Below are 264,769 nucleotides of genomic sequence, written 5' to 3'. Positions count from 1 at the left end.
TATCACCTGAACTGCAGCCTCCCTCCCTTTCCCAGACTCCTTCAGAGATGTTCTGTCTTTGCACTACCAGGCTCCTCAGGTTGAGCTCAGTTAAGGAGAACGAGACAATTATTTCTAGACTGAGACTTTGAAATTACTGAAGATGATTTATACTTCAGTGTTGCAGTTATTCAGATTACTTAATTTCTTGAGCTTCCACTTGTTGCTTACCTTACTTTTTCTAACACTAGTCTACACCTCTGGTTTTGATCACTTTGCACTGGAGAACAACTGGCTAACCAGTAACTTCATCTGAATGTGGTAGTCACTTTGGGTTATCATTATGATGAATAGACACCATAAATTTAAGAAGAGACTGAACTGACACCGCTACTTAATACCTATTCCAAATACAGTTAATTGATTATGGTAATGTAAATATACTTAATCTGCTTGTAGAAATTGGCAATATCATTAACAAATGCTGAGAAAAGAGCAAATGAGTATCTCTCTTTGCTTAATCAAATATTACTTATATTCAGTAATAGCTAGTGATATATCTCCTCTTCAGCTCATGTAAATTGTGATTCTTCATGAGAAAACCAATTAGAGTTAAAATGAGGAATTTATTGGGAGCAAGGGACTATTATGTGAAGCTATTAGGCAAATTTGAATTGGAAGTCCCAAAATAGAAAGGTTTGGACCTAAAAGAGACTGTAATATATTAAAAAGCATTAAATTAGTTGCTAGGAGAGGAATGTTACTTTGACTAATCACTGAATAAGTTACTGATATAATCAGAAAAGATGGGGAATAAGTGTGTTCTGAGCCATGTTGTACCATGGGAAGCGTGCTTGGAGGCTGCAACAGGGAATTAATGGGCAGGCATTTATACACACCTATTTATCATCTTTAGTTTAATTTCCTAAGCAAATGAGGCTTGTGCAATCAAACCGTCTGCCAGTTTGTGCCTTGTAAGTACAAGCAGTTGGCCAATGCATTGGCCAATTTCAAACAAATTTAACCGGGCTGTAGAAATGTTGAGCAAAAAACGAAGTTCCTATAAGTTTTGAGAAATTAAAGGAACAATACCTAAAGTATAACCCCCTGAGTTCCCTAACTGAAGAAAAGGCTACGTGTGCTCAGACTCAGTTGGATAACAGAGAACCTGTTCAGGGGAGAGAAATATCCCATTTCTTTAGGACATGTGTTCTCACCATCAAACACAAGGTGTGGGAAGCCAGTCCTTAGTACGTCTGGAAATCACAGAACTACATGGGTTTTTTTGTTTCCTTTGTCTGGTTTTCTCCTCTTAAAATGTAATTCTCTTGTATTTTCTTTCATTTTTTTCACTGTGAGTTTAACTAAGCTTGATACCATGATTATTATGTACCTAGGGATACCAGTTTCTAATAAAAATGATCATTAAACAGCTTTGTTTCCAGTTTGACCCCATGAACACAGCAGTTAAATAGATCAAGTAGCAGGTCTTTTTTTTTTTTTTTTTTTTTTTTTTTTTTAATCCTACCAATCAATGGATCAGGGATCCAAAGTGATGGAAATGTACAGTGAAGGTTGTCCCATACAAGTCATAGCCCATTCATTTGGTTGCCAGAAATCAAGGAATGTACTGGCAAGGCGTATGTTATTACCTCTCCAGCTACAAAGCACATTCCAACTGCAGATGTTTAGGCAAGAATGACCTTTTTGTCCAGTGACTAAAGCTTACTAATGCGTGCAAAGATTGTTTTAACACTCAGTGTCATTTATTAGTGGTCAGAAACTGAAGGAATAAAAAGGTTGGACTTCAAGAGGTGAATGGTCCTGGGAAAATTGAATTTATCCTTGCCTGAGGTCATAGTTTGTGACACAGGGGAAGTCAGGTTTTTATAGCTGACCTATCAGCTGCCTGTGTCTGAGTGCCCAGCTTAAGTAATCAGTTGAACTCTTTGCTGATATCCTAATTCAAGGTGAGGGTGAGGACAAGGAGGACAGTGTTTTGATACAGAAAGTGCTATACTACTTAATATTCAGGGGAAAAAAATAATCAAACCTAACATATCCCAGACTGGACATGCAAAGTTAACACAGCTTTGACATGCGTTTTCTGGTGCCTCAGTTCTTGCTGTAGAACAGTAGAGGATGACTGACTTCTTTTTCGTGGATGCATATCAAGATACATTGATCTAAATCACTCAGCATTCATGGTAGGAATGGGGATAAACACTGGTAAGAAAATTCTGTCTAGGTTCATAGAATAATTAAAACAGCATTCCATACTGAGGTGAGAAAATGTGGTTAACTGATGGAGATGAATAAGGAGGCTGCGCTCTGACTTAATATCCTGTTTCTGGTGCTTCCTGACTTAAATAGTCTTGTCATTTTACTGGCTCCAAAACATTATCCTTTGTAAATAATTAATGTAGGTGAGCAGATGCATTAAAATGTACAGTTGTTTTAATAGGACTAGGAGGTAATGGAGCTATGTATGCCGCAGATCCCCAAATTCACTATGAAACGTACATGCAGGACACACTTGGTATTGCCACGCGTTACATCATTGCCATACAGTCACCACAGATGAACTTTGAGGGGTAGTACTCCAGTGTACCCTGTGCTGGAGCTATTGTCCATCGATGCAAAATAACTTCTAAGAAATGCTGGAATTTGATCAGCCTTTTGCTGAAATTCCCAGAAAAAAACTCCTCATACTGTTACATGCTCCATTGCTCTTAACATAACAGCTACCATAAAAACTGACAGTAAACACTTGAAACAAATATTAGGATCTCATATAATTTAAATACCTTGTTTAATCATGAATTGATTTGAAACAATGATTAGATGATCCACCTTATACAAAACTTGCAATTGGAAGCCCTGTATTCCTGAGGGCTGGTGTTACACAAAAAAGGAGTAAGTTTGAGTGGTAATAATAAGAACACTCTTATGATTAAGGGGCTGGATGCTGGAGCCTTTAAGCACTTACCTAACAGCACGTTATTTGCATAAAACAGAAGTGCTCCTAGACCAGGATCTCTGTGTAATTTTGCTTCTGTGTGTTTTGTTTATACTACAGATCAATCTGAACCACTAAGTGAAATGCAAACAACAACAGTGCTCAGTCTGCCCCATGGCAGGTGGATGCCTTTGGCAGTATGAGCAACCACACACAAAAGACATGGGGTTGTGCCTGTAGTGAGGTGGAAACAGGAGAAAAATCTAACTCCTGGGGGAGCACCATGCAAATATAAGAACAGTCAGAACACAGGACCCTGGAGTTTTTCCATGTGGTAGAGTGTTGGGGGGGTCCTGTGTGCTAGCTGAAAAATTCTGTGAGGGAAGTAGGCTTCCCCGTTTTACTGTTTCAAAAGGTAGCAGTTGCATTCCAGATTTTATGAGTTAGAGGAAATTGTTGAACTTGGGAATGCTGACTACAGGCATTGTTTTTTCTGATACATAGAATAATCCCCAGTGATTACATTTTCCTGGTGCATTTCCCATTGGGCTGTCCAGACTGGAGGCCGTTGCAGATGAAGAAGTAAATAGGTCAGTGAATTTTGAACTGTTTTATCTTCTGCTTTTTCCAGTCTTGTTGGACTTGTCTATTTTTTCACAGTCTTTTGGTTTTTCAGCACCTGAATAAAAGCCAGGGTCTGATATCCTACAGCTGTAGAACTGTCTGGCCTTCCAGGGAAGAGAAATCTCATCTTCATAATTGTTTCCATTATCATTGCACTGTAAGATAAGGAAGTGACTGATGAACTAATGTAAATTTCATTGACATTTATATCTGTGATATCTTTGTGATTTTTTAAGGATCTGAAACGGAGACTTTTAAACGGAGTTTGGAAAGAACTGTTTACTTTGTAGGGTTAATTCAAGGAGAAAACAAGCACTCAGGAATTTATGTATAAAATCTGAAGAAATGTAAAGGACTTTAAAATGAACTCAGGATTTTAACAGCCATATTCACATTTATTTTCAACTTCATGAGATTGCCATCTCTATTACTGATACTGTCAGGGCCTGCCAGACTTGGAAATAGAAAATGTTTTTCCAGTCAGTTACAGGTTTGTCCCTGGATTGTAGTTTTATTTAAATTTTAGTTATTTACTTCTAGCTTTTGTGCTGCTCTTACACACCAGGAAAACGTGTGCAGGCTTCTCTCACAAAGCATAACTATCTGTCCTAATTGTTAGTCTTGGAAGTGCTTTACGATTACATTACAAAATAAAATTAGTTCCAGTGCAAATGAATTTTACAGATTTGTTTGGGAACATATAAGAATATAGAAGAATGGAGAAAATAGCTGAATTTGAGAATGACCTGTGAGATAAACCTTGAGCTGTTCTCCTCAAAGGTTTCTAATATTTTGTGTTTCATGTGTCACTGTTGAACTTGGTAGGAGTGTTTGCACTCAAAAAAGTATGTACTTGTTTGCAGTGTTCAGGCCTCACTTTGAAAAGGCTATCTAGGAACTCACTGAGCTCTTGCTAATAAAAAGGAGTCCTTAAATTGAATACCCTACTCATTTGTTGTGTTTCAGAAAATTGTGCAATTTCTCCATCTTTGTTCCCTAGTCTTTAGGACTTTATTCTGTAGGGAGGTTTTTTGATTTTTTTTTTGTTGGTGGTGTTTACTTTTTGTGCATATATTTGTTTTACCATTAGCTCAAATGTCTCGAAGAATTTGAGTGCAATTCTTCTTTAGCGTGTGAGCTGCTGCAGGATTAACATGGTCCTGTTGTCCAGATGGCTCAATGCATATGACTGGGAACCTTAACAGATGTGATGATCCTGGTCCCCAGGTTTGCAAAACTCTTCTCCACTTCACTGATAGAAGTACAGCTCTTCACTGTCTTTTAAATCGTTCAACTTTGTGCACTGTGAATATTCTTTTTGTCTCAGATATCCAAAATTACTTCAGTCCTGTTGGTGAGGAATTACTCTTGCCTACTGCCTGGTGAGAGATTTGTTATTTTTGTGTTAGCTACCAAAACCTCCTTGAGCCACATTTTGCCTGATTCAGTTACTGTTTGAGTTCCCTTCAAAGGGTGTTGTGTAGGAGTCTCTCCCCCTTTTCCCATGTAGCAGAAGATAAATGCCTGCTGGCGGCTCTCTGATGCTGCCACATCAGTTTTCATCACAGCTTTCCCTGTTTGTCCAGCTCGTCACTCCATCTGGGGTAAGCAGCATTCTTTCAGAGGTTAGGTTTATTATGTCTGCACATTAACTGAGGATGACAAAGTAAAGAACCACTAAGGAGTTGTTGTATGAAGATGGTCCTGAAAGAAGTAATTAATGGTTATGCCAGTAAGGTTCTTGAACTAGCTGTAGAAATGACATTGGAAATTGATCTTTTTGTCTGTGAAAAAGCATAGCTTGTGTGTTGGCTTGGATCCGTGCAGCACTGTAAGGACAGGAAAAAAGATCCCAGGAGCTGTTTGTTTTTGCAGTTATTAAACCCGATGAGCTTAGTGTTTGGAAATGCTGCAAAAAGTGGGGGAAGACCACTTTTGGAGCAAAGCAAGGGAAATGGAGCTGCAGGGTGGGGAGCAGGCTGCCAGAGAGTCCGTGCCACCTAGCGGGAGCCCCCCTAGGGCGGAGGAGACCCGGGCGTCTGCCCTGTGCCCCAAAAAGCTCACAGGGGTCGCGCCGTGAAATAAAGAAATCACTGAGGCTGTGGGCGCTCAGCAGAACCAATAAGCAAGGCAATGAGTGTGCAAGCTGAAGGCAACAGCTGGTGGACCATGTGTGGGTGAAAAGAATAAAGTCAATTAAATCCCTGATACGGCTCTGTTACAAGGGAACTCATGTCTTTTAGAGTTAGCTACTTACCCCCCGTAACAATACTGCTCAGTCAGCATAGAGGAGCTCTTTGCCTGTGATGTGACACAAACTAACTGTAGTATTGCCCTGAAAGGTTACGCAGAGACATGAGACAGTGTGTATATGCATGATTTATTATTCATACCTGAATTGTAAGTGCTTTAAGGCAATGGAGCCCATAAAGTTTTACAAGCATTTACACAGTACATTTACACTGTGAATAAAGAAGTGCTATGGCTGCTATTAAGAACCTTTATATGGAATTACTGCATAATAAATAATGAGCCCTGAGAGTAAAACCTACTCATCTATGTTATCAGACATTCTTATGTTCTGGCCATGATGATGAACAGCCTCTGAGAGGTATGATGTCCAGCTCAGTGCATGACCTTTTTGTTTGTGTTTGTTTGGGTTTTTTTTATTTTTATTTAGTTTCCTTAGGAAATGATGTTTCAGTTAGCCAAGGGTGTTGTGTTTGTGTGTTGTTCTCTTTAAAACATTACAATTCACTGTCTGATTCAAGCAGACTTTACCAGGGGCAGCAATCTCAGATATTGCATTCCTGAAAGTTTCGTGCAAATAGGTGGCTGGGTAGAGAAGAGCAAGCCACGAGGGAAAGGCTGAAATGTGGTATCAACTAGCATCTAATAACATGGAAAAATACTTTATAAATACTGGAAGCACAGGAAAAGCTACCATTGCTTTTCATAGCAAACTATAAAACACAAGAATTTCAAATATAAGCTTCTATTGGAACTATTTGTTTAGGCAAAAGTAATACAAGACTGGTAGTAAACCAGGAATGTGAACAGAATTAGGGTATTAGGCAGCATCAGTGGTTTTACTCCTGATTACACTTTCTGAAGTGGAATCACATGGCTAGAGTACAGTTGTCATCAGATAACTATGGTGCAGTTAGCATTGCATCTGTAGGAATCAAAGTTGTATCTACCGTAACTCAGACCAATTCCTGAGGAGGAGATGGGGAGAGAGAAGGGATGTTAGCAACACAGTAGCCCAGATCATTGGTGACAGTCCACGTGTTTCAGCAAATATCCCAACTCCCCACAACATCAGGTACACTTGAGAACCTGATTCTCTGTTGTGTCTCTTTGGATTTTTTGTGCTTTTTGGAGTCTTGCTTATGCTGACCTGCTAGAGGGCTGGGATATGAGATTTTGTAAGAGTAGTTGTACATGCATATTATTTCTAGCATCTTGTTTAGTATCTGTTTTTCAAAAGGAATCTCCTTTTCAAATAGACCCACAGAAGTTTCTGTGTTTAAAAATAGCAACCCGAAAGAGCTTGCATCCTCCTTTTGGCTTTTCTTCTTACATATTGCATGATTCAAGAGAAAGCCTGAACGTATAAGGAGGAAGTGACACAGACATATTGCTCATGATGAGAGCACTAAGCAAATGGAAAACAGAAAACAGAAATTTGGCAGAAGTAGTAAGGAAGATTAAAGTACATCTGGAGTAGAGCTGTGTTATTCTAAGGGGTAAAATAATCAAAACAACTGGAAATCAAAATACATTATTGGAAATTTTAGCATTCAAATGCCAGCAACAAGGAGAGTGAATTTGCCAATTTTTGGTAAAATAATATTTTATTACAGTGAGGTTTCTCCAGTGACTCAGGTAAACTTTCTGATTGCTTAAAATTTGTTTTATCTGTAAAGTGCCTCAAAGTGGAACAGTCTACTGTAAAGAAGCAACACGGCTTTTGAGTACATACAGTACATGTAGAATAAACACGCTGCTAGGCAGCTGATGTTTTTCTAGAGTTTCAGATAGCAGAAATGTGTAAATCTGAAGGTTACGGTTAGGTAAAATAATTACTGACCTCCTAACCTTTAGAATGGTTGATTAAAAGTGCAATTCCTAATCAAATACGCATATATATTTACCTAAGGTCTTCAGATCTCAAAAGAGCATTCTGTGTACTGCGTATTATGTATATAACACAAAGACTTGAATTCATACAGACAGTTTTCTGGGTGACATATTGGTTCTATTAAAGCCAACATCAAATTATTGAATATAGTATACTCAAGATTTCACTTTTACTTTCTTTTGACTTCAGAATTTAATATGTGATTAGTTTGTTTTGACTTGACTTAAAACCTAATGCATGACTAATGCTGATATGCAGTAATAAAACTTCCTGTTAGAATAAATCCCAAGAAACTCTACTAATTTTATTGTCAATTTGGACTCATACCAATGTTACAGTGGAGAATTTTTTCATTTTTATTTCCACAGTGAAAGTAAGAGGCCCCAGCTGAAATATGACAGCCAGACTGTGTGTTGGAGCAGTTTAGGTCCAGAGCCAGACCTATATTCTGCAGTCTGAATATTTTTCTAATTAAAATACACTTGATCTACTGTTAGAGTGTTGAAGAGCTTTTGAAGTCAGACTCTCACTTGTTCACTTTTGCGGAGTATTTTGAGGAAAGAGGGTTGTCTTTGTTTTGGGACACATAAATGAAGTTTGGTTAATAGATTATAGTAACCATAGACTAGATCACATTGTAAATTTCATACTCCACTTCCATTTGTTCATCCTACAACCCTGAATTTTTTACTGCATTTATCACAATGGTATTTGGAGACATATTAGGTTTCAAAGTGGGCTTACTGAACTTTTTCAAATCTGTCTCTTTTTTTTCCTCAGGTCAGCATACACTGTTTTTTAGGGCTCTGTTCTCACTGTGTTTCAGTGCAAATTTTGAAACTAGTTCAAGAAGTAGGCTTTATGTGCTTTTCTGAAGACATGAAGCATCAGGATCAGTCAGGATTACTCATCCTCATTGTACACATCACTTATATCCAATTATGCCAATATTTTTTTTACAAATATTAAAGGCACATGGCCTGATCTGAAACAAAGTAAGTTTTTTAAAATGGAAAATAAATTTCCATTTTTTGAGTGGGAATTATGGTATCTAGAATATTTTGCTTCAAAACAGGTTCCTTTCTTTATTGAAGGGAACAGTTAAACCCCTGACTTTAACTAGCTTTACACCACTTGCAATGTACTTTTTACAGCTCACTTGAAACCCCATACAAATACATCATGTTAGCTTATTTGTGTGTGATGCAACACAAAGCTGAAAACTTCAAGGTTTGCAGAGGCTGGATGACATTCCATCATGGCACTTTTGGGGAAAACGGTTGTTCCAGAAGAGCACGATTTAGTTGAAACCTGACGTTTGGCATATTATTTACCTCCTCAGGCAAGATACCCCCACACAATTTCTGCATGGCAAATACTGGTCTGTAAACTTTGTGGGACAGTAGAGTGTGCTGGGTGACTGGCACGTGCCTGTCGGGAAGCTACAGCGTCTGCCAGGTTGTTATGCTGGTTATGCTGGGTGCTGTTGGGGGACCAAAGCACAACTGGACACACAGACACCTTGTTGCTGAGAGAGAGCAGGCTGCCTTGTGCCTTGAACACCCCCCCATCTCTGGTTTCTCAGTTCAGATCCTCAAAGAAAACCTAGAAGTTGCTTCAAAAGCCCACGTGGAACATTAACATTTCATGGTTCTGACAGACAAGTTGCTTTTCTGGCCATTACAGGTTTTCTCACTCTGCATCATCTATTAAGTTCTCACTGTCCCAAAGGCACCTCTCCTGTCACCACAGGGTCAAAGCAGCTTGTCTCTTCCATTGCTTTAGCCTAACCCTAACATCCCTTCTTTTCCCAAAGTGCCGGCACAGCACCCTCTTTATCACAGTAACTGAATAAAGCAGATAGGTAAACTTCTTCCTTGGTGTAGGCAGCTTCAAAGGTTGGTGCTCCTGGCTTAGCACATGAAAAAAAATGGAAGACATGCAAGAAACGGAACTCAGTTAATTGAGAAGGGAAGAAAAAGCACGTAGATGGCATTTGCCTTCTAAAAAGCATATGTAGGAGTATCCTCTGATGATAAATCTGTAAGTGGTATATGCCCAATATTTTTAGATCGTACAGGATTTCTTCCAGCAATAATAAATACTATTCAAGGTGCCAAAGTTGTTACCACTAGTCCAAACTTCTATATGCAACCATGTGAGAAACTGCAGGTTCTCCAGTTGGTTGGTGCTTACCCAGGTATTACGCCAGTGTGCAAAGCCACAGACTAATGATAATAGTTGGGGTTTTTTTCACTTAAAAAGGAAATAGTTCAATTAAGCACGTGTATAGCAGTTCTGTATAATAGGAAGCTTTGCCCAAGAGATCTGGCCATAGGTCTTGAAATCACTGGAAATCCTTTCAATACTGCATGGGCCCCAAACCGTCTATTTATAAAACAGATCCAGAACATGCATCCAAGCTTTCTATCCTGTTTCTGTGCCATAGTGCTTTGTTGGGACACAATTTAAATTCCTTTGAACTCAAATTCTCCTTGACTACAAGAAACATTGACTGGGATTTTGCCTTTAAAAACAGCAAAGTAAATGAGCCTCTACACTCAATCACAAATAGTCAGGCCTTTGTTATCTGAGCTGCTTTTGACATAAAGATCTCCTATGTGAAAAAAAGAACACACTATTTGTCAAAGCTCTGTTTCTAAGATGGAGTGATACGTTTTTTCAGAGTCCACAGAAGACAGTGTACAGATAAAACTTACCTGAGAGATGGCAGATGGAGGTGACAGTCTTCTTTGTTCAGGAAAAGGAGGAATTCAGCCATGGCTTCTGCACACTTATGTTAATATCTTAACCACTGGGCTTCTGACTGTTTTGGATACCATGTTGAAAAGTCTTGATGTCATCCCAAACCAGATGGGGATCATACTGTAAATTTCCAGGTTCTGTAGGCTGGGGGAAAGTTTCTCACTTCAAATAATGAGCTGCTTTTACTGAAACAACCAATTAGGGATATGTCTCTGCCAATTTAAGTTATTTTCCTTTGCACCTAAACATTTAGTCTGGAAAAAATGGGGTTTGATGTTGTACTTTGGTTATACTGCTTCTCTGTCTAATATCTTATAAATACCTTCTGTCTTGAAGTTTATGAAGACTTTACTCTGAGGCCATACTGACCCCTGAGATCAAGACCCTGCTGTTGAACCAATTTGGAAAAGGGATTACAAAACACAGGGTATGAACACTTCATTTTGGACATAAGTGTGTGGTAAAGAGCTTTTAACTAGTGCATTTCCATCACCAGAGCCCATCTAGTAATGGCCAATACTGCTGATATAACCAGAGGCAAACAGGCTGATTGATGATACCCAGCTCATTAGTAAGCTTTTCAAAAGGAGGAAAACCCACCAAAAGAATCCTTGCTCCAAGTTCCCTGGTGTGTCTTATTTTCTGTGTTCCTTCTAGAACATAGCTGCCTTCTGGACAAAGATGACCTATGTTATGCCGTATTATGTTTCTGGAACATAAAGAGCAGCAAGAAGCTTATCCAAGCTCTTTAAGGAATCCCCATTTGGACTGAGAGGTGCGTGACCAGTATCTTCATCTTTTCATGACAATAAGCACCACAAAAGTAAACGACTCAAGTATATTTGTGGCAGTGTTTGCAGAAACAAATCCAACAAATCCTTCTGGGGCTCTTAGTAACCTCTCAGATGCTGAATAACAACTCCTTTGAAGTGAGTACCTAATCCTTTTGGGGGGGAGGTTCAGTGAAATATGATTTCACTTTTCAAGATGTGGCAGTGATACAGAAGCCTCTGTATGCAAATCGACAGCACCAATTACTTTGTGCCTATGAGAAATTGTTTCATTTTTTAATGAGATGAGAAACACTGACTGAAGTACAGTCGTGTTACACATTAAAAAGGAGTGGTATATTTGGTAGCCAATTTTAACACCTTGTAATGAGAATATATAGTGACAGAAATATTTCTTTCAAGTACAGCCTGGTGGTAAAACGCGGAGATGTTCTGGCTCTCAATTAGCACTTTACACTTGTACTTTATATAGGTATGCGCGCTGTCACCATGGGTTGGTTGCTCTTAAAAGTATCCAGGCGTGGTTCCAATGTGCATTTATACATTGTGTTTATCTGTTACTGATGTGAACTTCCCAGCAAAAGCAGAGCATCCCTGGTCAGTGCCCAGGGGACCACTCCCGGCCCGCCGGGGCTTCCCTCTGGCACCAGGCTTTTGCCAGGAATTCTGTTTTCTGCCATTCCGGCATCCAGGCTGGGAGCCGGTTTGAGATTTATTCTTCCTCGTCTTTCTTCTCTCCCTGCTCAGCGATCTTTCACTGCAACTTCTTTACATTCCCGTCTATTTAACCTCTATGCTCCGCAGCAGCGCGTTTGCTTTCCTAAGGGCCGGGCCGGCGCGCTGCTGAAACACGGGACTTGTGGCGGTGCGGTCGGTGCCACTGCGGCGCTTCGGGCAGGCTCCGGCGCCCCGTGCGCTGTGCGGTGCGGAGCGGAGCGGTGCGGTGCGGAGCGGTGCAGCAATTCCCGCCCTGGGCGCCAGATGGCGCCACCACCCCGGTGCTCGCGCCACCGTCCTCCGCTTGCCGGGCCTCGGCCGCCACAGGGCGCGCGTCGCCTTCGCCTCCGCCGCCTTTTGGTGTGACACCAGTAAGTGCTGTGAAAGGAAAACCGCTTCGTTTTATATTTCTGACTTGGTAAAATGAAATGAAAACTTCTCCGGGAGGTGGCTGCGGGGGCTGAGCTGCACCCCGAGCACCCACCTCCCTGAGGGCAGTCCCGGCGGCAGGGTTCCCTGAGGCAGCACGCTTCCTTCAGGGGGACACACACCAGTGCTGGGGCCTGAAAAAGGCTCCTGCTCTGAAGGTGCTTTGTGGGAAGGTGTTATCAGTGCCATCAAATGTCTGACAGGCGGATGCCGAGGGGACAGGGCCAGTCTCCCGTCAGCAGTGCGCAGCGACGGGACCAGGGGCGGCGGGCACACGCTGCAGCCCAAGAAGCTCCATCTGAATGTGAGGAAAAACTTCTCTGCCTTGAGGGTGGCGGAGCACTGGAGCGGGCTGCCCGGAGGGGCGGTGGGGTCTCCGTGTCTGGAGACACCCACAACCCGCCCGGACGCGGCTCTGTGACCTGCTGTAGCCGGGGTCAGCCTAGGTGCCCCCCCGAGGTCCCTTCCGAACCTGGCCACTCTGATCTTCCAACCCTTCTATTCCAGGACACCTTTGTGGGAAGCCATTTGCTTTCATCAACCCATTCCTGGCTTCCTCGCTCTCTTGTGCCACAGGTTTCCTACAGACCTATAGCTGAACGGGGGCTGCTCCCTGGGTGGATTGTACCTGACCTGTAGGACAGCTAGTGGCTGTTGTTGGGTTTCTGCTCCTCTCCCCGCACACCCGCTGTGCTTGTGCAGCTCCAGGTGTACGAGGAACATTTGCCAGCTCTTAGGAAAGGATATGCAGGATGCTATCATATGTTAGTGCTTCCATTCTGCACTGCTCTCGTGTGTTTCTAAAAGCCTTAGTAAAACTTCTAGTTTAAAAAGTACTTCTGGTTTCCACTGGCTTGAGCTGGCTTGTTGGTTTGCAGATGAATCAATCAGTGTACTGTTGCAAAGGCATAGTGTCTTCAGAGTGTGACCGTTCAGCACACATCTAAATAAAACAGGTTTTTTGTTTATTATGATCTTTTCATTATCTGCATTGGGGAGATTCTGGCATTTTACATGGCACTTTGAACAGGTTAGCTACTTGAAGGAACAGCTTTTTCTCCTCCACAAAGTAGTAAATACTATATTGACAATCTTTTTCCACTTCATTTGAGAATAGACTCTTTCCAAGGAAAATAAAAGCTAGTTAAAGCCACCTGTCCACATGTCCCAGTTTTATTTCAGAGCCAAAAAAGAAATCGTGAATAGGAAATAGAAGAAAAAAATCCTTCCCCAGTTGGTGATTTCATTGTAGAGTTCCAAGATGTTCACTATGTCACTAAACAAGAAACTGTAACTGTATGTTAATGTTCATCTAAACTTCCCATTAGCTGATACACTTTCATGTATTAATTATGTGCCCCTTTACTATCTTACAAAAAAAGAACATTACATTGTACTATACTTGTGGCTTGGGCACTGGCACAGGCTTTATGGTAACAATGCTCCAAGCATCCTACCTCTGCTTCTGCTTGACTTTGGGCATGTTACATACTGCCTTTTTCTTCTCTGTGAATTAGGGATGGTCATTTAATTCTTCTCATGTGTTGTTTATTTATACTATAAAAAATTAATTTCTCAGTCTGTGTTTTTTCACAACTGATTTTGCCTCAGTGGATATACCTAGATGTTAATATAACAGAAAAAATATTTGACCGCTATGATTTCTTATTGATTTTTTTTCTTTCTGTCTACAAAATGCTGATAACATTCAAGTACACTTTAACGCAGCCATTGCCAGAGGTTTGTAAAGTGCTTAGAGATCTGCAGGATGAATATGCTAAAGAAGTGCCAAGCAAGATGATAATAGCCTATGTTTATTACCTTGATAGAATCCATAGAGTTTCAGCGGAAACAAGTCCTAAAGTGCTTGTACCCAGCTGATGGAAGCTGGGGTCTTACAAAATTTTCTAATTCCCTTCTTCCCCCCACCCTGGCTCTTCGTCCTGCTTTTCACTGACCTGCTGTTCTCAGCGTGCTGTTGAGTTGCTTATTTTCAGTGCAAACTTGATTCACACAGCCCAAAGTCTGCATTTTAAGTGAAGCACTTTGGTTTGTGTTGCCTCATTATTTTTCTTCATGGTACACCACAACACAAGGGTGTTTTGCAAAGCTTAATTGAAACCAACAGGTAACTGTCTGACCTGCACTACTTAGAAATGACCTGCTAGGTATCAATTTAGTATACTTGGACTGTTTTTTTTGGCTTGTACACAAATATTTATGGCAACTTGGCTTAAACCCTATTGTAACAGAGTTGCTGTGGCACCATGGGATTATTTGTGTCTCAGAATTTCACCCCTTAAAATCCAGGGTTTATTTCACAAATAAAAATACATCTGTTCATTTCTGCTAAAGGGAGGAAGGGGATGAGGGGACCGAGTCCACCCTCTGTAAGTTTGAAGGCTACACCAAGTTGGGTGGGAGTGTTCATCCGCTGGAGGGCAGGAAGGCTCTGCAGAGGGGTCTGGACAGGCCGGACTGGTGGGCCAAGAACAGTTCTGTGGGGTTCAACACGGAGAAGTGCCGGGTCCTGCACATGGGTCACAATAGCCCCACGCAGCACTGCAGGCTTGGGGCAGGTTGGCTGGGAAGCTGCCTGGAAGAAAAGGACCTGGGGGGTGCCAGTTGAGAGCCGGCTGAACATGAGCCAGCAGTGTGCCCAGGTGGCCAAGGCCAACAGCATCCTGGCTCGTGCCAGCAGCAGCGTGGCCAGCAGGAGCGGGGCAGTGCCCGTCCCCCTGTGCTGGGCACTGGTGGGGCCGCCCCTCGCACCCTGGGCTCAGTGTTGGGCCCCTCAGCGCAGGAGGGACCCTGAGGGGCTGGAGCGTGTCCAGAGCCGGGCAGGGGCTGGGGCACCAGCCTGGCGGGGGGCGGCTGGGGGGGCTCAGCCTGCAGAAAAGGGGCTGGGGGGGGGATCTTACCGCTCTCTGCAGCTGCCTGGAAGGAGGCCATAGGCAGGTGGGGGGGGTCAGTCTCTTCTCCCAGATAACTAGCAACAGGACCAGGGGAACAGCCTCAAGTTCCACCAGGGGAGGTTTAGATTGGATATGCGGAAACATTTCTTCATGGAAAGGGTGGTCAAGCATTGGAACAGGCTGCCCAGGGAGGCAGTAAATTCACTATCCCTGGAGGTGTTTAAAAAATGCGTAGATGTGGTGCTTAGGGACATGGCTTAGTGGTGGGCTTGGCAGGGTTAACAGCTGGGCTTGATCACAAGGGTCTTTTCCAACCTCAATGATCCTATGATTCTATGACATTTTACTACCGCACAGTCCCACATTTACTGGGAACTGCGCAAACCGGAGGCCTTACTCAGGGCCCTAAAAGGAGAGGAAGGTGGAAATCTGTGTACACGGGGGCTCACCACAGCAGCTCCAAATGGGGCTTTTGGTCACTCACTTTTCTCAGGAACAGCTTTTGCAGGAAATGTTTGTGGAGGAAAAATCCTAGTAATTCTAAAAGCATTGGAAACATATTTTTCTTTTCAATGGACATCTGTTGTGCTAAAGAAAAAAACAGGCTTAGAAAATAATGATGACTCTGTAGTTCCATATTATTTTCACTGTACATACCCAGAACAAACCATATTTGTCAAAATTTTGCTAAGCATTAGTAAGTGTTGATGTAAGTACAATATGCTGAAATGTGCTTGTAGAAATCACATAATAATTCATAGAAATAGAAGCAAAAGATGGAGCATCCACAGCAGTTTGGAGTTCACAGTGCTAGAAGAGAGCTCTTAATTCTTAAAAGAAATTATAAATGCTCCTAGAATGCAACTTCTGCAACTTTTGTTTGTCATTTCTAAACTCATTGACTGTGCTTTATTGGCAACTAAAAGCAAGTCGCTTATGGCATGAGGAATGTGCTGAACAAGGTCAAGAACATTTTAAGGCAGCAATTTCTTTCCTTGATAACATAAGGCATAGTCGTTTCAACAGCTAAGTAAAGGTCAGGATGATTCAGGGTCAGCCTTAAAAGTGCTAGCCTTAAAAGAGTCATAAAGCCACAATGGCCCAGAATTTTCTACTGTTCAACCGTTTTTATAGCTGATTACTCCAGGGTGAGCATCAGTAGCCAGTAATCATAGAAAGAGCTGCTGGGTTTACACCTAAAGGGAGGAGAACATTGTGAACGTTTTTTGGAATACCCATTTTCTGGTATGTCATAAACATGCCAGAAAAGCTCTTTGCAGTATGAAAATTTCTTCTGGAGTGCAAGAGTTAAAAATTGGATGGACTTGGTAGTGACAGTCTTTCTTACAGCTTCAGCAGAAGTTGGACATCGTCCCTATTTCTGGAAGATAAGATTATAGGCATTTTGTTTGTCAGAAGAAGTTTCATTGTGTGAGAATAATTCATATTTCCTAAGTATGCCACATTTCTTTAGTAAGCCTTTTCTACAGTTGAAATGTGGCTGTGCCCTGTCCATCATCTGTCCTAGAAATGGGAAAATGAGTGACAGAAATTATTTGTTAAAAATTGCTAAAATCATTCCACAAATGCTACAGGAAAGAGACATTGTTTATGTAGTTGCATTGGGGTATGTGTACTTCAAGTGAAATACACCAGGGAAAAAATGGTCAATGGGGTGTGTTAAAGGTCTTTTATTTGCATAGATGCTTCACTTTGCCACCTGATTTATAAATCTGTGGATTCGGGAACCCTAACTAAATACTAGTGGGTTAGCATTTGCCCTTATAACCACATGCTGGAACTGGAGTTTGCTCAGTGAAACTGTCATCCCCTACCTCCAAAGATCAGATACTTTCTTAGCATCCTGATCTGTCCAAGGCTTAATAGTAAGAAATTTGTTTTACATATCTAAGGATAATAAAAGAAAATAATTGCAGTAAGGAAACATTCATGTTCTCTGAAGTTCAGACTCATGTATCACAACAGGTACTGATTTCTAGGGACTGGTAGTTTATTATTAGTTTATTTCTCATAATCAGTCTGTCTGTGTGCTCACATGGACTTCATGAGTCACATCTCAGCTCATTATCTTGTGAAACAGACCTATTATTTTTGAAAGCCATCCAGTCAATAAATTAGCTTGGAGGAAATGATAGTCCTAAACACCTTTTCAATAGATTGCTGTCATGCTTGGTCCCTATCAAAGAGAAGCCTGAATTTTTTGTCGTGACATATGGATTAACTGAGCCTTCCCTGCTGTGAGAAAACAAAAGACAATTGGTGATGCATGGAGCAAACTGATCTTAAAACAGAGACATCAGCAAAGAAACATGACAGCATAAAAAGACAGAGTACAGTCTGCCGTCCACATTTACAAAGTCATTCAGTCTGTCTGTAACTCCAGCATACATCTATTGCCTATTTTTTTCTCAAAGTGACAGTGTTCCTTAACCATAACGTCTCAAAAAACCCTGCACTTCAGACAGAAGTAGGGGCATGTTAACCAGAGTTTCTTTTGTCCTTTACCATGCTTTCTGTTGAACCACAAAAAGCTCACTCAGGGTCAATAAGGAATAATTCTCCAAGCACAGTTCCTTTCTTTGCTCTGGCTTTTGCTTGCGCCTTCCACACTACTGTGCAGAAGCCCGTATGAAAATTTCAATGTGCTACAATAGAACAAGCTGATTGTCATATTTCCCCTTCATTATTTATACATGAATATGCCTTTTACCTGATAGAATTTTACTGTTTTCTTCTGTTATTTAATGTGACTTTGTAGTTGCCGATTACATCTGTATGATACATTTAGATACAATACAGAGAAAATGCAGTGTGTTCTCATTGGGTGTAAAACAACAGATCTGTGCTGGGTCAGCTCACATCTTTTACCAGAGGCTGAGGGTCAGAGGCTGGTTAGACTGTAGATGAGGGAAAGTCCCCGTAGAAATGACACACAGCCATCATGGCTTCCTTCTAGGAGTTCAGTTTCATGAATTTTGAACTTCCCAATATGACTTTTTAAATTTTGCTTCAGATCTATCCTGATCATTATCTAACGTTCTTGGTCAGGTGGACTGAATTTGTATGTTGGTTTTTGCCCCTTAAGGATCTGAGCATTTTTGTTTCAGTGTTTTTAGCAACAAATGCTTAGTATTTTCTTGACTTTTAGAGAAACAGATATTTTATTTCCTAGCTTGCAGAGGAATGAAGCTGGGTTAATTAGCATTAGTAATATACAACTGTGGGTTGGCTTCGGGGGTGGTGGGTTGGCCGATGTAGATAAGGTGCAGGTGTGGCTGGTTAAGTTAAGTGGTTGAGAGCCGATGAAGAGAGAACAGCCGAGGAATAAGCAAGAGAAGAGAGAAAACATGCCCTGGATGAGGTGAGGAGAAAGCAGCAGAGGGACTGGTATGAAGAGTATGTTCGTATGAGATGGTAAAAGACCTTGTTGCAGCCAGCTAGTTTGGAGAGTGCTGAGACACTAGCTCTTTGAAAGTATCTCTTTTCTCTGAAATTCAGGATATTTCTGTGCAAAAATTATTTGTCCATTGTGCAGTTGCTGTCATACTGACTATTGCTTTTAAGTGTGATTGATTCTTAAAGAACAGCTAATAGAGCTTTTTGCCCACTATCCTCTTGTCATTGCTGTAGATAGAAAGAAACCTTTCAGCAGGAGAAACTATTGATTTTATTACACCTTGGACGTACTGTCATCAAAATAGAATCAGAGAGCTTGATCCTTCCCTTGCTAATTCTTATTTTACATTGGTAATTCCTCTAGCTTGTTTCTGTGAGAAATAAGTGAGAGAGGGTCACTCAACCTTCTGCAGATGGAAGGATTGGAACCATCATCCCTTAAAGTATTGTCCCTTAAAATTGTTCACAAGAAAAGCATATGGACTGTGTGACTTGCACAGAAACCCTGAGAAGCTGGAAGAGGAAAATGGTCACATCTTACTTTACCCACAAAACCTTGAATTATTGATGAGATCTACCTGCTTACATAACTCCCATAATGTAAATATACCTGCATATCGCATGCATTAATGGATTTGTCCTTAGGCCACCTTGGCAAGGCAGGAAGAATTTAAAGGGAAATTTGAAATTAAAACACCCCCCCCACCCCAGTGCCTTAGGACATTGAGGTGAAATACAAGTACTTAAATCCTGGCAGTACAGTGAGACTTGCAAGCCTAAAGCTCGTAATGGCCATGTTTTTGATAGCGATGTTTCCCTAATGCTTAACATTCTGTTTCGGCTTGTGTCCAGAACTGTGTCTTAGCAAGGCTCAGCAGCTTTGCCTGTCCCATGCTGACGTCCCTCTGTGCACACTGCTACCTGAGATAACCTCTCCAGAAGACATGAAGCCAGTATCTATCTTCATTAGAAATTATGCTGGAAGACACAGGTCTTTATTCTTGCCCAATTGTTCAAAAGGAGATTTTTTTTTTTCCTCAGTGTTTGCTGTATTGCCAGTCTTCCTCTATGGAAGTGCCTGAAAAAGGAGAAATAGGGATGAGAAATCAGGGATTTCTGGACAAATGTTGGGAGAAAAAGGAAGCCAAGACAGGACCCGCTTTGAGCAGGTTCCGGCTCCTAGTGCAGTGCAGTGCGGCACAGGAGCAGAGGGAGGTGTTGAGCTGAAAAAAGAGATTACTTGGTCTTGATCCCTGTTCTAAAGATTGTCAATTTATCTAGTGATCACTCGATGTAAATTAAGATCAGGATAATCCCAGACTGCAAATTCCAAATGAGCATAGTTATTTTTTCAGTATTTAAGCCCAGTAGAATGTGAGATTTAGGACACATCTTCGTCTTTCATACTTTTCTATTTGATAATTTATATAGCTTCCTTCTTGGGGATGCTGAGGAGCCATTTCTTGACTGCTGCAAGATTGCAACTCTACTTTAGGAGCTAAACAGCCTAAAGTTAATTTGTTTACAACTTTACAACTTTTTTCATTACTTCGTTCAGGTCACCTATGAGCTTTGGGAGCAAGAAAATAAACCCAATGTCCCATATAATTTTAATGCCTAAGCTATCAAATTCTGGTTCCTGTGCTGCATTTACTGACTTTTAAGTAAGTGAAAACAAGCCTTAAGATGGACAGAATAGTTTATCAGTTAATAATGTATATCTGAATGATATCACTGCTGTGCTCAACACTTAAAGAGCACAAATATAAACCCCACCATAAATCTGAAGATTCCAGCTCAGTAATGCTGCAACAGCCAAAATAGATCATAGCAGTTCAGGAAGCAAATTCCATTTTCACCGAGAAATGTAACAAAATGTATACAAAGAAACACTGCTTTTCAAACATAGATTTTAGAACATTGCTGTAATACCTAATAACATGAGCAGATGTCCTGGGGGGCTGCTGCCGAGTTCAACACACACATAGTTAAGTGACGGGGGAGGAGCAACACAGCTGCAGAGGCATCCCCCTTTATCCATATCATGTCTGAACCAAGCTCTGAATGTCAATTGCGTATTGCCCTGGTCCAAATTATCAGCTATAATAGAAACTAATTGATGTTAAGTGAATGTTGTCTACCATCTCAGTTTAATGAAATTCAATGTTTCTGTCAAATTTTCTTACCACGACTTCAGTATAAAAGTGGGAAAAACAATGTTGCAAGGAATGACATAGCAGGAGTGAGATTTTGGTTTTCCGCAATTGTTTAGATCTGCAAAATCAACTTTGCAATTGCTGATCAACTGCCAGTCTTTTTCCTGCATACATCCTTGCTGGAGATAAAGGTCTTGTAAAGAAAATTTAGGAGGCCACTTGCCGATGGTGTACAAAGATATAACAGAAGCTATCTTGTTCTTCTGTTAGCCCTGCAGTGGTAACCTTGGTAGATTTGGCTTATCAGTAAATGGTTGCAAAAGAAGGTGCTCTATCATGAAACGAAAGTTGACACATACTGTATTTCTAGTTCTAACTAAACCATGATAACTGATCATTTCCCATTGTCAGTAACATTGCAAATAAACTCAGCTAGCAGGTTTGGACTATCTTGACACCACTGGTTTAATTACCCATGCTATCATGATAGACGGGTGCATGCAAATTTGCGCCTTGAAATTGTAGCTGGACTTCACTTTTATTCACCCTCTAGATGTTTTCCTGTGATCTAAAAGACAAATATATTTCTCTCTTAAGAGAAAACATGATAGCATGCTGTAATTTCAGGGTTAGTTTGCCATTTTTTGGTTATTATTTACATTAGTATAAGGCTAAAGATCCCCAAGCTAGGTTCAGGATCCTATTACACCCAAAGACAAACCAAAAAGATTATTCCCTCTTCAAGGTGCAAAAGGCTTAGTTGTTGAAAGTCACTGAAAGTTATTTAAATTGTCAGCCTCCAAAGCTGTTTCATATAGCTGCTTGAGGTAGAACCCCATTTCTAGCACAGGAGTTACTAGAAAAGATCAGTGTGTTATTCTTGTACCTGAGGCTGCAACACACTGGTTATAGTGACAGGATTCGTAATTAAAAGGCTGAAAACCAGCAGGGAATGTAGGATTGAAAGGCATCGCCTGGTGACCAAATCCAGTTCCCTGTTATCACATAAAACTGTATTTTAGAATTCTTTTAATGAACTTACAAATGTCCACCACGTAGCTAGATCTTTATTTTGTTCCTACTAGGAGGCTATTCCAGACACTCATGCCTTAAATGTATGTGTATGGCTAGTTTGGACTGGCTTGTGCTTATGCCAGCATTGTCTTTTAGCTTTGCCAACATTCTTGCATGTCCCTGATACTTATCCTGTCCCATCCCCCTTTTCATAGTGTGCTTTGAAAGAGCAATCACATAACGATCTCTCTTTCTGCCCCAACCTTCATTCTGCTAGTTTAAACAAGCCTTATTTTTGCTCGTCTAAACAGATCAAATTCTTTCTAGTTTCCTGGCTGCCTGTTCTCCTGCATCCTAATAGACTTGCTCCATACCTGCATCATGTTGAATTCTTTTCTTCACACTCCTGAATAATCAAACCTGTTTGTGGTATCTCAGAATGCCTCCTAGCAGGAGCAATATATCTTTACTGCTAAGGTATCACTACATTCTAGGAGCATACTGATCTTTTTATGTTTTTTGGTTTACTGCCTTACCACATTAGTGGCTTACAGAATCATGTGAGTAACTCCATTTTGTCTCTTTGTGTGTCATGGCAAATACAGCAAAGATTGTTGTTATTATTAGTCCCCATGTGTATAATCTAGCTTCTTGTGGTCTTAGATTTCATCCATATTTTGCTGTTCCAGAGTGATATTCTCATTCTCTTCAGCATCTCTCACCTTTTCACCAGCAAACTTCATGAGGATATGCCTATCATTTGTGCCATAGCGTGCAGAGATAGTACTATTTTTTTCCCCCAAGATAGTACTTTTATTTTCCCCAAGACTCATCCTTGAGAGATTAATTAGTGAGCTTCCCATAACTAAACAATTCCCTTTTGCATACAACTCACCATTATATCCTCCTTAGCTTTTCTTGTACAGTAAGCTGCTTGAGGTTAAACTAACAATTTTCCACAGGTACTAATGCTTCACTGGAATCTGTATAGATTAGAGCTTGCATCTAAAAAGTCAATAATAAAAAAATAATGTTGACTTATTTTAGCACGATTTAGCTTCATAAACTTAGATTTTTGTACCATTTCCATTAATCTTTAATTGTAGTAATCCTCAGAATTATTTTTGATTTTTAGACAAATTTTGAGGTCAGTCTAAAAAGCCTGTAACTACTGACATTGCCTTTTTCTTCCATATATCTAGATGATGATTAATTTATTATTGTCTTGATACATGAGTTAATAAAACTTGCTTGATTTGCAGTACTTAGTCCACTCAACACTGATTTTGTTGGAGTGATGGCTGCTTTTTTGATGGTTACATATTTTTCTCAGACAGTTTTCATGTAAATCTTTGTAGCAATGTGGGTTTCTCCACAAGTTAATAATAGGCACAGAATTATTAGTTGGGGATTCCATTCCAACACCGTTTTGTTGTTGTTGGATATGATCACAGTACAACCTGTTAAGCTGTAGATAAACAGACATACAGGCAAGTATGAAATATTTAATTGCCACTTTCTTGCTGGAGTCCTGTGCTTGCTGTTTCATGAAGCACGGTCAGCGCAATTCCCATACTCAGGATGATTCTATTTACGTTTAACAGCAAATACTGCTGATGCTAATATCTGTCTCCCTTAAGAATTTAAAAAGAAGGCTTATTAAACCATTTTCAGTTCATCAGCTCCCTGTAGACAAGAATGTTTGAATCCTGCCTTGTAATACGTAAATGCCTTTATACGTGCATGGCAGTATGAGGTTAACTCTGTGTATTAAAAGCTGTTCCAGGATACCTATGATTCCTTGATAATAAGGGAAATTAAATATCTTTTCATGTATCATAGATATCACAAAGATGAGAATTCTCTATGCTTCTCAGATATCCATGATTAGGAAAACAGGATCTGTCTACTCTAATGCTAACTTTCTTACCAGTTCTTTTATTCTTTTAAGAGAACTTGGTTATTAATGTTAGATAGGGAAATATACAGGAAAGCTTGCAAACATCCTCAACTGCAATGTGCAGGCATCATTTTCTAGACTCGACATTTGAGAATAAAACCTACTAAAAGTTTAGGAGTTAGGGAAGGATCTGGAGCAAAGTGCTTTGGCACCATAAAGGTAAAATATGACTATATGATTTTTTTAAAAAAACATGGACCCTGATGAGTGCTTTTGGAATATAAATTTTAGCGTGAGGCATTCCCTTTCCTCATGTCTTTGGTCTCAGACTAAAGTCAAACGGAGTGGTGGTGTTTAAACCATATGTTCAGGCACCTGAATTTGAGCAGTTTTGATTAAAAACAAATCCAGATAGATTTGGGGGTTTGTAGATCACATGGGTTGTTTAGTCTATGGGGAGGGGACCCAGGAGGAGGGAAGAATAGAAAAAAAGTTCTCGCTCTATCAAAATATGACAATGTTATCTGAATTTTAAAATATGTGTTTTAGTTCTAAAAATGTCTGAAAATATGGGTCAGGTCTTGCAGTTTCTACTTATTCAAAATACATAATGTAGTCTGTAAGTGTTAACGGAAAAAATAAATACAAAATCTTAGAATTTTATTTTTCTTCTTAGATTTCAGTTTCATCGTTCCCAAAAAATTCTCCTGGTTTCTGTTAATAGTTGGTAAATAGATTTATAGTAGGTAAACTGTTTCTCAGAAGAAAAAAGAACAGACAAATGCTCCTTTATGCTACAGATAAAGCACTTTTCAAAGGCAATAAAAACATGAAGAATAAGGAAAAAACTCTCCTCTTTAATTTCATCCTTCCCTCCCTCTTTCCCTCCAAGCCACTACATTAATTAGCTGTCTGACTGATTACTCAGTCAAGGACTTAAAAGATCAATGGTGACAGTAGCCAGGCAGGTAATTTAGAGGAAAAAACAGTAAAGTAATGCTCTAATGTCTTTCTGAGAATGAAGTGTGGTCTAGTTGTGTCAGCAGAACAGACAAGAGAGGGAAGTTATACAGAGAAACACGCTATTGAGTTTCGGTTCATCTGTGACAAATTACCTGAAAGTGTATTCCTGGGATTTCATTAGCCCCTAATTGGAAGCAAACAAACAAAGCATTTATTCCCTTGAATTTTTGTATTTTAAGTACCAGTGATGTGCTTAGTACTGTATAAGACAAAGGAGAAAATACAGGCTTTCCAAGCAGCTCACATCTGAAATACATGAGCATTTCCAAAGGGACAGGGAAACCCTGAGGAGAAGTCTACTTCTGAGCACTTTTTTCTTTGATATATTTTGCGACTGCATTTTTGGTGATGTAGACGAGAGTTACTAGTTTTAACATCTAAAACCCAAATTTTGAGTGGGTTGCCTACCCCAGAGGATAAATTAGAATGCTTGAAGTATTAGTGCTAGTTAAGACTGTAGTTTTACATGCAGCAGTTGCTGGAGTATTATTATTGCCTTTTTTGTGTGCTTGAGTTCATCCCTTTAGTATAGCCCTGACACTCACTGAGCTATGCTATGAACTAGCTGAAAAATTCATTAGGTGAAATAGACCTCTTTTATCACATATTTTAATATTTTTTGCATTTATTTGTTTCAATTTTCTTAGAGAATAACTCTATGAAATTTCCTACCCTCAGGATAGATCAAGAATATTTGAAAATCAGATTGTGTTGTCTACCTATGGTTGGTTGGCTAAGTCTCAAAGGGCTCTCTGTATTTCCTGACTTGATGAGCCTTTAAACACTCCTAGCATGAACACCCCAAATTTGATTTCTCTGAACATATAAGTATGCAGGTACTCTGCTGAGTTTTTATATGAGTTGCTTGTTCAGCTGTTTGCAGATTTTTCAGGTGGGTAACAGCACGGTCAAAAGAAGAGCACTGAGAAGAGAACTGTTAAAAAATAAAAACCTATTTCCTCCTAGAAAATGTTTTGTAATATTTGCACTGCTCTGCAAAATAGTGGATTGCTCTGAAGTTTCTAAACCCTAATTCTTTTCTTTGTATTGAGATGAGGCTGGAATAGCTCCATTAAGTTTATTTGAGTTACATCTGGCACTCACCTGTGTAGGTCAGAGAAGATGCGAGTCCTCCCCAAATGTGTGATTTTAATTTGAATGTATGCAAGTATGCTAGATGAGCTACTCATTGGAGTGTCATTATCCCAAATCCAGAAATAGATAAAAGTACTCCCAGTTGTTATTGCCTGTCAACATAAAACTTACTTCAGGATTATATTGTCAATAGTGTGTTCTTGCTAGGGTTTTGGTTAACCAATGCTAAAGAGAAAAGCTAAGAAATGAGATCAGTGGTCTTTATATAAGTAATTGTGAATGTGGGGAACATTTTATTTTCTCAATCAGATGTAATAGCTCCCTACAGAAATATACTCCTGACTTGAATATCAATGGATTCCTACTTATTCTGTCAAAAAGAAATACTTTATTTGAACATTCTTTCCCTTTTAGAGAGAGTGCTATGGGGTTAAATTGTTCAGACCCTTTTTATTTCCTTCCCTTCCAACCCCTCCTGCCCTCTCCTCTGAATGAACCTCAGACGTCAATGAAAACCTGTTTCTGTTACACCAGGCAAATGGAAGAGCGTAGTTGGTGACTGTTGGATGGGCAGGGTGGAAATGACTGGGGAATGAGTAGGATGTTGACAGTAAATTCCCACAGAAGGAAAACCTATTGAACTACACACTCCCTACCTCTCATCATCACCTGTAGCGGCACATGCAAAGCACTGCCCACGCCAGGCAGGGCCACCGAGGGTCCCAGCTTCCGGTCCCAGCTTCCAGTCCCAGCCACGTTTGCTCAAACACACAGTGAATTTGTCACTACTCTTCGTGCAGGGGTTTGGCTCTTTGTGGCAGCTAATGCCTGTGAATGGCTGTGTTGTTACCAAGTAATGGAAGAGGGGGTCAGAGGGCAGAAATGCTCAGAAAGATAGAAATGAAACAGGAATTTCAATTCAGAGCTAATGGATGGGGTTCGGAGGCTTCTATTAGTGGAAATTATCACTGTATTAATGTATTTCAGGCAGCATTTTTTACAGTTGAATATGGTGTTATTTTCCTAGTTATCCATTCCCTGACAAGTGGTTATAATCAAAGCTGTCTGTGAGCACTATTATCAGAAACTTACTATTATGTGCTGTAGGAAAAAATATCATGGAACAATGCAGTGCCAGAAAGCTATTATATGTTTTAAAGATCTAGTGCAGCTCCAAGTATTTATTTATGTACTACTTTTACTTCCTGTAGAAGAAAATAATTTGAACTTAATTTTCTTGTCTTACCCAACTGCTTTAGAAAATGTACCTCCCAAAGTAAGTCCGTAATTATGATTAACAACACGGGTTAGATCCTCAGTTACTGTAAATTGGCATTTCCCCATTCATTGCAGTGGAGCAACGCCAATTCACTGCAACAGAGAAAGCTTCCAATGGCCTTGGTATGATGCTTTACATCTTTAGGGGTATTAACAAACCTTCTTTAATACAGTATCATACAGGCGTTACTCTAGCCAGAACAAAGTTAAAAAAGGAATAAATTTAGCATCACAGTCCTAAAAGTCTTTAAAATTATCTTGTAAGCAAAAAGAATCCTTTCAATATATTCTGTTGATGAATTAAATCAACAAAACTGCTATTGCTCTGTCAGGTGGTCTGGCTTTGTAGAACAACCTTATTTTCTTCTTAAATTTCAGGTTAGCCATGTACTTAAAAATATTACTGTAATTCAGGCATAGCTCTTACTGCTTATTGTGGAGGAAGGAACTCCGGTGAGACAACATAGGAATGAAGTAATTACCTAAAATGCTTATATAGTTGACTGTGAAACATCAAGAAAAAAGAAATATTTACAAATCATAGGGATTTTGAGGTTATGATTATGAATAGGCAGTAATAAATTCTGCACTTCAATTAGTAAATCCTCAAGAAGGCTAAAGATTAATCAGATTAATTTGAGCAGTAATCAATACGTTTTTGGAAACATTCTCTGTTTCAGGCTGGTCTGCCATGCTCTCCATCCAGTTGGTGCTGATGAAAATGATGGTCTAAGACTAGTGAAGAAAAATTCAGAATTCCTGAGGATACACTGATGGACAGGTAGCATCTGTAAACAGGTACTATCCCTGCAACTTGTTCTTTCCAAATGTCCGTTTCTCAGCATCCTCTCTTTTTCATCTTACACCTGGGAATTGAACAAACAAAATCCAAATAGGTTTTTGGAACAATCCTAAACCAGGGATACTGTGAAGACAAATGGTAAATGTCTGTTACCCCAGCTGCTAAGTTAATTACTGTAATGGGAAACATCTTGAGAGAAGCATTACATATGGTTATTAGCAATTAACCCACCACTCCAAAAATCACAATTCCTGCTAATAACAGAACACAGCACAGCCTTCCTAATTACAGTCTCTGCACGAAAATTTCTTTATGTCAGAAGGGAATGTTAAATCCTGTAACTAGCTACGATTTAAAAAGAGTGGAAATGGAGATATTGAGAATTAGACAGAAAAATGAAAATAGAAAAGGGTGATGTGTTACTGAGTCAAAGTTGTGGGCACACTCATTCACGCTTGGGGGATACACAACAACTGTCACAACATCTTTGTAGAAAGGCAAAATCATAAATCAAAATTAAAATGTTAATGAGGAGGGAAATATGCTTTAAAATGGAGAGGATAGGATAGAACTTTCTTCACAGATACTGACTTTGCTACAGAATTCATGATCTGGACGCTGTTGTAAATAATGTGCTGAATTTGGATTGTACTGGAATATGTCAGAACAATTTTCTGATCAACAAGAGAGGAGAATAATGAAAGTTATATATCTTCCATCCCACAGAAAGTCCTTCAGTACTACATGGAGGGCATGAATGGTTTTTCTCTAACTGTTTGTATTCTATGCAATCAGATTAGGTTGTAGCTCACCTGCACCAAGCCACTAAGAACTGGCACTTTAACTGCCCAGTTCAAAAGCTGATTTAGCAGGGCAAGATGCTATTTAATTTACTCCTTTCACCAATCAGGAAGGGAACTCTTTTGTCAACATATTCAGAGACTGGTTTGGTGGTGGCCATGATGTGGTTTGTAGGTATCAAGATGAAAGATGCACAATTGTATAGCAAGTAAGTTTTGTGTGTCCAGCTGGTCATGGCAGGGATGTGGAATAGAAAGAATTCACTAATGCTGTATCCACTACCCTTTTTTCCTGACGTAGCACACTGTTACCCGTGTAAGAACTAGAATAAATGAGTCTTCTTTTACCTCTGTATTATCTATGTCGGGTCAGAAGATTTACCTGACTTGGGCACAGTCGGATCACTTATCCCACTAGGGTTTTGAAACTGCTTTTACAAATGCTGCAATTCTTAATCACGCAACTCATGTGAATTGTCCCATTAAAGTCAACAGCTTTGCAGGATATTCTCAATTAAAACACAGCTGAGCAGAAAACATTAAATAGTATTTGTAAGAAGGGCACATTGCACAGGCTGGATTTACATTTCAACTCAGGAGAATGTCAGTGTCATAGTCACTACAGCGAGGCCTGCAAGACTCTACACAGAAGGCAAGGGGATGTTACACTGCTCCATCTTCAGAATTCAGTTGCAGCTGTATTTTGCTGTGTGGCCCCCAGGCAAAGGTCCTGCCTATTCGGTTGCCTTCACTGATTAAGGTATGCTGCACTTCAGTACACCCCAAATTTGCATGTTGCTGTTCTGTTATTCTTAATAACTGGATGTGTATAAATGTTGTGTATAGTTTGTAATGATCACATGCAGGTTTGAAAAATAATGTTGAACAGTTTATTTTTGAGTCCCTTAGAGATGGAAAAAATAAAAACATTTTTTAAAGACTAATATACCTCTCCTGGAAAAAAACAGCTGATCAATAAGTTCCTTTGCTATATTGCCATGATGTGATCCTGAAAATAATCCCGGTTGGGATGACATCTCAGAACATAATGAACACTCAGACTTGCTGTAATGAAGGTCTATTATTTTATGAAGAAAGATTTTCTGGGGTTTAAGAAATAAAATGATTAGAAAACTATGTGCTTTGCAGGAGGTAATGTGATTAGCTCAACATAAGGTCCTGCAGAGTTAAAACTACTCCAGACGCAAGAAAGGCTTAGCCATTCAACGGAAATTTCAGAGTACAATTAATCTGCTCTAAGGTCAGATAAGGGCTCTGTGTTTCCTTTACCATGAGAAAGAAATCAGTCAATAAAGTCTCAAGGGGATCATGTCAATGCAAGCTTCAAAGCAATGAACAACATCAAACCTGTTTTCTTGTTATGATCGGTAAATGTTTACCTACTTTCACAAAGGCCTTGGAAAATAAAAAACATGCAGGAAACTCTGCTTGTAAAGTGCGTGTAAAGGAGAAGCCAGTGTATCTTGTTACAGGACTGAAAGGAAGACAAATTAATGCACTGTAACACTAAGGCTGACCCCTAACCCGTGAGGATGTTAGTGTGCCCGTGCAGTTCTCTCTGTCACAAATTTGGATAGGTGCTAATCTGGAGCAACCAGAGACCAAGCCCATTCCACACTGGAGTGGAAGGAAATCACAGTTGTCTTTAGCATCAATTGGCTCAGGGCCCATCAGCTCAGCGGCTGGTTACTCATGGCTCTCTAGAGGCAGGAAAATTGTGGGGTAATAGACCCTGAGTCCTACATTAGATCATAAAATGCTTAAGGTACGTTTTCCCCCTTTATTATTTGCTGCTATGCACGGTTCCCCTTTCAGGTCAGTTGATCTCCCTTCTCTCACCAGTAAAGGGGAAGAGTTGCCTTCTGAGAGCAGTAAAGGTCTGGAGAGATGATAAAGATGGGAGGATGGGTGGTCTAGAGGATAGCTGGCAACTCTGGGATTTAACAAACCACTCCTCCGCTCCCAGCTGTACATTCTTGCTGTCACTAACTCTCACAGTAGTGGTGTTATCCCTCCCTCGTGATGTTAAATGCATTTATTTTCATGGTTACCTCTTTGAAGTGCTCAGATGTGATTGTAACGGACGTCACGCATGGAACAAAGAAGGACTGGAGGAAAAAGGAGAAGCTGAGCTACGGCTCTCGCAGTAAAGCAGAAACAGCTTGGCATCCTGGAGCAGGAGGGAGAGCGTGCAGGGGGTGGCAGTTCTCCTCCGAGAACCGGTAGCCGTCATGAACATGAGGCTGCACACAACTTCAGATATTATTCAGTGGAAACAAATCCTTCCTTATTTCCACCTCCCCGTGTTGTGCCCAACGGGAATTTGGACCGAGAGGAAAGTCCCTTTCGAGGAGGGGGAACCGCAGAGACAGCCCAGAGGAGGAGAGGTGAAGCTGGAAGCACGCGGGCGGCGCGGGGCGTCAGGAGAGCCCGCGGGTCCCGGCCCGGGAGCCCCGAGCCCGCCGGGGGGGATGGGGGCACGGCGGCCCCTGGCCCCGAGCGGCGCGGGGAGCTGCGGGGCGGGCTGGGGGCGGGCCGGGGCCGCCCAGCCAGTGGCGCGCCTCGCCGCGGCTTTAAACCATTTGGAGGGTCGGCGGTAGCCGGGCGGGCGGCTGGTGTACCGCTGAGCTGCGGCCGCCCTCCGCATCCCTCCGCGCCGCACATCGCTTCCCTCGGCGGCGCCATGGGCCCGGGGCCGGCCTGCCTCTGCCTTTGCCTGTGCTGGGCGCTGGCCGCCACGGAGCCGCGGCTGCAGCGGGGCATGTGAGTGGGGCGGCGCGGGCGGGGGCTGGCGGCACCGCGGGGCTCGCTGCAGCCTTTGTCTCTTGCGGGGCAGGGTCCTGCGGGGCTCCCCGCGGAACGCGGCTTCGGGTTCGCCGCCGTGCAGCCCTGCCACAAAGAAAAGTTTAGCTGGGTGCGCTTTAACTTCCCAAGGTCCCCGCCCGCGGTGCGGGTTTCTGATCCGCGGAGTGATTTTTGAATGGTTACTCGTGAGACTCCGAGCCCCGGAGGGACGGCGGGCGGGCTTGCTTGACTTTGATTCGAGATCTGAAGTGAGCTTCAGAGAGTGCATCAGTATCTCTGAGTCTGTTTCTTCCTTCTCATTTAAAAAGCGAACGGGTGGCAGAGCTGAGCGCTGTACAGCTGCCCTAGTCCACGCTTTTAGAGGGGCTACGGTGAGCTTTACCTGGTGGCAAACGGCAAGAGAAAAATCAGAGTAATCAAACGTAAATGCAATCAGCAAGAAATAGAGACCATGAGCAGGCAGAGGTGGGAGCGGTGGAAAGCATCCATCCGCAGCTGTAAGCACAGCTCCTTTGCAGGCACAAAGGAGTTGAGTCCACATGTATGCTTGTGCAGGAGGAAGTTTCTATGAGGTGTTTTGCATGACATGAGCAACAAATGTCCTTTGTTGTAAATGCGATGTAGCATTTTTGTCAAGAGGCGGTTTTTATAAATTCTAAAGTAGAGTAGCTGACAGCCTGCGCCAAATCTTATGGTTTAAAATTTTTGCCCATTGAAATGGAAAATAAAACGTCTGGAAACTGTTCCCTGCTTTGTGTTGGGCATCTTGTTCTCTGCAAAGCTCCTTTTGTGTTTTTAAGGAATGTCCCCTGTCCTGTCCATCCGTCCCCCAGCAACCTGACAGAAGCCTTTTCAGATGTCTGTGATAACCCGATTTCTAGCCTCTTTTCTCTTCCTATATTTTGACATAATGAACTTCATCCCATCTTTTTATAATAATTTTTTCTTCTATTTAGTTTAAATTTAAGCATTTCCTCTGTCACGAAATTGAGATTTGTAAGCCTATTGCTCATTGGTTTTCTATGCAATGTCATGTAAATATGTATTTACAACAAGTGCTTTAAAGTGGTTTATATTACTCCATTTTGCTAGAGCATTAAGTATCCATCACAACGTTTAGAGAAGTCAAGTTCTTTTTCTGGTAAAGCATTTTTCTTTTAAAAAAGTGCTCTGTGTTTCAGGCATGCTTCTTGCTCTTTTTGTAAGCAATTGCTGTACTATGAGGAAGAGTACCATTGGTCTACATTAATCTATTTGTATTTGACATAGGCAATAACTATGATTCTGCACTTTTGAAGCTGGAGGTGGTGTTAACTGTGAATTGCCTCCAACCAGTTTTTGTTTGCTGTTCTCTTTTTAAAGGTAGTGTCACTGAAAGAATACAGGAAACAGTCCCTTCTGGAAATGACATTGTTTGGAGATATTACTGTTGGTCTTGAGTCCTTGGGAGCAGCAGTGCACTGTTAGCCAGCAGCAATCAGAAAAACCACCCAAACCCCTGTACCTGTGACAAAGCCTTGCATGCTTTTCCCAAGAGGCATACCCCTGCCATTACTGTAATTCTTATTCCTTTTTTCTGAACTAGGGCAAATATAAGTGTTACTCCAAACTTACTTTACACTATTCAGAGACTTGACCTTTGATGTAAACAGAAATACAAGGCATCATTACTCCTAGCGGGTAAGCCTGCTAGCTTTCACCAAGAAACAGTGAAATATCCAAAAGGACACTTCTAATGAATTGCCTTTTTCTAGTAATTGTGTTTTGTTCTTTTGACATTGGTCATCTGCAGCCAATGGGATAAGAACAACAAATGTATCCCTTGGAACATACCATGCTGAGTGCTTTCTTGTTTAGCATTTGCTGCTGTTTTGATTGAGAACTTATGTGGCTGAGGATATACAGGATATTCTTCATAATTGTTTTTGCTCTGCTGCTAACTTGAGTATTTGCTCCTAGCTAAAATGCAAGCGATCTGTGTGGATGTTGGTATTCTGCTTCCAAGCCCCCTGAGGAGATTTAATGTAGAACAGATTATAGGATGACTAGCTATTTCCATCAACTACGTTTCCAGACAATTAGCCCTTGATGATCTTGTATTAGAACTTTAGAGAACACTGGAACAACCAGAGAACAAATTTGCAGTGTTCATTGAAAAGCATGCTATTTGGGCCTTGAAATGAGGAATTAACCATCTCTCACCATAAAAAGCACATTTTTAGCAGCTCACTTAGCAGTGAGCTCTGTAGTTCAAACCTGGGGTATATAATGACATTCTAATTGTGATGTGTGGTTATCTAGCATTGAGTTTACTTTCAGGGTCGTGCTTCTCAAAAGGCTGGAGGTAGCTGTGGGGCAGAGCAGAAACAGGAACTATGAGTGGAGGGCTTCAGTTGCTGTCAGAAGTGGTAAATCCTTTCCTAGAGAAATATTCCACTACAACTTTAAGTACAGATGTTTGCTCACAGTTACCTATATAGGACAGAACAAAAGGCAGGAGTGGTTATGAGGCATGTGCTAAGAACCCCCTTTGTGCAATGAATATTACCTTTCATAGTTAGGACTGAGGCATAGCTCAAGACTGGATTCTTCTGTTCCCAAGTGACACGAGTAAGGAGTTCTTTGGAAAAGTCATGAGATAAACTTCATCCCTCTTAATTTTAAGCTCATTGACTTGCTCTGTGGCTTTGCAGGTCCAGGATGACATCTGAAGGGTCTGATTTGGTTTTAGAGGATCCAGTCACAATCTTGCAGTAAAAATATTTTGTTTAGACTTTTTCATTGCTCAAATGTTGCAGCTGCATATTTTCACTCTATTTTTAAGCAAGTAAATTTGGTCACATTCCAAGGAACACCTGGATTTAGAGCTGAATTCCTGGCTGAGTAACTGTTTTCCAGCTTTGTAAATTCTATGGGGCATGGTAGGCTTACTTGTGTTCCTCTAGATAAATCATATTCCCAAAAGCAAAATCTAGCATTCAGATGGTATCTACATTTGCAGTGCTCAAGTAAACTTGGTCCTTTAACTAACCCGCTTATTGGGCTACAAAGATACAGGACAATTTTTGTACCGTGTGTCTCATTGGAAACAGATGTGGCTGTGGACACCATTTTGAAGTGATATAAATAATTGGTTTAGGTGTAATTAAGAAGGTGAAGCCCACTTTTTTTGAACACTCGAGTGCATTTCAAGATAAACTACTGTTGTACAAAGCATTTCCATATGAAGAGATGCTTCTGAATTTTGATTGCCACAGTGGAACAAATTGCATGCCACTTTATTTTCTTTGTTGCATTCCTACATATTCAAAGTGACACAAAAAATGTTTCTGTAAAGTATTATGGTGATACAGCTTAAACTTGGATCCTGGAGTTTTGTCATAATACTGTCCAAATGATGTGAAAAGTAGGTTGTGTAATCAGCTCTTGGTGAGAAATTTTCTCAGTATATTGGCTGTTTAGCCAATATGGTGTATTTTCACCTCCAGTGATGCCAATTTGCAGGTGTGAGGCAAGTCTTTATTCCTAGCATTAAATAAGGGCTTAAAGTGTGTTTAGTTTTTGGAGCTGAAATGATTCATGTAGTAGAATTTTCTTCCATTTCTTTGAATGGGATATCCTATGTTCAGAGATTTGATAGTTAACTGAAGATTGAAGGTTTTCAAGTGAGAATAAGGACCTGATTTGCCACTGGTGTATTAAAATTTGTATCTCACGTTAAGTAAGCTTAAATTAGGTCTTTCTTATCAATGCTTTTTAAACCTTGGTTGAAGTGATGCCAGCAGCCCAGAGTCACTGCCGAATTCTGATTTACGTTGCTGAATTTTACCTAACAAGTTTTTTTTTTCAGCTGAAACCTCAAGTACTTCTTCCCAGTCCTGTCTGCCTAGGATCTGTAAGGTTGCAGCAAACCCTCAGTACTATTGAACAGCAGCTACCTCCAGCTTTTGAGGTTTGGATGATGTGATCCCAGTAAACATGATTTAAATGCTTTGGCATAAAAGTTATGGCAGTCCTGTCCTGTCCTCTCATTCCACCCTTCCCCTCTCCCCTCCAGTCCTTTAGTATCCAGTAGTTCTTTCTAGGAAAGAAAAATAAATGTTGAAGACTGAGATCTTTCTCATCTTTGTGAACGTGAACGTCATGCTTAACAAAAAAATGTCTTTCTAGTCTGTGCACTACAGTATCTTGCCACCAGATAGAGCTCATGCTGGTCAGCACTGTAAAACAGAATCACATTTTTCAAGAGTTTGCTGCGCTTAAAGCCTCTGTTTCGGACTTTCTAGAGGAAAATCAATTTTGAGTTTAGTCTTTTAATGGATGAGAAAGGGTTGTTGCTTGGTTGGGGTTTTTTTCCCCTCATCCCAGTATGTTCATTGGAAGGAGACTTAAAGATAATGAATATCATCATGATATAGTTCTTTTCCTGATTTATGACTTGGTTTTCTGCTCTTCAGGAGAAACATGAGATCAAGACTTCCACCTAAACTCTGAAATAGCCAGAAGACTAGGAAAATAATCTTAAAATGTGATAGCCTGAAGTTGCTGTATTTATCAAAGATAAACTTGATCTCATGATTAACTGTAAAATATTTTCCAGTTTTATAAATATGTTTTCATGTCAGAGACATCATGTAATATACCTACAAGAGCTTTAGAAGTTTGCTGTCCGTAATCACAATATATACTGTAAGATTCTTAAATATGCAAGTTTAAGGTAGGTAAGGCTCTACTATTCACTTTTGATGGGATTTGGCTGGTTACTCTTCAAAAATTCACCCAAAGAGGAAAGAACATGTCAGCATTTCTTTAGGTTTAATTGTGCTGCACTTCAAAATGTTGATACAGTTTAATTATTTATGCATATGTTGATTACATGCATATCCTGTGTGTTCACAGTATTTCTGATTTTTAGGAAAATTGCCTGCTTTTTGCTTTGACTTTTTTTCTGCATGGGTTATATCCAGCGCTGCTTATTTATCTTAGTTCTGGCACGCCATGATCTAGATGTGACAGAGAATGTGGAATTTAACAAATTTGAAGAAACCTCCTGGTGAGAGGGGGTAAGATTATCTGGTAATGTAAAACCTAGTCTTTGATGACTCGTCAGCAGAACCTCCTTTGATGGAAGCACCGCTTTGGCTCTCAGAGAGTTAACAGACCATATTGGAGACTTGTGTTATTCACCAATTAAATACCTTCCCTCTTTGAACACAGTTAATAGATTTCCTCCTTCTGAAATTCAAGCCTGTTATTGCTTACGTTCTCTCTAAAATCTATTGCTTTTAATTTATTTCTGAGGAGAAAGAAATTTCCTTTCATTACTGCTAAATCAAAGCATTTTAAAATTGCGTACTGAACATATGTAGTCTTGAGTTTATACTTTGGATTCCATGCTGGTCTTGGTTTAAAACTGGTCATTAATTGTTCTGGAGGTAAACTTGAGATTTCTGCCTTTGTGTAAGAAGATGTACACTTTCAGATATAATCTGTACACAAACTGGGCTGTACACTGAGCTGTATTTCTCTCAGTGCCTTTGACCTATGGTGAATATTTGATCTCGTGTGTAAAAAAGGGGAATGTTATTTAAGTTGCAGTGCTGACCTTTTTTTTTTTTTTTTTTGTATTCTTTAGCAGAAACACTGTACTGCCTTCCCTTTGTTAAGTCAGAGCAGAACTTGCTCAGATTGTTGTGTAGTAGAGAACACCATGCCCAGACTCTGTTTTTATGTACACAAATTAATTGAATATTGAAAATAAATCATAGTATCTGAGCCTGTGCCTCAGAAGACTTTATAAGGTGCTTTATATTGTTTTATAACAAAAAATGTTATCTGAAATTATGAAACACATATTTTGGGTTTACTGTTTTCGGGTGAGAGTATTTCTGTATAGGAAAAGAGTTTTCATACACCTCAACCCTTACAATACTCTTCAGTGGTTATCTTCTATTTGTAAATGCTAGCACTCTCCCTGCCTGACAGATGCATCATCGATGGTGAAAAATACAGTTGCATGAGCTTACCGCTTATAATTGTAGTCTTTGAAGCAAGGCCTGTCCATCTGTTCTTGTCTGAAGTAACACCAGGAATCTGTGGGTTATTTAGAACCTCTGTGGAAGTTTCTCATCTGAAAGATACAAATGTTTGGTGAGGTGTTTTTCCCCTGTTTGCTGCTGTTGAACACTAATCCAGTAATGCATGCTTGTTAGTTGGCATGTGGGTTTTTTTTGTGGCTAGAATTCATAAAATATTTAGCTCAACTAAAATTGCTTAATGTTTAAAAAACAAACACACAAAAACAAATGGGCATTTGCATCAGTGTTATAAAGCTTAGGGTTTATAGGGGAGTAGAGTACTTGGAATATTTTAACACTTAAAACATTGGCATGTAGGGAGTCTTCTTGCATATATTACATGATACTTCAGAAGTAAGCATTCAAGAAAAGAGGTTTTGGCTCTAAACTCTTAAAATCTGACATCTACCAGAAAAGCAGCGAACAATTCCTAGACACTGGTTGCCAAACTGAAACTGAGGATTTCGCTACCTTCTAACTAGTTTCACTGTCAAGTGATGTGGCACTTGCTGTAAACCAAAATGAGCTTTTTCTCTTTGTGACACAAGTGGTATGACACTTTTCAGTAATTTTAATTTTAATATTTTAGCATCAAGCCCTCTTGTGTCTTCTTGCCAAAAGAAGTTCAGGTGTGTACCTGGCAGATTTACCAGGGTGACTTTTATTATAACACTTTTCCTCAGTGGAATGATGATTGAGATGGGTGTAGTTAATGTGAAACTTCATCTAGAGATGACTGCTGCTGCTTGATGCTTTCCTCTTTGTGCTGGTTTTGGCTGGGATAGAGTTATTTTTTTCCATAGTTGCTGGTTGTGGGGCTATGTTTTGGATTTGTGCTGGAAACAGTGTTGATAATTCAGGGGTGTTTTAGCTACTGCTGAGCAGCACTTACACAGAGCCAAAGCCTTTTCTGCCTCCCATCACACCCCACCCCACAGTGGGCAGCCTGGGGTGCACAAGGAGCTGGGAGGGGACCCAGCGGGGACAGATAACCCCAGCTGACTTAAGGGATATCCCACACCATATGACATCATGCTCAGCATTTAAAGCTGGAGGAAGAAGGAAAGGGGGATGTTTGGAGTTATGGCGTTTGTCTTCCCAAGTCCCCGTTACGCGTGATGGAGCCCTACTCTCCTGGGGATGGGGAGAATGCCCATGGGAAGCGGTTAATGAATTCCTTGTTTTGCTTTCCTTGCATGCATGGCTTTTGCTTTACCTCTTAAACTGTCTTTAATTCAACCCATGAGTTTTCTCACTTTTACTCTTCTAATTCTCTCCCCCACCCTATGGGGGGGAGTGAGCGAATGGCTGTGTGGGTCTGAGTTGCCAACTGGAGTTAAACCACAATGCTCTTATAATTTCACATTTTCTTATTACTCAGTTCAGTCTAAATTTTGGACAATTATTTGCTTTGTCTTAACAATGAGTACATGCAAACTATTTCTTAGCCTCTATATGCGTGACCTCCCATATGGTCTTCTCATTACATTAAAATTGGATTCTTAGGACAAAGGCCCTTAAATTGTCTGTGAAGTGGTCTGCATGCTAGGATGGTTGGTTGGTGCTGTGTGAGGGCTTGGTAGGCCTGGTCACTGGCAGTGATGCTGACACTCTCCTGGATGCTATTCTTTAAGTCACTTTTTTAAAAATATCCCCTGTGTAGAAATCTGTGGAGGTGTCAGAAGGCATCTAACAATAAAGAACATAATGGATTTAAGAATATGCTAATATCAGCTAGTCTCTGCAATTATTGTGCTAATACTTTGGTAGTGAATTTTCTTTGTTTACAATAAGACTCAGGCCAAAGCAGCCATATGTTGGGATAATCAACTATTTTGGGTACAGTAGATAAGTAACGTGCATGCTTCCCTGAATATGCATGAAGACAGGTATTTGGAGGCTATCAGAGTTGTATGCTAAAGTGGTGATCCTGTATTTGCCATTCTGTGGGTATGCACTTCACTTGATGCTTTACCTGATCCTGCAGATGCCACTTGGTGCCTGCAGAGGTCATCCGGTAGAAGAAACTGTAACACTGGATGTTGCTGGGGGACCGAGGCTATGTGACACTACTTAAAATAACAAAACAAACAAAGAAAAAAAAAAATCACTCCTTCATTTAAAATACAAAAAAAGTTACTTTCCAAATCATAGTTAAATGATCTGGATGTGCATGTTTATCTTCTGCTTTTCTTGCTAACCAAAATAGATTATTCTGTCTCGGGAGAGGGAGGAGGATAGTTAAATAGAAGCTAAACGACAGACGCTGCACTCTGATAGCAGTAGGAACTAAAAATCTTATTGTTGTTATAATAGCTGAGTGTGTAATTAATCATCTCGTATTGATTTGCTCTTAATCTAGATGCAGTGCACAAAGGCTGAAAGAACTCTCATGTTATTTAGCTGCTCCATCTAATCAGAGAGAGGATGTGAATAAGACGCAGCAGTGCATTAGTAACCTGTGGGCTATAGGAGAGTCTTCTGTGGTGGACCTTTGTCCACAGATCCAGAGAATAGTAGTGATAATGAGACAGAGTCTAAATGAGCTTGGAGCTTACAATCCATATCCCAGAGGGCATATAAACATCCCAAATATTGATACAGGATCAGTAGAGAGCAGGGATTGATTAGTGGTCAAAGGAGCAGGATGTCCTAATTGTCTCTGGTAGTGCTGATTAATTTTATCTGGGAAATGTGGGGAAATGAGCCTTAAAATAGACTAAGGGGAGCTTGGCAGTTTTGTCATTCCCACCTTTGTGAATTATTGTTGCTACTAAGCAATATATATCTAGAGACAAAATTTATATCTTTATTTCTATATAAATAAATGTTACTTGTTCTTTGGACCTTTTGTTTCTGTGGACTGTTTCCTGATTTTGACTTTTTTTTTTTTTTTTCTGTGCTCAGATGGAATTTGCTTTTCTCTCTTTTTCACTTGAGATTTTATTTATAGCAAACTTTAAATCAACATCCTGTTTGCATACAACATGGTGGTGTTGACTTTGTTTCCTCTACAGTGCAGCATGCTTCTGCATGGTGCCAACCTGCCTTTGTCTTTTATAAAAAGCTGGGGATGTTTTGCTTGGGTGGTTGCAAGTGTGAGGAGATTCAGACAATTTTGTAGCCTGAGAAGTTTCTAGCCAAAGCCATTGTAGCAATGTGCAGTGTATCTCTAGAGCAAAACCACTAGTTGTCATCAGAGTAGCAGATAATTTAGCCCCGACTATAATCTTGGTTTCTTTAAGGTAGGTGCTCATTTGATCTTTACAAACTAACTCTGGAAAAACATGTAGACTATGCTTTTCTAAACTTTTAATAACGGCATAAAGGGAAGGAACACTGACCATTTAATGTTTTGAAAATACAGAATTCCAGCCGGTCACTTCTTATGACAAGTTTCATGTATTGACTACTTTGTGGGAAGATCAATAGTGTTCAGGCTGCAAATTCTTCAGCTGAGGCAATGCAGGCTGCGACATCTCGTTCTTAGGAAGACATTAACAGCCTTCTGGCTTAGCATAGAAGGGGGTGTCATTCACTTAGTCTCTGTGGAAAGACCTAAAATCAGACAGCCAAATCATTCTTTGCTTCGTATTCATTAATGTTTTGATTTAAAGTTTGTGCTGTTGAAAGAAACCTTTAGGGATATCTTGATTACCATTACATCTACCTACCTTAGATTCTTGATTTGAGCTGGTAAAAAAGTGGATTGATAGAGTGAGATATTTACTTTAATTGTCATTCAAAGAGCCAGGTGGTTAGGATCATGTTAGGCAGAACAAGAAAATATCCCTGTCAGAGATACGATGTATCTTTTAAAATGGTGGAGCTATTCCCTTTCTAGCTCTTGTGTGTTCCCTTGTTTTCCCATCTCCTCACCTCTGCTTGCCCCTTTTGGACTGCACGTGCCAGGGAGTGTGTGCAGCTGCCTTTCTGCTCCCACAAGCAGATGGCCTGTACCTGTCTTTTCCTTTGTTACGTGAAAACCGTGTGCACCTCATTGTAAGAGCCTGTCTATTGCTGTAGAAAATTATTTATGCTTGTTTGAGTGTGTGTAAAAGAGATAGCTGCACTGATATTCTTCTCAGAGTTGCAGAGCCATGGACAAGGATAAAACAGCAGAGCGCCTCACTTGGGAGACCGTAGACATGCTGTTTCTAGCATCTATTGTCTGCCTTGGGTTGTGGGAGGGCTGCAGTCCCTTCTTAGGGGAACTTGGTTGAGATGACACTGGTGGTGACAACAGCTTGAGATAGAAGACATAGAATTGCAGCTCAGGACAAATGACCAGAATTGCCAGTGACTCACTGAGGACTTCAAGGATGCTGTCTGTATGTCCAAGTGCTGGTGGGTGAGATCAGTCCATTGAGCTTGTGGGCTGCTTCCTGGAACGGGCAGCGAATGGCTGCTAAGGGGAACAGGAAAAGGGGTGAGCATGCAGCAGCACTTTGCCTAAGTAACTGCCTCAGCCTCAGTAACTCGAGGCTCATGGAGTTCTTGAGCCAGGTTTGTCACCTTTGTATTTAATAGACCTCCATGGGTGCTCCTTTGACTGCATTTTTGTATGAAGATACGCATTCCTTTTTAAATTCTAAACACAGGAATGAATTCTATCCCGCCTGGAGATGCTTTTAATTTTCTCTGAACTTTTCCTGTTGTGCAGTAATTCGTGGGCATCACAGCCGTGTGATTAGCCAAGGCTGCTCTTGCTTCATGTTGGTCTAATTATCTGTTCATTAGAATCTTAAGTCTCGAGCTGGAAATGTGTAGGGTGCTTTTTTTTTAAAGGGCAGTCTCCTAATGCAAATATTAAAAGAGAGTTTTCTGGCTTGCCTGAGTCAGACTGACAAGCTAATAATAGCCTTCGTGTTAGTCTTGGCTAACAGAGTGCATCAGTATAAAAAGGTTTTAAGGGACTGGTGTATCAATCAAATCATAGAACATAATATGCTTTTGTGTATTTTGCTTGTTTTAACTCTTAAACTCCCATTAAGAAATATTTTCTGAATGCGAAGGGCATGGGGGTAAAAATGGAGCTCGCCTCTAAATATACCATTACATCCACTTGAGGTTTCAGGTTAATCTTGGATGGCCTCTAATTAATAGAATGCCATGAAACAAAATTGTATTTTCAGTAGCCCTAGGCTTGTTCAAGAAACTGTTCTTAAGTTTATAGATAACATATCAAAGAGCAATGAGTCAGATAGTCAACACACCAGTTTTTAAGTGTTGGGGCGGGGGGGAAGTTGTGAAGATGGCTAATTGTTGAAGAGGGCATGTTTTATTTCCCAGTTCTGCCAGCAGAGGATTACATGTTATACAATTGCTTCAATTTAATTGTAGTGTAGCAGAGGTTTTGATATCTGCCTTTAAATTATCCCAAGGGCATCTAGGAGGAACGGCTTACTTTGAATAAATCTTAATAAACATATGACTTTATGCTGCTGGCTTGTTTTGTTCTGTGAGCGCCATTTGTTCCTATTAACTATATCACAGAAGTCAATACAGCTATTCCTGGAAACATGGCAATATCACATGAGTAAGGTTTTATAGGATGGCCTCAGTATGTCATTACAACAATTGTCATCTTCTCTCTTTTATTTGTGGAAGAGTGATGCATATGAATGTACCTTTATCTGGAAAGTTTTGGGCAATTCTAATAAAAGGAGATATGCATGAATTATCAGTACATGATGTTCTGTTCACTAGAGGGAGAGTCATTTTAAAAAGCCTGCTAAGTGAGGCATGGTTGCTAAGTAAGGCGAGGGTTTTATTAGACCAACTGACGTAATGGAAAAAAAGCAGGCCAGATTTTGGGCATACAAAGACCTCCTTTGGATGTGAAACAAATGACAGACTTTGCGCTAAGAATGGCTTGGGAACAATTGCTCTGAACTTAAGCTAAATATGTTAAATGGTGAGGTAATTTGAGAGGAAGAGGTAGCTGGGACACGTGGAAAAGACTGTGAAGTAATGGAGAGAACATGGGAATGTGGAGGAAGGGTGGTTTCTGGAAGAATTTAAGGCAATCTGAAACTACGATGCTACTGTCTTCTGTCTTGCTTCATGGTGTTGGCAGCCACAGAGAGGGCAAACTCCATGAATGGGAAATAAGGAGCAATATAGAAAATGAACCCTGTAGTGGAGGAGGAAGAATGTGGAGCAATAGCGGAGGGATGTCCACTGAAAGTATGTTTTAGGATGATGGAGATGAGCAGTTCCTCCAAAGCCTATGAGAAATAGGCATTCTGGTTCAGGAAACTAGCTTCTGTCAAGATAAGGTTTTCTAATACAAACGTACTGTACTTTTTGTTTGTTTGTTTGTTTTTTTTTTTTTTTCTTCCCCCATGGTGAGATAAGACAATCAGAGCATACAGTTGTGGACTTTTTTCATAACTTTATGTAGCTTGCCTGGAATTACTGAGGGGGTACTTCGTTTGTTTTTAAATCCCATCTGTTTCTCTACTGAAGTGTCCTTGCTGGGAGAAGGTCCTCTTTACCCTGGGGTGGATGTTCCAGGTGTTCACCTTTGCTGGGGACTTGCAGTGCTGTTGGGAGACCTGTCGGATTTCCCATTCTAAGTGGGCTTTGCATGACTGCTGGCCTTAGCAGAGCACTGAACATCTTCTGCATGGTACTGGGAATATTGTGGAGTGGATTTGATCTAGGTAGGCAGGGTTTCTTCCAGGTGTTTAGCTCAACAGTAAAAACAATCATGCTTATAGTATTTTCTGTTCTGCACAGGCTTAATTCAATGGTGTTTGTAAACCACCTGAAGACCTGCAGATGAAAGATGTCCTTTTTTATTAAAAAGGCTACCTTGCGTGGTGGTCAGACATAATAGGGAGCTGTAAAGTACTTTGGGCCTCTGAAATAAAAAGCACCATAAATCTTGAATGAGATATTAAAATATCCAGTATAACTAATGATAACTTTAACTGCCAGGCAGCTGTTTGGCTAGAACAGTTTATCTTATTAACGCAGGAACCCCTCCTGTTTTCTAGCACAGGCTCATATCCATACCTTTGACAGAGGAAACAAGTGTGTCAGTGTGTTACTCTTTGTTACTCTCTAGCCTGAAGAGGGGTCCCAAGCTGAAATTTGGGGAAGTATTTGTCTGCTAGCCAGTATGACAACTGTTGAATGTTGCTTACCATTTACCAGAGTGGGTATACAAGGTCCCTGTTTCCCCCCTGTGTTTTAGTCATTGAGGCTTAAATTTGCAAAGCCTCACCAGCTAGAGAAATCTGTCTTGGGGAATTGAAAATTTAGTTATTACACAAATGATCTTAAACTACTAAAAAAAGATTAAAATCACTGAATTAATTTCATTTTTGTTACGGTATACTTCTGCCTGAAAAGACAAAAAAACCCCACATGTTCTGTGGCTTTAGTTAGACCCTGCATGTTCTGTACGGTTATGTTCTGGCATGCAGCATTTCCTAATTTACACCGGGGCAAAGAAATCAGAATAAAGAAGACAGAATCTCTGCAAAACCACCACCATGTGACGTTTTTTTTTGACCCATCGTACCTCTTGAAATCTTGTTATTTTTGTAACTAGGGCTAGGTAGCAGGATGAAGATTACATATCATCCTACAAAGCAAAGCTTTTATTTTGATCTTGTTATTTTAGAATAATCAGCAGAGAACAAGGATACTACCTCCTATGAATTTCATGTGCTTCCCAAAGGGGACTGATAGCAAAGGGGGGACTCTTACAGAATATAAGTTTTCCACAGCAACAGTTTAGATAAATCTTATCTGCCCTTGAATTTGTTGTAAATCTTCCATTGACTTGTGAGGAGTCAGAATTTCATTGTATATTTGCATACTGTTTTTGAAGGCAGGCGCTGTGTTTTCATTGTGTGGGTATGGAGGCTGGCTATTCAGTAGCTTTGAGCCGTGAAGGTCAGTGCCTGTAGCTGTCAAGTCTTTGATTCCCACCCTGGCATGTCAACTGAAATAAGGGGCTGTTGTGTGGACCAGGCCTAGCAGGGGGACTTCCAGCAGTCTCAGCACAGGAAGAGCCTCTCCAGCTCCCTCACCTTGGTCTTCTGCTCCTCAGCTCGTGAGGCACCAGCCTTCCTCAGGCAGTGCCTTGTCTGAAAGGGTTGCCGTGGGCTGGTATTATCAAGGGACAGCAAAGAGTGTCTGCTGAGCAGTTGGTCAAATACTGCTCCAACACTTTAGCTCTCATTTTCTGGGAACAATGTACATTTGTGTTTTGCTAGCTGGGCCTTAATGTAAAAATACCCCGTCATCAGGAATGCGTTTGCACTTGTGACTTGTCCGACCAATACATAATGAAATCTTGGCTCCATTAACATCTGTGGCCATTCTGAAGTCATTGGCTCATGATTTGTCAGGTGCGTGTGGATACTGAAGAGAGCCGTTTGATCAGTCAAAGGTGAAAAAGTCATAGAACTACAGTAGTTTTAATAGCAATATAAATCTGTTTCAAACTGTTACACGTAGCACAATTTCATGCATATTTCTTTAGACTTAAGAAATTAGTGCTAAAGTGTGACTTTTTCTTTCCCTCAAGGCCAAATGTCTGTCCAGTGTTTGAGCTGGCACTGGTAGGACACCAACAGCCGTGTGTTCAAGCCTTTAGTCGCATGGTCAAGATGTGGAAACAAGGATGCACAAGGAGGAGGTGGTGTATGGGCTACGAGAGGAGGTAAGCTATTTTTATAAATGGATTCTGTTACTGGACTTAGTGCAAATTCTTCAACTGTTTTTTTCTTTGTGTATGTGTTAAATATTTAATCTGAAATGCGTGACTTAGCGGGATGCTAACTATATCCATAACTGAGACTTTAATTCTGTTATTACTGAGCAGAAAATACAACTTTTTTTCCTGTGTTCTGTGTTGGTCATGAATTTCTTGACTGGCTTTAGATCACAATTTTATATTATCAGAAAATGTTCCTGTCTCATCCTTTTTCAGGTGAATTCCAGCTGTCAAGACATCTACTTTGAAAAATTGAACTTCTATTTCTGTCATATACTTAGAACTGATGGGAGATCTGACTCCCCCAACAGTTAAAACCAAAACTGATTGCAAAACAAAATTACTCACCTTTTGACTAGCCTGAATACAAATTCATCAGAAAATTGCGGACATGGTATAGTAGAGCTATTGGATGTTATCAGTTATCAGGATACGCTTTGTTATATTTGCTTCATTTTTAACGAGAACTACTGATAGGGGCTGGAAAAGCATATCTTAAATATGACAGAGTTCAGTTTGCTACTGATGAGATGTGAATAAGTGAAATAGAAGTTGTGATTGTTCTCTTAAACTTACTCTTTTAAAAGGTCTGGGTACTACACGATTTACAAGCAAGTGTACAGAATGGAGCATCAGATCGTCTATAAGTGCTGCCCTGGATGGGTCCAACATGACAATGAACCTGGCTGTTTGCACTGTAAGTTGATGGCACAACTGTGACAGACCAAGAGAGAGGACACCCTTAGGCCTTACTTTCCTACTGATAATTATTTCTAGAAAGATGGATTTTGTTTCTTGCTATTTGTGACTGGGATTTCCAGTTATAAAGAGGTAATCTCTTGATGGGGAAATAAACTTATTTTAAAAATACAAAAGCTGTCATGTGTAAAAGTACCAGATATCTCTAATATTAATCTAACCAGTGGAAAATTAATTTCTGATTGTAGTTGTAACATTTTTGTGCCAGCCTGGCTTTGACAAGCCAACTGAATTTATTGCTGCTACCCAAATTACACAAAGAAATCTGCTGTAAGGCACTTGTTTTTTGGATGTAATGCTTCTTGCAGAGTCTGACTGGTTTTGGCTTTTACACTGCTGCTGTTGCTGTTGAAGCAATTGTGTTTCTACCCTATGGTTCCATCTGATGAGAGCCCATTTCTATCAGTAATTTCTAATCATGATTGGATGTTTTGCTAAGGGATGGAAATCAGTTTAAATGATAAGGAAGCACTTCAGCCACTGTTAACAAGACATGAGTAGAAGATAGCAATCTACACAGTGTTTAGTGTTGTTATGGTTTTGTCAGTAATTGTATTTTCTGTATGAAAATTTGCATCTGTTCCTACGTATTTTTTTAATCTTCATACCAACTTGAGGGCTGCATTCAGAGAGCTTGCTTCTATGGTTGTCTCTTCATATATAAAACCCAAAAACAAGCCTGAGAGGTAATTCCTGTTACTTTCAGCCTGAATCTACATATTTAGTGTGCACCTGTTTAGTTGTAGGAAGTCAAAGATATGTTTGCAATCTTTATTTTTATCTCTGGTGTAAAGGAATTTAGCGTATTTAAACACCAGTGGCAATAGAAAATCATTTTCTTACTGACAAAGCAGTGCAGACTTGTTTTGATTTCTTTAAGGCACCAAAGTGGTTGAATTCTTCTTTTGTATCTGATGTTCTTTGCGAGTTTGGCTCAAGTATGTGGAATTTAATTTATTATAAATAAATAATGTTCTGTGTTGGAGGAAGGGAAGTATTGTAAATCCCTTGGACATATGTAACATCTTTTAGTATGCCAGTGTTTCTTAACCATTGCTGCATTATTCCTAGCAGTTCACCTCTTTCATCCTGGCTTCAGGCAGTGCTTAGAGTCCTGTGTTTGTCTTCTGACTGTGAATCTTGGAAGACTAAGAAACTGTCTTCTGACTCTGAATCATCTTTGGGTTAAACTACATTCTTAGTCTTATTTTTATTAAAGTTAAATTTCTTAATATCAACATGGTACTTATACCCATGATAACAAGTTCTATTGCAGTCTAACCTTTCCATTTAAATAAAAGGCTGGATTTTTTTCTTATTTGGAAGTTCCTGTTACAGCAGGACTATGACAGGAAGAGAAAATTCTGGAGGATCCTTGGCACAAAACCAACAAATAAACCCGTTTCATTCTGCTTGTATGTTACTAGTGCATTGCATGGCTGGCACTTGCTTCAATGGAGGGAAATGTTCTGAAGCAGGATCCCAGGTGTGCCAGTGTCCTGCAGGATTTCAGGGTCCTCGCTGCCAGTATGGTGAGTCAAACTTAAATTGTCTCAAATGCATCTGGTGTTTGGGTAAAATGCATGTTTAACAATATTTGTTAAAATGTATTTTATTAATGTTGACTTAAAATTAAGGTTGTTTTTGCTGCACTCCAACTGATTATTTGGCCATTCCCTTATTTTCCAGAATTTGCCTTTTTTGGTATTGAATTTTGACAAAGCAAGATGAAAATTTAATTTGGTTGATATCAGATGAGTTTCTGATAATATATTTAATGGATAATGCCATTGAATATCAGCAGCAGTGTCCAGTGGAATATCTTTCTATTGCTTTTGAACTTGTATGTTCTTGTGGGGCTCTTGCTAAATTTGTCAGCATTGCTTTTACCCTTTTGTGAGAGTAAATTCTGAGTCAAAACAGGTTGGGCAGTAGGTAAAGAATGTAACAAATGAACCAAATGTATGTATTAATGGGATTTCTTTTGGTGCTTCTGACAGTAGGAAGGCTGGTTTTACAGATCACTACCAAATATTTCCTAGTACTCTTGATGTAATTTACGCGCTAATCTTTCATTTCAATAACTGTGTTCTAGCATATTATGCTAGACTTAAACCATCACCCGCTCTGTGGGAATCTTTTTCTCTTGTATGCTGGTTCACAGCCTGATAAACCCACAACGAGTTGTCTTGTAATTTGTGTGAAATAAGACCATGATGTACTCTGTAAAGCTCTCCAAAATTACAGAACTTCATCTGTTTGGCTTCTAAAGGGAGGGGGGAAAAGTCATTCCTTCAGAGTAGGCTGTGATTGGGACAAAGGATTTCTTTTGTATTAGGCAAATGATAATTTCCTTTTCAACTGAAGTACATTGTGTTTTGTTCAAAGAAAGGCAGATTTCTGAATATTAAGGTTTTTCACTTTTAAATTCTAAGATGTTCACATCCTCACCTGGCTTGTCAGTCATGTAGTAGAAGTGAGAAGAAACGTAACAACTGTTTACAACAATTCCTTTAGGAGCTGAAAAGCTAAGCTCTACTCGATACATGGCTTGTATCAGCTCTGTACTTGATACGTGGCTTGTCATGCTTGCTTTGTAACCTCTGTCATATTCTGGTCTCTGTGCTCCACCAAGGCTCATGTGATGGACTGGGTCTTGTGTGGGCTTACTGCACCAAAGCAGCTTTGTCTGTATGGGTAGCAGCCTCTCTCAGCGAAGGTAATAAAGCAGCTGGAGGTGCAGCAGGCATGGTAAGTGGGAAATGCTAAAACTCAGCAAATGTTGCAACAGGGTTGTTTTCATTGATGCCTGGTCATAGATAACAATTTTCCTTTATAAGCAGGCATTTAAATAAAATGCAGAGCTCTTGATAATGGAGCTTGAGCTGGTATCAGGCCACAGTGTGCCTTCAGGCAACATCAGTTCAGTTAAGCAGACTCCAAGGGAGATGCTGTAATTCAGCATTTCTTTACTGCCTATAGAAACAAGTTTTGTATATAACATGGTATCAACCAGAGTGACACCAATGCAGGTTACTTTGTTACTGACTTACAATACAGCTTCAAGGTAAGCAGGATCTAAGGAGCCCATATAATAAGCTTTCATCAAATGCAATATGTGTCTCGGCACGTTTTAAACTGTCTTTGCTAGTCTTTGGAGTCTCCCTCTGTTGCTTGGAAAAAGTTACAGCACTAAGGCGTTTCCAAGAGGCAGATTATATAGGTGCTGTGCATGGATGGCACAGGTCAGATTTTCAAACTGAAATGAAATTGTGCGGTCTCTATTTCACAGGTTGGTGACTGTGGACACTAAAAATAACGTGAGGTGCCCTCCAGTTCTCACTCTTTGCGGTTGGGTGAAACATTTATCTTGGTGGTTTGTCTGTTTTCTGTTGATTCCTAAGGTTTGAATGGAATTTCAGTAGTCGTCATTTTCAGGTTTATATGGTAGCTGTTATCATAGCCTGGCAGGAGTAAGTTTATAAATTGAATTCTGAAGGGGAAAAAACTTCCTTTCAGAAAGAACGTTATGGACAATTCACCTGCCTAACAAAAGCAAGGTAACTTAGAGTGCAAGGCCTCTTAACTGTTGCAGGCATCTCTGGTCAGATGTTTGTGAGATTTGTATCATATTTGTTGCAAGCAAAGCTAAAGAACATGTACTGTGGAATTAGCAACTATAGCCTCTGTTTTTCTGCTGATGTTGGAATATTGCTCTTTTGAAATAGCTTGAATTTAATGTGACTGGATTACTGAATGGTAACATATTGTGGTTTTAAATGATCATTAAATCTAGTCTGTCCCTCCCCTCCATACTTGCCTGTGCAGCCTTACTGTAAAAAAAACAAACCAAAAAACCCCCAAAAAACCAAACAAAAAAACCCCACAAAACAACAAACAAAACTGTTTTCTTTCCAACACTTAAACCAATGGAAGAAGAATCTCTCCTACCTTTTGCTTTGAGGATTTGGTGGAACAGGTGTGTGCCAGGAAACCCGTGGTTTATGGTTTTAGAACATGTGCTATAAAATGTTAGTGGAGAAGATTATACTATGATATGTGAAGCTGTCAAAGAGGACAGTCTTTGGTACAGAAGCATACTTCCTTAGACCTCTGGACTGGATCCATCAACGGTCTTTTTAGCAGGAGTGTTCAGGTTGTCCTCTTGGGAGCTTTACAGGGGAAGGGAGGCTTTAACTGAATACAAGACCACAAACTACTGGAAGAAAGCATCCTTGGTGGTAATCTTGGTTTCTTTCGCTTTTGGCATTATGGCTTCCTGAGGAGATTGACAGGATGAACCATGGGGATTTTGTAACTGTACTTGCACTCACTCAAGCAAAATTGTTGCATGTATCCCATTTTATATCGCCCAGTCTCCAGCCTCTTTGCTTATCTTCTGTTTCTGTCATTCAGTGTGGACAGCTAATTCTAAAGTATCACTTGGGTAGTGGCTCTCAGGATCTCCCTGCTGGGCACTACAATCCGCAGACAAGAAATTATTATTAAAATATTATTAACATCAATTACTCCAAAATATATATATAGGAACATATATCTCAATCTTCTAATCTGGTTTTTCAGGTTTGTTGAGTTTATATTTGCCGCTAAATTAATAAGTCGATCAGTGTCCTGGAAATCAAGTTGCTAAATGCTTTGTCTTGGTCTGTCCTGCAGAAAGTTTGTGACAGGTCATCAAGAATGACTTATGACAGCCCAGTGCATCATAGCAATCCATAGCAGAGATGACTACTCAGAACTGGCATGATCGCTTCTAATGATTTTTTTAAAGATATTGTGTGGTGTTTTAGCAGCCTGTAACATGACATCATTTCTGATTAGATGCTGAAAGGGTTATTGTTCCTGCAACAAACTTTATGTAATTGTGACTAGAAATGCATTACTGCATCTCTTGTATACTTCACTCCATAGTTTTATTATTTTACCCACACAAGCAGCAATAAAAACTTAGAAGAAAGATTTATGAGTGAAATGGTCGAGCTCTTCATATAGCCATTACAAGGATTCAGTAACAGATTGAGCTGTCTCTTTCATTGTCTGCTGCAATTTGTCTTCTAATAATAGACTTATATCAATTACAATGTAAACTTGCAAGCTATATTTCTTTCTATTTTTTAACTTGTTTGGAAGTCAAGATTCCCATTTCTCTTGAGCCCAGTGAAAGGGAAGGAAGACTTATAGCAAAAAAGAAAAAGGGTAAAACACAGTTCCAAGAATAAAATCTGCTGCAGTGCTAGTTTCATTTTTATTCACTAGTTGTCCTAGCAATTTTTTTCAAGGCCTGCTAGCCACCTGAGCTGGACATGAGGTAAATTAATTTCATTTAGCTTGTTTAATTCAGTCCTGGGACTTGTGCTTGCACATGCAGCTAGATTCTACAAAGAAGGGTAACTGTATTTACTCCTGATATATATAATATTGCTCAATACAAAATGAGGGGTTAGTTTTGACCCTTAAACATTTTGCTATCAAAGCTCAAGTTATTGCTGATTTTCCCACATGCCTCCTGCTGGTTTTAAATACTTAAAGTAAAAGCAAGAGTGAGAACTCAGCAGGCTTTATAATGTCATGACAAACAAAATCCCAGCATTACAAAGGTTTTGCAAGAGGCTACCATAATTAGGCAAGAGCAAGTACAATTGAGCATCTCTGAAACAATGGGTGTTATCGGAAGACATGTAAAAGTGAGGAATGACCGGGGCAGACTTGTCTGGAAAGTCATCTTGCGATGACATGATGTTTGTCATCTTAGCTTAATCATTTGAAGAAAGCTGAACACAATATTCCAGTGTTTAACAGATTAAGTGTCAATATATTTAAATTTTACACTGTAATGTTTGCTGTAACGCAGGTGGAATTTTAAATTCTTCTATGCTGCCTATGTAGTTGCTAAAGATTGTGTGCTTAGGGAACATTTACTACATCTTGAGGCAGTGTGGTCTGCTGAATACAGTGCTTGCCTGATAGTTGAGATAAGAGCTTTGTTTTCTACCTGCCACTGACCTTGGATGTTAGTTCGGTAACTTTTAGCAAATTGTACCACTATGCCTCAATTTCTTTGTATATGAAATGTTGATAATGGTAACTCATTCCTTTGTAAAGTGCTTTGAGACCCAAGTAATTAAGAGTAAGATAATGGCATTGGAATGTGTATATAAAGGCAAAATGCACACTGCATGTGTATCTAAAATGAAATGCTTATGAGACAGATATTCATCAGTTCATTGACTAGCTGTCAATCTCTCCTTAACTCTGGTCACACGCTATTAAGATATTGAACTATATAAAGATTCTAGTAAACAAAAATGTCAGTACCTCCTAGTCCAAATAGATCAGTTTGTTACAGAACTACTTAAAACAGAGGTGGTTTTTTTTAACCATTCACTAAAATGGCATGAACTCTGATATATCTTCTTGCAGCTAAAAATACTTTCTCATTCACTGTGGAAAAGAATTTTTCTCATTTTCCTCTAGAAAATATTTCTTCCTGCAAAGAGTTATTTGGTAAAGCCTCTGATTAATGTCTTCTCTGCAATTCTGGTCTCTTGTAGAGCTGCATATTTTCTTCTTCTTTAAGACTGAAGACCTAGACAAGGATTACAGGGCAGTATATATCCATGAAACAGTGCTGCAAATTTTTGTTCTTTGTAGGTCCTTAAAATAGCAAAAGGCAAGCTTAAAACTCCCATGGATCTGCTACCTGTAGAGATGTCTTTAGTTTTCATATATCTTTGTTTCCCAGTGGAACTAGATAATGTTTGAGTATTTGTAAGGGTAGATTAGTTCTTAATGTGCTTGCCCAGTGCTGCTGATAGCAAGGGCCCTCACTTTTGCCAGAGGTTTCTAGCATTTTGTTTTCATATTTTGGCTATGAATCCCATGCAGTTTTACCAAAGACAAAATTTTTAACATGAAAATTCTCCATTAGCCCATAGGGAGAGTGGAAGAGGATGGCACAAAGATAATTTATGTTCAGATTGTTCTAGTTTAGGGCACATAGTCTCTTCAAGATTATAATTTCGTTTTTTTTCTGTTTTAGTACAGTCATTCTCATGCTCCAAATGACTGTCTCAGCAGTGAAATGCTAGTGCGCCAGTCATGGCAAGTGAAGCAGAGATGACTGATCAGGCTGCTCAGGATAGAAAGGTACCTATCCTCTGGTGAAAAGAAACCTTGTGATTATCCTCTACCCCTGGTGGGGACCTGTTTTTTTGTTCTTCCTCTGCTTTGTTTAAACTCCCAGGAAAAATGATCCATTAGTCCCCTACCTTTTTTCTCTGGCTACATACTCTTCTGTTTTTATGATTAAGAAACACTGGCTGACAGAAAATATGAAGATGTAGATGCTTTTGGTCCTTTACATGGCAGTAAAGGAGCAGCAGTGTTGTGTGAGCTTTTGACAGCTTGAGAGCATCCTGTTGGCTTGGTATGTGCTGAAGCACTTCAAAGTTGTGTAACCGCTTGTGCATGCATTAGAGGCTGTGGTAATAAGCATCTTTTTTAGCACTTGCCAAAGTAATAACAGTGATGTTGTATTGACTATCCAAAAACATTCAAAGTGGTGAATTTTGAAAACACCAGTGTGTTTTAAATAACGAACACAGCTAACAAGGTGTGTTGACATGTTTCATCTCAGAAATTGAGTAGACCATGGCACTTCCTTTCTGTTTGTCATGTGTGAGCCACACAGGAGAGACCAGCAGCATGAGGCAGTTTCATACGATGGTGCTTTGCTGTCTTGTCTTCTGTGGCAGGTTGTATATGGGGCTAACAACTAATGCCTGCTGTTTTGTTAAGGAAGTAGTCACTACTGAAATCTCAGCCAGTTTTAAAGCAGATTGTTTTAATTCAATGAAATGGCAGGCAGACTAGGTAGGTTTTAAACAACCTTAATATAAATTGGTCATGTAACAAATGCAAAAGCTCTTGATTTAGATGAAGTGATCAGAGAAATCCAGTGTTTATCTCTTTGCTCTAATTCTTTCAAACATTGAAGATTTCACAGTTCCTTTAAAACTGTTTCAAAGGCTGTTTCAGGTGATTTTTATTCATAGTGAAGATGCCCAATATGCATTTGAGAAATCCCCCTTATTTAACTTACTTTAGATGTTTTTGTATTTTAAGTACTATTTCAGTTGGTGTGACAGTTCTGCCCTTGCCAAAACAGCTAGGTGTGTTTTTGCATGGTATAGCAAGTTGTATGCTTTAACTCATGTAGAGTGGTCCTGTAGGCATGAAAGCCAACCCAAAGGGAGGTCTAGAAATCTGCTCAGTCTAAAATAAGGATGACCTTTTCAAACTTCCCCTCTCATTAACTAAAAATCAGTAATCAGTAATTTATTTCATATGAAGATACTGCTGTTATTGCTGTGTTAATCCTCTTAGTCTGCATCTCTTCACCTTCCTTGATACTGTCTGTAGCACACAGGCATCAGTTGCGTTTGTACCAAATGCAGCCTTTATATTTCTCAATGTATCATCAGCCTCTGTCAGCTTGGAGTTGTCAGGGCTAAATTGGTGTCCTGCTGTCACTGCTATGTTCAATCTGATGTTACTTGTGCAATCTGCTTCTTGGTGACCTTGGAGGCTGCTGTCACATGCTGCCTGTTTCTGCCTTGGGTGGGAGCTGTGAAGCCTCACAAAATCTGCAAATCCAGTTTTGGCCCTTCCAGAAACAATATAAAAGCTTGACAGCACTTAAAGCTTCCTTGATGGTGCAGAAGTCCAGAGTCTAAAAGCACAGAGGCAACTAAGATAATGCTATTCAGGTCAAAAAGTAAAGGAAGGTATGAATGATGAAAGTATGCTGTCCTTGCACTTCAAAAACCATTTCAGATCTCATATCTGTTCAAAAAAATGGCTTGTGTAATTCTTCAAAAAGCAGAGAATGCTTGCATTGTTTGGGAGAATATTAGGACAGGACTCAACTGAAACAGTGAGACGGGGATATTTAACTCTGTCAAAGTAGCTTGAAAGTTCACAGGAACAATAGCGAAGCATAGGCACAAATCCATCTCTTCCGTTGGACTGCCACAAGAGCTTGACATTTAACTTGGTCATTTTTAGTCACCAGGAAGTAGCACTAGATATGTACAATTTATTTAAGCAAGTACTTTAGTATGCTTTCCTGTTTCTTCTGCTTGGAAATGGTGGATGATTTTTGTTTGGCTTTTTTTACTGCATTATTTTAATTCATGATTTGTGAGGAGCAAATTTGGATAAAAATTGAGTTTATAAAGGACTTTATATCAACGAAATGCTTTAGGCAATTTTATGTAGTTAATCAGAAGTCTTTGCAAGTGAAAATATGTCAACAGACCTTTGGTGTTTAAAATTAGTATATTAATCAGAGCAGTTATTTATAGTTAGTGAACTGAATTGTTTTTTTCTGTGCTGTCCTACACTACTTAGAACCAATCGATCTCATCTTGTCTTACTTGTAGGAAAAAGGGAAAAACACTGGTGTCTTGCTCTTTCAGTCCATAATTGGTTTATCAACTTAAATGAAATTTTAGCTGTGGTAAAGTCTTCTGATGTAACCTTTTAGCAGATTCTGGTCTCACTGTATAGCTGGAGACCTTCAGCACTTCAGTGATCTAATTGCCTTCAGAATCTGAGAAACAAATCTATGCTGGTTGATTCTGCCACCCCCCCACCACCCCCTCAAGCCTTAATGTAGCATATAAATTTCACATTAGGTTTTAAAAAGTATTTATTTTTCCTTTTAAAATATTTATCTTAACTATTTTTAAAAAAAGTTATCTGTTTCTAAAGTACAATGCCAACCCTTACGTGTACGCCTATCAAAACAGTCATCTGCTGTCATTGAAAAATGCCTTCTGAGTTTGGTCTCATGGTAATATACCTTTCTCTAATCTGTCTCCTGTATTCTGCACTTTGGCAACTGATAGGTATCCTGACATTTGAAACAGATTGTGATTTGAATAATATATTATCGATATATATAGTCACAAATTAATAAAATGTAACATTGGACCTAAATATATAATGTCAGAGAGCTGGAGCTGATTAGAAACCCGTAAGAAAGAAGAGTTTAATATTCTTCTGTGCAGAGACTTGCAAAAGACAAATGTAGTGTACAAAGCACTGCAGAAGGTCCAAGCTATCTATAATCTCCCAAGAAAAAAGTTATGGTTAAGATAAAATGACATTATCTGTTCTAATGATGGATTACAGTTGATTCAGAGATTAATTCCAGATGAAAGCAAGATCCTATGGAGGATTCAAAAAACATGAAAGTGTGGCTTGCTCCACCCTTTCCGTTCTTTCTTCTTTGCCCTTCCCCCTGCATTCACTTCTTTCTTCACATACATCTAGTTTTTGCTAGTATCATCTGTAGGAACACCCTTCAGCACTGGTAAGATATGAACCTCTACAGATAAAAAGCCCTTTAAAGTAGCCACTAAAAAGCTAGGAGGAATAAAAGCTTTGTCACTTTAAAATGGGAATGGTGAAACACTGATGGAAAAATCATGGCTGGCTCTCTCCTAGATATGACAGGATATAACAATCAGCCCATCTTGCTGAAACGCTCTCGAGTGCCTGGGCTTCACAGCCATTAGTACAAAGCGACAGGTAGACAGACAGCACTAGTGAAATAGCAAACAAATATGTCAAAAGTAAATGAACCTAAGAATAACCACTTGAAAGCAAATTCACCCTTGTTGTCTTTGGTACAAAATGCTGTTTACTTTTTACTTCTTGCAAAAGGTAGAAGTACAAAAAAATCATGGAAAAAAACCTTGCTTTCTAGCTGCTAGCATTTATTTGATGTTGGTTCAGGAAATGTGGTACCAAACCATAGCAAAGATGAACCCTGTGCAGAGATGCTTGTAGGTACATTTCTCTTCCTACCGCTCCCCGCCCCCCCCCCCCCCCCCCCCCCCGCAACAAAAGGTGAGTAAGCAGACCTCGAGTCTCAAGAAACATACGTCTTCTATTTCATGACTCCTGCTGGTTTCTATGTGACTGCGGGCAAATTTATTTGGGTGTTCAGCCTGCTTGCTTCAGTGCAGAGGTATCTGAGCTAGATCACAGGCAATCAGGTCAGTTAATACAGATGAGTTTAAATAGCCCATGGTGGCTAGACTTTTGCCAACACTCAGTTCATGCAGTGTTTATGTAGCTCTTAATGCAACGCCTCAGTTAAAGAAAGCATCTAGATAACCTAGGGTTTTAACTGATTTGGCAGAATATCGGGCAGATTTTTTTCTTTAAACCTTTTTATTGATGTGTTTTGGGAGGTTCGCAGAGTGAATTTTGAGATGATTGCTATGTGTCTCATTCTCCTCTCAGCAGATAGCTCTCCCTTTTCTTTAACCTTCTTGCACTTGGAGTCAGATGGCAGGTGCTTCTGTCTTCCGTTGTGCTTTCTCACCCATCCTCAGAAGCGATTGGACTGTTGTGTGTTTCCAAAGAGATACCCATAATAAGAGAACACTTCACAAACAAAGCTCTGTTGACTGTTGCTTTCTACTTCAGTGCTGTTAGTCTAGCATGTTGTTGCTGATTGCTTTTGCTCCCATGAAATGTTCTTGAGGCATTGTCATTGCAATGTTTTTTGAAATAGAGACTTGTTGAGCACCGCTTCAAGGATTGACTGAGCCAAATTTAGGTAGCTAATTATTTTTGCTGACCTAAATGCTTTGTTGACACGCAGATAGGAACAGTTTTTGAATGTAAAAGAAAAAAGTATACCTCTAGAAGTGCATATATGCAGCTATTCAGTCAGGACTTTATCTCTAAGTCTGATTTAAGACATGGACAATGGCCTTTAAGAAATGATCTTAGCATCAAAGGCAGGCCTGTGGTTCCTTTCCTGGTTCTTTCCAGCCTTTGCCTGCAATTCTCTCGAGCCTGGATTTGCTTTATTCTAGAGGCTGTGTTTTAAGGCTTAAGAGTAGATGTGTTAATGTGTATCCTGTCATGCCTCCTTTCTATGGGGAAATTCCTTCCATCCTGTGCTACGTGTTTCCTTGGGAGGTCTCTCGGTGCTCGTAAGGAAACACCTATTTGTTGTTAGCTATGATCCACCTAGAAATTTGTCTTCTCAGGTGTAATGACTGCCACAGAATTCTTCTTTATAAATACTATTTTACAGTCATTTAACAGCATTCTTCAGTGCTGATGTTTATTTCATCTAAAAGGGGCAAAAGAGTTAATTACATTGTCTAGAAATGGAGACAGAATCTTGCCCGCAACCATGAGGCATTACTGCTCACTTCAATATAACTGAACTCACAGTAGTGGCAGCTGGATTTAATTATAAGTTTGCAACCCTGTGGTTTCAGCAGCAGCTGCTGAAGAATGGATAATGCAAGTAGCCTTCGAAGCCATTCACATTAGAGATAAAACCTTGTCATTCATGGAGACAGCTGACTGAACAAGTATTAAAATGAACAAAGATTTCCCCAGGGAGGTTGCAGTATGAGGTTTGTTTTTTGTCTATTTGGCTCTTGCTCAGATATGTCAGGCATGCAGTATTTTATTCTGTGTTTCCACCCAAAAATAAGAGACTATTCACAAATAAAAGTCCTAGAGTATCTAATTGCCAAACACATTGAACAGCAACATATATGCATGTGTGTTTTGTGTTACAAGTGACTTCTGTGATGCCAAGCAGTCTAAGATAAGCATCAGTTGCGTGATTAACATGTGGCTAAATAAGTTAGAAAGGAAACAATACTACTTGGCTTTTGTTGTATTTCTATAGCAGTCTTATGAATTAAGCGCTATCCCTGCCTGAAACATGAGGGAGAAGGATGGGGGAAGGCTACTTATGTGCTTAAAGGCACTTTAAAGTTTCACTTTATTTTATTCAATGGTATGTCAGTAATAGATAGATACCACGACTGACCTGCTATGGAATAATATGTGGCTATTGAAATTCTGGTTTTGTTTTTTCGGTTGATATTTTTGACTTTTTATAGAATGTAAAAATTAAAATTCTAAAATGAATTTGGGTCTTGAAGCACTAAAACTATAAGCTCCAACCTCCACAGGCAATTTCAAATATTTTCCAAGTCAAATTGGAACAAAAGCTAGGTCTAAATGATGTGGAAATTCTAAGTTTGTTACAGAGTACATGCCTAGCTTCAAACATGACAGTATTGGTGCCATTCAGTATGACATGCCTTTTACACCTGAAAAAATTGTTTGCTGTTATGACTTATTTCTCCAGGAAGACAAATCTGCTTCTTCTGTGTCACTAGATTACTTGCATACCAATGTGTCTTCAGGAGAACACATTGTAAAGCAAATCTGTACTATTTTGTTTATGTGTACAGACCCTGTGGTGTCATCTGTAACACGAGGATTTGCCCTGGCATCTTGCTGAAAAATTTCCTTTCTAATGCTGTTGTTTCACTAGTAAGTTGCTATCTTACTCCCAGCAGTTTTGGTAGTATTTCAATGGTAATATGTGTGTGTAACCTAGAACATTCTTTATTATTCTCTGAAATTTGTTGTATAAGCTTAATCTTAGTATTACTTGTGGATAAGCATCAGTCTAGCAGTTAATTGTAGAAGCAAAAAACATCAGGGATTTATTTTATACAAATGTCAACACTTCAGTTGAGTGAAGCAAGTTTCAACTACTCTTGCTTAAATTTCTCCTGCTCAGAAAGACTTTCTAGCATCTCTAAAATGATTGTAGCTGTATATGAACCCCAACAATTACTCTTGAACTGTGGAGCAGGTTTTCAGCTTTACTGAGTTCAGATGTTCCCTGGTGTCATTTTCCAGCATCATTGGTCACAGTCACTTCCTAACATGACTTCCCATGCTCTGTTGAATTTTGAGGTGAGTAATCATTTGGAATACTGGAAATACTTTTCTGTTTTCTCTACCGTGAGACTTGCTGTTCTCTGAAAATAGGCCCTGGTTAAGGGATGTTTTTCTGGGTCTGTAAAAACCAGTGTAAGCTGGTCAAATTCCAGACCTGACTGTTTCAAAGCTGAGTCTCACATTGCATTTCTTAGGCCTGTTCTTTGGTGCTCCCCCCACCCCCCTTTTTTTCCCCTCAAAAATAATGAAGCACTGAATTACACTGCTTAAAGTGCAGCTTTTGTACATCTAGGCAGATACCTGTCATTTCTGCCTTGTCACCTCTCCTGTGAAGGAAGAGGCAGCTATGGGTGGATGGTTTTTGGAGGTGCTAGCCCTGTGATTCTTTGAAATTGTTTCATTTTTATTGAGGGTCATTGATCATTCTTCTTTTCCTTGTTCATTTTTTCCTGTCCTTGCTACTTTCCAAGCCTGAAGTTGTGACTTAAACTTTAGATCCAGTTACTTCAAAATTGTTTTCTGCTTCTTCAGGTACTTTCTAATAACCTATTCTATGTACAACCAAAGTTGAAAAGGCCAAATTTATTTTGTGGCCGCCTGGAATAAAAGTGTCTGCTCTTGGTTTTTAAGATGTTAGAGAGATTCTGATGGCGTGCATCATTTGTAAGGTACCAAAGTGAGGGAAATAGTGTGTATGCTATCCTTTTTTAAAGAAAACTTATTTCTAACTGTTTCCTTTTTTGTAAAATCTAATTGCTTTTGGTTCACTGAGAATTCACGGGCAATTGCTTTTCTTGCTATTACCTGTGCTGCAAGTAGAGCTTTTGTATTCAGGGTTGCTGACCTGAATCTGTTTTCTCTCACCGTAATCTCATACTGTTTTGGAGCTTGCAAAAGCTGACAGGAGTTAGGGGAGGCAATACTGATCTGTTGATGTGTCTTACATCATTTACTTCACATGTGAATACTAGAAATCCTGTTAGTATATAGCATAAAGGCTAACAGGGGGGAATAACCAATTCCAGTGGAGATTTTTAGGACTAGTCTTTCACTTGTCCATCCATCCCTTCTTCTTACACCCCTGCCCCAACCTGAAATGTACCTGCACGTAAAGTGTGCATTTTTTTTTCCTTTCTCTTCTTTTTTTCTTCTCCCTAGCCTCTGTGTCCCAGTGTTGCATTTATGTTGTGTAAATAATGTAGGAAATGTAAGTGTAACTTGAGGTAGGGAAATGTCAGGCTCGTTATGATGTTAAGCCTCTTGAATAATCTTCTCATTTTGGATCTTTATACCCTATAGAACATAGTCTTGAAAGTCTGTGTAATGCCTGGTTAACTGAATAGCCTTGTCTGCTCATTGTGGTACCGGTATAAACAAGGACTGTTTAAGTTATGTTTTCCAAGCTGGGGTCCGCAGTGTATCACTTCTGGATCTTTGCACAGTCAAAGAAGTTGAGAGTTCAATTCAGTCTTCTCTGACTTCTCTGCTTTGTGGTAAAAATCTGCTTTCATTGACTTGAAGGTGGTATTATTTTGAATGTATTTGGGAACTGAATTTGGAATTATTTTTGACCTTAGCATAGTAAAGCAACAATCTCCATTTGCAATAATCTTTCTTTAGTTTTATATGGCGTGTGAAGTAACAGGAAGGAGAATGTGCTAAAAGAGCAGAGAACAGATAGATGTTCATCAGAGAGCAAATTTAATAACTGTGAAATAAGTGCATATGTTAACAACGCTTGCTAAATTCTTTGCATGGAAGGCACATTCGTCTGTGGCATGACTGTACAATTTTACGTTGATCGCAGCAGAGTTGTACTACACATCTCTAGAGAATTTAGCCACCATTTGTTTCATATTCCACCTCTGTTCCAGCCAAATAAATTTGAGATAGAAGAAAATTGCACAACACATGGGGAAAAATGAAAAAAGAAAGTGTAGGTGTAGCTCTAAGTGTTGCTCTCGTCATCATCTTTGTATTTCAGATAGCTTTGTGTGACGATCCATTTATCATGGCAGTTGTTCATTATCCTGCCAGCCTCTTGGCATTATCATTTATTCTGACAAGTGCATAATAAAGCTGAAAGTTTTAGAGCTGATGAACTACTGTATATGTGAATATACTTTAGGATTTTTTGGGTTGTGCAACTAATTCAATTTCACTCAAAACATTTTCTTTTGATTTAATCTTATTCTGTAAGAAAATTGGATGGCAAATAAAATAATTCACCAACAACTGAAATGCCATCAATCCTGTGATGGAATATGGACAGCTTTTTGGGGTGAAGGATAAGGCTAACAAGTAATTTAGAAAAGTGTATGAAGGGTAACGTAACTCACTAGAACTTAAGAGAAAATTTTAGTTCTCCATCCATCCAGAACAGTTCAAACTGAGGTCTGGTCAGTACCTGACTTTTCTCTCATTTTCTCAAAAATCCTGTGTATTCTTAAATAAGCATTTGTAACGTAAGCATGCTGTCTATATAAAATAAATAAATAAATATATGTCTAACTTATGGTATGCTACGTGCATGCTTTTGTTGTAAGAGCCTAGCTGGGCAGTTAGGGAACTCCAGCACTTCTCAGAGTTCAGTTACTGCATCCCAGGAATGAGCCTTTCTGTGTGCTTTAGCCTTAAAATAAACAAGAAAGACTGTCTAAAGAATAAAAAGCTTGAACCACCCCAAAATATTTGTGAAGTTTCAGATGTATCTAAATATTTAGAGAAGTAGGATGCACAGGTTGTAGTGAGGGAGAACTCACGGGAGAGGAACTGTGTGAGGTTAAATGTGCTCCGACATGGCCTTGGTTAACTAGAAGTTCTTGAAACAGAGCTACTCTGTCAGTGTAAGTTTTCCTTATTAATTGATGTATTGCTCTCATGCCCTCTTTATGAATGTTCATTTACATAAGCTTTCAGAAATGCAAATTCAATGCCAGTATCTTTTTCTTTTATTTTTAATAGGCGTATCAAAGAATCAAGTGGAAAGTATGCATACGAACAGCACATTCAAATTTATAACCAGATGAAAATATACTACCGGTGCAGCACTGTGCTCTGGGATTCAGAAGTCGAATATGCTTGAAGTACAGTTCATCATAGTGAAGGTTATAGTCCAGTTACTGTTCACAAACATTCCTGGCTGACCTGCAGTGCAGGTCATTATGTCTGTACAGTTCACTGGATATAATGCCTTGAGTTTCATTTGCCCTTTATCCTGACACAGGTACTTAGTAAGTATCACCTGATTTATTTTATTGGGCTTGTTCCTTTCTGATATCAAATTTCCTGACTTAGTAGTTTTAAACAGGTCATATTTTTTTGCTCTGTTGGGAGGCCCATATTTCTGTCACTGTTTCAAAGGTTTTCTGTGCGGTCATTATCAACCTGATTCAGTGCTTGCAGGAAACCTGGTAGATTTTTAACTAGTAATGGTGAAGAATTCTTGCCTACATAGCATACGATCTTTAAAAATGTGCCAGTCTCTTCCTAATGACAGTATAATGTCTATAGCCAAATGAGTCGATGACTTGCGCTGCTTTGATGCACTAAGGCGTGAGGACAAAGGGTGGATTATTACACTTGTCCAGAAACCACATCAATGTGGCTCGTGTCTTGGATTGTATGCCTTCCTGGGGAAAAGAGAACAAATGCAGCCTCAGTGTATGAGAGCAGAGTAATTGGAGGTTGCTCCAGTGCTGTTGTGTTGGCATCCCAGTTGAGGGACAGTGGTCCTCCTTGCTCCAGAAAGAATCCAGCACCTCTTTGAAGTCCTTTTGCTGCCAGTGCAATTCAGGATCATCTTTCATCCACTGCAATGTCTTTCCTGGCTTTCCTTCTGTGTTTAATTATGCAGGATGTTAGCATAAGCTATGAGGCTCAGTGGTAGGGGGCTTTATTGGATAGTCCCGAGGACATGGGCCAGAGTGTGTTGCAATCTCCTGTGGAACATATGTCTTCTGCATTGCATTTTATTGCACTGGAGTATAATTAAAGCTGGTACAGCATGTGTGAAGCATGTAGTCTCCTTCCCAAGCCAGAAGCTGGGAGTTGCTGTGCCAGCAACTCAAATCTGCAAAGGCAAATGCTGAATGGTGTTGTGTCCTTTGGCCTGTTCCTCCACAAGTCTCTCCTTTTGCTATAAATATTGTCTTATTTTTGTATTCCTGTCACTCTGCTCTTTGGGGTTAATACATAAGTGCTTTGAAGGAGCCGAGAACTATATAGGCCTTACTATATATGTCTGTAGGCCTTAAAGAATCAACAGCCCTTGTTAAGGAAGCAGTGGCTTTGGAGTGTACCCACTGACAGAACTGCAGAATTGTTTTTTTTCTTTATGAGCACTTGCCCCATCTCTGCCTTTGCACAGTCTAGCAGAAGCTACTTGCGCTGCACTTGGGCTCTCATACCCTCAGAAGGCTTTGCGTGGCAGGTATTTAGCCATGCTTAAACTCTGCATCTACTGATCTGAACTCTACATCTACTCTACTCATGTAGAGTTTATTTTATTGTTCTATAGAAAATGAGGACTCTAACCTTTCAGCATATTATAGGTGAGAAAATCAGATCAAAGCCAATATGATTTTCTCACTGTTGCAATCTTTTAGATTGCAAAAATAGGTCTTGGTGATCGAAAGTACCATATGCACATGTTGTCATGAAGGGAAGTCTGACTGTTGCACATCTGACCTATGTCAAATGGAGGCAGCAAAGATACAATCCAAATGCAGTGTGGGAAGGATAAGTTGACAGCACTTTTCTGCAAGAGAACACACTTTATGCCGAGAATCCACAGCTAAGGGTAAGGAGGATCACTAGGGTGGTGGTGCACTTTGGTTTAGCTCCTGTGTTGTTTTTCCACAGGATGATGGTGGATCATCTTACTAGTATCATGATTCATTCTTCTAGCTCCTCTGAAAATCAGGTACTAGGGGTAGGGTGAATGCTTTGATACTCATCTAGAGACCCCACAAGCAATGAATGGAAAGTCTATGTCTGGAAAAAGTGTCTTCATATGTTGGATAGATGCAGAGCCAGTAGTGCCTAATAGGAGAAAGATTTTCTTAAGAAGTTACTACTTTGTTCCATTTCTCTTACCTCTGGGTGTGTGGATTGTTATAGAAAGGCCCATGGTTGTGTGTAAGTAACTGAACTGTTAACAGTGTCGCTTGGATTAGTTACTAGGGGTGAGTCTCAGGCACTTCTGCAAGTTTAAGAGCTTTTTACTGTTTTTTTCCTGGCTCAGTTTCTTTCTGATTTAAAGGTTTTAATGGCTGTGACTAGTGTGCAGTATTTACATTCCTTCATTAGGAATAATCTACTGCAGTATTTTCTTAAATAAACAGCAAATTTGAAACCAGTGAGGAAAATCAAACATGCCCCACAATGGACCCAGTGATGAATATCAGCCAAAAATGTTCTGAACCCATACATGCGGAGAAGGGCAATTTCTTGCCTTTCCTGTCTTATTACTGTCTGATGTTGCTTGATGCGCACAATAAGCCAGTTCGGTAGTTCTGGTCATTGTGTGTCTTTTTGCCTCTTCCTTCAGTATCCTGAATCAGGCTAATCCTCTCTTCTTCACTTTTTGTAATACTGCTTTTAAAACAATATAGACTGGTCTTCCTCAAAATTTCTTTTGGCCGTTTCTGCTGAACAGTCTATTCTTATTTTAGGTAAATGTGAAGGTTTTGACATGCAAAACATGCCATATTTTCCACCGTTTCCTCAAATGGTGTAGTTGCACTTCTGGCCACCTCCTGGGGATAAAAGCAATGCCTAGACTAGCAGATGATCCAGAGTGACTCGGACACCTGTCCTACCTCTTACTACTGCTAGAAATGGCAGCAAGTAAAATGTAGATTCCTTATACAAGTACGGAGTAACAGGGTTTCTTGGAGGTTGGGAAGGAACAGAGTGAGCAATGGCATAGAGCTGCCGCTGAACTCTCTAAATGCTATTTGAGGATACTGGCTGTTCTAGCCAGGGACTCCCAAGTGTCCCATCTGTGCACCAGGGCACCCTTTCTACATCTTAGCCTCATTGCCCTCATTGGTACTCTGCTGAAGGTGGTGTTAGCTATTTTGTAGGGATCTTGCAACATTTCATGAAGAGGTAGCATAAAGGTCCCTGCATCTGGGCTTACAGGCAGAAATAAATATTACTGAAAAATAAATAAATGATTCAGCCTACAAACTGTACTTCTGAGCACAGACCAGTTAAAATGATTCCCTCAGACATCACAGTTTTTTAATGGGTCTTTCCTTGGCTTGTTTTACATCTGGAGGCAAGCAGCCCCCAGATTTTTCCTCATCTTACACATCTATGAACTATGTGTTATAAATATTTAATTTTTTTAATAACTGCAAGGCCTTTTGGAATCTTACATATTTTAATTTTATAAATAATTTTATCTGTATGAAGAAACACTCATTAAAAGCCTATTGTGTTCACAATGAAGGAAGTAAGATTCTGTGGTTTAGAAAACACTCCTTTCAAAATTCTCTTTATAGTACACTAAAACTGAAGAGGTCTATTGATTTAATGCACACAACAATATGGTGTTGTGCTATGTTATGTTTCTGTCTTAGTAGAAATGTATTATTGATTGTTTTCATTATGACCAGATGGTAATGACTAGCAAAGTCAGTCTACACAATTTGCCAATACAAAAAAAAACCTTTTGAGAACTTTCTTGCCATGTTGTTTGACTGTAGCATACTTGTAATGATCTCATTCTTTCTCATACTTAAGTAAATAATTGCCTTCACTGTCCTGAGAGTAGATCTAAGCTTAAATTGAAACTTATATAAATGTCAGTACTTTGTAACTTAATGTTACAGTTCATAGATGGCAAAAAAAGTGAATGTTGCAAATACTTGAAGAGGCTTTGACTGAAATTACCCTGACTTACACTCTATTCAGCCCTGCTGACTTTGAGGGAGGGATATGAGGCAGCAGAGGATTTGATGCATGGTTAACCTCAGTAAAATAGAGTATCTTCTTGATTCATAGACACTTGTGGCTCCTACTGAAATTGCTGAGAACTCTTCATGAGAAACAATGCAACTTCATATTAAGTTGTGTGAACCTGAAACAAACTGCCCCAGCAGAATCTGGGAGAGCAGGAGCAAAGTGGTAAAATACCATGTTGTATATGATGGATCTCTGATGGGGTCCCTCCTCAGTGTATGCACCTAAGCATGTTGTGAAGCTTCAATATAATTTTGGCAGTTGATGGGCTGTCACCATGGAGTAAATGAGAAATGATCACCTTCTACCAGAAGTGATGCTAGACTTGACAGGCAGAAGGCATAACTGAACTTTTCTGTCCAGTGACTCCAAGCTGGTGCTCCAGTCAGTATGGCAGAATAAAAGCACATGCTGGTTCAGGTGGAGACTAAAAAATAGTCAGATAAAGGGAATAGAGAAGTTTTGACTTAGGTTGATATCAGAGTTGAGTGATGTGGAATGGCAGTTCTGCAATTACGTGGATCTGGGACTATGAAGGCAGAGGGAATAGTCCTGGAGCCAGAGCAGAAAACTAGGAATAGGAGCCAGGAGAGTGGATGATTGTTTCATTTTTATTTTTATTATTTATAACATTATTTTTTTATAGACATTTTTTTCCTGACTGAAGCTGGAAGGTTAGCGGTTTCTGATACAAACTAAGGTTCTGGTCTTGGCAGTGAAATGCAGCTATGGTCATCTATCTAGGATTTTGGCCGAACGGCTTGCTTAACTCTGCCCATCTGTCATCAGCATCCTTTATTCTGTGGCAGAGTGAAACTGGGAGTTTGACTTCAGAGATGCTTGTTATGCCTGGTGTGTCACTGTTCATGACAGATCTGATGTACTCGTGTAGCAATTAATGGTGGTGCAGACTTTCTTTTGGCACCATCATGTTTTGTGAGTTTTCATCAGCCTGTACTTAGTTTGAAGTGAACAAAATACTGAATATTAGAGATGGAGAGGGCTGAGACTGCAGATGCCTCTGCAAATAGCATGAAAGAAGATGTGGCATAGTGTAGGGCTGGCCAGGCAATGATATTCCTGTCCTGTGATTGTTTTCAAGATCAGAGTTGTTTTGTTTTGATCTTGCTCTAATTCAGAACAGAGCACCAAAATTCAAGTGTTTATGGACCCAAGGATCTCCATTATTCTGCTTCAGGTAGAGTGCGCTTACAACTTTAGAAGACACCTGCTCTGGCAGGTGCTGAATGAATCTGAAATGATCTTTGAAGCTTCCATTATTCTCATCAATAAAATGAAGAGCCGGTCAGTCACACAGTGTGATGTGTCCCTGGCTCTGCACAAGCCTTGCAGCCTGGCTGTTTCGGGGCCCTGGCCAGCATGGCTTCTAGACACAGGGGACATCTGTCTCCCAGGAGTGTCCCAGTTCTGTGACTGAAGGAAAATCCTGTGATTTCTGGGTCCATAACCCCTCCAGATGGGCTCTTATGGGTTGTTGCAGACCAGGGATCTCTAGCAGCCGTCTGTATGAGGGCTGAGCAGCTCTTCACTAGCATATGACTCTTCCGTGTTTCATCAGAATTTGATTTCAACTCATGTGTTTTCTGTAAGACACTTATTTCAGTGAATGATCTAAAAACAAACAGGCTTGTTTTTCTTGGAAAAATCTCAATAGCCTTTATTGTATATTTAATTCTGATGTTTCTGGAAGATTCGATTGGCATGTTCCACTGTAGTGGGCCTCTTCTTATAGATAGTCAACAGAATGGACTTGGCACAGCACTAAAACCTCTTCTGCTGAGAATATAACTACTTTTTAAAGGTAAAACTAGCAAAATAAAACACAAATTAAACTACTTTGTCTCAGAATGGAATTGAATGTACGTATTTAGGTTAAAGTAAGAAATGTTTTTAAGCAAGATATAGTATTCAGTATTTATTCACGCAAAGTTAGTAAAACAAAGATAATTTTTATCTTCATCAAATAAAAGAAAACACAATGCTGATCTCACTTAAGCCTATATAAACAATTACTCTGAATTAATTTTGGGTTTCTGTTTATTCTGCAACGTGATTGTCAGACAGCTGTTTATATGCAATTGGAGCTTTATAGCCTAATTCTGCTGCTGTTGATGTGAATGTCAAACTTAGCATCCTGCAGTGGAAGGAGAATTGGACCCTTAGCTTGCACATTAAGAGTGAGAATACATACGCAAGTTCTTAATTTATAAGAATAAATTGTTACAGGAAACCTTCCTGTCTAGGTTTTCAGTATCTAGAATGTGTTTTCCATACTCAAACTGTAATGAGTAACAAGTTGAAACTTGCATTACCTTCACTAGTTTTACTGAGTATTACAGCATATTTCCAAACTCTTTTATAGGCATAATATTTCAGGACATTGCTTATTGTAGTCTTTAAACTGAAAACTGGCCTTCTAGACTCGAGCTGTCCCAAGTCCAGTTTGGCAGCTGTTCCACTGTAGACTTGTATGCTTCTCATTTTAAATCTTGTTGATCAAGTTATTCCATACTGCATTACAGATTTCTTATATAAATAACTTTAAATCTCAATGGGACTGAAACAACAGTTGTGGCGGCCAATTCTGGCCTGTGATTTTTCTGATCTTCTTATGCCTTTGCTGGCAGTGAATGTGTATATAGGTCCTGACACAGCTACTGCGCTCTTTTGGCTGCTTTTTTTTTTTTTTGTCTTTTCCATTATTAACAATATCAAAGGATCGCTTAGTCACCTCAGCCTAGGTCTGAATACCCTATTTGCTTGCCATTTTTGGTCTTTCAGCCTAGAAGGCCTGGGTCATCTAGGCTTTAGAAAAGACTTAAAGTAGACTTTTAATGTAAGAAAAGATTCCTTGAAGCTTGGATTTGCTTATTTTATTCCCTTTGCCATTATTATGTGTCACAACTGAAATACCCAATAATAATAGTTTCAAACTGTCATTATTTAGCTAGATTTTCCCAAATACTACTTAATTCCTTCTGTTTCCCTGCTATTGGTAGGGGTGGAAAGGATAGATGTTACATGTTGTCTAGTCACTTTACTACTTGCATAATAACCAAAAGAATTTACTGAAAATCAATTCCTGCCATACAATAACTTAAGATACAAATATCTTTAAAATGTCTGTACCTTTTAATTAGCAATGCTACATGTTCTCTGCAAGAATATTGACATCCTCTGTGGAAGAAATGTCTTCTTTAATGCTGCCTTTGGGCGTGTGGGGAAATGGGTTGCAAGATGCTCTTACCTTTTCTGAGGGCGCACACACATGTGCAGAAAGGTTGTGATGCATGCCATTGAACTGAGTGATTCACTGATGGCTATGTGGCTTTTAAAGTATATTAGAGAATATTCCCTTCTTTAAATAACTCTTTGGTTTCAATAATGGAACAAAGAATGAGATGCTTTTAGATGCTGTGAGAAATTCCTAACAGCTTCTTGATTATTTTTGTCTTTCCCCAGCCACCTGTGTTACAAGGTAGTAATTCTGTAAGTTTTATTCCAGTTTTTAGGCTTGCCTAAGATACTTCATAAAGTCAGTATTGTTTGGTCATGAATATGCAGTGTATAGAAATTGTCTCTCGGTGCATATGTAATGGAGTGGTGTGTGTGTGTGTCCATGTATATGTACACATAATACGTATACGAAGGGTAATATTGTAAAGGGTGAGAAAGTTAATTTTGTAAATCTGCACAATATTTTAATGAATACCTTAAAGCTAAGTAAATGGTGTTTCTTTGCTTTATGTAGGGAGCTTTGTTTACATATATGTACAAATAAACTCAGTTTGCTATTACTGAATAGTCCCTGTGCATCCTGTATACAAAGAAATATCCTGTATAAAAAGAAATTCTTTAAAACTAGCCTCTTCCCAGCTGAACTTCTGACAAATGCTTACAAAAAGAGAAGAACCTTTCCAAGACAATCTTTTTTCAGAGGATCTGTTTCACAGCTGAGAGTCCTTTAGGACTAATGCTTCAGCACTAGCCTGGATATTGAAATCTAGGCACCATTAGCTGGAGTGTCCCAATTACTTTAATTGACACAGACATATCTGAGGAGAGAGGCTGTTTCCAAGGTTACCAGGATTTGAATTACAGCACCACTTTTTAAAAAAGAAAAGAAAAAGGAAAAAAAGAAGCTACCCCTCCCTTTAAACTCCAGTCCTATTAGAAGTCAAAGAAATTTTAGTAAGAGTGGAGTAAGCTCTTTGCAACACTAGTAAATATGGTCCTAAGCAAAATTATCCAATGTCTTATATAATGCTGTGGCCACTTATATTTGCTTTTGATTTATTTGCAGAGTACTAGTGTTATGACTAAATGATCTTAAAGGATTGGTTTCTGGATCATGCCTACAGCCACTGGGGAATATTGTGAAAAACTTTCTTCAGTGTTAGATTCATGTGCATGTCTGGCACTGAAAAAAAATAAATCTTCTCTCATCGCCCATTTTCTGGAGAAATGTGTGTTACAGTGAATAGAAATTAGAGTTGAGCCTTCAGCTCTGTTCTATATTAATGTTTAAATGTTCATCTTATAATAAGTTGGCATAATTCTAGAAATACAGTGTCTTCCAAACACTTTAATAATTCTTCAAAATAATTTCTGTGCTGTGATGCAACTCTTAGTTCCACTGCTGCATTCCAACATCTGTTTCACTTTAGTGGGAATTTCAAATACTTATCCTCAATGTTGTGTGTGAAGTTTTTAGAACATGGTTTTATCCAGTTTTCTAGGGAAAAGTACTGGAAATGGCAGCAGAGTGGGTGCAGGTTTTGAGGCTGTCCTGGATTACAAGAGGAGGTACAGGAAAGGTTAATGCTTCAGACTGTTCTGTTTCAATTGTCCTGCCCCACTGCTGCCAACTTTATTGTGCATGCTGCACTGTAATACAAAGAGTAGGAGTTTGCTGTGACATCTTGAGCTCCTGTCTGTCATGTTGGTGGCTTTCTTTTCTCCTTAACTTAGTAACATATCTGAGTCATCTGGCCCTTTGCCCCTTCCTCAGGCTCACTGGCAGTCACGGAGACCTTAAGCACCTGGCAATGAAGGCTGCAAAGGAAGAGAAAAAAATATCGGAAGGATGGAGAATGCAGCAGAGGCAGGGGAGTATATGTAGAAGATACATTAATCTCTGTCCTCTGGCAGTCAGTTTTGCATTTAGTTTTGGGATGATCGCTGTGGGAATTGACTCGGTCAGTGCTGGAACTGAACACTTGCTGTTGTCTCCCCTTGTGTTGTCTTGTAGACTGAGTTGTGCTCAAAAGTTCAGAGGATCATCTTGTCCTTAATTCTGTGGGTTTTGTAACAGCCTAATGAAGAAAGGCTTTCTGCCTGTAAGTTCAGCCAATTAAATTTCTGTAAACTTTTCTGCTAATTTTTCCTCTATTTCCATTACTGTAAGTCAGAAGCAACTGTACTGGTCCCAGTCTGTGGATTCACTTCATGTAATTGAAACTGGAGAGTTTGAAAACCACTCAGCAAGAGGTTTTGTGGCAGAAATTGCTTTAAAAGGAGCTTTTTCTCCTGCTGTGGAGGTACTATGTCAAGTACCTAGCCTGTAGGTTGTGGAACAAGGAAAGTTACCCATTTAATTTATACCTTGGTATGTGCCGTAGATGTGATACCTCTCACTAATTCAGCGTACTGGTTGGTTGACCAGATCCAGTACCATTTTGCCTAGTGCATTCCCAAAGTCCCCGATTGTCTGGAGCATAAAGCCGCAAATGGCAGTGAAAGCCTTGTTACTGGTTCAAACCTATTGATAAGAGTCTGAGGTAAAATGAAATTCCGTGAGATCTCCAGAGCAATTATATAGCTGCGATGAGTTTAAATAAAGTTCACTAAAACACACTGGACTCGCAGCCTCTTATGATCATCAGTCATCTGTGTGGCTGAGAGCGTAATTATTATGGGCATGCTGTCAAGACTCTGTAAGACTCTAGTGAGGAATAGTTTGCAAGACTGGTTCATCATAAATTTTGTCATGTAAGAGTGAAAGCCATTTTTTCTTATTGGACAAAACTGAAATATACATGGATCTTATCCAGTGGATATCTTCTTTTAAAGCCTTTCTGGATTATATCTGCTTTATTAAACTATAACCATTAAAGAAAATAAAAAGTTGTTCTTGGAGCCTGAGGTCTTTTCATTAGAGAATTGGAGAATGCCACAATAGGTAGGAAGAGCTTGTGATGAATTTCCTTTCTAGTCCGTGGTTCAGGTGTTTACAACAGGAAATGATTTATGAGATTAATCTAGATTTCAGACTATGTTTGGCAAGAAGAGGCAAGAACACCCTCTGAATAGCATAATCAAACTAAGGCATTTAATTTTTTAATATGTTCCTTCAGTAAGTGAAGCCTGCCAGTTCTAGGCATATGTGCCATTACAGATTTAATCATATAGATGATGCATTCACAGAAATGATACACACCTCATGTATTTGGAATTACTGAGTGTTCTTTATACCACTTCTGTGAAAAATAGCCTTTTCTATAATCTTTTAGAGCTCTGAATAGAGGATTGCATTCCATTCCATAGTGCTGAGCTGGAGTTTTTAGGCACTGTGACGTATACCAGGAGACTTGTGTTAAGGACTGAACAAACACTGAGCAAATGGATAGTCCATGCAGAGAAGGTTTAGAAAGAGAAAAGATTCATATGCTAAGAGCATTTACTGAATATATTTGTTTCTTAATTTTAAAATTCAGTCACCTCTTTCTTTTTATACAGAAATGAGCACTTCGGATAGATAAAGGCATTGGTCTTATTCACAATTTAATTGCATAGGTACACAGTGTTCTTCCAGTACACTTATGCTGGGACCAGTTCCCCTGTATGTATATTGGGCTGGGACCCAGTGTAAGCTATACCAGCAAGGAAGTGTTTCTGAATGTGTCTAAAAGGGTGTTGGAAGCAAAATGACTATGGCAGCATAGCCCTCCTGTACATATTCACATAGTATAAAGGTCAAGAAAGTGCAGAAACGCTTTGTAGTGGTCTAGTTAAAGGCTGGCAGAAATCCTATCTGTGAAGATATCACAAGCATAATGCATGTAGTCATAACTTAAATTATTAAGAGGCTGAAGTACAAAAAGCTTGAGTACAGTTACAGCTAGGTTGTTGGGTTTTTTTTCCCAAAGAGTACTAGTACAAACCTTATTGCAAAAAAACTCCACCCTTATAAATTCTGAACAAAGTGCTTTGTTTGTTTTGACACTGTTTACCTAAAAGTTACCTGTTCTAGTAAATGTGGTTGTGTAACATACAAACGCATGTGTATGCTTCACAGACATGCTGTAGGAGTTGCTTATCAAATCCATTGAGACTGTTTACTCATCCCGTGAGACATTTACCCATACCAACCCATGATTTCCTAGTTCCAGTTTAACAAAAATAATGTTGGGCATATGGAGTGAGATTACAAACTTTTGTTTTATTCCAAGCTACAGAAAAATTGCTTTAACACAGTTCATCATTTATCTCCTAATTTACATTCAACTGCTGTTCTGGGACTTGCCAAGTTCAAAGATTTTTCATTTTACTATTACTCTGCTGGCTTAAAAAAAGTAAAAATGAAAAAAAAGAAAAAGATGTAGTAGCTGGTTGCACTTTATAACTGTCTGGGGGTGAAGTCATGGCTCCCTTAAAATTGATGGAAAAACTCTCATTGACTGTAGTGAAACTTAGTTTTCCTTTTGAAATCTGTTTTTAATTATAAAAACAAACCTTTCTCTCTCTTTTTTTTTTTTCTTTGCCTTCTCCCTCCTTGCTTGTTGACTTTTCATCCTTGCTCACTTGCATTGTGTTCAAATGCTCTTACTTGTATTTTATAACAACAAGAAGAAACTTTCTTTTGCCTGATCAACTTTCTGTACTAATTCTTGTGCCTTTTGAAGAAAAGAAATAGTCCAATATTTTATTTTTTTTTTTTATGCTGAGAGCAAATAGAACATGATGGAAAGGTCTGAAAGAAATATACTTTTGTTATCTATTAATCTCTGGAGTTGTTGCTGAAAGCCAAAGGAGCTATGTTCCTGACTAAAGGTATTAGAGCGTACTAAGTCTTTAAGGTCTCACCCTGGATGTCTCACTGAGTACTCAATTGTCCTACTGAAGTTAAAAATGAATTTAGCATATGCTGTAACTTCTTAAGTAGTTAGTAGAGCTAAAGCCTTTTTTTTTTTTTTTTTTATATAACTACAGTGTTCTGCTTCCCCAGCTAAATCTTTTTTATGTCGTCTTTGAAAAACTGATTCTACTTATAATGGCCACCAGGTATTTGAAGAAACCAGATAGCAATGTTTCCTAAATGTGTACACAGTAAATAAAGCACAGTAGTTGCTTTAGTGAGCTTTGTTCTGTTGTAAAGCCCTGGTTTTGTAATGCCTTTGTAAAGAGGGAATTGGATGTACAAGTTACTCCGTTGTTAGGTAACCTCAGCAACCAGTTCCTGTGAAAGTGTACATGAAAGAGACTCGTGTCTCTAGACATTGCCTTGCTGCAATTGTGTTTCTATAACAACTTGAGGAATCATTAATAAATTTGAAACATAGCTTCTCCCCCTAAGCATTTCTTGCAGAATGGGGGTTTGTACCAGATTTCAAAGAAAAGCATCATGTTTACAATTTATTTCCTGAGTAAAATAATTTACTTTTTCAAGCAAAATTGAGCCAATGCATTGTATTAAAAAAACCACCACTGATGGCTCTAAAAGTTGTCTAGTGGTTAGCTTGCTTAAACAAATAATTATTTCTAACATTCTTCAACTATTAACTCCTTTAAAACATGAAAACATTTGTCTGTTGAACTGTTCTTGTAAAGTTTCCTCTTCCTATGTTAGTTTTCTCTTCTCTTATATCTGGAGATTTGAAAATAGCTGAAGATATTTCATGTTTTATACCCACTTATTTTTATTTTTAGGTTTTTACTGCTCACATCTTAGAACGAAGTTTCAAAGGTTGCTTCTGAGAAAATTCATTAATGATGCTTTTTTGAGATATGTATTTTATGTGGGGTTATAAAAAGCCTCTTCTCATCTCATTTCTTAATACCAGTTTGTTCTTGGGGTTGTCAGTTGATCTTGTCTGTTCCTCAGTTTCTGAAGTAACTGAGCTTTTCCTGTAAAGAGATGTTTGACAACTGTTACATAGCTAGCCAGAATGAGAAAGAGTAGTCATGGATAGATTTTTAGAAACTCTAGTAACCTTGTGCTTCATATACTTACGTTCTTATGGTTCTTCAGAGGTTGTACCTTTGTGGCTGCCACCCTTTGAAAAAACCTAAAATTAAAAAAAAATAAAAATCTAGAGAACAGTTATATGCATATTAGCATTTGTTGCATTGCATCTGTAAGTTCCCCAAAATTTTAGGACAAATAAATACCATTAAGCTAAATGCTCAAAGAATTTATGTATATTGCAACACCTTCCTGTTAGTGTTTTGAATTGATAATGCTACATCTGTTCACTGGTTATCATCTACAAAAGAACATGATTTAGAGCTGTAATAAATATCGGCCAGTACTCTACTAACCTGGCTTTCAATTGAGATTATTCTTCCAATTTAATCTTTAGAGGTAGCAGATTTCATTGCAGATACATAATCTTCCCCAATAATGGCAAAATTTCCTTGGTGAAAATGGAATGTTCTGAAGATTGTAATTATGGCAGAGGTTTGATCAATATGTACTTCCTTAAAGAGATACTATAGCTCTCTTGTTGGAGAGCTAGTGAAATGATTTACCTTCTGTAGGACTGCTGTGTTGAAATGCATCAAGCACAGCATCACAAAACCAGATAAGACAGTTAATCTAGAAGTCCATTGTAGAATAACAGATGTTATTATTATGGCCTATGTAGAACAGTCCAGTGTGTTCCTTGAGAGCAGCTTAGATGATTCACATAGTCTTATTTCCATTACTGCTGTCGGTGATGAGTAATGGTGTGCTGTCCAGAACACAGGATTTTTACAACTCCTCCTCTTTGTGAAAATCTGTTCCTCCATGCTAGCTATATCTGCTGTTATTTAAATGTATCAAATATACACTTTCAGAGGAAAAAATATACAGGCATTGCTAAGTGAAGTTGAGAGGAACTCTGTTAATTCTTCTGTTACATTCACTCAGGCTCGTTACCGAAATCATCTTGGGATGCAGAGCCCAAATCAATCTACTTGCATCTCTGTTGCTCTTGAATATAAAATGCCATCTTGGAGCTGTCTCTTGTTTGCTGTATAATTTTCAACCATTGACTCTGTTCTGTGATGCCCTCAGGAGGCTATTAAGAAGGTAACTCATTGTGGGAATCTGAAGTGTAGCGATAATAGTTTGCCATAAACTGTAAAATGGAAGAATTTTATAGATTGTTAAAGCTCACTTTAACATTCTTTATTTCATCTTCTGCTTTGGATTAATGCAAAGACCATTGCAGACAAAGGAGGGATGACTGCTGCTGGATTCATGAACTTTGGATCAGGGTGTATAGGAGTCGATGATTAGAAGCAGATGGTTCCTATTGGGCAAACAGGTTTTGGGAAATCGAATTAGTATGTATTTTTACTCATATTTTTGCAAATAGTAAGAGCACCGGTTATGATTTCAAGGTCTCTAGTGTGCTTTTACCAGATGCTACCAGTGCAAAATTCTTACTTTTTCTGGCGGTAAGCTTAATGCACACTACCTGTCCAGCTCACACTGCGTACTCCATAGTTAGTAACTTCAGAAGACTAGAAAATACTGGTAAGCGTAATAAAACCATGTTAGCATAAGCAAGTACACTATCCCTCAGAGCATGATGTTGGAGAAGGTTGAGATGGTTCACTGGAAAATGCAATACTTGATATATGTAGTAGTGCTAAACCAGAACATTTGGATAGAGGCCAGAAGGAGGAAGGAGTGTGTTTCTGGTGATTTGAGGCAAGACTGACAAAAATACTGGGGTCATCTACCAATATTGAAATTACAGATGCAATGTGGGAGATTTGTGTCTGTTAAACTTGCAGGGATAAGAAATATTTTACTTTTTTGGCAGTATTTCACTTGGACATTTTTACTGTGGAGTTTAGTTATGGATGAGGTCCTGAGGGTGGTAAAAATGCAAAGAAGCTTTGCTTATTCCCACCCAAGAATTCCACCTTAAAAATGTAAAAGACCATAGACACTAACAGTCAACGAGGTAGAACACAAATGAGAATTTAAACTATTTATTGTTTTAGGTTGTGGTTTGGTCATATCTATGGCTTAATTGTTGAGCTTCTTAGTAACAAAGTAAGTTGTTAGAAGGATTTTTGAAGGTGGGCAATGATTTAGTTTTGTTCAGGGAGGATTGTGTCCCTGCTTGGTCCTGCAAGGTGAGGGACAGCATAAGACTATATGCAGGGAGAATTGTTTGCTTTTATTTTTATCATATGGTTAATGAAGTCTGACATCTTGATTGATGGGACAGAGCTATTGGGGACCTTGGAAGTAAGGTAAGGCAAGAAAATATATGTCTGATATCACAGAGAAGGAGGTAGTAGAAGAAACAGCACCGAGATTTGGCTGCAAATACCGCTTACCTGGATGGGTGGTTTCACAAGTCTGTACAGATATGAGCAAGGGAAATTGCAACACTGAGGCTAAAAAAAAAAAAGACGATAAAATCTTTTTTACAGAACTCAACATGTAAAAACCAGTGCCTCAAAAACAAGTTAAGTTATCCAGATGAATACTTTGTTATTGAAGCTGGTAGGCAGACCAGATCTGGCAGTCAGGATCTGCAGGCAGACCCAGATGATGTGCAGATTAGCAGGTTGCCTGACAGGATGGTGATGTCTTACCCGGTAGATGAGAGAAGATGTGGCAGGAACTTCTTTTCACTCCAGATATCACCCAGACAGAAAACATGGCATCTCTGTTCTCCCCACTGCAATTAATCCTTAGAGGAGTTGCAGGCAACCTTGTTAAAACATCACAACAATATGTTAATTAGCTTGTTCATTCAAAAGTACATACCTAGAAGTCCAATGAAAGAATTGGACTGGAATAACTGGAGTTCCAGTTTCTGTGGAAAAGCAGACTTAAAATCTTAAATCTAAGTAAAAGCAAGCAGTAAGCTAGCTCCTGTTTTGAGCAAACCCATTTGAGAATTAGAAAAACCACAGATGAAGCTAGCGATAAACCTAAATCTCAAGCAATTCATTTAACTGGAAAAGCTACCCCAGGGACTTGGATGGGTCTTAATCTAGAGTTTTCTTCACTGTCAAGTGTTTGCTCCCTCTTGTTATCTGCAGCAGGGGCTGTCCTTGCATTTTATTTCACTTTAATTTTATTTTTTTACTTGCTAACGATTTTTTGATCTTAATTTGTCTCACCTTGTCAATTTGAGAAAATTAATCAAATGTCCGACTGTCATCAGAACTATTAATTTTTTCTGCTTCATCATTTAATTTTTTGTATCTTCTTTACTAAAGCTGAAATATACTTAGGTACAGACCTGTGCAGCTGACACATTTCCCCTCCATAAGGTTTCTCTATTTTGGAAGTCCACTGAGACTTTCAAATAAATTGAATTGACCTGTGCAGATCACTGTGTATTTGTCTCTTGCCTGACCCTCCTCTCATATGGCAAGCATACAGATTTGAATGAATATGATTATACAGGAAAGCAGATTCACTGTTTATAATTGCTTTCAATTGCTATTGCTTGGCACTGGAAAGTGCCAATACATTTTTTTTTTTTCAGAAATGTTTTTTTCTACAGGAACTTTTGTTTGAGATGATGATCTCAGTTGTTTAGTCCAATGACTGTGCCATGACCAGTTACTAGATATTAACTGGTAGTTAATTGCAAGCTTTGGTTGTTTGCCTAACACTTCAGTTATTCAGAAACAAATGTACCTTTTTTCAGCTGAGTGTGATTCTGGCTTGGGTGAAATTAGTAGCTCAGTGTTTTGTTATTCTGCCCTGTGATCATCAACCCTGAAAAGCAGCTTTCCCTTTCATGTGCTATCTGTAGGAAATTTGTCTTTGTCAGCAGTGTTCCCTTATTCTGCGTACCCAAGGATATGTCTCTGTTTTATCAGGTGCTTCAGAATTATTCTGTATTGTGTGGGAAGTCTCAGAGGAGGAATTTGTCCAGCCACTTGGGTCAGGGATCTCTTCCCTGTGCACTGTTTTCAATCTACCTATTGCAATATTATGCACACACTTGCAAACTGGAAGCTGTAACATACGTAAATAAAGGGGATGTTTATTAATATATGTTGCCTGTGCAAGCTATAAATAACAAACAACAATAATGATGCAGTGTCTGATCCACATCTACCAATAAAATAGTTGGGTTTTTTTTTTTTTTTATGTTGTTGGTAGTGTCTCCCACCCACCCACCCCCCTTAAAAAAAAAAAAAGTTCTGGATGGCATCTCACTAAAAAAGCATGTCTTAATTTTAAAATTTGTGTGTCCTATCTTCCTTGGATTTGAATTGCTAGTTAAATCCCTGTAATTTTTTTTTCTCTGTCACTCCTGATAATGCTACTTTTGGAGTTGTTGTATACGAAACTTAGGAGGTGGTGATTTTAATGAAAAAAAATTATTTGCTGTAATAAGATACAGTTCTGTTCTTTTTCTGTGTAGAGAACACTGAATTATTTTCCCTTTCAAGCAGCCTACTATAAAGTGAAAGAAAATGTTAAGTACTTCAGATAGCTAGAGCAAAACTAAAGGTTGAATAGAAACCTCTGCCTTGCTGCTGCTGCTTGCACTGACAGCGGTTCTGATATTCTGTGTGGCAGTTTGTTTACCGGATGGAAATGTTTCATTCACCACTGTCTTTTTTTATTTGTCACAAAGAACAGAATTGGACTTAATCAGTTTTAATTGTCGTTAGTAGAACTAATACAAGGAGAGTCAAACAGTGGTGCTGAGAAGGCTAGTAATTTTAACACGTAGTTTTTAGAGAAAAATGAACTTATATATGTGAAAATTGAACTTTTTCTCACCTTATCTTAATGTTTAATCGGAGACCTTGCAACTCCCATTTTCCCTGTCTGGCGCTTACGGTTTTGATATGACAACTCATACCATTCTCTAAACTCGAAAGCTCAAGAGAATGCCTGTAATCACATACTAATGATACAGTTTTTCTGATTAAATTCACTTACATCATTCCTAAAAGAAGCGATAAGTTTAAATTGCTAAACCTGCCCAGTTTCTCTCTATTGCAGTGTCATCTTTATGCTGCTGATAGAGGAAAAGTGGGAGCTGTGGTTTTCTTTAACATAAAATTAGTATTTAGGAAAACAGAGGTGCAACTAGTTTTCATATCCTCTGCAGGAGAGAGGCATAGTACTTTATTGAAATGACGGTTACAAGGTGCAAAGATTGAAGACTTATCTAGTCTGGTGCTGAATGTACTATGTTAATTTTGACTGTGCAGGTTTTTGTTCTCTAAATGTTGGCTTGAGTTTTTAAGCATTTGAGCAAGGAAGATGCTTACAAGGCTCTTACTACCATCTTTAAGAGTGCATCCTTTGAATTACCAACAAAAGTGCCCTATAAGCAATATGCATAATGGTCACAGCACAAATCCCAAATACACTTAAAGCCCTGACTCCACTCAGTCTGCATATTATTTTATGTTCCTTGTAAGCATGAGCCTTCTGAAAAAAGAAATGAAACCATGCAAAACATTAGCTCTGGATCCTTCCATTTGTCCCAGAATGGGAATAGGGAAGCTTTCTTCCAAGTTACTGGACCACCAACATGCCTCAATCATGCTGTCCCTGGTGGAAACCCTTACAAGCTGAAAGTTGTCTGTCTTCCCACTTCAGGTTTCCAATAAGGCAATTTGTGTAAATTGAGGTTATTTTCAGTGTGGTGAGGTATTAGCTGTAATCTGGGTTAAAGCCATTTGTGTTTGGAACTAGTACTGAGAGTACAAGACTTGCTTGACTAGGAACCATAGTTATTTTCAGTGTGCGTAGAATAAAGCAAACCTAACATATGCTGGTTATCTTTATTTCTTACCACTGTGTTACAAATAGCAGTGCTCTCAGCACTATACTTATTTGAAAGCTCAAAGGCTGTTTCACGTTAGACAGCTTTATTCTGAGAAAATATATTCGTGCACCGAAGGAATTACTGAAATCTTAGACCTCCCTGCTTGGTCATAAGTCCTCTAAGCTTCCATCACCTCTTTGCACCGATGCTTTTAATGAGACTTTGCAGTTCACATCTGGCTTTTACTACTGTGAGTGTGTGACAGGATACAAAGGGTTCATTGTTTAAAAATGGAGACCTGAGGCTTGTAAGAAAGCAGTAGGAGTTGAAAGTGACTCTAAACAAAATCCATTTTAAATGAATTCAAGTCTTCAAGAGTGTTTCTTGTCTATTTTACATATCAAAGGCCTTCATTTCTTATTTATGGTAGGTAAAAACTGTATAGGCTGTTGCTTGCTATTGTTTTGTCCTTATTTAACTATATTAATATTCAGTTACTTTAGGGTAGCATCTATATTCAGTAAATCTATTTATCTTTCTTATCCATAAAGAGCCAGTGAGTCTACATGCTCTGTTCACAAAAGTATCTTTATGTTTACACAGTACCAAATATTGTTGGCCTTTGGTCACAGGTAATGAATAATATTTGCAGCAGAAACAGAATAGCCTTCTGTCTTGGGCAGACCCTACAGAAAGGGGTTGTGTCCACTGGAAAGCTCCCAGTACTACCAATAACGAGTTAGTGGCAGGTCCAGGAGCGCTTTACTGGTAGATGGATCCAGGCGGTTACAAGAGTGATCGCTAATCCTGCAAGTCAAAACCTCTCATGCTTTGAGAGCAGAAAGAGAGCGGGCATTTTAGCCAGCACTTTTTCATCTAAAAGCAACATCTGTGGAATGACTTTAATGGTAATCTGTAGCTGTGAAGAATGTTATGATCTCTTTTGCTGTCCAACTGAAGGTGCTTGCACAAAGCCCCTTTTGAAAAGTGCAGAAATACACTAGCTTCAAGAATCATAGTTTTTATAAGTTTTTATAACTCATTACTATTCTTGCAGTATTTCATTATATGGTTACAGGAGTGATATATAGGGCAAGTAAGGGGGGAGTCAGGAGACCTGGTTGTGTGTTGGTGCTGCTGTGCTATTGTTTTGCATAGACTGTGTTGGTGGGATTCTTTCTGCTTTGCTGTATCGTTGTTTTCAACCTCCAGCCATTTCTTTCTGGATCATTTTGAACTAAATCAGAATGGGGACAGTTTTACCCTGCTATGTGCTCTCAGCTGTGTTAGCTTAGATCTTCCCCTGGACTACCTGTTGCTATTTTTCTAGCTAGTTTAGCCACGCTGTGTCTGGTAGCTGAGCTAACTTACTCAAAGCTTGTAGGAGGCACTGGAAATGGCAGTTTGCTGTGCCATGTAGGCATCTTGCTTTTGTAAGGCACCTTGTTTACTTTTGTACAAGTTGTTACAGCTGAGACCTCTAAATGATACCATAACGTGTGCTGGTTTTAGGCAGGCTCATTAAGATAAAGTCAGGTTGTGTCTCTTTGTACTTCCCTTTGGTCCTTAATGTTACTTCTCAGCATTACTTATTTCATACAAAGAAATAAAATGTGGTGGTTCAAATTAATGGCCTATGTTCTCTTCTGTAAAGCCATGAGATGTTATTAAACAAATGATACTTCTGGAGAAATAGAAAATTTGTGATTGTGGAGTTACATACAATCCTACTTGGAGTATACTGAAAAGCATAAACGATAAAGCTAACCTCAGCATGACATTTGAATACAATAACTTTTAAAAATGATTTTAAGAAATACTAATGTTACCTTCCTAGTAAGGATTTAATAAAAAAAGTTAATCTCTGGACCTGATAAACACATTCAACGCTACCTCCATGAGATGCGATGTGGAGAGGGAAAAAAATTATGTCATGGGTCACATACATGTCCTAATTTTACTAAGATAATTTCTGAAGTTGGAAATGAAAAATATGTAGAGGGGATCAAAATATAACCAAGTTTATTCCTTCACAGGTGGTTCTGCTTGAAAGGTAGCCTACAGAGCTTTTCTGTCACTGTTGTGAGTTGTGAGGAATCCTGGGTCAATTTTTGGCTCGCTCTATTTAGCTGATGCCTTTGCTTTGTTTGCCGTATGGGGTTGGTAAGTGCCCTAGCTGCTGTTGGCATTCAGAGGAGCATCTGTGAGGGAGCTGATGGGGTTTAAGGGGCAGGTAAGGTGCACTGCAGCTGTAGAGTCTTTAGAAATTGATCTTAAGCATAATAAGCTATTGTAGCCTTCGATTCAACCGAGTGATGAAGAAACAGTTTGTAGTTGTAGACAGATTTGAATAAAGTATGAACAAGTTAACTTCACTGTGGAATTTCAGTGATTCTGTTTGCACCTGCAAACAACTGATGGGCACAATTTGTAGGTCAGAGTGTGAGTTTTGTTTGGCAGCCTGTTCATGGTACGCTTGGCTGGACTGCAGTCCAGTCATCACAGGGACTGCTTCTAGCTTGACCTTGTTGGGGCTGGCAATGTCCAAGTCAGACCCATCTGTGAGATAGAAAAATCTGTGCTCATGGATGCTTACGCTGCTCATCTTCACTTTTCTGATTTATGACAGATGAGGTTCTGCAATTTTGTTGTCTTGGAAATGACATTTTATTTCCTTTTTCTTCTAGAGAGGTTGATTTGTTTTTTGTAATTCTTGCCAGTAAAGGGAAATTTAGAAGACTTGGTTTGCTAGAGTAAAAGCAACCCCTGTGGTTTGGCATCTGAATTTATTCCAAAGCAAGAAAGATCTAGCCTCTGCTTTGGATTTGGTCTGAATATTACGAGAGCTTTCAATCCAGGCAGAGACAGATTTTGTAGAAAAATAGTTAATACAACCAGACTTCTACAAATGCAGTTTGCCCTATTGTTCTGAGGCAGGTGTGGATTTTCTTAGGCAAGTTTTCTTAAGTAACAAATGGCAGAGACTTCCAGTATCTATAAAATTTTGTATTGCGTTGGTATGTTTATCAGCCAGCATGAAGTGCCAAGAAAACATTTTGATCATTTGTGATCTCTCTGCTCCTGTTGTGCCATGCTCTGTAGCACTGGTGTTCTCAGGGACTTCGGTGGTGCATACACTTTGTATAAAATACTGTTCACTGTGAGTGAGGTTAGTGTAATCTGTCCTTAAAATTGAAGATAAGGAGTTTCAGCACCTCCAAGTCCTGAATAGTTGCCTTTGTAACATGCAGCGTGAGGAGAAATAGAGCTGAGCAACTGAATACAGGAAAGATCACCAAGGTCTAAGGGAAACAAATATAAGAAAAAGCACTATGCTGAACAAGCAGAAGCCTTTGCATTGAACAGACACCAGAAACTTTATCTTCTGGGGGCAATTTGTGTTATCTTTCACTGTTTTCTGTTTCTGGAGCAGATTACTTTGGCCAGGAAGGTTTCTCTTCCCTTCATTCAGTCTCTCATTATGTGGCCTGATTTTTGCCTGTTAACCTTTCATGCTTACACAAGGTTAGAGCTTTGAGGATGGTTTGCTTTTCCTACTAAAAGCTCCAGTATGAGGAAAGTACAGAATGTAGTTTCATGTGTTGTAGCTCCTCAGTTAGTACAAACTGCGGCAGAGCCACCGAAATGGCAGGGCCAACTGCCAAATTGGTTTTGTCTGCTGCTTCTTTCTGATTGCAGGCATCAATACAGTAATGGTTTGGGGGTTGTGTTTTTTGGGGGGGGGGGTTGTTGTTTTTTTTTCCAATGGCATCCCCCTACCACCTAATATCTAAGCACATGGCAGTTTGATTGTATCAGCTTTGATAAATGAGAGAAACTGAGGTACAGTGCTTGTGGGCATACAATGACTTAGTGAAAATGACAATAATTAAGTTAAATTTCGCTATCTTAAGCCATTTTTGTAACTCCTATGTGCCAGTTTATGCAGGGTTTAACTCTTGCCATTGAAGGGTATCTATTCTGATGGTAATATGCTTGCTTTCCTGAGGGACAACTAGCTACTTGATTATTTTTTTGGTTGGTTTGTTTGTTTGTTTTTTCCAGAAATGCTGGCTACTTAAATAATTTTGGGGTATATGAACTTGACAGCTTGAAAAAGAAGACAGCTTTAAAAATAATTTTACAGCTTCTGGGTTGTAAAACGTTGGTCGCAGTCTTCCAAAGTTCAGTCAGTTGCAGAAAAATAGTTTTTTCTTTTACTTGGTGCTATGGCAGTGGTAAATATTCAAGTGTTTAGTTAAAGTGCTTTGGATCAAACAAAATGCATTGTGGTATATAAGAGATCTTGAAGACCAAACCTGTCTGAAGCTAAAATGCAGTTCCTCCCACCTCTGCCCTCTCCCTCCAGATCAATGACATGATAAATTGAAACAAATCTGATATGTGTAACCTGATCAGGCTTCCTTTACTAGTCCTGTCTTCAGCTTGATCCAAATACTCTTCAGCCTTTCCATTGTCTGCTTTGGGAACAGCCCAGGCTCTAATTGTCCCTTTAGTGAGAAAGTTGACCTCTTGACTGATTATTTTTCTTTTGCTGAATTAATTTCTTTTTGTGTTTGAAAAGAGACTTTGGATCCCACTGAAGTGACTCAGTTATACAAAGGGAACAGAGATTTAAAAATAATAATAATAATGATAGTAATGCATCTCTTGCCCTTCTTTTTGATGTGCCCAATAGGAACATCCTGGTACAATCATAAGTGGAAGTCAGTAGAGTTTTCCCATCAACCTAGCAAAGGTCATACAGAAAAATAAATAGAATTTTTCATGAAGCTTAGTAAGGGTGAGCTATGTCTTCAGATGCTTTTCTTTATAGCTAATTGCTTTATCAATCTGGTATAGAACAGAATACAGAGACTAAAATATTTGTTAATTCCAGCCAACTTTTTTCAAAACTGAAACATCCTAGGTTTTTTTGTTGAAGCTTGACAGCATGAAAGCTCTTGGAGAACTTGTGTATGTTAATGCATGTATAGTTTTTACAAATGAATAAAAAATAGAGTAATTATAAATTAGCATTAGAAAAAACATTCTAAAATGTTTAGAAATTAGGAATTGGAAATACATTTTTAAGAAGAAAATGTTTTATGAATAACAAACCTTTGTTGTGACTATATGACATCTTAATACTTTAGGTAATACTGTTGTAATTGGGAATTCCAAAAAACTGTGACCCATAAGTATCTCTTCCGAATCTTTATATTGAAGAAGGATATAGCAGTCACCCAATTCCTTGAAATGTCTTCCCTTTAGCTAAATCACAAGCATTACTCTTTTAAAAGAGCAAGCGCAGTAATGAGATGCCACCTTCTTCCTGAAGAAATTTGGAGCCAGGAAAGAAACTCTGTGGGGAAACAAAATGTAACCATCTAATATTTTATGAAGAATGATTTCTCCTCCAGGGTTACTATTTCATGTTTTTATTCTAATAGATCTTGTTAAACAATGAGGCAGGTAACTCTGTCCTTACTTTTAATGACTGGTTTCAAAAAAGTGCTGCTGTTCATCAAGTTAAGTGCTTAATTATTGTTCCCTAGGCCATTTACAAATATTCCCTGAAACAATCTATCAGTGTAAAGATTAATTGAAGTCATTTTGTTGTCTGGGGAAAATTTGGAGTAATTTTGTTGTCTAGAGAGAACTTCAGAAATGTTTTTCTTGACGTTTCCTGTTTTTATGAGTAGGCTCACAGGTAAGTTGTGGACTTGTGTTGGGGTTGTCATGTGTGACAACTTCATTTTTCAGCTTTAGGTAGTCTGTCACCATTCCTGAAGCTATATGCCTTTGTTCAGGAGCTGATCCAGAGCCCACATCTTAGACTTTCAGTTAATCCATGGCTTGTGTGTTGGCTTCCTGCTGTGACTCCGAACCAAAAGAGCATCCACTTCAGTGATTAACATGCTATCATAAGAGAGAATGAAGAGACAGTGTTTTTTCTCTTAACATCTAGCAAAAGTTGCTTCATTAAACCAATATCAGTACAAAAAATATCTGTTCAAATAGTGCCTACCTGCTAAGAGGTTGCCATCCTGAATAATGTTTTATATTTGATGTATATTCTGCCTTTCATCAGTGCCTGTGGGCTTTATTAAGTCTTTATGAACTACTTTGCTTCTCTCATTATGAAAATGCATTAACCTCCAGGCTGGAGCTCCTCAGTCATTACATCACATGCCAATAAGAACAGGGGAAACAGAGAACTTCCAAAATTTTACTCTTTCTGTAGTGTATAAAGGTCCTGGTCATGCTTGGGACCCTGTTTTGCTGAGCGATGTTCAGCTAATATTCTTTCCCAGATATTATAATAAGATAAATATAAACTTAGCAGGTGGAGGCAACAGATTGAGACAACATAAGTTAATGATGATATCACTATAATTAAAGTATTAGCAGTGGTTCTGTTACAGCAGCTGCTTGGTTGTCTAGTACAACCTATCCAGATAAAGTAACATTGATATAGGTGGGAATGTAGTTTCTAATAAGACTCAAGAAGGCATTACAGTTACCCTCTTGTCATTAATGCAAACTGATCTTACCATTTCTTTGCACATAGTGATTTTTTGGAACAAATACAGCACCCCTTCAAAATCTGCTCCAGAAGATAGTTTCCGTGATGGTCACAGACCATCTAATGTTTTAGTGAGACATGGGTTTGCTCCTTTTGCCACGTATTTTAAATTCCTGCTGATATCTTGTGCTTTTGGGGGAAATATTAAGGCTTAAATAATGACTTTTTAAAGAATTGTCCATTCTTGGCCACACTCTTGGAGTCTCTTATTTTAAAAACTGATGGAAACACAAAGGGACTTCACATGTCTGTGGAACCAGGGTGAGTGAAACCCTCAGAAACAACAAGGAGAAGCTGAGGCTGAAAGACAGACATCCATTTAATTTTTTAAAATCTTGGAGAGATGGTGCTTGATGGGGAAGGAAATCAAGCCTGACAATATTGTGACAAATGTCCCTACAAGTATATTTAAGTGTCTTAAATTTGGCCAGATTTCTTTACATGTCACTTATGAGGGGTTGTTTTACATTTAAATAATATCAGCCAAAGGAAGAAAGTTAGGGTTGCTGTGGTCATAAATACTGGAGCAGCTTCAAGGGAAGTACTCCCCTTGAAAGAGACTGGCATTAACAAGGTTTTCTTTCTGGGCATGCAAAAGCCACAGTAATGTTGTTTTAGTTTAGATTTCAAAAGATATCTAAACTTTTATTTAGATAAAATAAATAAAAGTTTTATTATTTATTTTAAAATATCTTAGTCAGGTGTAGGCAGCTCAGGCTGAGGAGCACATGGGCTAAGGTAGGTGAGGTCCATAGTGTCCATTCTCTTCTGTGGTACTTTCTGCAGAAGTCTGGCATAAAGTTATGACATGTAAAGTGTTTCTTATTTTAGTCATTGGCCTTATTCAGACATGCCTGTGAAACTAATGTCTTGCCATTAAGAAGACAAGGAACTTTTCAGTGTGTGCTGCCGGTGAAAATCCCCAAATCTAATAAAATCTGGGAGTTTGTCCCCACTGGGAGGTAATTGCTTTAGTCTTCAACCAGCTGATTTACATGTAAAAATGATATACATATCAAAAACATATAATTAGTAATGGAAATATTTATCATAGCTCTTTCTAAACCAGTGATAACTCCCGGAACAATATAGGGGAGCCAGAGTTAAAATGTACACAGTACTCAGTTTTTGCTTTGCCTCAAAGAAGTGCTGCCATATGTATCCACTGAAGGTGAGTTGGAGAAGCTCTTGGCATCAGTCTGTGCCAGCAGTCAGCAGGCGTCAATTAATCATTGTGGCCTGTTCAGTCCTTGCAACTCTTCTGTGGTTTCCAGTGCTCTGAGCTGTACCTTGCCCCTCTGCAAATGGAATGAAGAAGCAGCTGTTCACTGAGAGCAATTTTCTGGGAGAGGAAATATTAAGAGTTTTGAAATAATTTTGCAGAAAAGAGTAGAAAAGTACATTTAGATAAACAATTTGTTAGGAGAAATGTCTTGAAAAGGCAGTCTACTTGGTTTTAAGTGATGTAGCTTTGAAACATACCATTTTGCAATGTAAGCTTGCAAGATCTAAAACATGTTGTCTTTGCTCAGCACATCACATATATTAATAATTAAAGTTGGATTTCAAGGGACAATTGGGCTTTGATATGCAACTCCTCTGCCTCCTCCCTTTTTTGTTCATTAGGGACCTTTGGAGCAAGAGAGAGAAGGGGAGAGATTTTCATTGCACTTCTGCTTTGCACAGTGAAAGGGCAGTTTTTGAACTGCATTTACAAATAATTTTCTTTCATTGGACTTGCTGATTGGATTAGCAATACTGCTGGCTTTATTACCCCTGATTAAAGTCAGGGCACTGGGGATCTGACAAATGAATTCTGTCTGTAGTTCACCCAACACACACTGTTTAATCCTGTTGATTGCAAGGCTTACCAAAATTGTTTAGTCACAAAGCTAGTTCTGTAAGTCAGCTAGGAGAAAAAAGGTAAACAAAAGATTGCTCAGGAGGAAATGAGTTTGCAAATTATGTATACTCATATAGCTTCTACCAAAAGTCCAGAAAAACTGTGTGTTAAAAGCTAGAGCTCTGGATGACCTTTCGGTCGTCTGGTGTGTCCCTGTACTAACGCAGGATTGTTTCCTGTGGTATACATCTTTGAAGTCCTTGCAAAAAGGAGATTAGGTCTGAGTACTCTGCCCATGAAAATGTACTTGGTAGTGAAACAAGAGGAAGCACAGTACGCATTTCACTGTTACTGTTCCTTGGACCTCAAATCTCCTAAATGTGCAAGAACGATTACATTATTTTGCTTCCATTAAAGGTTTTTTTTCCCCTCCATAAAACTGAACAGAGTAACGGCTCTTCACTGAGAGTATTAGTGGCAGACAAATTAGTAAGCAACTATTTTCAGTTATAATTATCCCTGAGGTTTGGGGTTGTCATTGTTCTCTAAATGCCTTATGTCTGCAGTCCTCAATTTCAGCCACGTTTTTCAGGCAGCAGCCCTGCTTGTCTCCCACCATGTGCTGTCAAATAATAAGGCAGACTGTAGCCAGATTTAGGGATAGTAGTAGACCCTTGTACTCTGCCAAGATGTTTGCAATGCACTGTTCAACCTGGCCTGCTAGCCACTGCTGCTGGCTTCTCCTGCTTTTCACTGCAAGTGCGACTGGTTTGGTGGAGTTTTGCAGTTTTCCAGTTCTGGTTTGCCAGCCCTTGGGAGTCATGAGAACAAAAGACAGGTCCTAGTGGGGATGGAAGACTAAAACCTGCACTGAGTTTTTGGTTGCTGAGACTGCAAGTTATATAGAAAGGATGATGTATTTCTTGACCTTTCAAGTAAAAGCCTAGTCCTAAAGTATCTTCCTAAAGACTAGAAGGACATGATGAGGTTCACCTTAAAAGGTGAACATCCAGAGTCCCAGATCATTCTGCAAGTGAGGGTCATGACTGGTTGCTTCTGCATGGAATTGTGCTCCTTGAGCAAAAACTGGAAGATGCAAGTGAGCTTTTACACTCTTGTTTGTTGTGCCCTGCTCAACAGTGTGCTTTAGGAGTTGAGAGTTGGCCTTGACTTTTCAATTTTTTTGCTTAATTCAGTACAGTAACACTGGAAATCTTCTGTTAGAAAACACTAAATTAGCTTTAGACTGTAGCAGGCGGTTATATAAATGAGACATAATAAATCAAAGCTTTCTTTTAAGGGTGTAATTTGTACTGAATACTCTTGGAATGAGTTTTGTGGATTTGGAAGCTGAATATTACAATTTCAGTGTGGCAGAAATATGTTTTGGTGAGAATTAATTCCTGACTAACAGAATTATGTTTATGTCTATTCAGCCCATATCCTCTCCAAGGCAGCATCTGGCTTGTTCTCCTTCCCAATTTTACATTTGGATAAAGTCCGAATAAGAAAACTCTGGGCTGTAGTGCAATTAAACAAGTAACTCAGGGTCCCAGTCCTGCTTGGATCCTTTTCTAGCTCTCGGCTTGTTGCTGTAACAGGTCCTGGAAAGTCTCCGAGTACCCAAATAGCAATGTTTTTGTTTCTAACTTTCTGACATTCTGCGAGAATTCACTGCATAGTTTGACCAGATTTGCAGATGACAGGCCCAGTCTGGACCAAAGATCAAGCAGAGCTTTCACTGCAGCAGCTTCTCCTGGCACCTGGACTTGTGTTGTGCTATGGGGAACGGCTCTTCTGCCCCTTGCTGTTGCCTCACCAGATGAGAGTCATGGGGGAAGCTGGTAAGAATGAGCTGCCTTGGCTTCCCTTTGTGCCTCTGCTTCATCAGCAGCTACTGCACGCTTAATAATCCTGTGATAATGAAGCAGGCGAGCTGGGAGTATCTCTATTCTCATTAAGGTGGGGAGTGGTGTTGGCCTAACAAGGTTGTTCTCACCACTGCCTCGTTAAATGCCTTTTCTGTTGCTTTTCCCTGCCATGTTTGGGGGCTTGTCTTCTCTGTTTTTGTTAATAATTTGAAAATACACAGTGGTACTCAAATCTTGTTAAATGATGTTTGGGTTGCCTCGTAAAACAAGATAATTGTGCAATCACAGAATGGTTTAAACATCTGATTTGGATTTGAAACAAAAATGCTATGTAATTGCTCTCTAAAACTTGTAACTCGCACATGAAATGGATGTTATCAGGCAGATGTTCTTTTATTCACCAGCACACTCAGTATCTCTGGCTCTTAAGTACCAGGATAAGCGAAACATGCTTAATCAGCTCAATTGTCTGTGGCTAACCGTTATGCCCAGCTTCTGGTGTCTAGGTATGGTTCTGCAATAACGCCTGGCAATTTTCTCATGCACTTGGTATTACACCAGTGACCTGAGCCAGTGCTACAGGATGTAAAAGAACATAAAATTTGTGGGAACACTGGCCCTTACAACTGCCCCCTGAAAACTGAGGCTTCTATGTTAAATAGGCTTAACACAGCATCAGTATGTAAAACAGCTCACACCGTGCTACAGAATTACTTACATGGAATTTTTTTCTCTCATCACGACAGAAAAGGTTTTAAAATCTCAATTATTTTAGGAGTAAAACTTTAAAACTTAGCTTAATTTTTTGTTGACCCAAAACTAAATACTGTCATTTTTGTGTGCACGTTCTGCTTGGTTTCACACCCATTGGCATTTTCTGAAGTAATTTCAGTAACATTTCCTGGGGGAGGGCCACAAACCTCCCAGGCAAACGCCACCTCTTTCACCAATCTGTGAGCAAATGCCAAAGCAAACTTAGTCTTTAAGTAGTATGTGAGGGGGCTGTTCACAGGTCTGAAAGTATTATCCTGATAAAGTACAATTCCAGTTGTCCTTTTGAAATTTATCTTCTAAAAAACTCTGCAAGTCCTTAGAAGTTGTCAGGAGTGTGGAGTAGGTAGTTAAAGATGGGTGGAAAAAATCCCTGCTAACCAGAATTTCTTTTGGTACTTCTAGTGCATGGTAGTGGCTTTCCTCTTGTCCTGTTGTGTGATTGTTGCAGGGTCTTCAGGTCTTCCTTCACATCATTTCACTATCTAATTTTTTTCTTTTTTTGTCTGCTGAAATCCATTGTTACCAGATTTGCAGCACATATTGATCTCTAGTCAAGCAGATACTTGCCCTGCCTTTAGCAGTCTCTTGCCTGTGGGCTGCGTCTTCTCATTATTTCTTCACTGGCCACTGGCTGTCTGAGATATGTCTATCATCCTGTTAAGTGCGTTTGAAAGACACCGATTCCTTGGTATTCTATCAGAAAAACATTAATAAATTTCTTCTTTCAAAAGCAAGGCGCAGTATGTAACTTGAATCTTGCTTCCTTTTGTCCCAAACTCAAATTCATATTTTTAAGAACTTATCATGTTACATAACATTCCAAGACTAGAAAAAATAAATAAAACAAAAGGAAGTTTACCATATAAGCTTTGGAAGACTTGGTGCAAACAAATAACCTGACAGTGGCCTTAGTTTTTAAACCTTAATTATGTCAGATCTGATTAGCAGTTAAATGCGCAAGCACAGGATGAGGCAGAGTTTGCTTTTAAAGGTAGTGTTGGGTGACCAGAGATTGTGGCTGGTTCTGTATTGAACAAAGGCCTAATCTTGGAAGTAAAGGCATAGGATGGTGGTAGGTGATGGGCTTTGGGCACCTTCAAACCCAAACATTTGTTCTTGTTGCCCTTTAATGCTGTGTTAACCAGGTAAAATCCAAATTAGGATGTTTAAATGGTCTAGCTAAATTTCCCTTGAGAATTCAAATTAGACTCTTCCCCTCTCTGGCTCTCTGTTGCTGATTGCTGGCAGATTTTTCTTTCTATCCCTTTGTCGCTAATGTAAGAAGAAATGAATATCCTCAAACTCTTTTATTGCATAGATGGGACCATCTTCTTTCAAGTTCATTTTCTTTGTTGTAAGTCAGCTCCTAAAGGCATCATACACAATTCTAAAAAAATAGAAAGGCAGATATGATGACTGAGGTCCACATTACTCATAGTTCTAAAATAAAACACACTCCTGAGCTGTAGATAAGAGTAGCTGTAGGTGCAGTGAAGCAGCACAAAGTGTGTGTAGGCATCTCTGTCTTTTGCAGGATAGGGAGCTACCAGGAATCCTCCTTTCTCTAGCAGAACTACAAAATCCTGTTGCTGAATTAATTACTGGGAGAGGGAAGTTTCGGTCTTAAAAGAAATTTAAAACAATAACCACCATACAACAAAGTACCTTCTGATTTTATCAGAAATACTGATCACCCTTAGAAGCATTTGTGGGATAGTTTTTCAAGTAAAATTAGGATGAACAGAAAAAAAAAAAATCACGTGTAAGCAAGTCTCCTAAAATTAGTTTGGAAACCTAAACCAATAAGCAGATCCCAAGGTGCCGCATAAGACTGTAAAGGGAATGTAACTTGTATAGTTGACAGTCTGATAATCCATGTGCAGTCATCCTGAAATATTGTTAAATTAACTTGAAGCAGCCTCATGATAAAAAACTGATTTATTTTTTTCTTTCCCCCCTCTGTATCAGACTTTTTATCCTTCAGGAAAAAGAAAACAGACTTCATATTCGTTGCATAAAGTGTGCCTAGGGACCTTGAAGTCTTGTGGATTAAAACGAATTAGGGATAAACAGGTTTATTTCTGATCAAAACAGAACTTGCTAGCTGAAATTTCTGTGGCATTTTGGGGGTCTGCTCTGGCTGTGCTAAACAAGTTTGCTAAAGAAAGCTGTGGCTGTGCTACGTGGGAATGTCAGATTCATGATTCTCATTAACTTGCGAGGGATCTCCGACATGGGCAGCAACGAGATTGTGGAAATATGGCATTTCCTTGCAGAACTTTTTGAAAAACAGCCTGTGCACTTCTACTAACCTAAATGGGTGATTTAACCTTTCTAGCAAAATGAGGTCTACCCGGCAGTGAAAATGGGCCAGCTCTGAAAAACCTCCGTATCTTTATGTGCTGTCATAAGAGCATTGCTCTGGAAGAGTTGATGGTGCGTGCTGCAGGCAGCCTGCCCCGGGGTGTGCGGGCTGCCCTCGGTCGCGAGGAGTGGCGGCTGGTTTGCTTTAACATTCCTTAGTGGCAGAAGATGAATTTCTCTGATTTGGAGCTTGCTGCTTAGATCAGGCTGCAAAACAGGAAGACGGTTATGAATCCTTAGCAGCTGGAGGACTAGATAATTTTGCAGCTAATCTTTCTGCTGTTTTTAATGCCTGATTGATTACCTTATAAAGAGTTTAGAATTAGTTTAGTTTAAGCCACTCTGCTACTTCCTTTAATAAAATTGTCTTCCTTTGGGGTGGGCCAGAAGCAAATGATTTTGAACACAGAACCTGGTGTACGTAAGTTTATGGAGGGTGGCCTAGGCTTTCAGGGATTTGCAAGGCAGCGTGCAAAGCACTGAGGACTTCTGAAGTTTGTGCTTGGAAATGGAATACCTGCCACATCTAGCATTTTCTCGTTCCACTGATTAGTCCCCCTATGAGTGTGTCTTTGGAGAAGGCAGAGAGATGAGCACGGAGAGAAACCTGAGAAAGGACGGCAGTATTGGAACAACGTGAAATTAAAATCAAAGCCCTTCAGCAAGCTGACATTTAGTATTTTAAGATGAAGGATACCATTCAATAATGCTGTGTTATATCCTTAACCCAATGGGTGGGGTTTGTGTCTTTAAATTACAAGTGATTAAGACTTGGCTGTAGATTAACCCAAGATCCAGGTATTCATCTAAAGAGATGTCCTCTTATGAAAGCTGGTTATTTCAAGATGGTGTTTGATGGTTTTCTTTTACTTCTGTTGTCTGGGGTTTTTTTGGCATACCTGCTGCTGATTGACACACCACACACACCAGAAACAGAGTAGCCCACCCTTTACAGACTTAAAAACTATTTATAGTATATATTTTATATACGTCCGTGTTCCTGGATGGATAGAGGAAGAATTTGATTTGGCAAAACTAAACTGTACATTATATAGCAGTACTTAAAAGCCTTCCATCCACAAGCTTCTGCTGACCTGTTAGTAAAAGTATGAAGTATTCAGGAAATAATTTTGATAGGGTCATATTGTGTGCTATGATAAGAGAGTTACACTAATGAGGACTGACTGACATTCATTGATCTTGGAAAAGGTAGGAGCATAGTTAATTATTTCATCGCAGGGAAGATTAAACCACTTAGCAGAGAATGGGTGGTGGGATGAGATCAGTGTTCAGGGAATCATGCTGTTATAGAGGAACACAGCATCTCTCTCGGAGGTTGGAAGGGTTTTGAAAATGTGCTGACTCAGGGAAGCAGCTGGTATTTGCTGAAGCAGGTAGTAACGGAAATGAGGGTTGTAAGACCTGGGAGAACTTGAAAGCACAAGTCTACTAAGAGTTTCTAACACTTAGTAAGACGATGGATAATTCTGAATACACACGGTATGCAGATGCCTAGAAGCAGCCAGTGAGGGTGTGGAATTTGAGGTTTTGCTGTAGGTAAAAGCAGACGGGAAGCATTTCAACAAGGAAACGTGCAGCACTATGTGAAGGACTGAAATAAAGCCATGTGAGATCACAGCATGGCACGTGTACTCGCCAGGACAGCAGTTCTCTCCTTCGTCCGTCAGCCCCGGCAGGGCCCTTGATCTCCCCCTTCCCTGCCAAAATGGAAAGCTTGGTGTTTCCCAGCCTCGAGGGAGAGCATTGTTTTGCTCTCTACAAAGCATAGCTTTGTAGGCTAAGACGTCAAATAACATAGGACTGGAAGAAGGCTCCTGGGCCACTGACAGGATTTCCAGCTAGTATGAGCAGATGTGTCTTATTAATCCCTCTATAAAATTGTTAAGTGATTGCTTTAAAAACCTTATGTTCTAGTATTTGTATCCTTGTTTCAGATCTTACTGTCATTAAATATTTTTTCAGTGCTGTTGATGTTAAACCATCTGGCAGTGGACGCAGATCTCCAGTGTTTTTTCCAAGGTTTTCCTCATCTATTCCTGTTGTGTTTTGGTTTCCTGGTTTAGTACCAGACGGAATTCCAGAGAAATTAAGAGTTAAGGGGCTAAAACGTTATTAATTCTCTTGAGCTGCTTGCATATGTTCATATTTAAAACATAGACAGAACCTTCACTGTTGTGATGGAAATTTTGCGTTTTCTTTTTGTTTAGTTAAACATTTCAGAGCTCAAAATATTATAGATCTTGGACTTCTTGTGTAAAGTCTCTGCTTTTTTCAGAAAGTTAGCAGAAAAAAATACAAAAAGAGGGCAAGAAACCCTATTCCTTTTCCTGCCCAGTTTGTCTTCCTTCATGCCAATATGAACATTTTTCTCTATGTGGAGCTGGCCATGAAAGAAAACATTCTCAGAAAGAGGGCAAAGCAGCCCTCTGATGTCGGAGCAGAAAGCAACACACAATTGCTATTTTGTCCCTTGTAGAACAGGACAAAGAGATGAGTCTCTTAAACACACCACGCTCCACAAATTTTGTATCTCCATTGGAACTGAATGGTTAAATGAAACCTTGTCCTAATGCAAGCCAAGGCAGAACACCTACGAGTGACTGCTCAGCTTGTGTGTGGCACTAGAGAATAAAGTTGTAGTAAATCTGGGAAGAGGAGCAATGGGAGAGGTGAATTCTGTGGTGTTATTTTAGAACAGATGATCATTAACAGAAATATAAAATATAAGCACTATAACTGAATAGGAAAGAAGAAAAAGGATAGAGGACAAACATAAAATTATGTTTTAAGATGGTATTTTTGGTTACTATGGCATTTAATTAAAGATTTTGCACATGCTGCTGTAGATTAAGTGCAAAATATTTTAAAATACAGGCAAAAGTCTTCATTGTTTTGTGCGACGTGCATGGACACAAGGTACAACTTTTCATGTTGTGTTTTGCTATTTTGCTCTCTTTTTACATGTAACTAAACCACAATATATTATTTCTGGTTTTCAGAAAGCAGATTTGTGGCATTAACTAAACACTCCTTGGTACTTTATCAAATGTGCAGTAGCCAAAATGCAAAGACAGACTTCTTTGTTGTTGCGTGTGAAAGCCAATTGTAATTGCCCAGGGAAAGATTAGCTACAATAGGTGTTAGCTAACATTTCCCCCCCCCCCCCATTCAGGGTTGAGTGCAATTCTTTCTCCTCCTTTTTACTTTCTGGTTCAAGAGGAGGCAGAAATGGCTGGCAGTCTCTTCCCATTTCTCACCTCATCTTTTAATTGCCTGTTTTATTTAGGTTCATTTTTACTTGGGTTAGTGAAGGTCACACTCCTCTCTGATGTTGTTAGCTTTTTACAAACCTTTATTTCTGTAATAAAGCTTAGAAATGTCAACTTGAGTGCAGGATAAAGTTCTATTGTTTTCCTTCCATATTTGCATGTTGGACTTTTGTGGACTGAAATTACACCTCTATTTTCTTTACTTACAAGGTCAACGTTATGACCCCTATTTCCACTTTGCCACTGTAGTTTGAATTGCAGCTCTAAGCAGTTAATGCCGACATTAGATATATCTACTTCCCCTGAAACTGCTGTAAGAACAGAAAAGTCAACTGAATAGTAATATCAAGTTCTGTTGATGCCACTCTTTCTTTAGGCTAATGTGAATCATACTCTAGATAAACATTTCCTTCCCAAGCACTTGTGCATGGTTTCTATCAGCATATCAAATGTTTACCTGTATTTCTATTCAGTTTTGAAATATTTATCTGAGGCAAAATTGGCTCTAAGTGGAACTTCACCAAAAAAACCCGACACCCAAACCCAAAAAACTATTTTTGTGCTCAAGGTTGCATCAGTGGGTTAGGCATCCTGTCTACTACTCTGATTTTGGATTCTCTTCTCACAAATAACCAGCAGACTGAGACCAGACTTCCAAGAAATTCTTGGTACGAGCCACACAGCCTCCACCCTGGAGCTGTTGATGTGTACAGCTGCACTGGTCCTCAGTATTTAGCAAAATGATCAATGTGAAAGAAGAGACATCCCTGTGGCAGCTGCTGCTGTTCTGCGTTCTTGGCCAGGATGGCAGCAGAAGTGCACATCAGCATCCTTGGTGCCATACGGCGTGAGACTGTTGTGTCACACACCATGTGGAAGATGAGAGAGAATAATTTCAGCTGAGTATTTAGGGGAGGCTGATGGGTATTTTAGGTGCCTCTGTGTCCTCATATTGACCCTTTCTCTGCAGTGTATCTGCTTAGTTAAATCTTGTCAGCATGAGGATATGCAACACATACTTTTCCTTGTATCGGATAAATTAGTCTTGTGAGAATATTACTCCAATAATAAATTTTACCCTATGTCTCCCTCTCCTCATCCCTCCTTCCTGTGGTGAGCAGGTTTTACATTCTGACATCCCCTTTAAGTGTCTCTACAAACGACTGAATTAACTCTTTTGTGACTCTTATCCTGCACATTAGATGAGACTGACATTGTTGGTGGAGCTGCTTTTTAGCTAATGACTTGTATTTGATATCAAATGCCCCATTTTAAATGCAAGCAAAACATATCCTGCCAAAATGAAAACAAAGCATGTTAAGCAAAGACCAGGCACATAGGGCTTGACTGATGTTCAGAAGTTATTTTTTTTCTCTGTGAACTCTTGTCAAAGTCTAGAATACATGAAAGCAAAAAAGAGCCTTGATTCACTTCTCATGCCTTTGGGAATATATATGGCAAAAATTTAAAATTCTGATCCAGCAGCTTCAAAAACACGGCATCTGAAATAAATTATTTTCACTACATAGCAGCAAGTGAACTCTTACACTGAAACTATTCCTTTTGAACTTCTGCGTGGTGTGTAACACACTGTCTCGAGCCATACGGCACCAAGAAAACACCGTCTTTCATTGCTGTAGCCTTTCTGGCTCGGATTCATACCAACAGCTGTCAGAGTGCTGTCTCTCTTCTTGTGTCGATCATTTGACTGGAAAATGAAAAGATAATTAACAGTTTGATATTTAATAGGGCATTGTTTTAAAAACAAGGCAAAACCTAGATGCAAGGGATTCCTGGCAGAAATCACCTGGAGATCGCGTATTTCAGTTAACTGCAAATTTGCCTCATAAATCTTAACGGTTCTGTTCTATATGAAATGAATTTAGTGTCAGCAAATTTTAAAACTATGTCTAAAGTGTCTAATGAGTTTATAAGCCACTAGAGAAGATAGGATGCTTTGCTTGCAGCATGGAGCTTAATTTGATATTCAAGGTCAGCACATCAAACTTCTTAATCAAGATCATAATGAGGAAAACATTTCTACTCGAGCAAAGGAGCAGAAAATAGGAACAGTACAAGAAGGAGCATTTATGCAGATGATTAACAAGTTCTTGTTTTAGTCTTCTGTCAAAGTTGAACCAAAACTCTTCTATGCTTTTCTATTAAACAAGTGCATTAAAATGTAAAAGAATTGCTTTAGTTTCCAAGGGATTGGTAAATGGCTGTGAAACCACATCATTCCATTTTATTAGCAAGGTGACAATGTTCTGGTGCCCTACATTTCAAATGGAAAATCTGAAGCCTTCAAGATTTAATGCATTCAATGTTCTCTTAAATTGTGCCACAATAGAAATAGAGCATGGGGAGAGAACTTCAGGAAGGCTTTACAAAAGAGCTGGGAGCTGCTTTGGGGAATTAGTGAAGGTATTCTGTTTATATTAGCAAATGAAGATAAGAACTCCTCAGTTCTTTAGCAACGGAGTTAAAATCTCAGTCCTTAGGGCACTCTTTTCGATGGAAAAACAGTCTGATGGTTTAATAATTTTATTTGTACAGTTGATAACAGGAATTGCTTCTGTCTTCACTAACTGATGACCAAGGGTTGAAGCAATAGTGTTGTAGTATAGCTGCTTTTTGTGACTGCCTTAGGCATTTGACCTTCACTTTGCCCTTCAGCTGGGTGTTTTTGGCTCTATCTGCAGACTACATAAGCAGAGTGTCCAAAATTATTTCAGTCTGAGATACTGTCAATATGTCATCAACTACAGCCCTACTGGGGAGTTTTAAAATTCTTTCCAGCACATAATGGATATATCTGTTTAAACAGTTCTTAAAATTCTGAGGAGATAGACAAATCCGGCAGAAAATCAATAGTGGGTTGCTAGTGGCTCTATTATTTATTAATTTCAACACAACCCAGTGTACTGCTAGGTGAATATCGAAGGCCAGGATTTTTTTGGTATATTATAAAGATAATATCTTAAGGGGGAGGGGGCTAACTTGGAAGTCTTTTGTCAGATAAATATCTCCAGAAGGTCCATCAACTGGACTCTGTTCCTTTTGAAGTCTGAGCTATATTTGTGCATTTTGGAGCCAAACGTGGTCATATAGACTGATCTTGCTGTGGATTTCTGTAGAGATAACTTTCTTCATAGTGTTTTATTCTCTCGGAAATTGTTGTTTCGAACATGTAGCCTTTAGTGTGATCCTTGTGTCGATGTTTTGCAATCTTTCTAGGAAATGAAGTGAAAAGTCTGATACACAGAAATATTTCCTTTCATTTATTGGGCTATCTGATGTGTCTCATAAATAAAGATTTAAGAAAAGCTGTTTCAGTAAGTATATTTATATTGACAATAAATCTATTTTATCACAGTACAAGCAATTATTGCTCAGCATGGGTGTCCGCTGTAAATTGGCAATAGCTTGGGGCAGCTTTTAAATGGTAAATCGTGATTATGAAGATATTAAAGCCTGGCACTATCCTGAAAATAAGTATGTAATGATGACACCTTCTTACTTGCAGATATACTTCCTGCATGTATTTACAGCCCAACCTGCTGATGGAAGAAACTAAAATAGATTCTGTTTGCTGGTAGCTCTGCAGTCAGCACGCTCCTGGAAATGGGAGTTGGGCTTTTCTCAGGGCTAAGCAAATCTACCCATACTCATTAGGAAGGCTCTGATAGCAGGATCTTTCATGGCCCGTAATACATTCAGCATGAAAAAAAAAATCATCAGGGGGTTTTAGATTGAAAATGAAACTGCTAGGCTGATGGAAATCAATGGGAAGAAGCCAATAAATAGATCAAGATAAATCTAAAGATCTCCTGGGAATGGGGCAATCTCCAGGCGTGTCCTAGAGCACCGTATTTAGAAAAAGAAACAGTATTTCAGCATTTGAAAAACTGCTGGTGGTAGAAAAGTATATTACTTTGCTGAAAAAAATGTACACTTGTAGGGGTCTTTTTTGTTTATTTTTTTTTCCCAAATGCAAATTTGATGTTCAGGAAATTTTGTGTAGAGCCTAGTCAGCAGTGCACAAGGCTAAAGAGGAAAACTAAGCCCCGAATTACAAACTGGAGTTTTTTTATGTGTTCTTAGAACCATGCACATGTGCTGAGGTAGGACAGAATGGGACCTTTTGGGACCATGGTGGCTAATCAGAAGTTTTGTGGAAATTTAGGGGTAGCTGGTTCAGTCTGGATAATGAGGTCCAGTTTTCTGCTGTCAAAGGCCAACCATCTTATCTAAGTCCTTACATATTTATTTTTTCAGACTACCGTTGTATTTTCAGTTTCATTCTCTTTCCTGTTTTGTAGGAAAAAGTGACAGAGACACAGAACACACTTTCAGTCCTTGTCCCTGGCCAACACGCCATTCCCTCCTCTAGCCTTCAGGAGCTTTCTGAGAATCCTCCCAAGCAGGAGAATGCATCTCATTTCCAGTAGAGCAGATTGAAGCAGGCACGTGAAGCTGACGTCCTGAGCAATGCACAGCTTCCATCTCCCTGTTTAAATTACCGAAGCAATGTTGCCCAGGTGGCTGAAATCAGCTCCAGGTGCATGGACATCACTCATGGCTGTTGTTAACCCCCTGAGCAGTGTGCTTCCCTTGGCCTCTGGTTTATTTAACCGAAGTTGTTGGTAGGTGCCTCTTGGTGTTTGTAACATGGCAATTAGTTATTAACACTGAATTTTTAAAATGTTTCTTTGTGGTTCTCTGAGCACTTCGCAGAGAGAGGGGTGCAAAGTATCAGCTTTCCCAGCAAGCTTCGCATCCCTGCACTGGTTGATATCCAAGCCTTATGGTTGATTCCCCCTTACATTAGAGAAGCTAAGCGTGGAAGTGGTAACTCACTCTTTAGCAGTAATAAGATTGTTAACTTTTGTTTCTAAAAGAATTAAATTCTGGAATTATCCCACTGTAGCCATCTTATAACCTTTGTCTTATACCATCATCTTCCTTCTGTGTATAGAAAGTGAAAACAAATTTCTGGAGAGGTTTTTCTGTCAGTATAATAGACTGAAGCTTTTTGTAATAAAACCATAGCAAAAGCTTTTAAGACTGTAATTTAGAAGAAACTGCCCATGAAGTTTCTGTAGTATATTATTTCAATATTATTTCATTTCTGGTTTTGGGAAAATGCAGTTCTCACTTTGGCTTCCATGCTTGATGTGTTATTTGTGTAAAATGGTATAAATTCTATTTGGACAGTTTTATATATCTTAAGGTGCAGTACCTGCAATGTCCATAAGAAGTTTAAACTATCTAAAACTAGTTCAAAGTCAAATGTCAGTACAGTGAAAATGCATTTATTTTCATTTGAAATAAGAACATAAAAAGCACACATGATAGTTTTCAGAACTGTCTTTGTAGTTTGAATCTTGAGAGTTGTTTTCTAGTATAATGACTCTAATTATTATAGCTTCTTGATCTATTAATGTGTTTATATACATAACATCATCTCTAAATTAGGTGTGAATTAGGTCAAGTTTGGTCAAGGAATTGTCTCGGCAAAACATAGTAAAGCAGGAAGCCACAAAGGAAAAGTAGTGTTAATCGACTTAAGCTGTGTCCTTTTTATGAATTGAGTGACGGGGTGTGGATGTAGGACTCCTATGGGAAAATTACGAGGGGATATTTAAGAGAGGAGGTATGTGCTACAAAGGCAGGAAATATCATTCTAGTATTTCCTCTTGTTTTAACAATTATATGCCTTTTCAAAAAATTAAACTGGATTCTCTTTGCCAACTGGACTGTGTAGCTATGTAAGTCTGTAGTGCAGTTTATTGTTGTATGTGGAAACCCAATTTACAATAAATCATTTCTTGATGTAGGATTTGAATTAGCATCTTTTTCTGTAATATATTTGAGTATGCAAATATTGTATTCTAGTTTATGGTATCAGAATACCTGTTAAATACACTTTTATCTTCCCCTTCACTAGAAAAGTCATTGTTATCTGAAATATACTACCTCTTTTGTTGAAGACGGAACTTATTTAAGACCTTTTTCATTTTCAATAATTTATTACATATAAATCTTTGCTTATAACTTCATGAAGCCTTCAGGCTGGAGGCATTGTTAGAAGAAGAGTTATAGAAGGCAATCATTTTTTATATGCTCCTAATAAATGGAACTAGGCCAGGTAAGGATATAAAAAAGTCAATATGTAAGAAGTAAAGACGTGAAGCTAGTGGATCGCATTTGTGTTCTGATCTGAATAAGAAACATTGCACATGCGACAGAGAGATCAAGTAAGGTTTGCCATGCATCTGGGTGCACAATAAATTCAGTGAAAGGAAAATTCTTATTCTGAGTGAGTTTGGGTTTTTTTTTTATTTTTTTATTTTTTATTCTTCCAAGTAGCCCAAGTGGTGTGTGTGTGTCAAGTGGTTACGTTCCAATGCAATATTGTCTTGGTTATCTTGTGTTTCAGATATATAAATACCTCTTTGATCTAAGTTTGCAGGAAACCCAATTCGACATGCAGTTGAATTGTGGATGTAATTTTTCACCAGATAGGTTTGAAATTATATTGGCTGTATGAAGCTGTTTTTCTCATACAAATCAGTGCACAGGGATAGTTTTCATGTTCAGTCTTGCTGCATCGGGCCATGTGATGCCAGTTGGAGTGTTTACAATTCAAACCCAAGGAGTTACTGCTGAATGGCAGGTGACAAAAGCAGGTGATTGAAGGTGATTGAAGGAAGGGTAGCCTAAGAGCAGTCTGGATTGTAGAGCTGTGAGGCTATAAAACATGAGTCAGATTTCATGTCCATTTATTTTATATTAAAACACACAGAGAACAACAACAAATACTTCCCCTCCAGACCTGCCTCCCCAAAGCATGGCTGTCTTCTTACTGTTTCTCCCACCACTTACAATCCTAAAAAAATTATCGATCATGTACTCTGACACCAGCTTGGTAGTCTAAGAGCAGCAATTAAGAGACTTCAGTGCCTGTGCAGCTGTGTGAGATGTAAAATTAGAGTCCTAGGGAGCACACAAATTCACTTGGAGTGTGGTGCTGGTATAAATGTCCTGTGGGAGAGCTGTAGCCAACGCCGTGTCCTTGTTTGTCATTTTGCTGCATAACGTTGGGAAGGTACTTAACTCCTATAAATCCTCCTGACTGCATTTGTTGAGTTTCACTTATTGCTTACACCACCTGAGGATGTGTCCCTGTTGCACCCACTGCTGAGACTGTCAGCGTGACTGTCCTGCTCATGTATCCTGTGGTTCAACAGCAACTTCTGCTCAATGCCTGTCACGACAACAGCAACCCGGCTTTGTTTTTAATGGGAATGGAAGGAGTTTGAAAAATTCACCGTTCTCAGAATTCTCACTAATGGAAACAGTGGCTTTCAGGATATTACATGTCCTATGGAAAGTGTGTTTATGTTTGTATATGCAAAAAAGAGAAAGCACCAAGGCCAGCCTCAGCACAAATATAATTAGTAGCTGTGGGATAGTTCAAGGCTCGTGGTGTTCAGGTATGGAAACAGCACAGAAAAAATGAAAATAAACTTGTGTTTGAATTTTTCTGCCTTGCAGAGTGGTAGGAAAAAAAATAGTTTTACCAAATCTAAAAGCTGTTAGATGGAAACAATGTGAGTTGTCATTTCTTTGACCTTCATCAGTGTCAGACTGAAAATAGTGTCAGGGTGCCTTACCCATCCGTGTCTCCCCAAACCTGGCCTTTGGCATTAGGAGGGACGCTCCATCTGAGACACTACCTAAAGAGAAAGACTAATGTGTCAGTGCTGGCTTAAATTGTCAAGCAGGTAATATTTCTTTTTTCTAAAAAAGTAATTACTAGTGAAGTAAAGGATGGGTTTAGGCATCCAGAGGTTTAAAATGACATGAAGTATTTGGTGCTACTATTATAAGAGGTGATTTATCCCAGTGGATCCAGAAGGCTGCTGCAATGAAAATATTTCTGGTTTCTGTTACTGCTTACCATGCATAAAACCCCTGAAAGAGAAATAACCATCCTGAAGAGTAATACTGGAAAGAAACCCAGTATGTGTGGTTCCTTGCAGTCTGTATTCTTCATTTCATTCTCATTTTTCTTTTTTTTTTCCCTTGAAAATTCCAGTAAACTACAAATAATATTTACTGCTGACACCACCGCCACCACCCCTCCCCCAACACTTTCACTCAGTTGTTAGAACTTAAACTGCAGGCCTGTAATTGAAATGAATGTAAAATTATTTGGCTGATTACCCATTTTCACAATGATAGGTTTCCTTGTTGTGTGTGAAAACTAAATGATAATGTTTTAAGTCACGACTGCACCTTGGCAGCCTTTGAATCTGGATGTACAGAGCTTTCCTGAAGGTAATATCAGAGCCTCAGAGCATAAAGCAGTAATTGATGTGACTGATCCACAAGTGAACTCTGCAAGGTGTAAGATGAATAGCAATGAAATTGCAAAAGCTCCAGTAATGAGGCAGGCTGTATTTTAGCTTGTTTTACTAGATGTATGCACCTGCATATTACACTGACTTACTCCATGCTACATAGAAAAGGGCATCCTAAAGTAAACTCAGAATTTTAGTTTTCATTTATTTCAAATAGTCCTTCAAACTGTTTAGTGTTTTTGAGTAGTGACTTTCTTGGTAGTACAAATTCTCTTGTAAATATATTGTGCTAAAAAGGGATTTATTTTTTTCTTTTCATAAACAATCCTTCAAAGAAAAAAACCTGCAGTATTTGGACCATTTCTTTTGTCTTGCTGCTTACTAAGTTGCAGGATGGTTTCTTGTACATAACAAAACAGGTTTCTTAACTTTTTCAAGTTCTTAAAAGAAAGAACGCAGTTTCCTACTGTGAAGTGGTCCTTAAACTAATAGAAGTATAACCTGTTGTGCAGTAGCAATACACTAATTTCTGAATGTGGCCATAATATTTCTTCTACCAAAAGAAACCTCTGCAAAATAGCTCACTTTAAACAAAGGCTGTAAAATGTTAGACGCAGAATTTCACATTCAGTTATTCTACTCTCTAACCAATATATTTCAGATTTGAAGTTAACGATTTTGCTTACTACTCGACACAAGACACTTCACATGGAAAGCACCTTTCCTTGATGGTAATGGCTGAAATGCTGCCTAGGTCCTTTACTCTATGGGACCTTCCAGCTGGTTTCACCTTGGCAGAGCTGGCATTTAGCAGCTGGTTTGTCATTTCCCTCTGGTAATAGTGGTGCTATGGTGGAATATTTCAGAAAACCACCAAGTCACATAGGTAATGTCAAATGGGACTTATTCTTCTGGCTTTATCAATTCTTATCGGTGAAATTGCACATGAAACCATGATGTGAAAGCAGAAAATTAAGAACAATTAACAATGGTAGCGGTTAAACTGACTAAACAAGCCTGCCTCTGTATACGTGTTCTGTATCATGCAAACGATGGTTTGGGCAGAACGTTGGCAATATAAGGAAAGAGGGTATTTTATCCTTAATTTCCTTTGTTTCTCCATGTCTTCTGCATGCAGCTTCAGCCCTGGCAGCACCGCTGAGTTTGAATTTCTTTGTAAAAAACTAAGGCGAGGGGAAGGAGAGTTTCTGTTGCTAGAGATGAATGACAGCACTCTCATTGACTTCCATGGGGGTGAGACAACAGCGCGCAGCGATCATGAACGGGGAGAGGGAGTGATGGGCTATTACAGTTTGGATCTGAGGGGCGGTAGGAGTTAAAAGGGTCATGAAGTTTATGCATTATTGACAGAATACCCATAATGACTCCTTAGGAGCTATTATACAGTGATATGTGAAGGCCTTAGTTGGGGATGATTTAATTTATGAATCATTTCTGTGATGGATTGCCTGCTATGTCAGACTGGCTGCTGCACTAACTCGGTGTTCTTAATTCATTATGAAAGATTTTATGCAAAGTAATTGCTGTACAACAGCCACTTTTCAGAATGAAATAATGTGGATGCTTTTTTTCCCCTCTCCTACTAGTGAAAGCTTTTGTTCACATTATGAGCAATGTTCCGTTTGTGAAGTATCATCTGGAAAAGCTTTGCTAGGAAGCAGCGCTGCTAAAGACCGGAGCTTCTGAAATGGCAAATGTTTTTGCACTTTGAGGTCTAATCTTTCAGGTTTCAGATTTACTTCTGTTTAATGAAGTCTCATGTTAATTCAGGCATAGGCAACATATTGAAATTCTTCATGCACAAATCCTCCAGAGGAATTCAGGAATTGGTTCTAAAATATCAGAGGTGAAATTTAAAAAGGTCTTTTTATTATTTTGGTGGTTTTCCTGTACAGTATTGCGTGAGGCTCATAATCTTTCTCTGTCTTTCTCTTCTTGCTGCAAAACAAATCTGTCTGTGGTTCCTTTTTAGAGAAAGTGAAAAATTACTTCTCTCAACCAAAGCAAAATGAGGGAACTGTTACAGTATGTGGAGCCCCAAAACTGTACAAATCTCTTCAGAAGGACTAGAAAAATGCTGTGCCCATGAACAGCGGTTGTACCCTGTGGCCCAGGTACAATTTCTGTCTTGGGAAATCCCAACAGAGCATGAAGAGAGGAAAGGACTTCTTCCTTTCCCTCCTGCTATGCTGCTTTCCCAGCCATTAGCCAGCCAGGATGCTGAACCAGGTCAGACTGATCATCAGGGACGCCCCTGGTCCCTCTTTCCTTGTCTTCCTTCAGCTGTGAGCTCTTCCCGGCAGAGACTGCCTTCCTCACAGGGCATGCTGGCAGCATGTGTTAGAGCCCTGTTTTTCAAGGCATTGAGGAGGAGATCATCTTCTCCGTGCAGTGCAGGGGCATGCAGGAATATTGAAGTGAGCCCCAGAATAAGCTGTGTTAATATGGTACACGCCTAATTTATTCTGCTCCTCAGGGTGTGACTTGCTAGTCATTATTGAGAGCATAAACACAGAAATCCAAGGCATGGTTTTGGTAGTTATTTTAAAAATCTTAATTCCTTCATTCTGCTTTCTTAATTCAAAGCAGGGATGAAATTGTAATGTATTCTTCTGGGAAACACAAGAATGGATTCCTTTGGGTTAAAAAAAATCAAGTGTGTGTCTAAAAATAACTCAAGTGATCCTTTTTCATTCCATTAATATGTCCCATTTTTGAAGTGTAGAGATGAAATCTTTAAGTTTTTTGTGTTGGTTTTTTGTGTGTGTGTGTGTGTGTGTGTGGTTTTTTTTTTTTTTTCTTTTTTTTGCCCCAATAAATGCATGAATTTATTTGAAGAAGTGCAAGCCCAGAAATACTATAAGAGGGTACAAGCTCCTCAGCTTTAGACAAGATTGATGAGGTTAGCCTGACTGGCAAGTGTGCAGTTTACATGCTAATAGCAAGTATGCTGTCTTGCAGGGAGAAAATACATTGCAGAGTAAGTGTGGAATGTTTATTAGTCCCAGTAAAGTGTAGCGGAGACAGTACAAATGATGTAAGAGGAATGTTGTGCAGGAAATATAAGTCATTACATCAGACATGTGTTTCTTGGCCAAAACCCCTTTGTTTTATAATCAATCCATAAGGACTCTGTGCAGACAGATGTCACACTCATCATCTTCGCCCCGCACGGGTCCCACAGAGATGCAGCAGCTCGCCCAAGGCTGCCCCATGGCTCCAGAAATCAAGGGTGGGTAAGACCTCGTAAACAAACTTTAAGGCGACCCATACTTGGTTTCAGGGGCTGCGTGGCTATCATCACTGCTGGGTATCAATGTCCATGTTTGCATGTATGCGCTTTGTTTCCTTACACAAAATATTATATGTATGGTGAGGAGAGAACGATTTTGCTTTTCCCCTGCTTGCAACAAAGTTTGTAACAGTGAAAAGTTGAACGAATCATAGTAAGAGCTCTTTTACATTAGCAAATATCAATTTTACTTTTTGTTGGTGAAGAGGGAAAGCAGGAAGGGTTTAAATTGCCTGCTTTTTTATCATACTAGTCATAAATCTGAGGGAGTTCTTAAGGTACAGCGATTGGAAACAAAATTTATCCCTGTTGCTTCATGGATGGTATATATTTTTGTAGAAAGCACCTTAGCTTCATTGGCTGCAGCTTTTTTGTAAAAATAGGAAAAACTTTGTTTCCTTCAGTTTTACATAACCTGCTATTTATACTTTGTGTTTTGATTTTATGCTGTAATTTTAGGAGGTGGGAGTTACTTTTTTTTTTTTTTTTTTTTTAATGCTGTACCTGCTTTTCCCTAAATGTTCTTCTTGAAGAGTAGAAAATTCAAATTAGTTTGCCTTTTGAGAATGCTGGTTTCATACAAGAAGTCCATCAAGAAATGTCCTACAGTAATGACTGTACCTTCTTTATCTTTCAGTACTAAAACGTCATTGTTTAAGCTTGCTGGACAAATAGCACGAGTTTTCATTCAGCACAGCTAGAGACTTACTCAAATTCCCATTTACCTCATTACAATGGAAATTTCCAACAAACTGTTGTGGTGTTATCAACTGCAAATAAACCAAAGGTTAAACTAGCAGGAAGCAATGTGAGTCTGTGATGCCTGGCATGTGTTATTGAAAAGATTTTTTCCTAGAGAATGTGATTTTTCTGGTTCCCTGTAGAATAGAGTAAATCCACGTTACCATTTGTCCTGGTTGTGGATCTGATCATGTTCGTCTGTGCAGGTGTAGCTCTCTGAGTTAATTATTCCAATCTATCTTGGATTTGGTGCCCCATGAAGCAGCTGGCAAACATGGTGGGTCAAGTAATCAGCACTTTGCTGTAGAAAATCCACTCCATGTCTTTGGGTTTTGGTTTGCGTCTGGGTACAGACAGAAACATATAAATAAAGGAAGTATGGACAAATATAAGCTTATGTCATTAGTTGTTGACAATAACCTTAAACAAAACAAGCCACCTGCTCCAAGTGTGCTCCAAAATTCACTATCAGTGGCTTTCTAAACTGAAATGCTAAGAAAATAAATAAAGAAAGAAAACAAACCCTATAATGCTACTTTATAATATAAATAGAAAGTTCATATATTGGAAGGCTCTGATAAGGTGGTGGGGGTTTTTTTGTTTGTTTTTTGTTTTTGTTTTTTAAATATCACATCCCTGCAAGCCATTTTTCTATATCCTTCCTCATTTGCATATTGGTAATCAAAGTAACCTACTCCCCCATTCTTTGAATAGGCTTTTCAAGCCTTTTTTTTTTTTTTTTTTTAATTGCTCTATTTCCTTCTGGCATATAAGATAGGGTCTTTATTTTTTTCTTACTTTGTATCTGTGTTGTAATAATTTTCAGATACATGCTTTTCTAGGAATATAAAGTTATGGGTAGTATATTTTTAAAGCTGATTTACTGCTTTTCTTTTATTAGCTTAAGGGTTAGGAGCTTTGGGCAGATTTTAAAGTCTGTGTTTGATCTTTTTTTTCTTTTTCCTGTGAAGATGACAGTTTGCAGCAATCAGTAAGCTTTATCTCTCTGGGTTTTCTACAAAATAAGTATCTCTTTATGTGAAAGTATATTTTTACATTTTTAACAGGGACCATTTCAGAAAAGGCCACACTTTTTAAAATTTTAAAACAATGATGTTTAATGATAAATAATCCTAAAAAAAAATAATCTAAACATAATTCTCTAAATTTTCTCAGTGTAGGTTTTGCAATTCATAAGGAGGAAGCCAGCATGGTATGTGGGGTTTGTAAATCCGAACTTGAGGGCAGGCATGCTCAGAAATGAATGTGGATGCTGGGCATGAAGCACAGTCCCGCCCTGGGTCTCTCATTTTGTCCAGGAACCTCTTTACGTAATACAGCAGTGGATTTTTTGATTTGGGCCTGTAAAAAGGAAAGTGTTCTTATTTACAGAAAGAATACTTACCCTAGGCATTCATTCTTTCATATGTTGACACTCCTGTCATCTTCTATTTAGAGAATATATCTCCTGTACAGTTTATATAGGTTATAGCCTTTAATTTTGGATGCGCAGTGCTGTCCTACTCTGGGTACAACTCCAGTAACTCCAGAGCTGTCCCTGCTCCTGGCACTGCCCCATAATAGCAAAAGGGCAGCAGCTGTAGGTGGAGGCTTGGACAGACCCAAGCAGAACGTGTGGAAGTGCACTGCTTTAAATTCTGCTAGAAAAACCAACTCTCCTTTTATTTAAAAGTTCTCAGTGTCCTGCTTTGCTTCAGTACCATATCTGCCAGGGAGTATCTAGTGCTGCTTGCCGTGCGACTATCTTCTATTGGTCTGTCATGTTGTCTTCTATTGTAGCTGGAACATTGCTGCTGCTTATATACTGAGCCCCTTTGTCTTTCCTCTTTTACACTTCCCCTTTAGAGAAACATCATTTATTGTTTTCTCAGCACTCAGTCTTCCCTGAATGTGTGTCGTTCTTGTTATCCGTTACCCAGGATAGAAGTACCACAGTAGTTGTTAATTACAATGGAGAACTGCAGGGCAACACGTCACATCTTTTGGGTATAGATAGATTACACTACATCAATAGCTGTTGGTATATATGAAACTTAAGGAACATGGTTAAACTGCAACACAGCTGAAAGTGCTGGAGGTATTACTCTGTTTTGAAAGGTTTTGATTGTGGTGAAGAATTATTTGTAAGAGTTAATCCAATTCTCTTTTCCCAGTGAAAAGAGGGAGAATCTCTATCTTGCCTCTGTGGAAAGCATTTAACCATTCAATTAGCAAGTTCATCTGGAAGCATGTGAAGAAAGACACAAGAATCCTCCTGGGCATGCTGTATGAATACCAATGTATTAATTAAAATCAATCTAAATATGTCAGTATTCTGCAGTTAGGGCCATATTTCAGATATCATGGGGCCATCTTTTTTCACAAAATTACAGTGTACTCATGCAGCATTTGATATTTATCTTAAAAAAAAACCCAACAGAACAACCAACCCAAACACTTTCTTCCTGGGACACTTACAAGTCTGGAAGCTCCTGGGTTTATACAAATGCCTTGTAACTGCAGAGAACCTTATTGTCATTTCTGCAGCGAGACCTGCTGAGGTGCCTGTGCATTGGGCCCTGTAAAAGCAGGCTCTGTTTAGGTTTGTCCTTCTGGCCTCCTTTCTTTGTTTAAACTATGAAATACAGTGTAAACACACAGCATAAATAGCCAACCCCAAATGTAATCTGTAAACCTTGTTGCTTTGGGTTTAAGTTTGTTAAATGCTCTGAAGTGCAAGTTCCCAGGCTCCTTAAACTTTGTGCTGAATCAGCAGATGTGCCACTTTCATCTCACTGCAATGATCTGTTCCACCAGGCTCAGGTCTCTTATCTGCTTTCTGTCCGCTTTCTCTCCTGTTCTTTTCAGTATTCTCTTTTCTCCCATACTTCCTACCCAGCTTCTCAAAGTGACTATTTTGGGATGCCTAAGCCATGTGAACTTACAGCAAGGATAGATGCTAGGTGCCTTGGACTCCATATTTCCTCTGGCTACTGTTACAAGAAGGACTAGAAGCCAGGATTGGGCTGTTGGGTAGTGGCATGAATCCAGGAGACAGGTTGTGCGGGGAAAATCAGCAGCTATTGCAAGGCTCATGCCACATTTCATGTGTGAGAGACCTCACGTAATACTCCCAGTTGTGGCTTACAGTAAGTAGGAGGGTGTCATTCAGGGTGAAATCAGATGCTGTGCTGGAAAATATTTAATATTTGCATGCGCTGGATTTTATATTAATGTAATATTAATATGTGCTGGAGGTATTTAGAAGACGTGTAGACGTGGTGCTTCGGGACATGGTTTAGTGGTGGACTTGGCAGTGTTAGGTTTATCGTTGGACTCAACGATTTTAAAGGTCTTTTCTAACCTAAATGAATCTATGAAAATCCAGTGGATCCTACAGGCAGCAGCATCAGTGCCGCTGCGAAAGCCACCAGATGGTGGGAGCCTGGCAGGACCAAGGTCTGTTTGCACCAGAAGGCACGTTCACCCAGAAGTACCTGTAACCAGTGCTGTGTCCCTTTGCTCCTTTGTTCCTTTGCTGCCAGCAGCTGAGAGAGAGCAGGGGGCACAGACACAGGTCTTCACCTGTTGATAGACTGTGCTTGCCTTGGCAGTGTCCCTTTAAACAAGCCCTTCATGTCTCCTATGTTGCTTTAAAAAGTTCATAAAGTTTTCCCATTCGATTTGCTGTTGCTAGGTGCTGGGTGGTTTGGTGGGTTGTGGTTTTTTTTTTTTTTTTTTTTCATTGTGCTTGTTATGAAGAAGCCTTCAGCAGGCTAAGAATATTTTATAAGGTTAGAAAATGGTGTTAAATGTTAATTAGCAGTTGCATAATCCCAGGTGGCATCCTCTCACATGCACTCGTCAATTTTTAATGAGTGTCACTCGTGCATATCAAACTCAAAATTAGCTTTCTTTCCCAAGTACTCTGTTTGATTTTCACACTCACTTTCCCTCCCCTTCTCCTTTGATGTTACTGACACAATATATCATGCTGGCATTTGCTTTGGCTTCATCTCATGCATATTGTCATGTAGCTAGTTAGTTATCTGCAACATATACACATACTCATGTCTGTAGAAGCACAGCTTCATAGAATCACAGAATGAATATAGAGGGCTACCACCCCCCCCATCTTAGTAAACTGAATGAGGAAAACTTGATGCAAAAACATTTAGGGTTTAAATCTGAGATTTCAGAGTACTAGAGCCACTCTCTGAGCTTGGCTGGAGGTGACCCTCTCTGATCCTGCATTGCATCTGTTGGAGCCCTGGTGTAGTTCCTCCAAATAAAAATTTGGAGCAAAAGTCTCTGTGTCTCCACTAAATTTATCACAAGTTAAAAACTAACAAGAAGTGTTGTACCTACATGTATCTGCTAACTGGTGGGATGCTTCACCACCTTGTTATCTGTGCATTGTGCTGGTAGAAAAGCATGACTAGTCAGAGGTGGGAAGGATATTTAACATCCACAAAAGCATGCATAGCCCTGTACGGGAATGCCCTCTGTGGGCTGGTTTTGTTTTTGAAAGGTGTCAGAAGTGAAAGTTGCCAAGGCCAGTGAGATTTTGCAGATCTGCACGTGCAGATTGAAATAACCTGATTATTGCAACCCTTGCATCCAATCCTTGGTTGCTCTCAGATGAGCTCACTGTGATAGTGTTACCCAAGCCACTGGTATCGGATAGAGTGTGCACATATCAAATGGAGGCACATAAAGGGACAGTCAGGCTGAGTAAGATCATCTCAACTCCTACGGAGTCTTTCTCTTCACTTTGTCAGTTTGTGCAGAGCTTTAGACTCGAATCTGTTAAGCAACTTCGTGGTAAATCACAGAACAGCTGAACAGAAGCTCAGATAACTGAATTTTCACTGTTTATCATTTCCATTAGTCTTTTTGCTTGTTAAAAGGAAAATCAAAACTCCCTTCCCCCGGCCCCGCCACTCCCCTTCCCTCACATGCAGGTTTGGTCCTTAGCTTCTGATTTGATCATGGAAGCAATTTTACTTTGGTCTACATTTTGCTTTGATTTTTATTTGTTAAGGAAAGAGTTCTTTAAGCATCAGGATGATTTTGTTTTGTTAAATGGAGTTGTTAGCTCACTTGGCAGGAGTCTCTGTACAGACTTTGCTTTGATTTCCCCTAAGAATACCATGTGTTTGAAAAATATTGGCTTCTTGACACTGTAGTGCCAATGACCTCTCTTTCCAACAGAACAAACTCAGCTTCAAATTATTTTTATTAATCAAGATTTTATCTCTTACCAGAGATTGACAGTTTTCCAAAATCTTTTTGACAGCTACTGGTAGATGCGAGAGGTGAACCAGAATTAACAATCAAGGGTTAGGGGCCTGATTCCTGTTGTTACTTACCAAAACCTAAATGGGGGAAAGCTCACTGATCCTCCTGCAGTTACACCAGCACAAATGAGATTAGAATGCAGTCGTGTATCCAGGAAAATGAAAATGTCATGGCCATGACTGGTGTCCAACTTCTGAAATAAACAGATCAAGCAGGAGTAATTACATTTCTCTTTCACCCTTTCTGCACACAGGCACTTTTCACTATCCTTTGATGATCTGTACAGAAAATATATATGGTAATAAATATTTCCACACCCATTGCTAGTTTGTAAGAGTAATGTAGCTACTTAGGATGAAGAAAGTAGCAGGATAATACACAAGACATTGAAATGCCAAAAGGCCAGTATATTTTCCAAAAGCTTCCTATTTAAAATGTAGTTTGGGTGGTGTTTTTTTTAACTTATAGTAGTGGGGTGTGTGTGTGTGTGTGTGTGTTAGTGCTGGGTGGTGGAGTGATGGTTATTTTTCCATATCCCAGCAGTACATAGAAGCCATGGGCAGACACCAGTGCAGGCACTGTCCAAGGAGGCAGTAGAGATGAGATCAAATGGTGCAATGCTGCCAGCTCCCTCTCCCTTGTTCTTCAGTGCAAGCAAGGATACAAAATATTCAGATGTGCTAACTGAAACACATTGTGCTTTCATTTCAAAGGTCCTATTGCATGGGAGAACTTAAAAGATAGTTCTAGTATTAATTAACCTGGTTTTGATCCTTGGTAAGAAAAAGCAAGCTGTTCTAACAGGAATCCAACCCTTGCTGCTCCTGAACTTGCATCTGCTCTAGACCCATCTGGAAACTCAAATGCGGGAGATGACTTGGAGAGAAATGATTACTGAGGTTTTTCCAGTCTGGATCAGGAGTTGAATGTTAAAAATTTAATGAGATAGCTTGCTATTGTGGGATTTGGCACCCCAGTGGAGTTTCTTAAAAGCTTTGACTAGTACACAGTATTTATTAGGACTGAATTTGGGCTTATTTTAACTCTCACTATCAACCTTCAGGTTTTCGTACTCAGTCTTCCAAGAGATTTGGGCTATCTGTTGAAGCTTTGGATAGGTACCGTTAAAGAGGATGTGTCTTTCAGGCTATTTTTGTTGGTAGGTTATTGGACAAAATATCAGCTGCTTCTGGAAGATCTCCATTCATTTCATGTGCGTTTGTGACCAAGCACATACTGCCAGGCATTTGCCTCCTAGAAGCAGGCTTATTCTTCTGTGTCTGCTAAGCCATGTGCATCAGCTTTAAAATGCTGTCAGAACGCTGACTCAACCTGGGAGAAAGAACCAGAAAGGTGTTTTCAGTGCATTACTTCATGTTCTGTTTTCTGACCCATAATTGTGTATTTTCAAACGCACACACTATAATAAGTGAAACCAATTCATTTGGAGGGCAGGAGTTTTTCTTCTCCCTTCTCCTTGCTTTTCACTTCTGATTTCCTTAATGTGAGTTACTCTGCTTTCCAAGAGACAGAAATTCATTGCTTCTGCCAATATTTGGAGTTATAAACCATTGCTTGAACTTTATGATAACATTAATCCTAGTGTATAGATTGTTACTATGGTTAAGGACTGTCTTACCAGCTCTAACAGCTCTTGGTATTGCTTCAGGCCATTAAGCAACAAATTGTCTGTAAGGAGTAATTTGTTGCATTTCGCCTACCTTGTTTTATAATGCAAGGTATTATATTTTATGTTATGCTTCCCTGGGTTCAGTTGTCACCCCCATACAATGCCACAAGCTCTTCAGTCTATATGACCACCCAGTTATTCCCTCTCTTGGGAATACACCTTGGAGAAGATGAGACAAATTGAAAAGTATTTTGAAGTAACAGCAGAGTTTTACTTCTTGAAATTGTGGAGTTCAGCAATCCCACGACATTTTAATGGTTAGTTGTATTTTTCAGTCCATGACAACATTTAGGACAGAGATATACAGACTTCAGTCTGTTTTAATCCTCTATTTGCATGTCAGTATCAAATTTTATGAATACATATGCTGATTTACATAAAGTTGTGACAGAAGAATGTAAAGAGACAAAATAACTGCGGAAGTGTAATTATTGAAATAAAATTGGACACATGAAAAAACTATAATATGACCTTAATGAATGGAGGCTATGGAGATTTTTCATGTAGTCTGCTTACTTGCATTGTGTTTAAGTCTGATTTACTCAAACTGATTCTAAGCTGTGCAATGGAAAGGTGAATCAGCCCATTGTTCTTGATGGGTTCATTCTCTGTGTTTACAGCTTGTTTTGTCAAAGAGAGGAGTAAGGGCTTTTTCAGCCTTTATAACTTCTATTGTAGTTTAAAAGAAAAAGAAGCAAAGATACGAGTTCTCAAGACACAACAGGATGGACAGGACTTGCTCTTAGCAGTAGCAATATTGAATTGACTCACTGTGGGTACTATTGACAAGGTCTCTCCTGCACATAAGTAACATTCCGGTCTCCATACCTCTGCACAAGTGGTGGTGGAGCAAACACACTTATCGTCAGTGGGTGGGCCTTGCTCACTGCTCTTGTTTCATTCTGTTGCTCCACTAGAATTAATCTTGTTTCTCTGGAAATCGGCTGAGAACTGGCCCAAATGCATCTCTGGAAACAGACTGAGGAGCTGGGAGCAATAAGCAATTACATTGTGTTATATCAAGAATCCAGGTGGAAGTGGTTCACAGCTGTAGAAAATGTTGTGAGAAAAGGTATGAAATGAGTTTGGTGGCTGTTCCCTTCTTCCTTGGACCAGCTGCTTTGTAAGGTTCACTTTGAAACATATGCTGGATTCCAGCCATTCCTAATGACCTGCTTCAGACAGGCATTAGGGTTTCACAGTTACTGGTTTGGGCAGGGTGATTTAAAAACCTGTCAAATGCCTTTTCTCCTTCTGCTGTTAGACTTGAACAGCCAACAATGCCAAGAGCCAGCGCTGTAGGGAAGGCTGTACATTACTGAACTCCACTGGTTTTGGAGGAGCCTCACTGACTGACACCACCCAAGGAATTTGCCTGAAGTGAGAGGTGGCTTGTGTTTTGTTTTCCTTAGTGTTGAGAGAACTGGGGGTTTTGCATTCCAGTTAGCTTAGAAATGTGTAAATTTCTTGAAAGCTTTTGGTGATACAGAGAACAGCAAGGACATAACCTGGCTTTGCAGAACTTTAAGAAGGAAGGCGAGAAAATGAGGGGTCTGATTTTCCTTTTAGGGTAATGTAGATCAGAAATAACTGCTGAAATCAGTGAGCTACACAAATGTAAAAATGGAGAAGGCAAAAATCAAGTCTGTCCCATTACCATTTTACCTGTTAACTCAATATATCTGATAAAGAAATCATTTAGACATAATAAACATGCCATTTTTACAGTCACATTTCAGAGCAGAACCACACTTCAAGGGCTATAATTGTGACCTACATTTTGAATTATTTGATAAGGCTGACCCCCCATGATGATCTCAAATTAAAATCTTATAAATTACCACTTTCTGGCAAATAGGCTTGCTGTTATCATTTCACTCTGACATTTATTCTTTGCTATGGGTCACTGCTTTATTACTGTAAGAGCTTGTGGCCAAGTGCTGTTCCCAAAGCATAGGAAAGACGTTAAAGGTTAATTTCTCACAAACTGTGAGAAAATGTTACTTCTCGTTCATTTAGATTTGCATTACTGAATTTGCATTCTTTTTATAGTATGTGTATTAGTATGTAGCTAAAATCCCTCACAGCAAATCAACCAATAAATTGCACTGAATTACAGTGCGGTAATGAATTGCTTGTCATTTGGCTTCTAACAACAATAACAAGAATGTTTTTTAATGCTCTTGGCCAGACAATTAATATATTCTCTCTTGGTGTAACTCTGAAGTCACTGGAGCTCTGCCTGCAGAGTACTTGGCCCAAAAGTTGCAAGTGCTATAGAAGTTGATTGTTGTGTCTTCATCTGAATGTGTCTTGGGCTGTAGTCTTCTTAAAAAAAAAATATGATGGCGAAAGCTAATGTTTGGTTCTACTGTGCGCTGGGTCTTCAACTGGACAGGCAATTCCCCTGGAAATTTGCAGCTGTACCTCAAAGGTAAAACAACCCTTGGCCAGCCAGCACAAGGCCAGATGGGCTAATCCCCCCCCTGCCCCCCAGAAGAGCCCTGGGAAGTGTTTGTTCTGCACGTAAACAAGATTCATTTGGGATTTGACAAGGGGACTGTATTGGAAGGACTTCCTGGGTTTTATCAGACCTGCCCTTCAGGTGGAGACAAGCCCAGAAGGCAGCATAACTGCCCTCTGGATAAATTGCATTTTATGTGATTTTTTTTTTTTTTTTTAAGTATTAAAGTCTACCTTCCTAGTGGGAAATTCTGTAGAGGGAACCATTAATTGTTTCTGTACTCCATATCCATAGCTGGGACTGAGGAGAAGGAGCTGAACTACCATGCCTGCATGTTGCCTGTGCAGGTACTTCTTCCCTGGGGGACTGAGGTTGTCCTTAAAAAGAAGTGGGGTACAGCATGGGGCTGATAATAGTAAAGGCACCCCCATGCACATAGATCCCTTTGGTGTTACTCAGAGGAATTCAGCTATGTAGAGGAGGAGGGAGGGAAACATTGACACAGCTCTTTACCAGACAGAAATGATTAAAAAATGAATCATGGTCTGCGCTGTGTGAGCTATCACTAGTAGTTCCCTGAAGAAATAGGTTAATAAAGTTGTGGCCTAATTAAATCACAGAACTTGTTTGTCATCTTGCCCCTTTGAGACTGACATCCTCCAGACTTTGCCATGACACCAGCCCAGAGGCTTACGTGCCTTGTGTAGGACAGTGCACACAGGTGAGATGTTTTACACATAAAGTCACTAAAGTATTCCCCTTTTGCACTGGGTGGGCACTTGTATCAATTAGTTTATTGTTTACTAGTTGCGGTTGCAGATAGTTTATGCTTAACACAGGAAACATCTGTGTGATCTCTCCTGAGGCTTGTGTCATTACTATACTGTCTAGTCTTAATTCTTCCCAATTATTTTGGCGATTGTGCAGTCTCCCTCTACTGCCAAGTTTGGAGGCTTCAGTAAATAGCAAATTAAATGTGTAACCTGTGTGTATGAAGAAACCTATATATCATAAAGGCACTGTTTCACTTTGCACTGATGACTCATGGTAAGGGGAAGCTTAGCTGTGTTAACGAGGTTTATGCAAGGCTGGCTTTGGTGGCAGCCGTTAGCTATTTGTAACTGGGTTCTCAGGGAAAGCAAGGTCGCACACCCTGTGCCTGCTACTAGTGGATCATTGTGGCCCATCCCAGGTTTGACATTGGTGGAAGCTGGAGTTGTCTCCCAGTAATACTGTGTAACAGTTTGCTACGAGAAACCAAAGTAGTTTCTCATTCCTGGCACCGAATGAGGTTTGTTTGCAAAATAAGTGTGGTGAAATATCTATCATGCTGTATTGTGCAGTGTCGATATACAATAGGGAATACATATATAATATCTGAGCTTCACATATTACCCTTTTATGGCTTCACTAGAGTTAAGATACAAATGGGAGAGTTATATGTGCACTATAAAGTAGATCTGACCTTTTGAGATTTTATTTTCTTCTTTGGTTTGTAAGCACGTTGTGTGTATGCTTTCATCCTGGCTTAGGCTTTTGAGTTAAGCTCAGTGAAGGATGTATAGCTATAGCTGTGAAATTCAAGAAGCCACTGATATGATTATAATGACCTCAACAAACAGCTGTGACATTCATTCCTCTCAGAGGTACTTTTTTGATTCTCATTCTTAACTAAAGGAGTGCTAATGAGAACATTTTGGAGTGACTTCTATAACTTTTCGCTGCTTTCTTGTCTAAGGGTTGGACTTTTTGTTTGGATTTGTAAGCCAACTTTATTTTACAACTCTGAGTGGATGAGGGTTTTTTTTTTTTCTGTAGGTAAATATCAGGGGCTGCAAGAAGAATGACAAAGACTTGTTGGAAAAGAAAATTGGTGTTTAGCACTTCATGCTATTTGATTAGGAAAACATCTGGTACTTTTTAGTTTAATTATTTCATTGATGTAAGGGACTATAAGGATTTTGCCTTTAAAGATCTCGTTTTACATCAATATAACACATTGAGTTTTGAAGTAGTTTGACATGGTGCATGTTTTCTCCAATGGATTCCCAGTGCAGACACACAAATGGTAATATCTGTGCCAGACTATTTGACAAAGGGGTTAACTGGTGGCACCTTCTGACTCAAGGAAATGCAGCCTGCCATTGGTAGGCTATTTCCTTAAACTCTCGAAGGGCTTACCAACTGAGTAAGGAAATACATTTGGTGATGAGTCATCCAGTCTTAGTGCCATAATATGTACTACGTTAAAGAATATACAAAGGAAGTGTCTTGAGCTTAGAATTTTATCACTTGGATGACAAACGTCTTAACTCTAAATTTGGAACTTGCTGTGTTTAAATGTCAATAGCAAATAATCCTTTTTTTTTAAGCTTAGTGGTAATTAAATCTTTATGTGATTTAATCCTGATGGTTTTAAAACTTTATCATCTAAGTATTAACGCATATTAAGCAATTCCATTTTTTCAATGCTAACATGACATGAAATTGCCTTACATATTGAAGAAGTAGAGTTGCCTGATTTTTCTGGAGTCCTCAGCCCAAACTCGCCATAACAGAAATGTTCTTTGGATTTAGTTTTTAAAACAAATTACTTTAATAAATTAAAATAATTCATAAAGGATACAGGTTGCAAACTACTGACTTGAAATTTTTATGCATTGTTCTCAAAATCTGCATTAAAAAACAGCTGTACCTTCCCCTCCCTTACCCTGCCCCTTGCATCGCATCTCAAATTAGGTCTCTTATCAGCCTGCAGCAAGGACCACGGCAGTATCTCCAATATCCTGCAAAGAGACAATACCACACAAATAAGGGGGAAGGGGCAGTACTTCTATTTATTATTTTGTGTATGGTGAGAAGAAATAAAATAGTTCTAGAAATGAAGTATGATCCTTTGACAATCTTATGCCAGGACAGAAGGAGTGCAGAATGTTTCTCTGCACTGCAGAAGGAGGGCTGGTAACAATTGTCAGTTGAGTGGGTTAAGGAGGATGACAGTGTCTCTCTTTTCCTATTGTTCTGCTGCCTTGCTCTCCAGCTTCCTACAGACCCTCACTCTGGATGTCTGTTATATATTTCATTGATAGAAGACTGTATGAATTTGTCCTCTAGGTAAACACATTTCTGTCTTAAAGGGTGGTGAAATTGTTCCAAGATACAAGTAAATGATCAAAATGTGATATCAGCTCCAGGTGGAATTTTTGGCTTATTGATTTTTTATTTTTTTTTTTTGTCTGTGGTTAGCTACACTACATTTAAAACCAGACAAGAGAAGCAATGGAAAATAGGGGAATATCCTACAGTAGCATAAGCTGGCCAGATGATGCAACAGTTTTTCTGGTCTTTTACAAGTTTAAATTAAATGGAAGATTTCAATTTTAATGTAAGTAGCAAGGATACAATGTGCAACTTCAACATAAAAAGACAGAAATACAGTATTAAATGTAAGTATTCAGTGTTAAGGCTCCTGAGTTGCTGTTTGACTAGGTTGTTATTCTTTTAAATTTAAATATGCAGTAGTACTTTTTCAAAATCACTTGAACAGACATGCTATTTCTCTTTGAGTAATAATGATTTACCACCTTTTATTTTATCTTTTGGATGTCAGGGTAGTAGCATTACCACACTGAAACTAAGTCATATTTCTTGTATCCTATATCATTCTCTTTAGCAGCATTTGACAAGAGAAAGAAGAATACTATGTTTCCAAACTACAAAACAGCCATACTTCCTTACGAGAATATTAGAAAACTTAAGTTATGAGGCACGTTTTAATAACTTCAGTCACATGTACTCAAAGCAGGCATAAGCAAAGTATTAACTGATGTAGTATTTATGTAATAGAAGTCTTGGTGTTTACTGTGTAGCAAGGACTTACGACCATTTTAAGGAGATTTCTAGACCCTGAGATGAAATAATCTCTTTTTGGTTTGTCACTGTGATAGAATGAAGGTGCTCATGAATTTACTGTAAATAGAATTTTCTAATCATCCTCGGGAAAATTAGAAATATATGGCAGAATAACAAACCAGCCATTCATCTGTTGGGTTAAATGTACTAACGTGAACTTAACAAGCCATGTCGTCTTTTAACACATGCAAAGGACCAAATTATCTGCTGAAAGACTGACATTATGTAAATGTAACATTTGCTGGACCTCTAAACCCTGTGATTAAATTACTGTCTAAATTATTCTGCAATATGAATGTCGCCTACAAAAAGAAAAGCTGTAAAAGAAATGACTGTGACATCTTCTGGGTTTGCAGTATTTCCATAATGAGTATTTGAAATGAACAGTTTGTATATATAACTCAAAATCTTAATGAAATAAGAAGAAAGTGAGTGGAGGATATGACGTGAGGAAAACTTACTCTACAAAGAGTAATTTATCCCAGGGTTTTGGCAAGACTTTGTTAGCGGGAGAAGCACGGCTCAGTTAAAAGGGGAATTTCATCCACAAATCAAAACCTGTCACTGGAGAGATGCTTCCCAACTTTCCTCTGTGGATGTGTTGGGTAATCAGTGGCAAGTAGTCTTCTTTCACTTAGGACATTGAGAGAGACACGTCTGTAAAACAGCAAAAAATAAAAATGGAAGAGTGTGCTGAGAAGTAATTATGTCCCTGAAAGGCTGTGTATAAATTGTTCCCTGCAAATAGATATCTCCTCATGCAGAATAACTGATCAGTTAACTTGTACTGTATCATTAACTCATGTAAATTATCTTACTTGTATTTCACTCATTCAAAAAATTAAAATCTAGCAGAAGAAATGTGTTTCAGCAAATGGAGGAATTGAATGTTTTATTAATTGGCTACTTAGTAAGCTATAACAACAACAGCGGGGAGAGGCAGCACTTCACAGAGTCATTAATTGAGCCTCATGGTACACCTGCGAGGTGGAATGACTGACTGATAGCCCTTTTCCGATTACTTCGCGCTAGAGGCTGCGGTGACGGAGAGTTAATATTCTCCTGAAAATCCGTAAAGGCCGTTTTTTTTTTTTTTCCCTCTACTGTCTCCATGAAGCCCCAGGTGGAAATTCAGCCCAGATGGAAAGCAGCAAAACTGAGGTGCTCAGAGAAATGACTTGATATCCACCTGCACTGGAAAGTTAAAGATTTCTTAGAAAAGATGGTCAGTCTGGCCAGCGGTGGTCCTCAGCAGATGGATTTGGGGGTACTTTTTTGCATGGATCTTGCATTTCTGATCAGTTTTGCCGCAAGGTTTGTTGTTATCGTAAGGGGAGCCGGACCAGATCTCCACAGTCCCCAGCAATATTTTATAATCGAGAGGACTGGTTCCAACATGTGGGAATCCTTCCTTGTTGTCTCATCACCTTGATGGGACTTCTTCATTCTTTTTATATATGTTTGTCATTGTAATTTATAATGACCAGAAAATTTAGTGTGAACTTTACCTGCAATGCATACATGTTATCTTTTCTCAGACAGCAAAGTTTTCCCGAGAGCCTTATTCACTTGCTTGCTTCCTGTGCCAAATCCTGTAATAGGAGAATCAGTTGTATTGTTTAGATATAACCAGCTTATTCAAATTCTGTGGAAATCCAGATGTAATTTCCAGATTAGTTCATGTTTCCACAAGCCGTGCAATTGTGGTACTATTTTCAGATGAAGCAAATCTTTCTCAATCCTACAGACCATCCATAAAAACTCACCTCTTCCCCTCTGCCCCCCCCCCCCCATGTGATTTCGTTCAGTGAGAGCGAGAATGAAAAGGGGTTTAATTCAGGTGATTTTGTAGTGATGCTCCCTGTTTCAGCAAAGTATGGTAGTTTATTTCTCCTTGCTAGAAAAAGTGCTTTTTTTTAAAAAAAAAAAAAAAAAAAAAAAAAAAAAGCTTGCAGGTGTCCTGTTGATTTCCCTTCATCCAAACCCTTCCTGTTGTGTGGGAAGAAAAGTAGAAAAATACTGGGCGCTTGAGGGGGAATAATAAACATCATAATAACAGAAAATAAAAACTCTAAACTGCTGCCTCCATTCCTCAAACTATTTGCAGATTCAACCAAAATGGCATCTAAATGTTTGAAACTTTGTTTTTATTTATGCCTTGTCCTCACTGTCTCACTAACGTACCATGGCCCGTACACAACTGGGAGAAGACCATGCAGAGCGACTTACTGGTTTGTAGCATTTCCTCTTTGGAAGTGGAAATACAATTTTTCTGTGCAACTGTAACAAAGTTACCTCCAAGATTCCCTTCACTTTTTGTTTGAAAAGGAAATATTTCTGTTTTTCCTTTCTCTTGTTCCTCTTCCTATTTAGTCAGTGCCCCATAAATACATCTGCAAATAGCTCCTGCTCTAAGTAGTTCAGTTTGCAATTAAAAATACGAGGAAAACAGGTAAGCATGAGAATCAGTGGCAGGTATATTCCCTGGTTTTCTAATTTATTCAAATTCTGGAGGAAATGAGATACACAGGAAAATAGATGACTTCAGATGCTCTGAGGGTGAGGGCTGGTCCTATATATGATAATCTCTGAAATATATACTGCTCTTAGTTATACCATAATCCCTGATAATTGAGAAATTTGGTCATTTCTGGCATAAACATGAGTAGTTTTTCAATATCTTGCTGTTGAGCTTAAATTACCACAGGTTTACAATTTTGTAACTATAAACTGAACTTTGTCATTAATTTTTCAGCATTAAAAAGAAAAAGTAGGCTAAACTTGAGCTATAGATGAAGTATTTAAAATAATTTCCCAAAGCCCTTCATAAATGTGACATTGATTCATTGATATACAGACCATTAGCAGTTAGTCTCCTCTGTTCATCTATCATTTCAATTATCTCTAGACTTCCCCAGGGTCTTTGACAAATGGGAGACAATTTGCATTTTGTACATTAATGACCTTGGCTGAATTTGTAATTTTATTCCCCCCATCTTATAATTATACGTTAGCATTTGAGGGGAAAACCCCACAAAACTATAGTTGGCCAGTTTTTAATTTAACCAGAAGTGTACAGCTGCTGAGGTGGAGGAAAAGGAACAAATATGAAAAAAAAATAAAAGCCTAAAAGTATTTTGGATTTTGTGAAGAACTTTTACTAGGATGCAGATTATAGCAAGTTAAGTGTGATGTCTGTTTTGCAGGGGAATGTTAGCTCTCTGGGTTGCAAGCTTAGAAAAGCTGTCTCTTGGTCCCTCTGACAACGCACAAGAGGAATTTCGGGAAAAGATCCCTTGGGGGGGGTGGGGGGGTGGGAAGAGAAGAAAGTAGATGAAAAAGAGCCACATTTAAAAATGTATATTTCAGAGGTGTATGGTGCTGTTAGATGTCCAAGCATACTTTGTTACTTTACACCATCAATCATCTATCTCCTCTATAGTGGGCCAAACTCAGTAGTAAAGAGAAAGTAGGAATGATTGTCATGGAAAGAAATATTTTCTGAGCTCCTTTCTTTTCTCCAGTACACTCGCTGCCATCCAGCCTTTAGCTTAGGCACAGCGGCAGTCCTCGAGGACCACCAGCCACAGTCCCACCGTGTGGTCTCCTTTCTGCCATGTCTAGTCCCCTAGTTTGCCTTCTAGCTCCTGTTCACGGTGCGGTTCCGACATAGAGATTTGAGCTTTGGTTTTTTCATCGTTTCAAGTGTAAAATTATTTTCAACAATGCCAAAGCATTCTTAAAAGGTATTTTGTATCTTCTGATAAGCATGTTTATTAACATTAATTTTTGTGAATCTTTGCATGTGGGAAGAACCACAACCACCTCTGAGTGTTAATGTTTTCATATTAGGTCAGACAAAGGTATCTTTTTTTAAGTATTGCTTTTCATCCAGAGGCGTTGCAAAGCTTTTCTGGAGTAGTACATAGACAGACTTCCTCAGTTGCTAAAAAAAATTTCCATTAATAATTTTGGGTTGTTTAAGACTCCCAAATAATCCTTTTTAGCTTTTTGTTGCTGTTGTTGTATAGAAGATTGCCTATTAAGTTAAACTACTAGTTTTCTTCTGTCTTTGAACCTGTGGTCTTCTGCTCTATTGATGTAGTAACCAAGTTTTAGTGTTACTTGTGTTGCTCACTGTACACATCTTTCCCATGTTTAAAAAAAATACGTGCGGAAACGTCCACATGTTACCATTTTTTTCCCACTGTTAATGCTCAGAATGTGGGTACCCTGGAGAAGCCATATAAGGATTTAGTAAAAATTAAGCTTTTTAAGCTTTTAGGCAGGCAAAGGAAGTGGTACGGTATTCACAGAAGTAAAATTCACAGCTTAAGTACCCTGTAATTGAAGATCAGCTTGATGGCCTCACAGCATCAGTTCCTCACCAGAAAGCTTCACAGCCAGCTTTCAGGATTTTGGGGCAGCGTGCTGTTTTTTAAGCAACGCAGGGACACGTATGCAGTGCAGTGCATCCCACGTGCTGGTGATCACTGCCTTCTCTAGGAATGTTCTGCAGTTGTTAAAAATTCACTGTTGCCATCACTAGCAGCAGTGTGGTATCTGAGATACGAGTCTTTGCCTTTTCCTTTGAACATGAAATCGTTGCAGTCTCTCAGACAACATCAGGTGGTAACTGTTGGCAACAGCTACGATGTTAGGAGCGACGTATGTTTCTGGCTAGATTTTCAGAACCATCCATAACATTATACTACATGTACTTTGCTCATATATCACACTTCCCTTTTGTGCGTCAGAATGAATTTGGCTGTCTCTTCCATGCAAAAAAGTAATTAGCTTGGGTTGAATGTGAGGAATTTATTTTTTAATTGGAACTGAAGGGTGAAATTCTGAATGTGGAAACCTGAGCTGTGAACTGGTGTTGACCTGTGGCCTTGGCACTGCAGCTCTCCCGCCTAGATGCTCACACTTAGGAGGGACTTATGTGTATAGCAAGAAAGGTCTTGGTCTTCAATAGCATTTGTCCAGGGTATGTTCAGATCAGGCTGTTCAGCCTTGGATTCTTCTGACGTACGTGTACAACTGTTTTTCCACATGCTGAAGATCTGGCAGTGTTTGGTTTGAAGAGGTTTGGTTAAATTAGATGCTCCGAGTGGTCTGTAAGAGTGAGCTAGAGATCAAGGTAAACATATTCATTGATTTATTTCCTCACTCTTTTAAAAACAGGACTCAGGCTCCAAACAATAGATGTGCCCGTGGAATGTACTTGTTTTGCCCGTTTTGTGCGCTGCACACAAGTGCCAGGTGGATATGTATTTATTTCCTCACAGCCTCTCCGGCCATGTTTGGATTTTTCTACCCCTGCTAGTATCTGCCCTTTGATGTCTGTTTTTGATTTATTGAACATCTACAATAGCTCTTTAGTACTTCAAATTTATTTCTAATATGTGTTCTGTTTAAGAGTATTAAATTTAATACTTTGACCTTAGTGCTGCTCAAAAATATATAGGTGGTTATCCAAAACCCAACAACTTTATAGGAGTGTGTTATTTAAGTTTTTACAATGGTATACCCTTTGTTAATAGTGAGGAACATAAAAAATATGTCTGCTGTTTGCTGTGAGAAAGGTAGAACAACGCATGTTTTAAGGTGTAATGATCATGTTTGAAAAGATCAACTGATGTAGTAACTGTGAAGTTTTAAATTATTTATGCCATCTCACTGATGCCTTGCTGAAAACACAAATGCAAATTTCTTTTCAGTTTTGACCTCTGAAAAAATTGAGCATGGCGCTCTATCAAAACCAGATGCCTGACATCCAAGTAGATTTAAAAGGAAAATTTAGTTTGTATTGGGAACCAGAGTGTGAAGTTTGGGTTACATAAAACTGGCTCTTTCTGGCTCTGGTATGAATCAGTTTTAGCAATGCAGAATTAACAATTTCAGCCCTCTAATTTCTGCCTGTGATCACCTCTGACATTTGGTGGTTTAAAAACCCTGAGATCACATATTTTTATAACCAGAACTCCCAGGCTGTAAAACTAAGTCTGCTACCTCTGCTAACAACAGCCGCTACACGTGGTGAACACATGCACTTGCAGAAGCGGTGAATGTCCCAGGTTCAAATGCCAGTGTCAGGCTGAGGTAACTTTCTGCCAGATTGTTGTTTCTGCAGTGTCTGACTTACACCATCACGCTGAGGCTGATTTATTTGTTTTAAAGGAGACCTCTGTGCTTGTCTGCTAGGAAAGGCCCCGAGAAATCACAGCAGTTCTCTGCTACTCATTGCTAATTTATCTGGGAAAAGAAAATCTTATTTCTTCCATCCTTTGCTTCGAGTTTGCCATTAGTAAAAACTGTATGCAAATTTGTGGTTTGTACATCTCTTTTCAAAGCTTGATATAACTCTATAACCAAGTTTAATCCTCCCACTTGAGTTCCTTAGTGGGAATTCCAGTTAAAGGATGCTCACCTCACTGCCATTTCTGGTGAGAAGGATCCAGACCTCTCTGAAATATTTAGCTCCTGTTTAGTGCTAAATGACATAGCTGCCTTTCTGAAGCACCCAGCGGCTCCCGTTCATCGAGGTGCTCAGCCCTGAAAAACGCTGCTTTTTGTGCACGTAGGCTATTGCATGCTGTGCTCCTTAGCAAACCTGCCCTGCAGTCACAATAAGCAATAGTTAACAAGCACCCATTGGTGTCAGATAAGTTAGAAGAATTCAGAAGACAAATTAGGCAATGAAGTCTCTGGGAATAATGACTTCCCTTGGGTTTCTGTACAAATTAAACTGATGAAGATTTAATCTTTTTTTTTTTTCTTTTTTTCTATGGGTTCCTTTGCCCTTGACACACAAGATCAGTTACTAGAAGACACAGTGACTGAGTGCAGCTAAGTGCTATTGGCATATGTCTATGTAAACGAAATAACGAGTTCATAACTTTCAGGAAGGTCTAGAAATGGAAAACAAAAGATGGGAGAGAATATTCAGGAGGATATAGGAAGAAAGAAATATTTAACCCATTTAAGTCAGTAGCGGAGGCGTACCATTCATTGCTGTTTGATCTAATCCCAGGCTATATCTGATGATGAGTAGAGCCTGTTCTACTAGTGATTGACATTGACTGGCAAGGACAGCTATTAAGAAAAATAAGAAAAGAAAGTAGGAGCTTCCATTCAAATCTCAATAATGAATTCCAATTCTAAATCAGAAGCTGGGCATACATCATCCTTTCTCTGCTGAGAAATCTTTTACATTCATTTCAGTTTGTAATGGTTTTGGGGAAAAAAAAAAAAAAGAAAAAAGGTTTTAATTATTCATGTGAAAAATGAACTAATTTGCTCACATGCTTAGTCCTGGGGTTAATTATATTATGTAAAAGAATAGTTCATAAGGAACCGGCTTATTACAATAGGAATGCCCTGAAATTTAAGCTGCTTAATTTGTTACCTTGCTCAGACTGTACTATTGTAATAATCAGCCTGTTTGTATGTTAAGCAGCAGCTTCTGGACTTGTGGCTCTGGCCCTGTAACGGGGGCTGTAGGCAGGCGATGTGGTTTGACATGCCCTCTGCTGAGGGGTTCCTCCTGCGCCAGCGTGATCGCTTTGCACCTGCCGTTCTGGTCACACTGCTGGAATGACATCAGATAGTGTTTTGTACCAGGTGAGAGCCTGCCCCAGTGGGAATTGAAGCACCAGGATTTACTGAGGAGTGCTTCAAATGTCCCTTTTCCACAGCATTGCAGTGGAAGGGAGAATGCTTCTGGATTAGAGACATTTATTTTACAGGCGTAGAGAAAAAGAGCTGTGCATTTGCAGTTTGATCGGTTCTTTTTCTGAGTACGGAATAAAGACAGAGGAAGAGACAAAGCTAGCATTTATCTCACTTTATTCTACACTTACATTAATACTTTTTTTTGTCATCTTTTCTGCAACTAGAAGCTAAAACCATTATTTGAGTTACCTTTCCTTGAATATTTGGAAGCCAGTTTTCGAATGAGCTGTTCCTGTAGTGCCCAGTTCCCTGTTCCTGCATCCTGCTGGCTGGAGCTCGCCTCGCTCAGACTCCTGCTGTGGCTAACTCCAATTGCTGCTTACATAGATTTTCAAGGAATAGCATACCAGAGCTTTTAAACACCCCATGTTGCACATGGGTACCAAAGTATGCCACCCCTAAATTGGGCAGAATCTGACCCATCATTATAGATTTTACTTGGAGCAAACATATTTATTTGTGCATGACATTGTTCATTCACCTCTTCTCCTGGTGAGTCTGAAAGACATCAACCATGTACACCTCTATCTTTATCTTTGGTTTTGTTATTTATGTGGTGGAGTATTGCAGTGCTCTTCACAGGGTGTGACATCTTAAATCTCTTAAAAATACATGTCATCGAAGAAGAACAGCAAGGAAACAAAGGCAGCAGCTCGTGCATTCCTGCCTTTGTTTCCTTGCTGTTCTTTTTTGATGCCAGCGCTGTATATCTCTGAGCTTGCGTTTTGTTCTGTGGATGCTGGCACTAGCTAACCCACAGGTAACGCTGGGTTATTTACACTTACGTATACTGGCTGTCATTCTCCAGTTATCTTGGCCCAAGAACCTCCATAATGTGGCATAGCCGAGATTTTTTATTTATTTATTTTTAATATGGAAGCAAGTAGTTCTTTTATTAGAGGAATATATAAAACTTAATTAGGAGATTTATAAAGCTTAATGACTGTAAGTGCTAAGTTTTTTTCTATATCCCTTTTCAATTCAGTTCTGATTACTCGATTTATAGGAGATCATAGGAAGCTGGAGGAAAAGCAGCAGTTCTGCATTTAAATTTTCCAGAGATACAAGAGCAAGAGAGGCAAGTTGGACATCTTGTTGGGGTAATAGAAAAAGCTGGGAAAAAGCCAGCCCTGAGTTTGTGACCTGATATCTTCTACTGATTTTCTTACCCAGGAAAGCAGAAGGCAGCAAGATTCAAGCCTGTCTCGGGTTCAGGATGCACTTTGTGAACTCTCCTTTAGGCACCAGGACTTGGCTTGGCTAGAGGCAGCCGCCTGGCTTGTGCTTTGCAATTCATATTTGGGATTTAGCACTCAAAGCAGAAAAGAAAATCCAGTTGCTAAGACTCCTTGCTAATAATCACTGCTTTGGAAATAATCTTTAAAGAATGTTTACCTGCCTGCAAAATACTTAAGTGCTTCTATTGTGGAATCAAACTTTCAAAGTTCAAAGTCTTTTCTTGTTTGTGTGTGCATAACCAGCGCTGGTTGGTACTAGAAGTTAGACATACTGCAAAGAGAATGCATTTTTAGGGCAAAAGTACTTTTAGACAAAAGCAAGGGCTTTTAGGGATGGCACTGCAGAGTCCTGAATTCTTTCTAAAAAGGCTCCATTTTGTGGCATGAAAAGTTGAAGTGGAAAGTAATCCATCTCAGCAGAGCTCTGATGTAAGGAAAGTTGCAGTACAGCAGACGATGCTTTCTTTTATGTTTTGCTCATAACCATCATAGCAGGCAAAGGCAAACACTTGTCTAATTTGATAAAATATCTTTAATTGCAGCAACGGTACTTGAGGTTTGGGCTGGATGCATAAGCTCTGTTTGTAATCATAGTTCCAGCCGTACTCCACAATCATCTCCAATCATTGCCAATTAGCATCCGTTAGTCTGTTGTTGCTTAATTCAGATGTTCTGGGATGTTTAGTTGCATTATTCATACCTTGTCTGGGAAAACATATTCTAAAAATGAGTACTATTACAGGATTTCTTTGTACTGTGATAGATTTTTTTTTTTTCCCTGCCTCTCTTAGTTATTCTAGTTAATTTAGAAAGGAAAACTTTGTTCATGATTTTAGATCCTGCATTTCACTTTTAGGAAACAGTTATTCCTGCTTGATAGAGAATTTGAAAGAGGGATTAAAAAAGTAATAATCAAAGCCGGTATTTTTTCACAGAACAGTTTGGTTTTGGAAGTCGTTGTTGCAAAATGTCATTGATGCTCAAGACATTAGGAATGAAAAGAAGGAAAAAAAAAAAGAGAGCAGCCATGTATATGGTTACGGAAGACTGCCATAACCAGTAACAGATTTTAAAAGGACTTTTAAATCCCAATTTTCAGAACAGAAACTAGTCATTAGTTAGCAGAGAGAGGGAGTAGGAGAACTTGAGGTGGAACAGGCCATCTCTATACCTGCAGCAGGGCACTGAGCATTCTCTGCTGATGCACAAGATGGATTACAGGTCTTGTCTAATAGTGCTTGCCAGGATTTTGGGGTTTAAGAGCTTGTTGTTTCACTTATTTAAACTTTGAGCCTGTTTTTCCCCTCTACAGAATTTTATTCTGACTTCAAAGGAGTTATCCTTAATGTGAGCAAGTGCAAATGATTGATGAATCTGTTTGGGTTTTTTTCTTTAGATGATGATTTTAATAAAAAGAAGTTAATATTAAATATTAGTGAAGTATATTTAACAAGGGCTATGCTTGACTTTTGGTTTTGCACCTAAATCTCATGAAATGGCATTTAGTGCCCCAATAACAAAAGAAAGCAAACTGTGCCAGAGACACACATCCCCGAGGAACGCGGGCCATGCACACATTTGTTACGTGACTGATGTTCTCTGCGTATATGAAAGTGACATGGGGATAAAGAGAAATGAGTGCAGCAGTAATTTCTTAAAAAAAAAAATAATGAAAAAGAGGAGATGATAGCTTGTGAAAGCACAAGTACTACAGCTGCCAGTGGAGACAGTGGCAATGATGGGTGTTTTCTGAGAGTTCACGCATGGAGAATCTGTGCCAAACTCTCAGGTAAGTTTGTTCCACTAATCAGACGCTTGTTAATAACTGCTCAGATTTACGATACTTCATAACAGCAGCAGAAGAAATATTCGTCCTGTTATTGACTTTGTGGAGGAAGAAAACCTAATAAAGCATTAAGAGTGCTTAATCAATACACATGTAGGACTGCTTGACTATCAGAATGAGCAGCTTTGTTTTCTATTCAGGCAGATAATTTATGGTTAGCGCTGGAAGTGATGTATGTAATTTATGTTTTAGAGACAATTACTGTTCAAAGACAACTGTTACAAAGCTCTTGCAGAAAATGAAGAAAAAGACAACTGCAGTCTCTGGGGTGTGAGCATTGTGCTCAACAGCCTGTCTGGTATATTTGCTCTTCGCGTTATATTTATGTATAACGTTGCTATGATGTATGTGTGCATGCACTTGTGTCAACTGTTGCGTCATAGCAGTGAGCAGCCTTAAAAGTTCAAATCAACTTTCTCAGGTTTCAGGATTTTTTAGACATATGGGTTTGGTTGCAGACCATCTGGGCCATAATTTTTAAAAAACAGTGTCTAAAACTGTAAGTTAAAGAGCTACCTATTTGCTGGATCTTTAGTGCTTTTTAAAAATTCAATCAAATTATTTAGATCTATAAATGAGATGATGTGAAGTGTGCATTATGACACTTGCCTATATGACACCTCCTTATAAAAGCAAATTTTAATATAGTTGCATTTATACTCATTTCTTCATGTACCAGGCACTCGGGATATGGTAAGGTACACATCTAGGTGCATTTAAATTGAACCTTATAAACTACATGTAGGCTTTGATTCTAACCATCATAAGGGTTTTATACTTGAAAGTATTAGTTATATTTTCTGAGTTAGAAATTCACATATTCAAATTGCTATGAAAGTCAATGTAAGCTGCCAGTGCCTGTTAGCAAGAGTAATCAAACCTCTTTCTTAGATAAAGATATTTAACATCTAGTCCTGAAATCAGACCATCTTCATCATAGCCTTCAGGAGAAAATGCCAGCTGGGAAGAAGTGTTATTAGTGAAATGCTGTCTTCCTTCTAAATAAATACGTACTTGTTACTTTGACCCCTAATTGAAGCACGGTGTGTTAGCCCAACACTTTTAAACTAATCAAAATAACCTCTCTGTGATGGTGGGCTTTGTTCATGTGGTATTGCAATAACAATGTGAATGATTTTACAGATTTTATTCCACTTCAGTGATTTATTACAAGTCCAGCGAGCTCTGACACACACTGAAGTCAGCAACTTATGGGTCAGAGCACAGGTTAGCCCCCAAGGCTGGTCACTGAAATGGCAAGTTTGCGTGTGGTTGCATTAAATAAATAAAATTGCAGCTCATATACAGCTGATAAATATAGAAACCTTGGAAAATAGGTTTTAAATACTGGACTGCATTTACAAGATTCTCTTTGTTATCTTAAAATTAATCTTTATTAACGTGTATCACATAAAATTTTTAATGCATGAACAGGTAAAATATACTTACATTTATACATCATTTAAGTAAATTTAAGTAATTTTAATTAAAAAGTACTTAAACTGTACTTTAAAATACTTTAACCATTAGGCAATGGGTTACCTGGTGGGTCCCATAAAACTACCACTGTTGCCAAAATTAAAGGGCGATTCACTGCCCTGTTTTCCTGCTACAGAAGAGCAGCCTCTCACAGGCAGCCCTGCTCCGTGCAGATGCTTCTCCTCCGGCAAGGCTGTCGGGTCCTGCACTCAGGGCAGGCTTAATCCCTTGGTGGCTTTTGAAGATGCTGAATGCAGCTCCATGTGGAGAACCTGCAGAGCTGCAGCCCACACCGACAGCTCAGCGTAGAGGTGTGTGAAGAAGACTCCTGCCCTCATGTATTTCTGCTTTTTAGACTCATTTGGGTTTTTTTTCTTCATCTGTTTGCTACATTTAGAGAGCAAGCAAATAATGCAGGACACTTCTGTTAGATTTCAAATTGAATTTATTTCTTTTAAAAGAAATGATGAAGAACACTTTGTCCAGTATTTACTTTTATATAAGGTGTCCATTTATTTGTAGGAAATCTGAAATCACCTAGACTTTCATAAAAACTTGGTGAAGGGTTTTTTTTCCCTGGAGCTGAGGATTGCTCTGACTTGCTGTGCTGTGTGATATTTTCAGACAGGGATTGAGCAGCATTAAACAAGAATGGTGAAGTAAATGGATTGGAATCAGTCCTTCTCCATTTAGCATATAGCTCCTAGGCATATTTAATTGCTCAAAGGTGGTCCATTTCATGAAAAAAAAAAAAGTAAGGCGTGATCCCCCACATATATCAAATACTTGATGAGACTTTTAGACAAAAGAATACCTTTTTATATAGTGCCATTCTTTAATACCACATGTGCAGGCAGTATGGGATGTACGCACATGTCTACAAACCATATTCTGGCATACTAGTAGATTTAAAAATATACTGTAGGTTTTTTTTCCACGTGTATGGTAGACAGATCATATATAAAGTTAATAGCAAGTTAATCTAGGTAAAGGGTTTTTTCAAAATTTTTTTTCCTTAAAACTTCATGTGGCAGGATTGAAAGCCTCACATAGAGTATGTCCCATAGATAATGTTTTTGTGTTGCAACATTGGCTCTATAAATAAATGTGAAGCATTGCAGTAGCAAACATCACATTTATTTTTTTGAAGCGCCTACAGCATGTCATTACAGATGGATTGATAGTCTTGATAACATTGAACTTTTGTCAGACCTAACGTGGCAGACTTGTTACATGTCAGAAATTTTCTGTCATTTTTCTTGCTATTCAAAAGGCAAATATATTTGCAACCTTGAGTGACATTGAATATGGAAAGCAGACAGAAATTTATCATTTGACAGAATTGTTTTTGTTGGTGGTTTTTTCCTTTTTTTTTTCCTTTTTTTTTTTTTTTCAGTGGCAAAGCTGTAATCGGATTTTAAAATTCTGACTACTCTGTTTTTAGGAATATTGTGGCTGATAAGAGCTGTATGAACTGTCTTTTTACAAATGTAAACCACATTTTTTATTACTTCACATTCAGATCATTTATTTTTTGCTTCTTGGACTGAGGCAACATCTGACCTTTATTACTGAGTCGCACAAAACAACTTGGCAGGGTACAGGCAATGGAGAAGGTCTTGTACAGGAGGCCGTTCAGCAAAGGATGCAGATGCTTAGAGAGCAAATTTTCATAACACTGAGGTTGAAACTAGTACAATTTATACCTCGTGAGTGTGTTCCTTCAACGTGAGTGCTTTGTAATAGCGATAAAGTTGTATCAAAGAGCTTATTTTGATGACTTAAAGTCTAATTTAATTTCTGAGTTATGATGATTAGCTTTAAATGAGATGTCTGTTTAAGGAGACATGTGGATAAAGAGTCAGGTTTTCTGCATATAATAGAAAAAGCATTGGATTTCTGGTGTAAGAACCAGCAAAGAAATGGATGATAACATTTCATCAAAGGATGAGAACAAGTATTAAGGCAGAGACAAGGAAATCCTCCACAGAACATTAAGAAGACAGAGAGTTTGAAGAAGAAGATGAGGTTATCAATCATATAGCACCGATACTTTTGGGGGGCAAAGCTCATAGGTGAACCACAGCATTTTATGCTGAACAAGAAAGAAAAAAGATTTCTGATTGCTAATAAAAACACTCTGTAATCAAAAGGAAAAACATTCTATACATTAGTATGCAATAGCACTATGCACTTCTGAATGTATTATACCCTAGTGAAATCAAGAGGATAATGATTAGCTCCTCAGCTAGAAAGGTTTTCTTCCAATATTTTGGTTCAAAAGACAGACAGTGGTGTTAACAAATTGGGCTGTATATTGTAGACCACATCACTTAGTCAATATTTTGTGCTAGGAGGTCATGTAGTACTGTAGGTGCTAAACAGTGTAGAAGAATAAAGTAGTTATTATTCCCATTATTTTGTTTTAAAAAAATTAACAGAGCAAGAGATTTTATTAGTTTTCAATACTGTTAGTATAAATAGAAGTCGAAGCTGTGGAGCAGGGTTATTATGTGGCTCATTACTGTTTATTACCACAAGGCACATCAAGATGTCTGCAGGTTAGGGGGAGTAAATCATTTGGAACATGCCTGTTTTGTCGATCTTCTGCACGATGCTCAGTGCTAGCACGCTTTCTTCCAGTGCTTTGAGGAATATGCCTAAAATCTGTCGCTTGTCATATGTTCTCTCTGTCTCTTGCTGAAGAGAAGCGAACAGACGAATGTCTTATTTTGGTATGATTTGTTTTTACATTCAGGAGTGGGGGGAAGTGTTTTTCTTTGGAAAAGTTTCTGTCTAAATTGTGTTCCCATGAAATTGAGAAGAGCCTTGCTGACTTCACGCGAGTTAGGCAGAATTTGGTTTGTAGTGTAGCTCTGAGATAGCTGAATATTTTTTTTCTTTTATATAGCTTTCCAATGTTTTCCAGTATCACTGAGGACAAAGTTTTGTTGTCGGTTATTACACTGAATTTAGAGCTGCAGAGAAATGCAAGGGTTTTAGTGAGTTTGTGCCTCTTCAGCTGCACTTTAGTAAATGTTGATGTTTCATGATACACTTTTCTTTTAGCTTTTTAGTAGTCTGAAACCTCCCCTAAAACTTCTTTTAACCTGTGTTTTTTAGCCAGGATCAGAAAAGATCTATTAATGTTAAGCTTAGGCTCATTGAAGAGCTAACAAACCTTGGTAAATCTCAGTCTTTAACAGCTAAGGATTGCAGTTGAAAGGCTCTCACCTCTTGCATGAGTGTGAAATTCTTTCTTTTTTTTGAGTTGTCTTTGCAGCACTTTGTATTTCTTTTGACCAGAGTCTAATTAGAAGTTTTTAAAAAAGCTCCGTTTGCCCACTGGAGATGTGGAGTGCTGCTAATATGAAGTAACTGTGATTTTTTTAGTCACAATGATGCTTATCTTCTGTTGCTTTATCTTCCTTCTCCTGCTTTTCTTGCTCTCTAGCCTGAATGTAATGTGTGATCTCTACCAGTGCCAAAGGCCTTGCGGGTGTGAGATCTGTCACCTGCATTCTCGTGCCAGGTTTGAGAATCTGGTGTGTCCCCTTAGCTCTGGCTTTCCCCTTACTAACATGCTGAGGAGGTCTGCTCTGCGATCAAAGCAGTTCAAGTCATTTGTCAAAAAATGTTACAAAAGACATCCGCAGCCCATTATTCTTACGTGGTTTTGTTGCTGTCCCTGCTTACCCCCCTGCACTGATGAATTACGTGTCTGTGTGGCATTAACGCTTCAGAGAGAGCAAAGCAAGCAAGAAAGCATTGTGCAAGTACATGTTCCGGAGTAGATGAAATCAGTGCAGCAAATACCTGCTGATTTTGTTACATTTACTTATCCCACTTGACAAATTTTCTAGTTTGGAAATATTTCCATACCATCTGTTGTCTCCGATCCTGTTCAACAGAGCACTATTGCTGGCCTGATGATTTCTTCAGAAATCCTTATGCAGGGTATATAAAAACATGGGTTAAAAAGCAAATGTCTTCACTATTGATTCTTCTCAGCCATTGGCTAGCCTATTTACTTATTTATTCCTGCGGTTCTTTAATGGTTTTCATTTATAATGTGTAAGGTTCTATTTTTGCATGTAGGCAAGCACTGACTTCATCAGGTGAATGTGTGAGGTGTGTAGATACTAGTGCATGTGTATCTGAAGGAAAGAAGGACCTTAACTGACTTCAAACACTACCACCTTTTAGAGGTTTCTCACCTCTGCCGTGACTGCTAGAAGCAACCTCATGCACAAGTGAGCCTGGTGGAAATGACCATAAAAAGATTATTCCTGATCTGGTTGCGTGGAAGTGGGAAGTTGGTGTGTTGGGTAGAGCCTGCAGCTGGAGCTGGGCAGACCCTGCAGCTTACCTCATGCAGAAGTCGGGGAGCAAAGTCCCACCGTAGCACCTCTTGGTTGAGCTGGGGGGCACAGCAACAGAGCTGGGAGTCCCTGCTCCTGCGGTTGCCTCCAGGGGCCTTAGCTGTGCATCTTAGTAACTTTTTCATTTCATCACATCACAATCATACACAATTGTCCTCAGATAACCAGGTAATGTGGTCAATGCTCACTATTTACTGACTGCTGTGTATTTTCTTCCTTCAGACATAAATGAGTGCACCACTGAGAACGGTGGCTGCCATGACCAGTGCTGTAATACCATTGGCAGCTACCACTGCAAATGTCCAGCTGGCCAGAAACTAGAAGAAGATGGCAAATCATGTGGAGGTAACGTTTTGTACTGTGTCTCACTGCTATTAAAAAATGAGAGAAGGCATTGGAAAGGAAAAGGAAATGTTAGCTTTTATCTGGAGCCAGCCAAAGAGCAAATATTCAGAGTTGTCAAGAGTGCAGATCTTCTCATGTCTGGATTATGAAGATGTAACTGTAAGAACACTTCAAAGCGTTGGGGTTTTGTTTTCTTTTTTATGAAAAAATGTTATCACTTAACCTGGATTGGCTGTGCCATGTTCTGATTATGGAATTTCCATCATCAATTTAAAAACTTGAAGAAAGTGTATATGTTTGATAACATTTTGCCTGTCTCTAAAACAAAATGGTTCTTATCAGAAAACACACATACATTTTTTTGCATTTCAATCACAATTCCACAGCTAGAGATTAACTGAATAAAAAAGGATTTTAAACCACATGCTACATAAACCCATGTGTCTCCTTCCTAAGGGAAATATGTCTAGTTAGTGCATTATAGGGTAAAACTTGTTCTTATGCAAAAGCTTGACTTTGTGAAGAAGCAAAACATCACTTAAGCTTATGTTAGAACACATAATGAGTTATGGTTAGACTTCTTAAAGACACACGGGTAAACAAAGAGTGGGTATAAACAAGCCCATCTGATCTGTTGAACCTACAGTCACTACATTTTTTGCATCATCAGATGCTGCAAAAGGTAGAGGAGATCAGGTGTGGGTGTACTGTATTGCAGGCCAGAGCAGTTCCTCTTCTTGAACTCTCCTCTAACACAGGTAATGAATGTTTGCGGCTGTGTGATCTTGTGTGCACTGGCTGTGTGCCTGGATTGCACCCTCGATTGCATTTTATTGCTGCAATAAGTATATCGTTGACATATTTTTATTATCTCAAGTTGAAAGGTACTAGGTTAGGTTTTCATGAAGTGTATTACCATCTTTTCACAAGAAACCATCTTCTCTGGCTTTTCCTGTTGCGTGGTATCTCACAAATTCCTTTCTTCCAGGATTTCATTTTACCATTGTCCTTCAACTCCTTTCTTAAGGTTTGTACAAAGCAATGTATTTCTTGGATGTGGTCATCTGCTTTATCCTAACTTTATAATCCATTTGCCTGCACTCCTTTTTTCACTAGAAGACGATAGAATTATTTTCCACACCAGCCTATCATTTGATATCCAACTCGACAGTTTAAATAAGCTGTAGATGGTTATTTTAGATTGATTGAAGTTTTTTGCGATGGTCCTCTGTGCTTTCATTTTGGCCTTTTGAGAGCTCAAGCCAGAAATACTATGCATGATTCACAGATTCCTGCTACTTCACCTCAACCTTCTCTTGCCTCTTTCAGGGACTGGCTGATAATATACCCATGAACCGGTCTGCATGTTGGTGGCTACTTATTGCTTACAGATCTGCATAAAGGTTGTCAAAAAAATAAGTTTTTGAAAACAGGTGTCCTACTCACTGGGATCCTAAATTGCCTAGTCTGCAAGAGCCCCGTTTCCTTTAAAATACTTTTGTGTTAGTAAGTTAGTTAAATTAGTGTTCCTTCTGCACAATTCTTCTTTTCTTAAAATATATTTTAAAAGCTAGTAGTTTGACATTCTTTAAAAACCTCAAGCAGAGCTTAAGGTGTTTGATTCCTGTACTATACACTATGAAAGCAGGAATTGCAGAAGCATATATTAGTCACAGATTTGAAGCTGCTTTTTGAACTCTTCAGACAAAAATGGAAACCTACAATAAACTGTAAATGCTCAGGTCATAGAACAAAGTGAACATAGGGGTGACACTAATTACACTTGAACTTTTGTGGAGATAATGATGATGAGCGTACGGCTACGCCGACTTACAAGGAAGCCAATTTCTAGTCATCACATGTTACAATATAAGCAACTTAGTGGTTGATCACTACATGTAAGTAGTAAGTAGTAATGTAAGTAAGTAAGAATTAAGTGAACTTCCAAACGAAGCTGCGTGTGCTGCTGGAAGGTGCTGGATCTTTCAGGACGTGACACTGAATTGCTGTTTTATTGATGCCTCTGCATTGCTCAAAGGGGTCATTTTGCAGATGAGAGTAAAGCAGCTTCTCATTCAGGTTAGCCAGCGTTTTTGGAGGAATAAGGCTTATAGTTGTTCTCAGCAGTTACATTCTTTCTTTCTTTATAGCATCATTGTGCTTTATGTTACCCCTTAGTCTAAACTCGAGCATTAAATAGATGTGTACTATTGTTCTGCTCCCATTATCCATCTCATGGTTGGTTTTATTTCACTGGTGAGTGAAATGATCAATTGGTGTACAGGCTTTTCTATAAGCCAAGGTACAAATAAAGTGTATTGTTAGAAAAGCACCATGGAAGTGGTACAGATTTTATTCAGTAAGTCATTATTAGTGCAAAGATTGATCCTGTTTTTCAGAAATAAAATAGAGCATCCTTCTGGCAAAAAGGAAAGATGTTGTCAGAATTATTAAAAAAAAAAAAAAAAAAAGCTTTATTAATTGGTAGCTGTTTAATGCTAAGGAAGGGAAAGTAGGTAAAAATTCACTAATCCAATAACGTAATGAAGTGTACTGCTGATTTGATCAATAATAGTTGGGGGGGGCAATTTTAGGAGACCCAAAGGCCTAATTTCCCAGCTAGAATAAGCTGAGGATGCTCAGCATCTCTGTCTTCTAGGGTGTCAAAGGTGTGTGCAAGACACAAGGCTCTGTGAATATGCAACATGTAGCAGCATAAAATAGGCAATGCAATCTTAAAATAAGTTATTGCTATCAGCATTGACTAAACCTTGCCTTCCTCAGGTGGTTCTGCGGTTAGAGGTGTTGGTTAGAGGCATGTGGGGAAGGGGAGTGAGCAGCACAGCCTGGGGCAGCCCACGCTGCTGGGACCGTGCTCCTTCTGAGTCCTGTAAGGATATTTTCTAGCTAAGTGGGGGCTCCTATGGCAGGAGAGATCATTTAGTTATGTGGTATGTAAAGCCTTACTTAGAGAGCGATACTTACATCAAGAGGAAAGGTGTAGTAACGTGAAGGCATGTGCATCTATATAGAAATGCCAACCAGAGCAGTGAACTGATTAGCCTTTCAAAACTAATTATCTACATGTTGTACGGCAGATTTTACTCTCCAGTGTTCATGGACAGATCTTCAGTTTTCTTATCTGACAGAGAAATATTTTCTGGCAGATAGTCACGTAGGCATTAGAGATTTTGACAGAAAGCTCATACTTACCTTTTGCTCTTCCTGTGTCTGATGGAAATTAATGATGAGAAAGGATTTGGATTTAAATCACTGCACAAATAATACAACAAATTAATATTTGACATTTACCAGTGTGTGACTTGTCAGCCTGATTCTGTGCCCTGTGCATCCGTACCGGCGTTCAGTGTTTCGGGGGCAGTCGGGTCAGTGTCCGTGGGTGGATTTGCTCAGAAAGCTGTGGCTTGGTCTGGGAAAGGCAGAGGAGATGTGTCTCTGGGCGCGACACCTCCCGATGCATTAAGCAGAGGTACCACTGGCTTCCTGCACCAGTGAGAAGGCACGCTGGGAGATGGATGGGTATTCTCATTTAATATTTCATACTAATGCGAAACAATTCTACTCGAATGTCACAAAAACCAGAAATGGTATTTTCCAAACATAAATACCATTTTAAAACTCCATTATTGGCACAAGTCCAGATCCATGGGGGATGCTGAGGCTGCAGCTACAAAAGCATATTTTCACACATGAGTAAGCTCCAGAAGTCAGATTGAAAAAAAAAAAAAAAAGGTTGTGACCTTCTGTTAACCTTCTTTGGTAAACTGTCATTTCTTATTTATATTATTGTGCTTTCATCTGTCAAGGCAACTGAAGGAAGTTAGAGGCAAATGAAGTCCTATGATTAGCTGTTGATGAAAAGAAGCTTTTCTTTTACTGATTAGAGTAATACTGCAATCACTGTAACCCCGTTCCCAGGGGTTTTGGTCAAACCTGGGAGCCCTGGCAGGTTTCCTGACTTTTGCCAGAGGGACTTTCTGAGCAGCTGTGTCCAGAGCCAGTGTGTGACTGTGCGAGGCCACCGCTGCTTACCCTGGTAATGTAATATAGTCACCAGTGTCACTGATTCAGCCCGACCTCTGGTCAGACAGGAGCTCTCCAAACACTGTTGCCACGGAGGGGTTAACAGCTCAGCTAAGAAGGATACTGAGGGATTTGTCTAAGAAAAAGAAAACGTTTATTACAATGACCTCGCCATCTATTTAGCCTGTAAGGTTTGAGGTGTAACTTATTCTTGTCAAACCGTTTTTGTCGAAGAGAATGAACATGCAAATTCTGCATTGGACTGTTTTCCTTGCCCAACAAATTGATGTACCAGGCTCCTGCCATGTCCTGTGAAAAAAACCCTGAAGGATGTTAATACTTTGCACCTCTAGGGAAATGCCAAGGAGCTTTTTAATTCATTTAATTTTTACTAGACAGGAGAAATTAGTCCACTGGAGGGATTCAGGATGCTTTCACATTGTCTTATCTCAGAAAGTTGCTTTTGACTCATAATGCTATGGCATGCCGTTTCACAGAGCTGCATGTTTTCAGGGACACTACACTGTTGGAAGGAAAACAATGAAAATAAGATGTATTTTAGAAAAAGAAAAAAATATACCAGTCTGGTTATAGGTGCAACAAATACTACTTTGCATGAACTCAAATCTCAGGGCAATCAAGTGAAGGCACTCCTAGATGAGGTGAAGCTACCCAGCCTTCTTCATCTTTCTCTATTTTAAGACTTTGTCTTGAGATATGGAAATAAAACCAGTTGCAGGAATAGTATCATTAATATCTAATTATTTGTAACTGGATTACTGTGCCACTTAATGTCTACCTCAGAGAATGGAGGGAACAGGCAACTCCGTCTTGTGACCTTAACTGACCCTGGGGGAATGATTTTGATAACTAAAATATTTTATGTGATTTTTTTTTACAGCAATTCAAAAAGGAAGAGAAAGAGTTGTGAGGCTAAAGAGGACAAAACCTCATTTCTGGCATTTCCAACCCTGTCACTAGGTGCTTTCAGGTACCCTGGGGCTCCAACAGGAGTTCTTATATCAAAGTTGGAAAACTCCAAGTATTTAAGTTTCAAAATAGAAAAAAAGCTGTGATGCACTCTGTTGGAGGCCACAGAATAAACATTTTCTTCTCTGTAAGTTTGTGCATCCAGAATACTGGTAGATCTCTGATCATTTGAAGTGAATTCAACAAGAAGCAATACCTGTTTTTATACATAAATGTTGTTTATTTATGATTGCTTCTACCTGTCAGATCAGTATTATTAGTCACAAATACAAAGCATAATTACATTATTTTTATTTCAGATCCCAGCTGATAAAAATCAAGGGCTCCCTTACTCCTCTTACAAAGGAAAATATATTAACGAAGATTAAGAATTAATCGTGCATTTAAAATGCTATTTAGCATTACGCAGTCAGACTTCTGTGGTTTTCTGGAGATGATTGAGTTTAGGCAGGAGAACTGTGCGGTGTTTGTGCAAGGCTGCAGAGAAGATTCGGGCAGAAACTACTGAAGACATTCATAGATACATTTGCAAACTTCATTGGGAATGAAATTTTATTTCTATTCCCGAGTAATTCTTTTGGAAATTACCAATTCTCATTTTGAAGCATTTGTCTCTGGCTCTTGAGAAGCAATGAAGGCTGGAGGTCGTTTGTCTGACCTTTCCTACGCACTCCTGTGCTGCACTCGGAATTGGCTGGGATCAATAGCTGCGAGAAGCTGTTGCACTCTCCTAGGCAAATAGTGTCATCTTTCTGCATTTGTCTCTTCGTGGTAGTACTACAGCAAAAAGTGTGCTCCCAATAAGTTGTAAAAATTACAACAGACTCATAGTAAAGGTAACAATAACTGGAGGTTATTGGACACTTTAAATGAATTACCTGGATCCTGATTAACGGCAAGCCCAAGGCAGACAGGAACCTGAGCTGAATTTTGGTGAGCTCGTTTCAGGCTGGCAGCACGTAGCGAATGCGGTGGGTTGGTTTGGTCAGTCCCCTCTCGTTTTGTGCGCCTTCCCAAGGCTAATCCACTCAATTACACGCAGGCAACACACGAACCCTTTCAATCTTATTAAAATATATCGTATAGCAAACTTGACAAAATCACATTTATTTTCTGTCTGACCTGTTTCTCCTCAATCAGGGAAGGGTAGGTGCATCACTCGGACCAGAGCCAGACACTTCCAGCCTCTTTTTTTTAAGCCCTTATGTGGTAGTCTTAGCCGGGAAGAGCACCTGATGCTCAGGTAATTGATTTTTTTTTTTTTGAGTTTTAATTGCACTTGTTTAGGTTTTCCCTGATTCATGCTGGCCTATTGCTAAAGTCTCCCCACCCCTCTCTTACACACTGAGCAAAGACGGCTGTGAGCTAAACCACATAATTTCTCACATCTGATATCCCTCAGGGTAGATGAACTAACAGTTATGACAGCTACCTCCAAAGTGAATATTGCCATTGAAGAGTGAGCTCGTTTATCCTGGATGCGTGTTTTATTGATTGGAGTTAAGGACAGGCACAGTCAGTTTTCAATCACTTTTTAAGCACAAGTTTCGTGCAGACCAGTTAGGTAGAAACGGCTGGTGTCGAGAGCAATATCCTAATCCGAGCCTTCAGAGCAGCAGCCGAAGGAGTCCTACCTACATTTGCAGCCTTGGCTCTCAGGGCAGACTGGGACCACTTACATTTCAAGAATTCAATGATTATTTCAAGATAATCTTGGTAAATCTCTTCTTTTCCCATGGAGGAAAAATTTCTTTATTCCGTTGAAGGGTTTTTTTGGTGTCTAGGTTTTTCTCTTTGAATGCTTAATTCATTTCTAGCATGTTAATAAAAGCCTTTTGCATAAGAAAAAAGCATGCAACTGGCAGTTTAATTTTCAGGTTACATAAGCATTACACAGGGTTGGGTGTAGTGCAGCTTGTCGGCATGTCATATGTTTCCTGCAGCACATCTTCGGCTGTGTTCCAAAGCGGTGTGTTTTTTAAAAAGCACAGTATTATTCATAAACCACAGAAAACTGGCACCCCGTTCTGCATTTCAGTTGTCAGATGAATTATTGATCACTGATTTGATACGGACTGAAAGGGAAAAATAGTTTCTAGATTTTTCTCTAGAAAAGGCCTCCCAGGTAACAACAAACGAAGAGTCCCATCTCTACGGCGTCTGCTGGTCTAGTCCATATGGCGCTTGAAAGCGCACCGTGCGTCACAGCTGATTATAGACGCGGCACACGGGCTGCTTCCCCAAGGCTTCCAGCTCCCTTGTCTTCCTCTGGGATCTGAAAAGCCTCACATGGGCTCTACCAGCTGGAAGGAAATACTTAGAGGGAACCGTAACTTGCTATTATCTTTGGGAAGGAGCCGTTGCGTGAAATGCAGGGAGAATGACAGAGGTCCCCTTCACGGTGTCTCTGCGTGTGACTCCAGTTCTTGCAGTTGTTTGTTCAGGAAGGTGGGTGTGAGCGAACATACTGGCCTGAAAAGTTTTCTTTGTCCAAACTGCTCAATGCATGAAGCTTTATTGATTAGCTTTCAACAATGAAAGCATCATTTAAGGTTTGGAAATGTTATAGTATTTGCTACACCACTCAGGGATTTAATGTTGTTTAATTAATGCAAGAGCTTTGAATAGCTAGATGAAAAGCACTATATAACTATATGAGAAGACTGCTATTGTCCAGACAAAATATAATATTTAGAAATAATATGACAAAAATGATAGACTGCAGTACAAATATGTTTTGAGATATTTCTAGGGCTCTGATTAGTTTATATTAGCTAGTTCCTAGCATTTATGACTACTTTTGAAAGGCAGGTTATGGAGAACGTGAACATTCCACTGGGCTGATTGACAATAATTAGTTTATTTTAGAGGAAAGGAAAGAAGCATGGTATTGTTGCAACCAACTAATGTGAATTAAAAGCCAGGTAATCTTTTCTGCAATTACAGGGATACAATGATTGCTGTTGTCAGAGAAGAAAATACATTCATACTTTTAAGAATCGTTGTGTAGGAAGAGCTTCGCAAGCCTGAAATTGAAGCTCTGGTCATGGTCTCCAAAATTACGGTTAGTAGTAATTTTATGCAGAAGCAAGGCTTTTGAATACTTAAATTATAGCTTGTTTGTGGCAAGGTATTTACCAGCAAATAAAAGCATCTTATAAACAGCACATGAGTCATCTTGGTGTTCATTTTGAGCACATCGAAAATGTAAATTGCAACTGAATTATTCTTGGGTTGAGAGGCAAGGCTTAGAAACCTTCAATTCATACTTTAAATGGAAATTATGAGAGGAAAAATGTGCACATTTGCCTCTCAGTGGAGAATATTGTGGAGGGTAACTACTGCTTTTTCTATAGCTTTGCCTACAGGCTACGTAAACAAGGACTAAGGGCAGATACAGAGATAGGAAGAAGTACAACTCCTGAGCGGTGTTTATATTCCTCTTTAGAAGCATTTAATACCAGTCTTCACTAGGACAACTAATAGAAATCCCGGGTTTTTTTATTGAAATACCCACAGATTTTATGAGCCCTCTGATATATCTTTTAAAAGCTTTAAAACAATTTGTGATAAAATCTAAACCAAACAGAAATCTGTCAGCTTCGCTGTTCAAAGCATTGGCCCAAAGGAAGCAATCCAGACATGACTGTCAGCAAGATAGCAACTGCTGGGAGGGCTACAGTTCGTTATTAAAAGATCAGTAGTTTGATCAACATCATATTGGATTACTCAAACTTCAATCACATGAGTACCTGAGGGCTTTAACTGGGATTTATTAGAAGACCAACTTGAAATAAACGTGCTGTAGTTGCATACCAGACCTTTCAGAGACCCACCTGAGAACCTTGTTAACAGTTACTATCCCAAAAGAGATTCAATGTCAGCCAAGGAGTTCAAAAACAACTAATAAAAATGGAGTAATCAAGTGATTAATTTGATGTCATTTTTAATCTCAGGAAGAGGAAAAAAAGGAGAAAAAAATCTTCTGAGCGTTGTGACATTGTTCATTAGGATCCAGCTCTGGAAGTTGGTACGGATAGGTTTGGGATGTGTTAATGCCACTTCTTTCTTCTTATGGTTGAATATCTGCAGAGTCACAACTAATATATGTCATAAGGAAGCAGGGCAAGAAAATCGGTGTAACATGCTGTCTTTCGCTCGCTGGCGATTTATGTTGCAGATCAGCCTGGAATTGTGATAGCTCCGGTGGGGGATCAATACTTGTGCTGGCTTCTTGAGGAGGCACCCGGTGAAGTAATGGCTGTAGAGCAATGTCAGTGAGCCAGTTTTTACAGAAATGGAGCGGATTGTGCTGGGGTCTCCTGTAGGTGAGATGGGCAGAGAGATGGAGCTTGGTGGCTGAGTGGTGTGCTCTCCCTCCTTCTTTTCCTAGCCCCGTACAGTCTTGTCACTGCAGGCGTGGTGCTGGCATTGCATGCATTTCACATGTTGAGCAATACAGTTCTGACTGGTGATCGCTCCTTCCAAACCAATTATTCCCAAGACTGGCTTATGTTCCAGTCAGTTTGTGAGACAAGTCTATCCATGTGATGTTTTTAAGCTTTTTACCAACACAAGTAGGACATTTGTCACAAATAGCATTCATGTTTCCAACCAGCAGAGCATATGTACAGTAAGCTGGAAACATCAGATTATGAAGGTATTTGCATGATTATCATTTTCTTCAGCATATTTTACCTACTGTGTGGGGAAAAGACATTTCTCTATGCAGTATACTGTAATGAAGACACTGAGCTCAGCAAGTGGGCATTAATATTGTTGCTAACAAAACCCAGATGTTCTCATCAGATCAGTCATTGCTCTCTTTTTTATTCCATAAATTTTTTCAAACTGTCATATCCTGCCGAGAGAAGATGCTGATGGCCCGATGCATAAAACTCCTTAGTACACCTCAGATTTGAATCTGCGCGTGGGGTTTGGACTGTATCGTGCTGTCGCTTGTTAAGTACATCCCCTTGTAGAGTTCCTCTCCTCCTCTGCCAGCCTCCCACCTCCCAGCATGACCCCACTGAATTGTGCTGAGGAGCTGTATTTAAAAATTGATAGCCCCATAACAAATCTTCCTCCTACTATGCTGTCCTATGTCAGGAAAGCTTGCAAGAGCGTTGCGGTGAAGCTGCTGATGCTAGTGATCTGAAAGCCTTTCTCCTAAGCAGAAATTACATAAAACTTTAATTATTGTGTTTCAGCCCACACTGCTGCGGCGTACAAGTATACATCCTCTTCCAGCTTCCCTGTTTACAGCTGGTACATTCACTTCTTTTCTACAGAAAACAGTAAAATGACTGAGGCTGTTTTCTCCAGCATGTAAACATTTTTAAAGATCATAAGTTACACGTTTGTCTGGATTGTCATTCTTCCGATTGTACTCCCTTGTTATTTCATGTGGTCATTCACTTATCCTGGCACCAGTTTTCCACTGAGAATTTTATGTCCATCTGTGTGGGTTTCATATTGATGTGAATCAGAGCCATCAAGGGTGTACAGATCTGTTAGTATAACCCCACTGTGGAGGCCGGTAACCCCATCGGTCTTCCTTTTTGGCTTTACTTTGCCGAGATGCTGTGTGCTACTCTGAGGTTCAGAAATGGATTGTTCTCTTTTGTTTTAAAGACTAAAGTGGAGAAAAATGTAAAAATCTGCTTTGTGAAAAGATGGGGAAAAGTATTTCTTCACAGCTGTGTGAAAATGTCACAGTGTTGTCTGAGGTTGGTCCATGAAATTATCATGTTCCATACTGTAATCCTATACTCTGATTTTCTTGCAAATTATCTGGTCTCAATAATTGCATCAAACTTATATATGTGTGTGTGTGTGTGTGTGTATATATAAATAACATGCATGTGTATAGTTAATGAAGAAAGCCTTCAAACTTTAATTAGGGCTGCTTGACTCCAAAGCAGTTTACATATCACAGGCGTACCCAGCTATCAAACACATGCTTCTCCTTTTTTCATTCAACTGACACTTTCATTTTCTCTGCATATTTTCAGGACTGAGCAGTGATGTGTTTTGACTCCTGAGGCTACAGACAATATCAAAATGAGGATTAGAAATGAAGCTTTACCTGTCAATTAAGTTGTTAAGCTTGTCCTCCACAGCATCTACACTTTCAAACGGCCTGTTTATTGAATTTGAAATAGTTTTCATTCTTGACTTTGTTTAAATTGAATGGACAGTTGTAATTATAATCTTCAGAGTTTTCAACTGCAACATATGGTTTGCATAGAGAGTTGTGGATGAGGGGATTTTGGCTGTTCATTGAGCTAAACCACTGTTAAATATCTTGAGAGAGATTGGCGTGTCAGGCATTGAAAGTGAGCAGAAATTGGCAGTACAAATAGTGGCCGTTTTTGTCTTTTCATATTGCTCTGTCCAGGAGATCTGCTCTTGAGGGACATCTGAGAAATGCACTGTGGTTGTAGGATCTAGTCATTGGTGAGGAACAAGCCACCACCTGCAACGGTTGCATTATGCCAGTCTTCACATGAACACAGTATTTAAAAAAAAAAAAAAAAAAAAAAAAAAAAAAGTAGTCTTAAAGTATCTTTTTCTCTGATACATTCCTGCCCCATCCCAACAATGAATTCAAATTACCAAGACCTTTGGCAAATCAATGTTATTCTTTCAAATCATCTGTGGCCCCCACTAACAGGATTGCGTGACGTCTCATCTATTTGTTCTCCAATACGGCCAGTGACAGATCAGGAAATTAAATCCATGTCTTTAAGACATGGTCAGGTGTATTGTCCCTTTCAGTGCTTACAGAAGTAAGTCTTCTCCCCAGAAGTGGGTTGGAGGGCAGCTTGCACTGGGCGTGCTGGAAGCAGCTCTCTGCCTTGACTCCGCAGCTGCTCCATGGAGCTCCCCCAAAAGCCCTACCACAGAGATGCCTCTGTCCTCTTCCCTCCTTGAAAGCAGCCATTGGGAAATGCAACTCCCTTCAGACCTGGACATAAATATTTATTACCAGGTGCAGATGTAGTCCTGTAGATGACTCTGCTGTTCAGCGTTTCACTGTGCCACGGTCTCTGTCCTTTCGTGTTCTCAGTATTAAGACAGATAAACCAGGGGTGAGTGAAAGGAAACCCGACCTAGACACAGCTGGAAGTCATTGAAGCTACCTGGAAAAACATCTGAAATCTAGGGCAAGGGACCAGCTCCAGGGTAGAAAATTCCTCTCCGCAGTGGGACAGAATCACCGGGGAGGTCTAAAGGAAGGTGACAGACTGAAAGACAGCAAACCCACTGCAGAAAGCTTTGTTGTTTTTAATGCCATCGATTTTCAGGGGAAGGTAAATAATCAGAAAGCCTGTTTCTGTGCATGGCTAATTGGACAGCCCTGCCAAAATAGGTGCTGGTTAAAGCTGCTTTGTCCTTAATCCTGGGCAAAGAAAAAACGTAGTGGAAAACTCACTGCTCTAACAAGGGTCCTCTTTCATTGTGGAGTCCGTTTGCAGGGACTAAATTGGGTAAGGAATCTCTTAACCATGCCTTTTAACCAATCTTTTATCAGATGTGACATGCTCCTTTCAGTCCGGTTTGCTGAAGCTATTCCATTAATTAATTTTGTTGTAGCAGGCTTGCCTCAGACACCTGTGACTTACTGAAATTTAAGTAAGCTTCAGCAGCGATTGGAGCTAACCTGGCTGACTTTGAACCATAGCAGACAATGGATGCTCATATAATCCATCGGAGGGGCCATGAAAGGGCAGAATCAAATAGCTGAGGAGCAAAAATAAAAGCCTAGGAGTGCTAACAGTTCAAAATGACCCAGCTGGCTCTGTGGGAGCACATTTACCTATGCTGAAAGCTGTTTCAGAGAGGCATTTTAACATCAGGTTCTAGTGGACCACTCAGAAGAGCTTGTAGCATATTTATGTTGTTTTGTGAAGCATAAAAAAGCCCTAGATGAGGGGGTTTGCAATTCAAAATTTCACAGATATCAAAACCTGCCCTCTTTCCTCTGCTCAGTTTGGTTCAATGATACAGAAATATGGCTTTTTAAATTAAAATTAATAGAAATTCTGCTTTTCCTTGTTGAATTTTAGTCTGGTTTTGACCAGACTTTCCCTTGTATTTTTCTTCCTAGAGTCTATGCTAATGTCAAACTTCATAGCAGAAAAAATGGACAAATATTTTTCTAGCAACAGGAGTTTCAAAACTCCTCTAAAGAAACTTTCAAACCCTGAAAACCACTTTAGTGCTAGTAAAACAGGAGAGACTCTGCTGCAAGTGCAAGTTTTATCATGCTTAAGAGTGAGTACACTGGGAGTGGATTCACACTGGTTGTCAAATTACAGACATTTTCAAACTCAAGTCTTGGAACAACTGTGATTTAAAGGAAGCTCTGAGTTGAATCTGTCATAAATTTATCTACTTGTAACAATAGTGGGTCTTATTTTACGTTTCACTTTTATGGAAATAGTTTCTGATTTCTGCGATCGGCTTATGAATGGCTGGAAATCAAGCAGGTTTCCCTTCCTTCCCTTAGTGCATGTAAATTATTTAATTTAGAAACACACTAAATTGTGTAAAATCCACCATGTAAATTAGTGAGGAAAGACCATACGATATTTTCACTTCATAGTTTGTGTGAGGTTTAAACATCCTTTGGAGTACATAGAAGAGACTAATCACGTGCTATTACCCGTAACAGAAGGGAAAGCACTGTCATACATCTTTGTTGATTTTAAATATTGTGTTCAATAGCAAACAATAAGAGAGTTTTCATGTCAGATGTAGTAAATGATCTGCAGCTGAAGAGACTAAGTGAGCTAGTCAGGGCAAGGGAGTGGTAAGCCAGGTTTTTGTTAACTTATTTCCAAATAAATGTTTGAGTGAACAGTTTACCCACTTTCAATAATTTGAAACGTTGCCACTTAAGTCTTTATGTTGAGGTTCTTTACATAAGAGCCAATTTTCCCTTCCCCATTTGCCTGTCTCTGTCATTACTAACTAATCCTCACATATTGTGTGGGGACGAGTGACCCCCAGAGCCGCCTGGGTAAAGAAGAGACAAACCCCCAGTTTTACTGAATTTTAAGATAGTGCTGCAAAAAGTAGATTGTGCATCCTCTTTTTGGTCATTATATTTTTATACATAATCACTATAATTTTTCTTAAATTATAATCTGACTTTAAAGCCATCAGCATAAATCATCTTCTAAGTAAATGGAAGTAGGGTTTTGTGTTTTCCTGCTTCTGCTGGTTGCATCCTTTCTGCAGTGAGCTCGGAGGATTTTGACAACTGGAAAATGGAAATGTGCATCTGTCATTCATTCTGATTTTGTGTAGTATTTCTTAGGCATCTGGTGAAAAGGGTGTAGTTATGCTTCTGTGAAAGTCATTTGGGCCAGATCTGCAGGTGGTATTGTGGTGGTTTGGGTCCCTGCATGCAGGCGGTTGTGCTAGCGTGTACCCAGGCTGTGTTTCTTACATCAGCTCCCAGCTGGACAGAAATCTTTTCATCCATATCAGGTCTTTAGTGTTTGTGGGGTGTGTGATGCTCACAACTATTTGGTCTCTGTCTCTCTTCATGTTGGTCTTTACTTGCCAAAGTAAAGGGGTTTTGCTAAAACTAAAAAGAAAAAAAAAAAACCAAACACAAAACTCTCATATGATGAGATCGGTACTGTCCAGTTCTGGTTTCTTTCCCCAGCAGTGCCTGGGCACCGTGAAGAAGAATTTGTTTTCTCTGCTTATCTGTCTGAAAGTACTGGCTTCAAACAGTTATCAATCTGTGCATGTTTTTACAGTCAAGGGAGAGAGCCTGTTCATTTGTCACCCAGAAGAAACGCCACTGGCTCTATGAAACTAGCTGAGAGGCAAACCTTGCTCTGCCACCCTGTGCCTGCTTAGACCTCACACGGTGCTCTTGGCAAAGCGTCCTTGATGCGAATGCCAGCTCAGGGATACCCTTGGCACTGGGATCATCTCTCTTTCCATTCAGGATTCCCTAAATGTTTGTGCCATTGTTGGCTTGGCCAGCCCAAAGAAGGGAACTCAGACCTGCAGTACAGGTTTTATCTTTAATAACCTTATACCTTTAATTGTACTAAAAATATGAAAGCAGGAAAAGCGTGCAATAAACTTAGTATTAGAAGAGCATTTCATCTTATACTTTCGGAGTAGCTGCACACATGTATGCAGAAGGATAAAATTTGATGATAATGACTTTGTGAGGAATGCAGCACTTAAAAAAAAAAATAAAGGGAATTCAATTAGAAATAAAAGCAGGCCTGCCTTTCAGTATTTCTGCAGGCACTTTGAGAACTGAACTGACAGTTGTCCTGCACCAGAACCCAAACATATGCATATGCTACAGAGGGTCATGGATGCATCGTTGCAGGCCTGTGGGAGAGCGGGTTATGCGCTAATCGTGAGAGCAGTCACTGCAGAAGTTGCTAGACAGGCTCCTTGGAAAAAAAATTATTTAAAAGCAAAGAGGGCTTGGGATTGCATGAAGTGGCTGTCCAGTGGTTAAAATAGACAAACATTTCTTGGTCCTTTTGAAGGCTTGTGATCATTCAGGTATTTATGTGTGGGTTTAAGGATGTACTTGGTTTGCAGTGTAAGCATGAGGGTCTTTGGCAACACCAGCTCCCCTCCATGCAGAGATGTGGGAGCTGTGGCTGCTGCCTGCTCTTCCCCTGCAAGTGATGTTGGGGCGATGCAAGTGGAGAACTTAAAAACAGGGAGCTGAAAAATAGTCTACCCACTCACAGCTCTGTCTTATACAGCCTGGCCAAAAAAGAGGGGAAAGATCATAAAAATGGAGAGGCTACTGCAAAAGCTCAGTCCTGCTGCCATCAGAACTGGGTGGGTTTTTTTTTTTCTTCTTTTGGGGTTTAGTTTTGCATGTTGTTTACATTTCTTAATGGTTTAAAAAGCGAAGCCGTTTGTTAGTGGATAATCAACCTGGCAACATCTTGCCTTTTTTGATTTCTTTGTAAGAACATGATTGTAGGTTCACTAATTATCTGTGTTTAACACCGTTGTCTCTTTCTTTTTGAAGAACTGATTGATCATAGCTGTTCCTAAATGTTTTAGTAATGATATGAAAAAAAACATTGATGTGATGATGCTGAATTCCAAACAAGCAATTACACAGCTCTCTTTATACAGGGTTTGGGCAGGGAAATCAGACTGTTGCCTTTGTGGCCTGTCAAATCAATTGGGGACGGACTTCCTTGAGGATTAGCAGAGTCCCCGTTTAGGGGTATGGTAGACTTCAAAATCTGTAACTTCAGTAGGATCTGCCCTTGGAAAGGACACAGTGCTGGCAATGGGTTGTGCGTTTCTATGCTGCATCCTCTTTTCCCATGTTTGGGACTTGAGCTGTGCATCCTTTTGGCGTGGAGGAAAGGTCAGCGTGCCGTCGCAATGCGCAGAGCTCAGTCCAGATGCACAGACCTCAGAAGCACACAGAGCAAAAAAATGGGCATGTCGTGATGGCTAAAATACTTTACATCTTGGAAATGCATAGGATTAACTTTTGGCTTGTATGGCTGGCCATGAGTTTATTATTGCCAGGTTGTTCCTAATGAAATGTGGGTAAATGGGGACACAGTCCCTGGTGGGGGTAGGGGAGCATGTGCTGTATACAGACAGCACAAAAAGCAGAGATACCTTAGGTGGGCAATCCCACTAAAATGCATCTCTGCTGAAATTTGCCGAAGGTGAGGAGGAGGATATTCACATACTGTCTCTGCTGTATTCAGCCAGCAGCATAATCCCCTTTGCGAGATAGCCTTGGGACAGCACAACGTTTCGCTTCTCGCCTCTCGTCTCAGCGGATTGCTCTCCCTGTTTTGTGGGAATGCAGTTGCTTTCATCACAGTCTGATTTATGATAAGCAAGTGTTAAATGGCTTGAAATTCAGGTTATTCAGATAAGTGTCCTAAATTGTAACTGTAGAAGGTTGAGCACGTGGGTGTTTCAGTTTGATCTGCAGTGGAAAGTAATCCAAATTTAATTATAGAGTATCATTAAATAGATACACTTCCATAATCCCATAATATTCTAGAATCACAATAGAATGACTTTATATTTCTAGGACATTTTTTCTATATTTTTATAACTTCATAATTCCAGAATAATTTTTGATCTCTCTAGTTACTTCCCATGTAGAAAAAGAAGTGGCTACTTCCGTACCTATAACAGCATAAGCTGTTGTTTTTCTGCTATGTATATCCTTTCCTGGTATGTATGTCCTTTACTAGAACAACAATTTCGATATAGAATTCCAAATAGGTTAGATTTTTAAAACTTTCAAGTGCAATCCAAGCATTTAGATTAGTGTCTACATTGCAGATTGCTCCCCAGACAAAATAATTAAGGCATTTTTCTTCTATAACTGGGGTCAAAGTTGTTTCCTGGCCTTGAGACATAAAGACATTAAAAGGTGACTGTGTGCATTTTTCTTGATTATATCTGAGTAAGTGAAAGAATCTTTCAAAGTATTATCCTTAAAATATCGATCTCGCAAAGAAAGCCTGAGATTGGAAGGGATCGAGGGATCGTCTGTCCTCAAACTTGCCGCTCACTTGGCATCCTGGCAGGGCAGTCATGGAGTTGTGTTGCAGGCTCGTTGATCTCACCTGTTTCCCCCCCTCCCCTTACTGCTGGGAGTCTCGGGGTGGGCTTAGGTATAGCTCATATATACAAGGATTTTAAGGTCTTTTATTTTTCATTTATTTTTTATTGCCTTTCAGCAATATAATTGCCTTATTGCCTTTTGGGATGTGCCAGCATGAGGGGAATGCCATTGAAAGAAGAGCTGCAGCAGGTGTGGGAGCTGCTGGCCACAGAGGTCCACCATAAACCAAGTCACTTCTTTAAATGTTCAAGTAGAGACTAACAAATAAAGCTAGCACCAAGTGCTCATTTTTATTAGCTGGACTGTTTTTTTCCTCCTTTCCAAGTGCTGATATCCTAACTTAAAACTCTATTTTAGAGAAGTTCTGCAGTTGATTGTAGCCTACAAAATTAATATATTGAAGCTCCTGGAGTCTGAGTTTATTAAGGTATAAATACTGGAACGTGGTGTACTATATAGTTCAGCTGCTTCCTTGTTAGATTCTTCTGAGCCTTTTTGCTTATTTTATTTCTGTAATACTCAAGACAAATAGTTTCCTGGTTTTGATTTCATCCTGGCATTTTTCAGCAGGCTAGGTCTTAACAGTATAGAATTCAACAAGATGAATAACATTATCTGTTTACTGTTTACATTTAAAAAAGCAAAACTTCTGTTTAAAAGAAAGAGTATTCCAGATGTCTCCAGGCAGTAGGAAATGTATGTAGTATACAGTCTAATAAACCAGCAAATATAGCAGGATTAAAAAGTGCTGCATGTTAGCAAATGGTCTAAATTTAAACACTAGTCAACACCAGGACTTTATTTTAGGTAAGTGAAATTCATGTGTGAAACACTAAAATTTAACTTTATAAATACTTTTCCTTAGGACTAGGATGTTCTGCGTTTCCAAGTCATCTTTAAAACTTCCTTTTTCATTTAATTTTGATTAGATTTTCTAAAATGGAAAAAACATAAAAGCATTTTCAAAAATGTAAACCATGAAAGCTAAATGCAAAGCAGATATATCAACAGCAAAAATATGAAAGCCAGACCCCCTTGTTCCTCAAGTGCAATATGGGGGGGAAAAAAAACCCTCTTTACATTGCTGTGTTCTGCTCTGCTGCCAGCTCGCTTCCCCACAGCAGCAGCTGCAGGCTTGCCTCGTGTTGCAGCCAGTCTTTTATTTTTCTAAATCCCAGCCTCCTCATCCACACCCACCGGGGTGGGTAAATCCCTTAGGTGATTTGAGAATATGATCTAAAAAGTGATTAAATCAATGGCAGTCTTTAACATTGAAAGGGGGTTTCTTTGTAGATGTATATTGCGGGAGGGAGGGTTGGCTTCGGCAAGAGTGTGGTGGGTTGACCTTGGCTGGATGCCGTATTTCCAATGACTTCTGTGACAATTTTTAAGGTAATGGTGTCATAGAATCACAGAACCATAGACTGGTTTGGGTTGGAAGGGACCTTAAAGATCACTGAGTTCCAACCCCCTGCCCCGGGCAGGGCCACCTCCCCCCAGCCCAGGTTGCCCAGAGCCCCGTCCAGCCTGGCCTTGAGCCCTGCCAGGGACGGGGCACCCACAGCTGCTCTGGGCAGCCTGGGCCAGCGCCTCCCACCCTCACAGTAAAGAATTTCTTCCTCGTAGCTGACGTAAATCTGCCCTCTTTCAGTTTAAAACCACTCTCCCTGTCCTCTCCAGGTCCTGTCACCACCTGCCTTTGTAAAAAGTCCCTCACCAGCTTTCTCGTTAGCCCCTTTAGGTACTGGAAGGCTGTTATGCTTTGATGAGCCCAGGATGTGACTGGCTTTCCAGGCTGCAGGCGCATGTTGCTGGGTAATGTTGATCTTCTCATCAACGGACACCTCCAAGTCCTTCTTCTCAGGGCTGCTCTTAACCCACTCTCTGCCCAGCCTGTGTTTGTGCTTGGGATTGCCCTGACCCGTGTGCAGGACCTTGCACCTGGCCTTGTTGAACAAGTCATCTGAGAAGATGCAATGTAAAATTGAGGTGAACACAAGGAAGCCCGACAGACAAGAGTCACAGCAAACGTGGCACAAAATCACCATTTTTTTTAAACGTAGCATCTAAGCTCTCTGTGCATTCAGTGGCTGAAAATGTAATGCTGATTGAGAGCATGGGCTCTGCTCTTGCATGGCTTTTTTTCCATTTATGTTGGTTGTACGTGCTTGTAGCCTCAAGAGCACCTGCTAATAGTATTAAAGGCCTGATGCAAAAGGAAATCTTAATACAGCAATTTTTTACAAAAACCACATGTTTGACCAGTGGTACCTACAAGCTCAGATGTGTTATCTCACCCTAATTCTTTCCCTGTATTTTTTTCTTGGCCCTGAGGCAGCAGCCGTGTCACCGATCACTCTAATTAAGAAGGCTTTCAGAAGTAGAAACTACAGAGGCAGTGCCCGCGGGAACTTTGAAAAACACCATCAAATTTCAATTTTCTTTGCTCTGTTTACAGCACAGAAGTGAAGTAAACAAAAACCCCGGCTGAGTGTAACGATTACATTATGTATGAGCTACGTGCCGTCCAGGAAAACCAGGGTATGTCTTTGCTAAGGCTGCCTTGTAGTTCTCATCATCTGCCTGCCTTCTCTAGATGTGGACGAGTGTGCGGTGGTGAACGGGGGCTGCCAGCAGGGCTGCGTCAACACACACGGCTCCTTCCACTGCCGGTGCCAGGCGGGATACAGGCTCCATGCTGATGGGCGCACGTGCGTGGGTAAGTAAACAGTAACAAGCACTTCACATACTTCAGGACATGGTTTTCTCTGCTAAACCTGTCTTTCTCTAAGTGCAAAGGTTTGTAGGCTTCCCCAGTCTGAGTTTTGACTAATTCACAAAGGGTTTCAATATCCATACCAGTTCAAGCAGCTTCCAAGAATTACAGGATTTCCAATTTTTTTCCCCTTTTTGTATGAACAAAGGAGTAACGGTGTCCTGTGTTTCTGTGATGCAATCTTGCGAAAATTTCTTCTGTTTTGCAGCAGGCATTAAAGAAATAGGGGTTCTTCATTTCCAATGAAAATGGCTTTTGATTTCTGAGCATTTTTTTCTTTGTGTCACATCTCACTGCATGTTCCAGCACTGCCCTGGGCTTTTCTGCCCCCATTACTCTTCCTCTTAGGCTTTTTGCTTGTTTTTTCTGAAGAGTTACAAACAGCAGATAGTGACATCTCCTGCCTACAGCTGCCTGGCAGAATGCTGCTTTTCTGACCAAGCAATCTCAAAACACAGCTTGTGTCTTCAGTGATGAAGGAAAAATAAAAGCTTGTTGTTGCCACCCTGAAGTTGGATATAACCTTACAGTACGTGACCATCTCTGTTAGACTGCCCAGACTGGGACCCCCTAGGCTTTCCCAGGTGGTGGCATGAGCAGAGGCAGGAGGATATCATTAACTGGGTCGAGGGGGTTGATGATAAAGTAAGATCTCTGTGACTGTGCTGCAATAAGCAGAGCAGAAGCTCTTGGAAGGATCTAGAGCAGAGGCCAAATTTGTGAATTACTAAGATGCATTTCAGAATGTGGTGCTATGGACTGGTAGCTAGAGAGGGAGCTCTAAGAAGCTAATAAAATATTAAGCTCAGACATTTTCTCTGGTTTTCAGAGAGTGCACGAAGAGAAGCAGCCTTACCCTTCATCTCTTCTCTTCAGCCTTTGCTGTATGTTGAATTTTTTAGGTAAAACAGCAAAGCAGAATTGTCTGCTGGGGTCTGGTTTACATTTTAGTTATTAGGCACTGTAAGCAGCATGGATGGGGTGGGCTGAAAACTCTCCTCCAAGGCATATTACATGAATGTTTAGTTTGTGCTAGTCCTTTTAGCTCACGCAGGAGGTGCTCATGCATGTGAAGCTGAGAGTTTTGAGCACTTACCCTGAGATTCTGCTCATGCTGTGGGCTGATAATTAGGGTGCTATAGGTTTGCGAAAGCTCCTTGTTCCCACAGCAGTCCTATGCCCTTTGATTCATTCCTTTATGTGCATCAGTCTTTAAAAGGTTGCGCTGCTTCTGTACGTCAGGGATACATCTTCATCTGCTGCAACCCTGTTTGTAACATCTCTCTTACAACTGATACCAAACTTCCTTTGCTCAGCCAGCAGAACCCATGCTGTGCCTCTCCATGGCACACCCAAGCAAAAGACAACACATGAAAGCCAATGACAAAAGAAGTTGCAAACAAAAGTGATTGCTTTTCTTTAAATTAGTTTTAAAGCTCCCATCTTGAAGATCTTCCACTCATGAATGCTTGCTTACGGATGTGTTTCCCTTTCTGCCAACATTAAATACAGAGCACGGGCTGGCTGCCCGTCTCTTCTTGGCAACTGCTCCGCTAATCTGAATGATGCTCGCAGTTGTACTGACAGACGTCTGCTGTTGGTCAGAGGAATTCCATTCCAGGAAGCAGGCACTAGAAAACAGTAGGAAGAGGGTGGTATGATCCCAAAGGCTATACCCTGTTTTTCAGGTTTGGGTGAAAAGCCACTGATTTGCAGTATGGAAATGTACACGCATGTAAATGAGAGCACCATAGAGCTCAGCCGTTCAGCCTGTGATGCTTGTAGGGAGGATTAGCAGCTGTGCCATTAAAAATAAACCCCGTGTTTCTTAGGTTGCACTCTGAGCCCTAAAAGAAGACATGCAGAGTTAATTCTGCTTGTTGCTAAAAATAATAAAATAAAATACACTGTCCTTGTGTTGCATTTAAATCAGTACGAAAGTCAAGTTGTAGAATTCTGCAAAAAGTCTTAAAATGCTCTGTCATTTGGGAAGAAGTAAAGAACATCATTTGTTCAAATTTTTAAGCCTGATTTTAGGTAATATGAGAAGAACAGTTAAGTATGGTCAGACCACATCTGCAGAATAAGTTCGCTCACAGTTTGGTCATTGTCTTGGTTCTTGCACAAAGTCCCCTGGTTGTGCTTAATGTCAGCCAAATATGCCATCAGTCATTTCTGGTATTATCACAGCAATAAATTTACTGATGCAACCAGAACATAAGATGTACAGGGCTCAAGCTGCTGGAATAATGGTTTTTATTTAACAAACTTACCCTTTTAGTAGTTTGGGTTTACCACATAGAGAGACTTTCAGCGGTTTGGTAATTAACTGCAATTAAAAGTGCGTTGAAGTCTCAATCTTTATTAGCTTAGTTGGAGAAGAAATGGATAAGAAAATACTAGTGTGAGAGAAAAAAAACAATGTAAAAGCAGAGTGGCTCATATGTAACTAGAAACACTAGTGTTTTTCTATGAATTAAAGGAAAAGGGAGAAATTCAGCTCTGATCAGATCTGACCAGGGAAGACCCAGAAGTGAAAGATGTGATGCCCGAGTTACATTACTCTGTCTGAATAGTCTCATTTTCAGCTGTGGTGGAGTGGGAATTTTATACAAAAAAAGTGGCTTTGGGGGGAGACAACTGAATGACAAATGCAAGAAGTAGGTATTATGGCAATAAAATGAATTTACCTGTGTAATACGTAAAACCTTCCATGGGCATAGAATAGTAGTTTTCTCATCGCACAAGTAATCAAGAAGCTGTTTGGAGTTGTCTTAGCTATGAACATTATCAGAAAGCAAGTTTTCATTTCACAAATGTCAGTATTGAGAAGAAGTTATTAAAAATACTTAATACAACTTTCAGTTCTCTTTGCAGTATCTCAGAAATTATCAATGAGAAATAGAAATAAATCCTAAGACGAGAGACAGGAGTAGGTTTCAGAGAGAACCACTATCATGATAACGGATATACACAATACTGAGTGGAGGATATTGAGTTCTGTTTCAGCTGTTTAGACAAGGCATCAAAATAAATGGCTATCATAAGCATTGGAGCACAAGACAGTTACTAATTGATGAGGACAGGGAGAAGCATTTCATATAAACCAGTAATTCAGGAGTGCCTAGCACTGGGATTTGGGCACTAACTGCTGGCACTGACCGCTAGGGATGGGGAAAGTCTGCCTCTTCTGCTGCACCAGTTGACACATTTCAGTTTTGAGAACTCGTCCGATCAAGAAGTAAACCCAATAACACACCTCTCGTTTGACTGCGTGCAACTAAGCAGAACACCTAGCATTTCAAATATTACTGTTAATGCAAGCTCTATTTCTTCCATGGCTACTTTGGAGGATGTAACGATCTCTCCCACATACTAAGAATAAAGAGGGACAAAGTTCTAGGAATGAGCTGTTTATGGAAGGTGTTCATCTCAGCTGTAGGTATAAGAAACAAGTGTCCCTTTAAACAGGCTTTTCAGATGAACCCAGCCCAGATTTCTGTATGTTCATTCTTTCCGCATCTTCATTTTCTTTTTGGCAACCCTATGTTTCTGGGAGCAAAAGTGCCAAAATCACTTGAGGGGAAGCAGATTTTGCAGCCTAGATGGCTTGGAAGTCTCCCATACATAAAGAAGTGCATCTATGTTCTTACAAGATATTCAGCCTACATCTGAAGAGTCAAAAACCTGGGATAAGCTACTTTCTTCTGTGAGTGCATGGAGGATTACTGACCTTCTGTCACGAGCTCTTTCCAGCAAGTCTGGTCCTCCTACTATGTCATCACAGTGTGTTTGGGATCCTGACTAACTGCTGGTGGTCCATCCCTCCACTGCTAGTACAAGCCTCAAAGTACATGGTTTGAAGAAATCTTTGTTTGTCATCCATCCTGCTCTCATTAGAAACTTCTGCTCGTACTCCAAGGCAAACAACCGCTTAGACGGGTTGCCTTGTTCAATGATAACTAGTGTGTGAAACTAAAATACTTTCTTCTTGATTTCTTTGGTCTCTGATAATTTGTGCCAAGCCAGAATCCTGTCTTTTTGCATGCTCCCTGTTGTTCTTAGCTTTTTGGTCCCACAAATTTTGCTCAATATTGAATGCACTTCTAGATATATGTGCCAGACTGAACGTTCGCTACAAAACAGGTAATTAGAACAACTGAAGGTAACACTCTCCAATTTTTTTGTTTGTTTGTTTGTTTTTAATGCCTTGATTATGGTAATGTAGTGAATTTAATTTCATTAAAGTTTAATTGACTGGTATCTGGAAAGCAGAAACCCAGACAGAGAACATGTTTATTGTAGTATTGGTCTGTGGTTTTAGTTTGGTGCAAATTCATTGTCTTCATAGGAATTTATTCTTTTTTGAACTCCTAGAAGTGAAAGCAGAGACCCCGATTCATCTCTGGTGCCAACTGTTATCTTTGATGTCTGCCTTATGTAGAAAAGCTGTTGAGATGCAGGTTTTTATGGAGACTTTCACACACTAAGGCTCTTAATAGAGGAAATAACAAAGACAATATCTCTACAAATCTAGAATCTATGTTTTTCCACAGAAGTAAAAGCACAGTGCATCTGAAGTTATGTTTCTTGTCATTGATAAGGTTGGGTTTAAGATGATGGAAAACTCATAGGTTTTAAGAGGCTGTGTGTTCTGACCCCATGGTTGCTATGTGTACGTCTAAGTGTGTGTGTGTGTGTGTGTATAATACTTGTTATATGCATATATATCATACTCAGGTTTTTTGTACAAATGGGCCATATTACAATAACTTGCCATATTTCTGCCTCAACCCCATGCACGTGCTCAGACCTCCAGCCACAAGCCCTTTTACAAGAGGTGGGATTAGACTCACGACATGCCGAGCCTCTCCCTTTTTCTGATCAAAGATGCATGGCCGGTACCTGGCAGCAGAAGCACATTTCAGCCCATTGCTTCCCTGGTGGCTCTTCCCATCCAGTCTGGCACCTCCTCTCACGCAGCCTGCTCGATACCTCGATAAAAAGGCGTGATAAACCCGGCCGCGGCCACTCGGGAAACTCCGCGCTCCCCAGCCGCAGGCAGAGACCCGCACCGCCCCAGCTCTCCGCACACAAGTTCACGCTTGTGCCTTCTGGCTTTGAAGCCTCCAAATTTTTTTTTGTGGCAGGTTGCTGCTTATCTCGCCTTACATCCAAATTGGCTTTTGCCTAGAAAATGGCACTTTTAAAAATCGGGATGTATATTCTGTCACTTGGAGCCGATTGAAGGCATTTTTTATCTTCTGAAATATTTTCATCTTATTTGAATATTCTTGCGGAAAAACAGGTCTTTGGATACAAACGTGCAGCAAGCAGGAAGCTTTGAATGTATCGGGTCTGCTGTCTCCCGTGTAGCGATTGAAGTGCTTTCAAGTTACATTGCTAACCGGGTGGGAGGTTTGCAAGCAGAGGTGGAGCTCAGAAGCCAGGGTCAGCGTGCAACGAGGTGTCCTCTGGCTACTTCTGCGTATGCACCAATGATAATGTAAAAATTAGCTTCTCTTTTTGTCTTTTTAACACATACTTGGCTGCACAAACTAAGTATTTGCTAATTGATAGCATAGGGTGAAATGTATTCTACAGCAGCTTTTGTGGCTAATGTTTTCTTAATGTCTATTATAGATAAATGAATTAATATGAATATTCTTAAAATAACTATCAAAGCTTTTTGCTGACTTCATTGGGTCTGGAGTTTGGTGCTTTCCATGAAGGACCAAATAGTCTTTCTAGCTACTCATGGAGAACATAATACATCCCCGCTGTTAAAATATATATAGATGCAGTCGTGCACATACTCACACTTACGTATGTACAGCACAATAACAGGTTCAGACGATCCATCTTATTTTTATATGCAGTGTGCGAATAGGTGTGGGTGTGTGTTAATGTGTTTTGGCAGAAGGAGAAATGTTTCTCCAGAGGCTGGGGATACATGTTGAACAAAAAACAGAGTATTAATTTGCTCGGGTAAAAGAAGCAGCATCTTTAGAGACGTACTAAAGACCCTCTTGTTCCTTGTGGTTTATTTTGTAAGTCTGTCCTGTGCAGCTTGTGACTGCTGTCATTTGCAGCTTCCAGTGCATGAGACTGAGGAGATCACCCTGAAAGACAATTTTTTTTTATTTTAATCAATGACAGCAGGGACAAAAATAAACAAACAGCTAATGGGCAAGTGCCAGTAGGGCCGCTCTTTTTTCCCCTCCCCCGGCCCCTTACCTCAGTGGATTCTTGAGTGCTTTGCTGCTGTCAGATCAAAGAGTGGCTGTACTTCAGTCAGCGTTACAGCTCTTAGATCTCACCTGCCTCTCGCTGGAATCACGACTGTCGCCGACGTGGGATGCTGTGTCAAACAAGCGCTGTGAATGCAAGGGAGAGCAATCACACAGGGGATGAGGACAGGTGCATTTATGAAAGCTGTTTGGTGAGATTTGCACATTTTTGCTGTCATTCATGTATTTAAAATAGGAAATAAGTTTCTTGGGTTGTTGATATGTGTTCCTTCAATGCTTCCTTGGTTCCAGCTGTCAGTTCCTGCAGTGTTAACAAGGGGGGCTGTGAGCAGGAGTGCATTCAGCTTGGTGAAGACCGCTACAAGTGCCAGTGCCAGCCGGGCTACCAGCTGAAGAGGGATGCCAGATCCTGTGAAGGTAGGTCCTGCGTTACCTGTCTGGAGACAGACATTAAAGGCAATTTAAAAGACCCCAGGATAGTGCTTTGGGTTGTTGGATTCGTTCATATTTCACCCTGCTTGCCAAAAGCAGTTTTAGGAATCGCTTATTAACAGGATTTTAAAATGACACGTGTTTGAGGTGTGAAGTTCACATTGAGTCACAACTTCAAATGAGATTTTGGCCTCATAGACCCCTGGCTGTTCGTTGCACGCTGATGATGATGACATAGGTTAGGAACGTAAACGTGTTCTAATTCTAACATTTCATTACTCATCAAGTTGTATATAGAGTTGGCCTGTATAACATGTTTTATTCTACATAAAGACTTCTTTATCTGCTTTTGGCTTGTGTTGCTCCTAATCGCAGTCCCATTCATTCATCCTCCCCTTCAGGTTTCTAAGCAAACACTTTCACAAGCAGAACAGAAATGCTACCTTTGGGTTTGATTGTTGGTTAGGGTTTTTTTTCTCACATATCTTAGCATATTCATCAGTTTTTAAGGCAACCCCCCCTTCCCCAACACAAGCGCGCACACGGTACCCTTGCATATGCCAGAGAAAGATAGGGCCAAATTTATGGATTTACTGCGCTAAAATTCCTGTCACAAAACCGTTTCCATATGGCTTCTCTTCTGCTCAGAGATTTTATATGCTGTGTGTAAAGTGTAAGTAAATCCTGCTGTTCAGCTTGCTTCCAATTCACGCTGTGTGCAACGAGCACTTGGCCTTCGGTTCTGGCCTCCCCAGGCCCTGCCCTCCGCAGAGCCTGCGCACACAGCGCTGCAGCAAGCGCCCGCAGCCAGCTCGCCTCACCATCTCTCACCGGGTGGCCACTTTTTGTTCCCGAGACTGTCGGAAGGAGTTGGAAAATAGGAGCTTTAGTGGGAAGAGGGCATCACAGACCTTCCCCCACTGTTCTCCAGTGCATTTCCAAACCTCTCACAGCTCCTCCACTGCCTCTCCCACTCAAGGCATCCTTGGCCAAGGCAGCTGGGTATACAGAGCCCTGCAAAAAAACTCTTTGGCTTTTTTTTGTGGTGGTGTGGTGGGACAGAGGTTGGATTGGCAGGGTGTAAGTATGGCACTGCCTGGTCAGGTGGGAGTTGTCCCTTTTGGGTGGTCATGGAGCAGTTCAGACCTCTGTTGTTTGGAGGTTTAGAGCCACTTCACGCTCTACCTATCTCAGCTGCCAGCAACTGGTTCAGCTCAGCAGCAAAACGAGCAGGCTCAGTCCCCTAATTAGTGAGGTTTTGCCACCACACAGACAGCTGTGGCCATTCGCTCCCTTGTGTCGTGGGGCTGATGAAGGTCAGCCACCCACCGAAGGCAGCAGTTTGTCACCAGGTGGTAATTACTGAACAGTGGAGAGGGGCCAAGGTCAGATTTGTCTGCGAGTAAGACCTTATCTGGAGTTCATGTGTATGCCTGGTTACCTACGTTCAGAGTTGAGTAAATCAAAATAGAATAGTGCACCCCCGCCCCAGGACAGCTGTGCTCAGAGGAAGGAGAATCTCTCTCACAAGGAGAGCTCAGCTGCCAAAATGAAGACCAAGTAGGATGCTTTTCTCCCATAAATACCTTAGCAAATAAATGCCTGGGAGAGAAAAGTGCTAGGTAAGGCAATGGACAAGATTTTTACAGGAACAAATGATCGTAAAGTGGCCATGAGTGCATTTGGGTTGGCAATTAGAGATGTTTTAAGTAGAAAAGGTGGGAGGAGGTGAGCCTGGCTGCTTTTAATTTCCACGGATGGAGAAACTACAGCGGGCTAGCTGTGCTGCCAGTGTGGAGTCATCCCTGCTGACTCTTGGGAGCTAGTACTGCACCCCATGGCCCTGAAAGCCTGTACAGAACCACACAAGCCCAGCAGGGTAGTGCAGCATTCAGCATGGAGGAAAACCGACGGGATGGAGTGGTGTGGCATCAGGCAAAATTGTAAGATAGCGCCAGGGGTGAGACATGTATGGATGCAGTCAGCAGCGGCTGTGCTAGCTGTGTAAGAGGGTGGGCTATACAGGATGTGTGTTAGAGTGAATTCCCCATTGGGTTATCCATGGGTGGCAAGAACAAATATCTTTCTCAAGCCACTTTGAGTTTTCTTTCTGTAAGTCAATGCTCTTTCCACCCCTAACTTTTCCTGCCATGAGAAGGAAATTTTACTCCTCACCACTTCATATTTTCTCCACGTAAAGTCTTGCTGTGAGCAAGAAAATTAACTTGATAAGGCCCAGTTCTCTTTCTTTAGGTGCTTTAGAGGTCATGGCAGATAGGACTGGAGACTGTTCTTTACAACCTTGCAGTGAAGGTCTGGAAGGCCCACAGCACACACAGAGCCAATACTCATGCTTCACCAAGAGCATTGCTGCCATCCCAGATCAGTGCATCGCCACGGCTTTTTCAGATGAGGTTCCTGGATGTTCTGGGACTTCTAGGAAACAAAACCATTCCAGTACATTTTTTTGCCATAGTGTTCACAGCTTGGAATAGAGCTTTGTAGGATGGAGTCTGTTATCTACTGAAGTTAAGTTAAACAGTAAGAGACAAATATGTTGGAAAAAGAACACTAGTGAGCTATTTTTAGCTTTTCCTGAAACCTGTCTATAACAGGAAGGAACAGACGTGTCAGTGGAAAACAAGTCAATCGGAGGTTGCCTTATGTCCTGAAGATCTTTCCTTTATGAACATTTGTCTTGTCTAAGGACTTTTAAGACTGCTATCTTTATTCAGATTACTATGTTTTAGTAACATCTACCCTATAATTTGTTATTTGCTTGTTGTCATGTCACAGAGTATTACAAGTTTTACTCTATGCTGTAATCATTCTCAAATTAAAGCTTTAGCTGCTCTGAAAACCTTTATAATATGCAGGTTTAACAGATGCTGTTTGATAGTGATTTCATTTAGTTTAACCAAATAGAAAAAGAATCGGCAAATAACTCGTTATTTTATATCGGCAAGGAACAAGTTCTTGCTTGAAGCCAAATCCTTTGTAGACTGCAAATTGTTGAACTGCAGAGCCAAGTTGTCAGCCTTGAAAGCGTCATGTAGAATGAAGTGCTGCTGTCCCTTGGAAACCTATTTGCCACCTATCCTGTTGAAAGTCCAACACAAAATTTCAGTTCTACATCCTTAACAATGTTTTGTTGTTTGGTTGGTTGGCTTGGTTTTTTTAATATATCAGATTTTGATATGAAAACTCTGGCTTTTAACCCAAGTCAGACCTGTCCAAACAGTCCCGTTAGGTCCGTGCAAAGTCTTTATTTGGGTAAATACATCTGTATGCTTCCAGCAGGTACATGTTCCAGAAATAAACTCATGAACCACAGTGAAATCTTTGAAGTGGAGGCTTCTGTACACACTTTATAAATGTGTTTCTAAGTACTTGCCACTTAGAGCAACTTATCCTTGAAATAGTATATTATTGTCTGAGAAAAGAAAAAAATCCTGATGTGCAACATGAATGGCATATGGGTTTAGATTGAGGGAGTTTTTTTAGGGCCCTTCAGCATTTATTTCCTCGAGAGACTTTTAAATACACATTGTTCCATGGCGAACTCCACCCTTGTATGTGTTTATGGGTTCACACATTGGAGTGCTAATTGCTCTTGTTTAGAGCAACTCTTGAAATCTGCTCAGTTACAGCAAAATAAGAATAAAATGTACTTTTCTTGTCCTACTTCCAAGTGTAATACGAGCCCAGTTTCCTGCTGTTTAAGGCATTGTTCCTGCTCTATGAAAAATGCCGTCCAGCAACAAAGAAAATAGTGCACAGAAAAACAACGGCTTTACTATACACAAAATTCTGTCAAGTATTTTTTTCCTAATCTAAGCTCTTACAGCTACAGTAATCTTTGCTGTTAGTTGTAACGGTGGCAGGTAAGACCATTTTCAGACAAAAATGTGACCTTTAAGTTGACAGTGTGCTGTAATTGGTTTCAGTGATAGACCCCTGCACAAGTGGGAATGGAAGATGCTCACAAATCTGTCAAAATGAGAAAGGAATTTCAAAATGTGAGTGTCACCCAGGGCATTATCTTTCTGCAGACAAAAAGTCCTGTTTGGGTAAGAAACTATGGACTGTTTATTGGAAAGGAAGGTATTAATCAGTGCTCTGGCTTACTGAGCTTGGAATGGAAAGCTATATGTTATTCAAATATATGTATGCATTTTGAAACAGCATTTCTGTGGTATTTATGTCAGCCAGTAGTCTTGAAGGACCATTTTAGTTAGTAATGAAAATTACTCTGTGATCTCTTAAATCATGCTTTCTAGAGACTGGATTTGTAGATGCTGTACTGTTATTCCTGTAGGGTCCCTTTAAAATAATGCCCCAGATACAGCTCCTGGAAAGTTGGTTCAAGTAACACTCTGAACCAGGTCACTGAAAACCTATTTAGAATTCAAAGGGCTTTTTAGCTGGAGAACTGTTTCCATATTAATAGAGAAACTACTGTGAAGGAAGAAATTGTGAAGTGTGAGATTTCCAAAGAGAGGAGCTTAAAAAGTTGAATTCCAAAGTCCTGTATTTAGTCTGGGATTTTCAAAAGGATCTAAAGCATTTCTGACCTGAAATGTGGGGGAATTAAAGATCAAAATACCTGCTTTTCTTTTGCAATATGAAGCTTGGAAGCTAGATAGTTTATCAGTTTCAGGAAGTAAAAGGCACTTGTGGACCTCATAGTGCACAGATTTTTAACAGCCTTGTCAGGATCAGGGTATGTATTCAGACACGAATTTTAAACTCCTCCTTTTGAAGACATGGCCACAATTTTGCCAATATTTAAACTGTTGTTTTATGTATAGAGGGTGCTGGGTTCTTTGCAAAATATTTACTTCCTACCCGGAGTATTATAGTCCAGTTGTCTGTAAACCCTCCTCTGAGTAGCACTGCACAGCTCAGCGATTCCGTTCTCTTACTGGCGTTACTCATGAGTAAGGTTACTGAAAAAGCAAAGTATTTTCAAGTAGCATAGACACTTCAGTGATGATTAATAGATGGAAACAGCAGTGGGTTTAATACTAGGGTCAATATGTTACTCGTTTTATCTTGAATGCATGTTGACAATTCTGTTAATTTATCTATAAGCTAAAGCACTAGGTAGCTTGCAGCGTTATATATGGGAACAAATTATCTTCCCAGCCTCATGGCAACAGTCTTTTGAATCATTAAGTATCGTGTCTTACCATGGATATACAATTATTGTTTTTTCTCCTAGAAATTATTCAACGTCTTTTGCAAAATTCAAGCTGCTATTTGACTCTGGAAACCGAGCTAGGAGACAGAGGGCAACTAATGTGTCATACTTCAGCTATTAGCTGTATGTGCAAGATAGGAAGAAACATGTGCAGGATGGTGACTGTGGTTCAGTTTTCCAACTTTTTATTTTTCTGTTTGAAAAAGCAGAAAAAGAGAAAAGAACATTTACAGCATTTGCCAACATACTCTACTTGCAAAATGGCAATTACAGAAAAAGGAGAAATAACCCATTTTATTCTAAACAGCAGCTCCTCACATTGCTGCTTCAGAGAAGCTGTCATTTATCCTGAAATTTTCATGAGTTGGTGTGTGGTGTTTGCACTGCCTGGGGCCTCTTTTTGCAAGTAGGCTGATTGCATTCGTAAAGCTCCTTGTGTTCAAGTACAAGGGGCCATGAATACGGTGCTGGTTACAGCACAGACGGAGGAAAAAATCTGTTAGTGGTTTGCCGTGGTAAAAGGTGAGGAGCTGCACACTGGATTGTTCTCTCCCGTGTGCGAGACACTGACCCAGGACTGCTGCAATAAATAATCTGTATTTTGCGAGTGAAATATCAGAACAAGAGGAGAAGAAGGAGGTAGGTTAGGGGTTTGCCATGTGCAAGATAATTCCAGTCTTTGCACAGGGGCCGGCGTTTTCTGCAGCTGTGTTCCACAGCAGCAGTATTTAGCATAAGGTTTTGCTTTGCTTTTATTCAATAATTATTCCTTAAAAGTATTTTTGCGTTCCACTGAGATTTTAAGAAGATGGATGCCTTTGGCATTTAACTCCACAACGCAGACTAGTGGGTGTAAAGCTGAGGAAGAGACTGCTTGACATAGGACTGGGCAAAGAATGTTCTCCCCACCTACAGCCCTTCACCTTTTTCCTTTTCTTACAGGTGGGGCAAAACTCCCCTGGTAGAGTAGGTGCCTTCCTGCTGCACCTCTGTAGAAGCAGCCGCGTGATTCAGGGATGTGACAGAGATCTGTCTCCATTGTACCTTCTGAAACCCAGCCACCACTTAATCCAAATAATTTTACACTCAGAAAATAGTCAGCTTTTTCCTGCTCATTCATTTAACTATAATGGCATTGAGGACCTAGTGATGATTTTAGGGTACTGGGAGATAGGACTTCCTTCTGAGTTCTTCATGTGACTTCTTTTGTCATTGCTTTTTTTACAAGACTAATAAAGTTGCTTTGGCTGATACTGTAAACATAACATTTGGTATTGTAAACGTTCACATGGAGAGGTTCAAAGTCAACAGTGTTTAGAAAAGAAGATTATTTTGGAGAATGTTGCTGTGAGTTCACTGTTCCTGGATTCATCAGGTGGTGTCAGCTGTAGGCTAAAATCAGGATGCTCTTTTCAGTGGATGTTTGGAAATACAGCTGTGTATGTGTAGAGCAGTATTATTTTTTATTTTAATATGCAAATGAATATTTTTGCCTTTCTCTCTGTTTCGTAGATGTTGACGAGTGTGCAGAAGGGAGAGCCAGGTGTGCTCATCGTTGTGTGAACACTCTGGGATCCTTCACCTGTGTCTGTAATCCCGGCTTTGAGCTGGGGGCTGATGGAAAGCAGTGCTACCGTAAGTGACACTTTTACAGCTATGCATTTCAGGTTATCTTACCTGCAAACTGCTAGGCTTCAGTTTTAATTCAGTCAGATTAGCACTCCCAGCAAAATGCTAAAAAGTATGCAAAAGCTCAAGCTTAATACGGTGTTCTTCACCTTCTGCTACTGCTGGTTGTGCAGGTTGGTACATTCCTAAGTGTTCACAGACCTTAATTACTGCATCTCAAAGAGTAAACAGCCCGGTTGGTTTATCTTCAGAGTCTGGTGAATTCTGCTGCAAAGCTACTAAAATATTGCTATTCTATAAAATATATTAATTCCTGCCCTCTTATTCTTCATGTTTCCATATTTTTTTATATTTCTTATATGCTGGATCTGATGCAAAAGAAAACCATCATGATGTTCCACTCTTGTCTTTATTTGTCTCAGTTTACTTGTGTTCCTCCTGAGATTATTGAGGCTTTTTAGTAGATGCTTTTAAAACAAAGGGAAAAAAGCAAGACTGGGGATGACAAAAATATTTGAACAACTAAAATGTCCTAAACTGAAGTGATACTGAGCCCTGTTGTCTTCCTTCCCATAACTTAACTCATGCCAGCGGGGTTTCTTAACCAACACTGCTTTTCATGAGAAGGGGACTGACTCCCAGCGCTGTTAGTTGACAGGTAATCCCTGGGCTGTCCTTGAGGGCAAATTTAGATTAATAAAGGAGGTGATGTGGAAGAGTTGGTGTTATTATGGACCTAACATAAGCTCATTGGAATGCAGACAAAAGCATGACCTGTTTTAGCAAAGAGGTGGGCAAAGATTGTACAATCTTAATAATACTGTGCAAGAACTTTCAGCACAGTTTCCTTAGGAAAATATGCTGCATGCCAGGGAATTATTGCTTTCTTTAAGAATGTGCATATAAGAAATACTTAAGGATAAAATTCAGTTTCAAAGCATTAACATACATTAAAAACAAAACCCAATTACACGAGAGACATCCTGGAGAATTATTTCATAGGTGATGGGGAACTGTGAGTAGTACAATGGTGGAGGAAATGCAATTAATATATAGATACGAAATCATCTCTTACAGGGATAAAAAATTGGCTTAGACCACTTAGATTTCATTGTGATTTTCTGATAATATTTTTCACCAAATCTCAGGGGACGGTGGTTCTCTGTGCCTTATGTACAATATTACAGAGCAAACAATAAAAATAAAAACATTCTGCATATATTTATGATCAGGATTATCCCAGTGTTTGAGCAATTTACAATCTTTGTTTATTCTTTCGTTTCCCCAGTGGCATGGGGAAGAGCTGTTATTCCATTTTTACTGATGAAGAGCTGAGACAAAGTAAATGATGGAGATGGCGTATAAAGTCAGATTCTGCATTTGATTGGCAAGTTTCCTAAATCCCAGCTTAACACACTGGACAGGAGACTAGATTTCATCTCCGTGGTGCAAAAAATCTTACTATGCATGAAATGTATCCCTCGGTATATGTTCTCTTAATTCATACCCTGTCCCAGCTAGACTTGCATTTCTTGTTGGCAGGCAGGTTGCTCCCTGGGGACACAAAAAGAGGTAGGATGGGAGCCACTGGCACAGGTGTGTGCCTGGGCCGTGGGGCAACGCCATCCTTCTGTACCAGGTCTGAGGGCCCCTGCTCTGAGCTGGGCTGTTTCTGGAAGGACGGTGGCTCATTTAGGGAGAGTGTTTCTCAGTTCCCCTACATATTATGGGAAATTAATTGCTCTCTAAATCGCTCTGTAACAAGATAATCCATCAAATTCTTCAAGAGAAACTTTATAACTGACCTTATTGTTTCTTTTCATCCCAAAGAAATCGTCTAAGGAAGTACCTGGGTGGGGGTGAGGTGGCCAGATGCTCCCTTTCCTGTAGGAGGGTTTCTGCTGGACCTGGCCATGGTGCTGTGAGGAGTGCCCAGCACAACCGAGCGCAGGAGGGGGGGTGGTCTGTCAGGGCGAAGGGGACTGGCGACAGCATCGTACCACCACCCTGTCTTAATTGCAGGGGGGACAAAGTCTTAGCAGAGGAGCTGCCGTGTGCCCCCTTGAAGGGACATCCGAGGGTCAAACACTGCGAATTGGTTTGCTCTGCGATTCGGTGTCAGGCTCGCCCACAGGACCCTGCCGTGGAAGTTTAAGATGTTTGTGTTTGGTGGACGTTTCAGAATCTGACTCTCTCCCATTCGCATACAAAACCAAAAGCTGCGTTTTGGAAAGCATAAGCAGTCTGGGTTGAGATGGGCCACCTGGGCTCCTCAGATGGTTCCTTTCCTCCTTTGAGGCAAGGGCAGAACTTGCTGTTGCGTTCAAACAAAACATAAATCTCAGGAAACCTGTGAACGCTCCCGTAGCAGGCAGGCTGCTGAAGTGGTGAGCCGGCTTCATGTTACCAAAGTTGAGAGCATCCTCTGTTATGACACAAGGAGACATAACCGGAGTTCGGTGACTCCAAAATGTGCTCTGCTCGGGTGTGTGTGGGAGCTGAGTTTATATTTCCTGCTACAGCGGTCGGCTTATGGATGCTTTTTTACAGAAGGCTTATTCTCCAGTGACTCTCCCCCTGTGCTTGCTTTTTAACATCCTTTTGATTTATTTCTCTGCAAGGCATCGAAATGGAAATTGTCGATAGCTGCCAGGAGAACAACGGTGGCTGCTCTCACCGCTGCGAGCACACGACTGCGGGGCCGCGCTGCTCCTGCGATGACGGCTATCGCCTCGAGTTTGATGGCAAAACGTGCGCAGGTAATTCATGGCAAATGCTGCATCTCTGCGGGAGTAGGGAGGTGATGTGGCAGGTCTCTCTGCAAGGGGACCCTGCAGGAGAGCTGTCGCTCAAGGAAATAACTTCCCATCCCCTTTCCCTTCTTCTACATTTTAATTAATACTGTCCTCTGATGCTTCCTCCACTGCTGCTCCAGCCTGCCTTGCTCTGCATGTTTGCTGGGATTATTAATTAACAAGGGGAAGGAGTTCTGCCTCCTAAATGGAAGATGACACTTTGGTGCATCACCAGCTGTTATGGCCGTATCTCATTGTGTCCAGCCCAAGTATTGCTTGCCTGACTTTTTTTCCCTCCCCTTCCTCAGCCAGTGACTGGGAGGAAGGTCGGCTCTGGCTGGGAGCTCTGGCACTGCGGTTCTGAAGTGCTTTGTGCGCAAACTCCGCTTTGTGTTATGGAAGTTGCTGTATTTCCATCAGATTTGCTCAGTGATGAGATTGCACTTCTGGCTGTGAGAAGTCTCACTCAGGAAGTGAAAGCAATAGAGTTAGATTTGTTTTTGTTTTGAGAGAAGAGCTTAAAAAGTCGTTCACATTTTAAATGATTTTACTATGTGATTTTTTTTCTTTTATCTTTTGTTGTTGTTCATGGCTTTTGCTATGCAAACTGTATCTCATTCTGGTTTAGGCTTGCTGTCACTATGTCATTAAAATTTTAAGGAATAGCAAAGAAGAAGCAGGGTGTTGGGGGGAAGGAAAGGAAGAGCAGGCATCACAGAGCAGTATAGTGAGACATGAGGAGAGGCAGAGAGCAGGAGCACTGGTGAATGGGAGAAGCATTACCCGTGGGAGTCTTGCAACTAAAAAAGCCAAGTGCTGGAGAGAGGAAGGAGCAGGGGAGGAGGGGAGCATGGAGGTTTGCACGGGCGGTTGATGCTGGAGCTAAAAAAGCAAAAGCAAAGAAGGTCAGGGAGGCAGATCTGGACTCAGAGCCTTGCGGGGGTGGGCTGGGTTACGCACTCCTGTTTGTGTATGGATGAGAGCAGGCAGAGCAGCCTCCTGCCCGTGCCCCAGCTCACTGACCTGCTGATGGAGATTTCAGAGGGAAGCAGTTCCTCTGGACACAGCGAGGGAAGTGAGAGCACAGGGGAAGGGTTCGGCAAGGCTGAGGACATGAAAAGCTGCTCTTAACAGCAAAAATCTTTTTGTTGGATGCAGGTTTCGCATTCCTACACAGACAAGGGGCTGTTGCTAGACCCCAGAGCAAGGCATCAACTGACACACTGCAGAGGAGCTGGGCTTGTGACATTTCTGGAAAACACTCCATGTTCAACTAACCTGCATTAATCATTTTCGTGCTGACCTCCTCACCTCAATTGATTAATTACATTTTCTTTCTCCTTTTCCTCCTGTCGGTGTTTTCTAATAATGTTGGTACTCCTTCCAAGGTTAATTGAGACACTGACCTTTCCCATCTGCGGCTGCTCGTGTGGGTAACGTTCAAAAGTGTTTTGCAGACTCAGCATTGACAAGGTGGTCCTTGAATGGCCGCCGACCCGCTCAGCAGGCTGCAAGGGTTGACACCAGCTGAGAGCCTGCAGTGAAAAGATAACAGCTCGATTCTCCTATCTAATCACTGGAACAGCAGCGTCGATGATACCAATTTCCAGATGGACACAGGGCAGGATAAGGCAATGGGCAATTAGTTATCAAAAACTACAGTTGCACCTAGCAGGCTGCTGATGTCCAGCAAGGGCACTGATGGATCGGAGCGCTGTTTCACTGATAGTTTGCATTGAAAAAGGTAGAACGTAAAAAAGTCCAAATGGTTAAACCTAAATTACTGTTGAATAGATGGTATTTGTGGGCCGATGAGACATAGTTATTGTCTGTTTTGTAAATTGCCTCGTGGCAGCTAAGGTTTGCAGCCAAGATGGCTCTCCCTGGGCATGGAGGGTACTGGCTGCTGGGAGAGAAGGTAGAAGGCAGCCGCTGTCAGGATTCGGACAGTGTTTTCTGTGGGTGAAGGGAGAGGAAGACGTAAAGGCATGTTCTGAAAAGCACGGTAGCTACTGAGCAAAACTGCGGCAGCAGCTCGGACGGTGTCTGAGGCTGAACGAGCTGCCCCTTCCTCGCAGAGCTGGACGAGTGTGAGACCGGGGAGTCCTGCTGCTCCCAGTTCTGCATCAACTACGCGGGTGGCTATGAGTGTGCCTGCAAAGCGGGGTTCCAGCCCAACGCCGACGGCTGCGCCTGCGACGGTGAGTCCTTTGATATCAGTGGCTCGCTCTGAGCACAACAGCAGGTAGAAGAAATGCTGATAAAGCTTGTCACAGGGCTTTGTGGGCATTTCCCTAATAATAGAATCAGTGACCATACACCAGCTTTGCCAATAAGGTTTTACAAACGTGTGATTTCCACTTCGTGAGGCTGGAATACAGTAATAACCCAGCATCCAGCATGGAGAAGCAGGGCTGTGGGAGACAAGCCAGCAGAGAGGAACTTCTCCTTCTCTCTCCATGGACACTGTATATTGATGTGTGTTAAAGACTACTTCTACGAAAGGAGAGCCCTCAAAATAACTGAAGGATCAACTGAGCTTAACAGCTTAAAGCAGCTGTTTTCACTTGAGACAAAAACATAGGTGAAATAATCCGTTCCATGTTGCCCTGAAATGTTTTAATATCTCCAATAGTAGTGAGAAACTGAGAGTCCCAAAGTACTAAGAAAATCGGGTTTTCTTACATGCAGAATAATTTTTCAGATGCAGCCAGGCATGGAGTGCACTCTTCAAGCAGAGGTACTTGTGCCTAATCAGCATTTACATCTGTTTTTTCTAGATGTGGATGAATGTCAGCTAGATAATGGCAACTGCGACCATTTCTGTGTTAATTCTCTGGGGTCATACGAATGTGCATGTAAGGAAGGTTACAGGCTTGGTCTTAACAGGTGGTCCTGCATCGGTAAGTTGTTTTTATGTCTTGAAGGCCATTATGTATTTCCCACTGATTTAAAGTGTGAATTTGGAACTGGGATTTTCACAAATCCTGGGATTTTAGGAGCCAAATTTGAGCCGCCTCTGAATGGGGCCAGGGGAGGGCTACGTGTGACAAGGGGATCCCACGTTCATCCTCGAGTAGTGGGTTTTGCCAGAGATTAATGGGAGATGAACGCTTAAACCCACTGGAAATGTTTGAAAACCTAAACCTTGTGCTTTAGAAATAAATATTACTCTGACAGTTTTCTTGCACTATTTCATGAAGTTTAACATGCTGTGGAAAAAAAAGGTAGCCAGATTCTGCTTCGATGAACCACGGCAAGTTTTCCACTAAAGCGATGGTGTGATTCTGGACTTCTGCCAGTGTAACCAGCACAGAGTTTAGCCTAGCAGCTTACTTCTATAACAGTTTAGCACCTGCTAAACCTTGGGCAGAGTTTAATATTTTAACCAACACCAAAAAGAAAGCCAACTGATTTCCCATCATTTTGAGACTCAAATTCTAGTTTTTCTGAAAATAAATTGGACATCAGCCTCACTCTATATTTGTCATCTCCAAAATGAGCTAAATTAATGACCTTAATTAACTAAAATAATCTCAAACTTCAAGTGAGGAAAATTAAACTCCTTGTTTAATTTTTCTTGGACTCTGCAGGACCAGACTTTAATTTCCAGAAGAAAGGAAAGGGAAATATATTTTTTTTCTGCCCCTTTTCTCTTATTTGGATAGCAGAAACCCTGTTTATAAATACAGATGAGAAAATGAATCGACTGGAGCTGCTGTGCAGACTGCACAGGGGTGTAGCTAGAAACCTACCAGCATTAAAAAAAAAAAAAAAAAAATTAAAATGAAAGGCAAGTGTCATGGAGGAAGACTCAGGGCCAGATCCTGTTGGCATGTGTGTGTCAGCCCTAGGTGGAGATGAGGCAGATGCCGAGGAGGCGGTGGGGCTCGCTGGGGCTCCGGGGCTGCAGTTCAGAGGTTCCCCCCAGCTCCTTCGCTATGCACTTGGTGCCCTCTATGAGGATGAAGACCCACGAGGAGAGCTCACCCTGGTGCAAAGGGTCGGTGAGTGAACAGCATCATTTCTAGCCATCACAGCAAACTGGGGGAATGGGCTCGGAACGAGGATCCGGGGCAAGAGTTTATGCAGGGCTCGCTGAGTTTAAGCTGTCAGGAGGAGCAGAGGAGGGATGAGCATTAATCCTGCTTTCTGCCTGTCCTCCGTGCCAGCAGGGAGGAAGCATCACATGCGCCATCCCAAATGGGGTATGTTTGAGGAACGTGGAGGCTCCCCAGTCACGGCTGCTGCTGCCTGGATGTGGTGGGGGGGGAATGTGGAGGGAGGCAGGGGAAAAGCGAGCAGCACAGGAAGCAAGGGGTGAGAGGCTTCTTGGAAAAATTGGGTGTCTGCACAAAGCCCTGGAGGCAACAGACCGAAGAGAGATGCTCTTCCTCCCAGGGACGAGAGGATTGCGTGGGTTTCTGCAACGCACAAAATCAAAAAACCACCAAAGTTGCTAAGTTGCTCTATTGAGAGCAAGCCCTTGGGAAACACTCCTATGGGGGCATGTGTGCCTGTTTACAAGCCCTTTTATAATACTTGGAGGGGGTTTTGCTCAAATTATTTGTATTCTTGCTTGGGGTAACACACAGCCCTTTGGAGATTCAGGTCTCTTAATGCTATGGGCGTGTTCTCCAGGAAAAGCAAGGACCCATCCACATAGAGCTCAGGCTGGCCAAGGGCTCAGCACAGCTGGGGGCAAACACACAAGTCACAGGACTGGGTGCAGAGCAGCTTTGCATCCCACCCGGACTTCGCATGACTTCTGTCTTTCCACTTGAAGCTGGAAACTTCCCCACTTGAAGAGTACTATGAGTTGAAACACTGTGCTTGCTTTCTGATGAGTGCAGCATGTGCTGGTGGGTCACCAGGCAGGAATGGGATTTCTTATTTTTGTTATGTATGTCCTGTGATTTTTATATGAGCTCTAATTACTCATCTGAGAACTGTGCCTTACAGCAAAACCCAGGAACTGGTCTTGCCTTTAATAAAAGATTAACTTATTTTTATGAACAAAACTGTTAAGACCTCCCAAATCACATAGCATCCAGCCAGACTCAACGACATCGATAACCAATTGGGAAACTGATAAATGAGATAACCACAGGCAAAATTATCAGGCCTAGAAACCACAATCAAATATTTATTGACCAGTTTTTGCATGTTTTATTTATATTTAGCCACATAAATTTGGTTGTAATCAGTCATAGCTGAGCATCTGCACTTTTTCTAAAGCTGAGGCTTTTCAGCACGTGATGATTTGTAGGAAAAGGTGATGGAGAAATGAAACTTTTAATGGTGTAGTAATTTCTTTTACCTCCCAATTATTAATTTATTTCTTATGCTTTCAAACATATTTTTGTGCTGCCATCTATATTATAAAAATGCCCATGCTTTAGCAATAAGCTGATGCAAGTAATTAAATATTTTCTATAGCTTGTATGACTTTTAATGTAGAAGCATGACATTTTTAATGGTAATCTGTATTCTTCTCCTAAAGTATGAATTTGTAACTTGTTCCAAGTGGGAGCACTGGGATCCTGAATGTCTCTGAAAGCTTAGGCATTTGCTCAGCTACAGAAAAAAGGAACAGTTGGGTGCTGAGACCTAGAGGAAATCTGGCCTCACATAGAAAATTGCTGGTGAAAAGCAACCAGCCTGCTGACTTACTGTTAGCTGAAATAATCTGCCAGCTCGCTTTCGGGTGTTGTTCAAAATCCCTTTCCAAGAAGCCTCCAGCCACAGCCATAAAGCCTCACAGGCAATAAACTGACCGTGTCGATAGGATCTTAATGTCAGTGAGGTATTTTAGCAGGGAGTAACATTTATTTTCAATGCCTTTCTCAGTGGACTCCACAAAGGGAGACCATGAAGGTGCATGTGCCTGCGGGTGCAAGGGAGAAAAGGGGGGTGGGGAGGCTGAGGGAGGAATGCAATTTCGTATAAGGTTTCCCATATAAACCAACCCTTTTTTTCATATCCATGAAGAGAAAAAGGAACTGATAAATGTGTATTATGCTTTGTTTTCCTAGAATAACACTGAAACTATGCTGTTAAAAATATCACTGAAATAGCACCGCATCCACCTACTGCAATAGAAGGACAAAAAGGATAGCCTAGCAAGGACACAAGGAGATTCTCTCCCAAGAAATACTTTTGGTTATATACAATATTATTAAGCATTATGTGCAAATTCAGTTTTTCTGAAGGCCAAATATTTGTTTTTAAAAAGTAATTTTAAGTGCTCTTTGGGGAATTACAGTATTTAAAGGAGAAAATTCTAGCTAAAGTCACAGCTTTCCTTTTGTTTAGACTGAGAATTTGAAGAGGAAAGTTTGGGAATCTGCATTTGGGACTGTCTTTTGCAATGAATCAGTGGTATTTGCAGCAGCACAATATTAATGTTAGCAAAGTGAATACTTTTTTTTCAGACTGTAAATTTTGTGTAGGTTCCTTTTGCACTTGTGCATGTGGAATGATAGGCAAGAGCTTGTGGAAATGTTCTGTCTGGATGCTCACAAAGCCTTCTGTATTTATTTTTTTTCATTTCAGTTTGCCTTGATAGCACTTTTGGCAATGACTGTAGCTTGAGGTGTGAGGATTGTCTGAACGGAGGCAGATGTAACAGTGAACGCAGTGGCTGTGTTTGCTCACCTGGGTGGACCGGCATTATCTGTAATGAAAGTGAGTATGATGTGCTTGAAAGGTGGGGGCTTTGTCCTAGTGCTGTGACACTGCAGGTAGGTAGAAAATACAAATAAGCTGTTTTACTTTTAATCTGTAAAGCTCTCTAAGGTCTCAGAGGTAGATCAAAATTTGATTGTAATGTGGCACATTAAATAGAAATTGTCAGGGATGCTACTGGATATGATATGAACCCTCAAACAGCGAGGTCTTTGCCCTCCAGTGCAGTACGGTAGAGTACCCCTCCTGAGTATTTGGTTGGTGTTCATTCCTATTCACTCTGCTGCTAAAAAGTGCCAAAGTTTGCCTGCCATGCTTCGTTCCACAACTTGCCTCGCTGACGTCCAGAAGTCTGTCCCAGCAGGTGGTGTGACAATCTGGGTGGACATGTATACCAAGCGTCATTTTTTCCATTATAGCATCCCAAGACATTAACTTCTTTTGTTTTTCTGTGTTGGTAAACTTGTGCCTGGTTCTTTTTCTTTAGCATTCTTTTTATTACTAGCATCGTTTTCTTGGGATGGTTAATTTTTAATATTGGAAATTGTATTTTTCAGAAATCTCTTCCCAAGTCAGCCAGTGCCCTTTGTAACAGCTTTTTACTCTCCTGCTTCCTGGCAGAAGATCTTTGTGTTTCAGAAGTATGTGTCAAAACCAACTGGAAAGACAGTAGCGGTGATTTCTTGATGTACCATGCACTGTCCTTCATCTGCAGTTTGGCAAAACTTGACTGTTGCTTGTCTGCAACTTACACAGCCAGTGCCCTGCATGTTTGCGGAGGGTGCCTCCATTTCCCGGTGTATGGCCTGATGGGCCGTCATCCTCGGAAAGTCTCTGCTGTCACTGATGAGACAATTGATGAGGAATTGTTGCTTAGCATCAGTAGACAGCACTCTTCAGTTAATTGCCATCAGGATTATTTACGAGGCATCAGCACAAGGACAGAAATGTAGAAAAAACAGCAAATTATTGAAACTAATTCTCCATCTGTAGTTATTTTGTTCTACGGTGTGGAATATCCCTTTGGCCAGTTTGGGTCAGCTGTCCTGGCTGTGTCCCCTCCTGATTTCTTGTGCCCCTCCAGCCTTCTTGATGGCAGGACCTAAAGAACTGCAAAGTCTTTGACTTAGTATAAAACTACTTAGCAACAACTAAACACATCAGTGTGTTATTAACATTATTCTCATATTAAATCCAAAACGCAGCATTGTACCAGCTACTAAAAAAACCTAAAAAACTATCCCTGCTGAAACCAGGGTAGGGGCTGATCATGAGTTTGGTTTGTAAACATGGGGGGCAGCTGACAGAGTAGGAACGAAGAGGATTAAAACGATAATTTCTAGTCTGCCTAAGACAGGTCAAGCTACCAAGTTCGGATATTCTTACTCCTATTCATGGTGCTCTAGTGGTTCAGGATGGATTATAAAAATTTCAAGAGAGGTTCCAAATTCTTTAGTTCACTTCATAAATAATAATATTATTGCTCTTTATTTATGGTAGATATAAATGCCGGTAATTTGGTGGAGTTTGCCTCTGGAATGTAAAGAACTTTAATGGGACTGTGTTATTAAGCCAAACCTGCCATCCGATGAAGTAGGCATTGGCAATGATAAATGCAGTTATAATGTGTGTGAATTAGTCATATATGATTGCTTTCACTCGTTTCTCTTGCTTTCTTAATATACAGTATAGTTTATGGGTTAAGGGTAAACTAAACAGTTGAGAAAACTGGAACTAAATTTCTCTAATAATGTAACAAAGAAGCTGAATGGAAATTGATGTGAAATGTCAAGTTTCTTAATGTACATTGATAAAATGTCAGTTAAGTCAGATGACTCCAGAACTGTGTTTACTCGGCTAGCTCAGGCTGCAAACACAGGAGCAAGGCTTCATTTCACGATCTGTTTTGTGCAGGAGCAATGAGGGCTTTAGGAAGGAATCCCATGCTGGTCTGGATCCATTGCTGCCACGAGCACTGGGGGAATTTCAAAGACTATGTAACAAACCACAATGTTATTTTTATAATAGTATTTGGGAGAAAAACAAATATTTAAAATACTTATCTCCAAATATTCAAAACTGTGCTCTGATTTTTAAGCTTTGTACTTGAGGCGATTTCTTTTGAGTCCTGTGCACTGTGTGCAGGGTAGCCTATACAGGGGAGAATTTGGCTAAGTAACACAGTACTTCACATAAGTAAGCTTGGTTAATTCAGGTGTCCTTTTAAAATTATCTAGTAAGTATCAGATGGATTTGCATTACCTCATATAGAAAGAATATGGCTTGGTTTAGAGCCTGCCTGACTAAAGAGACACTCTCCCTGCTTGGTTTTGATGACTGCAGTCTTATTTTGCTTCATTTCTAGCAGAAAGAAAGGATTTCTTGACCCATCCATCTTCCCTGCTTTCTCCGCAGCTTGCTCCCCCGGGACGTATGGCAGAAGCTGCGCCGCTGTTTGCAAGTGCCAGAACGGAGGCTCCTGCGACCCAGTGACGGGGCAGTGCCGCTGCCCGCCCGGCGTGCATGGCAAGCTCTGCGAAGATGGTACGGCTCCCCTTGTCTTGCCAGCTGTCCTGTGTGCCTGACACCTCACCGCTTCCCCCCCCCCCCGTTCCTGTCTAGGTGTAGTTGTGCGTGGTACTGTAACCCTGCGGCGTGCCTTGCAGTGGCTCTGGGTTAAATAATTAGCAAGACGGAGGGTGAGAAAAAGCAAGTGCCTGGTGAGGATGGGCTGCGCAGTGCCCAGGTCAGCAATGAGGCAGGTGGTGCTTTCTACAGCAGCAACTGAAAGACAGCCGATTTGGTGTTCGTGTTTTAACCCTTCCCAGCTAACGCCTTGCTGTGTTTGTGCACTCCAAAGGTTGCCCGAAAGGCCTCTTTGGGAAAAACTGTAACAGGCCCTGCAACTGCGCCAACAACGGCTATTGCCACAGGCTCTACGGCGCCTGCCTGTGTGACCCTGGGCTCTACGGGCGCTTCTGCCATCTTGGTAAGTCCCCATAATTTTTCGGCTCTCTTTTAACACATGCATGACATAACGGTCTTAAAAACTTGACGTAGCGTATAAAACAAGCAAGGCTGTGGGCTCTGCGAGGAGCTGGGGGCAGCAGGAGGGTGTGACTTTTGATGTGTGGTGGGAAGCCCCAGAAACTTCATTAATCTTTCCCTTTGCAACTAATCTTTGCCATAAGGACTGAGATTTCCTGGTGCACAAAGGCGGGGGCTATAGTAGGGTTAGGCTGGGATGCGCAGGTTAATGTTAGGGTTGCTGGTGAGGTTAAAGTCTAGTTGGAATTAGTGGCTGCTGATGCAGTTGGAGCTGGAGCTGAGGAGCAAGGCTAGCTGGTGCAGGATGAGGATGGAATGTTAAATGGGAATAAAAAGAATCAAAACAAAAATGTTGAAAAATAGATGGTCATGTTTCTTTGCGCTTACATCTATGCAAGATTAAAAAATAGTTGTGTGATTGTTTCGGGTTTGGTTTTTTTCGTGTGTATGGAAGCTTTTGTCTGTGATTGTATCCAAATATTTTTTCATTAAAACTAAGTTTTCTTTGAAACATTTCTCATTCTTGCATTCACCATGTATTGCTTGAAATGAAATGAATTACTTAATAATGGAATCATGTAAACTATATTTTACACACCCACACATTAATAGGCACTGTCATAGGAATGTGGATGTATTTGCTGAAAGTAAAATGAATGTTTTGCTTTTTGCAGCAGTTGCATTCTGCAGCAGTGTGCAATTTCAAATAACTCATGCATAATTACAGAGCTAATGATTCCTTTTCATCTGGCTGCAGCCTGTCCCAGGTGGGCCTTTGGAGCTGGCTGCTCGGAGGAGTGTCAGTGCGTGAAAGAGCACACGCTGGAATGCAACGCGAGGAACGGGACTTGCACCTGCAAGCCTGGTTATCACGGCAAGAAGTGTCAGAAAGGTACACTAGAAAGCCAGATTCCCTATGTTTGCTTATTCCTTTGTCCTAGCATTACTTTGCGTTCTTCCTCCCATCTGCTTTGTTTGGTGGCTGCTTGCTGCTAATATATTGTTATTCTACTAATTATTTTGTCTGATTTTTCATTTGGCAAACGCCATGAGTACCTGCTATCACAGGGCTTACAGGGACATTAAGGGGAATACATTTTATGATTGCAGGAGTTTTAGCCTGATCAAATGACGACAGAAATCTAGAAACTGAATTCTAATACAACCCTAAATAATGATGGTTGTGGGAGTTTTCGCTTTTGTTCTTCCCTTTTTCCACACAGACAGTAAATAAGTGGCAAAACATCCGTTTCATGGCTGTGGGGTTATTTGTAAACGGTTTCAGTAATGCGACTTTTCCTTCAGATTTGCAGGTCTTTGAATTCAACTTAGTCTTTGTAGTTTTTGGGGGGTAGTTCAAAGAGAATTGTATTCCACATTCATGTTTGCATGTCTCAGTAGCCCTCTCCAGACAGTAATAGAGTAATGCAATAAAGATTCTCCCTTCAGATTCCTCTCTGGGCAGGCAGAAACGTGTCAGATTTATGACACTAGTTCTAGGGGGTTTGGTGGAGAATAATAGTGAAGATATTTAATATTTTTAGCATTCGTGACATGCTCAGTTCTGAGGGAGAGCATCCCTCGCCTGGCACTGGCTTTGCACCAAGGCAGAGAGCAGCAGAAGGTACAGACAGATAAGAAGAGTAATTCTGTAATGGCTGTAATTGTATATATCCTTAAGTATTCTGCCACTCTGTTTCTGGGTTGTATTTAAGCAGTAACCTCTTTGAAATGTCCATGCAAGTGTTTAGTAAGTATTTACACTTCATTATCGGCACTGCTAATACGTACATTATAATACATTTTCTGCAAGTTTCTGCCAAATTGTTTTCTGACTTTTGTTCAGTTTTCTTAACTCTTCCTTTTTCTTCTAAGTATTCTGTAACTACTTGCATTTTCCAGAGTGCACGCCTGGCTTTTATGGGGCTGGTTGCAAACTGAGGTGCAGCTGTCCTAGTGATGTTTTGTGTGATCATGAGACAGGAGTCTGCAAACATCCATGTCCACCTGGGTTTCATGGAGAAAAATGCCGTTTATGTAGGTACTCACTGCATGTTTTGCTGGGAGGTACACTTTGGATGGGAAAACTTACTCAGGAAACTTCTGTTCAGATACAGAAGTTGCAAATCGAAACGTACAGTTGTTGATATGAGTTGGCAGATCCCCACTGAAACCAAACTGATATTTGGAGCCCAGGAACTGCTGTGTCACACTGCTTGCAAAGGTCAAGGCACAAGGCTGAGACCAGTTACTAAAACTAGCATTTATTCAGGTAACTATAATTCTTTTTAGAGCTTCAGGGACAGATTTTCTAGAGCTCCGCTGAAATATAATTACAAACACCGGTTGCTGAGATGCTGATGCTGAGATTGATCACATCATACCGGCACAGCTCAGTTTAAAATCACCAGTGGTGGTGCCTCCCTAATGTCTTCAACATGCTGCCTCAGGCTAACCGTGTCTTTGGGTTTCTTTTGACCAGCTTGTCAGCCTGGGAGCTTCGGGGCAAACTGCAGGCAGAGGTGCAGCTGTGGAGAAGCACCATGCAACCCAAAGACAGGGCAGTGTATTTGCCCTACTGGGAAGACTGGTGCTACGTGTGAGCAAGGTGTGTAAGACATGGGACTAGGGTAGTGAGTGTCTTACTCTGGAAGACGTGGTAAGAAGTGGAATTATTCCGTTTGCCACCAAAAAACTGCTGCAATGCAATATGCTTCACTTGCAGAAGGGGTAAAGGATAAGTCTTGCTACAGAACATATGACATCCACATGTGGGATTGCTTGTGAAAAACAGAGCATGGTTCAGTCACCCTGACCTGTCTCTCTGGTCCAATTAATGGTGATTTGTATGATGGGCTGCGTTTATGCTAGTTGGGCAGAGCTTGGGACTGTGCTGCCATATGCACACAGTGTGCCCCAGGAGCTGTTGAAGGGCCTTGGCCAAAGAAGCTGGGGTGGAACCAGCAAGCAAAGGACCTGGAAGAGAGGAAGGAATTAAAAAGGAGAGCATTATTGTGAGTAACTAAGTAAAGGGATGAAAAAAGTCTCGGGGACACTGCCCTACCAAAGGGCCGTGGGACACCCCTCTACCACTTGCAGAGCTCTGGCTATTGTGTGCTGAGGAGCATCTGCTCTGTGTGGAGCCAGGTTGTGGCTCACTGCGCCACAGAGCAGGAACCTGATGAGAGAGATGGAGGTGTATGGAGACCTGGGCTCGCACCCAGTCCCTCAGGACTGTATGACCATCCTGACCCCCACTCAGCCCAGCAAAAACACAGTAGCAGCCCTCTCCTCCTGCATCTATCTGCAGGTTACTGCCCTCTGGAGATTTCCTTTGCTGAGTGCAATTATTAATTTTTCAGATAAGTCCTGACATTACAGATGTACCATTGGTGGAAGCTGGGAGAGAGCCTTTGGGTCTCTCTGTAGATGTGTTCTCGCATGCTGCAGTACAGAGGCGTTGACTCTTTCAGAAGGTTTACTGTGACAGTGCTGTAGATCTGTGGGGATAATATAACCATCCTTTATCCAGCTTAGATTTGTCATTGGTTTTAAATTCTCAAAGGTAACGGTAGAAATCTGTAACTGCCTTGGAACAGAAAATGGCACTGGGGATATCTCACGTGCTTTTTTCCCTAGATTGCCCAGCTGGCCGGTGGGGACCAGACTGCCAGTCCTCCTGTGAGCCCTGTGCCAACGGGGGACAGTGCAACAGAGAAACGGGAGCCTGCGACTGTCCCCCTGGCTACACGGGGCCATCCTGCTCTGCACGTAAGTCCTCACATCGGCTTTCCCCATGAAAAGAAAGTCAGTTTGAAAATTTAGGTTATGGCTTGTTTCCTGCCTTCTTGCTGTTTCATGAGATGCTTGTTACATTAGACAAACTGCTCCAAGATAAAGCACTCTTCAGCTTCAGAAATTCCCCAAGTTGGATTTTATATTACTTACTAAAGGGAGATTACAGATAAATGCAGATGACCAGCTAAAGTGCATCCCAAATGTTATCATTAGACCCAATTCCTGGCAATATGTACTTAGAAATACACTGCATCCCAAATGTTATCATTAGACCTGATTCCTGGCAATATGTACTTAGAAATAAAATGTTTAATAGCCACAATACTTGCATTATAATCCTGGTTGCAATATAATCCTGGTCCGCAAAGAGGTGCTGACCCGTTGGCCCATATGGCATCACTCGGGTTATGGTTGCAGCAACGCTCCTTGATGTATATAATTTAAGATTAAATAACAGTGAGGACGAAGGAGTAGTATCGGTGCTATCTCTGCAGATCCCCTGAGACCATGGGAATATGCTCAAGCAACTGCTCTGCGCTACTGTGGCACGGCTTGTTATCCAGCCTCTGTGTGCTAAAAGCTGCTTGAGTAGGGCTGTCGTGCTGGCATAGAGAGGCTCCGAGCGCTGCTTCCTGCAAGACCTCAGCAGTGGCACATTTTTTCTCCTTGTTTTGACAAATGTTTGCTCAGCCATCATTTTCCTTCTCTGACTGATTCTGATGTGCAGAAGTACCCAAAAGTCACTCGAGCTATTCCTGCTTTCCAGGACTCAGCGCCAGACACCTCATATACAAATTACAGATGTTTCTTTCATTTTGCAATTTTGATTTCTGGATTCCGCTAATGCATGTTTTAGGGGGCAAGCTGTTGCTGTCTTGTTTGAAAAGATCAGACTATGCCTGAGTTATTACCTAGGTGAAATTGCAGTCTGTTCATCTGTTTCCAGCCTGCCCTGATGGTTACTATGGACAAAATTGCCTGCTGTTATGCAGCTGTAGCAGCAGTGCTCAGTGTCACCATGTCACTGGAGAGTGTACGTGTCCCCCCGGCTGGACCGGCCACGACTGCAAACACCGTAAGTCAAATGCATATTTGCTCCACAGGGCACACTGTATCTCCCAGGGACTTCTGCAAATGTAAGAACCAGCTCTGTTTGTTCTTAGTCTATTACAGTTTTTTTAATATACTTTTGCTAATCTTATTGCTTCTGAAATTGTGTGTTTACGGGTTTGCACAGCCTGGGTGGTTATAATCCTTAATTATCTAGGTTCAAAGTATTGAAATAGATGGCTGATGAAGCGCAAAGTATTGATATAAGCTCTTATTTCAACACTATGGATCCCTTTGCCCAATACCATCTGTCCTGTCAGCATTTTGACTGACAGTTTTGTTTTTCATTTTCAGCGCAGATTAGTTTCAAGATTAATTCTCAATTTTTCATTTTGTTTAGGGGAGATTTATTCAACAAGTGAGTGGCATGTACAGTTGTGTGTCTTAAGGTCACTTCTTAACTTGTGAATATAAATGTTAGGAGAAATTCTGTTCTCTGGAATAGCAAAGCATCCTTCTGTTGACTTGAGCATTGTTCTCCATACTGATGGCAGTGTAAGAGTGCAGATTTGCCCTTTTTGGATAGCACCATATAAATGTTAAGCCATCCTGCTTGATTCTGTCTTTTTCCTGTTTCGTGTGTTTTCTGCTTGATTCATTATGATCCTTCTTGCAAAAAGCCAACAGAACACAAACCTGTTTCTAAGCTTGGTCTGAAACACATAAAATCATATAAATTAGTTGCCAGTGTTGGCAGCAATGAGTTTTGGACCTGGCTTCTCAGGCTTGGTACTGAAGAAAACTCTGGGAAAATCTGAAGTTTCCACCAATATGGGTATTTTAAAAATCAAATCAGTTGGTAACATATAGAGCAATTTAGATAGCTTTCCACAACTCTCTTAGCTGTCTAAAGAATTAAGAGACCATGGCCAAAAAAGCTTTTGTTTCTCTTCAGGATAAGATATGGGAAAAGTTGTCCTGTAGAGATGTCTCAGGCAGGCAGCTCTTCCAACTGTTGCAGCCCAGGCATGAAACAGATGCCCAGCTCCAGAACCAGGTTTCTGTTGCCCTAATTGGCACTTTCATCTTTATCCTAACAAGAAAGGAAGGAGATGTTGTGGTACGTTGTTGTAATCACGTCAGTGTTACGTGATATTTAGAATGAAAGCAGGAAGTTGCTTTAACAAAGGTAGTGAGGTTTCTCTGTCTGTGTCCATGTTGCATTTCCCAGTATTTTGAGGAAAATGTGAAGGGTGCTCACAAACCTGTCTTGTTTTACCCATTAGCTATTCTGGTTATGCAGAGTTTTGCTAATGAGTCAATAGCTGGTATTTTATTTTCATGAAATTACTTGTTTGTGACTGTGGATTGATTGATATGGATTCACTATGAATGATTAGTTTTAGGTGGATGACATAATATCTGCCTACTTTCAGCTGAAATAAATCAGCAAAAATTGTATTTCTTTCCATTGGTTTGTGCCCCACGCTGCAGCTGAGAGTCCCGTCCAGCGCTCCTGTATCTTAAGGGGCCATTTTGCATCTTTTCTGCTCTCTCATTTAGATGTAAAAGAATCCTTCGGGTGAGCTCCAAGTTGATTCTCAATGTAAATACCATTTTACATTGCAGCCTGCAATAGTGGCCATTGGGGACAGAGCTGTGAAAACACGTGTGTCTGCAATAACAGCGACGGTAGCTGTGATCCAATCACTGGCTCCTGCTTCTGTGAGCCGGGATTCACTGGGAGACACTGTGAACGGAGTAAGTTGCCACTTTGTCAAAACAGGGAATTTGCAAAAACCGAGCAGCGGAAATTGTGATTTTCCTGCTAATTCCCTGCAGGAAGACCTCCAGGCTGTACTGCCTCCGGTCTGCCCAGCGCGTCACAGGGCTCTCGGGTTTCATCGGGGTTAGATGGTTTCCCTAATCTGGATTCCAGAAAAGTTATTTTCAGACTTGTTTTGGACTCAGCAGCTATTTTTAATGTTAAGACTTCGTGTGAGTGATAGGATTGATGTGTGTTTGGCTTGTGGCATAAAAGTTTCCATATCGGTTTTATTTATTCAGTTTTATGTCTGCACTACTTCTTCATAAATCTTTTTTTTAAGGCCAGGCATATAGAAGTGCTTCGCATGTACATAACAGAAGAAATATCAGGAAGATTTAGGGTTCTCTATTAACATCAAAAATACGCAATGGTCTTACCAGAGGCCCATATTCTCCACTAATCTGTCTCTTAACAGAGGTCAATAGCAGATGCCTTAAGAGGATAAAAACAGGCATATAGATAATTCCTGATGTGTTTCCCCAGGTCTGATCAATTTGTCACTCAGGAACTTCTTGAGACAGAAGCAATATCTCTATATTTAATACAACTTGATTTTTTTTTTCCAATTAATGTGCCCATTTCCTTTTTGATTCCATGCGAACATTTGGTATCCACTTCATCTTCTGGCAGTAAGTTGCATAGTTAAGTTGCTATTATTATTATTGATTATATTGATGTTGGTAAATAAAATAAATATTTTATCTATTAGTTTAACAACCTTACAGTGGCACAGATGTAGCTATCAGAGTCTCAGTAGTGTAGGCAGAATTAACTGCTGGTGTCACACAGAAATGTCAAAGCAATTAATCTGAAACAGTGACCTAAGACAAAAACCCTGGAAAGTTGATCTTACAGCTCTTGTTGCTGTTGGCGTAGAGGGAATGGAAGGACAGTTAGTTGGGAAGACCAGCTCCCAGAGAAAGAGCTGCCAACTCCACTTCTCTTTCGCTCTTGACCTCTCTCAAAACAGCATCTCTGCAGAGAGAAAGTAGCCAAATAGCTGGTTGTAATCTTTTCTGGCAAGGTAATCAGTGAAGCCACTGTGGCTGACAAAACATCTTGCAACCCCTAATGTTCTGTCTATGGGTTTTCTGGTTTATTGAGTCTGCTTTGTACCCCACTTCAACTGTGTGTGTATAAAAAAAATGCATATATGTATGTATAAAAACCACACATAAATATGTGTGTGTGTGTGCATGTGTACAAGATTATGAAAGCCATAATACTTTCCTAAACATTTTATGCTGCCTTGGAGGTGAGATCTTTACTGTCCCTGGGGAGCTCCTCTGCTCTTGAGGCATCTCTAGCCTCTTGCTGCAGGTCAGGCTCTTTCCCTTTGCGGCTTTGCAGGCAGCTCAGGTTCTCCGGTGGGATGGATGTATCTCGGCATGCATTGCAGCAGCCTGTGCCGGCTCGAGCAGGGGGAAGATTCTCTGTGATGTGGACTGCAAAATCATTTGTGAAGTGCACTGACCTGTTGCCGTCACCTTGAAAGTCTCAGCTCCAGGCTAAACACCGCAGGTTTGAGGAAAGCTCAGCTGAGAGTCCCACACCTATTGCTGCACTGGAATACTATTTTACTCACATAGATTCTCTGGAGACTGACTGAAATTTCAAGTGAAAAGTAAATGCTGAACAGGATCAAGCTTTTAAGGCACAAGTGCACTTCTGTGTATTTACTCGTTAAAGTAGTGTAGGAGGCATGATGCACAATGAGCTGCAGCTTTGGGAATAGGAGGTGATACAAACGGGATTTTGTACCGGTTCAAGCCTGGGGTGAATTTCACCTCTAAGTGCAAAAAATGCATTCAAACTCCTCCACATTTAAACAACAGCCCATTTTCCAACACAGATGATTGAAAGCAAGGAAGTACTTAAGCCACCTTGCTATCCTTCCGTCTGCCATCCCGACCTACAGGCTCTGTAGGAGACGCAGGGGTTGGCTCTAGCTAGCAGTCACTGGGCTGCAGGAGCAGTGGAATTCACACCAGCTCTGATCAGTGCCCACCTACGGCAGCAACACCGAACCCACCCCTTTAGTCCAGACACAGAGTTGTCTTTGAGGATCCTTGTTGTTTTCTGTTCTCTGTGATTCTTTCAGATTGCCAGAAAATCACTTATGTTGATGTAAATGTTCAAATCATACACTTTTAAAAGAAATCTGGCAATAACCTATGTAACTTATTTAAAGGGGAGTTCACAAGACCTTCCAACATGAGTAGAGGCCCTGTAATATTGTGTTTAGCCAAGTATATCTTTGTATTTCAGCCTGTCCAAAATATGAATTAGGCAACTGGCCCTATTCTTAATTGATTTTCTTATAATCCTGGAAGAAATTACTTTCGTTCTCAAGCGTTGTTTTCTTTCTTCTGATAGTGAGTACCATGCAAATCTTCTAAAACTCCTTACATTAACTGCTGTGGAAATGCATTTGTTAATCTGTCCCCCAGATGCAATGTTTTCGCTTGAATTCTTCAAAGCAGAGCCTGAAAGTAGAGTATACAGCAATCAGTTAGGAGCTTTCTGAAGGAAGCCACTGCATTTCATATTTTCTCCAGCTTTCTGGGGAAAGAATATTTGCAGGAAACCAGAGGATAGGGTCTCGAAAGGAGGCACAGAAGCCGGGAGCTTCCCCCCTCCTGCCTGATGAAGTCCCAGTGATGTGCATGTAAGCAACTCCAGACCAGCGTGCAAAGTGTCATCAAGCAGAACCTGTGAAGTCACGGGCTTTGCAGCTATCAGATGATGTTAGTTTTCTGTGCAGAATTTAGTCTTTCAACAACCTGGTGTTTTTCTAAAATAGACCTCAATATAAGCAGCCCAGCCTACCTGGGCCCCAAGGAGAACACTTAATCATATCAATTTTAAGGCATTACCATTATGCCTCGATTCTTCTTTTGGAAATAGTAAGAATTCCCATGTATCTAAAAATTCCCCATTGATTCCTGAGCTGCTCCAGAATTAACCCATCATCTGGTTTTGATTCCTCTGCTGCAGGATGCCCCGCGGGAAGCTTTGGCCCTAGCTGTGAGTACAGCTGTCGGTGCCAGAATGGAGCTGCCTGCGACCACGTGAGCGGAGCCTGTACTTGCACGGCGGGCTGGACCGGAACCTTCTGTGGAAGAGGTACTGCTGCTCCCTCTGGTCCCTTTCGGGTTTATGCAGACGGGCTGTTGTTATGCAGAGAGCTGGGTTTACAGGTTACAGCACCAGATCTAAATAAACCATTGAACTTAACTGGAAGATGATACTGAAATGTGCACTTCCATCCTAACTCAGCAAAGCGTTTTGCTGGGTGCCTAACGTTTGGCACATGTTCTAACCTGATTAAAATTAGATACATGCTTAAGATTCCTGCTAGGTCACGTTTTTTATGAAGACTCTCTTTTTAAGCAAAGTCTTACTATTTGAACACTGAGCAGAAAGATGCTTGTCCTGCCTTACACTTGCTTGTTCCTTGTGCCTCTCTGAAATATTTCAGAGAAAAACATGCATCTGTGCATCGCCCCAAAGGAGCTCTGTAAGAACAGGCATACTTTTAACTTTAATAAATCCAAGAGATCAATTTTCTATTACCTGATCATTTGATAAAGTGTTGGAAAAGTTGGACTGGATTCCTTAGATACGTTACTGCGAGTCAGTCTGTGGCATCGCCTAAGGCGGCTGCTGTCGTGCCGCACATTTGTGCGGGTCATAAAAAATACGATCCTGAATGCAACAGAAACAACACGTAGTCAGTCAGACATCGTGAAAGTTATGTAAGTATAAATGATTGAAGAGTCTGCAAATGGTGATCATTAAACCAAAGTCACAATAATTTGGCTTAGAAAGCAGCTTTATCAGCCAGCTTACAAAGGCAGCGTTCGAGCTAGGACAGCGGGAAGCGGCGGCGCTGGCAGGCAGCTGCTGCCCTCTGATGGGAAGGGAGCTGCTCCACAGCCCTCCAGTGGTGGAGCAAAGCACCCCACTGAGGAGCTCAGATGCTGCCTGTCGTCTCCCTCTCATTCTTATCAGGAATTATTATACAAAATAAATACTCTTTTCAAGGTTCTGCTGCAAAGTGTGCCTTGTAATTCATGGTATCTCCACTATGTCCCTTTTTAAAATGATTTAGTTGAACTCTGTTTCCTTAAGTATAACCTTTTTATCATTTTTCTTTTGAATTGGAAAAGCAACTCGGTTATCCATGTTGTGGTGTAGGTCTGTTCATTCCAGCAGGAATCAAAATGGGGACAAAGAGGCTAAAAGTCCTTGGCCAAAGTAGGTGTGAGGAATATGGAGAAGCCTGAGTGATGTCTACTGGGGAAAAAAAATACAAGTCACAGCTTCCAAAGCAGTCACATTGGACGTTTTTATCTTCTTAAATTCCTGAAAGACGACTGTGGAGGGGAGAGTAGATTTTAACGTTTACCATTCAAGAGACCCTATTTTCCACATGTTTTCTCTCAAGCAGGCAGGGTGTTTGCTCCGAGCTGACTTGTGTTACCTTCTCACATAGAAAGTTTCAGCCAGAATGGTTTGGCTGTGCCAAAAGACGAAGAGGGAGGAAACGTGTGGGTGGTTTGCCCTTGGTAGAACCTTCTTGGCACCTTTTCTCTGAGGAGCTGTAGCACTTCTGTTTTTAGTGACTCAGAGACTGGCAGGGTTTCCTTCTGGCAGGGATGTGCTTTTTGCCGTCCTCTTGGCAATCCACCCACGTTGGCCAAGCTCTGTGCCTTGCAGACAAGAATGTAGGGATTGAGACCCAACACAGCGGAGTTGCCTTGAACTTCTCACATACGGCTGATGCTTCATCCCGTGGCTGGGAAGGACTTTTCCATCATCACAGAAATGTTGAAACTGAAACTTTTACAGCCTTGTGAGTTCAAAGTCATAGGAGAAGACGGAACCTTACAAAATCTAACATTAAATAATAATTAATATTAATATCACCCATGCACAATGAGTATGTTTGAACGCATAGTCATCACTTCTGGTATTTTGCATTGTGGCAGCATGAGGTCCAGATTCTAGCTGAAATTGCAGAAGTATCAAAATTTGCCTTTGGGGTTTTTTTGGAATTGGTTTTCTTTCTTCAGGTGGCAAAAAGTACTGCTGTTCCTTTTCATTAATTTGCTGCCTTCGCTATGAAGTAGGGCTTCATAGGTTTACATGCCAGTCCCTGTTGCAAAACACCACTTCCGTGGCCATTTTCAAGTTCTGTATTTCCCACAAATTTCCATATTGTCTTATTATTATTTATTAGCATTCTTAATGTAATTTTAGCCCTTGATGAGTCCCAACATTGGGCTTTTGTGTTATCTGTCTTTATGGTGAAGTTAACCAGGCTTATCCAGCTTTCTCTGCCTCTGTGGGTGTGCACTCACAACTCTAGAAAGCTCTTGGGGGATTTATGGCACTCTGGACACGCGACCCTGTATTTATTATTTTGAGCAGTCATATTACCAGCTGATGTGCTACAGTATCTTGACCGGTAACTGATGTTCATCCCCTGGCAAGACAGCCAACCCAAAGGAAAAGCACCATTGTGCTTGAATGTGTCATGGTGTTTGAGGCAGGAGCAATGCCTCGGTCATATTTCAATTTAACTGAATCAAGGCAAACCTTTTAATTCTCTGGACTTGAGTATTTTGGAGGTATGACCCAAGACCTTGTATGTGATTCAGTGTTCTCTGAAAAGAACATGAAGAGTGGTGGCTCAGAACACATATGCAATAATCAGTGCAAATTGGTATGTACCTGCATATAGCTCCTGCCAGTAACACAGAAAACAGCCACAACCACATCATCCACCAGCACTGGACAGTTTCCAGGCTAACCAGTAGCAGGAGATGCTGTTGCTCCAGATTGCCATTTTGTGAGACCTTGCTGTGAATTACTCACTGAACTGAGCTGACTGAACTTCTGTGCCCTCAGCCACGGGTACTGCCAAGAGACCTCGCACTCTTCAAAGTACTTTTGTCTGTTCATCAGCATCTCAATTCTGCTTTACTCTGAGTCAGTTTGTCTGGTATCGTTCAGTCCTGCTGCTGCCTCTCCAGTAGCGGTGTGATCACATATAATAATAATGGGTAAGAATAAAGCTATTGAGATATTTTCTGAAAAAAAAAAAATATTTAGATATTTCTGAAGGTGGTAAATGCCTGCTCCACCTTTCAGCCCTGCTCAGTCCTTTGGAAAAATGAACCTTGTGAATCTTGTAACTCTTTCAAAAGAGTTGCAAAAGGAACAGGACTGTTTCAGTTTCAAAATAGCTAACATTTGCAAATAAGGCTGAAATACTTTCTCTCTCTTGTTAAATCTTGATAACCTAAGTAGCATTATCCCCAGAAAAGATGCCTACTGTATTGACCCACTGCTGCAGGGCTTTGGTTTTAATGCACTTACAGCTAAACAGGCAAGTAAAAAGCAAAACCAAGCAAACCAAAAAAGCACACCACAATAAGAAAAACCCCAATGCCAACTCCAAAACCAATCTTTCTTGTAATAAATATATCAATGTTTACTCCAAATAAATATAACCATCTGACACGCAGGAATCCTGAGCCATGGGTTCCTAGTGTCAGGCAGGCCAGGCAGCCCCCAGCAAACCCAAAAGGGGTCAAGACGTGCCTGTGTTCTCCGTCTGTGCCCACAGCTCTGTTACAGGTGCGCCATGCCATGCTGAGTGAGCTAAGCCACCCTGCCCTGCACCGGGGTTGCTCTACTCCTGTTTGGGAAGGCAATTGTTATAATTGATTTAATTCTGATAATTGATTTAATTCTGTGAAGTGCTGAGCATCTGCTGCTCCCCCTTTGAAGGTTGTGACTGTCTCCGGTGCACTGAAATTTGGTTCAGTTTTGTTCCCTGCTGCTCTCTGCTATGTGTTGTGTGACCCAGGGCACATGTCCAGTTATGGGATCAGGCCAGCAGAAGAATTATCCAGTTTGCTGCTTGATCTGGCTGAGTATCCCAAAATGCCACACAATTAGCCCACAAACTGGAGGCAGCAGAGTCTCCGACTTTTCCTACAGTATGTTTATTAATTGATGCATTAGTAACAGCAACACAGAGCCCTTGTGAAATGCAGCGCTCAGAGTTGGAATTTGAACCACTGTCTAAATCAGTGTTACCGCAGGACAGACTGACAGGGCTTCTCTCTTGGGATTTCAGCAGTTAATCATTATCATATGATAGCCCAGCAAGATATCTGTTTTAATAAGATAAAAGGGAAAAATAAATATGGTGCATTTCTAGAAATAGCTGACAGCACTGTGTAGTCCCTTCATTAAACAAAGAAAAACTTTGTCAGCCTTTGAAGTCACCTAGGGTTAAGTAGAAGTCCTTTCTTGTATGCTCTGCCATACACGCTGCAGAAGCATAATAAATAAGGACATAAAGATTGAAACCACATGCTGATGTCTCCTCCTTACAACCTGATAACAGCTCTCTCCCCAGTGTGAACTGAGCAGAGGCTGATGGATGTGTTACGGTTTTACATCAGTATGAGGCACTTTTCTGTTTTTCTGAGACGGAAAGCGGTGTAAGTCTGACACCTTTCTTATGCCAAAGAAGCCGCCGCAGTCTGGACAGCATGAAGGGAAGAGCAGCCTTTTCACTTGGAGTAGGTGAAACAATCGTATATAGTTGCAAGCTGAGAAGAGCTCTGAGAGTAGAAAAGCCAAAGCAGATGACGTGGTGTGTTACACCGCCGCGTTGCTGTCAGGAGGCCCAGGTTTACCTGCGCCTACGGATACTGGACTTCCCCGCCTTGTGAGCACAGAAGACAGCAGTGCTTTCTGCAAGAGGACTGAACTTACATTTGTGGAAGAGGCAGTACAAGTAGACTGGGACCGAGAGTCTGGGCGTAAAGAAGACACAGGGCAAGAAAAGGGACAGAAAAGTCTAACACTGGAAGATGCATATGGATAACAGTGTTATTCTGACATGGTAGAGAGCTGTGAAGTTAGTGTGGAGGATTGCTGGGTAGTGTATACAATGGTCATCATCATAAGACTCTATTGGGAAGCCAGTCATTCGAATTTCATGGTAGAAGTATGAGGATATATTGAACAAGGTGGACAAAGAGCTAAATTTTATTGAATAACTGCTTATTTAATGAGCACCATCACTCCTGAGACTGAGTGATTCTGGGATTCTGTGGAAAGAATGACATACCAGTGTGTATCTACAGATTTATTATCATTTAGTATAACATAATTGTACATGTACTTCTATCATCTAAAAACACACACATATATATGCAGACAGAAAGGTTAAAGTTGGGCTACATAGAGAATATTATTCCAAATTTCTTGTTTTTTAACTCTGCACGGCAGCCTCAGTGTTCTTGTAATGCAGCATTTGGGGTGTGATGTGGCCCACTGACAAGCACCAATGCCTTATTTTCACTGCTGTCAACACTGGTACAGATGTAAATTGGGTCCATGGGGCTGCTGTTCCTTATGTGTCCTAGATGGAAGTACGGAGTGCCTGGAGTTGTTTTGCTACATTTAATATGTCTTGGTTTTCTCTATTCGTTCTCTTTGCCAGGTTTTCATTTCAGCACTGAACTACAACACTATGGCTTATGTTCACTGTTAAAAAATCTTTAGAGAAGTGTCAGAACAGTAATGGGAGCGTAAGTTTTGCATTTCAAAAGGCAGCGAGATCATCAGGGATGGTCCTGTGGTCTTGCGTTAGACTGGATCATTTCCTTTTTCCTCTGTCAATTATGGAAGCGCAAGGACTGGCTTGTGTGAATCCAGATCCATGCTCTCTCCTGTTTTTTGGCTTTGCAGTATTCTCAGCCGTGTTTTTCTATGCAGACATCTGTTGCTTGTGTAAAATGGGTCACATTTTTCTGAGATGCACGTAGCAGAATTGTACAGGCTTAACCCTTGAAACAACTTTGGCTCTTAAGCATAGTCAGAGAGTGACGTGTGACAAAGCATCCGTGAAAAGATGAGCAATGCCCCGTGTTTTTAGGTCTGTGAGCTAGAGTTTATACAAAAAAAAGAAAGCAGGACCTCTGCTAAAAACAAATGTTTTACATTTTCAGCTTGTCCAGATGGATTCTTTGGGCTTGACTGCCACCAGGTGTGCAAGTGCAAGAATGCTGCTGGCTGTGACCACGTCCTGGGAACATGCAGCTGCCTCCCCGGCTGGCTGGGAGAGACCTGCGAGCAGCGTACGTACAGCCACCCTCACATCCCTGTGCCCAGATCCTTCCAGCCCTAACACGGGGTTCTTCTGGGAATGTAGGATGACCTGCCAGGGTATAATTTTAGATAGGTCACACTCTTTTCCAAAGATGCCAAAAAAGGGAACATTTTTTTGTAGCTGTGTAAATGATCAACTTTTTTTTTTTTTTTTTTTTTAACAGCTGTTGGCACTTGTCAAATGTTATAAGCATCAGGGTTTTTTAAATAGCAGGGCTGTCTCCTAGCATATGATGAATCTCTGCTTTTTATTTTTGTGCGACATTAAGATGTGAAATGCAGTATCCCTGTTTCTGGTGTATCTCACCTAATTATCAATCATAAAGTGACATATTACAAATACACAAAGTGGAAAACTTAGAGCTGGGACTATTTTGTTATATCAGCATGACAAAATAGTTTTTTAACTAATTCTTAGAAATTCCTAGATTTTCACAAGTATATATTGCCCAACAGTCTTCAAGCTAGTAAGATTTTTCTGTATGTTGGTGTGTATGCATATATAAAATTGACTCTTCTGAGAAACTGTTTGCTAAATTTTATGGGAAATGAAACTTTTCTTTAGCTATGTGGCAGTACGCATGGAGATCACTGAGCTTATTTGCAAAATTTAGCAAATACGTTGGGGGGGGTTAAGATTTTCAGGTTTTAGCCTCTCTGCTTCCTAGTTTCGCTTTAGGATGATGTCATGGTCTATACCTCCTTTTGAAAATATGACTGCCATCTGCAGGAGTGTGTTGTAGAGCTGGGGTCCAAAGCAGGTCCACAGGGAGCCCACTTACTGAGTTATCATTGAACACTTTCCTAAGACTTCTTTAATCCATAGGTTGCAGATTTCTGCAATAGGAAATTGATTTAATTCAGAAAACAGAGAGAAATATTACTTGTATTGAAACAATTCTATTTTCCAGCCACACACCATGTTATAATCAGCTTTGTTTGAGGGCTGTGCTGCTCTTCAAATATTTTCTTTCATTTGCCCCCACCACACAACGCAACCTGTCTTCTGAAATGGCTTTTGCAAAATCCCCTGCTCTTTTGATTTACAGGAGGATCAATGCTGGTGAATCTTTTCATTTTTTCGATATTTCTGCAAACATCCCACTATTGCAGTCCTTTTGGCCTCCGTGTACCCCCCACCCATAGGAACACTTGGCTCTTCATCCCCCACCACCTGAAGATGGTGGTGGTGATACTCCCTTTTGGATGTAGGTTAATGAGCTGACCGTGAAATAAGTGCAGAGCCGGAGCCGTGTAGCTATACCGAAGAGCAGAAAAGGTGCTGCTGAACAGGTACAGTGTTTGCTTCTTGGCCGCAGCCCATTTTTACTGCTGAGCCACGGCACTAGCGATGTGTCACCTTGGCCCTTTGCTGCTCCTTAGACTGCATTAGGGATGGGAGGCTTTGTTACATATTTCATTAAATTCAATTAAGAAATGCAGCTCTTTGTCAATGGCCTTCTGTGCCCCCCTCTACTCACATGAGAAAAAAAACCAACTATTTATTCTCTGGTGCTGCAGCCGGTAGAGCTTTATGCTGGGTTGATTTATTCCTCGTGCTGGTGAAGATGCCAAAGCCTCCGAGGTCTCCTTGGCCTGTAAGAGCGAGGTCAGTAAATGGTGCAAAGGGTAGCCTCCTTTTCTCTTGGCTAAACGATGAATCTTCATTTCGATTTTAAGACTGGAGCTTGGGCACGCCCCTCCAGAGCTGCTCGCAGTAGGGCAGCCATGGGTTGGAGATACCAGCCCACCACTCCCCATCCTTGTTGGGTGTTTAATATTCACCTTGCCAGTTCCTGGGACTTGCCAGCTCTAGCAGCTGGAAGGACAGCACTCGTGCTCAAGTAATCAGATTGCAGGCAGTGTGCTGAAGGATATTGAGGAATAATTTTGACATCATGGGATTTGAATTGATCTTAAGCTGGCCATGCAGTGCATTTTATACACTGCTATCTAATTACGGGCAATACGAACAGTAGTGCCTTTTGTTGAAGCTGTCTAATGCTTTCCATTACAAGACCATGTTTTTCAATTGCTTGTAAATTAATTGTATTAATCTGGGATGAAATCTGCCAAGCAAGGTCTGCCTCAGCTTAAGCTTGTCTTCGATGATTATTATTTTTTTTTTTAGTTTGGGGTTTGGGTTTTTTGAGTGTCCGCTTGAGATATCTTAGGTTTCTGAGAAAGAGGTTTAGGAAAAGTGTGTTACTTGTTTGGTTTGTTTTTTTTTTTAATAAACTGTTTCATTGAGTGCTGTGATGCCTCAGTGGTACCAAAGCCAGGACTTGACATGTGGCACCTCTTTGTGCCAGAGGGGTAACCTTCCTACAACCATCAAAGTTGCCCAAATTTTGCTATCTCAAAAAAAATCCAAAAAACCAACAAACAAACAAAAAAAAAGAGCCAAATCCAACCAAACGCCACTCCAGCCTGCCAAAAAAGCCTGCCAAAAAAACCCGCCACCAAACTGATTGTATTAGTACTAAAACTGCCTCTTTTTGGAGCTGTTGGGGCTCAGCAGGGTCTTCGCAGAAGCAGTTCCTTGTGGTAAGAAAGAGACCACGCTGGTCTGCAAAATAAACGAGCACAGAAAGATCGGGTCTGTCAGAGTCTCCACTCAGGGTGCTGGTAACCAGGGGTCTGACATTTCACGGGGTGTAAGCACTTGATTTTGCAAATATCCTGTTCTTTTAAAGCCAAAGTTCAATTTTGGGGGAAATAATCCACAGGAGCTGCATGAAATCAAAGCTTCTGGACACCCTATAGAGTGTTAGCGTCCATCATTTCCCTGTGCTCCCTGATGCTTTTGATGGCTGTTGACTTCCAGTCTGGAAGAAAACCTCCAGTTTCATGTGTTCCTTACTCTGCATGCAAAAAAGGATTTTAAAGACTGCGAACAAAGAAATCCTCCTCTTACAGAGGAAAGGCACTGAGAGGAAAATTTTGAAGCAGGAAGTCTAATAATTTAAACCTTTCTATTGCTTCTTCCCTTTGCACTTGTCATGAAGAAAGGAGAAAAGGCCCGGGGATATTTGTACATTCAGTTGTGGAACTTCCTAAAATAGCTTTAATACATCGCTTGTTATCTTAATCTTCAGGAAAGTGCTTTGATAATCAGGACTGCCCTACCAAGAGGCTAAAAATGTTTGTATCCACCCAGTAGAATAAAAATTTCTTCTCCAGGAATTTCTGCTTTATTACCAGAATTTTCACTGGAAAAGTCTTTTGTCTTCTCGGTAAGCATAACAAGAGCTTTGCACGCACACGCCAAGAACCTCACACGAACCACTAGGAACAAGTCAGGGGACCTGGTTATGAGCTGCTTTTTCCTTTGGCTTGGTTACGATACAGTTCTGTTCTGTATTGTGGAAATATTTAGTTCTGCTCCCAAAACTGAGCCAGAGCTCTGTAGGATGGGCTGAACTTTTAACTTGGCAACCAAGCCTCATTTGCAGAACAAACTTTAACTGTGATGGGACTGAGCTCCTGCACTTTCTTGTGGTTTCAGTGTGGATGGGGTCCAAGCGATGACAAAAATGAGCACTGTTGAAAAGCAGTCCTGAGAGAAATGGTGTCTGTGAGAACTGCCTTGGGAAGCTGGAAGTCCTCAGATGGGAAGAAAAGGGCTGAGAATGGGTCAGATGCTGTCAACCAAGTTCACCCCTGAGGTCAAGGTGGTTTCATGCCTCCTTTAGGTCCCCAGGGACATTTCCTCCCACTGCGCTGCACCTTGTTCTGCACACTGACACCCTCAAAGGCATAGAGGTTTTGGTGAAAAATCAATGTTTGTGTCTGATCCTGGAAGATGTCCTGAACTTGCTGAATGTGACATTCTTCTGGATCATGGATCAGGGCTTTTTTTGCCTCTCCAATGCTTGCCAGCAGCGCTGCAGGGATGAGAGGCTCTGACAGCTTCATACAAGTGAAGGAGAGCCTCTGCAAGGCAGGCACAAAAACTGTGCAAGGAGGCTATCCAACTTCTTCAACTCATTTTGTAATTTTTGGGTGATATCTGAAGAAAACAGGGCAGCAGTACTGTGTGTTTTCCAGCCGTTAAAGCTATCCAAATCTCCAGTGCAATGGAGACTTACAGGAGTTTTATCACTACCATTTTTCATAGGCAGCTGCACTGAAAATGGAGCTGCAGCAAGTGTACGTTTGCGAGATGGCTGCGTTAAGTTTTCACCTGGGAGCCAGCTGCTTAACTGAATGCATTGAAAATATCACCCCTCTCTGACCAAAGAATGAGACTCTGGGTGAGCGAAGGCATCCAGCTGTGAAAAATGAACACTGAAAACAATGAAGTTGTCAGTTCTCTTACCAGGATGCAAATAAATACCCAGGCTGTCAAGCTGGCGGTTCTGCTGGACCATTAGTTTAGCACAAAGACTTTCCGCAGGGCAGGGGATGACAGCTGATCCATCACCCGAGCGATCCTGCCCTTCGATAAAAACCTCTTCAGAATGTGCTATGATACATATTTTTAAGCCACATTATTTAGTGTCAGGCGTGGTTAATATACAGACTTAGGCACCCTTATGATGTGGAAAAGCGTGAAGCCACTTCCAAACTAATTTCCTTTGTGCTGGGTTGTGGCTCAGGTTTGCTGTGTCCGATGCCACCTTTGATGCTTCCTGATGGGTTTTTTGGACTTCTCTCGTTGCAGCCTGCCAGGGGGACAGCTACGGGCCAGGCTGCAGCCACGCTTGTCACTGTCACAACGGAGCGCTCTGTCATCACATCACCGGGACGTGCCTTTGTAGCCCAGGGTGGAAAGGAGCCACCTGCCAAGAGGGTAAAGTTGGAAATCCAAGGGGAAAAGAAAATTTCTGCTCAGGGGGATTCATTGATATTTTAATTATCAGCTCATTGCCCTGTGTTGTCACTGGTTTTGTATCCGCACAGTGATGTGAATCAGTCCATTACGTAAATCTGTGACACTATGTTGTAGGAGCTCAGTGTGCATGGGGCAGGGAGGGTTGAAACAGAGTCATAAACTGAAAGAGAGCTGATTTTGAAGGCTGATTAAGAGAGAAAAGGTCCACAAAATCCCCAGTTATGACACTGAAATAAAACTGTTTCTTTTCTATGGCCTGCTCTACCATCCTGTGCCCAACTGATCCTCGTCATTACCGTATGCTGTCCCAGACAGACATAGGCTAAATCCAGAACATGTGAAAGGCCTTGGGACTTCCAGCCTTGGCAATTGGGCTGATACGTTTGACTCAAGCACAAGCCCAACTCCAAGTAGCCTTAAAAAAAGAGGCTGGCAAAGAAAGGCTGCGCTAAGACTTATGTCACACATCCTAACCCCCTGCACCCAAGCCTCCAGAAAAAGTCTGTCCATCCCCGTTGCAGAAGGCTCCCTTTTCTGTGCCTCTGCCATGAGGTACGTGACACCATAAACAGTGCCACAGAGTTGGGGATGCTGCTGCAGGTGCTCCTGATTGAGCTGGGCTTTGGAGTCAGCACCTCCACGCAAGCAGCAGCTGCTCTTCAGCGAACCAAGAGGATGGCTGGGGAGAGGGGGTGGAAGCTGGCAGGGTAGAGGAATATGTCATTTAAGTGGGTCCTCCTTTAAAAGCTAACAGGAAGAGCCCTTTCCATGAAGGAATAAAATATTGGGAAAGCACCAAATTTTTCTTGATTCCATGTGTGACACAACCTAAAATTTTCTGGTTTCCGTGAAGACCTCAGATACAAAACTAAAGCAAAAATTAAGCCGTTCTCAAATATGAAGACATTGTCAAACATTCCCTTTCTATTTAATGATATGCTGGGGGATTTCTTTTCTCTTTGGAAGTAAGGAGGTGTAGACCAAGTGTACAAGGCTGGGTGAGCCATCCTCTGGTGACTGCTTTTGCAGAGTGAGAACTTTTTACTGTTATGTAAGATGTTAACATCTTACAAAGGTACCACTCTAGCACATGATGGAGGTATTTTTTGTGTCAAAAAAAATTAGGTTCTATCCATAGGAACTGATTGTGATGGGAATTAATAAACTTGCTTAATTAAAATTAGGTCAACTGTGAGATGTCGTCAGCCAGCTGTGGGTAGCAGGATCACTTAGAAAAGGAATTGTGATTTTAAGAGGACTGTACAAAGAAAACCTAAAACCAGGCAATTCAGTAGCTCCTTGAGTCTCACCAGCTTTCTCAGCACAAAGAGATGTTTTGGGCCCCTCGCTACAAGAGGGATGCTGCGGTGCTGGGGCACGTCTGGATAGGGGCAACAGAGCTGGGGAAGGGGCTGGGGCACCAGTCTGGTGGGTGGGAGCTGGGGGGGCTCAGCCTGGAGAAAAGGGGCTCAGGGGGGATCTTACTGCTCTCTACAGCTGCCTGGAAGGAGGTTGTAACAAGGTGGGGGTCAGTCTCTTCTCTCAGGTAACTAGCAACAGAGCAAGAGGAAAGAGCCTCAAGCTGCACCAGGGGAGGTTTACGTTGGGTATTAGGGAAAATTTCTTCATGGAAAGGGTGGCCAAGCATTGGCACAGGCTGCCCAGGGAGGTGGTGCAATCACCATCCCTGGAGGAGTTTAAAAAAAACACGTAGATGCGGTGCTTAGGGACATGGCTTAGTGGTGGGCTCGGCAGTGCTGGGTTAGCGGTTGGACTTGATGATCTCCAAGGTCCTTTCCAACCTAAATGATTCTATGGTTCTGTGGGTTTTGTAGGTGCAAACAGCAAATCTCAAGGTTGTTTGGTGGGTCATAGCAAATTCATCACCTTCATCACCTGTTTTGTTCCCAGACCAGTTTTACACTGGTCTGTGTAATTCCATCAGTCGTGGCCCATTTGTACTCTTCTGTACCTCCCGCCGTATCTCCATGATCACCAGGGCAAGAAGGGGTATAAGCTGGGAGAGGTTGTGTTTAACCTGCCTCCTTCTCCTGCACTTCTTAACGGAGGGCTTTTGTCCTACCTCCTCTCCGCAGCCTGTCCTCCTGGATGGTATGGTGCAAACTGCCTACAGCGCTGTGTCTGCCATGGCCAAGCAAAGTGTGACCGTGTGACGGGCGAGTGCCTCTGTCCCCAGGGTTGGACTGGGATAGCGTGTGAGTTGGGTGAGTATCATCACATCCTCCCCTCCTCTAGCACCTCATTTCAGTCACTTTGCAAGGAAATCCAGTACTGTTGAGGTGTGGTTTGAGACAGTCCAGAAAAAGAAAGAGAGGAGGGGCAAGAGGGCTGGAGAGCACCAGGTGTGGAGAGGCTGAAAAAATTCAGATTATTTGGCCAGAGACTAAAGCTGAGGGGAGATACGGTGTGGGCACGCAGACATACCATAGTTCTAGAAACTGGCTGCACGGAGAAGAGGAATAAGCTATTCTCTGTCCCTTGGGAACAAGGAAGATGTGTAATAAACTCCATTTGATGAGAAAAAAACCAATAAAAGAAATTCTCCAAGAGGAAAATAATGTGTTTCTAGAGAATTTTGTCAAGGGAGGCTTAAAAATCTCCCTCACTGCAGTTTTTAGGACCAGCTTAGGTGGCTCACCATATTTCAGAGTCCTCAGTGTGTTCTTCTGGGAGCCCCTCCAGCCTGCTCCTCTCCGCCCCCCCCCCCCCCATCAGTCTCCCCCATCTCATTTCAGAGTGTGGGGATGGGAGGTACGGAGAGGGCTGTCAGCAGAACTGCAGCTGCCACCATGGTGTTTGTGACCAGCGCTCGGGGAAATGCATCTGCCACGCTGGCTGGACTGGGGACGACTGTGATGCTGGTAAGGGAAGTTCCTTCTGCAGATGCTTTTTTTTAACATCCTTTTCTGCAATCAGCCATTTCCCTCCACAACGTGAAGTCCATTTCCATTTTGTATCTTACTTTTCCAGTATTCCGTAGGCCAAAAAGAAATAATGCCGGTGTCAGTGCTCACCATGTGTCTCAGGAGCCCTGCAGGCAGGTCTCTGCCCAACCACAAATACATGCCCTTGTCCAAATCATTTTATTTCCTCCTACTTTTGTTCTCTGCCTGCGAAGAAAATGAAGGTTATTACTCTACCTCACGGGTACAAGCAAGAACATATAAAAAGGAGCGAGTTGTAGGAAGAGTTTGCCAGATCAGCCATATGCTGCTGCACCTCTGAGGGTCATTGAGAGGTGCTCAGCAAACTGAGCTGTAATGGTTCAGCTTGTATCGATCTGGCATGTGGTCCAAATTGCCCAGGTTTGACATAGCTGTCTGGCATGTTTAGAGCCATGTAAATCCCTGAAATAGAAATCTTGTAAGCAGTAGGTATCAGCTGACTTGAAATGTGCTTTCAGTTTGGCCACTGAGGTGCTGTGATTTTTGCAAGCCATTTGCAAGAAATTTTCTGATGTCTCCTGAGGTGCTGAGGATTCACAAAGCCTCAGCCACCAGTGTGAGCTGTAAAGTCTTTGCAGTGCCCACCTTCCTTTTCTTCAGGCCTTGCTTCCTCTTTGATCGCTTTGCCGAGACCTGTGAGGTCGGAAACAGTACATGGACACAACGTATTTTCTCTGTTCAAACTTCTGTCACTTTGTCTGTGTGTGATTGTGTATGTAAAAGTGAGTGGCATCACCATCTCTGTAGGCATCACCTGGATTTGTACTCTAGACTATGACTAAGTCATTGCAAACATTCATGTGTGGAGTCATTAATAGCCAACACTAAATGCTTTTAGTATTTTTAATATATTATTTCAAAGATATTTTCTGGGCGTTCAGTCTTCTAAGTATACATCGCCATGTGCACGAACAGCAATATTGGCTCGTTTGCCAGCGACGGATGCTCTCCGGGCAGCGGGAGGAACTGTTGCTCTCTCTGCTTCTCCTCGCAGTCTGCCCCCTGGGACTGTTTGGCAAGCAGTGCGAGGAGCACTGTGACTGCGTACACGCCTTGTCCTGCCACCACCAAACTGGAGCGTGTCACTGTGAAAAGGGATGGCGAGGGAGGCACTGTGACAAACGTGAGTGTCTGCTGGGCATTACGACGGGAGGTCAATGTCGGTGCGTACATTCCTCCCAGATCTAGAACTGGGGACAGCTCGCGGGGATGGGGGGTAGCTTTGCAGCATCGTGCCTGGCCCCTGCCTTGTACCCTAACAAGGATGGTTTGCATCGTTGCAGCTTGCTTGCCCGGCCGCTACGGCGTGGGCTGTGCCCAGCGATGCCGGTGTCCCGTGGGTGCCCCCTGCCATTCCCTGACGGGCGCCTGCGGCTGTCCTCCAGGATTCACCGGCTACGGCTGTGAGAAAAGTAAGTTTGTTATAAGAATGCAAATACTTCCCTTGTAAATCAAGAAATTAATTTCTTAAAGAAAAACTTGATGATATAATGCCTGAAGAGGGAGGAGGCAGCAATCTCGCAGCAGTGGAGATGGACCAGGGCTGCTTGTCACTCGCCTAAGTGGTTTGGCTGGCTCTGACCTCCGTGCCTTGCACAGTCTCGGCTGGCAGCATTTGCCCTCTCTCTGTTTGCAGCTCCCAGGCTGGCAGGGAGCAGCTGGGGCTAAACTGGATCAAAACTGACTGAGGAGGTGCCAGCAGAGCCCGGCTCCTGCCCGTGGCCATTGCTGTGCCGTGGGTAAGGCAGCAGCTCTGCTTTCTGCTGGCCTTGTCCCCGTGAGAGACCATCTATTCCTGCTGTCGGAGCTCGTGGAAATGTCATTATCTGGTTTTTCGTCAGTGTTGAGTTTGGCTGTCTGGAGCTGTCTTTGAAAGCAGGTTTGTTCTGTGACCGCAGCCACAGCTGCATAATTTTGACTTTGTTCTTCCTTACAATGCTTCGCCTGAGCAGCGCTCAAGCAAAAAGAAAAAAAAAACCAAAAAAAAAAAAAAAAAGAATTAAAAGAATTGACATTGGTGTCCCATATCCTCCACTAAAGGACTCTAAATCCTGACCCACAACCAGGGCAACTTAAGGGAAGTGAGATGTAAGAATTAGACGTGGGAAGTCCAAAACCTGTAGGCAATGTGGCTGTCAACAGGCAAAATGAAACCCGTGAAGATGCTGGGGCTACAGCAGCTTTGCAAGTTTAAACTCCCCGCAAAAGGTAGAATGTCTTTATCCAATGTCTGGTCCCTTGTGAATTACACTGTTATTTTAGTCAATTTTACCTGACATTTCCCTATGATTTTTTCTAGTGACAAGAAAATTGTATCTGGCTCTTGACAGTTGGGCACAAATTGACTGAACGAAACAAAATCAAGCAGTGAAGTAACCCCCAAGTAAATGTAATAAATCCAAAGTCCCGGAGGAGAGCGTCGTTCTGTAGGCAGGGATTTTATTTAATAAATTTGAGCTCGCTCTTTGTTTGAGTGTTATATTTACCAAGACAAATTTAATTTATTGGTTTACATTTCCTCTTCCCCAAGCTTGTCCACCGGGCACGTATGGTAAGAACTGTAACCGAGTATGTCAGTGCTCTGCTGAGAATGAGGAATGTCACCCGGTGACCGGAGACTGTGCGTGCCGCCCGGGGTACTTCGGGGCCCGCTGCCACCTCCGTGAGTATCTTTGTGGGATGCCCAGGACTGAGTTACACAGCAGCATGTGCTGGCACTTGGAGTTCATCTGTGCCAGTATCTTCAGCGCTGACTGAGAGAAAGAAAGCGTAGGTTGTGTTAATTTACAATAATCAAAACACCTGTTAAAAAAAAAAGAAAGACTCATTTACTAGCTAAATTATTTTCAATTTCATGCCATGCTGAAGGATATCACTATCATCCTCTGCATTTACACCTCTCCTCTGCAGCTACACCTGCAGCTCTTTCATTTCCCAATACCTAGGCCAAAACACTTCCCAAAATCTCTGTGTGCTCAAGTGAGGACAAATGGTTATTGCAAAACAACAAGCTGCAATTGGCAGTAAATCTAAGGGATTCATAAAGTCACTTGAGTTGTAGGACCTTCTGAGGAACAATCAAATTAAACAAATTGTTACTCTAGATTGAAAAATGGTGACTAGTGTGGAGGACAAAATGCCAATTGGCCAAGCACTCCATCATAAAAAATATTCCCAGATCCACATGCCTTAGGCTGGTTTTTTAGGACATCTGTAAAGTTGGTTTCTGGTGGAATGTGGCAATTGATAAGAAACATATACCGACATATCCAATAAAGGAGACAGTCAATTACCTTTTTATTTACAACTTTAATTTTGTTTTTACTCCATGGCTTGTAATGGTCTCGGGTTTTAGTTGTGGGTTTGGTTTTTGTTGTTTTTTTTTTTAAAAAAAAAAAAGCTGTAATCTTTCAAGCCTAGTCTTGTTCTCTTTGGTGAACACTGATTTTCCTTTCGTAGGAATCCAGCGCGGCGCTCTCTTTGGTTCACTTGCTTTTTGGGGTGACAATTTCGACATAAAGGCCAGCTGCAATATATGGAGCTCTAGTAAGGGTTAAACCTGTGCTTTGTTCCTAGGGTAGAAATAGGAAAGAGCCTCATTTTAGAGATTGGCATTTGTATTACTGTCATGTCATCACAAGTTATTCTTTAAAATACAAATGTAAATTTAAGGATTGATTCTATCATCCTTTGTACATCAGTTCTCGCTGTACGTGAGATTGAAATCCAGCCTTCAACATCTAGGTTAAAGCCATCTGGATCCATTATACATTAGATTATAATAAATATTATAGTACAGCAGTAGTGGAGATCAACTATTTAACAGTATCATTTTAAAAGACTTAATCATGGTTAGCCTATTACTTTTATGTAGCAATCTTTCAGCAGTCATTACCTGTGCATGTACTACTAAATTTCTATAGATTATAGTTAATGTCCTCAAGCTTGCTTAGATCCTTAAGTTTTTATTTCAGAATTTAAACATTTAAAGCATTAATAATTACACTGAAGTTCCGATGTAAAAGAAATTACTTACAAAAATGAAATCTGTGTTTCATTGTATTCAGAGGGGATTTTGCCATGGTCTTCTGTGTAGCTAGGATTAAACCTATAGCGTATGAGACGTGAGCCTTCATGGCATGGTGTTCTCTTAGATTCCAAAAATACACAGTATCTTGCACAGCAAATTCCCATTTGATTGATACAGTTTTGTTAAACATTTACTAGAGACATAATGGAATGTGGGAGGTTCACAGAGAGAGAAAATTTGTCTTGTCTTGGGGTTTTTTTAGCTCTTCTCCCTTATGCCACTCTGACCATTGCATAGACAGACACAAAAATGGAAGGAAAACAGCTGAAGTGTGAGTTATTTTTAGGTTTAGGTCAACGGAGTGAAAGATTGTGGACCCGATTCTGCAGTGACTGTCTGATAACCAAGGATAGCTAGCGTGACTGGTGGGAATACTCCATGTTCCCACCATCCTCACTACAGGGAGAACTGGGGCTGCTCCAGCATGAAGAAGCTTTCAATATAATATTAAAAACAGCATAGGGAGCCGCTCCCAAAGACGTGAAATGGGCTTCAGTCCAGTCAACATGTGGTTGGATGCTGCTGGAAATGGTTTCTGGCAACTGTTGCTATATTTATAGTACTGTGAAAAAAGGTTCACGAAAGTATCTATAAAAGGTGTAGTTGGCTGGGAAGTCAAATTTCCAGGAGCCAAGAGCAACGAGGCTTTCATGTTCTCAAATTTTGGAGTGAAGAGCTGAAACAGTCTCTTGGCAGGATCCAGAGGAAGCAGACAAACTAGCAATAAGGTTCCCATCAATTGTCCATAACTCGGTGGACGGGCAGATCTACTTGAGTGAAGTTATGAATAAAAAGCAGTAAGTGGTGTTGTAATGGATAAAAAAACCCATGTGTTTTTTTATCTCTCTGTGACATTTACTGGGCTGGGTGAACCCTGAGCCAGAAAGACTTCACCAGCTTCACCTTCAAGGTGTGGGTAACAGGATGCTTCAGAAGTTATTTTTTTGGAAATGCAATTAATGATGTAGGTAAGAAAAGACCAGTTGGTATGAAAAAATTTAGGAGCTCTTGGTCATGGCAAACCCACTCAAACCAGAAGGAAAAAATTAGGAAATAAGTTAGAAATCTGGCTGCTGCTCCTGCTGTTCTCAGAAAAACATGTCAGATGCACAGGAAACTGTTAAATTAGAAAATGTCTTTATGAGATAACTGGTGGTTAGAGGCTAACCCTCTTTATACAGGCAGAGCCTACTGAAAGGGCAGGACACTGTGTAAATGCCCTAGCTGTCTGCATAGAAGTTCTGCTGCAAAGTAGTAACAGATGAGATGGCCTTGTTAATAATCACATGAGCGTCGCAGCTGATGGTTTTGCCCTGCTTGTGCTGCTTCCGATTGGATCGAAATAAATAAAATCCTGCAAGGGTAAATAAATTGGGAAGGAAGGAATTACTGCATCCCTTTCAGTAATGGAGCAGTTCTTGCCAGTCTTGAGCTGAGGAACGAACTCTGAAAGCTTTGCCAGGGAGAAGCAACGTGTTTGGGAGTGTGGGGAACAGAACTAAAATAAAAGAGAAAAGCCAAATGATGACCAAAGGGAAAAAGAGGAGGAAGAGAAATTAACTTAAGAGTCCAATTAAATAATTGAATCTGGGTGTATCTTTAACTTCACATCTTGGTCAAAATGAAATAGATGTTGCAGGGTTGCAGAGATGTTACTCTGTGATGCCAGGGTTTGCACATGAAACAGATTTTCTGTGCTGACAGATGGAAGCACTGATGACGAAGTATTCATTGAGAAGAAGCCATGGTTGAGAAGGGCTGGGGAGAGTATCTGCATGTAATAAAAGTGTGTATCTGTTTAGTCCTGATGATCTGCTATCCTGATTTGAGCAGAATCCAATTTTCAGTTTTATTTTAAAAGGTATCCCTTTAAAGCTTCACCATAAGCTCTCCCTCTCTATTGAATAGTTCAAAAATCTAGAGATTTCTCCAGCCACTCAGCCCATGCCTGCATGCCTTCAGGAAAGAGAGAAAATACATAAATTTATTTATGCACAGATTGTGAGAGATCTGTTGCTTGGAGACATGTACAAATATTATATTCAACCAGATTTCCAAAGTAGCCATAGGCTTCCTTTTACCAGGGAAGAGAGGGAAGGAAGGAGCAAAGAAGTGACATGTAGAGGTAGTAACACTGGTGTAACTGTTCAATGATGGTCATGTTGCTCTAAAAGCAGCAGCTTCTCCCTTTTCCAGTACACTGGAAAATTAAGAGAATAACCTGCATCTCCAGAATCTGGTGGTACCGTGCTGAAGGCAGCCCTGGCAGACAGAGGCACGTGTGTAGCAGCTCTGCCCAGCTATTTTCCTCATTTGCAGCCTCTGTCACCCTAAAGAGTATCTTGAAGACGTGAGCCAAGCGTGGCAGATGCATTCGTGTCTTCCTGATGTTGTATTCAGCGCTCCTTCAGTGTTAGCTGTCTAAAAATACCCGTGACCACCTGGAAAACCTCTTCATGGACAGCTGGTTGCTACGTAACACTGGCCCAGCAATCCATCCAGGTCTAATGTTTCTTCTGGTTATTACAAAATAGAGATGTTTTGGGTTTTTCCTCAAAGAATTTTCTGGCTTTGCATTTAAACCATCTTTCTCCTGTATCTACCTTCTGAGAAGGTGTCTTCTGAAATTCCCTCTTATTGTCATGTGCAGGTTTTCATAGTCTTCCATCCACAGCCCACTAGACGTGCCAGAGCAATGGCAGCTCCAGTTTGGAGGGAAGGAGTAGATTATAGAGGAAACAAATTTTCTCCAACTTAAACATTTTTAGAAGACAAGACCTGCTCCATAACTGGTCTGCTGAAAGGCGCAGATACGGCTTCTCACCATCTCAGGCAAACCAGGCTGTTGCTGCCCAAAGGAAGAGGGACCGGGGCCCCAACTCTCCCCACCTCTGCCATGGGAGGGAAAGGGGGCACAGGTTGATTTGGAACAGAAAGAGGAAAACCTCTGAAGAACTGGGCTTGCTTTTCTTGTTACTGTCACCTATGAGGAATGGGAGGAGCAGGCAGAGCCAGGAGCTGTCGGACCAGGCTTGGTGGCAGCGGTTGGTGCAGCTCCCCAGGGGTCTGACACCGCGAGGCAGCGCTGCCTTGCTGCCCCACGGAGTGCATTGCCCGGGGCACCCATCTGCTGGTCAGTGCCTCCTCCTGGCCCTCCAGAAGTGAATAGTTAGAAAATGAAAACCTCATTTGGGTTGAAAGCAACAAAGTGCTTATGACATTAAATGCAAGAAGCCCAGTAACAACATTGCCTAATTGCTATTTTGCTCTTTTGATACAGGGTGCCCAAAAGGTACTTACGGTTCGAACTGCCAAAACCCCTGTAAATGCATGAACGGAGCCCACTGCGACCCTGCGTCGGGAACGTGTGACTGCGCGCCTGGTTTCATTGGAGCCGACTGTAGTAAAAGTAAGCCAACACTCATGTTCTGCTGCTTTCAAAAAACAGCAGAGGAATAATCTGCATAAGAGCTTGTCAGTAGAAAAACAGACAGACCCCAGCTACCTCCTCCTTGAATTGTAAATCAGGATTCCAGCTTTGTAAAAAATCTCTTGCAAAATATTTTCCCTCTCTTCTGCGTGCGTAGAAGCAAGGACACTCATCCCAGGATTACAACCTGCTTGCCCAAGCTTATTTCTAGAGCCAGCTCAGCATGAATTGCTCAAGTTCCTTCTTCCTGTCCAAAATTTCTAGGTTGAGAAATTGTCTCAGTATTTTGCTTCACACTATGGTGCCGTTAGTTTCAATAAATGGGAAAAAGATCAAGTTTTGTCATGGCAAAACTGGTAAAGACTCCATGGCAACCCTACTCTTACTTCTGTATTTTAGAGCTAAATTGTGTGGCTGAATTTCTGTGCTTTTTCCAAAGCTATGATCTCTGTGAAGGTCTGTTCAGCTTATTCAAGGGAGAGCAATGTTTTGATGTTTGGTAGCCTCTAGCTTTGCTCTTCAGCATAGGACACCATCAATATTAAGGAAGGAAAGATGTCTTTAGCTGCAAGGATGAGCAGCTGGGCACTCATCTTTTTGGCAGGAAACCTGCTAAATGTTCTAGGTGAAACCATGGGTTAGATTTATAACCTCTAGTGAGGTTTCAGAGGATGAAGCAGTCATGTCTTTGGATGGATTTTTGGTTCATAGTTGTTCCTTTGAAGCACATTAGCTGGAATAAAAATGAAGCCAGCTCTACCTGTAAGATCCTGCCAGTGTTAAGGATGAAAGCTGGCGCTGGCTACCCGGCGTATTTAACAAAAGGCCGTGTTCCCTTCAGCTTGCCCTGAGAACCGACACGGGAAGGACTGCGCCCTGTTCTGTGCATGTGGTAAAGGTCAGTGTGACCCACGGACTGGCAAGTGCACCTGTCCTCCTGGCCAAATGGGACCCAGCTGTCAGCAAGGTAACAAAGCGGGACCCAGGGTCACCTCGTCAGTCGGTGACATACTCAAAACAACCAGCAAACAAAACTCAGCGCCATACATTGTTAGAACTGTGCTTCCCAATGCCTTTGCTTGATAACGTTGCAGTCTGCAGTACTCGGCCCCTGTCTGTCCCCGCTCCCTCACCCTGCCTTTATCCTGCCCCCGTTTCCTGCCCATGTCTCACCACTTTGCTCCACCACACTCACTGCCATTGCACTGGTTTCTCCACCAAGCTGCAGTGACTCCTTTCAGAGGCTTCAATCCAAACAGAACATAAAGATGGGGAAAAAGGTGGTTGGTAGCACACAACACGAGCAGTGTGAGGGAGCTGTGGATGGATGGGACTAAATTTGGAAGCAAATTGCTTGAGCTATAAAAGTGAAGGGAGAGGATTTGCTGAAGAGGATGAATTAAGAGGGGACAAAGGCAGGAGAGCAAGAGGAGCAAATGTGGAGTCAAGCCAAGTGAGGAGATATGGTGAGACCGAGAACGTTTGGGTGAAACTGCTAATAATCGTGGAGTAGAGTGTCCCACAGCCCTCAGGAGACACCAGGCACTTGGGATACTGTGGGGAGCATGTGTTTCTGTTTATTCCCTGTCACCTTCATCCTTTTTGGGGATGCTAATTTATTTATTTTTTCAAACTTTGTTAATTTTCTGTTAGTGTGTCCCCAGGGACAGTATGGCCCCAACTGCCACCTGACATGTACCTGTCAGAACGGTGGTATCTGTGACCACGTGGATGGCAACTGCACTTGCGGGCTCGGCTGGACAGGAAGATCGTGTGAGAAAGGTGAATTTTTGCTTTGATGATAGTGGATGTGTACATTCAAGCAGGGGTTTGCAGTGTCTGCAGACCCACAAAAGGGGACAGGTTTTACTTAAGTAGACTCCGTCCCAGCTGCATTTGTCTCTGTAGCATCTTTCATGCAGAACTGCCCCTAGACAGAGCTTTAGGTCTTTTTTCAGAAACAGTTTCCTCATGAGCCTTGCTCTGTAACTCTCAAATTCCTTTGCACAGGCTCTTTTCTTGTCCTGTCCAATTCTGCTGTTCTTTTGTTCATGGGAACCTTGTTTTGTATCTTCCTTCATGAACTTTTGTGTTCTTTTGTTCATGGTAATGCTGTTTTTATCTTCGTTCACGTGCTTCTCCGAGGTCAGCAGAAGCCTGCATCTCCCTCCTCTCTTGTTACGTCCTCTCTTGTTATTCTCTTCCCTCAGACTGGACTGCAGTTGAACTTCCATGTATTGACTTCCCTGCTAATACAGTTCTGACATCTGTCCAAAGCTATTGCGACTGTCCTGCTATCTCACCCTTACTTCTCCATGTCAGCTCTCCCTCACACAAGACAAAGGATACTTAAACAGAACAAGCTCAGTTTTCACCTCAGAAACCCTCCTGCCAGCCTGAGTCTTTCCATGTCTTTCCTTCTGTCCATCTCCCAAAAATCATACTGAATTTCCACCTTCCCATTTCTCTCTCTAGATAAGAGATATCTGTATAGTTACCAACTTAAATGCCCAAGAAACCATGAGTTTACTGGTATGAAATATAAAAAGTTAGTTCTGAGTAGTTCTGAGTTCACATTCAAGACAAACTTCATTACATCGTAACTGCCGTGGTGCAATCTCCCCAGCGTTCTCCCAGGCCCTCATTTACAGGCTTTCTGTCTGACATCTGTAGCGTATCCACCCCAAAATCCATGCGTATATTTACAAAGAACTAGTTGTTACAGGGGAGTGTTGCTATATAAAAGTGTCATATAGAAATGACACTTTTTTAGCAGCCTTCCTCCATGCAGTTGTTTCACTTTGCACCTGAGAAGACTCAGAGACCCACTTCATGCCTGTGTGTGTGCAGAGGAGGAGTCGGAAGGAAAAAAGAAAGATGCTAACTACATGGAGCCGCTCACAATGTGAATACTACTGTGGACAGGCACTAAGGAAGTGAAGTTCACCATTAACTGGCTAACTTTGGGTTGGTAGCCACCTGCGTTCGTCTCTCTTTGTTCCTTGGAATCTCTGTAACCACCCACAGGCTGCGTTTGGGTTGCAAAGCCTCGGTAGAGTCATGCAGGTGCTACCACGTGGAGCAGCAGGTCATGGGGGTATCTTATGGATATGCTTAGATGAAACATCTCTGAAGTCAGGCACGGGGAAAAGACACGCACACATCATATAAGGGACTGTGTGTTACATCGCTAGAAAGAGCTTCACTGTTGGTCTTTTGACAGAGATAGCCAGGTTGTTGGGAAATTGAGTCTTGATTTCCACAGCAGTGTGGGTTTGAGTGTGTTTTGACTAGAAATCAAAGACAGCTAATCAAGCATCCTTTTCCTAGTGATTAGGTGTGGTGTTCTTGAAAGATCTTGTCTGACATTTGCAGTTATGAATCTAATTATTTGGATGGCTATGCTTATTTAAGTTGGTCTGCCCAGATTCAAATTATCACAGCAGTGGGAAGTTAACTTATGCAGAAATGATGCCCAGGTTAATTATATTGGCACAGTCACTTTCGCATGACTTGGCTTTCAGTAATTTGAGAGGTGTTTAGTTCTGTATAAGCAGATATCTCATTATACAGGGAAAGGCTGTTGCTGTGTGTGAAAAAGAGATCCTCCTGGCTTGATCTGGAATTGGAATAGCATGAACTCCAATGATAACACAGAGGAGGAAAAGCTTCATGTTTTCTTTCACACTTTCTGAGTGTCTAAAAGAAAATATCGCTGTAGATATAAAGAAAAAATAGAAGATACCATTTATGCTATTTAGTATGTGGCTTTAGAACACCTGGTGCAGGTTCAACACTGCATGAAGCATCAAATTAGTAAAGGCAGGCTATAAAGAGTACAAGGAAACGGCTGTTTGAACACCTACGTAACATAAAAGACTTCTGATCAACGTACATATATACATCACAGCTGTAGAGAAATGCTGTGTCTTCACAACAAACGTTCTCTTTAGGTCTGCAAGTTATTGTATGGGCATCATATCAGCTATGCAAACTATCACATAAGAGCTTCTCTGGGTGAGGTCAGTGATGTTTTTGTTTTGTTCATCTGTTACTCTGTCCATGTCCTGCCAGCAGAATGTCTCCCGGGGAAGTATGGGTCTGGCTGTGGCTTGGACTGCTCGTGCCAGCACAACGGCACCTGCGACAGGTTCACGGGCTGCTGCCGATGCCCCGAGGGCTACTACGGCCACTCCTGTGAGCACAGTAAGTGGCGGCACCCGGGGCAGCCCAGGTGCCCTGTTTGCCAACAGTGATGGGATGTGGGCTTCGGAGTAGTCATGTAAACACCTTGCCAGTTCAGTTAAAAGTTTGGGGGTGTCCCGAATGACCTGATTGCTTCCAGATCTGAGTAACTTGCGTATTTCTGATGCTGGGGTGGTACAAGTTTTAAAAAGCACACGGCACTGTTAACGGTAAATATAGTTTTTGTCAGTTCCTAGGGAACGTGGCTGAAAATACACAGGTTTTTAAAGGGGTATATGTTTTTACTTCATAAACATTTCTCAATACTCTTGTTTTTCAGAGTGCCCCCTTGGATTTTATGGGCTAAGCTGTCTTCACACATGTGCCTGTCAAAATGGAGCAACCTGCGATGCAGTGACAGGACAGTGCATTTGTCCTTTGGGTTATCAAGGTGCCCACTGTGAAAAAGGTATTTGCACCCCTCTGACGGACAAGAAAAAAAAAAAGAAAAAGAAAAAAAAAAACCCCCAAAGAATCAAAACCAAAGTAAAACTCAAAAAGCCCCATGTGATTACTCAAATGTTTGTTTGTTGAGAGCTGCTGCTTCCTTATTTTGAGCTTTATGAATATCCTGAAACACTGAACTTGGGATAGTTTACCTGTTACATATCTGGGTGTTCTCATTTCCTTATAAATTAACTAATCTGTTTCCGATTAATGCAGTGAAAGTCCTGGTCTCCATGATGTCTTGCAGCAATGAGTTTCATATGTTGTTTATTAAAAATAACTCCCTTTTACCGATTCTAAATTTACTTCTAAAACTCCAAATAAGATTATTAAATAGCTGTATGTCAGACCTGTTGAGAGTTATGGAATGGTCTTCTAGAGAGTTCTAATTAAAAAACAAAAATAAGTGCCAGTTACATTTCTGAGACAGATTTACAGATACCTTTGATAGGTTAGATTAGTCGGACCCGACATAAGGAGAACTCATATAAATATTATGCCTATTCCACTATGTTCGATTCTTGATTAAACTTGGCATTTACACTGGCTTCAGTGGAGAGTTTATGAGCTTTCCTCTGGGACATCCTGGAGAAACTCATCTGGCTTAATGTACGTCTTGCCATTCAAATGTGCATCTAAAAAAGCACTCTCGCTGTCAGGCTGCGACAGGGGCTGGTTTGGAGAGAGGTGCCAGCACCAGTGCGACTGCGGGGATGGTCCTTGTGATCCAGAGACTGGGAAGTGCCTTTGCCCACCTGGGAAGACTGGAGACAAATGTGACATTGGTAAGGGTAATATTTTCTAAAGGCTGGACTATGTGTAGTTAAACCAATATGACCTGTTGGTCTAAGCCTAACTGTGAAAGTACATTTGCTGGTATTCGAGAACACTTTGTAGCAAATTACACCTATGGGTTATCAACAGCTTTATCAACAGGCTGTGCCTCTGGATTTAATCAATGTTTATATTGATACACTGATAGGAAAGCTGTTCACGGGTCAGCTGTAAAATGTCATTTGCCTTGAGTTTTGGAGAGCACGTGCTGTGAAGGATCTACCAAGCCCACAGTTTTGCAGATGTAGCGGGGAAGTCTCCAGAGGCTGCAAATGGGCACAAAGGGATCCGATTGCAGTGTGTTTTGTCACATGGACATCTGTGACCCTTTTCAGACCAGTGCCAAAGTATTTCCTGCTCCAGATTTGCTTCCCCGGGAAGCAGAGTAGAATCCCTGCGGATGAGGGTGGCAGAGCTGCAGCAGCTATGCCTGCCTCTGGGGTTCAGCAGCAGTCCAGGAATATTGAATCCGAATAAAATTCCCTCGTTTGCAGCACAGGCACTCAGGCTGTGTGCTTGGGAAATGGTTGGCCCGTGAGAGAGGGAATTATTTTGTAACAAGGGTATAAAAATAGGAAAGAAAATTCTCCTGTAGGGAAAACCAGTCCCACCTCTGTGCCCTGATGAGGTGGTTGCAGGGCTGAGAGGCAGCAATGGCAGGCAAGGTGACTCTGCTCACAGTTATGATGGAGTAAATTTAGGGTAATCCACTGAAGTAAAAGGAATTGCAGTGGTTTAAACAAGTGTAAGAAGAGATTTGTGATCCTAATGCCGTGGCAAACAAGATAGGAGGAGTGAACATCCAGGTGCTGCTATTGCGGGTTCACACCAGGAACCATAATCCTCCTGAGCCCCCAGATCACAGCAGAGGAATATTATTTCTCCTTTTTTTCAAGGGTAGGGCAGGAAACAGCTTCAAACAGCATGTGTTTAACGCACAGTAACTGCTGGGAGCTTAAGTGCTAGTGCAACCTGCAAAACTGAGACGGAAGAGCCTTTGCTTCCCTCCCCGCGCTGCCCTGTGGTCAGAAGCCGAAGGCGGCCAGCCGGCGGGCGCGGGTCCCACGGGGCCACCAGGCACCCCGCAGCACGGCGCTGGGCAGCCGGGGGCCAGCCCCGTTCTAGCAGAAGTGGAACGCAAGGGGGAAGCTCAGCACCAAAAACGCTAACCGAGGTTTTGCTTCTTGCAAACTCTAGGAGTAATTTTTATTTTTCTTAAATCAGCTAGGGTAGCCCCCATCCATGAAAAGCTGTTATGGGGTAGGTTTTATTTGCATTTTTATTTTCAATTAGGCTCAGTTCATCTGTGATATAACTGTGAGCAGCTGTGACTGTGCAGCAGCCATAAAGATAAAAGGCCTGATTTTAATTTGAACTCTGGTAAAGCACCCATTAAACGGGCAAAATGTTAATTAAAAAAAAAAAAAGAGAGAGAATATAACAGACTTTTATGGGCGCTCTTTTTCTGTAGTAAATTAACATTGCAGACTTTCAAACAGATGTCTTAAATACACATTGTTATTAACATGAAAATGTGGTATTACATAAATTAAAATCAGGTCCAGAGGTGTTTGAGGAGACCTTTTCTCATAACATTTCCTAATTGAAAAGGCCAAGCTCTGAGCGCACAGGGAGAGTTCTTCCACGTGTTGGGGCTGCAGCTGATGCAGGGCTCAGCAGCACTTTTATTTACCTAATGGTGCTTGTGTGAGAAAGCAAGCGCCTTGATTATTTACAGTGTTTTCTAGCAAGGTGAGGGAGAGAGGGCTATTGTTTACAGTGTATTTAGCACCCTGCCTTGTGACCTGCTGCTAACTTCTCCTTCATGTCTGTACTCTGCATAAAAAAAAAAAAAGCTGCAATGAGGATTTATCAGCCTAGGTATGGAATACATTTGCATTTGGAAGCGAGACATTTTGTGAGTTTAATTTGCCAGGAGGCAGCAGAATTGTGCAATCAGAGTAAGACATAACAGTATATAGAAAATGGATTAATTTTCAGTTTCACGTTCTTTGAGTGAAGGCTCTTTGCTGGCACACACTGACAGCCAAGCCGTGTGGTAGAGAGGTGCGGGAGATAGTGTGGATCCAGGATGCTGACTGTAACTTTCCTGAGCAAATCCCAAGGTCTTTTTTGTTGGGCTGTCAACCCCTGTTTTTATACCATTAATGATTTCCATTCCGGGAACTTCTTTAGGACAGCTGGGCTACAGTTTGGGCAGACCATGTGGCAGACAAAACTTGAAGACTGTAAGGCTTTCTGAAATGTCATGCTTTAATGTTAACAGATGTAGGTGTCTAAGTAGCTTCCTGATCCCGGAGAGCAAGGAGACTACTAGGGAGCATTTACCTTCTTCCAAACACTTCTGTCCTTCCAGAATGCAGGTCAAACCAGTATGGCCCTGACTGCTCCTTGCAATGCCAGTGTGCCAGCAAATCCCAGTGCAATCCGTACAACGGGAATTGCGTGTGCCCAGCCACGTGGATGGGGCCAACCTGCAAAGAAGGTAACACAAGCTGGAGATGCGCAGCCTTTCTTAGTAGAAGAAGTCATGCATTGACCGTGGTGGGGGTGGGTGGACCGTTTGGACAGGAGTATCAATGCACCACCCAAACATGGTGCTCAGCAGCAGCCACCACAGTTCCTGTGTTAGGCTGTGCGAGGCAGAAGCTGTTCTGCATTTCCATCTCTGGTGAAGAACACAGAGCCTGTGATAGCAGCAGCTTTGCTTGGAAGGGTTGTGTTGGTGTGTGCTCTACTCCAAAGGGTCCCAGCACCTGATGGTGCAAATGCCAGCAGACACTGCAAATGCCAGGAGTCATTCCAGGTGGTTTTGAGGTCTCGGCCAAGCTGAACTGCCTCGGTGCAGTGGTTTCCCCTCAGAGCAGGCTGTGGAGATCAAGGATTCCTGAGGCTGCCTGGTCCAGCACAGCAGTACGCTCTTCTGTGCCTGCCAGTATCAAATCTTGCCCTGAAACAGTTGATACCCACAACTTCTATAAGAAGAATGAGGAGGTTTACTTGCTGTGCATGCCATCCCATTCACTTTTTGTAGGTCTCGGGTTTTGAGGATCGTGGTGAGGTGCAATAAGCCAGAGAAGCAGACAAAACATTGGAAAATAGATGTGGATTGATTTGTGAGTGTGCTAAAGCACTCATCGCACTATCACAAGGAGGCTGGGACTTTTTGTATTTTGATAATTTTTCTTCTTGAGATATAGTACAGAGTGAAAATTTCCTCCCACTTGTAATCTAATTGCAACTGGCTTGATGGTGATACCATACAATTCTGCATTTAGTTTAGAAAACGCTTTGGGAACTTGCCATTTGAGACATGTTTTACTGTTTTGTCTGCTTTCTGCCGCTGTGAGGAGGCCAGTGTAACTCAGTCCTCACCTTTTTTTGAAGGGTAATATTTATTGAATTATTTAAGTGTAAATTGTATAATCTATGTAATATTTCAGTATTACATTATATAGACCTGAAACTGTGTTTCTGCTGAATTCTCTAGGTGGCCCTCCAAAGCTTCCTTTTCATGAAGAACAAATTCAAGAAAGAGGGAAGATTTTTCCAAGAGCTCTACAACAGTAACATTTGGACTAATAAATGAACTGTTTTATATGCACAGACGGTATTTGAATTTGGATATGAAAACAGCTATTCAATTCAGCTTGAATTGTACTGAAGTATTCACACTTCTTATGGAAGACTACAGAGGCCATTTAGTAGCTGGATCCTTTTAAAAAGTTGAATCTGTTTCATGTATTTATTCCTAGCCTCTTACCCCTCCATTAATCTGCTCTGGACGTTCTTTCTGCTATATAATATAATTCATTGTTTGAAAGCTTGGACATGTTTTTAATAAGACCGGCTCCAAAGAGTATCAGGATAAGCAGTATGTAACATATCAACGTGCAGTGAGCCACACCACTTATAAGTGACTTTCTAAACCTGCTTGACAACCAGCATGGAGTTTACTGAGCGTTTCACAGATTACGAAACCAATACTGATTCACTGCAAAGTCACGTTGCACAGAAACTAGTGGGATTCACCAAATCAATTCTGCTTTGAATAACATTGTGTGTTCTAGAAAAACGTTCAGTCTAATTTTAAACTTGCAACTGAAGCAGAATCCAGCACAGTCCTTGATAAGTGAGAATATGTACTGCATTTTTAGTGTGGATTGACTGATTGGAAGGTCTCCATCTATATCTTGCTTCTGTCTGAATCTGTCTTCCAAAGAGCATGGTGTCACCTGTCAGACTCTTCTGGCTTTCTGCATCCTCCCGTCTTGTCAGTTCACTTTCTCAGTGGTTTGTCAAGTCAAACTGTGCAGCAGTTCTCATCAAACAGTACTGTCTAACGCAGAAAAGAGTTTTGTCTTGGGTGGAGAAAGCAGATAGTAAGCAAGGATAGATGTTTGAAGATAACCTTTGTGTTCTTTATATAAAGGATTATAATGTGCTTTTACTGCACAATAGGTTGTCAGCTTTAAAAAGTCCTGATACCATTCAACAGCTGCTGTTGGTCACTGAATAGAACAAAGACATGTTGGTGCTATTTTGTCTTTTTAGACAGGTTGTTCTTTAGTATAGAACTATATAATTATAGAGAAATAATGTTCTCTATTTTAATATTCTGAGTTAACCTGACTAAATAATTTCAGAGTGCCTCTTTATACCTCTCTTTAGGTTAGGAGTTACAAAATCTACGTAGTAACCTCTGGAGTCTGACGATATCAAAAGTGCACTTATTAAAGGGCATCAGGACCACAGGCTCATCAGACATGGTAATACAGGTAGTGCCAGGTCTTGTGTTCACGCTACCGTTCACACAGCGTAACAGACTGGAACTCTGCAAGAGAAGATTTTTGTCTTAGAAGAGACAAAATGACAATAATTGATGTAACTTGTGATTTGTAAAGCTTATTTTTGTTGTTGCAGTTGGATAATGAGTAGATGAAGTCACAGTTTTACCCCATGGTTCACCTCAGGTCTTAAACACATCTGCAGTCAGCAACTGTCCAGTACAAAGCAAGTGACACTTGCTCACCTGCTTGCAAACTGTGATCTATTCTAAGCAATATAGGTTTTGTAGGTATTTTTCAAGCTTCATGGAAGTCTTGTTGTTGTTCATCACCTCATAGGTATAGAAATTCATCCTAAATGCCATAAAGTTATTTGTGAATGTGTCAGAATTCATTAACCAACTGTGCTTTCAGCCAAAATATCACAGGGGCTGATGGTGATCCCTGGTCATTTCTTCTGTAGAGACCCATGAATGTCACTGGAAAGTTTACTCAATGAAAATGTGCCAAAACTGTTGTTCCCAAACTAGTCAGAAGTGTGTGGCTCTCAGCAGGGCTTTACTGCCAGCTGTGACATTTTAAACATTTTTTTGGAGATGAGATGTCCTGGGTCTGATCCTGCAATTATGTGAATTTGGGGCAATTTCACTGAACTGGAACTGATAAGGTAAATCTCATGTGAGAAAATTAAACATAATCTTAGCAACTGCTGGAGAGGGACAATCCAGGTTAAGCAATTAACATATTTTGGACTTAACTATGTATTTACCACAGAGCCAAACTACAACAGTAATGCAAGAGTCACATTATATTCGAGACGTTTCCTAGAATCATAAAGTTAAGTTGTAAGAGACCTCTGGATGTCCAGGCTTCTCTTCAAAGCCTGATCAGCTTCAAAGGTAAAGGGAGTTGCTCAGAGATTCATCTGGCTGAGTTCTGAATATCTCCAAGGATGGAGATCCCACCACCTCTTTGAGCCCCTGTCCCAGTGAAAATTTCATGCTCAAGACTATTATTTTTTCTCCCCTATTTTCTAATCAGAATTTTCTTAAGTTCAACTTGTCCGGTGCTTCTCATCCTTTCAGTGTGCATCTCGGAGAATTATTTGACTTCATCTCACCTACAGCCCCCATGGGGTAGTTGAAGACAGCAGTAATACCTCCCCTTGGTCTTCTCTCCTGAAGACCGAGCAAACCTTGCTCCCTCAGACCCAACTGTATCAGCCCCGATTACCTGGCCCCGTTCCAGTACATTGGACATTTCAGTGATGGGAAGGATGCCCAGTGACTGGTACGGTTACTCAGCAGCTAATGCCTCAAAGCCCAGAGCTTACGTTTTGCTGTTTGACAGCAGTTTATAAAACGGACTGGTTTTTCTTATCTCTGTATTCTGCTATGTGATTAGAGCAGCTAATCAAAGAAAAAGCCTTTCTCAAACCATATTATTTACCTGTGTATACTTGTTTACATTTTCCACAGTACCTTGATAATAGAATTGTAAATATGTAGTATAAAGGAAATAAAATTTTTTGTATGAAGTATTTTTAAAGAATGTCGCAATTTGTACGTGATGAAACATGTATTGTAAGTGACTGATGCTGAGCCTGTGCCAGTGAATTAGAGGCCCAAGAAGATCTGCTTCGGAAATATTTCAGCAAACTTGTTTTAAAAAAAAAAATCAAAAAATGCCATTTCATATAAAACCATTCACATGCAATAGTCTTTTTATTCATTCCTCCTTCAAAATATTTCTTAGGCTCTTGATGGTATTGCCTTGGGAACAGAAGTTCACTGCATTGAACAGATCATTCTGACTTGGGGCTCAATATGACTTTTTGTTCCAGAACTAAGTGCAATCATATAAGGTAAAAATCAAAATTAAGTATTTAAAAATATTAAAAGATTAATTTTGAGTTAATTTGGAATGTCTTGTCTTTGTTCTCTGTTAGTGAAGGTTTTCATTCTTTTCACAAGGCAGGGAAAATGTTTACAGGATGTTATTTTCTAAAAGAAGAGCCAAAACTTTACATCATCAGCTATAAATTAAGGGATTTTACTTGCTTGTGATGTCATTAATATGTTTTGATTCTGCTCCTTACTGCAGGTTAACAAATTTACCTAATTTTGTGCCTACAAAATAGTCTTTATTAAACAGCATGGACTTTTTAAATGGAAAAACTACTAAATCAGCTTTTCCATAGATTAATTTTGTGGCAAGTGAGTATAGCTGCTACTAAAATAATACAACTCTGCTTATTTGCTTCATCAGATTCCAGCGGAAGACTGTCAGGCTGATACTGTCCTGGGCATAGCTCTGGAGCTTTGAAACTGAAAGTGAAAACTTCAGTGAAAATAGTTTTTATACTTAAATTTATGTCTCTCTTTCTCTTGGTGAATGCCTTTCTTGGCTCTCCATTTCCCAGAAGGCTGACATTAATTATGCTTCCTTGAAAAGAGCGTTCTGTATATTCCTTCCACTGTAACACAGTTGCATGCATAGGTAACTCCTTTCAGAAGGACACTGAAATTATTTCGGCCATGCAGTTTCTGTGCCAAATCCCGCTCACTCACCTTGTTGTGTATTCCAGATAACTTCAGTTTGAGAAGAGTGGAAATGAGTTGAGTGTAACTCAGTGGGTCCAGCAGAATCTTACTCAATGTGAATTCGTGAAACCAGAACAACATGTTCTAAGTTAGACTTCAGTATTTATAACACTATCCTCATAGGAAAACAATCAGAATTTTAAAAATTCCCCGCTTCCCCTGCCAAAAATTATTATTCTACTTTTATCCTTTTTATGTTGAAGAACCGTAGCTATTAAAGTTTGCCCAGATTTCTTGCCAACCATATTATTTTGATTGGCTGCAGATTTCTGTTTTTGTAAGTAATAACCATCACAGTATCAGGAGTTGCCAACGGGACAAACATGGAAATTATACCTTTATGTCCTTCCCAGAAGAGCCAGACACACATTTTGGAGCCATCATGGTTTCATACTGTAGATCTAACAGTGACAAATAATGTTTCTGTTAGAGTTTAGCTTCTCATCAGAGCAAAGAAAAGCTTAGGAAGAGTCCTTGAGAGAACGGGTGGACCAGGAAACCTCCATCCTCCCATCCTTGTGTTAATTTTTTGGTTTTTTACAGTTGGGCTAGAAATCTCAGTCCCCAGTTCTTGAAGGTCTTTTCCTTCTGACTGCAGCAGCTCTGTGCATGAGCTGTGACACCATGCCCAGTAATTCTTTTGCCGGGTCAAAGCTTTAAATTCTAACACCGCGTAAAGCAATTTCCAGTGGTAAACACTGAATCTCGGAGTTGTTTGAGAATAAATTGTTCATTCTGCTCTTTTTATTGCTTTTAATAAGCACTTGCATAGCAATATTCTGTCTTCGTGAATTTGTAACCCCCCCTTCAAAGAGTATGTGAGATGTTTCTCAAAACTGTACTATACGTTGTTGGACACATATCATAGTGAAAGGATGCTGGTTTCTTTATATAACCATGTCATTAAAACTTGTTCTTGTTCTCTTCTTATTGATAGTCTTGAAGCAATAGGCTTATGTTGTGGAGGAAGCTTTGTTCTGTTAAACTAATTCACATCCAGAGCACGTGCACTGGAATCACACCTGCTTGTGGTAGTTTGTGTAGAATAACTAATGGCCTCTACATAAATGGGTTTATATATGATCCCTGACCAGAGCACCTTGTCCAGTGATCAAACCTGATAAATAGAGGTTTCTGGCACTCAGTCTCCAGAGTATTAGAAATATTCAAAACACAGCGTAAATCTTGCTGGAAGAGGATGGTTATGAACTGTAACATTTCTGGAAGACTTGGGCATGGAGCACTTTGAAGGCATTTGAAACCGCACACCTGCGGGCTTCCATCAGCCTTCTTGGACACATCCCAGAGCCTAATACTCACCAAACAAATAGCCCAGTTCACCTTAAGGGTATTGTCTTCTCACATTGGAAGGAGCTAAAGGAACACATGTGCTTGTTTAATGCCAAATAATGCAATAAGTGTGTGCTGGTTAATTGGAAGTAGCATGCTAAATTGAATTCAAAATGTGTAACAAAGTGAGGACAGTATATCAAGCTGTCGGAGAAAAAGTGGACAGATACGGGTAGCCAGCTTCTGGGAGAACAGCTCTACAGACTTGGATTGATTTTTAAATTTTAGAGCAAACATTTTAACTTGAGCTCTCTAGTACCACAGAATTTTGTCATATGTGATTTACTTCACTTTTCCTACAGTTTTTAGCAAGGAATAGAATAATTACATTCATTTGGTTTGTCATCTTTTTAACATATGTTATAAAGATAGTTGTGTAATCACTGCAACTTATTGAGCAATTTCTTTATAGAAGCAATATTTAAACTATTCAAAGAAAATGCTGCTGTTATTGCACTAACCTCTCAGTCCCAATGATTGCTGTTAGGAGCTGATCAAAAAGTAGACATAATATTCTCAATCTATGCAGGTTTAGCATGGGTCTGTGTCTTAAACCTGTAAAAAAGCCATGTCTCTGCAGCACTTGAAATGTTCTTGTATGCCTGCAATGGATCCGTGGCACTGGAATAAGAGTGACCTCGTGGCTGGGATCTGGGAAGCGCTGCTGGTATGGTCCACTCCATGGTATGTTCCCCTCGGCATCCTCAGACTCTGTTAAACCCATCTGTGGGCGGCACTGCTTATCTCTTATTGTAGGCAGCACTAAAAGTTCACAGGATGCTAACAGAGTAGTCTGTATGAACACAGAGAGAAAAAAAAACAACCTTGTCCAAAGCCCATGAATGATTTTAAAATGATTTAAAAGTTCTGTATGATAAGGCACTGCTTTGTTGATTCCTTTCAAGCATGGTGGTTAAAAAAAATACAACTCAGTTGTGTTGTTTTATATAAGAATAAAGATGTCAGCAACTAGTCATCTAACTGTCCTTGCCATTTGGCAGTATCTAGCTTCCTTTTCAGTAATAGCCCAATAAATCTTTATCTTTTAGTAAGTTGATGACAGCAAAACATCTTGAGAAGCTGCATGTGGTGTAGATATTATAGTTAATGTTTAAAATGCTTTGTGCCATCATCTACTGGGTGTTTTTTCCAGTCCAGATGTAACAACTTGGCTCAAGGCATGCGCTCGTGTCTCCCTCTAGTGACTCCAAGAGCCCAACGATAATTAAGCTAATTAATTATTTTAAGGTCTGTAATTTCTTGGTGTAAGAGATCAGAGTTAGGCTTGCTGCTCCTCAGAGGTCACATCTTGGCTAATTAGTTCATTAACATATCAGTCGCAGACCATGGCCGCCCTGAGCAGAGGCTGTGCAGACAGCAAGGTGACGGTCCTGCCCCGAGACCACCGCGTTTGCCCGCAGCAACGGAGACCTCTGCTCAGGTGGCCTCGGGGCTTGCACAGACCTCTTGCCAAAGGTAATACAACATCTGTAGCTGTCCAGTTTGCAGTTTCTGCACTTCGCGTTGTTGAGGTCTTCCTACCGACAAGCCCTTCTTAGTTCATCCAGAAGCATGAAGGAAACCTGTTGTGGAATTCAAGGGTTGTCTCATCTCTGTCCACTGCTTTGAGGACAGTGGAGGCTTCCCAGCATGGAGCACCAGAGCTCACCCAGCACACGCTGCCTGGTGGAGCGGAGCCGTGTTTGGGTGGAAATGCTCCATGTTCCCACTGATTCTGCCCTCTTGTTCCAGTTCTCATTAGTAAGAAACTGGCCTGTCATTTCTTTGTTATTTTGTAAATCTTAGCATACTATAAATTACTTATAAAGTGACTTAATGAAAGTTCTCTGGGTTTTGCACATGGAGGTTTTTTTCAACCAGAAATCTAGTTCTAAATGATTTATATGTCCGTTAAGGTATGCAGTAGGATTCCTTGCTGTATGTCATCAGCAAAGAACAAGATTGGTGCGAGCAGAGGCTGCGGGGTTAATTCCTGCCTGTCTGTTTGCTTTTTTTTCCCTTTTCTATTTGACATTTATGTTGTAGTAGCTGTTGTGGATCTTGGCCTTGCATTACTAGGCACATGAGAAGGCTGCTCTTAATTATTACTTTAACCTTAAGGGTATATATGAAGTACAGAACAGCAAACGTAATAGCATCATGTTAAATACGGGTGTATTCCTGGGTAATGAGGGATGGGAGTGCCGCAGGAGCAGCCGCAGCAAACCGCTCTGCTGAGGGCATCGCTCTGCTCAAGCCCTGCGTGGAGCCCTTCTCCACCCTCTCAGAAGCCAGAGATTTGAACAGACACCTTGAAGAGCTATTGGAACTGTTCACAGTCATATTTAGTGTGATAAAACTTTTTACAAGAACTAGTGAGTTTGATCAGAAAATAGTTATTTTTGGCTGCCAGTGTGGCAAAACCACTTCAAATACGAACTCCAGAATGTGTTGAAAGGAGACGATTTGCCAGGGCAGCTATTGTAGCAAAGTCTCCCCTCTGATCCACAGGAATCCTTTCTCCAAGAGACATTACTTAAAAAGGTAGGGTAGATGTCAAGCGCCTGGAAAACCTGTACATCTTTGAAAAGTGTTGCAGGGGGCTGTTTTGGTTTGGTTTCTTGTTGCAGACTCTGTTGCTGTGAAGTGGTAGCTGGAGTTTTCCTTCCCTTGGGAAGCTTTGCAGATGAATTTGGGAGTGCAGTGTCACCAGTGTGATAATGTGCTCTCTTCGTGGGATAACGGAGATGTGTGACTTGCGGTGGTGCATCCAGCCCTTTAAGTCCAGGGTTTTTACCCTAAAAAAAACCAAGTAGAGCGTCATGATGAATTTGCAGTAAGTTCTCTCTTATTTCTGATTTCTAGCTCCAAAGAAAAGCCTTAGCTTTTTTTTTTTTTTTCTGCTTTTTTTTTTAATATGTATAAAACCTCAATGCTACTCCCAGGGATGCAGCTGCACAGGGTCCTCTAGGGAGCCAGGGCTGCCTCCCCTGGGAGAAACCAGAAAAGGTCTGTAAGGGTTTGAGCAGAATTATTTTACCTTAACACGGCAGCAGTAAAAATGCATTTTAATGCATATCTCAATGGGTGCTTGTTCAAGCAGAAAACAGCCCCTAAACACTTCAGGAACTGAAAAAGGGGCAAATCGACAGCGCCTGTTATCTTGAGTACATAAATGGTGCTTCAGTGCCCTGTGGTACAGCTATCACGTGATAAGCGTGTGCCAAGTCATGGGAGATGTGAAAAACATTACGGCTGATAAATGAATGTTTTATTTTGAGTAGGCATGAAGGAGGATGTTGAAAACTGGGTTTCTTCCTGACTCTGCTGCCAGGAATACAAAGCGGCACACAAGAGACTTTGAAGGCCCCTCTGGGAAAAATGCCATTACCAACTCAACTGTGGTGCGTTGTCCAAGTTGCCCTGAAGGAATCTCGGCCAGAAACACCTGTTAACAATAAGGACTTGTTAATGTTTCACAATTATTTTCCCAAGTATGTTATTGCTACACCAGTCCTCAACACAAGAAATTTTGGCAAACATTAAATACACGATACCTGTGCAAACCTCTGCTCTGTCTGCATCTGCAAAGACCAAGATAAAGCTGCATCTGCAGGTCTGGTGAGGACTCGGTGGAGCTCAGCTTCCACTCAGCAGGGAGGGATTAATGGGGTGCGTTGGGCACGCACTTGGGATCCTTTGGGAACCAGCACCAGGGAAGAGAAGGTGGGCTGTAGATGAATTCCAGAGCCTCTTTACAATAGTATTAAAAGTCTTACATTTTTTTGAGTTACTTGTTTGTCCTGCCTTGTGAATCTTCATTTTTCATCTATCCTTTTTTTGTCCCAAAGATGACCCACTCCATCAGAGATGAAAAAATCTCAGACTCGTGCTTTTCGTGCCATTCTCCTGACATGGGGCACATCTGGCATCATGTGGCAGCTCTTCCCCTGCTCTGTATGCAATCAGGAAGAATAAAAAGCTGTGGTTCTATCAGTCATGACCACAGATTTATCAAAGAAAACCAACATGGGTATCTCATTTTTTGTGGAAGAAAGTTAAGCAACAAACTACTTATGGCACATCCTGATTTTTCAATACAGGGGCTGCAAAAGGGAATGGAGGAGAGCTGCCCACGTTGGTGGCTGGTCGGGAGGGATTGCGTATATTTGCTCCAACCCTCTGAAGGTGTTGCTTCATCACCAGCTTCAGTTCAGGCCAGATACAAACTCCTGATTTACCAGAGGCATGAGCCTCCTGCTTCAAGGTGTGTTTACAGAACTCCTGCTAGGCGTGGTAGACTTCCAACATGGTAGCTGTGGAAGTCAAAGCTGACCAGGCTGTGTACCTTTGCAACTAAAGAAAAGCAGTGGATGTCGACTTCTCTGCCTAATATCAAGGCAACACCGAAGTTAAGTTTATCCTCCCCAAGTGAGGAAACTGCAGCACCAGCACAGCACCTTCAATATACCTACCTCACGCTGCCGGCTCTTAAAGCTAGTTTAAGTGCTTTGATGTAGTAAGTAAGTAAAGATATGTAAGTGAATGTGAGTAAAATTGAAAAATGTAAGTAAAGATACTTAAAGCAGCTTGACGGGTGTCAAAAAGGGACATCAGATTTTGAAATCATACTGCGAGCCTGTCTTCCTTCTTGAGCCTTGATACACCTTTCCAGTGGGTTTGTAAATTTGAACATCTGCTTAAATCTGCTTGTTATAGTTTATGTGCAAGCTATTTGACAGCATACATTTCCAATTAATGACAGATTGCTAAATGACGTGGGTCCCAAGGAACGTTTCGCACTGATGGTGCAATGCTTCTAGATTCTCATGTGTTGAGTGTCACATCCATTGCTTGCAAAAGATTTTCACGGACCGCAGTGACAGAGACTGATTCATTTTGCTTGGGCGTTCCACAGGAATAGGTGGATTCAAACCCACCGAGATACGAGAAAGAGCTGGAGCTGGGGGTCTCCTACACCCTGGTAAGTGCTCTAGTCACTGGCTGATTTGATAAGGAAAACACTATCTGTGGCTATCATCCCACAGGCTTATAAATATAGCTTCATCATTTGCTTATTTTTAACTGGAACGAGCGTGTTGGTAATTTGTGTGATTTTTCGGCCTCCAAAAATGTCTGAGTGACTCAGTAGGTGGCACCCTTTCTATTCCTTTATTTCCCACCAAATGTCAAAAATAAGTTGGAGCTGGAGCTTGTGTGTGTGTGAAACAAGTTCAGTAAAAATGTAAATGCATATTTGTCTCCTTAATTGAATATAGTATATTGTGAAATCATTACTGTCAGGGCACACTTGGGTTTATACAAACGCTTAAGTAAAGAAAATATATAAACCTAGATTGACTTGAACAATTTGAATGGGATAGCGGACATCTGTGTTCAATAACGTTACTTTGGTAAGCGGTGTTTAATATTTCATGTCAAAGCAAGGAGAGTAATAGAGCGGGGTATTTTCTGAATTCTTAGATTGCTGAAGTTTATGGCACGGCGTAATATATAATCTGTCCTTTGTCAAGCTCACCAGAAAGAGCCCTACTGCAGCTGAAGATGTAAAGTACTGTAATATATATGTTTCTAGACCTCTCCCTGCTTGAGGAATTAATCTTGGAAGGTGCTGAGTGCCCCGAAGTGCCAGTGAAGTCAGTGGGATTTGAAGTTTCTCGCAGCTCGGTGGACGGGGATCCTTACAGGGGCTAATTAGCCTCCTCCAGGCCGTGGCCAGGAAAGCCCTTCAGCGCTGCTGAACTTCTAGTGTGTGAGGAGTCCTCTTGAAACTGGCGTTAGTAATGCTGCTGAGATATAGTGTTCAGAGATCCAGCTCATGCCTCCATCATCTTATAAAATAAGAGCTGCTCCCTGACCTCGGGAATTTAGAATCTGGATGCGAAGGAGTGAAAAAGACTCGCCCAGGGGCAGATCTGCCACCAAGGGCTGAGCCCAGAGTGCCCCAAAATGGGCCAGAGCCTTATCTGCTGGGCTTCGGGTGGTGGAGGAGGCAGCAAAGGACACCCCTTTGCTCCAAGTGAAGTCTGTGCACAAGTACATCACCAGCTCGAGGACTCTGTTTGCCTTTAGAAAGTTCAAAGGAAGAGAAACATTTCCAAGTATCTTCCAAGTCTATTATTAATGAACAATTACATTGATGTTTTTGGATGGATTTGCACAGAGTAATTCATCTACAAACAAATCTTTCTTTTCTATTCCCTGCCCCTCCCCCCTCCAACCCCAATCTTTTGTATTTCAGTTTTAGGTGAAATTCTGTAGTGGAAGTGGCCAAAAGAAACATGCTTTCCCGAGCCTCATGCCGAATGTCTGTCTGGATATTTTCATTTTAACTGCAGCTTGGGAAAAAAAAATGTAAACACGGTGCTAGTATCATTTTTAAGCTGAAACTGTTCTTCCCCCGTGCTCAAATAGCATTATAAATGTTTGCTCAAAAGAGGCATATTTATTCATCTAGCCTCTGAGAGAACACTGTGTGCATAGGTAGTAATAAAAACGTATTAAGGAGTGAGAGAGATTCCCCTGGTAAATGGTTTTTCTCTTGACCTCCTCTTAAGCATCTTAGCGGGGCTCTGCTGTTGCCTCTCTGAGGAAGTATGTTTGCACTGGGGAGGAAGAATTTTTAAAGTTGCAGAGTGTTACAAACAGTGAGCAAATAAGTGTGGGTTTGTTGGTTTTTCTTTTTATAATGCTGGAAAAAAAGTCTTATGAAAAAATTGTGGCATGCGAAGCAGTCACAATGAACGTTGTTCCCAATATGCTATATAATTTCTTACAAGGCAGATGATTTGTGTGATTGTTATTCCATAACACTATTTTTTTCCTTACTAATTTCTCAACATTTTTTTTTTTTTTGCATAACTATTCACTACTCCTGCATTTGATATTCAGACATCCATCAGATACCCAGCATCTGACCGTGCGGCTTATCTGACACATATTATTGTCCCGTGATTACCAGCACAAGTATTTGTATGTGCAAAAATGATTTCCAGTAACTCTTTTGCATGAGACCATGGAATTGCTTTTCCATTAATTTGGTTCACTCAAATGTTTGTGGGAAGGAAACGCAAAACAGGAGGGATTGTAGCAGAAAGAAATGCATCCGGCTGTTTGTGTGGGACCTCTCTGCTTTGCTCACCCAGCTATCTCTCCTGTCCAGTTAAATGTGCAGTTGGCAGTCATCAAGCCGACTCGATTCACCGTAGAAGCTGGAGATGGAAAACACCTGCTCACATCATCTTCTGTCCAGTGCAGAGCCGTTTCCCTGCAGGACATAGGTCATCCCTAAATTCTGCAGCTGACACGCTATACACAGCCGCAACTGGCAGCATCCTGTCCAGGGCGGCACTTCATAAATCAGGGCTAGGCCCAGCACATCGGCAAGGAAGAGCAGTTACCAACGCCATATCTCCCTTCCCAACGGCTTTCTTATGTTTCAAGGAATCAGTGGCATGTCAGAAATGATACTCTTGCTGAAACACTAAATAGTATCTTGATAGTACCGTATCTTGCCAAGCAAGAACATAAGCAAACACTCAGGTCTTCACTGGGGACTTGAGCAATCACCCGCCATGGCCAACATTCCTCCCAGCTGTTTACGCGTCCATCATAGGGTCATTGCTGCTGCTATCAATAGCTGATGTTATTAATGCTATATTACTATGACATTTTATCATTCCTGGGTGGGAGGATGAGTTAAATGATGAATCTGTGCATATTTGTCACGATGGGAGCCTCCAGATCGCCGTGTTTCTGTGGAAACCTGGCCCTGGTTTAGCTGAACTGGCTTTAAAATCTAACCCCATTGTGGGTGCTGAGCACTCGGGAAAGGGAAAAAAGCTGGCGCTGAGCTCCACTTGGAAATCTCCTCCCAGATGTATGGAAGTTTGTTTATTTTCACATTTAAGAGATCTAGAAAATTGCACCAAGACGCAAAACAGTACAACAGAAATGGTCTTTGCAAATACTAATCTTCACCAACTGGCATAAAGCAGATAAGTATTTTTTCCATAAATTTTTGGGTAAGCTTAAGTTACAAAAGGCCAAAAAGGAAAGATAAAAAACAAAAAAGCCTATCTCAGCCAAGATCATTAGTTTAGAATATATGTAGTGCCAAAACGACCCAAGTTGCACAATTTCACCACACATACCCATTTCTTAACCCATTCTGGCTTGATCAAAACTTGATGACTCGAGCGGGGTGCGATGGGCTTCGCACCAGGCTGTGGCAGCTGGTACCCTGCCCCTGCTTAGGGACCATTGGCCTGCTGCCCTCAGTGCAGGTAGTATTGGACAATGGAGGGTTATTTCTGCCTCCCCTGGTGAAGCAGTGAGTGTTTTGAGCAGAAGCCCCTTGGGTGCTAGTCAGAAATGGTGCACCCTCCTCTCCGTGAGAGGAAGCAAGCTCAGATGAAGGGCTGCTGCTTCATTTTCTGAAAAGGACCACAGTGCTACATTACTGTGTGTGTCTTACTGGCCTTGAGATGGAGTCTTTCAAAGTGCTTTTGAGATACCTGTAACATATGGTGACATTTTCAAATATTCACCATGTGGAGAGAGTGCTGTAATGTAGGCAACTGCCATGCTGCGGTGACGCTGGGGAAATAGCAGAAGTCTGGCTTACAGAGCAAAGATTAAATAATGTTGTCCAAATTTTAACAAGGTTATCACAGTGGGCCTGGGAAAACTTCAGCCATGTGGTTCTCTAAAGACTTTGAGGTATTGTTAATTAAATGACTGCTGTGTTTTTACCTCCCATAAAAAACTTTACCTCCCATAAAAGCTTTTTAGCTTGACAATGCATTAGGCAGAAACCCTGCTCAGTGTCTGCCTGCTCTTGAGCGAATGCCTTATGTTGCTCCTGGGGCTGCGCAAGCAGAGGCAGCTCTGGTGCCAGCACCCCAACCCAACCTGTATCTGGCTGGAAGGGCCCTGAGACACCACCCCCGCCCCCCCTCCTTTGGTCACGAGTGGGACAATGGTGGTAACCTCCTGGCTGATGAACGCAGCCGGGCAAGATGGGAAGGGCATGAAAATGTTCCGATTGCCATGAGTGAGAAGCAACACAACATCAGTATTGCCTCTCTTGTTCTTGGCATTGCAACAATGCATAGTTTTCTGTTGTCTCTGGAACCACTCAGGCCTGTAATGAATGGAGTACCAGTGATTGAAAACGTTCCTTTTAAGCGGATGTTTCCATTAATTTGTTTTCCTCCTTAAGCCTTGTAATGGTTTTTTCAAGTGTCAGCAGAAGGGCTGAAGCATCTCTTGATCTTGTAAATTACATGTCCATGTGGACCAGTCCAGGCACCATGTGAAATTTTCAACACAGTATTCACTTGTTCTCCAAACTCTCGATGTTTTGATTATTTCATTTCCCTGGTACTAAGAAGGGAAGACTTCCAAGGTCTGCCTTTTTAAAAGTAATGGCAGACAGTAATTCTGTTTGCAAACATGATATGTACAGCTGATTTTCAGAAAAGCTGAGGTCACCTTCGTTGTGACTTCAGGCAAAGTTATGGGAGTGTGATATCTCCAAAAAACTGAAAAAAACAGTGGCCACCTTTAAAATGCCAGTTGAATGTTTAGAGTGGATTAGGACACTTCAATTAAAATAAAATTTTAGAAAATCACTTGTCAGCAGCAAAGCTCTGTGGAGGATCAGGTTAATTTAGACTGTACCTTCCACTGTCTCCGCTTCTTGGTCTGTGATTTACCCAAATCACAAGAGCGCTGCCGCTTTAAACAGCCCAGCGGTCAGGATAGCTCACGTGTGAACTGGGATTACAACCTTCAGCTGAATGTGTCTGAGCAGAGATTTGATCTCGAATTTCCCACAGCCAAAGGCCTAAATTCCAGGATATTAGCAAGACAGAAACAGTTGTCAGGCATCTATCTTGTTCTGTTGGAGGGGATGAAAAAAAAAAAAAAGAGGAGAGAGAAAAGGAGAGGAAAAAAACCTTGGCTTCACCCCAGTGTGGAAACCTTTTCCCATCTCAATTTAGCTGAAAAAAGAGCCAAGACTAACAGCCAATGCCTGAGTAACGTAGGGACCCTATTCAGCGAACTGTTTAATCCCATACTTAACTGTACCTATGGATATGGTTTATGTTCAGACTTGCATGTTTTGCTGCATGAGGATGGATTTAGATGGAAACTTGATGATCTGGAGAAGCAAGCCTATACCTCTGATCCTTCAGGCTTTACTCGGGCAGATCGCTTACTGGTAAATAAAAACTCAGATAGATACTGAAAGTGGAGACCAGCTGCTGCCCCCAGCAATGACAACTGGTAGAGGTTTGGGCTCTGTATCTGCCTATCCATTTTTTTATGTCTGTAAGAGGTGATACAGATTGGATGACAGTACCTTGGTCTCTGAACATCTCATATCAACCCCAGACAGAACAGCCATGCTCAGACAGTGGCTCTGAAAAAGCCCCTAAAGGCACGCTCACTGTCAGTGGCAATCACAGATGCTTAGTAGGAAGGCACACATGCCACCGCATGTTGACAGCAGAAATGTGTGGACCCCAGTGAATCAGGAAGCCAGTAAGGGGACCATGGCAGCTTGGTGGTTGGTTAGGTTGGTAGCCTGGAGAAGAGCAACATAAAAGAGGGATATCCTGAATCTGATTTACTTGTGCATCAATGAAGTAGGGAAGTCCCATGCTCCTGTGCTTCCAGACATGCTAAGCATGGTTTCATGAGCTCACAGAAATGCGGGGTTGGCTGGGACCTCGGGAGGTCGCATAGTCAAGCTGCTGCACTGACGCCAAGACCATCCCTGACATGTGTTTGCCTGTGCAGTTATTGAAAACCTCTTCTCAAAGGACTCACTAACTTCATTCTTTTCATTAAGTGCTTCGTGACCTTTGCAGTTGGGAAGCTTTGCCTAACGTTCAAGCCACACCGCCTCTGCTGCTAACGCAGGCAATTTTTTCCCCATGGGATGCAGAGTTGTTCGTTGCCCTTTTCATAACCATACTTTGTGCACTGGGAGATAGCTAGCACATCTCCCATGTGGAAACAAGCACCTTTTCAATTCTCCTCAAGCTTATATATATGTGCGTGTAATCTATATATATGTTTATATATATACGCATACATAAAAAATGGTACTTTGGTCCCGTTGCTCTCCCAGGTGCTGCTGTTTCTGAAGCTCCCCAGTGCTGCCCTCCCTGGAGCTGTGCCCCTCTTCCAGACCTCTGTCCCATCCGTTGCTCAGCTCCTGTCCATCACACTCATGGCCACGCATCAAATGGCCCTGAACTCCTTCCCTCAGGTCATTTTTCTATGCTTTGTCTACCACATCGAACAGGGGGGGTCAAAGTCCTCCCCAGATCGCTGGGTCCAGTTCTGGGAGGTGCTGGAGGACCTGCAAATCCGGTGACCATGTGGGGTGACCTGTTGTCTGGCGGCTTCCGTGCTGAGATGATGACATCGTTGTTCATAAAAGAAATATGTTGGCATTCAGGTATGACTACCCCACAGGATCATAGAAGTGATTTAATATTTTAAACTATGAAACATGGCTTTTAACAGTTTCTGCAGGGTGCAAGGGCACTTACAAGATAGCACTGTATTAGTCACTACCATGGGCCACCTTCTGAATATTATAAACCTTAATTTACTTTTTTTATAATCTGAATGGACTTTTTAAGTATATCTAAGGGAATTGGAGTGAGGAGAAACATTGCTTAATTCAGCCATTGCATCCTTAAAGCCAGATTGGAAACATGGAAACCATATGTGAGCTTTTAGCTAATAAAATAAAATGCCAAAATGTGGCGGCTGAAGCTATTGCACCCAAAATATAATTGCACATATGCTCATTTACTCACTTATAATCAAAACATTAAAAATAATAAAAAAAAAATATTTGATACTCAGACTAGGTGTAACTGTTGGACTAAGTTATTTTACAAAATTATTTTACATGGAAAGAATGTGCACGGGTTTTTCTCATGGCAATGTGAAAAGCAAACTGTATAAATACAGCCACACACAGCACCAATTGATAATGTTTCACCTGAACACAAAAAAGGCCTCAAAATTCCTTAGCATGCCAAATTTGTATTCATCTTACTATAAAGTAATCTTACTTTTAGATGTCTCTAGACTACATATTAATGGTAAGTGCTTTTTTTATGCTGAGCGTTGGTTTTCATAGCGGCAGATTCATTTTTCCATGATGACAAATCCTAAAGAGATATTTAGCCCTGTCAAAGGTGCCAGAACTGAAATCATCTCTTTGCTTAAACACTTCATCCTTCATGTTCTGACTGTCTCTGAAACACTGGTTTTATTTTAGCTGGTTTTAGTCTCTCTTCAATCTGAGCCTTACTGTCCCAGAACTGATTGGAAGCTTCATGGAGCTGTTCAAAATGAGCTGCTTAAAAATCAGTCAGAGAAGAGCCTGCTCCTCGCCCAGAGGTTAAGGACCATACAGTCCTTTTTCTCCTCCTGTTTTTCCCTGTGATATCAGTTGCATGAATTCAGGGAATCTCAGCTCAGCTTGGGTTTTGCAGCACATGGTCTCTGGGGAGATGCTTGCTGAAGCCATGCAGGGATGGGCAACAAACATTTATGGCATCAGTCTTGAATGCTGAGGTCTAGTGCAAGGCTGAAGCACTGATGGGACCTCAATAAATTCACTTCTGCTGTGAATTAGCTGTCAAGAGTGGGAAGCAAGAGGAGCAGTGCTGCTCTCTTTGACCGATAGGCTACACTAAAACTTGTCTGAGTGTAAACCTCAGCGTAATGTGCAATGAGATGCCATTGCCCAGCTGAAATACCAGGGGCAGCTCTTTCACTTTGGAGGCATTTACCTTCCTGGTGCTGCCCCGGGGTGCCCTCCCCACGGGCAGCCCCCACGTTTACTCCGAAGCATCGCTCCCAAAGCCGATGCAAAGTTTCTTGAAATTAGCCAAAGCGACCAAAAAATGTGATGTGCATGAAGAATGAGATTTTTTTTCAATTGCTAGCGCTTTATTTTTTTAGAAACATGAGAGAAGTAGGTAAAAATTATAATGTGTCTTCTAAAAGGATGAGAGAGGAAAATTAATTAATAGGGAAGCAATTGGATGGGAACACGGGTTAAGTGCCTGGCTCTGCCACTGGCTTCTTTCACAACCACGGCCAACATCCATATTTCTTCCTCTCTCCAACCTTTGGGTCTCTCCTGCCCCCGTACGCCATCTGTAACACAGCTCCCATCTGCAAAGTATTTCCATTGTTTGTCTCGAGAGCTTGATGGCTTTTGACTATGTGCAGTGCATTGCACAATGGCCTCTGGATGCTATTTTATAAACAGCAAATATAAATAGAAGACTTTTAGAGAGACTAATAAAAAAACTTTAGAAATAATCTGTTTAAAGTGAATTTGAAAGTGAAAAGCTGACGTGCAGATGCAGTGCTGGGATATCTTTAAGACATGCTAGCCAAGAAATCAGCCCTTGTTTATTTTCTTATGTGATAAGTTAGATAGGGAAAATGTTTTCATATTTTTTTTTTCAAAAATTAAAAAATCAGATAGAGTAGCCAAAGGAATGAGTGAAGTCAGATCAAAGATGATAAATTGAGTCTGATGAGATGAAGAGTTTACCTATTTCAAATACTCAACTGAAAAAGTCCGATTTTATAGAAAATTTTCTTAAAAAAAAAATAGAGAGAGAAAGAGGAAGAATTAAAAAAAAAAAAAAAACACACAAGAGAAATGAAAAGAAAAACATGCCATAGCCAATAAGTTGTGAAAAACTCTGGAGACTGGCACTTTCAAATGCTTGGCAGGTTATTAAGCCAATTTTTATTTAGTCCACTATAACTGTTGGAGGGTCTGTGATTCCCAACTGTTTCACATCAGAGAATGAAAACAACTATAGCCCAGCCAAGACCACATTGGTTACTGCCAGCCCCTTTATGTGCCAAACATGAAAGCAACAAGTCCAGATGCTTTGATCCCAGCATTTTTGGATTTAGCCCAGAATGTTTTTAACTCATGTTAGGACAACATACATTATAACTGGAAATCAATCAATAGCACTGTGACCTTCAAACGCAGTAAATGTTTGGAGTTAGTTTCTGAGCATGTAATCTAAATTGGGGATTGGAAGTTGGAAGCAGTCCTAACCTAACAGAAAAAAAAATGTATAGTTTTAGAATCTGGAGTTGCAAGGAAGCAACAAATGAAGGTTTAATTGTCTAGGGAAAGAGTATGAGGCATCGGAGATGCATCTGACGTGGAAAGCTGCAAAAGCCCATGGAGCAAAGCAACGCCATCAAGCCATCCACCCCAGTATGACGGGGAAATGGTAAGTGGGATGATATGGGAGAAACACATACGGACCTGCCCTCTCCCACTCTAGGCTGGGGATCATAAGCCCATTTCAGAGGTGAAATGGTCTCTGGGTCGGTGCCACATCAAATGTCCACAAATGCCTCCTCTCAGTCACCGGTGGCAGCCCATTGGCATCTGCCTTCAGCAAAGCTGTTGCTGGCCTCTGCCCCACGCTGCGGGTGTGCGGGGCAGGGTGGCATGCAAGGGCGAGGGGATGCCCATGGGGAGCAAGCAGGGAAAATGCATCCATGCATCCCAGGAAGGTTTATGCCCAGTGTCTGCATCCCGGGCATTTCACAGGAAGAAGCCCTGAGCCACCACCCCATGCTGTGGGACTCTTTTAGCAAAGTTTGTAGCAAGAAAGAAAATGAAAAAGAAAAAGAAAAAAGAAAAAAGAGCTAATTTATTGCAAATATAGCTGTACTGTAGATCAGGTTTTAGCTAGTCTTACAGATCTACACCATAATGCCTTTAACCTTTACACTGCTCTTACATCAGTGAAGTAGCACCCGATGTGCACCGATCTCAATCAGATCAAGGTCGGACCTCTACAGGGAAGAAGTGGCTTCAAAAGGTAATTAAAATCATTTAATCTCCTTTTTTTCCCCCCTTTTGCAGTATGATTTAATTGTATTGCCACTAAATACCAGTCTAGACAAAGTCTTGTTACAAGCTTTAAAATCCCAGAGTAGTTTTACCTATTAGTGACCATGCGTGGCTTTGGCATGCTGTGGCACGAGCTCACACCACAGCTCCCTTACAGCAGTGCTCCCGCCGTTACAAATCTCTATCACAAGGAATAAAACCCAAATGAATATAAAAAGCCCTTCTCCAGCTAGAAAAGCAAGTCCTTTTTAGCAGATATGAGATCCATACCGACACAAATGGCAAATAGGCAAGTTACTGTGGCAATGCAATGATGACTGGGTGCCCGCCCTGGTTGTCACCGGCAGCTGCAGGGGCACGGGGGGCAGTGGTGGTGCCAAGAGGTGGCTGTGACCCGCAGGTAAGGCTCGCCCGGCGGGGATGTGCCATCGCATCTGAAGGATTCACACTCCAAATAAACTCCCTGGAGGTGGTGTGATGTGGGGAAGGGAGACAGCTGCTTCACACAGGGAGGAGGGGGCATCGGGCACATGGAAACCATTGGGAGAGCAGACTCAGCCTGGAGTACCGCTCACTGGTGGGGAAACCTCTGTTGCAGCAAACACAATGTGCAGGAGCAGGGTGGGGGAGTGGAGGGGCCCTGAGAAGTCCCCCTGGGGTGCAGGGGGAGGCAGCACCACCCCGAGTCGAGCCCGGGTGTGAGTATGTGAGCCCCAGCCCCGGTAAGCCAGGGCTGGCTGCATCCTGATGCTGCTGCCTGTCCTTCTCACCCGGACCTCTCATGGCTGTACTCACTGTACACCCTGGATGCAGAGGAGCAGCCTGTGCCACCTCTCCTTTTCCAGCGCACCGTATTCTGAGTGGCCTATTTTTACGAAGAGGGAGGATGCACCACATGTCACAGAGGGCCCCAGACTTTGTGTGAGCCTCCACCCCTTCCCTGACAGAAAAACTGCATTTTGTCAATGCGAAGAGAAAACAACGCAGTGCTAGATAACTGTCGTCGTTTGTCTGTCTGAGCGGATGACTTTCCCGTTTCATTTCCTCCTGTGTAATGTTATAGGGGACATATATGAGATATGCAGCAAGGACTGAAGCAGGGAAGTCTGCAGGAGTGTTTAGTGGGAGGTCAGGAATTTTTAAGAGGTATTATTACAAGGCGGTGTGGTTTGGGTCATGTTTCTTGTAGACATCTTGTCAGGAAACTTTTTAAATAATAAATTATAATGTCTTTATATATCATACAAGCTTATTAAACTCAATCTTTAAACATAAAACTGAATTTTGAAAATATCATCAGACAAACTCAGAAGTTAAAAAAAAAAAAAAAAAAGATTAGAAATAAAACATATGCTGGCCAGAGTTTTAAAGACAGTAGCCACAGCACAGCAGATTTTAATTATCAGCTACCTGCAGTGGCAGTGGCCTGGGATGAAATGTTTTGATGTGTGCAAATGTTTCTATAAAACAGTTGAAGCTTTCTTAGTTCCTGTATCATTCTTTTCCTGAGCACTGCGGGTTTCCAGTATGAATATTTCACAGACTGGGATCTCAGGAAGATCTGAAGTCTTTGCTCTCACTGTTTCTCCAACACTAAAATGAGGATACTTACATTTATTTACTATGAAAGCCTCTTAGCTCTTCCAAAAAAAAAAAAATATTTAATGTCTGGTTAGAACTAGCAGTTGTGGAAGAAATAGTTGAAGACATAATGTTACCATAAATCCTGCTAACACTTGGACTAGGAGAATAACACTCTATGTAATGATCCAGATTTCCTCTTTGAAACATTTCTGCTGTGCCATCTTTTGTCAAAAATATCCCCAAGTTTAACCAGCACAGACCTTTTTCAGAAATGTAGAGCAAGCGATTCATGTTCTTTCTCCCAGACACCTCTGGCAAATGGCTGTGTGCTGCAAAGCCTCTGCTGACTTAACCAAGGCACTTCACAAACAAAATCCTTGAAGGGGGCTTGGTGACCCAAGCACCATCTCCACTGGGAATTCCCCATGGCAGCAGCTCAGCTCTGATCTGAATGTGGGGCTCTTCACTTTAGTTCAGCCTTTCCCTTCTGGATGGCCCAGGACTGCACAAAATACGTGGCAAAATACAGTGATGGACTCGCTGACATCACCTGGGAGAAGAGGTGGGTCCTGAAGAGCTTTTGGAGCAGGAAGAGGATTCCCAGCACCATGCTCATCTCTCATTCACCCACTGGGACTGACCTTGCAGCACAAGAGATGGAAAGACAGGACAGACCCGGTCTGTGAGGCATTTCCAGGACTCATGGTAAGACTTAATGTCTGATAAAGTCAGGGAAAAATCCATCTTCCTGAGCACAGCCTGATTTGTGTGGGCTTGGGGGAAAGGGTGAGGTGCGTTTGCTATCCTCTAAATGAATTCTGTCCCAAGCCAGGGAGGCGGCTACTGCTCCTGCTGAAAGGAGCGCTTACAAATTACTGGGATACCCCTTAATTCACGTGCACTGTTGATCTGAATGAGAGAGCCAGAACATATGTATATATACACGTGTCCCACCTTCTGTGCCCATGATGCTCGTTTCTGGGCTCACATTTCTGCCTCAGATTTCCTGGAGCCTGAAATGAAGGGTCTCGTGTCACAGCCTACACCTTCACCCACATCACCAGGGACGGCTCCCAGGGAGGTCACCCCACCACACCACGCTGTCCCATAGGGACCTGCCCTTCAAGTGCACTCATCAGCCCCAGATGCAGAGGAGCACCACGTCCTGTCCTGATTTACAGCCTACAGGGTCCAGCCTGGCCTGGTATTGGCAGCTGGCACCTAGTGAAGGAGATAATATTTATAGAGATATAAATCAGGGAGCCCCTTTCCAATGTAAATAGTACCAAAACGATTTGACCCTAGGTACTAATTTCCTTTCTTAATCCGTAGCCTAATAGAGTGTTCTTGTAAAGTGCAGGTTTTCCTCAAAGGTGCTTTTTATCAAACGTCTGATGGAGGTTGGTGGAATGATTGGTCATGAATTGCTGGCCTCACAGTAAGGGTAAATGTGATTAAGGTAATTAAGTTGTAGGTGCTGTTACATATTAGAGATAGCTATAGATTTTTATTATCTGTTGTGTCAGATTTAATTGGTGGCTATTAGTGTCTCGACAGATCTCAAGATGCACGAAGCTTTTTAATGGGGAATCTGATTGCACCTGGGGGCATTTTCTCTCCACAGCCAAAATTGCTTTTCTCCTCTATCACAGGGAATACTTGGATTCATCAGTACCGCAGCAGCTCTTGATCAAGAAACAACCTTCAGTGGTCATTAGGAGGGTTAGAAGGCCTGGGATGAGCAGGCAGCATGGACAGGACAGTATGTGGGGTATCAAGGATCTGGGGGTTTATTCTCTGCATTGCTAATTGCCTGTGTTTGAATTTCTGGTCATTTCTGTCTATTTTAACTGTTGAATTTTCAGGGTAAAAAGAACTACACTTTATTTATACAGAGGTGATCATCTTGGCTCTCGTCTTGTCTTTGGGCACGTTGGTCTTCCTATAACACAGATGATAGCTATGGAGTACTAACAGACACAGCGGATTTCGTAAAAAAATTATTTTAAAGTGAGGTCCAGATCCAGGCTTAGAGCAAGAATTTCTGGCCCAGTCACATTTTAAAGAACAGGAAAGGGAATTGTAAGATCAGTTAATTAACCATAGACTAGGCAAGATACATTGGTGAATGACTATACCCCTGGTTCCAAAGCACGCTGAGAAGCTGTTGCTTCCAGCAACATGCCGCATGGGTACCTTGTATTAACCTGGCGGGAGCGTCCCTACTGCTGAACCACACAGCTCATCAGCGTCAAATAACATGCTAGATTTATCCTCTGCAAATTCTCATCCACATGTATAGATGCAGTCCAATGTTGTTAAGCTTGTGAAATTTGATGGGCTCACAGCACGAGGTAGTTTAGCTGCCGCTATGTGAGATTCCCATCTATGTTCAGGTTTATTGAAAACCTTATGTCCCATCTGTTTCTAGATGCTCCTTTCATGTTCCTCATCTCTTTAGGCTCTCTTTTCCAAAGCGTTCGCTTGATCCATGTGGAGTTAATAAGCGATTTTGGTGTGTGAGTATATGCGTAAGGACCAAGATGTCTTGTTTCATAAAAGTCTGTCATTGATTTATTCCTCCTTCTGCTGCCTTGCTTCCTGTTCATTTCTCCTCGCACTTTCAGAGCGAGGGACGCTGTTTACATTAAGGATGTTTCTTGTGTTTACAGATGGGACAGCATTTGTAAATGATTCTGAGGAGTTGTTGTTTCCAAGGAGTCTCTCCAGGCTTTCAAGAAGGGGTCTCACCACGTTAGTGCTTCGTGCTCACTGTTTGTTTTAAACTTATTTCATATGTCAAAAAAACCCGTGCCAGTGGGACTGCTCAGCCCCTGGTGCCATTAACATCCCCATGGTTTTCTGCCAGCCAGGCAGCCGGGATGCATGTGGACATCAGGTCTACCAGTGTTTGTCTGCATGAGCAGTTCCACTCGCTTCTCCTTGTGTGTAATGGAGTGTGACACACAGTCGTGGGGTTTTATTTCAGAAAGTCATCGTTCTACCTCCTCTCTCTCCCCTGTGTGTGATGAGTCTCTATATCATAACTAGGAATGCTGGAGTTTTATAATAACACTGGTTTTTTTCTTTCAGAAAAAGAGGAAAAACCACGCTAATTTTGTGTTTTATCAGTATGTATGCTTTGTCAAAGAGTCCCACTTTAAAGACGTATTTGTTGTTTTGGACTTTTTCAGGATAGTTAAAAAGATAGTCAAGGAATAGATCAGCCTGAGGCAGGGCTCCTCATGGAAGTCCTTCTGCCACACATGGTGGATTTTGTGCTTGTCTTGGTGTCTGAACCATAGAGAAACACTGAAAATAAATACATTTATCAGCTAGATGTGCCTGTGCTTGTCATGGAAAAGTGGACACCAATTTGAATCGACTAGCATCCTTTTTATCCTGGGATGCGGGGGAATGTATTTTCCCTAGCGTCATGACATAGTTTTTGCATAGCCTAAAATAAAAAGCACATGTTGCATAAAGGCGAAGTGCATGGATATCTAAGCTGTCAAAGAGGAAGAGTGACCAAGCCAAATATCTTTGGCTAAATGAGGCAGGAATTCAAAGCTGAGTACTGCCTACGAATAAAATGCCAGATTCATTGTCATTGCTTGTAGTGTTTTTATAAAAAAGGAGCGTCGTAGGCTGATCTCAGTGGGCAAATCTGACCTGGAGGTTTGCTGAGCCAGCGAGACTTGCAGACACACATGGCAGCCGGCAGAAAGGAGCTGATGGCTTTTGGAAAATCTTGCCTAAGCGGGAGCATTTCTATGTCTTCTGAGACAGGTTTAAAGAGTGGCTACAAGTCAAGCGTTCAGCTCCTAGTTGTTGAACATCTTTATTTATATTGCACTGGATGCTGTTTCTTGGATGAGATGGAAAACTGAGGTCCTAACCTCTGGTTTTCAGGATTTATCTTTTTTTCCTTTACGCCAATTTCACATTTTGTGATGTCCCAATGTTCTTACTAAATTGCTGCCAATTATACTCGGTCAAATTCTGGGGGAGGGTTTTTTTAACCACTTCTTATCCAAATTAAATTCCTCTGGAAGAAATGGAACCAGCAAAAATATTGTCTAAACAAGCATTTGGGAGAAGGTTTAAAACACACACTGCACTGGCTGGAGCTTCTCACGCTTGTAAGAAAGTAACTAAGATCACCAAATAGATGTTTAAGAGCTCCCTTTTGGCAAAAAAACACCCAGTCCTGTAAGTGGAGGTAGGTACAGAGAAACTGTTGCAACCTGAAGCATGGAGAAGTTACGGGATTTCTGTTTAGAAAAGAGTTTTGAATTTATACACAGAAACCTTCATACGGTATGGGTTTAATATATGCGATTCCAGTTTTAAACATAAACCGTGAGCCAAGTTATAGGTAGAGCTGCTGGTGCTGAAATACTATATACAGAGAAAGGTCTGAAAGAAGCTGATAGTTCTGTGATAATGCAGCTTTGGATACTTGAGTATTCTTTCCATTTCTGTTTTTACTACGCTCCATTAGCAGTAAAATATGCAAGTGTCATTCCAGCTTTACCGTTTTTGAAGTGCTACTTGAGCATTGTAGGAATCTTTTGGCAGGAAAAATGTATCTTTCACAGGAAATTCTATAACTATCAAGATAAGTTTTAAAAATATTTTCTTTTTCAAAGCAATGTGAATCAAATGCTGCTCTGCAAACTGACACTCTAGATGAAGCAATGAGCCTGAGCTGCCTGAAAGCAAAGGGAAGAGGCTACAACTCCTTAAATTTGCTGTTATCTGAGTGCCTTTCCAAAAGGTATTTTAATTCATTTGTATTCTTGGAAATACCACTTTCTGGGTCAACACTATAGGCCGATGCTGCCAAAAAGCCCCTCATCCTTCTGGGGAAAGTGGCAGCCCTGATGGGGAGATGGGCCTGCCCAAAATGAGCTGTTATCCCCCCTCTGGTCTGACAGCAGCTGCCTAGAAGTGGCCAACCTTTGGTATTCGGTTACTGCCGCAATGGATTTGACCAGGTGGTCCTTAGAGACTCAGTGTTTGAACCCCTCGACTACCCATGCCCTGAGTTTTAATGTTATTCCAACAAACACCTCTGATGTAAAGCCCCTCTGATGTAAAGAGAAGGCTGGGTTCTCTCTTGGCTGTTAGGGGAAATATTATCTTTCAAAGGAAGGGCAGCATTTACCTCTTTAAAAAGTCAGTTCGAGATCAGAAGCAACGACTTCCAACGCTATTTTTATTTCAAGGTTTCAGTATCCTGAACCATCTGATCTCACCTAATCACGCTGCAGCACGTCAACCGATCAGTCTTCTCCTCTTCTCTCCTAGGTAGCTCCACCGGGATGTTAAGCTGTATTTGCTTGGGGTAAGGTACCAGGCTATGCCGATATTGTTTTGCAGGGGACAATTTTCTGATATTTGACTGCCTTGGGTAAGATATTTTTGGTGAATCGTTATACCAAAATGAAAGAAGGTAACTTGAGAAAGATGCTTATGTTTCTGTAGCACTTTGCAGCAGATGTCTCCTATTTACTGCTTTATTTTATTGCTTAATGACTGGATCTCGAGTAATTGAACAATTTGACAGATATTTATTTGTAAAACGTGATTCATTTAGTCAGACATTGCAAAACAGTTTCATGCCAGTTCGAGAGATTTTGGTAGAACCTTCTAAAGATGCAAACATTCAAGTAAATTGCTCATGTCAATAGCACATCCACTTTTTACTGTTCTTTACTGCACACAAATATTTGAGTTGACAAAAAAGCGCTGGTGAACAGACTACAGGGACTTCTGAACTTTAATCAACCACAAGCACTGGCAGGGTTCAGAAGTAATTTCCTAACTATGAATCACCTGCAGACAATGAATCACATACTGGAGAAGATTGCCAAATAAAACAAGCCATCATGTATAGCTTGCATTGACTGGACTATGGAAAGGCCTTTGATTCACCTAGCTGAAAGAGAAGCTGTGATGAAAGCACTGAAATAAAGGCATAAAAGAATGTAGGAATCCCAAACCACATCTGCTAACAGTGAATGGCGACATTTAAGTTCGACAAGAAAGATAAAAGAAAGCGAGACTAAGCAAAATAGCAGGCAAGGAGACACTATCTTACTGGAAAAGACTTGCCTGGAGAAGAACTTCACAAAGCATTTCTGGGAAGAAGACCTTAGCTTAACTTACACCATATGTGCAAGCTCAGATTTCGGCTGCGATGGAGCAGTTGTCTTTCCTGCAATGGCCAGTGATCTCCAGATGATTTTTAGGGGAACTGAAACATGGGGATAGCAGGGAAGACAAATGGCAGGGGAAGGCTGAGGAGGGAAGGCACTCTCCCGGCAGCCAGTCTGGTGCTCGCTAGGGTGAGCAGAAAGCTTCTCCAGGGATTTCACAGGCCAAACTCCTTCTGCTGAAGAGGAGGTGTTAGATTCCATCTCTAAGAGAAAGGGGCCAAGAGTCTGGGTGCTAACAAAAAAAAATAAAAAGGATGAGATCTAGTATAATACTTTTCAGAGGCAGCGCCGAATAAAGGGATAGTGAAATAGGAGAAGAAACCAAAAACTTCCCGGAGACTGTACAGAATCATACATAAGAGTAAGTCCTAACACAAGGAAAAGAAATAAAATAAGGAATAAAATTTACTTTTTTAATACTTTTTTTTTTTTATTATGAGAGGTATTTGGCCATGTTTTCCCAAGCAATGAGACAATAGCTGGTAAGGCAATGACAGAGGAAGCAAAAAAAGCCCCGCAATTATCTAGACTTTGACGATTCCCCTCTGTTTGTGCCAGTATTCAATAAACCCTCAAATTGCATGCTGTAGTAGGAGAGTGAATTTACTGCAGCCAAAATCATATGAGTGCAATGAATCAAGACAGCCTTTCCTCACTGCTCAGGTCTGGCTCATGCTTTATGCTCCACATACGAACCTACACCAAAAAAAGGTAAAGCAGAATTTCAAGATCGCTGTACTAGCTACCAGCTAATGGAGGGAAACTCACTGCTGGCACAAGGAGGTCACCACTGGTACCTCTGCCCAGCAAGACCTGGTTTAGGTCCTGCTTATTTCTTGGCTGCTCGGACAGGCAATAATTAGGCAAAAAATCTGAATTTTCTCCCCAACACCAGCCCAGCAAGGAGCGGCATTAGCCCAACGCTTGGGTCCTGGGCTGTAAAGAATCCTCTTAGTAGGGACTTCACAGTCATCCAGGGTGACTTTCAGTTGGCAGCGAGCCCTTTCCTTTAATTTGTTTTGAAGAAGGTCTGGTCTGTGCTGGAGGGACCGTGAGCACTTCCCTCAGCAGCCACGAGAGAGCACCCGGCAATTAGGGCTGGGAGGGCTTTGCACTGCTCTGTGAAGGAAAATAAATCACTGACAACGTTAAGAGAAACCCTTCGCAGGATTCCCTCCTCGCTTTACGCTCTTTAAACAAAACTGGAGTCAGGAATGCAAGCCAGGGTTAACTAAACCCTTGCTACTTGTTTTGAGTTGCAAGTTGCTGTGAGGTTTAGCTGTGGATCGATGCATGGGGCCGGTAGCTGTGAAATATTGCCCTGGTGCAGGGGAAGGGGAGTTTGTCCCCGGGCTTATGATATTCTTGTTCAAAGCCAAAGGCAGCCTAATGACTGCTGGCAACGTCAGCGGCCGTTTAGCAGCGGCTAGCTCTTTACCTAAGTTGTCCATTTTCCTGTGTGCTGAGTAAGACTCAGGCATCGGCTGATCAAAGAGCCTGCCCATGAAATGCAGCTGAAATAAGTTTTCCACACTTTATTTCTCACATGTTAGATACATTGATACAGACAAGAAATCTTGCGCGTACAAGCAGGCATGGGGAGGGGGTCTGCAGGGAGGCAGGGGCGGCCCGTCCATCACCCACCGCTGTCCCCACTGGGGCATGTTTCTGATGCTCCCATGGAGAATTAAAGCCTCGGTTAAGGTTTTACCTTTGTTTTCAAAGCGTTTTAAACAGTTTTTACTGTAAGGTTTAGGGTGAGCTATAAGAAAAAGATATAAATATAATAAATAATGGAAAACCATTTACGTAGAGGCTTCATGTTCCTGGATGGTACTTTCAAACATGTTGGATAGTATTAAAAAAAATGCAGAAATCTCTGCTTCTAAAGCCTTAGATCACATATGAGTTGTATAGTTCAAGAGGCACAAGTTTACTTGTGTGGTCGCTGAGGTATATGTTTTCACAGGCATGTAAGAGCGGCTCTCAGGCTGCAGCACGGGTGCGAGGCAGCGTGCCTGGCGAGAGTTGTGATCCACGAAGCTCTATCCCATCCCACTGCCAGGGATGCTGGTGACTTGCACACCTCCAGGAGCATGCCCCGGCCATGCTGCAGCGAAGCTGAGGTTGGTGTTGTCCCTGGCGGGCAGGGGCAGGGGTGATGCCCTGCATGGCACGGTAAATTCAGCAAAAGTGCTTTGGATCTTTGCTTTCAGCTGTGGGGTGTCCCTGAGTCGGGGCTCCATCCGTTGGAGGAGAGACGTTTTGCTCCCAGGACTGGGTTTGGGAAAGCTTTCTGTTAGGAGGAAGAGGAGGGAGAAGGTGCTAAGGGTGAAGGGTTTGTAAAGGGAATTTGGTGCTTTGCCCCGTGCTCTCAAAGGCACCTCGCTCCCAGTGAGGAGTGTCTGGCAACACCAGCCCCGCTCCCTGGTACTGTCAAGTTGGAGCCTTTCAACAGGGATAAAAAAACATTGTTAAAAACAACAAAGTAATTAAACACTGATACAGCCCTGTGTGCTTTTTTTGTATTTGGCTGCCTTTTGTAGAGACGCTCTGGCTCCAGCCATTCAAGCGGTTTCCTATGACTTGACTTCAAAACCAACCAACAACAACAACAACCACCAGCTCTGCCACGCGTTGGCCTGCACTGACCCGGCTGCAGGAGACACACACCCCCACTGGGCACCGGCATGTGGACCCCCACATCTTCCAGCCAGGGATAATCTGAAGTCACCTCCTTATTCCCAGGGTTGACCATTGCGGTTTCTGCCGTCCCTTTGGTGAGCAAAAAATATTATCTCCAAATTGCCTAAGTGTATATGCCATTACATGCAAGACATATATGTAAGTACTTACTAATATATGTAATACTGACATATAATTATTCTAAGTATATAAAGTTAAAAGGGAAGAGTTAAAAGCAGCAAAATGTGCAAAGCTGCGTTTGAAATCACGTCAAGCCCAGGAGTGTTTCCAGTCCTGCCCTTTGGGAAAGTCAGCCCCTAATTTAGTTGATGCTTTGTTCAGTTACTGTGTGTAGTAATACTGCTGATTAAGCCTAGACTTAAATATTACAGAAAGCATAAGAAAACAAAATCTTGCTAAATATTTAATAAGTACTTCATATTTAATACTTAATAAGAAGATTTATGTACGCGTATTCAACCAGCAGAGATCAGATGGTGGGTTCAATACCAGGTGCCACAAAGTGTACCAGAAGGTGCTTTGAAGGACCCCCGTAGTGTTTAGTGCAGAAGGGAAAAAAGTCTCCAAGTGAAGCACATAATGGGTCTACTTCACTAAATAAATTTAGGTTTATTGATGGACAATAACAAACACCGTGTGGTGGTGCCACAGGGAAAGCTGCCAGTGCTCAAGTCAGATTTTCACCGTGTTTTCTCGCTCCGTTCATTTGATCATCCTAAAATGTCTTCAGGAGTTAAAATTCTTCCTTCTGATGTATCTTGTACCCAGTAAATGCTGTTTAAATCGATGGCAAACAAATCTTAACTGAATCTATACAACTAATGTCTAAGTTCAGAGAACAAAAATAATCATTCCAAACAGTGTTTAAGGTGAAATCAAGCTAGGATTGCAAAAGGCTGGTGGAAAACAGATTTTGGTGGTGTGGGCTGACAGTCAGGCTGTTAAAGACACCTTCTGGATCTGTTTTAGGAATTGCTTATTAACCACTTCAATAATAAACAGAGAGATTAAGAGTATGCAATAAAAGAAAATCCAGTGGATATTTCACTCGATATCCTCAAGCACGACACATTTATTTCATTCAAAAATTCTCCGTTGTTGACTCTGTAATGTGATTCAATGTTTACTTCAGTTAATGATTTTTAGGGATCTTTCATTGGCCTTTTAATGCTATAAATGCAGAGAAGATCTGCGCGACATATAAGGGTTTGGCTTGCTTTTGAAATGTAAACAATATCAAAGGAATTGAAATTATTATTTAATCTTCACCAATGAGTTTCTTGATGGCCATACACACCTCAAGCATGGTACAACAGCACGGTAATGAAACGTAGCTATGGGCCTGATGCTGCACAGCAGGCGAAAGATTTCAGTCCCATGTGTGGCTTCATTTGTGTGCTTTGGTGGTGGCAGGAACGGCCCCAAAGCTGGGTGCTGCTCTTGGAGGGTGCTGAGCAATGAATTACTTTCAGGGCTCTTCTGTAGTAGATGCTAGCTACTAAGTGGTTGCTAGCTTGACCTCTGAAGTGTGGGGTTAGCAGTAAATATGCCTATTTCAACTTTCCTTCCAAGGGAAATGTCATGGCATATTTAATGTTTGTTTTAGTTGCTTTTTAACCCTTTCTTAAAGGCATGTTAAGCTGGGGGCTCGGCTGCTGGGGAGAGATTAACCAGGGAAGTGCTCACGTGTCATCTGGAGAACTCACCCAAGCCTGCAGAGACCAGAGGCTTAACAAAAACCACTTGGTCCTTAAAAAACTTCTCCTTTCTGCTCCAAGCTAAAAATTACTTTTCACAGCTGCATTTCCAAGCAAGTGAATAAAATGCAAGGATAGGTAGCTCTTTCTTCAGTCTTAAGAAAATAAGTTAGAGTGGGTCCTTGCAGTTTGTAGATACCTAATGCTTCCAGGATTGTTTTAAGATACAATTGTTAGGCATGTTTAAAAAAGAAAAAAAGATCTTTCAAGAGCTCATTTCCCAGAACATTACCAGCCAGCAGCCCTAACGGGCTCACACCACACAACAATTGTTGACTAATATTATGTGCTTGGGGGGGGGGGGGGGAAGAAGAAACAAACTGTTATATGTTTTTTGTTGAGATATATTTAGAGAGCTTTCTTATTGTTAAGAGTTTTAGGAACAATAATCAGTGGTATGTCATTCTGGTATTGTTAGCAAAGTCCTTTCTATTGAATTTTCAAGATGTTGTAAAGCGAGATTATGTGAGTAGCACCTCTGGACACTTTTTCCCATCATTGTGTTGGTATCAATCGCTGACTTCCACTGTTTCTCCTGGTATTAAATGAAAATGTTGTTTCCCACTACGCTGATTGGAGGCTGTATAATGCATGACATAACTGATAACCCTACTGAGATTACGCATTGTAGGATTCGAACTGCACGAGAAATTTGGACAACAAAGTAGGTGGCCGTTTGGACTGGGAGACAAAGTTTAAAAGAAAATGTACCAGAATCATTGTTTCAGCTGAAACGATGAAACATTATAAATGGATAATTTATGAGGCTTGTTCCTCAGGTTTTGGAAAAAATGCCTTTTTTTTTTTTTCTTCCCCTCGTTTTTCTGTGGGGAATGTAGCTAGGCTATATTTTCCAAGGACAAAGTACTGCCCTAAGACACCCCAGCCTCGCTTACCCCCGGCAGAGCTGTGTTGGAGCAGAAGCCCACACCCTGCTGAGACTCCTGACATTTTCCAAAGAGGAAATATTAAAAATTCAGTGGCAGAGTGGAGAAGGAGGAAGTTATGTTTTGGAACTAGTGGTGAGCTTAGAAAGCCAGATTTTTTGATTCTATAATAAAAAAAAAAAAAAAAAAAAGAGAGAGAGAGAGAGGCTTTGAGCTAGCTTCTGTATTACACACACCACCAGTATCTGGGCAACGTAAAGAGCGGCATAGGGAGTTCCCTTATAGAAGTTTTTGGCCAGAGCCATTTCCATTACACCATGTCAGGTTGTTTTGGTTTTGCACTCATGCTTCAGAGGGGGTTTTTGGAGGGGTGATTGAGCTGGTCAAATGCCACTGTGCCATCCATCCTGCTGATCAGCCATGTGTGCTTCTTCTCCCCCAGCACCATGCCAAATTTAGGCTGGTTTAAGATTTTTGTTGTTTTCTTGGGGTGGGATTTACCCCAGTCCCTGTTTCTGCTTCCTGAGTTCTTCACAGTGACTTTCCTTCCAACTTTGCTCCTTCTAAGCTAACAAAGGGTAGCATGTGCAGAGCTTGGCTAATGCCTGACACAAGGGGGGAAGGACAGGTCACTGTGGCTTCCCCCCTCTGTCCTTTACAAGCAGTGAAGGAAAACATGGGGAAAATCCAGTTGCAAGTCCTGCTCCTGCCCTTCAACATCTCTCAGACTGGTCTGTACGCTCAGCCGGGACAGGAACAAATTCAGACCTGATTCTGGCGTTCCTCAGCTGACGGGGTGTTAGGTCCAAAAAGTAGTTCTTGATCTCTCATTCAAAGTTTTTATGGACGAGTGTAAAGCTGGAGTGAGTTGCTCCATGCAGTGGTTAAGGTTTTAATAGCTCTTAAGTAATAAAAACAGCAGAACCGCTTCCAAAAAGAGTACCAGGGAATCAAGTCTAAATGTAATAAAGGTCTTTACTTTGTTACAGTGGATTGCAACGTGTTTTGTGGCTTGTGGTTACACAGAGCAGAGGGTCTGTGGATCCTTCTGAACTAATTTTTTATTACACGGTTGTGATTGCAGCTGACTGGACTTCACATCTCTGGGAGTCCCCTCCTGAGAAAGCGTAGGCTGGTGTCGGTGTGCAGGGACTTCACGTTGGTCTGAGGGTGGCAAACATTATCCTGCTTTAAGACATGAGCCAGGAGAGGCTGAGTGCTAGAAAAGTTCCCTGGCCATGTTCAGACTACAGTTGAATTCAAGGGAAGACACACCAGATGGGTGCCCAACAGCCCTAGCAGTAACAGGAGAACGAGGACAGGCTTTTTAGTGGGACCTGCTGTGATAGGATAAGGAGTAATGGTTTTAAACTTCAAGAAGGTAGATCCAGACTAGATAAAAGGAAGGAATTTTTTAAGATGAAGGTGGTGAAACACTGGCACATGTTGCCCAGAGGGGTAATAGATGCCCTGTCCCTGGAAACATTCAAAGCCAGGTTGGATGAGGCTCTGAGCAACCTCATCTAGTTGAAGATGTCCCTGCTTATTGCAGGGGTTGGACTAAATGACTTTCAAAGGTCCCTTCCAATCCAAACTATTTTATGATTCTATGGAAGAGCTGGGTACAGTAAAGCATCCAGTTCCATAACTAGGAAGATCTAAATCATTAAAACATCTGTAAGAATGTTTTGAGTGTAGACTATTAGTCCCTGTCCTCAGTGTTTTGCTTTCATTTGGATCATGGATGACCTGAAACTGAGTCTGTTGCTGGGGTTTTTGACACAAATCCCTCTGAAATTCAGGAGGGGTTGAACGCTTAAATTCATCTCCACATCTCAGCTCACATACCTTTTTTTTTTTTTTTCTCTCTCTATTCTAGTATATTAGCACTTCAGATGTAAGGAAAAACTATTTTGGGAGAGGAAAAGGAGACAACAGAGCATCCTCGGAAGATGCTAGTGCTGGGCTTGCATTACGTGGACAGAGGATGCAGCTCCCCACCTTTGCCTCCCATGATGGTAACTTTAATGCAGGAGGTCACGCAGTGAATGACCAGGCTGTCTAATGCACTGCTGCTAAAAACTCTCACTGCACTTGTTAACTTTTTCCAGGCGATTGTCTA

At 40.9% G+C, this 264,769-nt stretch overlaps 1 protein-coding gene across 1 annotated transcript; it reads left to right on the top strand.

Moving 5' to 3' along the window:
* The first annotated feature begins 31,458 nt into the window (after positions 1–31,458).
* Positions 31,459–232,280, top strand: LOC119157044 (multiple epidermal growth factor-like domains protein 6). Its single transcript, XM_037407565.1, has 37 exons — positions 31,459–31,593; positions 46,261–46,395; positions 47,037–47,146; positions 48,636–48,740; positions 142,438–142,560; positions 162,813–162,935; positions 169,535–169,660; positions 176,391–176,513; positions 179,129–179,266; positions 181,381–181,503; positions 182,083–182,205; positions 183,151–183,309; positions 185,858–185,989; positions 188,405–188,533; positions 188,850–188,978; positions 189,795–189,929; positions 190,940–191,074; positions 191,520–191,645; positions 192,677–192,808; positions 193,782–193,910; positions 195,515–195,646; positions 198,711–198,839; positions 204,755–204,883; positions 209,581–209,709; positions 211,848–211,976; positions 212,508–212,633; positions 213,712–213,840; positions 214,001–214,129; positions 215,248–215,379; positions 220,088–220,216; positions 221,079–221,204; positions 221,891–222,019; positions 224,315–224,443; positions 224,763–224,891; positions 225,589–225,714; positions 228,141–228,269; positions 229,275–232,280. Exons 1-37 carry the CDS (start codon positions 31,514–31,516, stop codon positions 229,352–229,354), a joined length of 4,656 nt encoding a protein of 1,551 aa, XP_037263462.1. The 5' UTR covers positions 31,459–31,513; the 3' UTR covers positions 229,355–232,280.
* Positions 232,281–264,769: the final 32,489 nt, after the last annotated feature.

Source organism: Falco rusticolus, chromosome 13, assembly GCF_015220075.1.
Source record: "Falco rusticolus isolate bFalRus1 chromosome 13, bFalRus1.pri, whole genome shotgun sequence".
Classification (NCBI taxonomy): Eukaryota; Metazoa; Chordata; class Aves; order Falconiformes; family Falconidae; genus Falco; species Falco rusticolus.
The sequence above is the reverse complement of the archived record's forward strand: the minus strand, read 5'-3'. Positions and strand labels throughout refer to the sequence as shown.

What these genes read in the sequence shown, in the direction of transcription:
- LOC119157044 (XM_037407565.1), top strand. Translation starts at nt 31,514, where the DNA reads ATGGGCCCGGGGCCGGCCTGCCTCTGCCTTTGCCTGTGCTGGGCGCTG. An exon ending in CGGCCACGACTGCAAACACC is followed by an intron (nt 193,911 to 195,514) that starts GTAAGTCAAATG and finishes TTTACATTGCAG; the next exon opens with CCTGCAATAGTGGCCATTGG. An exon ending in AGGAAGATCGTGTGAGAAAG is followed by an intron (nt 222,020 to 224,314) that starts GTGAATTTTTGC and finishes TCCTGCCAGCAG; the next exon opens with AATGTCTCCCGGGGAAGTAT.